General features: G+C 50.0%; 6 protein-coding genes across 17 annotated transcripts; 2 read left to right on the top strand and 4 right to left on the bottom strand.

The window, feature by feature from the left end:
* Positions 1-3,026: 3,026 nt before the first annotated feature.
* Positions 3,027-19,852, bottom strand: C5AR1 (complement C5a receptor 1). Its single transcript, XM_012446776.2, has 2 exons — positions 19,770-19,852; positions 3,027-5,295 (listed from the first exon to the last, which is right to left on the bottom strand). The coding sequence occupies exons 1-2, from the start codon at positions 19,770-19,772 to the stop codon at positions 4,255-4,257; spliced, it is 1,044 nt and encodes a 347-aa protein (XP_012302199.1). The 5' UTR covers positions 19,773-19,852; the 3' UTR covers positions 3,027-4,254.
* A 23,602-nt stretch (positions 19,853-43,454) lies between these two features.
* INAFM1 (InaF motif containing 1) lies at positions 43,455-44,263 on the bottom strand. The gene has a single exon (XM_021668483.2). It carries the CDS (start codon positions 44,226-44,228, stop codon positions 43,797-43,799), a length of 432 nt encoding a protein of 143 aa, XP_021524158.2. The 5' UTR covers positions 44,229-44,263; the 3' UTR covers positions 43,455-43,796.
* A 785-nt stretch (positions 44,264-45,048) lies between these two features.
* On the bottom strand, positions 45,049-62,190 carry CCDC9 (coiled-coil domain containing 9). Of its 4 annotated transcripts, none has more exons than XM_021668540.2 (15): positions 62,119-62,190; positions 60,180-60,253; positions 59,911-60,015; positions 58,140-58,241; positions 57,735-57,977; positions 54,579-54,662; positions 54,325-54,498; positions 52,780-52,961; positions 48,750-48,796; positions 48,512-48,647; positions 48,030-48,123; positions 47,556-47,943; positions 47,102-47,194; positions 45,712-45,761; positions 45,049-45,138 (listed from the first exon to the last, which is right to left on the bottom strand). In XM_021668540.2, the coding sequence occupies exons 2-15, from the start codon at positions 60,180-60,182 to the stop codon at positions 45,121-45,123; spliced, it is 1,719 nt and encodes a 572-aa protein (XP_021524215.2). In that variant the 5' UTR covers positions 60,183-60,253; positions 62,119-62,190; the 3' UTR covers positions 45,049-45,120. The 4 variants fall into 4 exon arrangements, with proteins under 4 accessions (XP_021524215.2, XP_012302176.2, XP_012302178.2 ...); XM_012446753.3 differs by lacking the exon at positions 62,119-62,190 and adding an exon at positions 61,060-61,250; XM_012446755.3 differs by lacking the exon at positions 62,119-62,190 and adding an exon at positions 60,949-61,028.
* A 17,577-nt stretch (positions 62,191-79,767) lies between these two features.
* On the top strand, positions 79,768-91,188 carry BBC3 (BCL2 binding component 3). 2 transcript variants are annotated; one of them, XM_021668548.2, is made up of 4 exons: positions 79,768-80,116; positions 84,121-84,409; positions 85,808-85,998; positions 90,092-91,188. In XM_021668548.2, the coding sequence occupies exons 1-4, from the start codon at positions 80,000-80,002 to the stop codon at positions 90,206-90,208; spliced, it is 714 nt and encodes a 237-aa protein (XP_021524223.2). In that variant the 5' UTR covers positions 79,768-79,999; the 3' UTR covers positions 90,209-91,188. The 2 variants fall into 2 exon arrangements, with proteins under 2 accessions (XP_021524223.2, XP_064237194.1); XM_064381124.1 differs by lacking the exon at positions 79,768-80,116 and adding an exon at positions 81,355-81,625.
* Positions 91,189-97,986: 6,798 nt separating this feature from the next.
* SAE1 (SUMO1 activating enzyme subunit 1) lies at positions 97,987-195,433 on the bottom strand. 4 transcript variants are annotated; one of them, XM_021668550.2, is made up of 9 exons: positions 195,366-195,433; positions 167,645-167,756; positions 160,442-160,615; positions 157,078-157,220; positions 154,709-154,808; positions 142,531-142,636; positions 115,337-115,481; positions 104,955-105,024; positions 97,987-99,010 (listed from the first exon to the last, which is right to left on the bottom strand). In XM_021668550.2, the coding sequence occupies exons 1-9, from the start codon at positions 195,416-195,418 to the stop codon at positions 98,918-98,920; spliced, it is 996 nt and encodes a 331-aa protein (XP_021524225.1). In that variant the 5' UTR covers positions 195,419-195,433; the 3' UTR covers positions 97,987-98,917. The 4 variants fall into 4 exon arrangements, with proteins under 4 accessions (XP_021524225.1, XP_064237199.1, XP_064237200.1 ...); XM_064381129.1 differs by lacking the exon at positions 195,366-195,433 and adding an exon at positions 178,221-178,409; XM_064381130.1 differs by lacking the exon at positions 195,366-195,433 and adding an exon at positions 178,221-178,391 and having other exon boundaries at positions 142,531-142,633.
* Positions 194,635-240,826, top strand: ZC3H4 (zinc finger CCCH-type containing 4). Of its 5 annotated transcripts, XM_064381126.1 has the most exons (15): positions 195,060-195,067; positions 196,253-196,314; positions 211,430-211,649; positions 211,957-212,067; positions 214,986-215,208; positions 217,957-218,108; positions 219,361-219,457; positions 219,605-219,744; positions 220,354-220,464; positions 223,464-223,575; positions 224,118-224,227; positions 232,432-232,793; positions 232,977-233,320; positions 235,729-235,980; positions 237,180-240,826. In XM_064381126.1, the coding sequence occupies exons 2-15, from the start codon at positions 196,277-196,279 to the stop codon at positions 238,691-238,693; spliced, it is 3,786 nt and encodes a 1,261-aa protein (XP_064237196.1). In that variant the 5' UTR covers positions 195,060-195,067; positions 196,253-196,276; the 3' UTR covers positions 238,694-240,826. The 5 variants fall into 5 exon arrangements, with proteins under 5 accessions (XP_064237195.1, XP_064237198.1, XP_064237196.1 ...); XM_064381125.1 differs by lacking the exons at positions 195,060-195,067; positions 196,253-196,314 and adding an exon at positions 194,635-194,800; XM_064381128.1 differs by lacking the exon at positions 196,253-196,314 and having other exon boundaries at positions 194,932-195,067.
* Positions 240,827-242,463: the final 1,637 nt, after the last annotated feature.

Genomic DNA, 242,463 nt, shown 5'->3' on the forward strand with positions numbered 1-242,463 from the left:
GGCACCCAGCCCTGCTCCCTGCAGTCCCGAGATCGTCTTCACTCATCCGCTCTTCAGACCAGGGTGCTCCCAAGTCCTGGGGCCAAAGCGTCCTCCTCTTGATCTGTATCATGTGACCTTCCTGAGCCTCCCACCTCTCAGGGCCAGGGGGGCACCTCTCTGGACCAGCACAGTCCAACAGAAATCGACTGTGAGTGGCCAGGCGCGGTGGCTCATGCCTGTAATCCCAGCACTGTGGGAGGCTGAGGCGGGTGGATCACGAGGTCAGGAGTTCAAGACCAGCCTGACCAATATGGTGAAACCCTATCTCTACTAAAAAATACAAAAATTATCTGGGTGCTGTAGTCCCAGCACTTTGGGAGGCTGAGGCAGGAAGATCACCTGAGGTCAGGAGTTTGAGACCAGCCTGACCAACATGGAGAAACCCCATTTCTACTAAAATTACAAAAAGCTAGTTGGGCATGGTGGCAGATGCCTGTAATCCCAGCTTCTTGGGAGGCTGAGGCAGGAGAATCGGTTGAACCCAGGAGGCAAAGGTTGCAGTGAGCTGAGATCACATCATTGCACTCCAGTCTGGGCAACAAGAGTGAAACTCCATTTCAAAATATATATATATATATATATATATAGAGAGAGAGAGAGAGAGAGAGAGAGAGAGAGAGAGAGAGAGAGAGGCAGGCACAGTGCCTACGTTTTCAAAATCTGGTGTGTATTTTACACTCGCAGCACTTCTTATCTCAAAGCCGAGGACATTTCAAGTGCTCTGTAGTCTCTTGTGGCTGGTGGCTGCAGTGTTACACTGCTCAGAGCCAGACTTCCCTGACTAATGTATACAGCGTCTACAGAATTCGAACATCTAAGTATTGGAGCTGTGCTTCTAACCCTCCGGGGTTCTGGTGTGACATTCTAGAATCCTGTGATTCAAAGAGCCTGTAACTCACATTGTAGGATCTATTGGTTTCAATAGTCTGTGATTCCAGCATTCTAAGAGTCTACCTGCTTCTAATACTCTAGCCTCCAGAGTATTTACTTATTTAGAAGCAGAGTCTGACTCTCACCCAGGCTGGAGTGCAGTGGGAAGATCTTGACTCACTGCTATCTCCGCCTCCCGGGTTCAAGCGATTCTCCTGCCTCGGCCACCCGAGTAGCTGGGATTACAGGTACCTGCCACCATGCCCGGCTAATATTTTTTTTTTTTTGGACAGGGGGGATGGAGTGTCACTCTTGTAACCCAGCTGGAGTAAATTGGCATGATCTCGGCTCACTGCAAACTCCACCTCCCAGGTTCAAGTGATTCTCCTGCCTCAGACTCCTGAGTAGCTGGGATTATAGGTGACAGCCCCACGCCCAGCTAATTTTGTGTTTTTAGTAGAAACGGGGTTTCACCATGTTGGTCAGGCTGGTCTCCAACTCTTCACCTCAGGTGATCCACCTGCCTCGGCCTCCCAAAGTGCTGGGTTTACAGGGGTGAGCCACTGTACCTGGCCTAATTTTTGTATTTTTAGTAGAGATGTGATTTCACCATGTTGGCCAGGCTGATCTCAAACTCCTAACTTCAGGTAATCCACCCCGTCAGCCTCCCAAAATGTTGGGATTACAGGTGTGAGCCTCTGCACTCAGCCTTGATTTTTTTTTTAATGTTAGTTTTTTTGTTTTTTTTTTTTTTTTTTTTGAGATAGGGTCTCATTGTATCACCCAGGTTGGAGTGCAGTGGTGCAATCTTGGCTCACTGCAACCTCTGCCTCCCAGGCTCAAGCAATTCTCATGCTTCAGCCTCCAAGTAGCTGGGACTACAGGTGTCCACCATCACACCCAGCTAATTTTTTGTGTTTTTAGTAGAGATGGGATTTTGCCATGTTGCCCAGGCTGGTCTTGAACTCCTGAGCTCAGGCAATTCACCTGCCTTGGTCTCTCAAAGTGCTGGGATTGCAGGCATGAGCCACCGTCCCGGCCAGAGTCTTTGATTTAGATCAGGGGTCAGCAAACTCTGGCTTGCTACTTGTTTTTGTAAATAAAGTTTTATTGGAACATGGTCACACCCATTCAATCATTGGCTGCTTTTATGGGACTGGAACAGGGTTGAGTAACTGTGATGGACCTTGAGTGAACTGCTGACAGGCAAAAAAGAAAATATTTACCGTCTGGCTCTTCACAGATAAATTTACCAACTCTTGATCTATATATTCAAAGATTCTGAGAATAATAGCGGTTTCACAGATGTTTATTTTGTGATTGTGTGTGTGTGTGTGTGTGTGTGTGTGTTTGTTTTTTGTTTGTTTGTTTGTTTTTTAAAGACGGGGTTTCACCATGTTGGTCAGGCTGGTCTTGAACTCCCGATCTCAGGTGATCCGCCCGCCTTGGCCTCCAAAGTGCTTGGATTACAGGCGTGAGCCCCACGCTCAGCCACGTGTGTGTTTTTGAGATGGAGTCCTGCTCTGTCAGCAGGCTGGAGTGCAGCGGCATGATCTCAGCTCACTGCAGCCTCCGCCTCCCGGGATCTGACGGGTTTCACAGTGCTTTCCGCTTTTGCTTCTTCCTCATTTTCTCTTGCCACTGCCATATAAGAAGTGCCTTCCGCCTCCCGCCATGATTGTGAGACCTCCCCAGCCATGTGGAACTGTAAGTCCAATTAAATCTCTTTTTCTTCCCAGTCTCAGGTATGTCTTTATCCACAGCACGAAAACAGACTAATACATATTGCAAAGTCAATTATTCATTAGAAATAATGAGCCAGGCACAGTGGCTCACGCCTGTATCACAGCACTTTAGGAGGCCGAGCAGGCGGATCACAAGGTCAGGAGATCAAGATCATCCTGGCTAACATGGTGAAACCCCATCTCTACTAAAAATACAAAAAATTAGCCAGGCGTGGTGGTTACTTGCGAGGCTGAGGCAGGAGAATTGCTTGAACCAGCCAGGAGGCAGAGGTTGCAGTGAGCCGAGGTCGCGCCATTGCACTCCAGCCTGGGAGACAGAGCAAGACTCCGTCTCAAAAAGAAAAAGAAAAGAAAAGAAATAACACAGCATTTCAATATTCATTATTTTTATTTTCATCATTAAAGTCACGCATACTGTTTTTTTTTTTAAAGCTCAAAAAGGGTTACATACTATATGATTCCACTGAATGACATTCTTTTTTTTTTTTTTGAGACGGAGTATCGCTCTTGTTGATACCCAGGCTGGAGTGCAATGGCGCGATCTCGGCTCACCGCAACCTCCGCCTCCTGGGTTCAGGCAATTCTCCTGCCTCAGCCTCCCAAGTAGCTGGGATTACAGGTACCCACCACCACGCCCGGTTAATTTTTTGTATGTTTAGTACAGACGTGGTTTCACCATGTTGGCCAGGCTGGTCTGGAACTCCTGACCTCAGCTGATCTGCCCACCTCGGCCTCCCGAAGTGCTGGGATTACAGGTGTGAGCCACCGAACCCAGCCTAATTTTCTTTTTTTTTTCTTTTCTTTTTTTTTTTTTTTAAAAAAGACAGGGTTTCACCATGTTGGTCAGGCTGGTTTTGAACTCCCGACCTCAGCTGATCTGCCCACCTCGGCCTCCCGAAGTGCTGGGATTACAGGTGTGAGCCACCGAACCCAGACTAATTTTCTTTTTTTTTTCTTTTAAAAAAAGACAGGGTTTCACCATGTTGGTCAGGCTGCTTTTGAACTCTCAACCTCAGCTGATCCACCCACCTTGGCCTCCCAAAGTGCTTGGAGTACAGGTGTGAGCCACCACGCCCAGCCTAATTTTCTTTTTTAAATCAACTCACTTACATGAGCTTAGATAACCGATGGACTTCTGTTTTGTCCCAAAGAACTTTGGAGATGCCGGTTACATTTTCTCCAACTCTTCATAAAATAATTACATTGTTTTATTTTATTTTATTTTTTTCCTGCGGAGTATTACATTGTTTAAAAGTGAGAATCTATTTGTCTGTATTCTGAGTTCCCTGTTCACACCTATTGCCATATGGAAGTACCCCAGATACACAGGTTTCTGTTTGTTTTTCAAAAGCCTGGGATGGAAAGACGGCGGGGGAGGGGGATGCTCCCTAGAAGGAAGCGTTCACCTCGCAAGTGAGGAAGGATGAGAAGAATTTGGCTGGCAGAGGAGGGACAAGCCTGGAAAAGGCAGGATGCGTGGAGGAGAGTTAGAGAGCTAAGAGAACGCCATCCCACGAAGAGTGGAGTGAAAACAAGCGGAAGGACAGCGGCCGGGAAGGAAGGGGACATCAGCCACAGCGGCCCATAGGGCTATCGCCTACACCGCCTGGCTCTTCTCGGCCGTAGTGTCCGCTGTGGAGCGCGTGAATGACTTGCTCTCCCTGACCATGGATTCTTCAGTCAACACGTTCCGGAGGAGGCTGGGGAGGGATCTCCGCAGCCGGGCCTGGAAGCCCTGGCCGGCCACCACGTAGATGACGGGGTTGATGCAGCAGTTGATGTAGGCAAAGGAGATACACAGGGAGTCCAGCTTCTTCAGCTGCATGAAGGTGGATGAATGCGGCTCCGCAAAAGACATTATCATCCCCGTCACCTGGTAGGGCAACCAGAAGATAAAGAAAGTGACCACCACCGCCACCACCACCTTGAGCGTCTTGGTGGACCGCGTGGCCCTGCGGCTCCACGTCCGGAGCAGGAGGAAGGTGTAACAGATCGTGAGTGTGAGCAGCGGCCACAGGAAGCCCAGGACCAGCCGGACGATGGCCACGGCTCGCTCCCGCTGTTTGCCGGCCTCGCCATAGTCCACGCCACACTCCATCTTCGGTGGAAAGTACTCCTCCTGGACCACACGGTAGAGGAAGGAGGGTATGGTCAGCAGCAGGGCTAAGGCCCACGCCACGGCGCAGGCCGCCCAGGCCAGGTGGGCCCCTCGGAAGTTCTGGCACCAGATGGGGTTAAACACCAGCAGGAAGCGGTCGGCGCTGATGGTGGCCAGGAGCAGGATGCTGGCGTACATGTTGAGCAGGATGAGGGAGGGCAGGATGCGGCAGGCGGTCCTGCCGAAGGGCCAGTGGTTCTCCTGCACGATGGACGTGAACAAGATGGGCAGCGCCAGGCAGGAGAGTAAGTCGGCCACCGCCAGGTTGAGGAACCAGATGGCGTTGATGTTCCGCTTGGCCTCAGATGCTGTCACCCAGACCACGAGGGCGTTCCCCAGCACTCCCACCAGGAAGACGACTACGTAGATGACCAAGGCCAGGATGTCTGGAACCTGCAGCTTGTAAGATGTCTTATCCACCGGGACGTCGGGATCCAGAGTCGAGTAATCATAATCAGGGGTGGAATGAATGAAGGGGTCCTACATGGGATAGGAGAGACCAGAGAGGATGAGTCTGCTGACACATACGGGGGGAGGGGTGTCCCTGCTCGGGCATGTGGCATTTCCCCCCTGTGGCTTTTTCTCACTAGGAAATGGGGATGCTGAGGGCTGAGAGTCAGCTGGGGTGTCACACCAAGTATTAAAATATTGAGGCAGATGCAGAGGCTCACACCTATAATCCCAGCACTTTGGGAGGCCAAGGTGGGCAGATCACCTGAGGTCAGGAGTTCGAGACCAGCCTGGCCAACATGGCGAAATCCTGCCTTTACTAAAAATACAAAAATTGGCCAGACGTGGTGGTGGGTACCTGTAATCCCAGCTTCTTGGGAGGCAGAGGCAGGAGAATCACTTGAACCCAGGAAATAGAGGTTGCAGTGAGCCAAGATAGCATCATTGCACTCCAGCCTAGGCGACAAGAGTGAAACTTCATTTCAAAAAATATATATATAGAGAGAGAGAGAGAGGTGGACACTGTGGCTCACGCCTGTAATCCCAGCACTTTGGGAGGCTGAGGTGGGCGGATTGCTTGAGCCCAGGAGTTCGAGAATAGCCTGGGCAACATGGCAAAATCCTGCCTCTACTAAAAATACAAAAATTAGCTGGGCGTGGTTGTGCGTGCTTGTAATCCCAGCTACTCAGGAGGCTGAGGTGGGAGAATTACCTGAGCTGAGGAGGCAGAGGTTGCAGTGAGCCGAGATCACACCACTGCACTCCAGCCTGGGTGACATTGAAAGGGTTCCATGCTGGTTTGGCGCCTTGTCAGCCTGCCACCTCTCCCCTCAGTCCCATTCTGCGAAGCCCCTGGGCTTCCCCACCATCCAGCAACCTAATAGTTAAAGCCCAGCCCTACTGCAAGGCTGTAGCCACTACCCATTCAGGACACACTGCTTGTTAAATTATTATTATTATTATCATTTTTTAAGGCTGAGTCTCACTCTATTGCCCAGGCTGGAGTGCAGTGGCACAATCCTGGCTCACTGCAACTTCCACCTCCTGAGTTCAAGCAATTCTCCAGCCTCAGCCTCCCGAGTAGCTGGAATTACAGGTGGGCACCACCACACCTAGTTAATATTTGTATTTTTGGTAGAGACAGGGTTTCACCACGTTGGCCAGGCTGCTCTTGAACTCCTGACCTCGTGACCCACCCGCTTCGGCCTCCCAAAGTGCTGGGATTACAGGTGTGAGCCACCGAACCCGGCCATTCCCATAGTTTGAACCAAGAAGGAATAGTTAATGAAGCTTAGAAAAAGAACCTATGCCCACAAAACACCCATGACTATACATAAAGCCCCGTGTTGCCCAATCTGATTGCATGCTCTTGTCACACTCTGAACCTGCGTAAACCCAGCCGGCAGGGAATGCAAGCCATCTGTCGATTGGAAACCATGGTTCCCGTTGTGCAATAATGCAGTGAGCTAAGACAAACGAAAACAGACCGTCTTTACTCAAAACTTGGATTTTTTTTTTTCACATGGATTTTTTGCATTAATTTTGATTCTTTAAAAGATTGTATAAAATCCATCTGTAGGTGACTAGAAAAAAATAAGAAAAAAAAAAAAGATTGTATAAAAATATTATTTAGGCCGGGTGCAGTGGCTCACGCCTGTAATCCCAGCACTTTGGGAGGCCGAGGCGGGTGGATCGTGAGGTCAAGAGATCGAGACCATCCCGGCCAACATGGTGAAACCCCATCTCTACTAAAAAAATACAAAAAAATTAGCTGGGCGTGGTGGCGCGTGCCTGTAGTCACAGCTACTCGGGAGGCTGAGGCAGGAGAATTGCTTGAACCCAGGAGACGGAGGTTGCAGTGAGCCGAGATCGCGCCACTGCACTCCAGCCTGGTGCCTGGCAACGGAGTGAGATTCTGTCTTGAAAAAAAAAAAAATTTATTAAAAAAAAATTTCTAGAACCCGGGCGTGGTGGCTCATGCCTGTAATTCCAGCACTTCGGGAGGCCAAGGCAGATGGATCACGAGGTCAGGAGTTCAAGACCAGCCTGGCCAACATGGTGAAACCCCGTCTCTACTTTAAAAAATACAAAAATTAGTTGGGCGTGGTGGCGCACGTCTGTAATCCCAGCTACTCCAGAGGCTGAGGCAGGAGAATCACTTAAACCCAGGAGGCAGAGGTTGCAGTGAGCCGAGGTTGCGCCACTATACTCCAGGCTGGGTGCCAGAGCAAGACTCCATCTCAAAAATAAAATTTTTTTTTTAGAGACAGGATCTCTGTCACCCAGACTGGAGTGCAGCGGCAAGATCATGGCTCACTGCAGCCTCGACCTCCAAGGCTCAAGTGATCTTCCCGCCTCAGCCTCCCAAGTAGCTATGACCACAGGCACACGCCACCATGCCTGGACTCTTTTTTTTTTGAGACAGAGTCTCGCTCTGTCACCCAGGCTGGAGTGCAGCAGCACAATCTAAGCTCACTGCAACCTCCACCTCCCGGGTTCAAGCGATTCCCCTGCCTCAACCTCCTGAGTAGCTGGGACTACAGGCGCATGCCACCACGCCCAGCTAATTTTTTGTATTTCAGTAGAGATGGGGTTTCACCATGTTGGCCAGGACGATTTCAATCTCCTGACCTCGTGATCCGAGGTTGGTTAATTTTTAGTAGAGATGGGGTCTTGCTATGTTGCCAGGGTTGGCCTCAAACTCCTGGCCTCAAATAATCCACCTGCCTCAGCCTCCCAAAGTGCTGGATTACACACATGAGCCTAGGGGAATGCTTTTGTCCCAGGCTCCAGAAGTCCAGTAGCGGCAGGCTCAGGATGGCACTCGGGTTAGGAGCACTGGAGTCCGTCCCCTGGGGTTCAGATCCTGACTGCCCTATGTGAAGCCTGCGTGGCCTCTGCAAGCCCCTCTACGGCTCCACGCCTCCCTTTTTCTCCATGTTAACTCCCACAGAGAGCCAGGCAGCCCATCTGTTCTGATAGCATTTGTTTTTGTTTTTGTTTTTGTTTTTTGAGACAGAGTTTCGCTCTTGTTGCCCAGGCTGGAGTGCAATGGCGCCATCTCGGTTCACCGCAACCTCTGCCTCCCAGGTTCAAGTGATTCTCCTGCTTCAGCCTCCCAAGTAGCTGGGATTACAGGAATGCACCACCACACCTGGCTAATTTTGTATTTTTAGTAGAGACAGGGTTTCTCCATGTTGGTCAGGCTGGTCTCCAACTCCTGACCTCAGGTGATCCGCCTGCCTCGGCCTCCTAAAGTGCTGGATTACAGGTGTGAGCCCTCGTGCCCGGCCTGACTGATATCATTTCAAAACCCTAAGCCATTAGGAGTGATCAATTTCAAGTAGGTTTTGCCGATTTTTTAGGTGTAGTCTTCCTCTCTCCCCTGGCTTTCCTGTGAAGTGGTAGTTTGAGATGTAGAACTTTGACTAATTTAGGTTCAATTTTTTTTTTTTGCAAGAATTACTTCATAGATGGTTCTGTGTCTTTCCTGCTGCCTCACATCAAAGGCACCGAACGTCCAATTGTCTCTCTTCTTGAGACACTAAGATTGATTGTGGGATCACAGTGCCAACCCTGAACAAAGTGTCCGAGGGCAGCCGGAGGAAGACACGAGGAGGAATGAGAAACAGATTTTTCTGGCCAAGCATTGTGGCTCACACCTGTGATCCCAGCACTTGGGAGGCCAAGGTGGGAGGATTGCTTGAGCCCAGGAGTTAGAGACCATCCTGGGCAACATGCTGAAACCCCGTCTCTTCTAAAAAATACAAAAATTGGCTGGGCGTGGTGGCGTGCGCCTGCAGTCCCAGCTACTCAGGAGGCTGAGGCAGGAGAAATGCTTGAACCCAGGAGGCAGAGATCGCAGTGAGCCGAGATTGTGCCACTGTACTCCAGCCTAGCGCCTGGTGACAGAGCAAGACTCTGTCTCAAAAAAAAAAAAAAAAAAGGAAAGCAGGTTTATGAGAGAAAGTAGGAAAATACGTTGCAAGAGGGCAACGGGCATGTCAGCAAGAGGAGCTAACTGCTGAGAGACGAAGCCTCGCTGGTGATCTTACAGGATGGTGCTTGTGCCGTGTGTGAAAAGGGCTTTGTGCCATATCAGTAACACCAAGGTTGCAGCAAGCTCACTTGCATTTTTCTATTAGCTGAGTGTCTGGCGATAGCTGGGCACAGGAGAATTGGGAGTTATTTGCGCAGGAGAGCTGTGTGTCCCGGACCATGATGAAAGGCAGATGTGCAGTTTATTGGCTTCCTCTTTTTGCTTTCCCTCGGTCCCGCCAGCCTGACTCCTTTTCCCTAATTAGGACTCCACGAAAAACACTCCAGCAAAAGGAGTAACTAGAGAGAGAGAGAGAGAGGAGAAGAGGGAAGGAGGGAGGAAGGAAGGGAAGAGGGAGAGAGGGAGGAGGGAGGAAGGGTGAAAGGGAGAAAGGTGGAAGAAAGAAAAAACAAAGGAGGGAGGAGGGAATTAGGGAGGAAGAAAGGAGAGAGGAACAGAGGGAGGGAGGTGGGCAGGGCTGTAGATGACTAGGAATGGCAGTCATAGATACGTAGGGGTTTCTAATATTCTCTTCATTTTTATGCGTTTGAAACTTTCCATAATAAAATAAAATAAAGAACAGGCCAGGTACAGTGGCTCATGCCTGCAATCCCAACAATTTGGGAGGCCGAGGCAGCTGGATCACTTGGGTCAGGGTTCGAGACCAGCCTGGGCAACATGGTGAAACCCTGCCTCTACTGAAAATACAAAAAAAATGGCGTGCACCTGTAGTCCCAGCTACCTGGGAGGCTGAACCAGGAGAATCCCTGGAACCCAGGAGGTAGAGGTTGCAGTGAGCTGAGATTGCACCACTGTACTCTAGCCTGGGCAACAGTGCCAGATCCCATCTCAAAAAAATAAATAAATAAAGTAAGTTGGATATATGTGGTGGCTCACGCCTGTAATCCCAACAATTTGGGAGGCCGAGGAGGGTGGATCACCTGAGGTCAACAGTTCAAGACCAGCCTGGCCAACATGGTAAAACCCTGTCTCTACTAAAAATGCAAAAATTAGCCAGGTGTGGTGGTGGGCGCCTGTAATCCCAGCTACTCAGGAGGCTGAAGCAGGAGAATTGCTTGAATGTGGGTGGCAGAGGTTGCAGTGAGCCAAGATAGCCCCATTGCACTCCAGCCTGGGCAGCAGAGTAAGATTCTGTCTCAAAAAAAAAAAAAAAGAACAGAAAGATCCTAACCACTTCTTCCCAGACAGAGCTGCCGGAAACTGTCACACACCCAAGAAAGAAAGCAAGCCTGCAGTCCATGGCAGATGGACTACAGAAAGCCTTATGGGCGAAATCTGTGCCCAGAGTCACCAAACACTGCAGCAAAGCACCCGTCAGGGCACCTAGTGATCGTCTGAAAGCAGCCAGTACTTACTGAGCACCTACTATGTGTGCAGCATGGAATTTGCTCTTTCGATCCTGATCACAACCTACAAGGAGGTTCTATTAATAAGCCCATTTCAGGCTGGGTGTGGTGGCTCACACCTGTAACCTCAGTACTTTGGGAGGCTAAGGTGGGCAGATCACCTGAGGTCAGGAGTTCGAGACCAGCCTGGCCAACACAGTGAAATCCCATTTCTACTAAAAATACAAAAATTAGCCGGGCATGGTGGTGGGCATCTGTTGTGGCAGCTACTCAGGAGGCTGAGGCAGGAGAATCAATTGAACCCGGAAGGCGGAGGTTGCAGTGAGCCGAGATCACGACGCTGCAGTCTAGCCTGGGTGACAGAGTGAGACTCCATCTCAAAAAAAGAGAAAAAAAAAAAGCCAGGGGTGATGACTCACACCTGTAATCCCAGCACTTTGGGAGGCTGAGGCAGGAGGATCACGAGGTCAGGAGTTTGAGACCAGCCTGACAGACATGGTGAAACCTGTCTCTACTAAAAATACAAAAATTAGCTGGGTGTGGTGGCGGGTGCCTGTAATCCCAGCTACTCAGGAGGCTGAGGCAGGAGAATTGCTTGGACCCAGGAGGCAGAGGTTGCAGTGATCCGAGATTACACCACTGCACTCCAGCCTGGGCGACAGAGCGAGACTCTGTCTCAAAAAAAAAGGAAAAGAAAAAGAAGCAGGAGGCACCAGAGCCAGTTCCAGGTCATGCAGACAGGATGTGGACCCATACAAGCCAGGACGCAAACCAGACAGGCTGCCCCCGACCATTTCTAAGGGGGGAGTTCTGCGACCCACGGAGCTAGCGCAATCCTGAAGGCCACTTTGACACCAACCAGAGAAAAGGGGACAGCAAGGAATAGAAATCATGATGGAAATACTGAACGCTGGATTTGCAGCTCTAAATATTTGAATTTGCAGACAGGGTTTTATACCTTGAAAACACTCACCTCAGGCCCACCTCAGTGGCTTACACCTGAGATCCCAGCGCTTTGGGAGGCTTAGGCGGGTGGCTCACGAGGTCAGGAGTTCAAGACCAGCCTGGCCAAGATAGTGAAACACCGTCTCTACTAAAACTACAAAAATATCAGCCAGGCGCAGTGGCAGGCACCTGTAATCCCAGCTACTCGGGAGGCTGCGGCAGAAGAATCGCTTGAACCCGGGAGGCGGATCTCAGCTGCAGTGAGCTGAGATCACACCACTGCACTCCAGCCTGGGCAACACAGTAAGACTCTGTCTCAAAAAAAAAAAAACACTCACCCCGAATAAGATGAAAAATGCCGAAGCACCTAGCACAGTGCCTGACACAGAGAAGGGGACAAGGGGTGGCAGCCACTGCTATTAGTATTTGTCAATACTTTGATTATTGAAGAGCTCAGATCCACATCTCTGAACTTTTTTTTTTTGAGGCAGGGTCTCACTCTGTCACCCAGGCTGAAGCTCAGGGGTGCGATCTCAGCTTACAGCAGCCTCAACTTCTCAGGCTCACACGGTCCTCCTGCCTCAGCCTCCCAAGCATCCAGGACTATAGGTATATACTACTATGCCCAGCTAATTTTCAATTTTTTGTAAAGAGGAGGTCTCACTGTGTTCTCCAGGCTGGTCTCGAACTTCTGGGCTCAAGCAATCCTTCCGCCTTGGTCTCCTGCAGTGCTGGGATTACAGGTATGAATCACCACGCCCAGCCACACTCTTTATATTTCTTTTTTTTCTGGAGACAGAGTCTCGCTCTGTCACCCAGGCTGGAGTGTAGTTACATGATCTCAGCTCACCGCAACTTCCGCCTCCTGGGTTCAAGCGATTCTCCTGCCTCAGCCTCCCGAGTAGCTGGGCTATAGGCACCCGCTGCCACGCACAGCCAATTTTTTGTATTTTAGTAGAAATGGGGTTTCACCATGTTGACCAGGCTGGTCTCGAACTCCTAAGCTCAGGGAATCCACCCACCTCCGCCTCCCAAAGTGCTGAGATTACAGGGGTGAGCCACTGCACCTGGCCTCTTTTTTTTTTTTTTTTTTTTGGAGTCAGGGTCTTGATCTGTTGCCAGACACCATGTTGCAGTGTGCGATCATGGATCACTGTCACCTCGACCCCTCCAGCTCAAGCAATCCTCCTGCCTCAGCCTCTTGAGTAGCTAGGACTACAGTTGTGCACCACCACACCCAGCTAATTTTTGTTTTTTGTTTTTGTTTTTCTGAGACATAGTCTTGCTCTGTTCCCCAGGCTGGAGCGTAGTGGCGCAATCTCAGCTCACTGCAACCTCCACCTCTGGGTTCAAGCGAGTCTCCTGCCTCAGCCTCCTGAGTAGCTGGGACTACAGGTGACCGCCACCATGCCCATCAGATTTTTTTATTTTTAGTAGGGACGGGGCTTCACCATGTTGGCCAGGATGGTCTCAGTCTCTCGACCCTGTGATCTACCTGTCTCAGCCTCCCAAAGCGCTGGGATTACAGGCGTGAGCCACCTCACCTGGCCTCTTTTTTTCTGTTTTTCAATGTTGCCCAGGCAGGCCTCAAATTCGTAGCCTCGCCTCCTCAAGCGCCAGGACAACTGGCCTGAGACACTGCTTTAATTTCTAGTTCCCTTTCATTGCCCGTCCCAAGGCTAGCCAGGCTATGGTCAGTGGGCATTTACTGGTAGAATCATACCCATGAGTAAATTGCTGAAAGATGTCAGTATCCGCTAATGAGTGGATGACAAAGGTGCGGTCCAGCCACGTAGGGGAATATTACTCAGCCATGAAAAGGGAGTGCCGACACGTGCTACAGTGTGATGAGTCTTGAAAGCATGAGGCTAAGTGAAGGAAGCCAGTCACCAAAGGCCACATGGTGTACGATTCCATTTCTATGAAACGTCCAGAATAGGCAAATCCATAGAGGTAGAAAGTAGATTGGCAGTTGCCAGGGGCTGGGGAGTGGGGAGTGGGGAGCGAGCATTAACAAGTGTGGGGTTTCTATCTGGGGTATAAAAAGGTTTTGTGGCCGGGCGCGGTGGCTCACGCCTGCAATCCCAGCACTTTGGGAGGACAAGGTGGATGGATCACCTGAAGTCAGGAGTTCAAGACCAGCCTGGCCAACGTGGTGAAACCCCATCTCTACTGAAAATACAAAAATTAGCCAGCATGTCAGCTCACACCTGTAATCCAAGCTACTTGGGAGGCTGAGGCAGGAGAATCACTTGAACCCAGGAGGTGGAGGTTACAGTGAGCTGAGATTGGGCCATGGCACTCCAGCCTGGGCTGAGCAAGACTCTGTCTCAAAAATAAAAAAAGATAGAAAGATGGATAGATATAAATGGATGGATGGGTGGATGGATGGATAATGAATAGGTAAATGAGTGGATGCATGGATGATGGATAGACAGATGATTGACAGACAATGGATATATATGTGATTGGGAGATAGATGGTGGATAGACAGACAGACAGACAGATAGACAGATAGACAGATAGATAGATAGACGGATAGATAGACAGATAGATAGATAGATAATGTGCTAGCACTTTGGGAGGCCAAGTAGGGCAGATCACTTGAGGTCAGGAGATTGAGATCAGCCTGGCCAACATAGCAAAACCCCGTCTCCACTAAAAGTACAAAGATATTAGCTGGGCATGGTGGTGCCTGCCTGTAATCCCAGCTACTTGGGAGGCTGAGGCAGGAGAATCCCTTCAACTCGGGAGGTGGAGGTTGCAGTGAGCCAAGATTGCACCACTGCACTCCAGCCTGGGTGACAGAGCAAGACTCTGTCTCAAAAAAAAAAAAAAAAAAGATAGCTACATAATGATGGATGGATAGAAGGATAGATGGATGGATGGATGGATGGATAATGGAGAGATAGATAAATTTGGAGAGTCTGGGTAAAATTTACATGTATATGAGTCTGTTTCATTCTTGTCATTTTTCTATAAGTCTGAAAATATTTCCAAATAGAAGGTTAACTTTTTTAAAATATTTTCATTGGTAAACAGCCCCAGCCCTCAGCCAACCGCTTCTGCTATTCCCCCTTCCAGCACCCTAACTTCCTGTTTTCTATCTGGGACACCCGCACTCCAGGTCCCCATACTCATATCACTAAAGAGTTAATGCTGGGTGCAGCAGGAAGCCCTAGACCCTGCCCAGGGGGCCTCTGCACTTCGGCACATTGTTAAATATTTTGAATGTCACCCTTGGCTGTGACACATGAAGGTCACTTTTGCCTCTGCTGATTTCACAAGTGCCCACAATCCTTGGCTGCAGAATGACTCAGACTCTCCTAAGGGCCGCGTCCCCACCCTGTACCCTGACATTGCCTTGTCATTCCCTTGTCAGCTGACAAAGCTCCTTTCCTTGCATGAGCTCACTCCGTCCTTTCCTCTGGCTGACTTCAGAAAAGATGCTGATTCTAACATCCCGTGGTTTCCAGGACTGTCAGATGCAAATGGCTTGCAAAGTTTTGCCCCTGCAGGACCTCTCCAAAGACTGGAAATAATGGAGTGTCCAGAGAGAGGGGACTGGCTAAGTTGATGATGGTACATCCAGGCAACGGAATACTATACAGCCATCAAAAAGAATGAAAAAGTTGGCCAGGTGCAGTGGCTCATGCCTGTAATCCTAGCACTTTGGGAGGCTGATACAGGGGGATTGCTTGAGCCCAGGAGTTCAAGATCAGCCTGGGCATAGCAACACCCTATCTCTACAAAACAATTAAGAAAAAAAACCAAAAAGAATGAGGAAGTTGTTTATATAATGATGTGGAAAGACCCCCCAGATCTAGGGTGAGGCCAGGTGCAGAGGCTCACGCCTGTAATCCCAACTGCCTGAGAGGCTGAAGCAAGAGAATTGCTTGAACCTGGGAGGCGGAGGTTGCAGTGAGCTGAGATCATGCCACTGCACTCCAGCCTGGGTGGCAGGGCAAGACTCTGTCTCAAAAAAAAAAAAAAGAAAAAGAAAGAAAAGAGAGAAAGGAGGAAGAAAGGAAGGAGAGAAGGAAGGAAGAAGGGAAGGAAGGAAAAAAGGAAGGAAGGGAAGGGAGGGACGGAGGGGGGGAGGGGAAGGCAACAGAGGGAGGGGAAGGGGGAGGGGAAGGAGGGGAGGGCAGGAGAAGGAGGAGAGGGGAGGGGAGGGGAGGAGAAGGAAGGGGAAGAGAGGGAAGGAGGGAGGGAGGTTGCCCATCCCTGAGAATCAGATTTTGTAATTCTAGAAACCGAATCATTGGTCCAAAGATGTGAGCAGAAGTACAGTTAGGTTTTAAAGAGTGAATATTGGGCCGGGCGTAGTGGCTCATGCCTGTAATCCTAACATTCTGGGAGACTGAGGCAGGCGGATCACTTGAGCCCAGGAGTTTCAGACCAACCTGGGCAACATAGTGAGACGCCATCTCTACAAAAATATAAAAATTAGCCTGGTATGGTGGTGCATGCCTATAGTCCCAGCTACTTAGGATGCCGAAGTGGGAGGATCACCCAAGCCCATGGAGGTTGAGGCTGCAGTGAGCCATGATGCACTACAGCCAGCATGACAGAGAGACCCTATCTCAAAAAAAAAAAAAAAAAAAAAAAAAAAAAATGCCAGGCGTGATGACTCATGCCTGTAATCCCAGCACTTTGGGAAGCCGAGGCAGGAGCATCACAAGGTCAGGAGTTCGAAACCAACCTGGCCAACATGGTGAAACCCTGTCTCTACTAAAAAAAATTGAAAATTAGCTGTGTGTGGTGGCATGCACCTGTAATATCAGCTATTTGGGAGGCTGAGGCAGGAGAATCCCCAGAATCCAGGAGTCAGAGGTGCTCTGAGCCAAGATTATACCACTGCCCTCCAGCCTGAGCAACAGAGCAAGACTCCATCTCAAAAAGAAAAAAAAAAAAAAGACCAAATATTGGAAGAAACCTACATTTCCATTGACAGGGGATGAAACCTCCTATTGGCGTATTACTCAGCTGATGAAAGAAAGCAAGAAAGAAGCACCAGTCTCGTCAACACGGCAAGATCCCACCTCTACAAAAAGTTTTCAATCTAGCTGAGTGTGGCGGCATGCACCTGCAGCCATCTGCTCAGGAGGCGGAGGTGAGAAGCCTCAGTAGACCCTGTCTCCAAAAACCAAAAAAAAGGAGGAGGAGGAGGCAACTCCCTTGATATACACGGGAATGGAGTACCTTCCTCAAAGATGTTTCAGGGATGCCTTCATACATTGCCTCTGGTATGCTGTAAGCTATCAATAAATGCTAGTTAATAATACTGTATGTTAGTCATGAAAAAAGCCAGGTGTGGTACTGTACAAAACATACTGCTATTTGCAAGTCTGGGAAAGGACAGAAATGTCACCCACATTGAGCGCCAACTGTATGCCAGGTACTGTTACAAGAACTTTTCATGCCTTAGCTCATTCAATTCTCTCAACTAGCCTACGATGTGGGTTCTAGTATTATCCTCACCTTAAAGACAAGGAGAAGGAGCCCGGGCGCAGTGGCTCACGCCTGTAATCCCAGCACTTTGGGAGGCTGAGGTGGGAAGATTGCTTGAGGCTAGGACTTCAAGACCAGCCTGGCCAACATGGTGAAACCCCATCTCTACTAAAAACACAAAAATTAGCCAGGCATGGTGGCAGGCATCTATAGTCCCAGATACTCGGGAGGCTGAGGCAGGAGAATCGCTTGAACCCAGGAGGCAGAGGTTGCAGTGAGCTGAGTGAGATCTCATCACTACGCTCCAGCCTGGGCAACAAGAGCAAACCACTGTCTCAAAAAACAAAAAAGATGAAGCCATAACAAAGAGTGAGTTCATGTCCTTTGCCAGGACATGGATGAAGCCGAAAACCATCATTCTCAGCAAATTAACACAGGAACAGAAAACCAAACACTGCATGTTCTCACTCATAAGTGGGAGCTGAACAATGAGAACACATGGACACAGGGAGGGGAACATCACACACTGGGGCCTGTTGGAGGGTAGGGGGCTAGGGGAGGGAGAGCATTAGGAGAAATAGCTTACGTAGATGATGGGGTGATGGGTGCAGAAAACCACCATGCACGTGTATACCTGTGTAACAGACCTGCACGTTCTGCACATGTGTCCCAGAACTTAAAGGTATAATTAAAAAAAAAAAAAAAGATAAGGAGAGAGAAGCACAGACAGGACAGATCTCTGCAGCTAGTTCACAGTAGAGACAGAAGCTGAGCTCGCTTTTGGGGTTCCCCGAATCACACTAGTCCTTACTTTGTTCCCTAAACATCTGTGCTCTCAGGCATCTGCAGACTGTTTCTGGAAAGATCCACCACAAAGTGGCATCCCATCGTTGCTTCTGAGTAGTGGAGGGGGCAATGAAAAGGAGTCAGAGGGTCAGGAGTGGTGGCACGCACCTGTAATCCCAGCACTTTGGGAGACCAACGTGGGTGGATCACCTGAGGCCAGGATTTCAAGACCAGCCTGGCCAACATGTTGAAACCCTGTCTCTACTAAATATACAATAAATTAGCCGGGCGTGGTGGTGCGTGCCTGTAATCCCAGCTACTCGGGAGGCTGAGGCAGGAGAATTGCTTCAACCCGGGAGGTGGAGGTTGCAGTGAGCAGAGATCGCACCATTACACTCCAGCCTGGGTGACAAGAGCAAAACTCAGTCTCAAAAAAAAAGAGAAGGGAAGAGGAATCAGAGGCTCTGAGGTGAGCAGGGAGAATGAGGTTTTTACCAAGTAGCCTTAGGTACTTTGGAATACATTCTGGAAAGAAAAAAAAAGCAGCAGCAGCATCCTGTTTGCCCAAGTCGGATCTCAAGGGTGGGATGCAGGAATGAAGCAACATCACACCCCTCCCCGGTCCATCCAAATCGTCTTCCGTTTCCTCTTTCTCGCAGATGAAGGCAAGCGAGCGCCTGTGTTAGAGCAGGTGCTGAATCGCAGCTCTGCTGGCTCGGTGCCCAGACCTCCGGACGCAGGGATGACAGGGGACCCTCATTTAGCCTGGGGTGCATTCCCTCTGACACTCCCAGGACCCATGGCATAACCTGGTTCTGCCACCAACCACGGAGGGTCCCCAGACATCTCTGCACCTGCTTGGGCCTCAGTTTCCCCATCCCTATCATACAAAACATCTGAAACCAGGCACAATGGCCTCATGCCAGTAATCCCAGAGTTTTGAGGGGCCAAAGTGGGAGGATGGCTTGAGGCCAGGAGTTCGAGACCAGCCCTGGCAACATAGCAAGAACCCATCACTATAGCAATAAAAATTTAAAAACTAGCCGGACATAGTGGTGTGTGCCGGGCGTCCCAGCTACTCAGGAGGCTGAAGTGGGAAGATCGCTTGAGCCTGGGAGTTCAAGGCTGCAGTGAGCTATGATGGTGTCACTGCACTCCAGCCTGGGCAACAGAGCAAGACCCCAAGTCAAAAAAGAAAGGAATATCTGGCCGGGTGCGGTGGCTCACACCTGTAATCCCAGCTCTTTGGGAGGCCGAAGCAGGCAGATCATGAGGTCCGGAGATTGAGACCATCCTGGCCAACACGGTGAAACCCCATCTCTATTAAAATACAAAAAATTAGCCAGGTGTGGTGGCGAGTGACTGCAGTCCCAGCTACTCGGGAGACTGAGCCAGAAAAATTGCTTGAACCCCGGAGGCGGAGGTTGCAGTGAGTGGAGATTTCTTCACTTGTGGAATTCTCTTTTTAAAAAATAGAGATGGGGTCTCACTATGTTGGCCAGGCTGGTCTCGAACTCCTGGCCTCAAGGGATACTCCCACCTTGGTTTCCCAACGTGCTGGGATTACAGGCGTGAGCCATCGTGCCTGGCTGCAAGTGCTTAGTCACCTTACAAGACCCAACTCAAAGGTCCCTCCCCCGGGGAATCTTCTCAGGACCCCAGCCCTGTGAGGTCGCTATGGCTCCCCCAGTCTCAACAATCTTACTCCCATGGCCACATCCCGGCCCTGGCGCGTGACAGGCTGGGATGTGGGAGACAGGGAAAGAGGCAGGTGGAAGATGGAGAGAGAGAGGAAGGAAAGGGAGAGGCAGACAGCGTTGATGGTGAGAGTTGGGGAAGAGAAGGGCTCCGGAGAGCAGAGATGGGAGGGACCCAGGGCAAAGCTTCCTGCTCCCATGCCCTTCGAGACTCACCATGTTCTGGTCTTCTCAGCTCCCTGAGGATGGAAGGTCCCTCCCACCCCAGGGCTGTGGTTTTTAAAGCCCTGAGGGAAGATGCAGGGAGGAAATGACCGTCTTTCTCTCTGGGGCTCTCATTGGTCTGCACCCTGGGCACTGAGGCTGGAGCTCCCTCTGTGGGGCACACACCCAGGGGACTCTAACCACCTCCTCCCAGGCAGAGAAGGGAGGGCTGCGCTTGGAAAACCGAGGGAGTTCCTGTGCTAGCTCAGCCCCCTCTCCGGGCCTCAGTTTCTCTATCTGGGGCCATCTCTGTCTCTCTCGTTTGTTTGTTTGTTTGTTTTTTGAGACAGAGTCTTGCCCTGTTGCCCAGGCTGGAGTGCAGTGGTGCAACCTCGGCTCACTGCAACCTCTGCCTCCTGGGTTCAAGCGATTCTCCTGCCTCAGACTCCCGAGTAGCTGGGATTACAGGTATGTATCATCCTGGCTAATTTTTTGTATTTTTACTAAAGATGGGGTTTCACTACGTTGGCCAGGCTGGACATGAACTCTTGAGCTCAGGCAATCACCCGCCTTGATCTTCCAAAGTGCTGGAATTACAGGTGTGAGCCACTGCGCCCAAGCAGGAGCCATCTCTCTCTTTCCTCCTGAGGCCCCGGGCTTCTGGGGAAAAGCTGAGGAATACAGTTGGCTTAAAACCCTCCCTTGGGATTCAAGAAAGCAGAGATCGTGACCCCTTAGCCTCCCAACAGGACTGATTTGAGGCCCAGAGAGGCCAAGCAAGTCTGCAAAGGTAGCCCAGTGTTTGGGTGTACTTTACTGTTAAATCTTCCTTCTGCCTGGTGCGATGGCTCACACCTGTAATCCCAGCACTTTGGGAAGCCAAGCAGGGTGGATCATGAGGTCAGGAGTTCGAGACCAGACTGAAGAACGTGGTGAAACCCCCAGCTCTACTAAAAATACAAAAAATAAAAATAAAAAATTAGCCAGGCGTGGTGGCACGTGGCTGCAGTCCCAGCTACTCAGGAGGCTGAGGTAGGAATATCACTTGAACCCGGGAGACAGAGGTTGCAGTGAGCTGAGATCATGCCACTGCACTCCAGCCTGAGTGAGTGAGACTCCACCTGGAAAAAAAAAAAAAAAAAAAAAAAAGCCTCCTTCTAGGGCCAAGTGCAATGGCTCATGCCTATAATCCCAACCCTTTGGGAGGCTGAGAGAGGATCACCTGAGGTCAGGAGTTCAAGACCAGTCTGGCCAACATGGTGAAACCCCATCTCTACTAAAAATACAAAAATTAGCCAGGCATGGTGATGGATGCCTATAATCCCAGCTACTCAGGAGGCTGAGATAGGAGAATTACTTGAGCCCGGGAGGCAAAGGTTGCAGTGAGCCGAGATCGTGCCATTGCACTCTAGCCCAGGCTGACGATAGCGAGACTCCATCTCAAGAAAAAAAAAATCTTCCTTCTAGGGTTATGAAGTTGGCAATAGAAGATGGCACTAACCCCCACTCCATAAGCCACAACTATCTCCGTCTTGAAAATGGGTCCACACTTGACCCTCTCCAGTTTCATTCTGGGTTCTCTAAGACCATGGTCCCCAACTTTTTGGCACCAAGGACTGGTTTTGTGGAAGTCAATTTTTCTACAAGCCAGAGGTGGTGGGAGATGATTTCGGAATGATTCAAGCGTATTACATTTATGATGTACTTTCTATCATTGTTACATTGTAATAGATAATGAAATAATTATGGCTGGGTGCAGTGGCTCACACCTATAATCCCAGCACTTTGGGAGGCCGAGGAGGGAAGATCATCTGAGGTTGGGAGTTCAAGACCAGCCTGACCAACGTGGAGAAACCCCATCTCTACTAAAAATACAAAATTAGCCAGGTGTGGTGGCATGCCCCTATAATCCTAGCTACTCGGGAGGCAGAGGCTGAGGCAGGAGAATTGCTTGAACCTGGGAGGCAGAGGTTGCAGTGAGCTGAAATTGCACCATTGCACTCCTGGGGAACAAGAGTGAAACTACATCAAAAAAAAGAAAGAAGGCCAGGCGCGGTGGCTCACGCCTGTAATCCCAGCACTTTGGGAGGCCGAGGAGGGTGGATCACGAGGTCAAGAGATCGAGACCATCCTGGTCAACATGGTGAAACCCCGTCTCTACTAAAAATACAAAAAAAAATTTAGCTGGGCATCGTGGTGCGTGCCTGTAATCCCAGCTACTCAGGAGGCTGAGGCAGGAGAATTGCCTGAACCCAGGAGGCGGAGGTTGCGGTGAGCCGAGATCGCGCCATTGCACTCCAGCCTGGGTAACAAGAGTGAAACTCTGTCTCAAAAAAAAAAAAAAAAAAAAAGAGAAAGGAAAAAAAGAAGGAAAGAGAGAAAGGAAAAAAAGGAAAGAGAGAAAGAAAAGAAAGGGAGAGGAGAGGAGGGGAGGGGAGGGGAGGGGAGGGGAGGGGAGGGAAATTATACAAATCACCATAATGTAGAATCCGTGGAACCTCTGACCTTGTTTTCCTGTAACTAGAGGCTCCCAGTGATAGATCATCATCACTAGATTCTCATAAGGAGTGTGCAGTCTACATCCCCCGAATGCGCAGTCACAATAGGGTTCATGCTCTTATTGAGGGACTACAGGGGGCGTGGTTTCAAAGGCAAGAGCTTCCCGGCACCACACCTCTCTCCGCCCCCGCATCCGGGAGCCTAGAGTTCTTGGTCTAACTTTCCCACAGCAGAAGGTAGACAGCCCAGGTGAGCTTCCTTTGTTTAAAAAGCCCGCCAAAAGCCTTGGAAGGAGGGGCGCTATTGCGAGCCAGGCAACCAATCCAGCATCAGAGTCCCAAGATCAATCACTCCAGAGGAAGTCTGGAAAAGCTCCTCTCACTGGACGAGAACTTGAATGGGGCGGGAGTAACTTCGAGGTTAAAATCCCGCCACTCCCTTACCTATATGGACTCCATCTCCGGATCCCCTGCCACGACAGCGTGGGAGCTCGCTGGCTCGCGCTCTCTCTCTCTCTCTCTCTCTCTTCCCCCCGCCTTCTGTCTCTCTCTCTGCCTAATAAATCACTTTTCTGCAAAGCTCTTTGGGTCTGATATTTACTTGAACAATATTACCACACCGCCTGGGTCTCCTCCCCATTCTTGGGTGAGTGAAAGCCCAAGGACCTGGAAAAAAACACAGCCCATCGGGGAAGAGTGAGACTCTTTGGAATGCCCCTGCAGCCTGCCCCTGTCCCCGGTTACGCTGTGAGAACCTAATACCACTGCTGATCTAACAGGAGGCGGAGCTCCACAGTAATATGAGCAAAGGGGCATGGCTGTAAATACAGATGAAACTTTGCTCTCTCTCGTGCTGGTCACCTCCTGCTATGCCACATAGTTCCTAACTGGCCATGGACCCGTGCAGGTGAGCAGCCCAGGGGCTTGGGGATGGGGACCCCTGCTCTAACACACCTGCTAGAGCCTGGGGTGAGGAAGGAGCCTAGATTACCTTCCTGTGGCTGCTGTAACCAACTAGCATAAAATGTGGGCTTAAAACACCAGGGCTGGGCACGGGTGGCTCATGCCTGTAGTCGCAGCACTTTGGGAGGCCTAGGCAGGCGGATCACCTGAGGTCAGGAGTTCGAGATCAGCCTAGCCAACATGGCAAAACCCTATTTCTACTAAAAATACATTAATTAGCTGGGTGTGGTGGTACATGCCTGTAGTCCCAGCTACTTAGGAGGCTGAGGCACAAGAACTGCTTGAACCAGGAAGGTGGAGGTTGCAGTGAGCCGAGTTTTTTCCACTGCACTCCAGCCTGGGCTACAGAGCAAGACTCCATCTCAAAGGGAAAAAAGAAAAGAAAAGAAAAGAAAAAAGCAGACAATTATTCCGGCATGGTCCTGCAAGCCAGAAGTCCAAAAATCAAGATGTCAGCACTCCCCCTAGAGGCTCTGGGGGACAATCTGTTCCTTGCCTCTCCCAGCTTCGGGTGGCTCCTGGCATTCCTTGGCTTGTGGCCGCCTTTCTCTGCCTCTGTGGTCCCATCACCTCCCCCTCTACCGTATGTCTCATATTTCTCTACCTTCCACATATAAGGACTCCTGTGATTCCACTGAGCCCACCCAGACAATCCAGGATAATCACTCCCCCATCTAAAGCTCTTTAACTTAATCCCATTTGCAAAGTCCCTCTTGCAATGGAAGGTCACCTGTTCACAGGTTCAGGGGGTTAGGATGTGGACATCATCGGGGCCATGATTCTGTCTGCTACAGGGTCTGAGAAGCTAGAGAGTAAGTGTGTCCAGGGGTGGAGAGAAGCCTTGAATGCCGAGCTAAGGAGCCTGGACATGGCCTTCCCTTCAAAACAGATCATGACCTGTCAACCTCTCACCACCTCGGCTCTGTTACCCAGATCCAAATGACTATCACCTCCTACTTGGACCATGGCAGTAGCCTCCTCTCGAGGCTCTTCACTGCCGCCCCCACAGTCTCATCTCCACCAGCAACCAGAGGGAGCCTATTAAAATCTAAGTCAGATCAAAGCACTCCTCTGCTCAGAACACGGTTGCCTGATTTAGTGCGTGTGCACGCACACACACACACACACACACACACACAACAGAATACCCAGTTAACTTTAAATTTCAGGGTTGGGCCTGGTGATTCATACCTGTAATCCCAGGGCGTTGGGATGCCGAGGAAAGAAGATCACTTGAGGCCAGGAGTTTCAGACCAGCCTGGACAACATAGTGAGATCCCATCTCTGTAAAATAAATTAAAAATTAGCCAGGCAGGCTGGGTGCCATAGGTCATGCCTGTAATCCTAGCACTTTGGGAGGCAGAGTCAGGCGGATCACCTGAGGTTGGGAGTTCAAGACCAGTCTAACACAGAAAAACCCCGTCTTTTTTTAAAAAAAAAAAAAAAGATTAAAAGAAAAATGAGCCAGGCATGGTGGCACATGCCTGTGGTCCCAGCCACCTGGGAGGCTGAGGCAGGAGGATTGCTTCAGCCCAGGAGATCAAGACTGCAGTGTGAGTTAAGATTACACCACATCACTCCAGCCTGGGCAACAGAGCAAGACCCTGCCTCTTATGTCATTTTTTTTTTTTTTTCACATTTTACCTGGGAATCTTGTATTTTATCTAATAACCACAGCTCAGAGCCCTCCCATAGAGCCTCCCATACAATGAGTGTGATTCTTATAATAATTATAGAGATGCACTTATTTTTTTTCCCATGCCCTTCTGCGACTCTACAAAACACCACCCATAACTTTTTCCCACGGTGTTTTTCTACAGCAAACTTCAACTTTAAAAAATCTGGTTTTCAGCTGGCCATGGTGGCTCACACCTGTAATCCCAACACTTTGGGAGGCCAAGATGGGAGAATCACCTAAGGTTGGAAGTTCGAGACCAACCTGACCAACGTGGAGAAACCCCATCTCTACTAAAAATACAAAAATTAGCTGGGCGTGGTGGCGGGCGCCTGTAATCCCAGCTATTCAGGAGGCTGAGGCAGGAGAATTGCTTGAACCCGGGAGGCAGAGGTTGCAGTGAGCTGAGATCACGCCACTATACTCCAGCCTGGGCAACAGAAAAAAATCTGGTATTCTTTTCATTGCAAAGGTAAGGCATTCTCACTGTAAATATTTAAACAATCCAGAAACACACTTCTCCCTACTCCAAAACAAAAGAAAAATAGAAAAAAAAAAAAAAACATTGAAAAGTCCCATACCTGTCACCCTTCTGGTTTCAGTTAGGAATTCACCTAGACTTTTACAAACGTGGTGTTTGTGTTTGGGGATGGACATGCTGGTGCACGATGTTCAGCAAGAGTTACTTCTCTTAACTGAAGCCCTGTGCACGTCGAGCATTATTCAATCAGCCATGGTTTCAAAGGGCGATTTGCGGCGATTTGGAGCATTATAGGAATGCCGTGTTGTTCCGGTCCTGACTGCCAGGGGGCGCGCGAGCGAAGATGCTCAGGAAGCCAGGCCACAGGAACTTGACTTTCAGGATTTTTGATCCAAGTGGCCTTCTCAGCCTCATGGGTTCTTGACATTTTTAGGCCCGAGACCCTTGATAAAGCTGTCCTTGATAAAAACAACTCCTCAGAAAAAAAACATTTTTTTTTTTTTTGATACGGAGTTTTGCTCTTGTCGCCCAGGCTGGAGTGCAATGGCACAATCTCAACTCACTGTAACCTCTGCCTCCCGGGTTCAAGCGATTCTCCTGCCTCAGCCTCCTGAGTAGCTGGGATTACATGCGTGCGCCACCATGCCTGGCTAATTTTGTATTTTTAGTAGAGACGGGGTTTCTCCATGTTGGTCAGGCTAGTCTTGAAAAAAAAAAGAAAAAGAAAAGAAAAGAGGCCAGGGCACAGTGGATCCTGCCTATGATTCCAGCACTTTGAGAGGCCAAGGCGAGAGGATCATCTGAAGTCAGGACTTTGAGATCAGTCTGGCCAACATGATGAAACCCCATCTCTACTAAAAATACCAATTAGCTGGGCATGGTGGTGGGCACCTGTAATCCCAGCTACTCAGGAGGCTGAGGCAGGAGGGTCACTAGAACCCAGGCGGCAGATGCTGCAGTGAGCCGAGATGCCGTGCCAGTGCACTCCAGCCTGGGTGACAGAGCAGGATTCTGAGAAAGAAATCGAGAAAGAGAGAAGGAAGGAAAGAAGGGAGGGAGGGAGGGAGGGAGGGAGGAAGGAAGGAAGGAAGGACAGATGGAAGGATGGAAGGAAGGATGGAAGGGAGGGAGGGAGGAAGGAAGGAAGGGAGGGAGGACGGACAGAAGGATGGAAGGAAGGATGGGAGAGAGGGAGGGAGGAAAGAAGGAAAGAAAATACAAGACAGGAACAGAAAAGCATCCTGACCAAGTGGCCCACGGAGCGCATGTTGTTTTGCATTCACAGATCCCTGGCACCGTGCAATGCCGATCCCCATTAGGAGGTATGGGCTGAGCAGGCGGCTGCAGCCACCACAGCCCAAGGAGAAGCAGCTGTGCCCAGCCATCAGCCTGCCAGCAAACTAGGCTGGCTGACTACCACTCACCACAGCCCCCTCCCCTGGCACAAGGGTTCCTCAGCTGTGGCCACGGTGGCTTTCAAGGCAGGATGTGGTGTACCCGTCGGCAGTGATGCCTGTGCCCACACAGTCATCCGACCCCTGGCTGGACAGACTTACCAGAAACTCTAGCACCAGGGGGGTCTGAGTAAGTCCCAGAGGCCTAGAGAAGCACGGGGGAGGGATTCCGGCAGTAGGAAGCTGGAGGACGCACCAAGCCAAGGGCATCTCAAAGGCAGGTGGGAAACATCAGCACCAGCAATGATAATAAAAATAGGGCCAGGCACAGTGGCTCACGCCTGTAATCCCAGCACTTTGGGAGGCCAAGGCAGGTGGATCACCTGAGGTCAGGAGTTCAAGACCAGCCTGGCCAACATGATGAAACTTCATCTATACTAAAAATTTGCACATTAGCCAGGCATGGTGGTGCATGCCTGTAATCCCAGCTATTTGGGAGGCTGAGGCAGGAGAATCACTTGAACCCTGGAAGTGGACGTTGCAGTGAGCAGAGATTGCACCACTGCATTGCAGCCTGGGCAACAGAGCGAGACCCTGTCTCAAAAGAAATAAAAATAGGCCAGGCGCAGTGGCTCATACCTGTAATCCCAACACTTTGGGAGGCCGAGGCAGGAGGATGACGAGGTCAGGGGATCAAGACCATCCTGGCGAACATGGTGAAACCTCATCTCTACTGAAAATACAAAAATTAGCTGAGCGTGGTGGTGGGTGCCTGTAATCCCAACTTTTTGGGAGGCTGATGCAAGAGAATTGCTTGAAGCCAGGAGGCGGAGGTTGCAGTGAGCCGAGATCGTGCCGCTGCACTCCAGCCTGGTGACAGAGCAAAAGTCCATCTCATAAAAATAAAAAACAAAGCCAGGCATGGTGGCATGGGCCTGTGGTCCCAGCTACTCAGGAGGCTGAGGCAGGAGAATCGTTTGAACCCAGGAGGCAGAGGTTGCAGTGAGCCAAGATCGCACTACTGCACTCCAGCCTGGGTGACAGAGTGAGACTCTGTCTCCAAAAAAAAGAAAGAAAGAAAGAAAAAGAAATGTAAAATCCAAGGCTCTACCCTGGCCCTGCTGAATTAGAACCTGTATTTAACAAGACGCCCAGGTGATTCCTGGTCACCTTTAAGGTTAAGAAGTGCTGAATGCGCCGAGCACAGTGGCTCATGCCTGTAATCCCAACACTTTGGGAGGCCAAGGCCGGCGGATCACAAGGTAAAGAAATCGAGACCAGCCTGGCCAACATGGTGAAACCCCATCTCAACCAAAAATACAAAAAGTAGCCGGCATGGTGGCACGCACCTGTGATCCCAGCTACTCGGGAGGCTGAAGCAGGAGAATTGCTTGAATCTGGGAGGTGAAGGTTGCAGTGAGGTGAGATCACACCACTGCACTCCAGCCTGGGTGACAGAGAGAGACTCCCGTCTCAAAAAAAGAAAAAGAAAGAAAAGAAAGAAAGGGAGAAAGAGAAAGAAAAAGAAATGCAAGGTCTGAGGCCCTGCGCAGCCCTGCTGAATTAGAACCTGCATCTTAACAAGATGCCCAGGTGATTCCTGGTCACCTTTAAGGTTAAGAAGCACTGAATGAGAACATCACCTGGAGAAACTGGCGGGTTCCCTTCCTGCTATGACCATGTAGATGGCGCCCCCTTGTGGAGATGTCACTGAGAGAAAGTTTGGCTCTACCACCCTGGCTGGAGTGCAGAGGCATCATGCGATCTCAGCTCACTGCAGCCTTGAACTCCTGGAACAGTCCTCCCACTTCAGCCTGCCGAGTAGCTGGGACTACAGTTAAGCACCACCATGCCCAGCAATTTTTTTTTTTTTTATTGGAGAGATGGGGGGTCTCACTATATTGCCCAAGCTGGTCTTGAACTGCTGGCCTCAGTGATCCTCCTGCCTCAGCCTCCCAAAGCACTGGGATCGCAGGCACGAGCCACTGTGCCCAGCCAGCCCTCCTCTTTTATAGCAGGGGTCTACCTCTCCTGTTGGACTTGATCATGGGTGCATAAATTTGTAATCAGCTGAAAATCTGAAACCACAGCAGAAAAATTTTCTTGGAAATAAGCAATTTACATTATTCCCTCCATTTTATTCATTTATTTTTTTTTGTAGACAAAGTGTTACTCTGTCACCCTGTCTGGAGTGCAGTGGGGCGATCTCGGCTCACTGCAGTCTCCACCTCTCGGGTTCAAGCTATTCTCCTGCCTCAGCCTCCCAAGTAGCTGGGTTTACAGGCATGCGCCACCATGCCCCACTAATTTTTGTATTTTTAGTAGAGACAGGGTTTTGCCATGTTGCTCTGGGTGGTCTCGAACTCCTGACCTCAAATGATCCACCCGCCTCGGCCTCCCAAAGTGCTAAGATTACAGTCATGAGCCATTGCACCTGTCAATTTTCTCAATTTTAATATACCCTCCAAGAAGGCAACAAGATCTTGTGGGGGGAAAATACATACGAAAATAGAACAGGCTGGGCGTGGTGGCTCACGCCTGTAATCCCAGCACTTCGGGAGGCTGATGCAGGCGGATCACCTGAGGTCAGGAGTTCGAGACTAGCCTGACCAACATGGTGAAACCCTGCCTCTACTGAAAATACAAAAATTAGCTGAGCATGGTGGTGCGTGCCTGTATTCCCAGCTACTACGGAGGCTGAGGCAGAAGAATCGCTTGAACCTGGGAGGTGGAGGTTGCAGTGAGCCGGGATTGCGCCACTGCACCCCAGCCTGAGTGACAGAGCTAGACCCTGCCTCAAAAAAAAAAAAGAAAAGAAATTGGTTTCTCTACTTCACCTCTAAATCAATGCTCCAAAAAAATCCTCAAAATTATCAGTTTTATTTTTTGGATTTCTTCTGTTTGTTTTTTGTTGTTGTCTGTAGAGACGAGATTTCACCATGTTGTCCAGGCTGATCTTAAACTCCTGGGCTCAAGCCGTGTGCCCACCTTGGCCTTCCTAAGTGCTGGGATTACGGGCATGAGCCACCTCACCCGGCCATAAATTATCATAGTTTTAAAGAGCAGTGAATTGTTACCTTTTCTGAAGCATATAATTGCCAGCATACCCAGGAGGCTCAAACAGCTCAGCTGGGCTTGGAAGAAACTATCCCCAATGAAGTAGAGCTAATAAGGCACGTAAACTTCGCATAACAGATATCCTCAGAGAAATCACGGAGGATAATGGCAGGTTGAAGCCATTATCAAGAGAAGAGGAAGCTTTGAAGCAGAACCTAACTGGAGATGAGGGATGTGAAAAATGCAATTATTGAAATAATTATGCGTTGGTTGGTGTGTCAGATGGCAGAAGAGACAGAGCTTTCAAAATGAATAAATGAGCCGGGCGCAGTGGCTCACGCCTGTAATCCCAGCACTTTGAGGGGCTGGGTGGATCACAAGGTTAAGAAGTCGAGACCATCCTGGTCAACATGGTGAATCCCCATCTCTACCAAAAAAAAATACAAAAGAAATTAGCCGGGCATGGTGGCAACCACCTGTAATCCCAGCTGAGGCTGAGGCAGGAGAATTGCTTGAACCCAGGAAGTGGAGGTGGCAGTGAGCTGAGATCGCGCCACTGCACTTCAGCCTGGCAAGACTCACTCTCGAAATCAATAAATAAATAAAAGAATAAATGAAGCCAGTTTCCATGGCTCATGCCTGTAATCCCAGCACTTTAGGGGGCTGAGACAGGAGGATTGCTTGAGCCCAGGAGCTCCAAATCAACCTGGGCAACACGACAAGAGCCCATCTCTACAAAAGAATTTAAAAATTAGCTGGGTAGGCCAAGCGCGGTGGCTCACGCCTGTAATCCCAGCACTTTGAGGGGCTGGGTGGATCACAAGGTCAGGAGGTCAAGGCCAGCCTGGCCAACATGGTGAAACCCTGCCTCTACTAAAAATACTAAAAAAAAAAAAAAATTAGCTAGGCATGGTGGTGGGCACCTGTAATCTCAGCTACTCGGGAGGCTGAAGCAGAGAACTGCTTGAACCCAGGAGGTGGAGGTTGCAGTGAGCCGAGATTGCACCACTGCACTCTAGCCTGTGAGACAGAGTGAGACTCTGTCTCAAAAAAAAAAAAAAATTAGCTGGGTGTGGTGGGGCACACCTGTAGTACCAGCTACTGGGGAGGTTAAGGTGGGAGGATTGCTTGAGCCCAGGACATCATGGCTACAGTGAGCTATGTTCACACCACTACACTCCAGCCTGGGTGACAGAGTGACATCTTGTCTCAAAAAAGAAAAAAAATGAGATGAGATAAAAATACTATTCCAGAAGCATCTGGAAGGGACAGAAGGAGGGAAACTGTAAAGGAAAAAGTTAAGCTACATAGGCCAAGCATGGTGACTCACACCTGTTATCCAAGCACTTTGGGAGGCTGAGGTGGTTGGATTACCTGAGGTCAGGAGTTTGAGACCAGCCTGGCCAACACAGTGAGACCCCCATCTCTACTAAAAATACAAAAAATTAGCTGGGCATTGTGGTGTGCGCCTGTAATCCCAGCTACTTGGGAGGCTGAGGCAGGAGAATCGCTTGAACCCAGGAGGCAGAGGTTGCAGTGAGCCGAGATCATGCCACTGCACTCCAGCCTGGGCAACAAGAGTGAAACTCCGTCTCAAAAAACAAAGATATGTGGATGATATACATAAAAGTCCCACCCTCCCTTAAAAAGAATCTCCTTGGGTCAGGTACAGAGGCTCACACCTGTAATCCCAGCACTTTGGGAGGCCAAGGTGGGCAGATCACGAGGTCAGGAGTTCGAGCCCAGCCTGTCCAATATGGTGAAACCCCACTTCTACTAAAATATACAAAAATTAACTGGGCATGGTGGCATACGCCTGTAATCCCAGCTACTCAGGAGGCTGAGGTAGGAGAATCACTTGAACCCAGGAGGCGGAGATTGCAGTGAGCCAAGATCACGTGACTGCACTCCAGCCTGGGTGAGGAAAACAAGGCTGCATCTCAAAAAATAAAAATAAAAATAATTCTCTGGATTACTAGGCAAAGACTCTTGTTCTCTTCGCTTACTTTTTCCCAAACCGATTTTCTCTCTGTGCTGAGCTGCCCGGAGTTAGGGGAGGGGTGACCCAAGCTCCCCTGTGGCCACAGCCCCTGGACAGCACTGGGTCCGACCTGAAGTCAGCACGGACTGGGTCTCACCCCAGGCCGGATGTAACCGCGGCCTGACAGCCGCCTACGTTCACTGCACGCCCGAGGGTTCCACAGGCAGCAGGTGGTGAAGCCAGCGGGCATGAGTCCATTTCTTCAGGATGGCGAGGTGCCCCCACCCCTGGTGAGACCCCATCCAGGAGCCAGAGCCTGGAGTTGGAGACGATGGGAATCTACCAGGTGCCGGATTCTGCTGCAGCGGAGCCGAGACCCGAGCCACAGGACAAAGCCCTTCCCACCCTTCTGTCCCTTTTCCACCGGCCAAGAAGCCTCTCCCTGCCGCCCCACCCAGGCCCACGGCAAGTCCTGCCTGGCTCCCACGGACGTTCACCCCAGGCCCCAGGCTCTTCGGTCAGCTTGCAGTGACTCCCGCCAGGCCTAGAACTCTCTCTTCAGGGCAGTGGACTCCCCTCTGGCCCAGGGCAGGTCCAGAAATGCCATCCAAGAGCCGCGGCCTGGAATCAGGGACCCCAAGTTGCACTCGGGGCTCCACCCCACGGCGGCCGAGCTGGTAGCTAGGCAGCAAGACGAAGTCGCGTTTACTCTTCTCTTCGCCTTCCAGGCTGGAGCGCAGCGGCGCGACCTCGGCTCACCGCAACCTCCGCCTCCCAGATTCAAGCGATGCTCCCGCCTCAGCCTCCCGAGTAGCTGGGATTACAGGCGCCCGCCATCACGCCCGGCTAATTTTTTGTATTTTTAGTAGAGACAGGGTTTCACCACGTTGGTCGGGCTGGTCCCAAAGTGCTGGGATTACAGGCGTGAGTCACCGCGCCCGGCAAGTGCTGGGATTACAGGCTAAGCCACCACACCCGGCCTCTCTGCTTTTCTCAAGGAGTCTCTCCCCTGCCGCCATCACAGCTGGAAATGTGCCAGTCCCACCTGCAGCCATCACGTTGGCGTCACCCAAGGCCCACAGCGTGTACCTCCCAGCCTGGGCACTGCTGCCGATGCTTTGGGGCCAAGGGCTCTGTAGTCAGCAGGTGAGGAAGCTGCCAGGACTGGCTACTTACCTTCACAGCAGCAGCTTCCCTTCACCCCCACGTTGTGTTTGAAACGTCCTCGCCGGGCGCGGTGGTTCAAGAATCGCTTGAACCCTAGAGGCCGATTCTCCTGCCTCAGCCTCCCGAGTAGCTGGGACTACAGGCGCGCGCCACCACGCGCAGCTAATTTGTGTATTTTTAGTAGAGACGGGGTTTCACTATGTTGGCCAGGATGGTCTTGATCTCTTGACCTCGAGATCTCCCCTCCTCGTTCTCCCAGAGTGCTGGGACTACAGGCATGAGCCACCACACCTGGCCTGTTTTATTATTATTTTTAAAACAGAGTCTCACTCCATTGCCCAGGCTGGAGTGCCGTGGCAAAATCTCAGCTCACAGTAAACTCTGCCTTCCAGGTTCAAGCAATTCTCCTGCCTCAGACTCCTGAATAGCTGAGATTACAGGCACCTGTCACCACGCCCAGGTCAAGCTATCCACCCGCCTCGGCCTCCCAAAGTACTGAAATTACGGGTGCGAGCCACTGCACCTGGCCTCCAGGTGATTTACTAGTCCTCTTTAGAATAGGGAAACACTTGTCACGTACTCACTCCCCCTCTTTTAGGGACCTCAGTCTCCTAAGGAAACATATTTAATAGCCTGTTGAACTCACTTCATGGGTACATTTGGTGCTTTCTGAAAATCCAGTTGTCATGTGTAAGTGTATTGGTTGGGTTGTCAGGAACGAAACCCTGAGACACAGTTAGGGAGACACAAAGGGACACAACCCTGAGACACAAAGGGAGCCAGGCACGGTGGCTCACGCCTGTAATCCCAGCACTTGCCGGGTGCGGTGACTCACGCCTGTAATCCCAGCACTTGCCGGGTGCGGTGACTCACGCCTGTAATCCCAGCATTTGCTGGGCGCGGTGACTCACGCCTGTAATCCCAGCACTTTGGGAGGCCAAGGCGGGTGGGTCACTGGAGGTCAGGAGCTTGAGACCAAAGGCAGGTAGATCACCTGAGGTCAGTAGTTCGAGACCAGCCTGGCCAACATGGTGAAACCCCCATCTCTACTAAAAATACAAAAATTAGCTGAGTGCGGTGATGCACACTTGTAATCTCAGCTACTCGGGAGGCTGAGGCAGGAGAATTGCTTAAACCTCGGAAGTGGAAGTGGCAGTGAGCCGAGATCGTGCCACTACACTCCAGCCTGGGTGACAGAGTGAGACTCTGTCTCAAAAAAAAAAATAAGAAAAATTGAGAGCAAGTCCAAAGTGAAAGGACATAAAGAAGTTTATTGCAAAGGCTGGGCAAGGAGGCTCACGCCTGTAGTACCAGATATGAGGTGACTGAGGTATGAGAATCACTTGAACCCAGGTGGCAGAGGCTGCAGTGACCTGAGATGAAGCCACTGCACTCCAGCCTGGGAGACAAAGTGAGACTCTGTCTCAAAAGAGAAAAAAAATGCCAGGCACGGTGGCTCACACCTGTAATCCCAGTACTTTGAGAGGCTGAGGTGGGCAGATCACAAGGTCAGGAGATCAAGACCAGCCTGGCCAACATGGTGAAACCCCATATCTATGAAAAATACAAAAAACAAAAAGTTAGCCAGGCACGGTGGTGGGCGCCTGTAATCCCAGCTTCTTGGGAGGCTTAAGCAGGAGAATCGCTTGAACCTGGGAGGCAGAGGTTGCAGTGAGCAAAGATCACACCACTGCACTCCAGCCTGTCTCAAAAATAAATAAATACATAAAAAATAATACCACAGCCTGGCCGGTGGTGGCTGTTTATAAATCTCTATAAATAAAAATTGGTTAGCTCATGGTTCTAGAGGCTGGGAAGTCCAATGTCAAGGTGCTGGCAGCTTGGGTGTTTCTGAAGCCACCATGGTTCCTTGAATGCTGCCTCCTCTGCAGAGCAGGAATGCTTTATCTTTACATGGCAAAGGGTGGAAGGGCAAAGAGGCAAAGGGGGACTGAACTTGCTCTTTTATAAGTTTTCATCTCACCCTGGTGTGGTGGCTCACACCTGCAATCCTAGCACTTTGAGAGGCCGAGACAAGTGGGTGGCTTCAGTCCAGGAGTTCAAGACCAGCCTGGGCAACATAGCAAGACCTCCATCTCTACTAAATATTTAACTAGTTAGCCAGACATAGTGGTGCAAGCCTGTGGTCCCAGCTACTTGGGAGGCTGAAATGGGAGGATCATTTGAGCCCAGGAGTTCAAGGCTGCAGTGAACCATGAGCAGGCCACACACTCCAGCCTGGGCAATAGGGCAAGACCCCGTCTTAAAAAGAAGGAATGAAAGAATCTTGGCCAGGCGCGGTGGCTCATGCCTGTAATCCCAGCACTTGGGGAGGCCAAGGCGGGCAGATCACCTGAGGTGAGGAGTTCCAGACCAGTCCGGCTAACATGGTAAAACCCCATCTCTACTAAAAATACAAAATTAGCCAGGTATGGTGGTGCACGCCTGTAGTCCCAGCTACCCAGAGGCTGAGGCAGGAGAATTGCTGAAACCCAGGAGGTGGAGGTTGCAGTGAGCCGAGATCATGCCATTGCACTCCAGCACGGGCAACAGAGCAAGACTTCGTTTCGGAAAAAAAACAAAAAGAAAAAAAAATCTTGAGACCAGTACAGCTGAGGTGAGTGAAGGCAATGGCTAAACTACACACATACACACACACACACACACACACACACACACACACACACACACACACACAAACACACGCCTCCACCTCTCCACGCCTCCCCGCACTCCTACCTTCTACATCTCTGGAAGTGTCTGCAAACTTCCAGCAATTGAAATGCAAAAATATGGATTACTTTCCTCTGCTCAAAGTAGACAGGCGACCTCTAGTGGACATAAACGGTATTGCTTGACAGCACAACATTGCTGATTTTGTGGAGTCCGCTGAAATTCCAACAGCGGAGGCGCAGATGTTGCCGGAAATAAGAACTTTTTTTCAGTATATAAATTTTAAACCCTGCACCATGCCTCTTCTCACGCACGCACACACGCAGACCCACAGTCACACTCAACATACAATCACACAGAGACTCAATCGGACATTCATGGATACACTTTTTTTTTTTTTGAGACGGAGTTTCGCTGTGTCACCCAGGCTGGAGTGCAGTGGCGCAATCTCTGCTCACTGCAACCTCCGCCTGCTGAGTTCAAGCAATTCCCTGCCTCCCAGTGGCTGGGATTACAGGCACTGCCCGCCACCACGCCGGCTAATTTTTGTATTTTTAGTAGAGACGAGGTTTCACCATCTTGGCCAGGCTGGTCTTGAACTCCTAACCTCGTGATCCACCCACCTCGGGCTCCCAAAGTGCTGGAATTACAGGCGTGAGCCACTGCGCCTGGCCTTTTGTTTGTTTGTTTGTTTGTTTGTTTGTTTAAGACAGGATCTCACTGTCGCTGCCCAGGCTGGAGTGCAGCCGTGTGATTACAGTTCACTGCAGCCTCGACCTCCTAGGCTCAAGAGATCCTCCTGCCTCAGCCTCCTGAGTAGCTGGGACTACAGGTGCACGCCACCACACCCCACTAATCTTTTAATGTTTTGTAGAAACAGGGTCTTGCTATGTTGCCCACACTGGTCTTGAACTCAGGCTCAAGCCTCTTACCTCGACCTCCCAAAGTGCTGTGATTAGAGGAGCCAACACACTTTTATACACCCAGTCACACAGATGCACACTCAAATACACACATTCACACTTACACAGATCCACATACACACAGACTGTCATACAAAAACACAGCCTCACACACAGACACACTCATCCAGGCCTTCACAAACACAAACACACATTCGCATGACCACACAACAATAATAGCTTGTCATTGACAAAGGAGACTTACTAAACGAATGTCATTCTCTACTTTTAAAAAGTTGTTAAGAAAAAAAAAAAGTTCGTTTTTTTCCCTGAACCATTAAATAAATGTTGAGAAAATAATTAAGATGAATCTGGGTTTGGCAGCAGGCCAAATTACAGGTCCACAAGCCCTTAGCGGAAGTCCTTGGGGACAGATGAGTTACAGAACTCAGAATTGTTCCAATTTTAGAAAGGCAATTTTGAGCGACTACCATACATTATGTAACACTCTCAGAGGCCTGAAGCCGGGGCCCCCTTCTCTCCCATCAGACGTGTTGATATTTTTGCAGCAAAAATGTGAATATTCTGGGCTTGGCTCAGTAGCTCACGCCTGTAATCCCAACACTTTGGGAGGCCGAGGTGGATGGATCACCTGAGATCAGAAGTTCGAGACTAGCCTGGCCAACATGGTGAAACCCGGTCCCTGCCAAAAATACATAAATTAGCTGGGCGTGGGGGTGCGCGTTTGTAATTCCAGCTGCTCCGGAGGCTGAGGCAGGAGAACTGCTTGAACCCGGGAGGCGAAGGTTGCAGTGAGCCGAGAGCGGGCCATTGCACTCCAGCTTGGGCGACAGAGTGAGACCCTGTCTAAAAAAAAAAGTGAATATTTACACTAAAGATCAATAACAAGTATAAATAGCTCATATTACTTCATTTGCCACCATGTAACGCTGGGGCAAAATAGCCCCCAAATATGTTAGGCTGAGCTTTATTTATTTATTTTTTGAGACAGGGTCTCACTCGTCACCCAGACTGGAGTGCAGTGGTGCCACTGCTACTCACTGCAGCCTCAAAATCCTAGGCTCAAGTGATCCTCCCAACTCAGCCTCCTGAGTAGCTGGGACTACAGGTGCATGTCACCACGCCCAGCTAATTTTTTGCATTTTTTGTAGAGACAGGGTTTCTCCATGTTGCCCAAGCTGGTCTCGAACTCCTGGGCTCAAAGCGATGTGCCCGCCTGAACCTCCCAAAGTGCCAGAATTACAGGCGTCAGCCACTGCACCAGGCCTGGCTGAGTTTTTGGAATTCCGAATTGCAAACACCAGATTTGATTAGCAGGCGCTATACCTGGCATCCACATATACTCCTGCTCTAGATGTGAAGTTTCCATTCCAGATTGGGTTGGGTGCTTAGGATCCAGAGAAACGGCGACCCTTGAGCTCCCCCTCTTGGCAGCCCCAGCCCTTGCAGTAGTGCTGCTGAGTTGGGAGGTCCACTGGCTGAGGCCGGATCCAGGGCTGGGTCCCGATTGGTCTAAACCTTCATAGTAATCCCGCCTCCGCTTGCCCATGACTGGTTCAGGAATCCAAGCCTTAACCAACCAGCACCTGAAGATCCTCTAGCCTTGGTTGGTTCTGAGATTGGTTCTGAGATCGTCATGTGACCCCATGCTGATCCAATCAGATTGAAGGAAAGTCCTTTGGTTCTCCAGTAGGGGCTTGGCCTCCTTAGCTCCCAGGGTTGGGAGTGAGCCACTCACAGGTGCCTGCATATCTGGGTATTGGGCCTTGAAACCTTGAGGGGAAGCAGCTTAGGGATGGGGCCAACTCTGCACACACACAATACAAACACACACACACACACACACACACAAACCTGGAAACAGTTTAGGTCCCTTTGACGGCCACGGAAAGGCACTGCTCAGTGTCTTGATTTTGTAGAGATGGGGTCTTGCTATGTTGTCCAGGCTGGTCTCAAACTCTTGGCCTCAAGTGCTCCTCCCACCTCGGCCTCCCAAAGTGCTGGATTTATACATGTACACCACCACACCTGGCCAGCTCTCCCGTTAAGTGATCCTGCTGCCCTAAGGCCAGCTGACAGCCCCACCACATGGACGCCAGGACCATCCATGCCTCCCTTTGGCCGCCCAACCCAGGACTCGGCTGATGGGCAACCTCTGCTCAGGGACCCACCCCCCTTATAAACACTTCCCCACCAGACTTTCTAAGAAGCATGCTGCAGCTTGATGCCTCTCCCATGCTCCTTCCCTCACTCCTTTCCTAGCTCTCAGACCCTCATGATGTCTGAAGGTCCTCCCTGCTGCACACGCACTCCTGCTCCTTCGCCCTTTATCCTTCACAGGCATTTCCCCAGCAAACTTCTTGCACATCTAATCCAGTCTTGACATCTGCTCTCTCGAGAACCCGAACTGACAATTCCCAATGACACTAGAGAGGTTAAAAGCAGAGGTTCAGGCCAAGCACAGTGGTTTACGCCTGTAATCCCAGCACTTTGGGAGGCCCAGGAGGGAGGATCACTTAAGGTCAGGAGTTTGAGATCAGCCTGGCCAACATGGCGAAACCCTGTCTCTACTAAAAATACAAAAATTAGCTGGGCGTGGTGGCACATGCCTGTAGTCCCAGCTACTTGGGAGGCTGAGGTAGAAGTATACATAGCTTGAACCCGGGAGATGGAGGTTGCAGTGAGCAGAGATCTCACCACTGCACTCCAGCCTGGGTGACAGAGCAAGACTCTGTCTCAGAAAAAAAAATTGCACACTGTGGCCCATGAGGCCCTGATCTATCTGCCTGTCCTCTCTCGCCTCACCTCCTCCTCTTGCTCTCCCTACTCTCTCCTCCTTCAGCCGCTCTGGGCTCTGCTGTTCCTTGAACAACCCAAGCACACCAGCTTCAAGGCTTTTGCATTTACTGTCCCCTCAGCCCCCTTCTGCCCAGTAACCAGCCCCTCCAGCATCCCCATCACCCTTACCCTGCTTTCCCCCTTTTATGTTTATTACCACTTGATAGAACACATATGGAAGTTATTAATCACATTTCATGTCTGTGTCCCCACTAATGTTTAGTTCTATTAAGAGCAGGAATTTTGTTTTTTTTTTGAAACAGAGTCTTAGCCTGGTACGGTGGCTCACACCTGTAATCCCAGCACTTTGGGAGGCTGAAGCGGGTGGGCCATGAGGTCAGATCAAGACCATCCTGGCCAACATGGTGAAATCCTGTCTCTACTAAAAAAAAAAAAAAAAAAGCTAGGTGTGGTGACTCGCACTTGTAGTATCAGCTACTTGGGAGGCTGAGGCAGGAGAAACGCTTGAACCTGTGAGGCAGAGGTTGCAGTGAGCGGAGATCTCACCATTGCACTCCAGCCTGGTGGACAAGAGTGAGACTCAGGCTGGAGTGCAGTGGCAGGATCTTGGCTCACTGCAACCTCCTCATCCCAGGTTCAAGCAATTCTCCTGCCTCAGCCTCCCCAGTAGCTGTGATCACAGGCATGTGCCATCACACCCGGCTGATTTTTGTATTTTTAGTAGAGGTGGGGTTTCACCATGTTGGCCAGGCTGGTCCACAGCTCCTGACTTCAGGTGATCCACCCTCCTCGGTCTCCCAAAGTGCTAGGATTGCAGGTGTGAGCCACCACACCTGGCCAATAATTTTATTTCTTGTCCGTGTCTCCATTAATATTCAGTTCCATTGAGAGTAGGAATTTTTATTTTGAGACAGGGTCTTGCTCTCTTGCCCAGACTGGAGTGCAGTGGTGCAGTCACAGCTCCCTGCAACCTTGACCTCCCAGACTCAAACCATCCTCTCACCTCACCCTCCCAAGCAGCTGGGACTACAGTCACGCCCCACCATGCCAGGCTAATTTTGTATTTTTTGTAGAGACAGGATCTCACTATGTTGCCCAAGCTGGTCTCAAACTGATGACCTCAAGTGATCCTCCTACTTTGGCCTCCCAAAGTGCTGGGGTTACAGGCATGAGCCATCGTGCCTGGCCAAGAGCCAGAATTTTTGCCTGTTGTATTCACCACTGTGTATTCAGTGTTTAAAATAAGCCTTGGCACACAGCAGATGCTCAAAAAATACTTGTGGGTTTTAGGGTTTTTTTTTTTTTTTTTTTTTTTTTAAGTTTTTAGAGACAGGGTCTTACTGTTTCCAGGCTGGAGTGCAGTAGTGCATTCATAGCTCACTGCAGCCTCGGCCTCCTGGGCTCGAGCAATCCTCTCATCTCAGCCTCCTGAGTAGTTGGCACTGCAAGCATGCACCACCACACCAGGCTAATTTTTAGTTTTTTGTCAAGACGAAGTCTTGCTGTGTTACACAGGCTGGTCTCTAACTTCTGGCCTCAAGTGATCCTCCAGCTTTGGCCTCCCAAAGTGCTGGGATTACAGGCAAAAGCCACTGTGCCTGAACTAAAAAAAATTTGTTAAAAGAAAGATTAAACAATTGAGACCAAAAGAGAAACAGGAGGAGAAAAAGGAGGAGAGAGAAAGGGGAGGAGATAGGGGATGCCGAGACTAGGAAACCGAAAAGCTGTGGGGTGCAGGGGCCGGGGAGGGGGAGCAAGGTGGGAGAAAGTGTTGGGGTGAGATATGTGTGGAGGAGAGAAGAAAGAAAATTTGCTGGGGCTGGGCGTGGTGGCTCACACCTGTAATCCCAGCACTTTTGGAGGCCAAGGCGGGCGGATCACCTGAGGTCAGGAGTTCGAGACCAGCCTGGCCAACATACTCTACTAAAAATACAAAAATTTGTCGGGTATGGTGGTAGGCACCTGTAGACCTAGCTACTCAGGAAGCTGAGGCAGGAGAATCTCTTGAACCCGGGAGGCAGAGGTTGCAGTGAGCCAAGATTGTGCCACTGCACTCCAGCCTGGGCAACACAGTGAGACTCTGTCTCAAAAAAAAAAAAGAAGAAGAAGAAGAAGAAAAGGAGAACGAGCTGGGAACAGAGAGCAATAGGGAAGAGACCAAATGAGTCAGAGAGATACAGAGCGGGAGAGAGAAACAATACCAAGTGACACCAGAGAGACACACGGGACGCACCAAGACTGAGATGCGGAGAGACAAACATGGAAAGAGAAAAGAGCCAGGAGACGCAGAAACAAGGAAACGAACGATGAGGAAAAAATGGGGCTGGGAGAAGAGATGAAAAGCAAAGAGCAGGGCAACTGGGAACCAAGATGGAAAGGCCCCTCCCTCAAACTCACCATTTGCTGGTGCCACGGCTTTGGGCTGACTTGCTATCCCCAGAGGATCCCAGCTGGGGCTTTTGAAGCCCTGAGGGACAGAGGTGGTGGAGACAGAGAACATGTGACATCGTTCTCAGGGCTTGAGATCACCAGCTTATTTATTCCTCAGAGCAAGTCTATGAAATAACTACAATTAGCATTTTCATTCTACAGAACCACAGAGGCAGGGCCAGCTGCAGTGGCTCACACCTATAATCCAGTGCTTTGGGAAGCCAAGGCAGGAAGATCACTTAAGTCCAGGAGTTCAAGATCAGCCTGGCTAACATAGTGAGACCTCATTTCTACTAAATGAAAAAAAAAAAAAAGTTTAAAAATTTTAAATAAATTTTAAGGCTGGGCACAGTGGCTCACACCTGTAATTCCAGCACTTTGAGAGGTCAAGGTGAGCAAATCATCTGAGGTCAGGAGTTAAGAGACCAGCCTGGCTAACATGGTAAAACCCCATCTCTACTAAAAATACAAAAATTAGTCGGGCATGGTGGTGGGAGCCTGTAATCCCAGCTATTCAGGAGGCTGAGGCAGTAGAATCACTTGAACTCGGGAGGCAGAGGTTGTAGTGAGCCGAGATCACGCCACTGCACTCCAGCCTGGTGACAGAGCAAAACTCCATCTCAAAAAATATATATAAACAAACTTTTTAAAAAAAGAAACAGAAACCAAGTGACCTGCCAAAGCCACACAAGTAATGAGAAGACCTGGAGTTTGAACCCGGGCAGTCTGGCCCCTGGCAGTGCCCGTAACTTCACCTATGCTGCCTGTCGGGAAGTGCTGGCTTCCTGGATTCCCCTTGTGTCCACAGCCACCCTCTGGGGAGAGGTGGTGGGTAAAGGGGGAGGTGACCAAGGCAGCTGACCTTCGTAACTACATCCACAGATGTCCCAGAGCCAGTGTGAGAGAAGAGGCTCAGTTTCCCTCTACTGAGAAGGCCTCCAGCTTAAGGGGGAGGCTGGACAGGAACCAGCTTCCTGCATGTCCGATCCCAAGTGCTGTCCAGAGCCAGGCCTCAGTCTTCCAGGAGGGAACATGGACTCGCTCCCCTCGGACTCCTTCCCCAGCAGCTAGACCTCAGTTTCCTGGCCTCGATTTCCTAGCAGCGCAGCAGGCCAGAGAGGCCACACCAGTCTTCCAAGGCAGCACAGCACTTTGGTCATTTGTTCTGAAATTTCCAGGCAGGCTGAGAAGCAGCCCCCCACCCCACCACCGCCGACATGCACTCTCATCTCTCTGACCCCAGGAAGAGGGCCACCATCGCTCCCTCTCGGCAGCCAACTGAGATCCCCACATGATTTAGCCTCTGACCCTGACGTGATAATTACACTAACAGCAATTCCCAGAACCCCAGCTATTATCCTAAATCATCCCACCCCTCCTGTCTCCTGTACTGTAACAGAGAACACTCTGCTTCTCTCCAGAGACATTTGTCCTCTGCTCCAAGCACACAAAAAACTGGGAAGCCCTTCCCACTGTCTGACCTTCAAAGGTCCTGCTGCTGCTAAGCTGCTTCTCCCTACTCCAACCAAGAACAGAAGGACACCTTAAGGAAGGGGCACAGCCCGGCCAGGACAAGACAGACAAAGGCCATACCCCAGGAAGGTGTTCCCCACACAAACTTGGGAGGGGAGGCATCTCCACAGACAACAGGACAGACACAGCACGAGGCAGCCGGGGCTGTGGTTTATTGCAGATGGACACGGATTCAGGGAGGTGAAGAGGCAGATGCGCTGTGGGTTCTGTGCTCAGCATCCCACAGTGGGACGGGCAGGTGACAGAGGTCAGGATGGGGTCTTCCTGATGGTGGAGGATCCGGCCCGACCACAGAGGAGCTGCAAGAAGCAAGGCCCCGAGCCAGCACCCCCTGGGCCCCCATTCCTCAGGATGACGACTCCGGAGACGCTGGGCGATGTCGTTAGGAAGGATCCCCGGCGCATCCGCGGTGTGGAGCACAGAGCTCTCGAGGACTGGCGATCCAGGTTAGGGGGGAAGGGATGGTTACCCGGGTCCTCGCCCCTCCGCGGCCTCCGGCGTCTCTCTGGGTGTCTGGCGGCTCGGGCGGCGGCCAGGGTTGCTGTAGCGGCGGCGGCGGCGGCTCAGCTGCAGCTGGAGTTGGGGTCGCGGGCCGCCGGGGACTCCCAGGAGGCAGGAGACGGAGGCAGCGGCGGGCGCCGGGGCAGGCGGCGCGCCCGGGCGGTTGGCACACGGAGGGGACGGCGCGCTGGGCTGTGGGCCGGCGGGCGCCGCGGGAGACCGCGTGGGCACCCAGATGAGACCGTAGTACACGGCGAGCAGGACGGCGGCCAGTGAGACGCAGAGGAAGTAGGCGCAGACCGGGGCCAGGCGCAGCCAGCGTCCCCGCGGGCCCTCGCTCAGCCCCGCGCCGCCGGGGCTCTCGCCACCGCCGCCCACGCAGCTGGTGCCCCGCATCCCCGCAGCCCAGTCGGCCCCGCGCCGCGGCCCGCACAGGCCCCACCCCCAGCCCGCAGGACCGCCCCGCGCTCTAAATCGCCCACCTCCGGCCCCACCCCCGCCAGGCATGGTCACGCCCCCGCGCGAGAGGCCGCCTCTGCATCCTTAGGCCCACCCCCTCCAGCCTCCTCCCAACCACCGCCCCGCGGCGACGCTAGCCCCGCCCCCTCCTCGCCCCACCACCTCTATCACCGCCTCCTCCCACTACAACCCTGTCCCCTTCCCGGACTCGGACTTCATCCAGCCCAGGCGTCTAGCCCGCCTCGGAGCCCGCCCCCTCATCCCGCCCAACCCCGCCTGGAGCCCTACCCCGCCCTCCGCCGCAGCCCGGCTCAGTTTTCTCTGCCTGTCGGACCGTCTACTCCAGCGCTCTAGCCCCGCCCGCTCCGACCTCTGGCTCCTACACTGTAGTCAGGAGTCCCCGCTTTCTTCCTCCGCGGGCTCCCACGCGGCACCCTGCCCGCGCCCCCGCCGCATGCCCGTGGTAGGAGCCCCAGATCTGCGCGCTGACCCCGCCCCTGCTCTAACTCCACCTGCCCGGATTTCGGTCCCGCCCAGGCAGCCTAGCCCCGCCCCCCGGGACCCGCCCACCTCCCACACACTCAGCCGCCCTTTCAGGTGTCCTCAGCATTTCACCTCAGGCTCCCAGGTTCCAGCTCCGCCCCTAACGTCAAACGCGCCCCTTCTCCCAGCTCCTCCCCCACCGTCAGCTTCTCCCGGTCCCTAGAGCCATGGGGTCCAGACTAGGCTCTGGGGAAGAGAGAACACAGCCTGGAAATCCAGATAAACCCTTCCTGACGACCCCTCCCCATCAAGGCGGGGAAGCTTCAGTCCCCTCCCAGCAGCGTCTTCAGGAATTCGGGGAGGCCTGCAGGAGGGGGGAGGGAAGACGGATCAGGGAGGTGGAGGAAGACCCCCTTCCTCCCGCCTCTTCCGCCACGGAAAAGCCCGCCAAGCACAGCGACCCAGCCTGCCCCCTCCAGAAACACAGTTCAAGGGTGAGCGGAAGCACTGCGTTTAATAGGACAGGGCTGGCGCCCGAGTAAGTCAAGCCCTTCGGAAGAGTCACCGGCTATCTGCCAGGCCCCAGATACAATCCTGGAGGCGGGAGATTCGGCCTGGGGACTGGCCCGAGCCGCCCAGGGCCTCCATGGGAGGCTAATGCGGAGGAGTCCCAGCCGTCCGGGTGCCGCGACATCCCCTGCTTGGGGGGCCGGCACCGATTACTGCCGATTACTGCCCTGGCCTCGCCCAGCTCGCAGACCCCGGCTCCTCCCCCCTTACATTTAACCCTCTCCTGGCTGGAGTGCGGTAGAAGCAGAGGATAGAGGAGCGAGGCAGTGGGAGGTTAGTGCAGAGCGCAGAGGCCGCGGTCCGGCGGGCGCGGTCAGCGAGCGGCCCCCGGCGGCGGAGGGGCCGCCACCACCTTGCAGAAACGCACCCTCTGGAAGTCGGTGATCTCCGCCGTCTCCTGGCCCTCGGGGCCCGCCTCTGGAGAGAGAAGGGGCTGAGTCAGCGGAGGGGAGCAGTCTCCCCACCTCCCCGCAGGCCCAGGACCCCTCCCTCGTCTAGCCACGCCCCTCACCCCGTTCTAGCCCGGCCACTGCGGGCCTGGCGCTAAGCGGCTTACGGGCCCCGGACTCTTAATCCTGTCAGTGGACCCACGCAGCAGCAAACATCCCCAACAGAACCCTGTTTACAATCGAGGAAACGCGGATGTGGCGAGATCTGCCTCCCAACACGTGGCCTAAACCAGACTGGGCCCCCGCGCCACCCGCCGCTGGAAACTGTCCTCTCCCACCCCCGCCCCATCTCATGACCTTCACCAACCTCCACCAAAACAGTCCTAGAGGAGCCGCCCTCCCCTCTCCTTCCCCATCGCCTGCTATTCTAAACCAGTCCTTCCTCGGCTCTGCCCCCAAATCCTAATCGCACTCTGCGGGGAGGGGAGGCCATCCGAGATTCGAAATCTTATTCCCACGGGGTGCAGGAGAGGGGCTTGGCCTCTTGCTCGCACTCCGTCGGTCCCAAAATTCTGATCGGGTCCGCATCTCTATTCTAATTTGCACCACTAGGTTGCACCTCAAAAACTGATCCCAGCCACAGTTAAATCCAGTTTTCTGCCCTTGCCCATCTGTTTGGCCTTTTCCAGCCAGTTCAATTTCGAAGTCCCGCCTCTAGCTCCTGCCCTAGGACACCAAGCCCCAACCTCCTTCCGTTTTTTTTTTTTTTTTTTTTTTTTTTTTTTGAGACGGAGCCTCGCTCTGTCGCCTAGGTGGGAGTGCAGTGGAGCAATCTCGGCTCACTCCAGCCTCCGCCTCCCAGGTTCAAACGATCCTCCTGCCTCCCAAGTAGCTGTGATTACAGGCGCGCACCACCACCCCCAGCTAAGTTTATTTTAGTAGAGATGGGGTTTCACCATGTTGGCCACACTGGTCTCACACTCCTGAACTCAAGTGATCTGCCCACTCTGGCCTCCCCAAGTGCTGGGATTACAGGCGTGAGCCACCGTGCTGCACTGCAGCCCATTACTCTTAAACCGGTGCTTTCCAAAACTCCTGAGCTAGACCCCAAAATTCTAATCCTTTCCTTGTCCCACCTCCTCGACCTCCACCCACGTACCCAATTCCGATTGGCTTGGCCCATAAAGTCGCCCCTTAGCTCCACCCCCGCATCCCGGCTCCAGCCCCCACATCTCTATCTCAGCTCACCCTTTTCACTTCGCCTCTATGGTCCAATTGCTGCCTACACACATTCCACTGCCCCCAAGCCCTCAGCCCCAGAGAAAGAGGAAGCAGCAGCCTCCACCCCTGCCCCATGCACTCCCCCACCTGGAGCTGCCTCAGACCCCTCCTCTTCAGCCTTCTGGGATCCTGGGAGGCTGGGCCCGCTCTCCAGGGAAGCCGGGGCTGACTGGTCGCCTCCTAGGGAAGGGGAGGCCCAGTCAAGCCCCCTTTCCAACTTGACATCTCCCCACCCCAACAGAGAAGGCCCAGGGGGAGTTGAGGGGAGTTCAAGGACACACCTGGGGGAATGTCATTTGAGGATGTGAATTCTTTATTGGGGAGGGGGCTCGAAAGGCTGGGGCAGGCTCTGGGAATGAGCATTCCAGAGACTGGCACGACAGTACAGAGGGGCATGGGCTGCCCTCCCCAGCCAACAGGGCTGTGGGGCACACTGGGTCCTGGGGCCCAGCCCGAGGGTCCCCACCAGCCACACCCCTCCAGCGCACTCATTCACACACAGGCAGCCAGCTTCATGCATTCCCAAAAGGCCAGGCCTCACCCGGAGAGAGGGCGCCAGCCGGGTGGGTGGTCCGGGGAGAATTCAGCTCCACCTCTTCACCCCAATCGGACACAGGCTGGTGGCCGCTGGGTGGCGAGAAAGGGCTGGAAGGTGTGGCAGGGGCCTGGGGCTCCGGCAGGGGCTCCTCCGGCCTGAAGGGGGCTCCATGGGCCTGCTCACTGCAGGGGCTCCGGGTAGGGCTGGCTGCCACAGGCGCTTCGTGGTCCTGGGCTGGTTCCTCCTCCTCGTCACCTCCTTCTTCCGCCTCAATCTCCTCCTCGTCCTCACTTATGTCCTCCCATTCTTCATCCTCTTCCCCCTCATTCTCCTCATTCTCTTCCCCCTCGTCTTCGGGAGGCTGGTGGGCAGGTGCTGGGGTCTCGGGTGGCTGTGGGGACACAGGCAGGTCAGGGCAAGGCATGGGCCCTGAGCCCCCATCCCAGGCCCAAACCCTGAACCACAGTCTGGCCTCACCTGCATGGGTGTCTCCACAAGGGGAGTGGGCTGTGGAGCCTCGGGGGCTGGAGATGCTGCCCTCTCTTTTGTCTCCCAGCGGTCATCATGGTCACTAGAGGGGACAGAGGGTGGGGAGATGCCTGGGTGGAGAATGGACAGGAGAAAGGGGCTTCCTGACTCCACCCTCCCTACGGAGGAGCTACCCGGAGCACATGGCATGCTGGAGCACTGAGGGAATGGCAGAGGTGTGTCCCCAAGTGTCAGGGACAGACAGAAGGTGGGGCAGGTGGCAGGAGGGAACATGGGTGAGGCAGAAAGGGGACAGATGAGGATAAAACCAAGAGCCAGATCCCAAGCCCCTGAAACCAAGTACCTGTGAGATAGGCAGGGCCAAGACAAAGACAGGGACAGACAGATGTGCCCACACCTTCACAGCAAGCCAAAGGAGAAAGCCCCGCGGACAGCCCTGGGGTGTGCAAGCTGCGGAAGGGGTGCCCCACCTGTAGGCCCAGGGCGCTGACTTGGCCTGGGGCCGGCTGCTCTTTCTCCTCCTGCGGCTGCTAGCCTCGGCTTTGTGCTGGGACAGGAACTCCCCAAAAGTAGGAGGCTTCGGGGGCCGGGCCCAGGCCTGGTCATCTGCAACAGAACACCCAGGCATTGTCAGGAAGGGAGGGTCGTGGCACACACCACCCCCAACTCCCAGACCCTGCCTGACCCCAGCCAAGGGCACCCACTCACCATAGCGGTGGAATGGTTCTCGAGCAGGGACCGGGCCGTCCTTGAACCTGGGGAAAGATAACGGGTGAGCAGGCAGGTGGGGGGACAGGGTAGCAGGAGGAGCAAGTTGACATAAGAGGTCAAGATCAGATATCAGATCAGAGACAGATGGTCAACCGGACAGGGCCAGGCATGGTGGTGCACACTGTAATCCCAGCTACTCGGAGGCTGAGGGAGGACTGCCTGAGCCTGGGAGTTCAAGGCTGCAGTGAGCTGCGATCAAGCCACTGCACTCAAGCCTGGGTGACAGAGCGAGACCCTATCTCCAAAAAAAAAAAAAGGATGGACCAGTTAATGGGCAAGAGGCAAACTTGACATAGTGACAAATAAAAAGATTCAGAATGTGGCCACCAAAACAAAAATTTGGATCATCACAGACCCTTGCCCATGACCTCCAACTCTCTGTCTGACCTTTCCCACCAGTCCTTCTCACCTCTCCAGCCAAGCAGGCTCTTCCCCACACCTAGCTCCTGCCTCAGGGCCTCACCGCCTGCTCCTGGAACGCTCTTCCCACATTTTTCAGTGGCTCACTCCTCACTGCCTTCAGGGCTCTGCTCAGAGGCCTTCCTGAACCCCCAGCCAGAACAGTAGGGCTGGGCACAGTGGCTCATGCCTGTAATCCCAACACTTTGGGAGGCCAAGGTGGGCGAATCACTTGAGGCCAGGAGTTGGAGACCAGCATTGTGGGTAACACCCCCATGGGACCCGAGCAAGAACTATCCAGACCCCAGGCACGACTAGTACCTGAAGAATATCTTACAGTGTCATTGCTCCGCTGTTTCCTTTATATAATCCTTCATATACAATCATGTTAGTTTACAGAATTCATGCTTGAAGTGTAACTTACTGCTTACATATATCTAGCATACTTAGTTCTATATAATCATATAGGTATTGTAGTCGGAGCTGTACCGACATATTTAGTGCTGATTTATATAATCCTTCCATACAACCATATAGTAGTTTATAGTAGGAGGAACGCCTAGAGCAGTCACAGAACAGAAGCAGTACATGGGAAAACAGCCAGACCAGGATGAGAACCAAAGATCCAGGTGGTGGCGTCCCTTCCTGAAAGGGCATACGCTGTATGGCAGGCTTGGAGCAAGTGCCTCTCCTCCTGATAAAGGAGTTGTGGTACTTTGCATCGTTCCTGCGGAAAGTAGGCCTCAGGCCTGAAATCCTGCAAATAACCAAGGGAGAAGAACCCCTCTGGTGTGATCAGTCACAGCAGCTGTACACACTGTCTGTCTTTTCTCGATTCTGTGCTAGCTGATAGAAACCTCCCATAATTATCTTAAAAGAGCACAAGTCTGTAAGCTCCCACAGCATTAAGCTTACAGTATCCTTCTATTAGAAATCCTTTGGGGCCGGGCATGGTGGCTCACGCCTATAATCCCAGCACTTTGGGAGGCCGAGGCGGGTGGATCACAAGGTCAAGAGATCGAGACCATCCTGGTCAACACGGTGAAACCCCGTCTCTACTAAAAATACAAAAAAATTAGCTGGGCATGGTGGTGCATACCCGTAATCCCAGCTACTCAGGAGGCTGAGGCAGGAGAATTGCCTGAACCCAGGAGTCGGAGGTTGCAGTGAGTCGAGATCACGCCATTGCACTCCAGCCTGGGAAACGAGCGAAACTCTGTCTTGAAAAAAGGAAAAAAAAAGAAAGAAAGAAAGAAAGAAAATCCTTTGAAGTCTCCAGCCCCCAGATAAGAAGTGTTGCGCACGACACCTGTTGCACACAGCCCACCTCCTTGCCTCAGTGACCTAATGGGGGTGGACCCCTTTTCTGTACACGACCCTCTACTACTGCGCACGGCATGGCTCCCTACTGCATACGGCCCACCTCTCTGCCCAGGTGACATAATGGGGTGGGCTCCTCGCTTGTGACTCACGTGATTATGTATGCCCTATCATTAAGCCTATAGATGATGACCTCACTTACGACCCTCCCCCCTGCTTGTACCTAATAAATACAGATGCTTCTGGGCATTTGGGGCCTCGCTCATCTCCTCTCATAGGTTACATCCCCCCCACCTCCACCGCCGAGTCCAGCTGCTCTTCACCAGTTCTTCAGTGTCCTGTCTCTTTACTTCTTGGATCCTGCACTTCAGCACAGCATAAGGGACACCCCACGACACTGTGGAGCCTCCACAGCCCTACACAGGATTAAACCCTGTCTCTACTAAAAATAGAAAAATTAGCCAGGCGTGGTGGCAGGCACCTGTAATCTCAGCTACTCGGGAGGCTGAGGCAGGAGAATCACTTGAACCCGAAAGGCAGAAGTTGCAGTGAGCTGAGATCGTGCCACTGCACTCTAGCCTGGATGACAGAGCAAGACTCCATCTCAAAAAATAAAAAAGGTATTATTACACAAAATATCTAAGTCTAAATTTCTACCCCCAGCCCTGGCTGCTTACTCTGCTTCACTATCTTTCCAGACCTGACGTTACACCTCTTCATTACCCACCTTGCCCACTACACTTAGTTCCGCAAAGGCAGAAATGTTTCATTTGCCACTGTTATCACCTAGAACTTTCCATAACATAGGGAGACTCAAATATGTGCTGACGAAAGCAAGGCACCATACATTTGTTTAATTTTTTATAGAGACGGGGTTTCTCCACGTTGGTCAGTCTGGTCTTGAACTCCCGACCTCAGATGATCCACCCAACTCGGCCTCCCAAAGTGCTGGGATTACAGGCGTGAGCCACCACGCCCAGCCGCAATTTTCTTTTTCTTAAAGACAGGGTCTTACTCTGTGGTCCAGGCAGGAGTGCAGCGGCATGATAACAGCTCACTGCAGACCCCCTGGGTTAGGCAATCCTCCAGCCTCGGCCTCCCAAAGTGCTGGGATTACAGGTGAGTCACTACACCCAGCCATGAATGAAAACCTTCCACACAGGAAAGAATGGGGGATGACGTAAAACCTAATGGTGCTGATCTTTCAAGACTGCCATTTATCGGCTCTTCCAGAACCTTCTCCTTCTCAGCTATGGAAGTTAGTCCTCATGTGGATGATGCGGTGAGGCCTTTAAGTCTGACTGAATTCGAGGACACAGTGAAACTTGAGGGTAACGATGCCACTGGGATAAGAAGGTGGTGGTGAGGCATGGAGAGACGTTCAGGAATGTGGGTTGGTGGGGACGGGTCAGAGGTGGGTGGGAGGATGCAAAGGTCTAATCGCTGTTCAGCAGCCTTCAGAGCGCCAGCGCCACCGCCACCACCAGCAGTCCTATCCACTGGAGTGAGCGGAGCTTATTTCCCCGCCCCAGGGAGGCGGGGCATGCTGGTGAACGGGACTGGGAAGTGTGCCCGCTTGTGCATCTGCCCTGTCAGGACAAGCGCTCCCCAGGCAGCTGCTACCCTCAGCCTGGACAGCAGAATGACCACCCTGGAGCAGAGTGAGTTCGCCCTGCCACAAGGAGCCAAGTCCCATGGGACTCACAGCTTAGCATCCGGCCTGGATCAGCTGAGCGCAGCTCACCTGTGAACACATAAGAAACGCTCTCATCCCAACTACTCGGGAGGCTGAGGCAGGAGAAACGCTTGAACCCAGGAGGTGGAGGTTGCATGAGCCGAGATCCTGCCACTGCATTCCAGCCTGAGTGACAGAGCAAGGCTCCCGTCTCCAAAAAAAAAAAAACCCAGAAATGCTCTTACGTGCCACTGAGATCTGAGGTGACCCACAGCATCTCAAAATACGGCAGCCACTCACTCATACACAGCAAGAGAAACCAGAGAGAAGCACAGGACTTAAAAGTCAGGGCCAAGGTCAGGGAGCTATGCGGGGAGGAGAGCAGGGAGCGAGGAGGAGAGTGGGGAGGGAAGGGGAGGGGAGCGGGGAGGGGAACGGGGAGGGAGCGGGGAGGGAGGGGGAGGGAGGGGGAGGGAGGGGGAAGGAGCGGGGAGGGAGCAGGGAGACGAACGAAGAAGGAGCGGGGAGGAGAGCGGGAAAGGGAACAGGGAGGGGAGCGGGGAGGGGACTCACATCCCATCGGTCTTCTCGGCGTCCCACTCGCGCCGCCACTGGCCAGTGGGCTTGCGGTGTCTCTGCAGCCGCTCCTGGTCAATCTTCTCCCTCTCCTGCTTCCAGCGCAGGTACTCTGACCGCTCCCGGCCCGTCATGGACAGTGTCATATCTCCAGTACTGCCCAGGCCAGCTCGGCGGCCCTGCTCCCCAGTGGACAGGTGGTCAGGGCACTGTCCCACATCCCACCCCATCCCTAAACCCCAAGGCACATCCACTTGCTCAGGGTCACACAGGGAAGCGGTGACAAGGCAGAGATCACAACTAAGTCGGCTCAGATGGCACCTCCTCACCTCCTCAGAGAGGCCCTCCCAGATCTCCTAAGTAGCATCCTTCTGTCCCCTTAGCTGCTGGATTTTTCTCCAGAACACTTGGCAGGACCTCTTACTATGTTTTCATTTACTCAGCTCAGGGGCTGTGCCTCAAAACTCTAATCCCCAGCTCCTAAACAGTGCCTATCCAAAAAAAAAAAAAGGCCAGGCGCGGTGGCTCACGCCTGTAATCCCAGCACTTTGGGAGGCTGAGGCAAGTGGATCACGAAGTCAGGAGATCGAGACCAGCCTGGCCAACATGGTGAAACCCCGTGTCTACTAAAAATACAAAAATTAGCTGGGTGTGGTGGCACCCGCCTATAATCCCAGCTACTGAGGAGGCTGAGACAGAAGAATTGCTTGAACTCGGGAAGTGGAGGTTGCAATGAGCTGAGATCGCACCACTGCACTGCAGCCCAGGTGACAGAGCAAGACTCTGTCTCCAAAAAAAAAAAAAAAAAAGTGCATGGCACATAGTAGGTGCCCAGTAAACAATACTACTGTTAGTAACAAGAAAACACTCAAACATACCACAAAGCTGTAACAACTACAACTAGAGCTGTGTGGTACTGGGAGGAGAACCAACAGACGGACAACTTAGAAGAACCAAGCGCAAGGACAGTGCCCCTCCCTCCTCTCGCAGGCCAGGTCCCCACTCCTCACACAGCACCTGCCACCTGGTAGGTGCCTCACAAATGCTAGTGTCATCAACAATGAGGAATGACTTGCCTCAGCAGGAAACAAAACATACAATAAATATTTAATAATTAAAATCCTGGCCAGGCTCAGTGCCTCACGCCTGTAATCCCAGCATTTTGAGAGGCCAAGGCAGGTGGATCACTTGATGTCAGGAGTTCGAGACCAGCCTGGCCAACGTGGTGAAACACTGTCTCTACTAAAAATACAAAAAAAATTAGCCAGATGTGGTGGTGCTCACCTGTAATCCCAGCTACTTGGGAGGCTGAGGCAGGAGAATTGCTTGAACCCAGAAGGTGAAGGTTGCAGTGAGCCAAGATGGTGCCACTGCATTCCAGCCTGGGTGACAGAGCAAGACCCCACCTCAAAAAAAAAAAAAAAAAAACATTGTGTGTGCTATGGCACAAATAAGGAGAGGCCCCACAGCCCTCATCTGTCTGGTTCCCAACACGCACAGTCCGCATCAGAGCCCTGGGGTGTCCCAGCCGCCATCACGCACCTGCCGCTCATGCTCGAGGCCACAGCGCACCCGCTCGAAGTCGGAGCCCCCCCAGTTGCGCCCATGCCGGCGGCTGTCCTCCCGGCGGTCTCGCTCAGACTCCTCCAGGGGCCCGCTGCGTCGCCGGGGGTCATCCAGGAAGTTCCGCACAGGGTTGGGCTCGAGCACCCCTTCCTGCAGGCACAGGAGCAAGGGGTTGGCACGGGCTCCGCGGCCCGGGCTCAGCCCGCCACGGGAACACTCACACCACTGACCCGCTGGTTACGCTCGTACTCCGCGATCTTCTCCATCTCCTCGTTCATCTTCTCAATGTTCTGCCTGCGCCGCTCCTCCCACTCCTGGGGGGATAAGGACAGAGACACCCCGCTTCAGGGAGAACTATTAAGCCAAAGGTGCAGGAAGGGGCCACCCCACAGGCCTGAGGCGGCTCTCCTTGGACTGGCCTACTGGCCAGGCAGGTCCTTGGTGGGCATTTGCTCTCAGCGTCTCTGGGTCAGAAGTGAACTGATGTGGCTGGCTCACCCGGCCTAGACCATGTGAACAACTATACACTGCACTCACTTTTCTACTGGGGGGGTCTGGAATTTCAGTCACACTAGACAGAGGGGGCCTGCATTCAAAACCAGCTTGCAGGCTGACGTGGTGGCTCACACCTCTAATCTGAGCACTTTGAGAGGCTAAGGCAGGAGGACTGCTTAAGCCCAGGAGTTGGAGGACTGCTTAAGCCCAGGAGTTCGAGGCCAGACTAGGCAACATAGCAAGACCCTGTCTCTACAAAAAATTCTAAAGTTAGCCAGGTGTGGTGGCACACATCTGCAGTCCCACCTACTCAGGAGACTGAGGCTGGAGGATGCCCTGAGACCAGGTGGTCAAGGCTGCAGTGAGCTATGACTGTGCCACTGCACTCTTGCCTGGGCGACAGAGCAAGACCTTGTCTCTATAAAATAAATAGGCCAGGCTCGGTGGCTCACACCTGTAAATCCCAGCACTTTTGGAAGCTGAGGCGGGTGGATCACATGAAGTCGAGAGTTCGAGACCAGCCTGATCAACATGGAGAAACCCCGTTTCTACTAAAAATACAAAATCAGCTGGGTGTGGCGGCGCATGCCCACACATAATCCCAGCTACGTGGGAGGCTGAGGCAGGAGAATCACTTGAACCTGGGAGGCAGAAGATGTGATATGCCAAGATCGCAACATTGCACTCCCGCCTAAGCAAAAGATCGAAACTCCATCTCAAAAAAAAAAAATACAAAAATTAGCTGGGTGTGGTGGGACACACTTGTAGTCCCAGCTACTCGGGAGGCTGAGGCAGGTGGATCACTTGAAACCAGGGGGCAGAGGTTGCAGTGAGCCAACATTGTGCCACTGCACTCCAGCCTGGCAACAAAATGAGACTCTGTCTCAAAAAAGGAAAAAAAAAAAAAAAAAAGCAAGAATCTGTCCCTGAGTGACATCACGGAGCAGGGCCTCACCCAATGAATGAACCGCCTCCCTGCAGGGCTCAGCATATAAGAGAGAAATAGCCAGGCGCAGTAGCTCATGCCTGTAATCCCAGCACTTTGGGAGGCTGAGGCAGGTGGATCGTGAGGTCAGGAGTTCAAGACCAGCCTGGCCAAGATGGTGAAACCCCATCTCTACTAAAAATATAAAAATTAAGGCCGGGCGCGGTGGCTCAAGCCTGTAATCCCAGCACTTTGGGAGGCCGAGGCGGGTGGATCACGAGGTCAAGAGATCGAGACCGTCCTGGTCAACATTGTGAAACCCCGTCTCTACTAATACAAAAAAAATTAGCTGGGCACGGTGGCGCGTGCCTGTAATCCCAGCTACTCAGGAGGCTGAGGCAGGAGAATTGCCTGAACCCAGGAGGGGGAGGTTGCGGTGAGCCGAGATCGCGCCATTGCACTCCAGCCTGGGTAACAAGAGCAAGACTCCGTCTCAAAAAAAAAAAAAAAAAAAAAAATATAAAAATTAGCCAGGCATGGTGGTGGGAGCCTGTAATCCCAGCTGCTCAGGAGGCTGAGGCAGAGAATTGCTTGAACCTGGGGGGTGGAGATTGCAGTGAGCCGAAATTGCGCCACTGCACTCCAGCCTGGTTGACAGAGTGAGACTCTGTCTCAAAAAAAAAAAAAAAGAGAGAGAGAGAAACTCCTACTCTACTTAGGCTGTGGGATTTTGAAGTCTTTTTGTGATAGCAGCTTGGCATGCCCAATTTAAGTCTAATTCTTTTTTTTTTTTTTTTTTGAGAAGGAGTCTCACTCTGTCCCCCAGGCTGGAGTGCAGTGGCACAATCTCAGCTGTGACCTCCACCTCCCAGGTTCAAGTGATCCTCCTGCCTCAGCCTCCTAAGTAGCTGGGATTACACGTGCCCACCACCACACCCAGCTAATTTTTGTATTTTCTTATTCCCCTGTAAGTGCTAGAACCAGAAGCTCACAGGGGAGAGCAGCTGCCCAAGGACAGGTGGCTCACAGGACCAGGTTCCACCCATGTCCATGGTGGGCGGTAAGCCACTCAGCTGACAGCCTGCCACCCTGCTGAGCTGAACGTCAGGGGTAAGTGAGGGAGTTACAGTAATATATCATTGCTCCCACTGGGCGAGGTAGCTCACACCTGCAATTCCAGCACTTTAGGAGGCTGAGGCAGGCGGATCACTTGAGGTCAGGAGTTCAAGACCAGCCTAGCTAACATGGGGAAACCCCGTCTCTACTAAAAATGCAAAACTTAGTCAAGCATGGTGGTGGGTGCCTGTAATTCCAGCTACTCAGGAGGCTGAGGAAGGAGAATCACTTGAACCCGGGAGGCAGAGATGCAGTGAGCCAAGATCACACCACTAAGTACTTCAGCCTGAGTAACAGAGCCAAGACTCAGTCTCAAAAAAATTAAAGAAAAAAAAAAGATCACTGCTCCCACAAAGCCAGGAACTAAGACAAACATACAGAAACAAAATGCCACATAAAGCCTGTGTCACAAGCATAGCAGACAGAGAGGGCCCACCAGACAGACAGACAGTGCCAGAAAGGGAGGAGAGACAGGGACAGGATAAGCAGGCAAGCGTGCAGCAAAGAGCGAGAAAAAGGGAGACAGAGAGAGGGGCGGGGGGACATGCAGCACTAGAAGAGATGGGAGAGAAGGAAGGCGAGGAGGAATGAGAAGAGGGGGAGCAGGAGGAGGAGAGAAAGCGACAAGGAGAGGACACGCGAGCTCTGGGCGGGAGGAGAGAGGGAAGCAACAGGAGGAACTAGGAGACCAGGAGCAAAGGAGGAGGTAGAGGAAGAGCGCAACAGAGCCAGATGCAGAGGCTCAGAGAGAGATGCCACAAGCCGGACCCGCAGGACAGCTGTGCACCTGGGAGTAGGAACAGACAACCGAGAACCTCGGCCAGGGCTCCAGGCGCTGCCCAGACCCTACCTTGGATTTACGGTCAGAAGCGGAGGTGTCTCCAGAGAGGTGAGGGGAACCGCGGCCCCGTCCCCTCCGGCCACGGCCCCTGGCTCCTCCTCGAGGCTGCTCCCCAGGACTGCCCTCCCAGCTGCGGGATGCCTGGCCCATGCTGGTGCGGCCTCCCTGCTGTGGAGGAGTCCGGCCTCCCTTGCTGGCCCCTGGGGGCCGAGGGGTCCCAGGAGACCTCCGGGAAGGACCCAGGTTCTTCTCCTGGAAGAGGGAAGATGAGGAAAGTACAGTCACTGGGCAGGAGGCATGTGGCCAGGATGGGGGCCACCCACTGGTGCAGGACAGCTGGGGACTCCTGGGTCCCAGCCCTCAACCCTCTGCCCCTCCCCATCCTCAGGGTCCCTCACCCCTCGATGAGCTCACCGCCTCCAATGCCATGTTCTCTTTCTCCACTGAGCGGCCCTTCCGGGGAGCTGTGACCGCGACTCCCTCAAGTTCAGCTTTTTTACGGTCTTCCTCAATCTCCTAGGAGCAGACACCAGGGGTAGGGAAGCGTCAGCTGCCTTGTCCGCCAGACGGACTCCCACAGACCCCTGAACGCCTCCTAAGTCTGGCCCCAGCCCAGGCCTCTCTCCTGGGCTCTGGACGAGAAAATGCTGACGTCCCTCGAGCCCCATCACGCTGCCGCCCGGCTCAGATCGCTCCTGTGGCGCCCATCTCTGACTAACAGCCTTCTCCAAAGCCTGTGGGACCCGTGGGGTCTGGCCTTGGTACCTTCCCTACCTCGTCTCTCCCCCACTTCCCCTCAATCACTCCGGCTTCCCTGCTGTTCCTAGAACATACCAGACTCAGACCTGCCTCGGAGGCTTTGCACCAGCGGATCCCTCGGCCAGGAACACTCTTTTCCCAGAGATCCTCCCACCCCTCACCTCCTGCAGGTCTCCACTCCAATGCTGCCTTCTCTGAGGCCTTCCCTAGAGCCCCACGGAAACCAGCTCCCCTGCCACCCTCTCTGTTCTCATCCCATTCACACCCAGCACGGTGTACATCTTGCTCACTGTCTGCTTCTTCCATTACGGCAGAATCTGCCTGGGGTCAGGGATGTCTGTCTGCTTTCAGTGATGTATGTCACTGACATGTATCCCAAGCCTAGAACACTGCCTGGCCCACAAGGGAAACTCAACATGCCTTTTTTAAAAATGAATGTATACATGAAGAGTGAATAAATGAAACCCATGCCTCTTCCCAGATCCCATCTCAGGGACAGCCACGCCACCTACTCAGGGCCTTGTCCTAAATGCGCCCTCGTCCTCTAGCTGCCCGCAACAGCCCATCAGTAACTAAGTCCCTCTCAACAGCCCTGCCCTGAGCCAGGCACCTCCTCTCCCACTAGGGTTCCAGCCCCAGCTTCCTCCTTGATCTCTGGGCTCCAGTATCACCTCCTCCCACCTACCACCATACAGCACCCAGAGGCGTCTTCCTAAAGAGCTATTCTGACGGGTCCCACCCCTGCTCAAGGCCCTCCCTGGCTCCCCAGTGACCTCAGGATAAAGTCCAAACTCAGCCTGGTGGCATTCAGGGTCCCGCACACCTGGCCCCTGCTGTCCTGCCCAGGTCAATTCTCTCCTTAAACAACCCTCCAACTTGAAGCTCCAAGCTCTCTCCTGCTTCCAACACTTGCATAAACTGTTCTTTCTGCCTGAAACATGTTCCCCTCTCCTTTTCAACTGGCTATTATCTACTCACCACTCAAGCCTCAGCGTCCACTCCTCCAGGAAGCCCTCCCTGATATCCCCAAGGCTGGGTCAGGAGCCTCCTCTGGACTCTAACAGACCCCTGAATTTCCTGATTCCAGACTTCTCCGCTGTGGGACATCCCTGACTGAGTATAGGACTGTCTCCCTGACTAGATGGTGGGCCCTTGAGGGGCAGGCCTGGGTCTGCCTCAGTCATGGCTATATCCCCAGCACCCCTCATCACAGCGGCGGGTACAGTAAAGATCTTGGGGAATATCTGTGAACAAATGCATGAATGAATGAATAATGGAATGAAGGAAGGGATGTTAGGCTAAGGCCTTTGGCTTTTATCCTGACAGTGATGGGGAGCCATGAAAAGGTTTTAAGGAAGGGAGAGGTGAGAAAAACTCACTGCAGGGAAGAGAGGGGATGGGGTCTCCCAGGGCGGGGCTAGGGCACCTGGTAGCGCCGGATGAGGGCCTCATTCTTCCGCCGAAGAGCCTCGATCCTCTTGTCCAACTCAGCATCCTTCTCCTCCTTTGATTTCAAATCGAGTGCGGCTGCCTGAGATGGGGAGACAGTTGAGGGAGGAAAGGAAAAACCTCCATCCACACCAGGGACATTCCTTCAGGGTCTGAGAGTCTGCCCCCTGGAGCCCATCCTCCCAAGCCCCCTTCCCCAAAGTGCAGCACCCAGAGGCGTGCTACAGACCCCACTTTCAGTCTCACCATTTGGCTGGCTGGGTAGGCCCAAGGTCACAGCAAACCTCTCCTGCAGAATCTGGATGCAGCACTGAGGGTTCCTGGGTGCAGAGGGAAAAGAAGGGCTAAGGCCAATCGCCCCCCAATCTACTTCATCCTCACAGGCACACACAAAATCCTCTGTACTCCAAGAGAATTCTAGTCTTAACTCTCCCTCCCTTCTTCAACTGCTAGCTCCCCTCCTCTCTAAAGAAATTTAGACTCAGCTCTTTCATGATCTTTGTGGACTCACCCAGTTCCCATGTAAACGATCTAGTCAAACCCACCTTGGGGATGCTCTGGCCCCCACCCACTGCTTAAGTATCCAACACTGCTCTCCTCCAAACGCAGATTCTAGCCCAGCCTCCACACCCTGCAGTATGAGTGTTAGCCCGAATTCCTTAACTCAAGAAGAGTTCCAATTACAACTCCTTAAACCAGCCTGCACAAGAAAGTTCCAGACCCAAGTCGGGCGCGGTGGCTCACGCCTGTAATCCTAGCACTTTGGGAGGCTGAGGTGGGTGGATCACCTGAGGTCAGGAGTTCAAGACCAGCCTGGCCATCATGGTCAAACCCCATCTTTAGAAAAAAGAAAGAAAGTTCCAGATCCACCTCCCCGTGCTCATCCTGGTGCCTCTCATAACCAGGCAAACATTCTTGCTCCACCACATAAGGTTCAGAAACATTCCCAATCCCATGCTCCAAAGAAAGTCTGAACTCCACTCTTACTGGCCGCCCAAGCTCTCAGAGAACATACCAAGCCCGCGCCTTCCCAGGGGACGTCCTAGGCCCGTCTCCGGCACCCTAAGGAAGGGCGACAGCCTCCCGCCTCTCCCAAAAGTATTCTGCACTGAGGCCCAGAACTCACTGGCGAGGCTTCCTGGAACTGACATTTTGCCCCAGCGAATACTCCACCAGTAACAATGTCAAAACTTCCGCGGCCCGCCCCAGATTCTCTGCGCAAATCTCCAGCCTCAATCCTCCTGGGAATGCCAGGGCCACGCCCCCGACATCCTAGAAACCGCTTTGGCCCCGCCCCCGGCTTGGGGGATAAACTTTCTGGCCCCGCCTTTCCCGCCAGACATCCGGCCCGCCCCCACCCATGGACCATTAATCTGGCCCGGCTCCCGACTTTCCCAGCCACCCTCTTTCCCCACCTCCTGGCTCCCGGACAAGAGCCTAGACCCGACCCGCCCTCTCATTATTATTCCAGCCCCGCCCCCGGCCGGCCCAGTCCACCCTCTGGCCCCGCCTCCAATTGGCCTGGCCAACTTTCTGGACACACCCCCTGACTTCCTCCCACGCCTTGTTGCGTCAGTATCCGGCCCCGCCCCTGGCTTCCCCAGTGGCTCAGCTCCCCGCTTCCCCGCCAAAGCTCTGGCCGCGCCCCCGGCTCAGGCAAAACTTTCTGGCTCCACCCCCAGCATTCCCAGCAAGCATCCTGGCCCCGCCCCCTGGCTCTCCACTACCTTTTGGCCCCACCCCCCCTGGCGTCAGGCTCTGGATCCGCCCCCGACGTCCCGGCCAACAATCCGGACCCAGTCCCAGCTCAGGCAAAACTTTCTAGCCCAGCCCACAGCGCTTCCGCTCCGCGTCCCGGCCCCGCCCCACAGTTGTCCGAGCAACACTTTGGCCCCGCCCACAGCCCAGACACAACTTTTCGGCCCCGCCCCCATCGGCCAGCCCAGGCTCTGGCCCCGCCCCGCCCCTGGCCCGCCCCGGCCCTGCCCACCCCCGCAACCGCCCGCCCCGCCAGCGCCCCTCCAGCTTCCGAAGTGGGCGTCTTGTCCCCGCCCCCCGCAGAGTACTCCGACCCCGCCCCCGCCGGCGGCTCCTCACCCCGCCCGCTCCAGCTGGCGCTCCCCGCCACGTGGGGCTTCAGGCCCCGCCTTCCTGGGCGCGCTCCCGGCCCCCTCCCCCCGGTCACCTGTCCCGGAGACCCCGCGGCGTCCGCGACTCCGGCTCCGTCGGCCTCTGCGTCCGCAGCTCCCGGGCCGCGCGCGTCACTTCCTGTCCGCACCACGTGAGGAAGGGAAATAAAGAGGGTCACTTCCGGTCCTGTGGGACCGTTTCCGGGAGCCTTAAAGGGGCCGCGCCTCCGCGGTGGAGGCGGGAGCGGGGCCACCTGACTCCCAAGGGTATTCTGGAAGCTCATCTAACCTCCTGCCTGAATTACCAACACCCAGGAAAAGGAGACACCGTCCTCACTCCCTGGCCTCTACCTCTTTGTTCAAGCTGTTTCCGCCTCCAGCCCCTCATTTCTCTCAGTAGAAAGAAATATATATATTGAGATGGAGCCTTCCTCTGTCACCCAGGCTGGAGTGTAGAGGCGCAATCTCGGCTCACTGCAACCCCCGCATCCTGGGATCAAGCGATTCTCCTGCCTCAGCCTCCCAAGTTCCTGGGATTACAGGTGCCTGTCACCACATCGGACTAATTTTTGTATTTTTAGTAGAGACGGGATTTCACCATATTGGCCAGGCTGGTCTCAAACTCCTGACTGTGATCTGCCCGCCTCGGCCTCCCAAAGTGCTGGGATTACAGGCATGCACCACCGCGCCTGGCTAATTTTTGTATTTTTAGTAGAGATGGGGTTTCACTGTGTTAGCCAGGATGGTCTTGATCTTCTGACCTTGTGATCCACCCACCTCAGCTTCCCAAAGTGCTGGGATTAAAGTGTGAGCCACCACGCCTATATATATATATATATATATATAGAGAGAGAGAGAGAGAGAGAGAGAGAGAGAGAGAGAGACAGAGTCTCACTCTGTCACCCAGGCTGGAGTGCAGTGGCACGATCTCGGCTCACTGCAACCTTGGCCTCCCAGGTTCAAGCAATTCTCCTGCCTTAGCCTCCCAACCAGCTGGAAATACAGGCGTGTGCCACCATGCCCAGCTAATTTTTTGTATTTTTAGTAGAGACAGGGTTTCACCAATTTGGCCAGGCTGGTCTTGAACTCCTGACCTCATGATCCACCCGCCTAGGCCTCACAAAGTGCTGGGATTATAAGCATGAGCTACGGCATCTAGCCCATAATTTTTTTTTTTTTTTTTTTTTTGAGATGGAGTCTTGCTCTGTCGCCCACGCCAGAGTGCAGTGCCATGACCTGAGCTCAATGCAACCTTCGCCTCCCAAGTTCAAGCAATTCTCCTGCCTCAGCCTCCCGAGTAGCTGGGAACAAGCACTCGCTACCACGCCCAGCTAATTTTCGTATTTTTAGTAGAGATGGGGTTTCACCACGTTGGCCAGGATGGTCTCACACTCCTGACCTCAGGTGATCCTACCCCCTCAGCCTCCCAAAGTGCTGGGATTACAGGCGGAAGCCACCATGGCTGGCGTAGAGGGACCGAGGGAGGGAGGGAGGGAAGGAGGGAGGGAGATAGATAGTTGTTTTTTTTTTTTTTTTTGGAGACAGAGTCTCGCTCTGTTTCCCAGGCTGGAGTGCAATAGCGCTGATCTCGGCTCATTGCAACCTCCACCTCCTGGGTTCGAGCAATTCTCCTGCATTAGCCTCCCGAGTAGCTGGGATTACAGGCATGCACCATCATGCCCAGCTAATTTTTTGGAATTTTTAGTAGAGACAGGGTTTCACCATGTTGGCCAGGCTGGTCTTGACCTCCTGACATCAGGTGACTTGCCCGCCTCAGCCTCCCAAAGTGTTGGGATTACAGACATGAGCCACCACACCCAGACCATTTTAACCACCTTAAAATGCTAAGAAAAAACATAGCCAGACATATAGTCAAGATGAAAACCAAAAATGAAGTAAAAATCTTGAGAGCCACCAGGCATGGTGGCTCATGCCTGTAATCCCAGCACTTTGTGAGGCTGAGGCAGGAGGATCACCTGACGTCTGGAGGTTCGAGACTGGCTTCTGCTCTGGCGGCCCAGGCAGTACAGGGCGGTACAGGGCTGTACAGGGCGGGTGAAAGCGGGGAGTCTTCCCCTGGCCACAGCGCCGGAGCCCAGCAAACTCGCAAAGGGGAAGTCCTTTAAGCTCCTAGGAAGCCGGGTACGGTGGCTCACACCTGAGGTCAGGAGTTTGAGACCAGCCTGACCAATATGGTGAAACCCTGTCTTTAAAAAAAAAAAAAAAAAAAAAAAAGCTCCTAGGAATTTTAGGTGTTGAAAATATTCCCTGCACCTGGGACTCAATATTGTATGGTTCATTAAGATCTGTTGTGGCTGGGTTTGGACAGTTTTTGTTAATAGAATTAGAAGATCATGTGAAGTTGGAGTGGGAGGATTTATCTTGGTGACTTTGGGATGCTTGTTTCATTGTAGGTGTAATTATGCAAAGCAAAGAATCCAAGAAAGAAATGTCTGGAGAAGAAATTAAAAATAAGATAGGCCAGGTGCAGTGGCTCACACCTGTAATCCCAGCACTTTGGGAGGCCAAGGTGGGAGGATCACGAGGTCAAGAGTTCAAGACCAGCCTGGCCAACATGCTGAAACCCCGTCTCTACTAAAAATACAAAAAATTAGCTGGACGTAGTGGCGCGTGCCTGTAATCCCAGGTACTCAGGAGACTGAGGCAGGAGAATCGCTTGAAGCTGGGAGGCAGATGTTGCAGTGAGTCGAGATCGGGCCACTGCACTCCAGCCTGGGCAAAAAGAGCGAAACTCCGTCTCAAAAAAAAAAAAAAAAAAAATGGAAGCTTCAGGAGTTCAAGGCTGCATTGAGCTCTGATCGTGCCACTGCACTCCAGCCTGAGCAATGAGGGAGACTTTGTCCCTAAAAAGAAAAAAAAAAAAGAATTGGGGGCTTTAGAGAAGTGTGTAACTTATGCTTCAGCTTAAACAATAGTCCCAAGAAATCAAAAATTAAATTTTACAAGTTCATCATAAAAAGTATGTTGTGTGTATTTGTGGAGTGGAGTTAATTTCTGCTACTACGCAACGGGTAAGGGTGGACCTGATTTGATGATCACACCGGCGGACACGTTTCCCACTCTCCACCAGGGGGCGGGGCGGCGCACTCCCCGCCGCTTGAGACAAACGGACTTGCATATTCATTCAACAAATAGTCCTGAAACCAAGAGAACCTACTTTGTCCTGGGCCTCCTTCTAGTTTCCTGATCTGTGAAATGGGAAAGAAAATGTCCCTGCCTCCATGAAGCTCACCTTATCCAGAAAACAGACAACAAACAACTAAACAAAGAAATAGGCAAGGCAGGCCGGACACAGTGGCTCACATCTGTAATCCCAGCACTTTGGGAGGCCAACTCAGGAGGCTCACAAGGTCAGGAGATCGAGACCATCCTGGCTAACACGGTGAAACCCCGTCTCTACTAAAAATACAAAAATTAGCTACTTGGGAGGCCGAGGCATGAGAATCACTTGAACCCAGGAGGCAGAGGTTGCAGTGAGCTGAGATCGCGCCCCTGCACTCCAGCCTGGGTGACAAAAGTGAGACCTTGTCTCAAAAAAAAATTTTTTTTTAATAAATCTTTTTTTTTTTTTTTTTTTTTTTTTTTTGAGACGGAGTTTTGCTCTTGCTACCCAGGCTGGAGTGCAATGGCGCTATCTCGGCTCACCACAACCTCCGCCTCCTGGGTTCAGGCAATTCTCCTGCCTCAGCCTCCTGAGTAGCTGGGATTACAGGCACGCACCACCATGCCCAGCTAACTTTTTGTATTTTTAGTAGAGACGGGGTTTCACCATGTTGACCAGGATGGTCTCGATCTCTTAACCTCGTGATTCACCCGCCTCAGCCTCCCAAAGTGCTGGGATTACAGGCGTGAGCCACCGCGCCCGGCCCTAATAAATCTTGAATTCTACCACAGCTCTCATCTCTACCTCCTGGATCTGTGGGTAGTCATAAGGATATAAGTGGGTCATGCATGTAAAGCTCTGAATCGGCATGGAGCCTAGCACACTAGGTGCACTATGAGAGCTGCCATGATGATGGCGGTGGTGGTGGTGGTGGTGACTACTGGTCTCTCAGCACCTTCATCTTTCCGGCTGCCCCCTAAAGTCCTCTCTGTCCCCCACGACCATACCCAGTGCCTCAGCCAATACCATCGGCTCTCCTCCCTTCCTTCCTTCCATCCTTCCTTCTCTTTCCTTCCTGTCTTCCTTCCTTCTTTCCTTCCTTCCTTCCTTCCTTCCTTCCTTTCTTTCTTTTTCTTTTTGATGGAGTCTTGCTCTGACACCCGAGCTGGAGCGCAGTGGCTAAATCTTGGCTCACCACAACCTCCACCTCCCAGGTTCAAGTGATTCTCCTGCCTCAGCCTCTCTAGTAGCTGGGATTATAGGCACACACCATCACGCCAGGCTACTTTTTGTGTTTTTAGTAGAGATGGGGTTTCACTATGCTGCCCAGGCTGGTCTCAAGGGATCCTCCTGCATTGGCCTCCCAAAGTGCTGGAATTACAGGCGTGAACCACCACACCCAGCCTCAAATAGCATTTTTTCAGAGACACCATCCCTCAATACTCCTGACGACCATTCCCTGCTTCCTTTTTCCACTTGAAGTTTCACTTTGTATTGTTACTGTTTTATTTTATTTTTCGACACAGAATCTCGCTCCGTGGCACAGGCTGGAGTGCAGTGTCATGATCTCCGCTCACTGCAAACTCCGCCTCCCAGGTTCAAGCAATTCTCTGCCTTAGCCTCCCAAGTAGCTGGGATTACAGGCACCTGCCACCACGTCCGGCTAATTTTTGTATTTTTAGTAGATACAGGGTTTCATCGTGTTGACCAGGCTGGTCTTGAAGTCCTGACCTTGTGATCCGCCTGCCTCGGCCTCCCAAAGTGCTGGGATTACAGGCGTGAGCTGTATTGTTACTGTGTTCTTGATCGTCTGTCTGCCACAGACCAGAGTATCAGTCCCATGAAGGCAGGATTTGTATCCATTTTGCTCACAGCTGTATCCTCATCCCTACAACTGCACCAGTGCCTGGCACAGAAAGACCCTCGGTTGTAAATACAGAATGACTGGATATAAGAATAAATGGGCCGGGTGTGGTGGCTCACACCTGTAATCCCAGCACTTTGGGAGGCTGAGGTGGGGGGAATCACCTGAGGTCATGAGTTTGAGACCAGCCTGACCAACATCTTTACTAAAAATACAAAATTAGCTGGGCGTGGTGGCGCATGCCTGTAATCCCAGCTACTCGGGAGACCGAGGCAGGAGAATCGCTTGATTCTCAGGAGGCAGAGGTTGCAGTGAGCTGAGATCGCGCCACTGCACTCCAGCCTGGGCAACAAGAGCAAAACTCCCTCTCTAAATAAATAAATAAATAAAAACGATCCAGGCGCGGTGGCTCACAAGTGCAATCCCAGCACTTTGGGAGACTGAGGAGGGCAGATCACCTGAGGTCAGGACTTCGAGATCAGGTTGGCCCACATGGTGAAACCCCGTCTCTACTAAAGTTACAAAAATTAGCCAGGTATGGTGGCGCGGGCCTGTAGTTCCAGTCACTCGGGAGGCTGAGACAGGAGAATCGCTTGAACCCGGGAGGCGGAGGATGCAGTGAGCCAAGCCGTTGCACTCCAGCCTAGGCAACAAGAGCGAAACTCCGTCTGAAAAACAAAACAAAACAAACAAAACGTCCACCTCCAGTGGTGGTCGTGAGGATGAACTGGGTTTGTATTTGCAGGCTTCCTGAGCTGGCCACACTGTCAGGTGCAAAGTCGGGCTATTTGCGCGGCGCCTGCGCTTCCGCCTTCTGCCGCTCGGGGGCAGCAGGCGGCCGCCGGATTCGCCAGCGCGGCCGCGCCGGGAGAGGAGCGGGGGCAAGTCCGCCGGAGGAAGCTGATGAAATCCTGGCCAACTCGCAGTGAGCTCATCCCGCCCGGGCGCCTCCGGAAGCCACGGGGCCGCCCGGCCTCCGCCTGGCCCGAACGATAAAGCTCTGGTGCCGAACCAGGGCGGGAAGTCCTTCCTGAAGTCTGCCCTGCGTGGGGCCTGCTGCCAGAGCCTGGGCCGCAGGGGAGGGGTGAGGACAAAGTGGCGAATGGTCCCCTGGAGGTCTCAGAAGGATGAAAAGTGAATTCTGAGCATGGCTGTGGGAGTGAGAAAGAGAGGGGATAGGGGGAGAGGGGGCGGGAGAGACAGAGACAAGAGGTGGGAGAGACGACGGAAGAAGAGACAACTGTGAGAAGACTGAGGCAGAGGAGGGAGAGACAGACAGAATCAAGGAGGGACAGCTGAGAAAGATGAAGCAACAGAGACAGAGATGGCGGAGACAGAGACAGGGAGACACAGAGACAGGGAGAGACAGAGATGGCAGAGACAGTGACAGGGAAAGACAGAGACAGGGAGAGACAGAGATGGAGGAGACAGAGACAGGGAAAGACAGAGACACAGGGAGAAACAGAGATGGAGAAGACAGAAACAAGGAGAGACAGAGATGGAGGAGACAGAGACAGGGAGAGACAGAGACGATGGAAACAGATGGCAAAGAGGGAGACGGAAAGACAGAGATGGGGAGACAGAGATGGCAGTGACGGAGACAGGAAGAGACAGATAGCAGAGACAGTGATGGGGAGAGACAGAGGTGGTGGAGACAGAGATGGGACGTGGGAGACAGAGACAAAGGCAGAGAGAGCTCAACAGGGAGACAGAGACAGGAGAGAGAAACATGGGAAAGACAGAGACAGAGAGACCCAGCGAGGGGCAGAGATGGGGGAGTCAGGAGCGACGTAGAGGTGAGGGAGATGGAGTCAAATCAAGGGTCACAGGTGCCGAGCTGGAGGCGGGGTAGAGGGGGCGAGGGGGCCGGGGAGGGGCGCTCGGGGAGCTCGGGGCGGGCCTGCAAGATCGGGGCGGGGCGGAAAGGCGGGAGCCCCTCCCAGCCCCCAGCCCCCAGCCCCGAGCCCAGCGGCGGCAGCGCGGGCCGAGTCTCCAAGTTACCAAGTTACCGCAGGATTCGGGAGCTTCTCACTGGCGCGGCCGCGGCCAATCAGAGAGCAGCGCCGCTGTTCTCGGGCAGGAGGCCTGGAGACACGCGCACCTTCCCCCGACACCCAGCGAAGCGCGCTGACACACAATCACAGCGGCGCGCGCGCGCACACACACACCCCGTCCCAGGGACAAGCAGCGTCGTCCTCCGCACATACACAATCACAATGACACACACAGCGCAGACACAGCATCACACAGTCACACATTCTCAGTGACAGCCGGGCACGGTGGCTCACGCCTGTAATCCTAGCACTTTGGGAGGCTGAGGTGGGTGGATCACTTGAGGGCGGGAGTTCGAGACCAGCGTAACCAACGTGGTGATGCCCCGTCTCTACTAAAAATACAAAATTAGCCAGGCGTGGTGGCCTGCAACTGTAGTCCCAGCTACCTGGGAGGCTGAGGCAGGAGAATCGCTTGAACCCTGGAGGCGGAGGTTGCAGGGAGCCACTGCACTCCAGCCTGGGCAACAAGAGCATAACTCCCTCCATCTCAAAAAAAAAAAAAAAAAACCTCAGTGACACAGACAGTCCCAGGACACGCAGCACTGCCCAGACCCACAATCACAGTGCTGCCTAAGCACATGCAATCTGCATGAGGTGTGCACAGTCCCGTGAACACACATCAGCCTGACACACAATATCAGTGGCACAATCAACACAGTGACACTCAGAATCCCACAATTGGTCCGAACACACTCACTATCTCACAGTGATACAATCGCCAACAGTGACACAATCACAGTGAGACACAATATTACACAGACACACACAATCTATTAGACATATACACAGTTCCATGGACACACAACATCATCCTGACAACCACAATGACAGACAACCACAGTGACTGTCAGCACTGCACATGCACACACTCTCGATGACACACAGTCCCTCACACACGCATTTCAGACACAATCACAACGTGACACACACACAGAATCCCGCCATGCCCCGCATTGCCCAGGCACACACAGTAACGGTAGCATATATGCACATCTTCCCCTGACACCCAGCACAGCACATGGGAACACACTATCACAGTGACACACAGTCCCACCACCCACAACACAACACAACTGCCACTGACCCACTCAGTGGCACACACAGTCTCATGTACACACAGCATTGTATACATGTACACACCAGCATGGCATACACACACAATCCCGGTGAAACACAGCATTACAGAAACACTGACAGAACAGTGCAGTGACATAGGCACTTTCACAAATATTCCCCTAACACATCTGACACACATACAATCCCAGTGTCACACGCAGTCACACGGGCACACGCATCTTGATGCCAGACCAGCATGCTCACATAACCACACACGTTACACCATCATGATCGCACACAGCACACCAGGACATCACACAATTGTACACTGACACACAATCACATGGTCACAGCAACCCATGACATGTAGCATTGTGACAAATGTAGCATGCTGACACACACCATCACACTGACACAATCCATCAAGTGACACACAATAGCACACACTGGCACAATCACCACCGTAATGTGTCAGCCCCTGACACAACAGCATACTGACATAGACCTACAGAGGACTCCAGCACACACACACACACACACACACACACACACACAGTCACACAAACACCCAACCCCCCCACCCCTGCCCTTGCCCCAGGAAGCTGTGTTGGATATGGGACGCTGGGGTAGGGACGCTCTGTGTGTGTCTGTGTGTCTGTGTGTGTGTGTGTGTGTGTGTGTGTGCGCGCGCGCGCGCCAACGCAGACTGTGCCTCCCCCTCTCAGCCCTTCCCCGGGGGCGGGGCCGTGCGGCAGCCGCTGTTACCGGGTAAACTTCCCCGCCCCCCCCTAGCGCGGCCATTAGTCAACCCCCCCCCAGGATGATGTCATCGCCTCATTCTGGAGGCTGAGTAATCCTCGACTCCGCCCCGCCAGGTACCAGAGTAGGGGCGGGCCGCACCTGGGCTCACCAAGTCTGGAGCTGGGGTCTGGAGCTGCAGGCGGCGCTGCCTTGGGTCTCCCGGGGAGGAAGGGGACTAAGGAATTGGGCCTCTCTGAAGTGGCCCAGCCACGCACGTTAGGGTCTCTCGAGGCTGGGGGCTCCCAGTCCGGATCCATGGGGCCAAGTAAAGGTGCTGCAGGGCTGGATCTTCCAGACCTGGGGGTCTGGGAGGGGGGAGGACCCCCAACCTCTCCACTACCCCCTCCTCCCCGGCCACACCACTGTGAGGGGCTGGGCCTGTCTGGCCAAGTGTCTGGGGAATCGAGACATGGGGCTTGGACTCTGGGGTCCTTGGCACTTCTGGGGTCCTGACACCTTGTTGCAGGGTGTGAGGTCGATGCCAACAGGTGAGCAGAGTGGCTCTGAGGTCAGATGCCCACATCCTGGGAGGTCAGATGCCCACATCCTGGGGAAAAAGGCTCAGAGGAGTGAGAAGGGGGCAGGTCTTCCCCTTGGGGCTGGGCAGGTGGTCCCATCTAAGTGAATTGGACACCTGAGGGTCTGGTGACTGTTAGGGGCAGGAGTGTCTCCAAACATCAATGTAGCAAAGGTCAAGATGCCCAGGAGCTCTGTGACATCTCAGGGTGGGGAGCCCAAAGGCCTGAGTCCCTGTTTCTTGTGGGAGTGGGATGTTCAGTTTCCTGCGATCAGACGTGACTGAGTCCCTTTCTGGGGAGACCCTCAGTTCTTGTGTCACGGAGCTGAGACATCAGCATCTCCTGAGACGAGGGGGCTCATATCCTTGTTTCACGGGTCCAGGCATGCCTGGGTCCTTTGGGGGTGCAATGACAACCCTATTTTTATAGGACCAGGACGCCTGGGATCTCTTCTGGCAGGGAACTTCGACCACTATGTTCAAAAGCCACGATGCCTAATCCTGTTTTGCCGGAGGTGGGGGACAACCAGTCCCTGTCTTCAGGGAGTCAGGATGGTCAGGTCTCCTTGTGCGAGGGGGACCCTTGGTGTCTATTTGCACAAGGCCAACTCCAGGATGCCATTCTGGAGGTAGCGACAGAATGCGCAACCCCGTTTCCAGCCCATCCCAGTGCCCATTCTCACCCGAGTGCGCGGGGCAGGGGAGCAGGGAGGCGGACGGTGCACAGCCCGGGTATCACCCCAGCCGGTTGCAGGTTTGCAGGCCGCGCGCCTGGCAGCTCCCCGGGGCCCGGCTCCCCGCCCCCCGCGCCGAGGGCTCCCCCAGATCCAGGCGGACGCGGCGGCGGCCAATGAGCGTGCTCGCCGTCTCCGGGAGCCGGGCCGGCTCTGCCCGCCTGGCATTGGGCACGCGGTGGGCAGCGGCAGGCGGGGCCTGGGGGGTCCTCGCGCCTGGTTGGGCCAGGCTTGTTGCTGGGTAACGGGGCGGCGAGTTTCCCCTGGCAACGGCGGCGGGTACCGCTCACTGGCTGGCCGGGAAGGAGGGGGAGCGCGGGCGCAGGCAGGCCCCGCAGACCCCAGCAACAGCGCGCGGCCCCCGCCCCGCCGGGAAGCGGTAACCTTCACACGCGCGCCGGCCGCTCGGACCCTGCGGACGCCCGCGCCCCCGCCCAGCCCCCACCCGGCTCCGGTCCAGCCTCCGGGCCTGCAGGGCCCGCCGCACCGAGGGGACCCGGGAGACCCCCTCCCCACCGCGGAAAGCCAGGACTCAGGCCCCGCAGTGAAAAGTTAAGTCCTTCCCAACTCCCTCTCCCCAGGCTGCGAAATCTGCTTCCCCAGAATGGCAGACAAGAATCTGGCGACGGTTTTAGGTCTGCAGTCAACCAGCTCTATTTTGTCTCACCAGCACTTCACATCCGGCTCACTACCTCCGGACACTATTCTAAGTATGTTACAAATACGAACTCATTTCATCTTCACAGTATTTTTGATCCTGCCTGTGCCGATCCCTTTTGGACAGAGAGGGAAACTGAGGCACGAGGAGGAGAAGCCGTTTGCTCAAGGTCATCATTTGAATCCAGGTGGGCTGGCTTCAGCGTCTGGGCACGTTAGCATTCCTCTATGCTGTGAGACCGTAGGAGAGGAATTGACACTCACGATAAGAAACTGCATACAGTCCAGACAACACACTGGTGGCCGACCTGGACATGCTGACACACTAGGCATGCTGACCCCACGAAGAAAGGGACTCTTCTGAGAAGGATCATCAGTCCCTGTGTTCAAAATCCAAGTCGATTCAGGCATCATGGCTTTTGAAAATAGGGACTGATGATCCTTCTCAGAAGAGAACGCTGGCATCCTGGCCCCATAAAAATAGGGGTCCTGGGCCTGGCGAAGTGGCTCATGCCTGTAATCCCAGCAGTCTGGGAGGCTGAGGTGAGTGGATCACCTGAGGTCAGGAATTCAAGACCAGCCTGGCCAACATGGCAAAACCCCATTTCTACTAAAAATACAAAAATTAGCCAGGCGTGGTGGCACGCACCTGTAGTTTCGGCTACTCGGGAGGCTGAGGCAGGACAATCACTTGAACTCAGGAGGCAGAGGTTGCAGTGAGCCGAGATCGTCCCACTGCACTCCAGCCTGGGTGACAGAGTGAGACTCTGTCTCAAAAAAAAAAAAAAAAAAAAAAAAAGAAAGGCCTGGTGTGGTGGCTCACACCTGTAATCCCAGGACTTTGGGAGGCTGAGGCGGGCGGATCACAAGGTCAAGAGATCGAGATTATCCTGGCTGACATGGTGAAACCCTGTCTCTACTAAAAATACAAAAATTAGCTGGGCATGGTGGCACGCACCTGTGGTCCCAGCTACTCCGGAGGCTGAGGTGGAAGAATCGCTTGAACCCAGGAGGCAGAGGTTGCAGTGAGCCGAGATTGCACCACTGCACTCCAGCCTGGCGACAGAGCAACACTCCGTCTCAAAAAAATAATTGGGGTCCTGGCCAGGCCCAGTGGTTCATGCCTGTAATCCCAGTACTTTGGGAGGCTGAGGTAGGAGGGTCACTTGAGACCAAGAGTTCAAGACCAGCCTGGGAAAAATGGTGAGACCTGTTTCTACTAAAAATACAAAAATTACCTAGGCTTGGTGGCACCGGCCTGTAGTCCCAGCTACTCTGAAGGCTAAGGCAGGAGGATCACCTGAGCCTGCAAAGGTTGCAGTGAGCCAAGACTGCACCACTGCATTCAAGCCTGGGTGACAGAGTGACACCCTGTCTCATAAAAGAGGCGATGGGGGGGTGGTCCTTAGCTAGAGGCCTCCTTGTTTGGATTATCAGAGTCAATGGACTCCCACACTGGTAATAGTAATGATAGGTAGCATATATTAAACATTCACTATGCCCCAGTACTTACATTGTTTAATTTTTTTTTTTTAGACGGTGTTGCCCAGGCTGGAGTGCAATGGCATGTTATCAGCTCACCACAACCTTTGCCTCCTGAGTTCAAGCAAGTCTCCTGCCCAGGACTCCACCTCCTGGGCCCAAAGTGCTGGGATAATTTTTTTATTTTATTTACTTTTTTGAGACAGAATCTCACTCTGTCGTGCAGGCTGGAGTGCAGTGATGGGATGGATCATAGCTCGCTGTGACCTTGGCCTCCTGGGCTCAAGCGATCCTCCTTCCTCAGCCTCCCAAGTACCTGGGACCACAGGTGCACATCACCACACCTGATTAATTTTTTAAGGTTTTGTAGAGATGGGGTGTCACTATGTTGCCCAGGCTGGTCTCGAACTCCTGGTCTCAAGTGATCCTCCTGCCTTGGTCTCTCAAAGTGCTGGAGCCACTGTGTGCCTGGCCCAGTGTTTTATTTTTATTCACTTTCTGACTCTGCACATCCTATGAGGTAGGGACCTGTGCTGTCTCAATTCACAGATGAGGAAACTGAGGCACAGAGATGTGACCAGTTGCTCAACATCACCCACAGCCAGTAGGTGGCAGAGGGGATTCTAACTCAGACCATCGAGACTCACGGCCCACGGTCTTTCGTGAAGGCTGCACGCAGGATTGGGGGAGGCCAAAGCAGGCGGATGGGTTCAGGCCAGGAGTTTGAAATGTGTCTGGGCAGGCAACAGAGTCAGATCTCATCTCTACAAAAAATTACAAAATTAGGCCGGATGCGGTGGCTCACACCTGTAATCCCAGCACTTTGTGAGGCTGAGGTGGATGGATCACGAGGTCAGGAGTTCAAGAGCAGACTGGCCAACATGGTGAAACCCCATCTCTACTAAAAAATACAAAAATTAGCTGGGCATGGTGGCTCGTGCCTGTAATCCCAGCTACTGGGGAGGCTGAGGTGGGAGAATTGCTTGAATTGGGGACCTGGGAGGCTGAGGTTGCAGTGAACTGAGATCGCCCCACTGCACTCCAGCCTGGGCTACAGAGTGAGACTCCATCTCAAAAAAAAAAAATTAGCCAGGCATGGTGGTGTGCACCTGTAGCCCCAGCTACTCGGGAAACTGAGGTGGGAGAATTGCTTGTGCACAGGAGGCAGAGGTTGTAGTGAGCTGTGATCATGCCATTGTACTCCAGCCTGGGCAACAGAGCAAGACCCTGTCTCAAAAAAAAAAAAAAAAAAGAGGCAGCCCTTGACCCACCCACAAACTTCTTTTTCTCTGCCCACAAAGGTTTTGTGTTGTTTTGTGGGTGGAAGTTTGGTTTTTATTTTTGAGATGGAGTCTCACTGTAGACAGAGTCTCACTGTCACCAGGCTGAAGTGCAGTGGCGTGATCCCGGCTCACGGCAACCTCCACCTCCCTGCAACCTCCGCCTCCTGGGCTCAAGCGATTCTCCTGCCTCACCCTCCTGAGTAGCTGGGATTACGGGCATGCGCCACCACACCCAGCTAATTTTTTGTATTTTTAGTAGAGAGGGGTTTTACCATGTTGGCCAAGCTGGTGTTTTGTTTTTGAGACAGGGTCTCGCTCTGTTGCCCAAGCTGGATTGCAATGGTGCAATCACAGCCCACCGCAGCCTCTACCTCACAGGTTCAAGCGTTCCTCCCACCTCAGCCTCCCACTTAGGTTTCGGCATGTTGCCCTGCCTGGTCTGGAACTTTTGGGCTCAGGCGATCTGCCCACCTGGGCCTTCTGTAATACTGGAATTACAAGTGTGAGCCACCACGCCCAGCTGTGGGGAGGATCTTCACTAGCGACAATGCTTATAGCCAAAAAAAAGATTCTTGGCCTCTCCCGGTCTCTTCTACCTCCAGCCACCCAGCCAGATTCCCACTGTCCTTCACACTCATTTTCTTCTCAAAAGAACATTCCAGGCCAGGCCCAGTGGCTCATGCCTGTAATTCCAGCACTTTGGGAGGGCAAGGTAGGCAGATCACCTGAGGTTGGGAGTTCAAGACCAGCCTGGCCCACATGGTGAAACCCCATTTCTACTAAAAAATACAAAAAAATATGAGTCAGGCATGGTGGCACACGCCTGTAATCCCACCTACTCAGGAGGCTGAGGCACAAGAATCACTTGACCCCGGGAGGCTGTGGTGTCAGTGAGTGGAGATTGCCCTACTGCACTTCAGCGTAGGTGACAGAGTAAGCCTCTGTCTCAAAAAGAAAAAAAAAAGAGAGAGAGAGGGAGAAAAGAACATTTGCCGAGCACAGTGCTCAGTGGCTCACACCTGTAATCCCAGCACGTTGGGAGGCTGAGGCAGGTAGACCACCTGAGGTCGGGAGTTCGAGACCAGCCTGGCCAACATGGTGAAACCCCGTCTCTACTAAAAATACAAAAAGAATTAGCCAGGCATGGTGGCAGGCGCCTGTAATCCCAGCTACTCAGGAGACTGGGGCAGGAGAATCTGCTTGAATCCGAGAGGCGGAAGTTGCAGTGAGCCAAGATCGCGCCACCGCATTCCATCCTGGGCTACAGAGTGAGACTCTGTCTCCAAAAAAAGGAAGAAGAAGAAGAAGAAAGACAGAACATTCCAGTACATCTGACCTCCTGATATCTGCCCTGCAATGGGCAGTCTGGACACTGATAAGTGAATGAGAGGTGAGAGGGACAGGCGGGACCAGGAGCTCACAGAGGTCTGGAGACTGCCCCCTCCCACCTTCGTCACTGTCAGGCACAGAGGAAATACTGACAAGAATTAGTTATACGAGTGATAATAGCTAACACTTAATAGGCACTTACTGTATGTCCAATACTGCACTAAATGACTTCCAGCGTGATCTCATTTAATAAGTGTCTAAAAAGCAGCATTTCTCAAACGTCTTTGAACTTGATCTACAGTCAGAAACACACTTTCCTTGTAACCTAATATGTATTCACTATACATCAATAACATTTTCACAAAATACTTTCCCTTGACTTCATAATTTTTCAAAATTATATTTTGTTCTTTTTTTTTTTTTGAGACAGTCTTGCTCTGTCGCCCAGGCTGGAGGGCAGTGGCACAATCTCGGCTCACTGCAACCACTGTCTTCCAGGTTCAAGCGATTCTTTCGTCTCAGCCTCCTGAATAGCTGGGATTACAGGCACCTGTCATCATGTCTGGCTAATATTTGTATTTTAGTAGAGACGGGGTTTCACCATGTTGACCAGGCTGGTCTTGAACTCCTGACCTCAGGTGATCCGCCTGCCTCGGCCTCCCAAAGTGCTAGGATTACAGGCATGAGCCACCGCACCTGGCCTCAAAATTATATTTTTTAGTTGATTTTGTTTTTTGAGACAGAGTCTTGCTCTGTCACCTAGGTTGGAGTGCAGTGGCATGATCTCTGCTCATTGCAACCTCCGTCTCCTGAGTTCAAGCGATTCTCCTGCCTCAGCCTCCTGAGTAGCTGGGACTACAGGCATGTGCCACCAACTTTTGGCTAACTTTTATATTTTTAGTAGAGACCAGGCTTCACCATGTTAGCCAGGCTGGCATCGAACTCCTGACCTGAAGTGATCCACCCACGCCGGCCTCCCAAAGTGCTGGGATTTTACAACCGTAAGCCACCGCACCAGGCCTGTCATTTTCTTAAAACTCTGGTCAAAGCAGTCATGTATGCCTACAAACCCAGCTACTAGGGAGGCTGAGGTGGGAGGATCCATTGAGCCCAGGAGTTTGAAACCAGCCTGGGCAACACAGCCAGAGTCTGTCTTAATTAAAACAACAAAATGTCTTGTCTAGGGCCAGTAAAGTTTCAGGAAGTGGTTGCCATAGTATAAAATTGTGTACTTTTATCAACACTTACAAATATACTTAAAAAGAGTGATTGTTCTTGTGTGTAAATATATCTCAATAAAGAGCCAGTTGGTCGGATGTGAATGCATCTTATTGAGTAAAACACAGTAAGATCAGCCAGGCGTGGTGGCTCACACCTGTAATCCCAGCACTGAGAGAGGTCAAGGCAGGAGGTTTGCTTAACCTGGTAAGGTCAGGACTAGCCTGGGCAACATATCGAGACTGCCCATATCTACAAAAAAAAAAAAAAAAAAAAAAAAAAAAAAAAAATTATCGGCCAGGCACCGTGGCTCACGCCTGTAATCCCAGCACTTTGGAAAGCCAAGGTGGGCAGATCACCAGGTCAGATCAAGACCATCCTGGCCAACATGGTGAAATCCCGTCTCTACTAACAATACAAAAATTAGTCAGGCGTGGTGACGCAAGCCTATAGTCCCACCTACTTGAGAGCCTGAGGCAGGAGGCTCACTTGAACCCAGGAGGCAGAGGTTGAAGTGAGCTGAGATTGTACCATTGCACTCCAGCCTGGCCACAGAGCGAGACTCCCTCTCAAAAAAAAAAAAAAAAAGCCAGGTGTGGTGGCTTAGGCCCGTAATCCCAGCACTTTGGGAGGCCAAGGCAGGTGAATCACAAGGTCAGGAGTTTGAAACTAGCCTGACCAATTTTAGTCTCTACTAAAAATACAAAAATAATTAGCCGGGTGTGGTGGCATGCACCTGTAAGCCCAGCTACTCAGGAGGCTGAGGCAGGAGAATTGCTTGAACCCCGGAGGTGGAGGTTGCAGTGAGCTGAGATCGTGCCATTGCACTCCAGCCTGGCAGCCTGGGCGACACAGTGAGATTCCCTCCCAAAAAAAGGCCTGGCAAGGTGGCTCTCGCCTGTAATCCCAGCACTTTGGGAGGCTGAGGCGGGTGGATCATGAGGTCAGGGGTTCAAGACCAGCCTAACCAACATGGTGAAACCCCATCTCTACTTAAAAATACAGAAATTAGCCGGGCATGGTGGCACACACCTGTAATCCCAGCTACTTGGGAGGTTGAGCAGGAGAATGGCTTGAACCCGGGAGGCAGAGGTTGCGGTGAGCCAAGATCACGCCACTGCACTCCAGCCGGGACGACAGAGCCAGACTCTGTCTCAAAAAAAAAAAAAAAAAAAAAAAGGTCGGACGTGGTGGCTCATGCCTGTAATCCCAGCACTTTGGGAGGCTGAGGCGGGCGAATCACGAGGTCAAGAGATCGAGACCATCCTGGCCAACATGGTGAAACCCCGTCTCTACTAAAAATACAAAAAAATAGCCGGGCATGGTGGCACGTGCCTATGGTCCCAGCTACTCGGGAGGCTGAGATGGAAGAATCGCTTGAACCCAGGAGGTGGAGGTTGCAGTGAGCCGAGATTGCACCACTGCACTCCAGCCTGGCGACAGAGCAAGGCTCCGTCTCAAAAAAAAAAAAAAAAAAAAAAAAAAAACACACAAAAACACAAAAATTAGCCAGGCGTGGTGGGAGGCGTCTGTAGTCCCAGCTACTCGGCTGAGACAGGAGAACTGCTTGAACTTGGGAGGCGGAGGGTGCAGAGTGGGCTGAGATTGAGCCACTGCACTCCAGCCTAGGTGACAGAGCGAGACTAAGTCTCAAAAAGAAAAAAAAAGTAAGATCCAAAGTGATACCATAATCCATGGTTTACTCATGACCCACAGTTTGGAAAACACCAGGAAGAAGGAAGGGAGAATGAATAATCGGGGAAAGGGCAAGAGAGAGGAAGGCTGAAGAGTCCCCAATGTTTAAAACGGTGAGATTTCATGGGAGACGTGGATTACCTGCTTCTCTTGGGGGATGTAAGGCTGTGGGCTCTGAAGCAGTCAAGTGTGAGAAGTCTGAGGTCCTTTGTCAGCCAGCCCCACACTAGGCACTGGAAGGTGAGTCACTCTGGTGAGGTGACTGGGATTGGATGGGACCCAGTAGGGATGGAAAGTGCAAAGGAGGAGAAGGAGTCCAGGGCTTTGGAAGAAGAAAGGACCCCAGGGCAGGTCAGGGAAGTGACAATGAGAAACTGAAAAAGGGAAGGGAACAGAAAGCTGAAATGTGGCGTGGGGTCTGCCTGGGCATGTCCATGCCAAGTGCCTAGGGCTTCTTCCTCGACGTGGGTCCCCTGCCAGATGTGTGGTGAGTGAGGCCAGGTGTGGATGCTCCAGCATGTGTGCAGTCAGTGGGCCAGTTAGCAAGAAGCTGTCACAGGTATGGCTTCGTGACATGTGTCGGGGGGTCAGTTTCCTCTATGTTGGATTTGGTCTGTGTCTCCGAATGTCGGTTTCTGATCGTTTTCACGTGTTAGCTGTGAAACTGGGGGAGTGCGTCTGTGTGTGTCCCCGTTGGAGTGTGGTTTGGATTTGACCGTGTGTCCAGGTATCCCTGTAACGGGTGTCTCTGTGTGTGTGTGTGCCCTCTGTGCCTGTCAGCAGGTGTGTGTTACCTGATAAGCACTCCGCCTGTGTCTGTGTGGTTGCACCACTGTGTGTTCACTGTGGGTGCCTGTTCTGTAGGGATGTATGTGAACAGTTTGTGGGTCCGGGTGTCATTATCAGTGTGGGTGTTTGTGCCACTGTGTGTGGCTCTGTCACTGTGTCCATCGGCTTGTCCTGGGGACCCTGTAAGTCTGTACATTTGCGTCTGGGTGTGTGCAAGTGTGCGCCCCAGCAGTGTGTGTGTGTTCATGCCCCTGTCCATGGTGTGTGCATTGGTGACACTGTGGCCTTTTCCCTGTGAGTGCACCCCTAGGGCTCTACCTGCACGTGACTTTGTGTACCCTGGAGCGCCCGTCGGTCGGTTCGTGTGTGCATCCTTCGGGTTGCGGATGTGTGGGTCCCACTCTGTGGGTCCGACTGTCCCGGTGTCTGGGCGATAACTCGCACCCCGCCGCACCGCGCCTGGATCCTCCTCGCCCCGGGCCAGGCCCTGCCCCGTCCCCGGCTGCAGGGAAACCCCCCGCTCGGAGGTAGGGGGGGCGCAGCGCGCGCCTGCAAGTCCCGACTTGTCCGCGGCGGGCGGGCGGGGCTGTGGCGTCACGCGGGGGCGGGGCGTGGGACCCGCCGGGCGGGGGCGGGGCGGGGCGGGGCGGGGCGGCTTCGGAGCGGGCCCGGGATCCGCCGGGCGGCCTGAGACGCGGCGCGAGCCACATGCGAGCGGGTGCCTGGCGGCGGCGGCGGCACCAGTGATCCCAGCAGCGGCGGCCACGACGCGGACGCGCCTGCGGCCCGGGGAGCAGCAGCAGCCACAACCACAGCAGCCGCCACTGCAGTCAGAGCGGCAGCAGCAGCGACAGCCACAGCAGCAGCCGCCGCGGAGAGCGGCGCTCGGCGGGCGCGCCCTCCTGAAGGAAGCCGCCCGCCCCTCACCGCCGCCCCCTCCGGCGTGTTCATGCCCCCGGGGTGAGTGTGCGCGCCCCGAATCCTCGCCGGCGGCGATCGGCCAGGCCAGGTGGGCTCCCTGGAGGAGGTGACAGGAGTGCAGGCGGCGAGCAGTGCGGGCGCCCTGCCTCCCCACACCGCGCCTCCCACCAAACCCCACGAGGGACCCTGGGCTGGGGTCGCGGGGAGGGAGGCGGCTCGGCGTTGGGGCGCCGGGTCTGGGCGCACAGGTGCCTCGGCGGTCTGGCGGGTTTGTTTACAAACAATGGGGTGCGGGCTCGGCAGCGCCCCCTGGCGGCCAGTGCGACCCCGGGGAAGAGGGTCGACCCCGGGGTGCCCCAGCCCCCAAAGTCCGGGAGGGGCGGGGGGCGGCACGGAGGGGCGGCCACACCCAGGGCGCGCGCCCGCTGGGGGCGGCGACAGGGGGCGGCTCGCGGGCCGTGGAGTCTGCGGCTCCTACGGGCGGGGGCTGCGCCCCAGCAACAGCCGGTTATTGGCCCCGCGCTCGCCTGGCGGGCGGGGCGGGCGCACGTGGCGGCGGTGGGGGTGGCTGTGACAGCGGAGTGGGGCGTCTGGGACCGCCGTGGGAGCGCGCGTGTGCGGGGTTGTGGATCTGCAGGTGTCTCGCCTGGGTGTGTGCGCGTGTCTGGCTCCGAGTTTGTGCTGGGCTCTGCAGGGAGTGGAGGTGTCGATCCGGAGGAATGTTGGGGTTTCTGACCCGTCGGGGTGTCTGCGTGAGTCCCCGCCCCTGTTTGTGTGGGATTCTGTCTGTGGGTGCCCTGCCCGTGGAGTGGGTGGACCTGTGTGTGTTCTCGGTGAGAGTTGTATGTGCTCTTCAGGGGTGAGACTGGGGGTCCGTGTTGCCAGCGCGTGCTGGGGTGTGGAGGTTGGAGTGTGTGTGTGTGTGTGTTGCTGGAGTGCGCTGTTTGTGTGTTTATGTGTGTCTTGCCCGACACACCGTGCGGTGTGTGTGCTTGTGTCTTGGCTGTGGCTGGCTCTCTGTGTCTCCGGGGCATGTGTCTTTGCCCAGCGTTTGTGATGTTGCGCCTGCTAAATGCAGATGTTTGTTTTCTGTCCAGGTGTCTGTGTGAGTTGTCAGGTGTGTGTGTTTGTGTGTGTGGGGGTTGGGGGGGCTGTCTTGTCTCAGTCTGGGTTTGGCTTGTGTGTCTGGCATCAGCGTCTGGGATTTGAGGACCCAGGATCTGTGGGGTCTATGCAGTGTAGACGGTGGGTGTTGCTGGCAGCCTCTGGATGTGGTTGTGTCTGAGCCTCTGTGTGTGTGTTGGGTCTGAGGGGCTTGTCACTGCGATCGGCTGGCTCATATGTGTCATGTGGGCTGCGTGTGTGTAGTGTTTATGTCAGTCACGTGAGACCAGTGTTCTCTGTGGGTGCGCTAGGTGTGTGTGCTGCTGGGCTGTGTGGGATTGAGTTAGCTGTAGAGTGTGTGTGTGTGTGTGTGGTGCTGACAGTTGGTGATGGTGTTTGGGGGTTGCAGGAAGAGGGTGGGTTGGTGTCTGCTGGCTGTAGCCCACCTGGTGTCTGGTGATGTGTCGGGGGCTGATGGCATGTGTCTGTGTGTGCCTGATTTATGTGTGTCCTGAGTTGGTGACATGTGGGTGTGTTTTGGGGGTGTTGATGTGTGTCTGTGGGTGCGTGTTTTGTGTTGATATCTGAGTCCCGAGGTGTGCAGGTCTTATCTCTGGAGTGTGTGTGTGTCTGTGTGTGTGTGTGGAGAGGGGCATGTTTGGGAACTGAGGCAGTGCCTAGCTTGTGTGTGTGTGTGTGTGTGTGTGTTTGCAATGGCTACATTGTGTTTGCGTGTGCCCCTGGGCATATCAACAGTGGGTCAGTGTGTGAGACTTTGACAGTTTGGATGTGTGTGTGAGGATGGGTTTTGCCAGCCAGCGTGTGCTGTGTATAGAGTACTTGTGATTGTCTGCATGTGCCTGCTTTGGTCGGGGTGTGTGTGTGTGTGTGTGTATCTCGTGTGGACTGAGGAGTGATGTCCGATGCTGGGGCCATCTCAGTGTTTGCGTGCAGGTGGGAAGTAGGGTGGGCGGTCAGGCTGGCCAGTCCCGTGTGAGTCCTTGTGTGTGTGCTGTGGGGGCCTCACTGTGCCTCGCTGCCCTCCCAGCGTGCCCGTAGCTGTGTTGGGAAAGTTGTGCCCACTAGCCCCCGCTGTGAGTCCCAAGTGGAGTGAGTTTGTTCTGTGGGACTGTCACAGCTCTCATACACCTGCCAGACCCCTCCATCCGTCCCGTGTGAGCCCGGTCCTTGCTGAGAGAGCCGTCCTGGGCCCCTGTGTGCCCATCACGGTGTGCCCGGGAGGCTGCCCAGGCCAGCGGGGCCCCGGTGGTGTCGTCCCCTGGTTGGGCGTGTCTCTGTGGGGCCATCACCCCCTCCGCCGGCACACACACCTCCGCTCTTCTCCATCTGGGTCCTGACCCTGGGGAGGCTGGAGGTTCAGTGGGCCCGGCACTTCCCTGCTGACCTGCTCCTCCTCTCGTGTCCCGCAGGCCCCAGGGAGCGCCATGGCCCGCGCACGCCAGGAGGGCAGCTCCCCGGAGCCCGTAGAGGGCCTGGCCCGCGACGGCCCGCGCCCCTTCCCGCTTGGCCGCCTGGTGCCCTCGGCCGTGTCCTGCGGCCTCTGCGAGTCCGGCCTGCCCGCCGCCCCCGCCGCCCCCGCCTTGCTGCCTGCTGCCTACCTCTGCGCCCCCGCCGCCCCACCCGCCGTCACCGCCGCCCTGGGGGGCCCCCGCTGGCCTGGGGGTCCCCGCAGCCGCCCCCGAGGCCCGCGCCCGGACGGTGAGTGCCCGCCCCGCCCCCGGGGTGCTAGCAGCCGGGAAGAGAGGGCCCGGAGGCTCGGAGGAACTGGATAGTGGGAGCGGACGGGGGGAGGTGGCGAGCCCAGCCGGGCCACTGGGAGGGTGTGGCCAATGTGGTCTTTGTGTTGCAAGAAGCAGGAAGACGGAGGCTGGGGGTGGAGGGGGAGGTCAAGTGGGAAGTCCCTCCTGGAATCTGACTGCAGTCCCCGAATTGCAGCCCACTGTCTCTTCCGGGCCTCGGGCAACAGCTGCATCCCAGCCCCCCTCCCCCAGTCTGGGTCCCCTAGACCCCCCTGGATGATTCTTGTTGGAGGGAGTGTGGGCTGAGCGGGAGGATGGTCACCTCCGGGCTCTGGGGAGGGGTCGAGGGGCTTTTTGCCTTTATTTGCATCTCTTTGGCCAGGACTGGCCCTCTCCGCAGTCCCAGCGGAGGAAAGAGAGGGAGCCGGGGCCATTGTGTTGGGAAAGTCCCCTCGGGGAGGGGGGAGTCTTGGGGAGGGAAGGGTTAAAGGTCCCCTGCCTGATGGGCTGTTAACCCTGTGGTGCCCAGGGAGCCCCATTCCTGCAGGCTGGAGCTGTAGCCTGGGAAAGTGTGTCCTGGTTTCCCATCCCCCATCCTGTCCCTGCGGCCCGAGGGTAGTAAGGAAAGAGAAAACTTCCCTAGCTCAGTTCCTGGAAGCCCTGGAGAGGGACACCGATTTCAAGGCCAGGGTCACAGACTGGAAACTGAGGCCCTGGTTGTGGGCCTTAGGGAACCCTCAGGTCGGACCTGGTGGGACCGGAGGGCCGGAGCCTCCTAGAGCGCTTAGAAGGGGGTGGGGCAGGAAGGCTTCTCCCGAGTCCCAGCACCCCCAGGCCCGCGCTCTGAAGCTGCCAGTCTCTGGCCTTCTGGTCTCCAGGCCTCTGCCACATCCGGAGGTGTGGCTTCCCTGTGGTTGGACTGGAGAGGGCTGGAGACCTGAGGCTTGTGGTCTGGGTGGGGTCAGTCGCTGTATCCCTGTGTGACCTTGCGATACTCCCTAAGGGCGGGCCTCAGTTTCCCTGCCTGTCACATGGAACAGGCAAAACGTGGCCCCGTGGGGGAATAGAGGTCCTTAGGCCTGACCACCCCCTGGGGTCACCTCTCTGGCTTCCTACCTTCCACACTGACATGGGCCATGGGGACGTAGCTGGCCAAACAGGTGACCCCAGAGCGGCGTCCCCAGGTCCTTCCTGCTTTCTGGTGCTTGGGGAGGAGAAGCTGAGAAATTGACTCGGAGAAGAAGGAATCGCTAGAAATGAGGAGGGGAGCAGTGACTAGGAAACAGGGAAGCAGCCCGGGACACCTCTAGGCCTGGAGGGGTGGTGGGTGCTGACTGCGCCCTTCTGCCTCTCCAAGGTCCTCAGCCCTCGCTCTCGCTGGCGGAGCAGCACCTGGAGTCGCCCGTGCCCAGCGCCCCGGGGGCCCTGGCGGGCGGTCCCACCCAGGCGGCCCCGGGAGTCCGCGGGGAGGAGGAGCAGTGGGCCCGGGAGATCGGGGCCCAGCTGCGGCGGATGGCGGACGACCTCAACGCGCAGTACGAGCGGCGGGTGAGTGCTGGGGGCGGGGTAGACGGCAGGTGGGACTTCCCGCCGGAGGAGGGGGCGGCAGACGGCCCCCGCCAGATGTGCGGCAGCTGCTGCCCTGCGCGGCTGGGTCGCGCCGGGGACAGGCAGGTGGGGGTGAGTGGGTGGGGGGGATCGCGCGCCCGCAGAGCCGCCCCGGGGCCCAGCGACGAGGCTGGCACAGCCGGAGCCCGACCCAGGGCCGGGACCGAGAACCAGGCCGCCGCGGAGAGAAGCGGCGCGCCCGTGGCCCGCGGCCGCGGGGACTGAGGGCGGCGTTGGGCGGCGCGGCTCATATATCCCGGGCTATTTATAGCCGGTGAGTCAGCAGCCGCGCCGCGCCCGCCCCCTGCCGTCCCTCCCGCGCGGCCCGCAGCGCCACACAGCTTCCCGGGCGCCGGGGCGGCCGGGGGAGGGCAGGAGAGGGCCCGGAGCTCCGCCCTGCGGGAGGCCCCGCCCAGGGGCCCCGATTTTTTTTAAAACAAATATCCGAGGCCCACAGCAGAGAATGGGAAATAACTAACATCGTGCGCCCACCAGCCTGCTCTGTTGAGGCTGAACATTACACCCCCATTGCTTGCTTATTAAAAAGCCAAACAAAACCGCAGAAACGCATGTGGTGAAGCTCCTCACTCTCCCATCCCTTCCCCCTCCGTGCATCCAAGGGAAACCTCTTAAGTTACCCGCGCTCGTCCCCTGCAGGTGTTGCTGCTTTTACTCCGTATTTACCAGGCCAGAAACACTGCTTAGGATCATGGGGCATTCTTAGCTTAGCGTCCATGCCATAGTGTTTGTTCCTCCCCAGAATTCCTTTTTCTCACAATATTGGGCTTCAGATTCATCCTATGGGCAAAAGAGCTTCCATCCATCCATGTTTAGCCAGGCTCGGTGGCTCACGCCTGTAATCCCAGCAATTTGGGAAGCGGAGGTGGAAGGACGCTTGAGCCCAGGAGTTCCAGACCAGCCTGGGCAACATAATGAGACCCCCGTCGCTATTTAAAAAAACAAAAAATACAAAAATGTGGGGCGCGGTGGCTCACGCCTGTAATCAGCACTTTGGGAGGCCGAGGCGGGCGGATCATGAGGTCAGTTCAAGACCAACCTGACCAATATGGTAAAACCCCGTCTCTTAAAAAAAAAAAAATTAGCCGGGTGTGGTGGCGTGGGCCTGTAGTCCCAGCTACTTGGGAGGCTGAGGTGAAAGAGTCCCTTGAGCCAGGGAAGTCGAGGCTGCAGTGAGCTGTGATGGGGCCACTGAAGTCCAGCCTGGGTGACAGAGCAAGACCATCGAAAAAAAGAAACAATAAACCAGCCATTTTCGGCCGGGTGCAGTGGTCCACCCCTGTAATCCTAGTCCTTTGGGAGGCCGAGGCAGGTGGATCACTTGAGGTGGCCGGTTCGAGACCAGCCTGGCCAACATGGTGAAACACCATCTCTACTAAAAATAGGAAAATTAGCTGAGCATGGTGGCGCATGCCTGTAATCCCAGCTACTTGCAAGACTGAGGCAGGAGAATCACTTGAACCCAGGAGGTGGAGGTTGCAGTGAGCTGAGATCGGGCTACTGCACTCCAGCCTGTGTAACAGAATGAGACTCTGTCTCAAAACAAAAAACAAAAAAAGCTATTTTCATGGCTACATAGTATTCTGTTGGATAAACATAGTATCTTTCTTTATTTTCTCACTGATGGATATTTAGGATAGCTATTGTATTTTTTTATGTTTAGAGACAGGGTGTCACTTTGTCTCCCAGGTTGGAGTGCAGTGGTGCCATCACAGCTCCCTGCAATCTCCAGCTCCTGGGTTTAAGGGATCCTCCCACCTCAGCCTCCCAACTAGCTGGGATCACAGGCAGGCCCACCATACCTGGCTAATTTTTTAATTTTTTTGTAGAGATCTTATCTTGCTGTGTTACCCAGGCTGGTCTCAAACTCCTGGCCTGAAGTGATCCTCCTGCCTCGGCCTCCCAAAGTGCTGGGATTACGGGTCTGAGCTACCTCATCCAGCCTATTTTTAAATATATTTTGGATTTTATATATTGGCTTTTTTTTTTTTTTTTTTTTTTTTTTTTTTTTTGAGACATAGTTTTGCTCTTGTTGCCCAGGCTGGAGTGCAATGGCATGGTCTCAGCTCATTGCAACCTCCACCTTCCAGATTCAAGCGATTCTCCTGCCTCAGCCTCCCAAGTAGCTGGGATTACAGGTGCCTGCCACCCCACCTGGCTAAATTGTGTATTTTTAGTAGAGACAGCATTTCACCATGTTGACCAGGCTGATCCCAAACTCCCAACCACAGGTGATCCACCCACCTCGGCCTCCCAAAGTGCTGGGATTACAGGCGTGAGCCACTGCACACGACCATTGTTTATTGACTTTTTTCCTGTCCCGATCATGCATATTTCCAGGTGCGCTCCTGTGTCTCTACAGTAGGTACCTAGGTGGTCTGCTCACCGTCCACCTCACTATGTGAATGCTAGCTTGCTCACCATGTGGCACCCACGCACTGTGACAGTGGTGGGTTTTGTAACTTATGCCAATATGATGTGTACCCTTTGCCTCCATCTCCTGGCCCCAAGAGTTGCTAGGGAGTGTTGAGGAGGCTGGGCTGGTACCGGGTGACTCACTGCTTTAACCATGAGGATGATCAGGATCATGTAACCGTCTGTAAAGTGAGTTTCTCCTTACCCTGCACCTGAAGGGGAGGAGGTTAGGTGGTCCCTGCTTAGCACAGAGCCTGGATGTGGAGCTATAGGGAGTGGCAGAGGACTGCAGCTCTCTGGGCACTTTTTTTTTTTTTTGAGACGGAGTCTCTTGCCCAGGATGGAGTGTAATGGCTCAATCTTGGCTCACTGCAATCTCTGCCTCCTGGGTTCAAGCGCTCTGCTGCCTCGGCCTCTCGAGTAGCTGGGATTACAGGCGCCTGCCACCACACCCGGTTAATTTTTGTAGTTTTAGTAAAGACGGAGTTTCACCATGTTGGCCAAGCTGGTCTTGAACTCCTGACCTCAGTTGATTCTGCCTGTCTCAGCTCCTCAAAGTGTTGGGTTTACAGGGGTGAGCCACCGTACCTGGTCATTTTTGTATTTTTAATAGAGACGGGGTTCCACCACGTTGGCCATACTGGTCTCGAACTCCTGACCTTAGGTGATCCTCCCGCCTTGGCCTCTCAAAGCGCTGGGATTACAGGTGTAAGCCACAGCGCCTGGCCTCTGTACACTTTTTAGTATTGCCTTTAATTTTTACCAGTCAGGAGGCTTTCCTGGGACCTAGCTTCCTGCCTTCCCAGTTCCTAGCATTTTGGAGCTGAGAGGGTCCTAGAGACCACCTTGTCTTCATCCTGCCACTGGAGGGAGGGCAGGGGTTTCACTCAGCGTTGCCTAGAAGTGCTTCTGTTGAAGCCTCTGGCTGGCGCGGTGGCTTACACCTGTAATCTCAGCACTTTGGGAGGTCGAGGCAGGCGGATCATGAGGTCAGGAGTTTGAGACCAGCCTGGCCAACATGGTGCAACCCCATCTCTACTAAAAATACAAAAATTACCTGGGCAGGGTGGCGGACGCCTGTAATCGCAGCTACTTGGGAGGCTGAGGCAGGAGAATTGCTTGAACCTGGGAGGCAGAGGTTACAGTGAGTCGAGATTGTGCCACTGCACTCGTCTGTATAACAGAGCGAGACTCCGTCTCAAAAAAAAAAGAGCCTCTGCAGTGGAGGCTGAACTCTTCCCAGTTCTCATGGGCACGCTGCTCCTTTCTCTTCATCTCGCCGCCCTGCAGGGAGGGGCAGGATAGGTTGCAGTTCATCCTTCAGCCCCTTGTGGGATGCCTTTCCCAAATGTACAACAGGGACGGGGCGGTCACAGCTAACATGTGCTAGGCACTCGATTGCTGCCCGGCTCTCTGCCTCCTGGTCTCATGTCCTGGATGAGGATGTGACCTCCGAGGTGTGAACGTTAGCCCAGGTAGGCAGAGGAGCTAGAATAGGGTGGGCGAGACTGCTGCCTCACTTCCCCTGGAGCTGACCATCCCCACTCCTGTCACCACACTCAGGCCCCTGCTAACTGCCCCTTCTCTCTCTTTTCCCCAGAGACAAGAGGAGCAGCCGCAGCACCGCCCCTCACCCTGGAGGGTCCTGTACAATCTCATCATGGGACTCCTGCCCTTTCCCAGGGGCCACAGAGCCCCCGAGATGGAGCCCAATTAGGTGCCTGCACCCGCCCGGTGGACGTCAGGGACTCGGGGGGCAGGCCCCTCCCACCTCCTGACACCCTGGCCAGCGCGGGGGACTTTCTCTGCACCATGTAGCATACTGGACTCCCAGCCCTGCCTGTCCCAGGGGCGGGCTGGGGCAGCCACTCCAGCCCCAGCCCAGCCTGGGTGCACTGACGGAGATGCGGACTCCTGGGTCCCTGGCCCAGATGCCAGGGAAGGGAGGGCTGACGGACTCAGCATCGGAAGGCGGCGGTGACCGAGGGGGTGGGGACTGAGCCGCCCGCCTCTGCTGCCCACCACCATCTCAGGAAAGGCTGCTGTGCTGGTGCCCGTTCCAGCTGCAGGGGTGACACTGGGGGGCTCTCCTCTCAGTGCTCCTTCACTCTGGGCCTGACCTCAGGCCCCTGGTGCTTCCCCCCCTCCTCCTGGGAGGGGGCCCGTGAAGAGCAAATGAGCCAAACGTGACCACTAGCCTCCTGGAGCCAGAGAGTGGGGCGCGTCTGCCGGTTGCTCCAGCCCGGCGCCCAGCCATCTTCCCTGAGCCAGCCGGCAGGTGGTGGTGGGCATGCCTGCCTCACCTTCATCCGGGGGTGGGGGGTGGCCAGGAGGGGCCCAGACTGTGAATCCTGTGCTCTGCCCGCAACTGCCCCCCGCCCCATCAATCCCATTGCATAGGTTTAGAGAGAGCACGTGTGACCACTGGCATTCATTTGGGGGGTGGGAGATTTTGGCTGAAGCTGCCCCAGCCTTAGTCCCCAGGGCCAAGCGCTGGGGGGAAGACGGGGAGTCAGGGAGGGGGGGAAATCTCGGAAGAGGGATGAGTCTGGGAGCGGGGAGGGATGGCCAGCCTGTAAGATACTGTATATGCGCTGCTGTAGATACCGGAATGAATTTTCTGTACATGTTTGGTTAATTTTTTTTGTACATGATTTTTGTATGTTTCCTTTTCAATAAAATCAGATTGGAAGAGTGGATACTCTTTCTGCTTGCCTTCTCTACAGCATGGCCTTGGAGAAGCCTTCTAGTCAGAGGCTCTGTGAGTGGGTGGGAGAGGTGGCCTGAGTAGTTGTGGCGGCATCAGAAGATAGGCTGAGGGGCCTGGGCTCCCCCAGACTGGGATGCTCCCAGCCTTCATCAGGCTGAGGGGCCTGGGCTCCCCCAGACTGGGAAGCTCCCAGCCTTCATCATCCCCATTCTCGGTAAAAGTGAAGCTCAGCCGGGTGCCATCGCTCACACCTGTAATCTCAGCACTTTGAGAGGCTGAGGTGGGTGGATTGCTTGAGCCCATGAGTTGAACACCAGCCTAGGCAACACCGAGAAACCCCCGAGTCTACAAAAATACAAAAAAATTAGCCAGGGGTGGTGGTGTGCATCTGTAGTCCCAGCTACTCAGGAGGCTGAGGCTGCAGTGAGCCCTGACTGAGCCACTGCACTCCAGCCTAGGTGACAGAGTGACACCCTGTGTCAGAAAAAAAAGAAAAAAAATAGTGAAGTTTGGTCAGGCTTGGTGGCTCAGGCCTGTAATCCCAGCACTTTGGGAGGCCGAGGCAGGAGGATTGTTTGAGCCCAGGAATTGGAGGCTGCAGTGAGCTAAGATCAAGCCACTACACTGCAGCTTAGGTGACAGGATGAGACCCAGTCTCAAAAATAAAAAGTGGACCAGGTGCGGGGCTCACACTTGTATTCCCAGCACTTTGGGAGGCCAAGGAGGGCCGATCACGAGGTCAGGAGTTTGAGACCAGCCTGTCCAATATGGTGAAACCCCATCTCTACTAAAAAAAATAGCCAGGCATGGTGGTGCATGCCTGTAGTCGCATCTACTCAGGAGGCTGCGGCAGGAGAATCATTTGAACCTGGGAAGTGGAAGTTGCAGTGAGCTGAGATCGTGTCACTGCACTCCAACCTGGGCGACATAGTAAGACTCCGTCTAAAATGAACAAAAGGGAAGTCCCCACCAGCGCAGGCCTTCTTTGGTGCTTTATCCTCACTTTGTCCCCAGTGGATAAAGTATGCTGTAGGGGCGCTTGATATTTAATGGCTGAGTGAATGACCCATAACAGATCCAGAGGCACCACTGTGACAAGTGCTGGGGACACGGTCAAGAGACAGACCTCGTCTCTGCCCTCACAGAGACAGAAGGGAACATCTGGCCTTGCAATGTGATCAGCCATAGGCTGCCTCTCCAGCTGGAGGAGCGCCTGGAGCTAAGATCACAGCAAGTCCCCACACACTGCCTGGGGCCTAACTAGGCTGTGTTCAGTGGATGTAGAAAGGGTTGCTCCTACTGCCATCTTCCTGCAAACAGCGCCAGTGCCACACACGGCCCCGAGCCCTTTCCCTGTGCTGATACCTGATTGACAGAGACCTCAATGAGAAGCAGGGAGGTGGGCAGATCACTTGAGGTGAGGAGTTTGAGACCAGCCTGGCCAACATGGCGAAACTCCGTCTCTACTAAAAATACATAAATTAGCTGGGCGTGGTGGCGCGCGCCTGTAATCCCAGCTACTTGGGAGGCTGAGGCAGCAGAATCGCTTGAATCCGGGAGGCAGAGGTTACAGTAAGCCAAGATCGTGCCATTGCACTGCAGCCTAGGTGACAGAGCAAGACCCAGCCTCAAAAAAAGGAAGGAAGGAAGGGAGGGAGGGAGGGAGAGAGAGAAGAGAAAGAGAAAGAAAGAGAAAGAAAGGAAGAAAAAGCAGGGGCTGGGCATGGTGGCTCACGCCTATAATCCCAGCACTTTGGGAGGCCGAGGTGGGCGAATCACCTGAAATCAGGAGTTTGAGACCAGCCTGGCCAACATGGTGAAAACTGGTTTCTATTAAAACTATAAAAATTAGCCAGGCGTGGCGGTGCACGCTTGTAGTGCCAGCTACTCGAGAGGCTGAGACAGGAGAATTGCTAGAACCCGGGAGGCAGAGGTTGCACTGAGTCAAGATCACTCCAACCTGGGCAACAGAGTGAGACTCTGTCTCAGAAAAAAAAAAAAAAAAGGCCAGCAATGGTGACTCAGGCCTGTAATCCCAGCACTTTGGGAGGCTGAGGTGGGTGTATCACAAGGTCAGGAGATCAAGACCATCCTGGCCAACATGGTGAAATCGTGTCTCTAATAAAAATAAAAACTTAGCCAGGAGTGGTGGCACGCACCTGTAATCCCAGCTACTCAGTAGGTTGAGGCAGGAGAATCACTTCAACTCAGGAGGCGGAGGCTGCGGTCAGCCGAGATCACGCCACTGCACTCCAGCCTGGGCAACAGAGCTGGAGTCAAAAATAAATTTTTAAATTCACTGGGGCTGGTGGCACATGCCTACTCAGGAGGCTGAGGCACGAGGATCATAGCTTGAGCCCAGGAGTTGCAAGCTACAATGAGCTATGATCATGCCACTGCACTCCAGGGCAACAGAGCAGGACTTTGAAGCAGGGTATACAATTACATAATATGTACAGACACAGGTTCAGTGTCAGCTCCACCCCTTCCTAACTGTCCTTGCTCCTAAAGGGACGCTAGGGGAAATGGCCCCACTGGATAGCCAGGGTGTGGTAATCAGGAACAATCACTTTGGAGAAGCATCTGATAAAACTATGTGCTGTGATATGTGTCCCCTAAAGTTCCTGGGTTGGAAATGTAATCCGCAGTGCAATAGAATTTAGAATCGAGACCTTCAAGAGGTAATTAGGGCCAGGCGCGGTGACTCGCGCCTGTAATCTCAGCACTTTGGGAGGCCGAGGCGGGCGGATCATGAGGTCAAGAGATCAAGACCATCCTGACCAACATGGTGAAACCCCATCTCTACTAAAAAATACAAAAATTAGCCAGGCATGGTGGTGCGCTCATGTAGTCCCAGCTACTCGGGAGGCTGAGGCAAAAGAATCACTTGAACTGGGAGGCGGAGGCTGCAGTGAGCCAAGATTGTGCCACTGCACTCCAGCCTGGTGTGAGCGAGACTCCATCTCAACAACAACAACAACAACAACAAAAAAAGAGGTAATTAGGTCACCAGGGCTCTGCTCTCAGGAACACAGTAATGTCATTGTCACGCAAGTGAGTGAGTTTGCACAGGAATGAGTTCCTTATAAAGAATGAATTCACCCCTTTCTCTCTCAGATAACATGCCTTCCACCATGTTACAATGAAGCAGGGAGGCCCTCACCAGATACAGGCCACACCATCTGGGACTTCTCGGTCTTCAGGTTCGTGAGCCAATAGATTTTTCTTTTTTTTTTTTTTGAGAGGGAGTCTCGCTCTGTCTTCCAAACTGGAGTGCAGTGGTATGACCTCGGCTCACTGCAACCTCCGCATCCTGGGTTCAAGTGATTCTCCTGCCTCAGCCTCTCTAGTAGCTGGGATTACAAGCATGTGCCACCATGTCAGGTGAATTTTTTTGCAGAGATGGAGTTTCAACATGTTGGCCAGGCTGGTCTTGAGCTACTGACTTCAAGTGATCCACCCACCTTGGCCTCTCAAAGTGCTGGGATTACAGATGTGGGTCATTGTGCCCAGCCAGATTTCTGTTCATTATACATTCCCTAGTCTGTGCTACTCCGTTACGGCAGAACAAAACAGACTAAGACATGGTGTCAAGATGAGAATGCACGGACCTTGTGCCAGCAACAGCTTTTGTGGGCGTCCCCCTTACAAGAGCACAGGTGCATACAAGTATCCAAGTACTAGCTATGCACAGAAGCATCTAAGCATCCAACAGCAATTGAAGGGTAAATAGTCTCATGTAGTGGCCAGGCCAAGTGGTTCATGCTGTAATTCCAGCACTTTGGGAGGCTAAAGCAGGAAGATCACTTGAGCCCAGGAGTTGAAGACTAGTCTGGGCAACAAAGCAAGACCCTGAGTTTACCAAAAAAAATGTTAGCTGGGTGTGGTGGGGTCTACCTATAGTCCCAGCTACTCAGGAGGCTAAGATGGGAGGATCTCTTGAGCCAGGAGGTAGAAGATACAGTGAGCTATGATGGGGCCACTGCACTCCTGCCTGGGTAACAGAGCAAGACTGTTTCGAAAAAAAAAAAGTTCTTAGGCAAAGTGGCTCACACCTGTAATTCTAGCAATTTGGGAGGCCAAGGTGGGTAGATCACAAGGTCATGAGTTCAAGACTAGCCTGGCAAACATAGTGAAACCCCAACTCTTGTTGCCCAGGCAGAAGTGCAATGGCACAATCTCAGCTCACTGCAACCTCCACTGCCAGGGTTCAAGCAATTCTCCTGCCTCTGCCTCCCCAGTAGCTGGAATTATAGGCATGTGCCACCACACCTGGCTAATTTTTGTACTTTTAGTAGAGATGAGGTTTCACCATGTTGGTCAGGCTGGGCTTGAACTCCTGACCTCGTGATCTGCCCGCCCTGGCCTCCCAAAGTGCTGGGATTATAGGTGTGAGCCACTAAGATGGGCTAATTTTTTCTATTTTTAGTAGAGACGGATTTTTACTGTGTTGGCCAGGCTAGTCTGGAACTCCTGACCTTGTTATCCCTCCACGGCGGCCTCCCAAAGTGCTGGGATTGCAGGCATGAGCCACCGTGCCCGGACTGCCTTTTTAAAATTTTTTGAGACCGGGTTTCACTCTGTTGCCCAGGCTGGAGTGCAGGGGTGTGATCACAGCTCATTGCAAGCTCCTGCGCTTAGGTGATCCTCCCAACCTAGCCTTACCAGTAGCTGGGACTACAGGCACCTGCCACCACACCCAGCTAACTTTTTGTATCCTTTGTAAAGACAGGGTTTTGGCCGGGCACAGTAGCTCACGCCTGTAATCCCAGCACTTTGGGAGGCCAAGGTGTGCAGATCACTTGAAGTCAGGAGTTTGTGAGACCAGCCTGACCAACATGGTGAAACCCTGTCTCTACTAAAAATACAAAAAATGAGCTGTGCATGGTGGTGGGTGCCTGTAATCCCAGCTATTTAGGAGGCTGAGGCAGGAGAATCTCTTGAACCCTGGAGACAAAGGTTGCAGTGAACCAAGATCGTGCCACTGCACTCCAGCCTGGGCAAGATACTCCATCTCAAAAAAAAAAACAAAAAAACGGGTTTCACCATGTTGCCCAGGCTGGTCTGAACTCATTGGTTCAAGCGATCTGCCCACCTCAGCCTCCCAAAGTGCTGGGATTACAGGCAGGAGCCACCGCACCCAATCTGAAAACTAATTATTGTTGCAATTTCTTCCCTCCAAGTCTATTGCTTGAATAGTGCCTACTTCTTAAGAATGTTGAGGCGCCAGTGGCCTCAACATATAAGGCACTTAGTATGGCTACTACACACACCAGAGACTACCGTGTGGCACAGAGTGGGGAAGGTTAGCAGCCCCAAAGGCTGGTCATGTTTTCTTTTATTGGGTGATTCCAGCACCTAGAATATATGTGACCTTTGCATCTGATGATGTGCTCCTTCCCAAGTGGGCTACATATCTCCTGGAGCTATAGAAGCCACAGGATAGTCATTGTACACGTTCCTGGAGCCTTAGCGAAAAATTCATTTTTAGGCCGAGCGCGGTGGCTCACGCCTGTAATCCCAGCATTTTGGGAGGCTGAGGCGGGCAGATCACGAGGTCAAGAGATAGAGACCATCCTGGCCAATATGGTGAAACGCCGTCTCTTAAAAAAAAAAAAAAGAAAAATTCATTTTTATCTATTTTTTCAGGGTGGAGTGCAGTGGGGTGATCTCAGCTCACTGTAACCTCTGCATCCTGGGTTCAAGTGATTCTCTGGCCTCAGCCTCTCTAGTAGCTGGGATTACAGGCATGCACTACCATGTCCAGCTAATTTTTCTAATTTTAGTAGAGATGGGGTTTCATCATGTTAGCCAGGCTGGTCTCGAACTCCTGACCTCAAGTGATCTGCCAGCCTCAGCCTCCCAAAGTGCTGGGTACAAGCGTGGGCCACCACGCCCGGCTCATTTTTATTATTTAATACAAACATCATGTGGGAGTTTATGACATTTGTAGAAACTAGACATTTCTTGCCTGTAGCTGGCAGCTTCCCCTCAGTTCCCGAAGGGTCCTCTGAGTGACTCAACCTCTGCTATTAGAGGTACCGGGTGGAAAAGTTTGAAAAGCTTCCTTGAGGGTTCTACAATTTTGTTTTTAATCCATCCAGACCCACCTGCTCCCCCTTGTGACGAAGGCAGTGCACTGCAGTCAACAGTATAATTAGCTCAAAATTTAAAGACCATGTGAAATTCATGCAGCAATAAAGCTGCTGCCTCCATCACCACTGACTGCACTAAAGGTGGTCAGACACGGATCCCTTCTGAAATGCAGCCCTTCTCACCTCTGGTGGGCTCCTGTAGTAGAGACCAGTTTTCTCCCCCACTGACTGCTGCGGGATCAGAATAGCAAAGAGACTCATTTACTGAAGCATTGCACAAGTTACATAAAGCAGCAGCATGAGCAAGAGTGGAGTGAACTGAAAGTCGGTTTGGCTGCATTAAGACAAACCTGGTCTCTCAATAAAAGCTATGACCCATATTGCCTGTGGGACCTGGGGCATAGTAAGCACCACTTCTGGCTTCCTTTTATTATTATAATTCTTACCACTGAAAATAGCCACTATTTAGCTGAATTATCCATCAGACAACTGGAGCCAGAAGCTTCCACACTCTAGAATGTGAGCAATTTAACTCTTGCTGCATCACCCAGAAAAAAAGGTGGCAGGAATGGTGACAGAGAGGAGGAATCTCTCAGAGCCTCAAGGGAGACTTCTTCAGGTCTGAAAAGGGAACTGGTAGGATCATCCTATTCTGTCAGAAGCTTCTGAAGTGGAAGAAAAACAAGCAAATCCTAAAGCAAGTAACTTTATTATCATTCCTTTAAAAAGAACCAAGGACAATTCAGAACACATGTGAAACACAAACAGCTGTGTTTCGGGAGGTAAACAAAGGACCAGCACTACTCTGAAATGCAGCAGCCTCCGCTGCATGGGTGACTGGGGTTCTGTGAAAGGGGAGGCGCCTCCCTCCTAGCGCCGAAGCCCCAGGAACTCGCCTTGGAAGACAAGCTCTCCTACTAATACTCAACTTGTAGGGCCTCGCCCTAATATTCAAGGCTTGGTAATATCTCCTTTCTCCCAAAATCCAGCTGGAACTCAACTAATCCTAAACAAAAACTCCACAACAGCACACCAGATACCACCTGTTGTTTGTCAGCATCTCAAACTCCAGAGGAAATTTGCCTGTCATGGTTTTCCTCTCTAAAGGAACCTGTCTGAACTTGGAGTAGTGCTCTCACTGGTGGATGGCTGGACTTGGGTCTACTCCCCACCTGAAGTCATGCTCCTCTCTGTATGACATCAGGCGGGGAGTTAAGTCCAAGAAAGTGGCAAGAGGCTCCTGAGCAATAGGGCTTGCTTGTTCCTGGCAGGCATCTCCCACAATACCCCAGAGGGCTGATGAGGCTGTGACGGCACAAGGACAGAGAAGGGGCAGAGGGGTGCTTGGAAGCGCTCATCACTCAGGGGAGCTGGCAGGCCTGGAGTGGCAGGCAGCCCGAACAGTGCTGGAACAAAGACAGCCACCCTTTGCCCCTTGCTAAGCAGCTGCTGGTGATGGGAAGCAGCACGTCAGCACCACCTCCTTTGTCACAGGAAATGTTTTGTATTGGGCCAGTGACTTCAGTTTTCCTTGCCTGGAGATGCCTTCACGAAGGAAGGGAACAGGGAATACAGGCGGGCATGCTGCAGTCAGCATCTCTGGGGCTGCCAAGTCTTGGGTTCACTTGGGGCCAAGGCATTCCACAATCCCATTCCCCTTCATGCCATCGAAGAAGAAGAAGTTGTTGTGAGGAGGGTCTCGCTGAGACAGGGCCTGGGGAGAAAAATGAAAAGAGGTTTAGCTTAAGTGCTTTAAGAGGAATAGAAGAGGAAAAAAAAAATTCTAAAAGCAGTCTAGGGCAGTGGTTCTCAACTGAAGTCGATTTTGCTCCCAAAGGGCTATTTGGCAATGTCTGGAGACTATTTTGCATTATCCTATCTCTTTGCTCTGTCTCTTACCAGCTGTGTGTCCATGGGAAGATTATTTAGCCTCTCCAAACATTACCTTCTCTTCATAACATGAGAATAACAAATGTATTAGCCTAGGTTAAACTATTTCAAATAGGCCATGGCCAGGCACACTTATACCTGTAATCCCAGCACTTTGGGAGGCTGAGGTGGTTGGATCACGAGGTCAGGAGTTCAAGACCAGACTGGCCAACGTGGTGAAATCCCATCTCTACTAAAAGTACCAAAATTAGCTGGGCATGGTGGCTCGTGCCCGTAATCCCAGCTACTTGGAGGCTGAGGCAGGAGAATTGCTTGAACCAGGATCCAGGAGGAGGAGGTTGCAGTGAGCTGAGATCACACCACTGCACTCCTGGCTGGGCTACAGAGCGAGACTCCATCTCAAAAAAAAAAGGAAGAAAAGAAAAGAAAAATAAATTAGCCAGTTGTGGTTATGTGTGCCCAAGGTACTAGCTACTCAGGAAGGTGAGATGGGAAGATCCTTTGAGCCTGGGAGGTTGAGGCTGCAGTGAGCTGTAATAATGCCACTATATCCCAGCCTGGGCAACAGATTAAGACCGTGTCTCAAAAAAGAAAAAACAAAACAAAAAACAAAAACAAACTCTAAACCAAACCTTGAAACTAAAACAATGACTAACACTGTGTGGCACCACCACTGGGCAAACGGCAGAAATAATCATTCATAACTATTCAACTGAGAAAGGTAGAACTTCGTAGGCTGTGGCCTTTACCACCTAAGGGCACACACTGATGCAGAAGGGGACTCTTCCATGAGGACAGAAAGTCGCTAGGCTTCCACAGGGGGCCAGGGCTGGGACACAGAAGGACTGGATAATACTATTTAGCAATGGCAATGGTGATTATCTTGTTGGGTTACTAGAAAGGCCACTTTGAAAGACAAGAACAGCTGGGCGTGGTGGCTCACGCCTGTAATCCCAGCATTTTGGGAGGCCAAGGTGGGCAGATCACAAGGTCAGGAGTTCGAGACCAGACTGGACAACATGGTAAAACCCTGTCTCTACTAAAAATACAAAAATTAGCTGGGCATATTGGTGCATACCTGTAGTCCCAGCTAGTCAGGAGGCTGAGACAGAATTATTTGAACCTGGGAAATGGAGGGTGCAGTGAGCTGAGATCACACCACTATACTCCAGCCTGGGCGACAGAGTGAGACTCTCTCAGAAAAAAAAAAAAAAAAAAAAAAAAAAAGACAAGAACAGGGCTGGGCTCAATGGCTCATACCTGTAATCCCAGCACTTTCAGAGGCCGAGGCGGATAATCACTTGAGCCCAGGAGTTCGGGACACCAGCCTGGGCAACGTGGTGAAACCTCATCTCTACAAAACACAAAAAAATTAGCCGGGTGTGGTGGCATGTGCCTATAGTCTCAGTGTCTCAGGAAGTTGAGGTGGAAAGATTGCTGAAGCCTGGGAAACCAAGTCTGAAGTGAGCTGTGATGGTACCACTACATTCCAGCCTGGGAGGGAGGAAGGGAGGGAGAGGGGAGAGAGAGAGAGGCAGGGGTGAGGAGGAGAGTGAGTGCACAAGACCCTGTCTTTTGAGACAGGCTCAGTCCCCTGAAACAACATGCTGAGTCTTCTATGCACATACATATTTCTGAGGAAAGGGTTCACAAGTGTCCACAAATTTTCAAACAGGTGCTTAACTCAGAAAGGGTTGAAATTTCACCATGAGCTACCATTTAAAGAGGACATCACCTAGGCAAGCTGCCAGGGCAGTGTTTAATGGTTCCCAGGAGCACTGTCCCATCATTCATGATGAAGGTGGCGCTATACATCCTGAACTGCTCCTCCTCAAACTTAGCACCAAACCCATTTCATTTCCTAATTCATAAAATGGGGACAATCACATCTACCATATGATAATAGTATTACTCGGCCACTTTTCCAGGGACATTTTATTGATTGATTCATTGATTGATTGAGATGGAGTCTCACCCTGTCACCTAGGCTGGAGTGTAATGGTGCAATCTCGGCTTACTGCAACTTCTGCCTCCAGGGTTCAAACGATTCTCCTGCCTCAGCCCCCTAGTAGCTGAAATTAAAGGCGTGCGCCACAACACCCAGCTAATTTTTGTATTTTTAGTAGAGACGGTGTTTCACCATGTTGGCCAGGCTGGTCTCGAACTCCTGACCTCATGATACGCCCGCCTTGGGCTCCCAAAGTGCTGGGATTACAGGCATGAGCCACCATGCCTGGCTGGAGATTTTACTTCTTTGTAAATGTTTTTAATTTAATTTTTTGAGACAGGATCTTGCTCTGCTGCCCAGGTGGGAGGCATGATCTTGACTCACTGCAATGTCCATCTCCCTGGCTCAAGAGATCCTTCCACCTCAGCCTCCTGACTCCTGAGTAGCTGTGACTTTTGTAGAGATGGTGGTCTCCTCATGTTGCCCAAGCTGGTCTGGGTTCAAGCAATCCTCCCAAAGTGGTAGAATTACAGGCATAAGCTACTGCACCCAGCCAAGGGAAAATTTATTAAGCATCTACTCTATGCCAGGTATTGGGCTAGACATTAAGGATTCTGAGAAGGTGTCTGTCCACATGGAGCTTGGATCAGAAAAAAGGTTGCTTCTCTGGGCTTACATATAAAATAGACAAATAAAAAGCACCTGCCTGCTAGAGCCTTTGGTGAGAATGAAATGTGATCAGGCTTGTAAAGTGCCTAGCATATAGTAAATTCTCAGTAAGTGGGAGCTGCTATTACTAATAGGGGCCAGGAGTCCTTTGCCAATATTGGGGATGCCACCAACCCAGTCAGGTGGAAGGGCCCAACAGTCCCCATCTGGAACTCCTAGACCCTCAAACCCAAGATTCAGGAGATGATATGTGTTGTACCATGAGCTTGGGATGGCTGCTGCTTTCACTATCACTTTTCTTACTATAACAGGGAGACCTTCTGTGAATGGTGGGGCTCTACTAAGAAAGGAAAAACGCTTCAAAACTAAGGAAGTAGACACGGATATAAAATAAGGTATCTAAAAGGATGTAAGAAATGAAGGATGCCAAAGATGATTCCAAGGAAGCAGACTTGCACTTGCCCTCATCTCCTAGCGTAAGCTTTCCATGGGTGCTCAGACAGCACCTCAGGAGAGAAGGCGAGTCCGAGACCATTGGACTGCAGGCCCTACCTGCCAGCTGGCTGCAGGCTGAACCGTGGTTAAGTATGAAGGATACTGGGGATGAGAGCAGGGCATGGGGTGAACATGGGGCAAAAGGTAAAGTGCTTCCCAAGCAAGATGGGGTAGGAGGAGATTCCAAACACACCCAGCAACCAAGAATGCAGAGTACTCTGGCTATCTGGGATAAACAGAAACAAGATGCTGGGCACCAGCTGTCCCCAGCAGGCAGGAAGGAGGGGGCTGTGTGAGGATGGGGATGTGAGAAACTGCCACCAACAATGAGGTCAAGGCTACCTACCCCAACCTCCAATCTCCATCCCACGTGAAAAATGTAGGGGGAGCTCCTCAATGGGATGTGCAGAAGTGAGGCTGATGGTGCAAGGGCAGCGGCTCTGCCGTCCATGCAGCCTCTACATGACGGTGCCACTGAAGGCAACATCTGAGGCATGACTGCCATGTGGTGAAGAGAACAGTCTCAGAAACCAGACTGCCTGGGTGCAAATCCTGGTACCACACTCACTAGCCTGGGCAAGCAACTTCTTTCCTGTACCTTACTCCCTCTTTTATAAATCAGAGATCACAGGAGTTCCTCCCTCACAGGGCTGGTGGGAGATGAAAAGAGCATCCACATAAAAACATTGTCTTTGTGTGGCATACAGTGGGCTTTCAGTAAGTCATATCTATTATTATTCATGGTGTCGTCATTCTAGGCTACAAAAATATATACATTCCCATTATCCACTTAAGAGTGTTCCCATTGCTGCACTCTTTCCTGCAAGTTTGTCTACAGGGAGCTTCCAAATCCCGCTCAAACAGTCCTGTGGGTGGCCATTACACCCTTCTCAGATTGGGCATAGAAACTGCAATTTTCACATCACTCTGGGATACAAGAAAATGTGAGCCAGGAAAAGAGGTATGGCCACCGCACACTTTTCTTCCCCCTCCAAATATCTCCTCAGTGCCCATCACATAGAAGGAAGTTAGATTTGAGCAAAGGAAGAATTTAGACCAGAGAGAAGGATCAGGAGGAAAAAAATAGTAGCCTTAGGAAAATGGTGTGACAAACAAATTGAGCCAAATGTCCCCAGAACAAATTTACAGACCCCAAGACAAAGTGTTAAGGGCTGGGTCTCCAAATTGTCCTCCTTAGCTCAAATGTGACATGGACATAGACTCAGTCAATCATTTAACCAGGCACGACTCTGCTCTACAAGACAGAAGGACAAAGCCTCACCGGAGTCCACTCCAGTGGCCAGGAACCTGCAAAAGGCAAATTTAATATCTCTGGGCAAATAGCAAAGTCCCCAAAGAATGTACAATATATTCGGGGGTATGCTAGTGTTTTAGCAACCCAAATGTTCCAGAAGACACTCAAAAGACTGTGCTAGTTACTGGTTATGTGACCCTGTATGAGATGCTTCCCTTCTGAGAGAGACACTAATGCCTACCTAACAGGGTCATGGGTCATCCAGTACAGAGCCTTGAGAGGCTCCTGGTGTGGTGCTCATGGGTACACAGACATTGATTTCTCTACAAATACCTACAGTGTGTGGGTTAAAAAGAGCAGGGCTTGGCCAGGTGCTGTGGCTCATGCCTGTAATTCCAGCACTTTGGGAGGCCAAGGAGGGCAGATCACAAGGTCAGGAGTTCGAGACCAGCCTGGCCAATATGGTGAAACTCTGTCTCTACTAAAAATACAAAAATCAGCTGGGCATGGTGGCGGGAACCTGTACTCCCAGCTACTTGGGAGGCTGAGGCAAGAGAACTGCTTGAACCCGGGAGGCAGGGATTGAAGTCAGCCAAGATTGTGCCACTGTACTCCAGCCTGAGTATAGACTCCATCTGAAAAAAAACAGGCGGGGTGCTTTGATGCCATGGTGATGAATGGAGAGAAAATGTACAGACATTAAGAGCACAGGTTCCGCAGTCTCTTTCATGGGCCCCAGTGTCCTTTTTTTTTTTTTTTTTTTGAAATGGAGTTTCACTCTTGTTGCCCAGGCTGGAGTGCAATGGCACAATCTCGGCTCACTGCAACCTCCACCTCCTGGGTTCAAGCAATTCCCCTGCGTCAGCCTCCAGAGTAGCCGGGATTACAGGCATGCACTACCACAACCAGCTAATTTTGCATTTTTTGTAGAGACAGGGTTTCTCCCTGTTGGTCAGGCTGGTCTCATACTCCTGACCTCAGGTGATCCACCCGCCTGGGCCTCCCAAAATGCTGAGATTATAGGTGTGAGCCACCACGCCTGGCCTATCTTCCTCTTAAATGGAGATCATGATAATACTCACTTATAGAGCTATGAGAAGCAGAATCCCTGACCAATACAACAGGCACTAGAGGTAATTAATAGTTAGGGGAAAGCAGATCCACCTTCGAGGCATTATGGCCAGCTGTGAGCTGAGCACAGCGCAGGCACTCCAAGGTCATTTGCTGAATGGCCACCTGGATGGGCCAGAGAGAATGGGATGAGGTGGAAATGAGTAGGGGACAAAACAAAGATGAATGGGGTGAGAGAAAGCAGGCAGCTGTCTATCAGTCTCGGTTCTCTTTGTCAGCACACATACAAAGTCATGGTTCACTATTTTCTGCTCCACAGTGATGTTTTACCTTCACAATTTCCTGTGCCAAAATTCCTCCAACCACCGCACACACTGGGGCCATCTCAGAGAAGCAGTACCTAAAAGAGAAGGAAGACAAGCAAAATGGAGCACTGGGAAAAGAACTGTGACTGTGACATCTGGAGAAATTCAGTAGCAGACTCTCCTGAATGAAAACATCTTCTAGGAGGAGGGGCTGATTCAGACAGCAGTGTTAATGATGGCATCTAGGTGTGAAAATGAATCTGATCCAGGGGTTGTAAGTGGTTGGAAAAGACTTTTGAACTTTGGCAAGCAGAAGTTCTTTCACAATACTTTTATTTTTACCTTTTTAAGTTAAAGGAAAGACTGTATCTGTGCTTCCTAAAAATAAGGTCTTACAGATATCAGATGTTCCAGCGCCCTGGTCACATTCCCGCAATTCTCGTCTTACCCATAATGGGCAGTGGGTTCTATATGCTATTCCCAGACAAATGTCAGGGAGCAGGCCTGTGTTAACATGCAGAAGGCATGGGAAATCTGAGGCCTGAAATTAAAGTGTGACTGTAGAAAAAGTCTTCACAACCCACACAGATCCCAGCCCTTTTGGGCCAGGATGGGGCATCCAGAGGATGAATTTTAACTGATACAGTCATCTGCTCCTCCAAGTCACCCATCCTAGTGAGCAAATCACTTTATTCTACCACTTTCCCAGAGGAAGCGTGCTCTGCCAGCTCCTACTCCTGAACACAATGGCATGTACTCACTGAGCAAACTAGAACACAGATGAGATAAAGAGAAAGCCTCCCTACGAACACTTCCCTCAACCTTCCCAATTTGGTGCACAACCTTCTAGACATCTTTAAAAGGGCACAATTGGGCCGGGTGCGGTGGCTCACGCCTGTAATCCCAGCACTTTGGAAGGCCGAGGCAGGTGGATCACGAGGTCAAGAGATCGAGACCATTCTGGTCAACATGGTGAAACCCCGTCTCTACTAAAAATACAAAAAATTAGCTGGACATGGTGGCGCGTGCCTGTAATCCCAGCTACTCAGGAGGCTGAGGCAGGAGAATTGCCTGAACTCAGGAGGCGGAGGTTGCGGTGAGCCGAGATAGCGCCATTGCACTCCAGCCTGGGTAACAAGAGCGAAACTCCGTCTCAAAAAAAAAAAAAAAAAAACAAGTGCACAATTTAAACGGGTATAATTTTAAACCCAAATACCATCAACTATTACTCGTTCTGTTCTATAAGCTACTGAAGGATATTTAAGCTGTTCAACACTGTAATCATATGTCTTGACAAAGACACAGGTGTCTAAATAATTCCTTAAGACAAATTTCTAAATATAGCAATGCTAGGTTGCTAGATTTTGATATGTATTGCCAAAATGCCCTCCTGAAAGGCTCCCAACTCCCAAGAGCTGTGTCTGAGGGCACCCGGCTCCTCACACCCTGGCCACGACCAGCAGATTCTCATTTTGTTTATCCAGAAGTAACATCTTCCTGCTTATCAAGGTCCACTACAGAGCTTTAAAATATATGGAGAACAAGGGCCAGGCGCGGTGGCTCACACCTGTAATCCCAGCACAGAGGCGTGCAAATCATTTGAGATCAGGAGTTGGAGACCAGCCTGGCCAACATGGTGAAACCCCATCTCTACTAAAAAAACAAAAATCAGCCAGGGGTGGGGAAAAAAAAAAAAAAGATGCTTTCAGCTTTCGACTCAGAGGCAGCCAAGGTGCAACTTTCTTTGGTCATCCCGAATCCGTGTTCATCTGACACCAGCTGCCTCCACCATGCCGTCAAAGTTCGATCCCAACGAGATCAAAGTAGTATACCTGAGGAGCATGGGGGGTGAAGTCGGTGCCACTTCTGCACTGGCCCCCAAGATCGGCCCTCTGGGTCTATCTCCAAAAAAGGTTGATGACACTGCCAAGGTGATTGGCATTGCCAGGTGACTGGAAGGGCCTGAGGATTACAGTGAAGCTGACCATTCAGAACACATAGGCTCAGATTGAGGTGGTGCCTTCTGCCTCTGCCCTGATCATCAAAGCCCTTAAGGAATCACCAAGAGAAAGAAACAGAAAAACATTAAACACAGTGGGAATATCACTTTTGATGAGATTGTTAACACTGCTTGACAGATGGCGGCACCAATCTTTAGCCAGAGAACACTCTGGAACCATTAAAGAGATCCTGGGGACTGCCCAGTCTATGAGCTATATAATGTTGATGGCTGCCACCCTCACAACATCACTGATGACATCAACAGTGGTGCTGTAGAATGCCCAGCTAGTTAAGAAGCACAAAGGAAAATATTTCAATAAAGGATCATTTGACAACTGGGAAAAAGAAAAAAAATTAGCCAAGCATGGTGGCATGCGCCTGTAATCTCAGCTACTTGGGAGGCTAAGGCAGGATAACTGTTTGAAGCTGGGAGGTGGAGGTTGCAGTGAGCTGAGATCACGCCACTGCACTCCAGCCTGGGTGACAGAGCAAGACTCCGCCTCGAAAAGAAAAAAACAAAAAAATCAGATGGGGATTCAAACAACCCAAAATAGTGAAAACAATCTTCTTCAAAAAGAATAAATGGTTGGGAGAATTCATACTCCCTGATTTCAAAGCTTACTACACGAAGCTACAAAACTACAGTAATAAAGACAGCATGGTCCTGGCATAAGGTCAGAAATTCAGATCAGTGGAATAAATAAACTCCACAAATAAAGCCTTACATTTACAGTCAATTGCAACACCACTTGATGGGGAAGGAAAAGCATTTCAACGAATGGTGATGGGTTTTCCACATGCCAAAAAATTAAGCTGCACCCCTACCTTAATACCATGTACAAAAATTAATTCAAAGTGTATCAGAGGGCTAAATCTATGAGCTAAAATACTAAACTCTAAGAAAACAGAGGAATAAATTTTCACGGCCATGGTAAATTATGTAATGGTTTCTTAGATACGATATCAAAGAGACATGGGAAAAAAACAGAGAAATTACGTTTCACAAAATTCAAAAGTATTCCACCAAGAAAGTAAGAAGACAATCCACAAAATGGGAGAAGATATTTACAAATCAAGTATCTGATAAGGAACTTATATCCAGCATATATTGAGATCTCTTTTTTTTTCTTCTTTAACCTTGTGATGCAACAACCATTTTTTTTTTTTTAGACGAAAGTCTTGTCTTCCAGGCTGGAGTACAATGGCGCAATCTTGGTTCACCACAATCTCCGCCTCTTGGGTTCAAGCCATTCTCCTGCCTCAGCCTCCTGATTAGCTGGGATTACAGGCGTCCGCCACCACGCCCAGCTAATTTTTGTATTTTTAGTAAAGACAGGGCTTCATCATGTTGGTCAGGCTGGTCTCGAACTCCTCACCTTGTGATCTGCCCGCCTCGGCCTCCCAAAGTGCCGGGATTACAGGCATGAGCCACCATGCCCGACCAAACTTTTTTTTTTTTTTCCGAGACAGAGTTTCGCTCTTGTTGCCCAGTCTGGAGTGCAATGGTACAATCTTGGCTCACCACAACCCCTGCCTCCCAGGTTCAATTGATTCTTGTGCCTCAGCCTCCCAAATAGCTGGGATTACAGGCATGCACCACCACGTCCAGCTAATTTTGTATTTTTTTTTTTGAGAAGGAGTTTCGCTCTTGTTACCCAGGCTGGAGTGCAATGGCGCGATCTCGGCTCACCGCAACCTCCGCCTCCTGGGTTCAGGCAATTCTCCTGCCTCAGCCTCCTGAGTAGCTGGGATTACAGGCACATGCCATCATGCCCAGCTAATTTTTTGTATTAGTAGAGACGGGGTTTCACCATGTTGACCAGGATTGTCTCGATCTCTTGACCTCATGATCCACCCGCCTCGGCCTCCCAAAGTGCTGGGATTACAGGCTTGAGCCACCGCGCCCGGCCTAATTTTGTATTTTTAAGTAGAGATGGGTTTCTCCATGTTGGTCAGGCTGGTCTTGAACTGCAGACCTCAGGTGATCCACGCACCTCGGCCTCCCAGAGTGCTGGGATTATAGGTGGGAGCCACTGCGCCCAGGTTTTTTTTTTTTTTTTTTTTTTTTTTTCTGAGACCGGGTCTCACTCTGTCACCCAGGCTGGAGTACAGTGGCATGATCATGGCTCACTATAGCCTCGACCTCCTGGGCTGAAGCAATCCTTCCACTTCTTAGTCTCCCAGTAGCTGGGACACGTGTGCACCACCATGCCTAAACATTTTATTTTTATTTTTTGCTGAAAATTTCAAAAACCAGCTATTTTTTTATTATTTTTATTTATTTATTTTTAGAGATGGGGTTTCACCATGTTGGCCAGGATGGTCTCGAGCTCTTGACCTCGTGATCTGCCCGCCTCGGCCTCCCAAAGTGCTGGGATTACAGGCATGAGCCACCGTGCCCGGCCAAAACCAGCTATTTTTTAGTTTATTTATTTATTATTATTTTTTGAGACAGAGTCTTGCTCTCTTGCCAGGGTGGAGTGCAGTGGTGACATCTCCGTTCACCGTAACTTCCGCCTCCTGGGTCAAGCAATTCTTCCGTCTCAGCCTCCTGAGTAGCTGGGATTACAGGCACGTGCCACCACGCCCAGCTAATTTTTGTATTTTTAGTAGAGACGGGGTTTCACCATGTTGGCCAGGATGGTCTTGATCTCTCGACCTCATGATCCGCCCGCCTCGGCCTCCCAAAGTGCTGGGATTATAGGAATGAGCCACCACACCTGGCCATGCCTGAAAATTTTTGTAGCAGATACAGGGTTCTGTTATGTTGCCCAGGCTGGTCTCGGAATCTGCCCGCCCCAGCCTCACAACATACTGTGATTAACCAGTATGTTGGTTAACCAGTATGATGGTTAACCGCCTAAGCCACTGCTCCTGGCCAGGAATTCTTAGAATTTAACAACAAAAATGATAACTTAATTTAAAAAAATGGGAAGATGATCTGAATGGACATCTGTCTCTTCAAAGAAGATACACAAATAGCTGAGAAGCACATGAAAAGATATTCTACATGGTTAGTCATTAGGGAACTGCAAATCAAAACCACAATGAGATACAATTTAACACCCCCAAAAGCTAAAATAAGAGAAACAATAATGCTTGCTGGTCAGGATGTGGAGAAATTGGAACTCTCATACATTGCTGGTAAGATTGTAAAGAAGTGTGGCCACTATGGAAAATTTGGCAGTTCCTCAAAATGTTAAATATACTTACTATATGACTTACTCAACAACTACACACCCTAGAGACTATAAAAGCTTATGTTCATAAAAAAACACATAAATGTTTATGGTGGCTTTAGTTATAATTGCAAAAAAATAATCAAAATGTTCTCTACCTGGTGAAGAGACAAACTGTGGTACATCCATACAATGGAATATCACTCAGCAAAAAAAGGAATGAACTACTGATTGATATCACAACATGAATTAATCTCAAAGACGTTAAGCTCAGTGAAAGAGGCCACAGCCCAAAAACTACATACCATAGGATTCTGTTTATGTCACATTATGGAAAAGGCAGAACCATAATGCATAGAAAGTACATCAGTGGTGGCTGGGCACAGTGGCTCACGCCTGTAATCCCAGTACTTTGGGAGGCCAAGGCAAGATCACAAGCTCAAGACCAGTCTGGCCAACACAGTAAAATCCCGTCTCTTCTAAAAATATAAAGAATTAGCCAGATGTGGTGGCGGGCAACTGTAATCCCAGCTACTCGGGAGGCTGAGGCAGGAGAATCACTTGAACCCAGGAGATGGAGGTTGCAGTGAGTCGAGATCACACCACTGCACTCCAGCCTGGGCAACAAGAGCTAAACTCTAGTCTAAAAAAAAAAAAAAACCCAAAAAATCCCCTGCACAATTTATCAAACTGAAATCCCCTTCAAAAAAAAAAAAACCAAAAAACCCCAACTACTCAGAATTATAACAAAAAGGTATACATTTTACTGAATGTAAAAATTTTTTTTTTAAATATCATGAGGAAAAAAGAATTTTACCATATGCAAGTCTGAATAATAAAAACCGAGCAAGACAAACGTCACCACAAAAAAACAATCCAGAATAGGTATACTTTATAAAGACAACTGGCCTAGACTCTATTAAAAAAAAGAAAAAAAAGTGGCAGAATGTTCTAAATTGAGAGCTGGAAAACCTCTGTATAGAACCAGATAATAAATATTTTCAGCTTTATGAGACATATAGTCTTTGTTACAACTATTTAACTCTGCTGTGGCACAAAAGCTGTCACAGCTAATATGTAAATGAGTAAGTGTGCTAATAAAACTTTATTCACAAAAAGACGTGGCAAGCCAGTTTGCCAATGACTATTCTAAATTAAGAGAGATACAAGTGGCACATGCCTGTCAATCCCAAAAGTGTGGGAAACCAAGGCAGGAGGGTGGTTTCAATCCAAGAATTTGAGAACAGCCTGGGCAAAAGAGTGAGTTCCCCATCTTTACAACAAAAATAAATAAATATTAATGATAATTTAACTCAGGCAGATGTGTTTTGTGTACTCTCTTGTTTGTACTATGCAATTTAGAATTTTAAAAAATAGGAAACATACTGTGGTCAACATAGCAAGACCCTGCCTATACAAAAAAAAATTTTTAGCCAGGCTTGGTGGCACATGCCTATAGTCCCAGCTACGCAAGAGGCTGAGGTGGGAGGATTGCCCAAGTCCAGGAGGTTGAGGCTGCAGTGAGCTATGATGTGCCACTGCACATAGAGAGAGAGAGAAATCCTATCTAAAAAAAATATACATATCATCTAAAAATAGGCAGCAATCTACAAGGTGCTTTTGTAACATCGGCACCATTCGGTCAGGGACTGATGACACTGGGCAGGCTTGGATCTCATGGTAACTCACCCGGGTACTGATCTCTTGGTAGAGGAATGACCAGTTTGTGAGAATCAAGTGTTGCCTCTGCTGTGTTTCACAGGAGGAGAAAGGACTGGGTCACACAGGGCTTCAGTTCCAACAGCCCCAGCCAGTCAGCCAGTGGCAAGCAGCAGCCGCTGAGCATGCCTGGGGTTGGGTGCCGGGCCGTGAGTGTGCAGCCAAGTGACTAATTTGGGCATTCAAAGTGATGAACGGTCCGGCTCTGCATCACTAGCCAGCAGAGTTGAAGGCCCTGCTTCCCAAAAGAGGAAAGTCACAGCCTGATGAGCTGCTGGCTGTTTTTCTCTCCGAAGTGGTTCCTTCCCTGCCCACTCTCTTTGGGGAAACTGCTTTCCCATGTCTTAGTCTCATGTGCTCAGGTACTGCCGCTCTATTGCTTTTTAAGTAAGAGGCGTCTGGTGGCCTCTTGAAGTCTGTCTGTGGACAGGCTGTGAGATGGCCTGACATGGGTTAGGGATGCTGGCAAGGAAATAAGCCACTGTCTCCCAGCTGAGCTACCCCTCCAGACTGCCCACTGCCTTTGAGGAGTGGGATGTGGTCACTTGAGGAGGGAGAGCTGTGCACAAGTCTCTGTTGCCATCATCTGTCTGTGTTCTGCTTGCACTGTCCTTCAGGTTGTTCTCTTTTCAGAGGCCTTCGTTGTTTTTCTGATTGCAAAACTAACAGATGTCCATTGCCAGAAAGTGTAAAATGGAAGAATAGAATCTCCCGTAATCCCCACTGCTAACATTTTAGGGTTAAGCCTCACAAACTTTTCTCTGTGTATTTACATCTTTTTCCTGTTTAAAATACCAAAATGGGCCAGGCACGGTGACTCATGCCTGTAATCCCAGCACTTTGGGAGGCTGAGGCAGGTGAATCACCTGAAGTCAGGAGTTCAAAACCAGCCTGGCAAACATGGCAAAACCCTGTCTCTACTGAAAATACAAAAACTTAGCCGGGCATGGTGGTTGGTGCCTGTAATCCCAGCTACTCAGGAGGCTGAGGCAGGAGAATCGCTTGAACCTGGGAGGCGGAGGCTGCAGTGAGCTGAGATCGCACCATTGCACTCCAGCTTGAGTGACAGAGTGACACTCCGTTAAAAAAAAATCAGAATGAGAATATACTATCTGTACTGTTTGACAGCCTTTTTCCAGCATATTATGGACCTGTTTGTATCAATAAATATATAGATACATGTATACATATTACTTATATTTCACAATAAGTGGTTGTTTACTTAACCAATACCTTATTAGTGGGTATTTAAATTTTTTATAGTTTTTTACTTATATAAATACTTTATCTCATATATATATATTAGCTAGGCATGGTGACACACACCTGTAGTCTCAGGTACGCGAGAGGCGGCATGGTGGCACATGCCTGTAGTCCCAGCTACACTATATATATTGAGACAGGGTCTTTCTCCATCACCCAGGCTCGAGTGCAGTGGTGCAATCTTGGCTCATTGTAACCTCCGCTTTCCTGGGCTCAAGCTATGCTCTAGCCTCAGCCTCCAGAGTAGTTGAGACTACAGGTGCCAGCCACCAATGTCCAGTTAATTTTTCTATTTTTTGTAGAGACAGGGTTTTATCATGTTGCTCAGGCTGGTCTCAAACTCCTGAGCTCAAAACAATCTGCCTGCCCCAGTCTCCCAAAGTGCTGGGATCACAGGCATGAGCTACTTCGCCAGGCCAATGACAGCTTTTTGGGTCAGAGAACCACAGGTGCTTCACCACTGGTGATCCTAAATGGGGTGGGGTTTGCTGGTGCCTACATGAAGTTCCCAGTAGGAAGCGAAGAAAGAAGGGATTAGGGACTCTGGTAGACCTTACTGTTGATAAGAAACCAAGGTAGCTAATCAAAAAAAAAAAAAAAAAAAAAGCTAATGTTGGCTACTAATAATTAAAAAAAAAAAAAAAGAAAAAGAAACCAAGGTAGCATGCTGCTCCGATAGTAAGCACAGTAATCAGATCTGGAGTGGGATCTGGGTTGGCTACTTACTACCTGATGCCTGGTACATAATAGCTGCTCAGTAAACTGTAGCCATCATTATTACTGCTACAAGCTGGAGTCATAGCAAAGCAAAGTTTAGAAAGCCTCTCAAGACACAGAAAGGGAATTAGAGTGAGTGCATGATCCCAGAGCTGCTTGGAAGGAGACTGTGGGCCAAGTGTGCAGAGTGGCTCCCGCCTGTAATCCCAGTACTTTGGAAGGCAGAGGCAGGTGGATCACCTGAGGTCAGGCGTTTGAGACCAGCCTGGCCAACATGGTGAAACCCCAACTCTACTAAAAATACAAAAAAAATTAGCTGCGAGTGGTGGCGGGCACCTATAATCCCCACTACTTGGGAGGCTCAGGCAGGAGAATTGCTTGAACCTGGGAGGCAGAGGTTGCAGTGATCCGAGATTGTGCCATTGCACTCCAGCCTGGGAGACAAGAGTGAAACTCTGTCTCAAAAAAATAAAAAACAAACAACAGGAAGGAGATTGTGACCTAGTCACCATCTGATCTCCAACCAAATCCTAAACCTGTTTATCAGAGCAAAAAGGTGTTCACCTAAGCTGAAAGCATGCAGTGCCCAAGGGAGAGGATGCTGGGAACATGGGTGCCTTTGCTTCTGGGGGTATAAATTGATAGGATACCAATGGGGGCAAAGTGGCAACGCCGACCAAATGATAAATTGCATCCTTCTGACCCAGCAACTCCCTTCCTCCTAATTATCCTGCAGTTATACCTGCACACATACGACACAAGGTCACAGACTGCAGTGTTACCCAGTTAGAAAAGCCTGAACACAACTTGAGTGAGCAGGCAACTGGTTCAATACACTCCACTGCTCCACATGCAGGAATACTAAGGAGCTGTGGAAAAGAAGGAGCAAACAATGTACTGATCTGGAGATGTCCTCAGGAGATAACAAGATCATGTAAAGTGAAAAAAGAAAGGTAGAGAATAGTGTTTACAGATCCCATATTGCCTTGAATTTTGAACCATGTGAATGATAAGATACTTACTGCAAAAATAAGAATCTGCCCCCTCTTTTTTATATTTTCTTATACTAGTAGAGAGGCAGAAGTCTACGCAGCAGGCAGAATGTGGCAGGGGGCTCTCTGCAGGGTTTTGGGTCTAATAAAAGAGCTCCTCAGACGAGCGCAGTGGCTCACGCCTGTCATCCCAGCACTTTGGTAGGCTAAGGCAGGCGGATCACAAGGTCAGTAGATCAAGACCATCCTGGCCAATATAGAGAAACCCTGTCTCTACTGAAAATACAAAAATTAGCTGGGTGTGGTGGTGCACTCCTGTAGTCCCAGCTACTCAGGAGGCTGAGGCAGGGGAATCAATTGAGCCTGGGAGGCGGAGGTTGCGGTAAGCTGAGTTTATGCCACTGCACTCCAGCCCCGGCAACAAAGAATGATACTCTGTCTCAAAAAAGAAAAAAAAAAAGCTCCTCAAATTAAGGCAAATCCTTAAAACAAACTTTATCTGTTCAGGCTAAACCGTGATAAATACTGAGACCAACCTGACGAAGTCCTCAGGAAGCAGGTCAGGACTAACACCCAGTGAGTCAAGCACATCGTTTCGTATCTGGAGCAACAACTCGGAATCTTCCCCATATGTATCAGAACTCGGATCTCTTCCTTTATCTGTGCGGAACTTCAGGAGCACTAGGAAAGAGAAGGAGGAGGCAAGTCATAAAGCCACTCTTTATTTTTTTTGAGACGGAGTCTCACTCTGTTGCCCAGGCTGGAGTGCAATGGCATGATCTTGGCTCACTACAGCCTTTGCCTTCCAGGTTCAAGCAATTCTCCTGCCTCAGCCTCCCAAGTAGCTGGGAATATAGGTGCGTGCCACCATGGTCAACTAATTTTTATATTTTTAGTGGAGATGAGGTTTCACCATGTTCGTCGGGATGGTCTCGAACTCCTGACCTCGTGATCTGCTCACCTCAGCATCCCAAAGTGCTGGGATTACAGATGTGAGCCACCACATCCGGCCACATTTTTAATTTATTCAACAAATATAGTCAGAGAGGTAACCCAATAATTGTAAAAGAAATTTACCTTACTGTGGAAAGTGCTGTGATAGCATAGTAGGGGGTCTGACACCATCTGTAGGGTGGTACCAGGAAGGCTTCCCCGAGGAAGCAACCATTCAATGAAGTATGTATGCGTTTGAAGGGGGCAGAAAGCAGTGGAACCTTCCAGTAGAGAAAATAGGCTCTATTAAGACCCAGAAGAGGCCAGGCGCAGTGGCTCACGCCTATAATCCCAGCACTTTGGGAGGCCAAGGCGGGTGGATCACGAGTTCAAGAGATCGAGACCATCCTAGTCAACATGGTGAAACCCCATCTCTACTAAAAATACAAAAATTAGCTGGGCATGGTGGCATGCGCCTGTAGTCCCAGCTACTCGGGAGGCTGAGGCAGGAGAATTGCTTGAACCCAGGAGGCAGAGGTTGTGGTGAGCCGACATCGTGCCATTGCACTCCAGCCTGGGTAACAAGAGCGAAACTCCGTCTGAAAAAAAAAAAAAAAGACCTGGAAGAGGCCAAGTGCAGTGACACACATCTGCAATCCCAACACTTTGGGAGGACAAGGCCTCAGAATCACTTGAGCCCAGGACTTTGAGACTATCCTGGGCAACACAGAGACCTCACTGCTACAAAAAAAAAAAAAAAAAGTACTGGGGGCAGTGGCTCATGCCTGTAATCCCAGCACTTTGGGAGCCCGAGTCAGGTGGCATCACAAAGTCAGGAGATTGAAATCATCCTAGCCAACATGGTGAAGCCCTGTTTTTACTAAAATACAAAAAAATTAGCCGTGTGTGGTGGCACGTGCCTGTGGTCCCAGCTACTCGGGAGGCTGAGGCAGGGGAACTGCTTGAACCCAAGAGGCGGAGGTCGCAGTGAGCCAAGATCACGCCACCACACTCCAGCCTGGCAACCAACAGAGCAAGACTCCATCTCAAAAAAAAAAAAAAATTAGCCAGGCACAGTGGTGCCTGTAGCCCAAGGTACTCAGGAGGCCAAGGCAGATCACTTGAGCCCAGGAGATCAAGGCTGCATAAGCCGAGATCTCATCACTGCACTCTAGCCTTGGAGTGAAACCCTGTCTCCCTGTCTCAAAAAAAAAAAAAAAAAAAAGAAAGAAAGAAAAGGAAAGGAAAAGGAAATAGGAAAGAGGAAAAAGGGAGGGGAAGGAACCTAGAAGAGAGATGAGATGATAAGCAGTGGGTAGTATGCATTGTAGGTGGCACCAGTCAAAGACTGCTTTAGCCAGAAAGGCCAGCCAAATACTTAAGACTCGTCAGACAGGCAGGTCATTACAAACAAAACCTCTCTTACTAGGAAACTATCTCAACTGCCAGAAATGGATGTTTAATTTTGGTTGTGAACCAGAGGAAAGGTTCAGATGATGGCTGTGAGTCAGCTACTGTGTAAGAATACCCCAACAAGGCTAGAACTTTTTTTTTTTTTTTTTTTTTTTAGATGGAGTTTCACTCTTGTTACCCAGGCTGGAGTGCAATGGCGCGATCTCGGCTCACCGCAACCTCCGCCTCCTGGGTTCGAGCGATTCTCCTGCCTCAGCCTCCTGAGTAGCTGGGACTACAGGCACGCGCCACCATGCCCAGCTAATTTTTTTTTGTATTTTTAGTAGAGATGGGGTTTCTCCATGTTGACCAGGATGGTCTCGATCTCTTGACCTTGTGATCCACCTGCCTCGGCCTCCCAAAGTGCTGGGATTACAGGCTTGAGCCACCGCGCCTGGCTAGGCTAGAACTTTTAGCCCAAACAAAGACAAATAGGCGCTAAAGACTGATTAGGCCAGGCACTATGGCTGACACCTGTAATCCCAGCACTTTGGAAGCCTGAGGTGGGTGGATCATTTGAGTTCAAGAGTTCAAGATCAGCCTGGCCAACATGGTGAAACCTTGTCTCTACTAAAAATTCAAAAATTAGCCAGGCATGATGGTGGGTGCCTATCATTCCAGCTACTCAGGAGGCTAAGGCAGGACAATCAGTTGAACCTGGGAGGTAGAAGCTGCAGTAAGTTGAGATCACGCCATTTCACTCCAGCCTGACAGAGCAAGACTCTCTCTTAAAAAAAAAAAAAAAAAAGACTGATTAGCATACAAACACCTTCTAACTGCCCACTATACCTTGTCCACAGGTATCAGGTGTGGGTGGGCAGGCATTCTTGTTCCCTACATGCTGCCCAAGGAAAGGGAGCAGCTGGTCTCAAGCCTTGTCTCTAAGGGCAATACTCCTCCCACATCACACAGGCTATTTCAGAACAGACATAGAGACGTGGATCAGCTTCTAGGCCCAAGCCCTGGGTGTGCTGGCACTGCACTTTATGTCTGGAGAGGAGACCTTACAGTTTGCCAGTTCTTTCACTTATGTCTCTTCTTCAGTATATGCTGACTGAAAAAGTAGACTTTTTCAGCAAATTATACTCTGTACCAGGACAAGGGGTTCCTCCTTAAAAATTACAGTAAATTGAAAACTATCAGTTGTTGTGAGGCTCTTTAAAATGCAAGTATGGTACCCACCACAGACTGAAAAATCAGAGTCACACCTTTTAAAGACTCATAGTTTTGGTAATGAGCAGCCTGCATTCTCTAAGTAGAATTAATTCACTCCACCAGCCTGGCCTAGCACTTACTTTGTGCCAGACAGACCTGGTTGCTAAAGGTACAACGGCGAGTGAGTGAATCTTAGACTCTGCATCTGTGAGGGCAATGGGTGGGAAAACAACTGAGGAGGTCAGAGTTTAGAAGCCACAACAAGGCTCCACTGAAGCCTGGGAGAAGTTCAGAAATGAGTTATAAGGTGTTCCAAGAAGATCTCAAAGCACAGATGCCCAGGTAAAAAAAAAAGACACACCCTGCTTCCGGCCTATGCTTTACTCAGTGTCAATGTCAGACAAAGGCCCCTGGCCTGTATTTCTCTGGTAATTTTCATATGTCCAGTACAGAACAGGGTTCTGCATATCAGAGCAGAGGTAATTTGTTTTTCTTTCTTTTTTTTTTTTTTTTTGAGACAGAGTCTTGCTCTATTGCCAGGCTGGAGTGCAGTGGCGCAATCCCAGCTCACTGCAACTTCCATTTTCTGGTTTCAAGCAATTCTCCTGCCTCAGTTTCCTGAGTAGTTGGGACTACAGGCACGCACCACCATGCATGGCTAATTTTTTTGTATTTTTAGTAGAGACGGGGTTTCACCATGTCGGCCAGGATGGTCTTGATCTCTTGACCTCGTGATACACCCGCCTCGGCCTCCCAAAGTGCTGGGATTACAGGTGTGAACCACTGTGCCCGGAATTTTTTTTTTTTGAGACGGAGTCTCATTCTTGTCACTCAGGCTAGAGTGCAATGGCGTGATCTCGGCCCACTGCAACCTCCGCCTGCCAGGTTCAAGCCATTCTCCTGCCTCAGCCTCCCAAGTAGCTGGGACTACAGGCACGTACCACAACACCCAGCTAATTTTTTTGCATTTTTAGTAGAGATGGGGTTTCACTAAAAATATAAAAACTCCTGGTCTCAAAGTCTTGACCTCAGGTGATCCACCCACCTCAGCCTCCCAAAGTGCTGGGATTACACATGTGAGCCAGCGAGCCTGGCCAGTAATTTCTTTAAAAAAAGAAAAGAAAAGAAAAATCTCCAGAACACCCATTGATTCAGAACACTGTTTGCTATCTGAGAATGTGACTCTCTCCTCTTTTTCAAGAACACAGTTTCTGCAACCTTCAATGCTACCTCAACACTTAGCAGCCAACTCAAAGCTATGACAATTGGCTGGGTGCAGTGGCTCACGCCTGTAATCCCAGCATTTTGGGAGGCCAAGGTGGGTGGATCACCTGTCAGGAGTTCAAAACCAGCCTGGCCAATATGGCGAAACCCTGTCTCTACTAAAAATACAAAAAATTAATCTGGCATGGTGGCGAGTGCCTGTAATCCCAGCTACTCAGGAGGCTGAGGCAGGAGAATCGCTTGAACCCAGGAGGTAGAGGTTGCAGTGAGCTAAGATCATGCCATTGCACAGCAGCCTGGGCGACAAGAGTGAAGCTCTCTATCACACACACACACGCACACATGCACAAGCTATGACAATCTGGATGCCAGAGAACACTGATTTGCCATCACCCAAGACTTCTAATTTTGCAGATGTGCTGCTGGTATTCTGATTTTAGTAAATAAATGTAACTGAGTAACCATTTGGGGCAGGGTAGATAAATTACTGCAGAAGTGGCAAGTACTGCCTGTTTGGACCAAGTCTCTTTTCCAAAAATTTCCCATAAAAATAAAGGAGGCCAGGTGCAGTGGCTCATGCCCATAATCCCAGCACTTTGGGAGGCTGAGGCGGGCAGATCACTTGAAGTCAGGAGTTTGACAGCAGCATGGCCAACATGGCAAAACCCCGTCTCTACCAAAAATAGGAAAATTAGCTGAAAGTGTGGTGGGCGCCTGTAATTCCAACTACTCGGGAGGCTGAGGCAGGAGAATTGCTTGAACCTGGGTGGTGGAGGTTGAAGTGAGCTGAGATCATACTGCTACACTAGTCTAGGCTACAGAGCAAGACTATCTTACAAAATAAATTAAATAAAAAAATAAAGGAATCCAGCCACCTGTTAGTATAGCCAAAGCAGAGGATACTGCAACAAATGTCAAAAGCTATTCCTGTCAATCACACCTGAGAGAACAGGGCAACAAGACCCAGAATAGGTATTAGTACTACCTGAGCGGATGGAGGTAATGCTGGGCACGGGCTGCTCACAGGGCACAGTCCAAGGCCCTGCAGCAGCCACGCAGAAACCGAGGCTGCCTGCTTTTCAGTTGCAGGGTGGTGGACAGCAGCAGGAGCCCTGTACTAGCTGGCTCTTGTGCAATCTTATTTCTGTGTCACTGGGACGGAAGCACCAACTGTCGCAAAGGACCAACAAGGGGAGGCAATATTTTTACAGCCCTTACCACAGAGTTTTTCATCTTTTGGTTTGAAAATATAGCTGTGGGAGCACCAAAGCCCCAAGCGTTACAGTGCCTACTATGTGCCAGGCACCATACTAAACATTACACGCACTTGTGATCTTCACAATAATCAGGTGAGGGGGGTATTATCACCCTTCCTACTTTTTTTTTTTTTTTTTTTTTTTTTTTTTGAGACAGAGTCTCACTCTGTCGCCCAGGCTAGATTGCAGTGGCATGATCTCAGCTCACTACAACCTCCACCTCCTGGGTTCAAGTGATTCTCCTGCCTCAGCCTCCTGAGAAGCTGGGACTACAGGTATCTGGCATCCCATCCAGCTAATTTTTGTATTTTTAGTAGTGATGGGGTTTCACTACATTGCCCAGGCTGTTCTTGAACTCCTGATGTTAAGTGATCCTCCCAACTCAGCCTCCCAAAGTGCTGGGATTACAGGTGTGAGCTACCATGCTGGCCTAGCCTTCCCACTTTACAGATCAGGAAACTGAAGTTCAGAGACGTTAAGTGACTTGGTCATTGTAACTCCCAAGAACTGGAGTTATAGAAGCCAGATTTGAGTTCACAAACCCATAAACTCAAATCTGGCTTCAGAATCTGTGCTTCTTAACGCTAATGAAATCCAAAAGCAATAGCTGGTCCACACAGGGACACAGCACCTAGGATTCCAAGTGGTCTGGTTATTTGTCCCCACCGCAGGGGATCCCCTATTTAATCATATTTGTGTCAAATGCATTTTTCCAGATGGGTCTGGCCTCTGTTAATTTCAAGCTGTAAGTTCAGTGGGTGAGAAGCGAGGATGGTGGTCATACAAAACCTTGCCCATCAATCTTCAGAGAGTAAAACCAGCTTCATCTTAGGAAGAAATAGGATGGCATTACAAACAGGCGCAAAGGCAGCAGCAGCTGGCTCTGCTGTTTCTCTGGGCCCCTTGCCTGATCCTGGTGCAGTTCGGTTGGACAAGGGCCGGCAGGCTGGCACCATCCACATACCTCACTGACCACATCTGAAGTCCTTGCAGGGCCTCTGGGAAGGGGGCCAATCAGTCCAGCCACTTATTTGCAGCAAAACAAACAGAAGCTGTCTTTTTTCACTCTTTCTCGAAGGTCAGACTCCAGTTAGCAGTGGAGGAGGGAGGCAGGAAGAAACCCGTGTTCTTGACAGGCAGCAGCCTCAGAACTGACCCTAGCCCCTGACAAGTTCTTGCTTATTAAATTCTCCTCTTTGTTCTGCTTTCCGTCCTGCCTGAAGAGCCAAACACACACACATACCAGTGTTGACTCTGCATTTCTGAAGAGCACCTCCCACCAGTTTACACATTATAAAACTGTTCCGTTAAGATCAAACACTGTGAGAGATAGAGAGCTGCTCTGCCAAAAGATGACTCATCGAATCATATCAAAACATGCACAAAATTAGAGTTCCAAACTTGATTAACTTTATCTGAATCTTTTAATTAACTCAGGTTGCTGAAGTCCAGAGGGATGACATTCATCGCTGGAGAAGATGGGCTAGTATCTCAGCTTAGGTTCAGGATTTGCCCATGTAATGGTAAAGGCCAACTTTGGAAAAGAGAAACCAAGCACAAGGTTTCACATATTTAAAAGAAAAAACTGTGGATATGTGGATATGCTACCACCTTTGCAAAATAATGTAAGCACTCAAATTCAAATTTAATCTCAGTTCATAACATCAGATTAGTGCTATAACAGAAATCTGGAAAGCAGTATCATTAATCAGTGTTTGTTACTATAAACTTCTATCACATTTAACTATTATGGTTAATGTAATCCCCAGGGCCACCCAATAAACCAGTATTTTAATAGGAAGAAAATAAAGTCACTGCCTGTAATCTCAGCACTTTGGGAGGCCAAGGCAGGCAGATTATGAGGTCAGGAGATCGAGACCATCCAGGCCAACATGGTGAGACTCTGTCTCTACTAAAAATACCAAAAAATTAGCTGGGTGTGGTGACACACACCTGTACTCCCAGCTACTGAGGAGGCTGAGGCAGGAGGATCGCTTGAACCCGGGAGGCAGAGGTTGCAGTGAGCCAAGATTGTGCCACTGGACTCCAGCCTGGCAACAGAGTGAGACTCCATCTCAAAAAAAAAAAAAAGAAAAAAGAAAAGAAAGTCACTGTCACAAATTAGCTCCCAATTGCTGGCCCCCAAAACACTTCAATTGTAGGGGGCAGGGGAGCTGAATCTATATCAAATCTTCATTTACCTAAGCGAGGCCTAAAGCTTTTCTGTGCCAGACACCCTGGCACCAATTCTCTGGCTCCCTGCAGCTGAATGTGGACTCCTCCCCAGGGTTGGCTCACTTTATGGAGAGTCACTATCTCTGGAAACAGCATGGTAATCTGCTCCACTCCCAGGTGACATCAATTTCCAGAAAGATGCAAAGTACAGTAGCCCTCTTATCCAACACTCTATTTCCTAAGACAAAGCCCTGGGCCTGACATTTACTCAATTGTTCATTCAGTAAATATACACTGAGCAATGACTGTGCCAGGTGCTGGGCTGGGCAGATGAGGGCAGAATGGACGGTCTGCCCTCTCACAGCATTTCAGAGGGCCATCAACAAAAACTACACAGGAGATAACAAAATGTCCTAACTGGAAAAGGGTCTCTGAGAGAGCCTCAGTGGGTGCAATGAGGTGCCTTGTCAAGTGACCAGGCTCTCCACAGTCAGCAGAACCACCTCAGCAGTCCTCATGGTCCCTGAATATCTGCCTGTCCCATCCTCTGCAACTTCTCTCTGCAAAGCCCATCCCTGGCCTGGAGAGCTTTCCAACTAGAGGGCGGCAGTGAAGAGCATAGCTCTGGACTCCCTATTCTTCAACTTACTGTGACCTTGGGCAAGTGACAAGGATCCTAGCTTCCTCTGCAAAATGGGAATCCCAAGGGCACTTGTGAGGTTTAAAGATTAAATGAGCCAATATATGTAAAGCACCCCAGAATACCTGGGCAGTATCTTCCAGGTCTGTCACTGCTCTTAAGCAAGGTCCACAAGCCCAGCTCACACTTGCCCTAGAGAAGCCGACACACTTGCTGTGGTGACCTGTGTCACACAGTAGCTCATTCGACTGAATTACTATTAATTCAGCTGTGAGCTCTGGACACGGCACTGCTTCAGACTTCCCTGTCTCCTGACATGCACTCCCGGCACCCTGTTTATTTTCCTTCAATGCTCTTAGTTACAGTTTGTAATTTTTTTTTTCTTTTTGTTGAGACATGGTCTCAGTCTGTCACCCAGGCTGGAGTGAGCGGCACAATCTCAGCTCATTGCAGCCTGAACCTCCTAAACTCAAGTGATCCTCCGGCCTCAGCCTCCCAAATAGTTGGGACTATAGGTGTGCACCACCATGCCTAGCTCATTTTTTATTTTTTGTAGAGATGGGTTTCCCCATGTTGCCCCGGCTGGTCTCAAACTCCTGAGCTCAAGTTGTCCACCTGCCTCAGCCTCTGATAGTGCTGGGATTACAGGCATGAGCCACTGTCCCCAGCCCAGTTTTTGGTTTTATATTCATCTGTGGAAATGAATGAGTACAAGGATTGGCTTGTCTCCTCCATTAGATTTTTATGCTCTGTGGGGCAGAGGCCATGTCTGTTTTGTTCACTACTGTATACTTAACACCTGGCACGGGGGCTTGCCCTATAGCAGGTACTTGAAAAATGTCACACAGGCAGCCTCACTGAAGAATAAAGGAAACTAAAGAGAAGGGCTCATGACAACGTGAAACAGGCCAGGCAATCCAGAGGTCGGGCGTGGTGGCTTGTGCCTGTAATCCCAGCACTTTGAGAGGCCAATGCAAGCAGGTCACCTGAGGTCAGGAGTTTGTGAACAGCCTGGCCAACAAGGTGAAACCTCGTCTCTGCTAAAAATAGAAAAATGAGAGGAGACTGAGGCAGGAGAAACGCTTGAACCCGGGAGGCAGAGGTTGTGGTGAGCTGAGATTGCACCACTGTACTCCAGCCTGGATGGTGACAGAGCGAGACTCCACCTCAAAAAAAAAAAGAGCCGGGTATTGTGGCAGGGACCTGTAGTCCCAGCTACTCAGGAGGCTGAGGCACAAAATTTGCTTGAACCCAGGAGGCTGAGGCTGCAGTGAGCCGAGATCGCATTACTGCACTCCAGCTGGGTAAGAAAGCAAGACCCTGGCTCAGAAAAAAAGTTAAAGTGACACAAGGTTCAGAAAATCCAAAGCAGACCTGCTCTGTTACTGACTGAATTTTAAAGTGTTCAAGCTACCTGGGATGGTCCTGTATCTTATTAAGTATTACAAACATGCTACACGTGGAATACTCAGCAAGAAAAAAAAGAAAAAAAGCCCCAGCAGATCCACAGGTACCTCAACAGGGAAACATGATAGGAGTCCCACTTTCACTGCTGCATCTGAGGGCTAGGGTGCAGAACAAGTTGATAGGTGTGAAGTGCAGGAGGGACACAGCTGGGCTAGGGAAGAGGCAGGGACACTTCACGGAAGCCACCCTGATTCTGGCTCTCCTGGTCTCTTACCATTCACGGTATCTTGCCATCTACTCAGTTCACCTCCAAATTATTTTCCTTTGTTTACCTCATTCTGTTTTCCTCTTTAACTCATAAACTTAAAAGTATGTGTGTGCATGTATTCATTCATCCTTTCTTCAAAAATCACTTCCTAAGCACCTGCTCTCCACCCCTACCCTGTGCTAGCTGTGCTGGGGACCCAGAAGTGACCCAGACAGCCCCAGGCCCTGCCCTCACATGCAGAGCTCACAATCTCCAGACGGCAGGCTCATAAGCCTCTGTCTGTCACCACAGCCACACGGTACTTTCATCTCTTTCTCTAGAAAACTTCAGCTCCAGAGCGGCCGCCCCTGAAGACTGACTCTGAAATGCCCCTTTTTGTGTTCCAAGTCCTGCCCATGCTTTCGTCTTTGCAATGAAACCCAGTCTATGACCTCACCGGGCATCAGCTCAGAAGAGGGAAAGAAGCTGTGCCGCGCTATTTGCATCTCACTCTCTGCTGAAGAGATTCCGAGGCGCTGAATGAAAGTTGTTGATGGGGAAAAGGAGCATGTACTTTCTCAGAAGTGACCTTAAAAACAAGATGCCATTTTTTGCTTACCAAATTAAAGACCAAGATGACTCAACCCAAGCAAGAAGGCTGAGGAAACTGCACTCTCACCCACAGTGGAGGGAAGCACAAATGCTCAGTGAACCATGTAAAAATGTGGTACTAAGGCTCCTTATAAAAGGTCCTGACCCATACCCGCCGAATGAAATACCTATAAATGTTCACTGCTGTGTTATTTACACAGGATGAGTCCCCCTTATCCAAAATAATAGGAAGCAGAAATGTTTTGAATTTTGAGTATTTTCAGATTTTGAAATATTTGCATCATGCTTACTGGTAGGGCACCCCAAATCTAAGAATCCCAAATTCAAAATGCTTCAATAAGCTTCTTTTTTTTTTTTGAGACAGAGTCTCACTAAGTCGCCCAGGCTTGGAATGCAGCGGCGCGATCTTGGCTCACTGCAAACTCCACCTCCCGGGTTCAAGCGATTCTCCTGTCTCAGCCTCCCCAGCAGCTGAAACTACAAGTGCCCAGCACCATACCAGGCTAATTTTTGTATTTTTAGTAGAGATGGGGTTTCACCATGTTGGCCAGGCTGGTCTTGAACTCCTGACCTTAGGTGATCCACCTACTTCAACCTCCCAAAGTGCTGGGATTACAGGAGTGAGTCACTGCACCTGGCCCAATAAGCATTTTTTTTTTTTTTAGTGTCATGTTGGCACTCAAAACATTTCAGATTTTAGGGGTGGGGTGTGGTGGCTCATGCCTGTAATCCTAGCCCTTTGGGTGGCTGAGGTGGGTGGACTACTTAAGGTCAGGAGCTCGAGATGAGCCTGGCCAACAGGGTGAAATCCTGTCTCAACTAAAAATACAAAAATCAGCTGGGCATGTCGGCAGGCGCCTGTAATTCCAGCTACTTGGGAGGCTGAGGCAGGAGAATCGCTTGAGCATAGGAGGCAGAGGTTGCAGTAAGCCAAGATCACGAAACCACACTCCAGTCTGGGTGACAGTGCAAGACTCTGTCTCAAAAATAAGTAAACAAAAATAAAAATTTTAAGATTTTGGGTTCTTCGATTTGGGATGCTCAGCCTGTACCACAAAAAACCTGGAAATAATTTCACACTGAATAATAGAATGGTTACGTAAAAATGACATATTGACAGAATGGAGTATTACGTGCCTGTTAAAAAGTTATGTTTAAAAAAAGTTATGTTTAAACAGAGATTTTAGACAAATGTTTTTTGCAACACTTCAGGTTTTAAAAACAGCATATCATGGCAGGCATGGTGGCTCATGCCTCTAATCCTAGCACTTGGGAGGCCCAGGTGGGCGTATCACCTGAGGTCAGGAGTTCGAGAAGAGCCTGGCCAACTACAAAAATTAGCTGGGCATGATGGTGGGTGCCTGTAATCCCAGCTACTTGGGAGGTTGAGGCAGAAGAATCATTGGAACCTGGGAGGTGGAGGCTACAGTGAGCCAAGACCGTGCCACTGCACTCCAGCCTGGCAACAGAGGGGAAAAAAAAAAAAAAAAAAATCCTCCATTCAAAATGGGCTCTCCTATGTAAAAAAAATATGACAGAACAAGGTAAGTATAAACTCTTACCACCTCCATTTTAGGAAAACTGTGGATAAGGAAAGGCTATGGTCAAGATGGATTTAAAAGTCATTTTAAAGAGGTCACCACATTCTTAACCTCTATTCTATAGTGTCACCTTGGGAACAAAGACAAAATGGAAGACTAATTTGTACAAAAATCACTTTAAAATGGATTTGACTCCCCTAACCCAGAGTCCATCGATTTAAAACAATGCAAACCACCATTTCAGACTAGCCCCAGCCAAATATTTTATTCCTTTCCTTAAAAATGTCAGGCAATTCCAGAGCTTGACTCTCACCTTTAAAGTGAAACATTCTAACTAGCATAAAAAAACTAATTTACAAAAAGAAGGGGAAAAAAATCTAAAAGGCAGAGGGAAATAATGTAGAACACAAATATAAACTTCCATGGGCCCTTAATGCATTGCTTTGCCAACCATACCCTCTGGTCACAGAACTGTTCTGACAGAGCCTTCTACATTCAGAGCCACCCTGCCTGGTCACAAGCAGCAGGGAGAGAGGGTCTTGTCTCCAGCCCAGCACTTGAGCAGCACATGACCTTGACTCTAGGCATCTGCTGCTCTCTGCCAACAGCTCTTGCCGAGGGAAGATGGCACAGGACATTCCCGTGACTGTTGTCTGACAGTCAGAGAAAAGATGTGAGGCTTTAAACAAGAATTGCAGCTGGGCCTGGGGCCTGTGAGCAGCTCAAACACAGGCTACTGCTAAGGGGGTGGGGGAGATGTGGGTCTGCAAAGAAAAAAAGTAAGGCAGGTTGCTGACAATGTTGCCCATTATTGTAGTCTGATCTTGGTGGGCCTCAGTTTCCCATCTGCAAAAGTGGAACAAGAAAATGTCACGGGGTGCCTGTGAAGTTCAGATAAAATAATGGTCATAATGGTATTATTAGTAATGTTAATAATTAAAGTCTCACTGAGCACTTTGTTAGGCGATGCTTAAACACAAGGCCCTGGGGATGATAGCATGACAGCTCTGGCTCAAGTTTAGACTCTAACACTTACTGGGTGTGATGACCCTGGACAAATGACAGCCGTTCCAAGATTCAATTTCCTCATGTGAAAACTGGACAAGATCTGATCTCATAAGGATGTCGTGAAGATTTAATATGATCACATGCATATAAAGTATATGAACTAGCTGGGTACGGTGGCTCACGCCTGTAATCCCAGAACTTTCAAGGCAGGTGGGTCACCTGAGGTCAAGAGTTCAAGACCAGCCTGGCCAACATAGTGAAACCCCATCTCCACTAAAAATACAGAAATTAGCTTAGTGTGGTGGCAGGTGTCTGCAATCCCAGTTACTTGGAAGGCTGAGGCAGAAGAATAGCTTGAACCCTGAGGTGGAGGTTGCAGTGAGCCAAGATCACGCCACTGCACTCCAGCCAGGGTGACAGAACAAGACTCTGTTTAAAAAAAAAAAAAAAAAAAAAAGGGTCTTGCTATGTTGCCCACCTGGTCTTGAACTACTGGTCTCAAGCAATTCTCCCACTTTGGCCTTCCAAAGGGCTGGAATTATAGGCATGAGCCACCACACCCCGCCTGTAACCAGTAACTATTAATTCACATGTGTGCCAGGCCTTCATCTAATCCTTCTGGTACTGTGTGGCATAGACTTGGTGCTGAACCTCTCTTGCAGACTGAGGAGCAGAGTCAGTGACTAACCAGTTGTGTTCTCTCATGAGCTCTCTGCTGGAAGGCACTGAACTGCACTTGTGAGTAACCTCTGCCCTTTCCCTCACCTTTCCTCTGTTTATATGGTGGTAGCTTCTTCCTTTCTGAATGACTGTGGTCTGCATTCTCTACCACTGATAAGGCAGTGGTGTGTACACACACACACACGCACACACCAACTACGCTTTTTCTTTCTCCTTACAAATTATTTTTAAACATCTGTGGTCACAACAGCGGCAAATCAACAAGCACTCAGCTGCTGCCCCATTATCGGAACCCATTTCCCTGTGGCTCTCTCCATCTCAGCAGTATTTGTCAGTACTGGACACCAAAAACCAACTGGGGAATGTCATACCGAAAGCAGGCTATGGCCTGCTTTGCAAAGCTTACAGGTTCTAAAATAAGAATTTTATTCTAAAGAGAACTAATTACCAAATCAAGCTGGTGTCCAGAGACAAAGTCATTTCAAAATCACAAAACAGGAAAGTTGGGAGTGTGAATGAGAGGAAACTGAGATGTGAGGAAACAAAATTTTCTAAATTATCTAACAGGCTGGGCACAGTGGCTCATGCCTGTAATCCCAATGCTTTGGGAGGCAGAAGTAGGAGGATCACTTGAGCTCAGGAGTTCAAGAGCAGCCTAGGCCATATAGTGAGGCCTCGTCTCTATAAAAAAATTTAAAACTTAGCCAGGCATGGTGTTGCGTGCCTACAGTCCCATCTACTCAGAAGGGTGACGTGAGAGGAGGCTAGGAGTTAAAGATCAGCCTGGCCAACATGGCAAAACCCCTATTATCCCAGCTACTCAGGAGGGTGAGGCAGGCAAACTGCCTGAACCTGGTACTTGGAGGTTGCAGTTAGCCAAGATCGCTTCACTGCACTCCAGCCTGGGTGACAGAGCGAGACTCTGTCTGAAAAATAAAAAAAGGAGAAAACAGAACTATTTCTAAAGCTCTCCTATGTATAATCACTGAGAGTGAAAGGTTATCATCATCTCCCTTTTTTTTTTTTTTTTTTTTTTGAGATGATGTCTCGCTCTGTTGCCCAGACTGGAACAAGGTAGTGTGATCTTGATTCACTACAACCTCTGCCTCCCAGGTTCAAGCAATTCTTCTGCCTCAGCCTCCAGAGTAGCTGGATTACAGGCACATGACACCATGCCCAGCTAACTTTTACATTTTAGTAGAGACGGGGTTTCACCATGTTGGCCATACTAGTCTCAAATTCTGGCCTTAGATGATCTGCCTGCTTCAGCCTCTCAAAGTGCTGAAATTACAGGTGTCAGTCATGGCAACCAGCCATCTTCCATATTTAATATGAGAATGCAAAGGCCATAAAAAGTAAAGGGACTTGCTGAAGGCCTGGAAGCCAGGATGGATACAGCAAGGTTGGAACCTGAACTTCTTTCTCTCAAATCCAGATATGGAGGCCTCACGGTTTTGAGATTAGGTGACTGAGCAGTCGCTACTGGAGGGAGAAAGGAGTTATGAACTTCAAACTTGTTTGCTAGATTTATGAACCAAGGACAAGCAGCTGCCTTAGAAGACACTGATTCCCAATGGAGGACCCTAGGTCTGCCCTCACTGGCTCCTGATGAATATGAGTTGTTGGTTATTCCAAGCCCTTGCTCCCTGGACACAGGCAGCTAAGACAGTGGAAGTACTCTGCAATCCTGTGGATGGATTAGGCATAGTCCTCCAACCATGCCTGAGGCTTACAGGTATTTCCTGTCTTCTGTTACAGTGTGGAAAAGACCAAAGACCAACTACACAAATTACACCATCTAGGAGGCTTCACGCGGGCCTAAAATAAATTAACGAAGGCACAGATTAAGAATCGGCCAGATTTTCCATACTTTGGATAGGTGGCCACCCACATTTACAGTCCCTGCTCTGCGTCAGGCCCATGCTAGCCAGTCAAGAGGGAGGGAGCCATGGTCCCTGCCCTCCTGTCAGCTCTGCTGTCCAGAGAGTGGGATGGATTACAGAGGAAGGAAACCTAACTCAGACACAGAGTGTTAGGATCCTAGAAGTGACATGGGAACTTGGCAGTGAGGGTAAGAAGGGCTAGAGCACGGTATTTCAGGCAGAAGACACAGAAACATGTAGAGATGAGGGAGGGACAGCCTGGGGTGGCAAATGTCTAGCAAACAGCAGGTAGTTCAGTATGACACTAGTCTAGGGTTCAGGGAGAGCAAAAGGAAGCAGAAAGGAGAAAGAGTTCAGCCAACCCAGGTCTGGGACATCAATTCAGGAAGTCTGACATATGACCCGAAAGCAAAAGAGAATCATAGAAGGGTTTTGGTTTTTAGATTGATTACTCTGGTGACCAGGAAAGAAAATGTATTAGGAGGAGCACTGAAGGCAGGGACCAGGTAGGAGGCTGGTAGAGAAGATAAGCCACTGAAGTGAAGGAGCCTACTGGGAGGACTCATCCATCACATGAAGATAAGGGAGGGAGAAGAACAGGCAGCGTCTAGGATGCACTCAGGCTCCACTCCCAGAGAACCAGACAGAGTGCCTGACTCAGGGCTCTCTGTGAAAGGTGCTCTGTGAAAGGTGCTACCAATCAAGTTCTATTTTTGTTTGTTTTTTAAAGATGGACTCTCCCTGTCGCCCAGGATGGAGTGCAGTGGTGTGATCTCGGCTCACTGCAACCTCCACCTCCTGGGTTCAAGAGATTCTCCTGCCTCAGCCTCCTGAGTAGCTGAGATTACAGGCATGTGCCACTACACCTGGCTAATTTTTGTATTTTTAGTAGAGACAGGGTTTCATCATGTTGGTCAGGCTGGTCTCGAACTCCCAACCTTGTGATCTGCCGCCTCGGCCTCCCAAAGTGCTGGGATTACAGGTGTGAGCGACTGAGTCCCAGCCCTTTGCAGGTATTAATCATCCAATATTGGGGCTTCTCCAGGTGCTGGAAACTGGGTTTTAGGGGTTTATTTTTCCCACCTATTTAAAATTTTATTTTGAAATAATTTTATACTTAAGAAAAAAATTGCAAAACTACACACAGAAGTCTAGTATAACTTCACCTAGACATCCCAAATGTTAACATTCTACCATATTTGTCGTTATTCATCTCTCTATGCACTAAACTATTTTCTTTTTCTTCTGAGACAGGGTCTCACTCTGTCGTCCAGCCTGGAGTACAGCGGCACAAACCCAGCTCACTGCAGCCTCAACTCCAGGGCTCAAGTGATCCTCCCACCTCAGCTTTCCAAGTAGCTGGGACTTCAGGTTGGTGCCACCATGCCTGGCTAATTTTGTTTTCACTTTTTGTAGAGATGGGGTCACCCTCTGTTGCCCAGGCTGGTCTTGAATTTCTGGTCCCAAAGATCCTCCAACCTTGGCCTCCCAAAGTGTTGGCATTACAGGCATGGGCCACCACACCCAGCCAAATATTCTTTTTCTGAATGATTTTAACGTAACATGACCCTTAATACTTCCGCATGTTTCCTAAAAAGAACATTCTTGGGCCAGCCGCGGTGGCTCACACCTGTAATCCCAGCACTTTGCGAGGCAGGTGGATCACCCGAGGTCAAGAGTTTGAGACCAACCTGGCCAACACAGTGAAACCCTGTCTCTACTAAAACTACAAAAATTAGCCGGGCGTAGCAGCGGACACCTGTACAGTCCTAGCTACTCGGGAGACTGAGGCAGGAGAGTTCCTTGAGCCCGGGAGGCAGAGATTGCAGTGAGCCGAGATCACCCTATTGCGGCCAGCCTGGGTGACAGAGCGAAACATCATCTCAAAACAAAACCATTCTCTTATATGACCATGAGACAATTATCAAAACTGTAAAAATAATGGATACAGTACTGTCATCTAACCTACAGACCTTTTTGCCAATTGTCCCACTAATGTCCTTTAGAGCAAAAGAAAAAAAAAGCCTTCCTCTGCTCTCAGATCCAACCTGTTCCAAGAGGCATGAAGTCTAACCGTGTATTCCTAGATTAACTTTCATCACTCAGCTGAGGTACAACCTGCCAGCGTTCTCCAGTGTCTCTCTCTGTAATTCATTTAAAAGCAGCTTCGTTTTGTGGGGAGACAGAGTCTTGCTCTGTTACCCAGGCTGGAGTGTGGTGGTGCTCACTGCAGCTTTGACCTCTTGGGCTCAATCAATCCTCACATCTCATCGTCCCCAAGAGCTAGGAATACAGGCATGCACCAGTGTCTGGCTTTTGTATTATTTGTAGAGATGGGGTCTCACTTTATATCCTAGGCTGGTCTTGTAACTCATGGGAGCAAGTGATCAACCTGTCTCAGGCTCCCAAAATGTTGGGATTTATATGGGTAAGCTACCAGGCATGACATAAAAGCATCTGATAAGGAAATATCTAAACTGTTTCAATGCAAACTGTTCCCCATCAATTTTACCATCTTGATTCTTGATTGAAACAATTGTTACTACTATGGTGATAGTCAAATGTAGATTTTCTTATTTTTGTAACTCCTTCTACATTTACTGATTATTCTTGTTCTTTCGACATGCCCCTATCATTCTCAGAGCACTTCCTTACTTTCTGGCATAGCAGGATATTGCAAGCTCACCTGTAATTTTCCTACCCAAGCTCTAGAATCAGCCATTTCTCCAAGGAGCCTGGTTTCTGTTCAGTGGGGAAAGATACTAACCATCATAATCTTAGCATGCATATATTCAGTGCTTCTGGGATGTCTCTGGGCATAAACCCTCCTAACAAACAGTTTTAGGAAATAAACACGTGTAAATGTGGATATGCAGACACATATACATTTATTACTACAAATACGCATAAGAAACCATGAATTCATTCAGATAACTTCAATTCCAATCCAATACCACATGGTTCCTTCTAGCCTTTCCTACTATCCATATTCATAGGAACATCCTTCTCTGACAATAAGAAAACTTGGTTCTCATTATCAACACTGTATTTATCTATTTGCTCAATCTTAGAAAAGGTAGTTTCAGAATTGTTAACCCATACCGCTGTGAAAAACAAACCTAGTAGGCCAGGCGGAGTGGCTCACACCTGTAATCCCAACACCTGGGGCAGGAGGCTCACTTGAACCCAGGAGACTGAGACTAGCCTGGGCAACACAGCGAGATCCAGTCTCTACAAATAATACCAAAATCAGCTAGGTGTGGTATTGCATGCCTGTAATCCCTGCTACTTGCCTATAATCCCAGCTACTTAGGAGGCTGAGATGTAAGGATCGCTTGAGCCAAGAGGTTGAAGCTGCAGTGAGTCATGTATGATCATGCCACTGCACTCCGTCCAGCCTGGATGACAGAGCAAGACCTCATCTCAAAACAAAAACCCTATTAAGTAGAGTTCAATATATATTTAGAGTTTTTTTCTTTGGTTTGAGGGCACATCGTCAAAATACCACATTCAACAGCTACTTGGGGTTAGATCCTTTGTCCCCCCTGCTTCAGTGCAGAAATGTCATTTGAAATACAGTACTTAATAAATTTTAAAATAAAAACACAGGCCAGGCGTGATGGCTCATGTCTATAAACCCAGAACTTTGGGAGGCCAAGGTGCGTGGATCACTTGAGGCCAGGAATTCAATACCAGCCTGGCCAACACGGTGAAACCCCATCTCTACTAAGAATACAAAAATTAGCTGGCATGATGGCATGTGCCTGTAATCCCAGCTACTCGGAGGCTGAGGAGGGCGAATCACATGAATCCAAAAGGCAGAGGTTGCAATGAGCTGAGACTGCGCCACGGTACTCCAGCCTGGGCAACAAAGCTATACTCTGTCTCAAAAATAAAAAAAATAAAATAAAAAAAATAAAAATGCAAACGCGTATGCAGTGGCTTTTACCTGGGAAATGGGCTTCCCTTTCCTATAGCAGCACTTTCCCCTAAATTGGCTGGTTTCTGAGAAACCTGGGTGCTGTAAAAATTGCAGACATCTAGCTGGCTCATGGCTGTAATCCCAACACTTTGGCAGGCCAAGGCGGGCAGATCACGAGGTCAGGAGATCGAGACCATCATGGCTAACGTGATGGAACCCCGTCTCTACTAAAATACAAAGAATTAGCTGGGCATGGAGGCGCATGTCTGTAGTCCCAGCTACTCGGGAGGCTGAGGCAGGAGAATCGATCGAACCCAGGAGGCAGAAGTTGCAGTGAGCCAAGATTGCGCCACTGCACTCCAGATTGGCGAAAGAGGAAGATTCCATCTCAAAAAAAACACAAAATACAAAAAGATAAATTAGCCAGGTGTGGTGGTACACACCTATAGTCCAGCTACTTGGGAGGCTGAGGCAGGAGAATAGCTTGAACCTGGGAGGCAGAGGTTACAGTGAGCCAAGATCATGCCACTATACTCCAGCATAGGCAACAGAGCGAGACTCCGTCTCACAAAAAAAAAAAAAAAAAAAAAAAAAAAAAATTGCAGACATGCAAGTCACTCCTGGTTATTTGGATTCAGTAACCTGAACTAGAACCAGAGACTCTGCATTTTTCAAGTGTTCCCTAGTTGATTCTGATTTTTTTTTTAAATTGAGACAGAATCTTGCTCTGTCACCAGGCTGGAGTGCAGTGGCACAATCTCAGCTCACTGCAACCTCCACCTCCCAGGTTCAAGCAATTCTCCTGCCTCAGTCTCCCGAGTAGCTGGGACTACAGGCGTGCGCCACCAGGCCCAGCTAATTTTTGTATTTTTAGTAGAGATGGGGTTCACGATGTTGCCCAGGATGATCTTGATCTTTTGATCTCGTGATCCACCCATCTCAGCCTCCCAAAGTGCTGGGATTACAGGCATGAGCACACAACCAGATTCTGATATTCTATCAGTTGGGAAACCACTGGCCCACTCCCTCCAAGCTCTAGCAGCCTCTAAGGCTCAGCCTCTGTCCTGATGGCCCTGTGCATGTGTTGCTCTGCAATATTCTTACCTCTTTCCCACCTGACAAATACCTGTTCTACAAAATACAGCTCAGATCTCCCCTCCTCTGTCAAGACTTCACAACTCCCCAGAGATGGCCAGACGTTCAGTCTCCTAAGCTCCCATAATAAATTACTTTTTATTATTATGGAATAATTCAAATGTAAAAACAGAACAACAAGCCAGGCACGGTGGTGCTTGCCTATGGTCCCCTCTTTGGGAAACTGAGGTGAGAGGATTTCTTGAGGCCAGGAGTTCAAGACCAGCCTGGGCAACATAGCAAGACCCCCACCCACCCCCATCTGTACCAACAAATTTTTGAAAATAGCTAGGTGTGGTGGCACATGCCTATAGTCCCAGCTACTCTGCAGGTCAAGGTAAGAGGATCACTTGAGCCCAGGAGTTAAAGGCTACAGTGAGCTATGATTGTGCCACTGCACTTTAGCCTGGAAAACAGAGCAAGTCCTTGTCTTTCTATAGTCCTCTGTTATAGCTGTCCTCACAAAGAGCAGAATTATTTGTCTGTCTTTTACATCGGCAAGGAGACTTATTCTGTTCCTCTTCCTCTGATGAATTCCCAGCCATGAGATCTGGTACATAGCAGGTGCTCACAAAATGTTTGGTCTACGAATATTTTCAGCTTCAAGTCTGTGGCTCAAAGATGGTCTAAGTACTTTTCCATAACTCATCAGAAGAGAGACTGAGCAAGTTCAGATTGCCAAGAATTCTCTGATAAGTATTCTCATCTTGAGATGAAGTCCATTTCTTCCTGCTCTAGGCTAAACCTGTATGTTATTGTTCATGCTGGTAAGTGAATGCTGTTTCCATACCAGACTTGGTATTTTTAGCACTCCTGTTATGATAAACTCACAGTAACCTCAAAAAGAACAAATCAAAGTCAACTTTTTGCTACAGGAAACCAGCTCACACTTACTGTTTTGCAACATGCCATGGGAGAATAATAAAAAGATGAGACCTTTTGCTCACAGATGGTGAGGCCAACTCTCAAGACAGTGGAAAAATGCAGCAGGAAGCATTCGATCTCGTCACTAACTTATTAAGTAAACTGGAAAAATCCCCAATACTTAAACATAGCAAGCACATGCACGAGGACAGCAGGTAGCTGAATTGTGAATGGAGCAATAAAAAACATCTACCTGTGAGTGGTGGCCCAGGGCAACACTGGAATCAAAAGCCTGATGGGTGCCATAGGGGCAGGCATGCAGGCAAAAGGACCCTCTGGGGACCCCAGCAGGCACAATGCTCTTCCTCTGCAGTGGAGCAAATGACCAGACAAGCAAAAACCACTCATGCAAAAAATACTTATTTATTGAACACCTACTGTGTGCTCCATTAGGAAATGGTGAAACAGTCAGGTTTCTTTGTGAGGTATTCTTAGGTATGCATCCCAGCCAAGCACCTTGTCCCCACTAGGAATTCCTAAGGCACATTAGTCATGTTCCTAGAAAGAATCGTGGAAACAAATTCCAAGCACTGGGAACATGGAAAACATGCATGCCTTTCAAGATAAGACTGGTCACATATGATGGTACATCCAAAGAAATATTAAATTATGCTGCCAAGAAAACCAGAGACCACTCTATGCATGCTACACAATCTTTCCCTATCATTTTTGCTATCAAGTGTAAACAAGCAAGCTCCTAACCAGTGTTTCAGTTTGATTACACAAACCCAAACACACATGGGTACAACTGTTAACCATTTTTCAAGAAGATACTAAAAAACTTAACAGTAATTCCCCTAGAAATGTAGAAGACAAAAACATAAGGAGGGCTTAACAAATAAAACTTTTTATACCTTCAAAAAGTTTGAAGACTCAGAGTCTTGCTCTGTGGCCCAGGCTGGAGTACAGTGGCGCGATCTCAGCTCACTGCAACCTCTGCCTCCTGGGTTCAAGCGATTCTTCTGCCTCAGCCTCCTGAGTAGCTGGGATTATATGCGTGTGCCACCACGCCGGCTAATTTTTGTATTTTTAGTAGAGACGAGGTTTCACCATGTTGGTCAGGCTGGTTTCGAGCTCCTGACCTCATGGTCTGTCTGCCTCGGCCTCCCAAAGTGCTGGGATTACAGGTGTGAGCCACCGTGCCCAGCCATGAAGACTTTTTACTATGATGCTTATCTAATAGAAATACAATTCAAATGTTCCTTGGGGAAAAAGAAGACAATTATCTGGACCTGAATTCAGATAATCTTTGTGTCTCTAATACATATCCGCACCAGAGTTTTCTCTAGTATCATAGTGATTCTGTTTCCCTAACTCACAGAGTGCAGATGTGAAATTTAATGAGATGAATTAGTGTAGAGATTTATTTTATTTTACTTTGAGACAGAGTCTCGTTCTGTCGCCCAGGCTGGAGTGTGGTGGCACGATCTCGGCTCACTGCCACCTCTGCCTCCTGACCTCAAGTGATTTACCCGCCTTGGCCTCCCAAAGCGCTGGGATTACAGGCATGAGCCACCGAGCTCAGTGACCCAACATTTTGTACCATTCTAGTTTTCCTCTTTGGCTCTTGTCAGAACGTTAGCATCAGGAAGGATTTTTTAGATCAAGGTTAGCATATTGAAAATGGAAATAATTTAAAAGTGGCCTTGATTTTTTGCCTATTGTAAAGTCAAGCCTCAGTAACATTCTGACTTCAGGATGTAGGGTGGCTTTGGGTGATATCCAAGTTGAGTGGTAAACTTTGTAGGCACTACTCTTGTTTCCATGTTTCTGGCACCTAAGTTGATGAATTCTCTCACAGTCTTGTGACAATTTTTGAAGTATAGTTGTTATCCCATTTTCTTTTAAGGAGACCGAGGTTGAGCATGGTTGAGATTGCTGAAAGTCATATCCATGGTTTTATAGACAGAGTCAGAATTTAGACCATGAGGTTTGTTTTACCTGTGGATTTTGTTTTCACAACCTCTGTAAGATACATCTCTAGGCTGGGCACAGTGGCTCATGCCTCTAATCCCAGAACTTTGGGAGGCTGAGGTGGGAGGATCATTTGAGGTCAGGAGTTCAAGACCAGCCTGGCCAATATGGTGAAATCCCATCTCTACTAAAAATACAAAAATTAGCCAGGTGTGGTGACACACACCTGCAATCCCAGCTACTCAGAAGGCTGAAGTGGGAGAATCACTTGAACTTAGGAGGTGAAGATTGCAATGAGCCAAAATAGCACCACCATACTCCAGCCTGGGTGACAGAGGGAGACTCCATCTGAAAAAATGAAAAAAGACGAGCACAGTGGCTCATGCCTATAATCCCAGTACTTTGAAAGGCTGAGGTGGGTGGATCACCTGAGGTCAGGAGTTGGAGACCAGCCTGACCAACACGAAGAAACCCCGTCTCTACTAAAAATACAAAATTAGCCGGGCCTGGTGGCACATCCCTGTAATCCCAGCTACTCGGGAGGCTGAGGCAGGAGAACTGCTTGAATCTGGGAGGCGGAGGTTGCAGTGAGCCAAGACTATGCCAATGCACTCCAGTCTGGGCAACAAGAGGGAAATCCTATCTCAGAAAAAAAAAAAAAAAGAAAATAGAGGCCAGGCACAGTGGCTCACGCCTGTAATCCCAACACTTTGGGAGTCCAAGACGGGTAGATTACTAAATCAGGAGATCAAGACCAGCCTGGCCAACATGGCAAACTCCATCTCTACTAAAAATACAAAAATTGGGCTGAGGCGGTAGCTCACACCCATAATCTCAGCACTTTGGGAGGAGGCCAAGGAGGGTGGGATCACAATGAGGTCAGGAGTTTGAGACCAGTCTGACCAACACGGTGAAACCCAGCTCTACTAAAAATACAAAATTAGTTGGACTCAGTGGTGTGAGCCTAATACCCAAGCTACTCAGAAAGCTGAGGCAGAATCACTTGAACCTGGGAGGCAAAAGTTGCGCCAAAGCACTCCAGCCTGGGTGACAGAGCTGGACTGTCTCCAAAAATACAGGGGTAAACACAGTCAACCACAAATCATCTACTGCAGAGTTGAAAAGTTTACAAATCCAAAAAAAGAGGAAAAAAAAAGCACATCTCTTCATGGATGACACAGTTCTCTAGGACTTAACTCTGTGCCGGGCCTTTTGCACGTATTATCACCTAAACCTCACAAAGGTCCTCCGGCAAGTGCTATTAACACCACCAGCTGCAGAGAGGAGTCTGAAGCTCAGGGAATTTAAAGTTAGTGGCTCAGAATCACCCATCTAAAAAAAATGGCAGAGCGGCAGAACCCGCTGGAAGCCAGGTCTGTTTTAATTCCAAAGGTCTTGTTCTGAACAACCATGCACCACTGCCTGCCACACAAGTCATAAAGCTACTGTTTCTTCCTCAACCACCTGTCCACTCCTCCAGCCCCATACTTTCTGATGCTGATGGCCAGAAGCATCTGCATTAAATATTCACTTTGCTCCTAGATACCAGTTTTGTCTCCTTAGTTCAATGACCCCTGTGATGTTGAGATGAATGATTAAATACTCTGGAAACTGCAGAGGGTTAAATCAGGATGTCTTCACCTCAGCACACTACTGGCATTTTGTGCTGGATAACAGTTTGTCCTCGGGGGGGCTGTCCTGTGCACTGTGGGATATTCAGCAACATCCCTCTCTTCCACCCACTAGATAGATGCCAGTAATATCTCCCCACCTAGCTCTAACAACAAAAAATGTTTCCAGACACCACCAAATGTCCCCAGTTGAGAATCACTGGATTATGGTAAATTCAAAGAGCAGCTGACTCCTTTCATAAGCAGCAGTTAGAGATGCTCAAGTCAAACCCAAGCCTTGGCCAATTAGCAGCCATTGTTTCCTGAGGGCTTTCTATGTGGGAGGCAGTGGGCAACAAGCTTCTCCCAAAAGGCCTAGGCGCTGCTCCCACATGGAACCCCAGCCTGGAGAGGACTCTGCTCTGACTGCTGGCACCTCTTCCACACCTGCTCCCAATGTCAACAGGAGGCATTTTTTGAGTACAGTCCATTCATAAGCAAGACTCATTCCTGCTCAACCCATGTAATTCTTTCCATACAAACGGATATTTGGGACTTTGAAATAATTCATCCCTCCAGGCAGGGTGGCTCATGCCTGTAATCCCAGCACTTTGGGAGGCTGAGGCTGGCGGATCATCTTAAGTCAAAAGTTCGAGACCAGCCTGGCCAACATGGCGAAACCCTGTCTCTACTAAAAATACAAAATTAGCCGGGCATGGTGGTCTATGCCTGTAATCACAACTACTCAGGAGCCTGAGGCAGGAGAATGACTTGAACCCAGGAGGCATAGGGTGCAGTGAGCTGAGATGGTGCCACTGAACTCCAGCCTGGTGACAGAGTAAGACACCGTCTCAAAACAAAACAAAACAAAACAAAAAACAGTGCCAGGCACAGGAAGAACACTGAGAAGCCAACCAATACTTACTAACAGTCTCCTGACCACCAGCAAAGATGGACTGAAATGTAGTTCATTAATAGTAAGAGGGAAAACAACCCCACCTTTCATAAGAGTGAAGCTGGTTTTGAGGCAGGGAAATAATTCTGAAGAGCAGGCCAAGCGCAGTGGCTTATGTCTTTAACTCCAGCACTTTGGAAGGGACTAGGTCGGGGTATCACTGGAGCCCAGGAGTTCAAGACCAGTCTGGGCTACACAGAGAAACCTCGCTTCTACAACAAAATACAAAAACTAGTTGGGCATGGTGGTGTGTGCCTGTAGTACCAGCTACTCAGGAGGCTGAGGCATGGGGAGCACTCAAGCCCAGGAAGTCGAGGCTACAGTGAGTCATGATTGTGCTACTGCACTCCAGCCTAGGTGACAGCAGAGCAAGACTTTGTCTCAAAAAAAAAAAAAAAAAAAGAAAAGAAAGAAAGGAAAGAAGGAAAGAAAGAAAGAAAGAAAGAGAAAGAAAACAACAAAAGGTGAAGAGAAGTTGCTCGATCAGGCTTAGCATGATGGATCATGCCTGCAATCCCAGCACTTTGAGAGGCTGACGCAGGTGTATCACCTGAGGTCAGGAGTTAAGAGATCAGCCTGGTCAACATGGTAAAACCCTGTCTCTACTCAAAATACAAAAATTAGCCAGGCGCAGTGGCACATGCCTGTCAACCCAGTTACTGGGGACACCAAAATACCAGAATCGCTTCAACCTGGGAGGTGGAGGTTGCAGTGAGTCGAACTTGCACTCCACTGCACTTTAGCCTGGGTGACAGAACAAGACTCTGTCTCAAAAAAAAAAAGGAAGTTGTTCAATCTGTGACCTGTGACACTATCACCTTAGGCTCAACTTTAGAGGGAGGCCATTTCAACAAGTAAAAAAAGCAAAAGTCATTAGAACCCAGAGCTCAATGGTGGACCTCACCCTTCACGTGCCTTTCTCAAGTGATCACTGGGAACTAGCTAATGAAGAATGCCACCCAAGGCAAACATCACAAAACCATCTGGACCTTACAACCAGATTTGCAGAAATCAGAGCCAAAAGACCTCCCTGGGGAAAGTTGTGCTTTAGGCCTACCTTGAAGGAGAAAGTAGTCTGAGGTTGTGCGCTTCAGAGCAGCCTTTGCTTTCTCACTGCTCCAGTCCACCTCCAGGGCTTCTTTCACGGGGCAGAAGACCACCTTCTAAGGAAAAAGGCAGAACTGCTTAGGAATAAGATATGCTGGCTTTCGATCACAGGACAGTCGCTCTTCACCTCAGAAAAATCTCATTATTTAATATTTGCTGACCATTAAAAGCAGCAGAGACCATTTGATCCAAGGAATGCCTGTTGAGCACTCACTGTGTGCTTCCCTAAAGGCTAGGGATACACGACACGTACTCCTTGCACAGAGCCAAGCTCCCAAAGACCTGCTTGCATTCTGGATCTTTAACTTTGGCTAGGCCAAGGGTAGTGGCTCACGCCTGTAATCCCAGTACTTTGGGAGGCCAAGGCGGGTGGATCACCTGAGGTCAGGAGTTTGAGACCAGCCTGACCAACAAGGTGAAACCCTGGTTCTAATAAAAATACAAAAATTAGCTGGACGTGTTGGTAGGCACCTGTAGTCCCAGCTACTTGGGAGGCTGACAGGAGAATTGCTTGAACCCAGAAGGCGGAGGTTGCAGTGAGTTGAGACTGAGCCACTGCACTCCAGCCTGGGTGACGGACTGAGACTCCATCAAAAAAAAAAAAAAAGGCCGGGCGCAGTGGCTCACACCTATAATCCCAGCACTTTAGGAGGCTGAGGAGGGCGGAACACAAGGTCAAGAGATGGAGACCATCCTGGCCAAAAAGGTGAAACCCCGTCTCTACTGAAAATACAAAAATTAGCTGGGCATGGTGGTGCACACCTGTAGTCCCAGCTACTCAGGAAGCTGAGGCAGGAGAATCATTTGAACTCAGGAAGTGGAGGTTGCAGTGAGCCAGGATCATACTGCTGCATTCTAGCCTGGCAATAGAGCGAGACTCCATCTCAAAAAAAAAAAAAAAAATTAGCTGGGCATGGTGGCAGCCTCCTGCAGTCCCAGCTACTTGGGAAACTAAGATAGGAGAATCGCTTGAACTCAGGAGGTGGAGGTTGCAGTGAGCAAGATCACACCACTACACTCCAGCCTGGGCGACAAGAGCGAGACTCCATCTCAAAAAAAAAAAAAAGATAGTATACAAGATGTTTTCACTGTCCTCAAATCTTTTCGTCAATGGGTCTGTTTGACCTCAAAAGATGAGTCATGAAGACAGCCTAGTGACATTTGATGCCTGCTATGTAGACTGCCAGGCCCTTCTTAACAAGTTTTAAAATACAGATCAAGCCATTTGCAATATGGTTTGGGAATGCCATCAGAATGAGGAAACAAAGTCTCACCAGGCAGTTTCAAAAATTACCAAGAGCTCTATTTAGAGTCTTTGTTGTTTGCCTGACTATAAGCAATGAACCAACTGCTATGTTAGGCTACTATATGAAACGGAGTCGGGGTTGAGGGTTGTGTTTTAGAGTCTCAGTCCCAGGCAGGTCTTGCCTATTAGCAAACATTTTTAGGGCCTGGGGCAAGAGTATGAATGAAGATCTACATATGTGTACATATTTAGCTATAAATCACACTAATAAGCTATTAAATGAAGTATATTGTACTATCCTGTCTTGACAAATATACCTTATTCATAACCACCTGGAAGGCCTGAATCAAATTTGAGATTTTCACACTCCTTAGGAGTTCTGTGCCAGAATAAGGCACATCGGGAAAGCTGGCCCCAATCCATGCCCACTTATCTTCCCATGCCTGGCTCTGTCCCACAATGCTGGTGGCTCTGCCCTTGAGTGTGGCTAGCCAGCTCATCCTTTCTCACCAAACCCCCACACCTCTGGCCTAAGCATTCAGATACTGTGACAAGGCCTGCACTGCACAGGCAGAACAGGGAAGCAGCTTACAAAAAATCCTGAGAAGCTTGGGGTTGTCTGGGCAGATTTCAAGGGTCCCAGGTATCCAGAGTGTGGTCTACAACTGGAGGGAGAAAAGGTCTGGGCTCTGAGTGGGTATACTGCCTTCATTTCCTCGACCCAACAGAGTCCAGTGCACTGGGGGCCAAGAAAAGAGGCCCTTTGTGCCTGTGTGTACCGGCAAAACTACTTACTGCCAGCTCTTCATGTAACTTCTGACGTTCAGCAAATTAATTTACTTATCTTGGGCCTGTGGCTGACAACTGGGAAGGAAGCCCCCAGTGGCCCTGTCTGTAACAGGTACTAGCCGCCTAGCCACAGGTGACAGCCAGAAGTAGGCACATGGCCCCAGCCAAGCCAATCAAATTCTCTCTCCTAGGAATTGAAAATGTGAAAGCTGGAATGCAGAGATGCAGATACACATTAATGACAATGCTCTAAATGGAAAGTCCACAAATTCCTGATGCCCCTGGGACTCCCCAGTGGCCCTGGTGTTTATTACTCCTCTCAAATAACAATAGTTATTCAGTGCTTCTTGCACTCCACTTAATATCACTTTTGATTCAAACTAACTCATAACAATTAAAAACAAAACAGCGGTGGCTCCTGCCTATAATCCCAGCACTTTGGGAGGCTAAGAACAGCAGTTCAAGATCAGACTGGCCAACATGGTGAAACTCCATCTCTACTAAAAATAAAAAAAATAAAAAAAAAATTAGCTGGGCATGGTGGCTTGTGCCTGTAACCTCAGCTACTTGGGAGGCTAAGGTAGGAGAACTGCTTGAGGCCTGGGCTACAGAGAGAGACTCCATCTCAAAAAAACTAAACAAAACTTAACCAAGCTGCCTAATCTGTAGCAGCAGATGCAAATAGTGGTAGGTACCTGCCTTACCCACTCCACTGGCATTAGGTTTATAAAGAAAAAATACACCTGACAATGCCTTCGGGGAATCAGGGGTCTTTCAGGTGAGGTACCCCAAAGTGTCTGCCAGGGAGTAGCATCCACTATCAACTGGAATGAACACCCGAAAACAGGTAACTTACACGCCTCCACTCCTACACTTCCTCAGCTCAAGAATGCCTGAGCCACTCCCGTCCACCATCTGTTTCCTTCACATACAATTCTGGGCTTAAAGATTTCAATCTAGTTAAGACTAGTAACAAGGCAGGACTCACTGGCTCACAGCAGTAATCCCAGCACTTTGGGAGATGAAGGTGGGCAGATCACCTGAGGTCAGGAGTTTGAGACCAGCCTGGCCAACATGGCGAAACCCCATCTCCACTAAAAATATAAAAATTAGTGAGACGTGATGCTATGTGTGCCTGTAATCCCAGCTGCTCGTGAGGCTGAGGCAGGAGAATTGCTTGAACCCAGAAGGCGGAGGTTACAGTGAGCCAAGATTATTCCGCTGCACTCCAGCCTGGGCGACAGAGCAAGACTCCGTCTCAAAAAACAACAACAACAACAATAAAAGACTAATAACAAGCCCTCTTACAGCATTAACTGACCTCCTCTCCTCAAATGGGGATCAGTTTCCTGAGGCAGGAAAAGGCATAGCACTGAACAGACTAGACTTTCAGTTAAATACTCATGAGCCGATAGAATCCGACCTGCTTTTCATTTGCCAAAAAACCTATGAGTAAATTTAAAAGATGAATTCTTCCATAGCCCATCAACCATCAAATTATGAGGTTGTGAGGAGTCATTTAGAACAGTAGGAAACTGCAATAACCTCAATACACTAGTATTGAGTAAAATAGATTACGACTAGGCAAGAAGAGAAAAATGACAAGGACATTTAAAATCACACGCTCCAAAGTAGATGGAAAGATGAAAAAAGCAAAAGACAAAACCACGTACATGCATATACATATACAGGCCAGGTGCAGTGGCTCACGTCTGTAACCCCACAACTTTGGGAGGCTGATATAGGCAGATTACTTGAGGTCAGCAGTTGGAGACGAGCCTGGACAACATAGCAAAACCCCCTCTCTACCAAAAATATGAAATTTAGCCAGGTGTGGTGGCACCAGCCTGTAATTCCAGCTACTAGGGAGGCTGAGGCCAGAGGATCACTTGAACCTGGGAGGCGGAGGAGACTGTACCATTGTGCTTCCAGCCTTGGTGATAAGGCAACAATCTGTCTCAAAAAATAAATAAATAAATGTCGTAGTACTTGCCTACACTCTATGCACATTCTCCCATATACTTTATTTATTTTTGAGACGAAGTCTCACTCTGTTGCCAGGCTGGAGTGCAATGGCACAATCTTGGCTGACTGCAACCTCCACCTCCTAAGTTCAAGCGATTCCCCAGCCTCAGTCTCCCAAGTAGCTGGGATTACAGGTGCGCACCACCATGCCTGGCTAGTTTTGTGTTTTCAGTAGGGATGGGGTTTCACCATGTTGGCTAGGATGGTCTCCAACTCCTGACAAGTGATCAGCTCACCACAGCCTCTCAAAGTGCTGGGATTTCAAGCATGAGCCGAGTCCGGCCTCCCATATACTTTAAATCACCTCTGGATTACTTACAATAGCTAATGTAATTGCTACGTAAACAGTTGTTGTATTGTTTAGGGAATGAGGGAAAAAAAAGTCTGTACATGTTTAGTACTGACAGATGCAATTGTTACTTCCCAAATATTTTATTATTAGTATAATTTTAATTTTCTTCCTTTTTTTGGATGTACTCCAAGCACGCCAAATACTTTTGATCCACAGTTGGTTGAATCCATGAATGTGAAATCCATTAATAAAGAGAGGCAACCATATATATTGTATGTAATGGTATATAATATTTTCTGCCCCATTTTATTACATATGTTCTTGGAAAAACACTGAAAAGAATGTTAGTCATTATTTGATAAGAGGATTAACATTTCGTTAACTCGTTCTGTATTTTCCACATTTGGAATTATGAACTTATTTCACTTAAAAAAAAATCTGAAAAGCGGCGGGAGCAGTGCAGGAGAGGGGTTGGAGAAAATAAAAATTTTAAAAAATACATATACTTTTTGAGACAGTGTGTTGCTCTGTCACCCAGGATGTAGTACAGTGGCACAAGGTCAGCTCACTGCTGCCTCCACTTCCCAGGCTCAAGCAATCCTCCTGCCTCAGCTTCCCAAGTTGCTGGTACCATAGGCGCACCCCACCACGCCCAGCTAATTTTTTGTATTTTTGGTAGAGATGGGGTTTCACCACGTTGCCCAGGCTGGTGTCGAACTCCTGGGCTCAAGTGATCTGCCTACCTTTGCTTCCCAAAGTGCTAGGATTACAGGCATGAGCCATTGCACCCAGCCTTATCTTACTTCTTAAACCAGGCTGAACATTTGTAACAGGTAATGAAATTCTGCATATAAAGATGAATATAATCCCCAGGTCCTAACCCAATCAAAATTTCTGGGGTAGGGGAAGTGAGAGTGGGGGTAGAGGGACCAGGAATCTTTAAAAAGCTTTTAAAAAGTATTCTAACAAATGACAACCCAATCAAAACACATTTTTCACACTCAACAGAGTGGAAAAAAAAGCCTGAAGTTGCCAAATGTTACTGGTACATACTGTCGGTTCGGGAATATAAATTGATAAAACCACTTGAAAGTAACTTAACAGAGTCTGGTAAAGCTGAAAATGCCCTCATCTTAATTTTATTCCCAGGTACATCTTCAAGAGAAATTAGCACAATTGCCCAAGGAGATCATCTATACACACACACAAACAAAATGCTTATGCAGCACATCATTTGTAACAACAAAAACGTGCATACTCAAATGCTCATAAATAGAAAAATGGATACATAAATAGTAATGTATTTATGCAACAAATACTCTAGCAAAAAACTAAAACAAAACAAAAACCAAAATGAAATGCCCTGCAGGGCTATCCAAGAGAACTTGCAGTGACGATGGAAGCAATACAGATGCCAATAGCCACATGTGCTTACTGGCCACTTGAAATGTGACCAGTGAGACTGAGAAACTGAATTTTTTATTTTACTTTAATTAATTTAAATAGCCACCTGTGGCTAGTGGCTACCATAACGGACAGCAAAGCCCTAAAACAACATATAAGCAGATGGCCTCACAAATGTGTTGCTGCTCTTTAAAAGCAGGTGGCACCATGCACACAATATAAAACCAATTTTTAAGCTTAAAAGCATGTAAAGCAATTCTATAAACTGTGTGGAAATACATACATAAGTAGTAAGAAGAAATTCATGGGAATGAGAACACAACTGAGGAGGGTAGTGACTTCTATTGGAGGGAGAGCCAGAGGATCTCACCACACCAGTAACATTTGATGCTTCAAATTGAGTGGTAGGTCCATCTGATGGAGAGCTAAATCATTCTTGATTTATGCCTAAAATATTGTATAATAAGTTCTATGTCACTGTTTAGATTTATAAACACATGATAAAACAAGAAGCCAAGCAGGACTCTATCTGCCCCTTCCAGGTGTCTTTTTTAGTCCACACAAATGTACTAGCAGCTCTGGGGTTACTTACCTGGTGAGGGTACAAGGAGGAGAAACAGGCAGAAGACAGAAAAGCAGCACACAGATTGGTATGAAAGTACTACAAATGTTTGTGTTTTTAAGGTGTTTGTTTTGTTCTGTTATCTTCATTGATGCTGCATATCTTCTTTTGTGGATTAAATATCACAATACAAAAATAGATAATATAGGCTAGGTGTGGTGGCTTATAATCTCAGTACTTTGGAAGGCACCAAGGCAAGAGGATCGCTTGAGGCCAGGAGTTTGAGACCGGCCTCAGCAACACAGCTAGAGAACCCATCTCAAAAAAAAAAAAACGAAAAAATTAGCAGGGCATGGTGGCACACGCCTGTAGTCCCTGCTAACTTGGAGACAAGGATCCTTTTAGCCCAGAAGTTCAAGGCTGCACTGAGCTGTGTTCACACCACTGCACTCCAGCCTGGGCTACAAGAGTCACACCCTATCTCAAAAATAAATAATATATAAAATTAAATATATATATAGATAAGCTAACACTACCATCCCCCACCCTAACTAACTCTCCTACCCAGAAAACCTGCTATCAGCATTTCTGATATTAATAATTAGCAGGATTCTGAACCTCTCTGGCCTGAGGGTTCCAGCCTGGGCAACTGACTTGGTTCTAAATATTTCTGGGCAAGTCTGTCTCTCAGCTTACCTCTAATGACCTAAACCATGAGAACTAATATACTAGCAAGTTAATTCATTTCATTCATAACAAAGGAGGTTACTTCAATAATCCTTTTTTAAAATGAAAATAATCAGGCAGGGCGTGGTGGCTCATACCTATAATCCCAGCACTTTGGAAGGCCAAGGTGGGCAGATCACTTGAGGCCAGGAGTTGGGAGACCAGCCTGGCCAGTATGGTGAAACCCTGTCTCTACCAAAAATACAAAAATTAGCCAAGTAGGTGGTGCACAACTGTAGTCCCAGCTATTCTGGAGGCTGAGGCAGAAGAACTGCTTGAACCCAGGAGGTGGAGGCTGCAGTGAACTGAAACTGTGCCACTGCACTCCAGCCTAGGTGACAGAGCCAGACTTTGTCTCAGAATAATAATTTTTTACGATTAAAAATTAGCCAGTTGTAATGGATGCCATTAGTTTCAGCTACATGGGAGGCTGCAGTGAGCAGTGTTTGAGCCACTGCACTTCAGCCTGGGTGACAGAGTAGTGAGACTTGCTTCAAAGAAAAAAAAAAGGAAGAAAATAATCTCCTCCAGGGTTGCTGGATTATGCTGCAGTTAACAGCCACCAGAATATAGGGAACAAATATTCCCTAGATATGACTGTGCTAGACACTGGACTAGGAATCTAGCAGTGAACAAGACTGCTTTCCTCTATGGAGCTTAAAATCGAAGGGGAGGGACAGAGACAAGCAATCTCAAGGGCCATCAGCAGTGGAAACCAAGGTACCACATGAAAGAAAAAGAACCCGACTGTTTCTTTAATGATGGGTGTGAGAGAGGATGAGAAGGTTGTCAACAAATTGCTCAGAAAGAGGGAATCAAAAGAATGAATCACTCCTCAACTGTGGAATTTCTCAACTAATTCATGAAAAAAGTATTAATAGTATTCCAAATTAGTCACCTATTTCAGGAGTAGAGGTAAAATTAAATCTGTATTTCTAGCAGCAGAAACAAACCGTACTTTGTGTTTAATTTTTAAAGAGCTATTAGAGAGTAACCACCGTTAGGAATCTCATCATCTCTGGCAGTACCTAACACAAACAACTCACAGTAAAGAAACGTGAACATGGGAGCATGACAGCAACCTCTTACCCTAAAGGTTTTCCAGAATGATCCCAATGTTCACATATTTTATCCCACCATCCTCATAATATGTCACACGACCCTAGAAACTCCAGGGGGCCTCCTCATTGTAAATCATAGCGTGAGCCTGTGCCCTTACCCACTGTCTATACTCTCGCCACCTTCTGCAGCTGTGTGACCTTGGTCGGGTCACTTAATTTCTCGTAGCTTCTTCATCAGCTGTAGGTAGAGACAACAGGATGTGGACGTGATTCCCTGCACTCAACACAGTGCCTTGCATACAGCAGGCATTCTACAACTCACAGAAAGAGCTGCCTATGCCAGTGGGGGCAGCCAGAGCAACTCTGCCCCTATGTTTGTCTTTCAGTTTATCCTACTTCCTCGGACGGAGCACTGCTCTGGGCTCTGGTGCCTGGCAAGCTTGTCCCTCACATGCCAACACAAACAACTCTTCCTCTGGGAAACCTTTTTGGGCACTTCCTCGCCACCACCTCATTGCTCTCTCCTCTGTCTCTTGCACATCAGTGTCCATGTGAGCCTTGTCTCCAAGACCTGATTGTGATGAAATCCGTCTGACAGCTTCTCCTGGGCACCAAGGGAAGCAAACAAACTACTGAGCACCTATTTCTGGGCTAGGCATTTTCCTAAGGCCTTATTTATCAGAATGGCACAGGTGCTAGAAAGGCCCATTATCTTCCTAGAGGGTGTGAAAACCACAGGCTGTTTTTCCTCTTTGTTTTTTAACGCTACTAATTTAGGAGCACCAAGTGTACCGTGAAGCAAAAGTGGCTTTACAACCTTTGGTTAAACTAAACCTAAGGAAAGGGGGGAGGGAAAGGGAACCCTAACCAGAAAACCTTTCACAGGAAACAGGAAGTTGCTGCTTCCCCACCCCCACCCTGTACTTTCTGAGTACAACTCAACTAGTTATTCTGTACAATTAGGCAAAAGGGCAGCATCTGAATCAAGGAATCTTTGGTGTTGGAAGAGAACCTCGAAATCACAGGGCCATCTGTGCCAAAACGGAGGAGGCATGTTATCACAAGATGGCAAAGCCATGGCCAAAACCCAGTGCAGCCCAGTCTGTCTGCAGCGCCCTTGGTGAGGCCGCACAAAGGCAAGGTTTGGAATCCCGGGGATTGTCAGCAGGAATGCACTGAATGCCTCCTAACCTTAAGGGCTCGGGGTTGGAATCCAAGCCTGAATTGTTCAAGTGTAACAGCTGACTAACAATGTCAGCTGGGGAATATTTTGATACCTTCCAACTCAGCTCCACGCAGGAAGAGGCTGCACAAAAACCCCTGTGCCTGTAGGGCCCTACAGAATGGCAGGCAAAGGCCTGGGCTGCCTACATTCTCCTCATAGCAAGATAAAGTGACTCCCAAAAGAAGTTTCCAGATCCACCCCAGTGGGCACCATCAGAACTGACTCCAGGGAAACTTCCAGCTGTGAATGGCTAACAAAGCTGGGTACTCTCTCCATTTGAATGTGAAAGACCCGCCTCAATCAGAGAAGGCCCTTAAGCCATAAAACCCTTCACACCAAGGCCAAGTGTCACACTTGTAAGAGGGTGTGATTTATAAACTGACAGCACCCACAAAGCAGCTTTTGTATTCCTCCGTTAGTTAACAATTTATCTCCCCCCACCAAACTCACGGAGCTATTCAGATAAATCTTGACTGGGCCTCAAAAAGAAAGAAAGGCAGAAAGAAAAGGACCCAAGTTTTGGCCAAAACACCAAGGTTCACTTTGGATAATTATGGTTCTGTGAATAGACACTAAAATTAGCGCTTAATTCCTCTGTATCACACTTACAGCACCAAACTACTCCAACACAAACACAAAAAGCAAGAGAAAGAAAATCTCCAACGCCGCCTTGCTGGCGAGTCTGAGAGTTCCACTTCTGTGGTTTTCTGCAGTCTCTTTTGTGGTTTCTGCACTCTTTGGAATCCCCCCCGTTAGCGTAATTTAACTCAACATTCTGCCCAGCTGTTTTTCTTTCTCAACATTTAAATCTACAAAGCAAAGAGTAAATATGGGCTTGGTCATGTCTTTCCTCTCAGTTCAGTGAAACCAATTCTGGCCCCTTCATCTTGTTTTCCCTATCACATGGTTCCCATCTCAGATTCCAGCACTAGCTACAGGAACTATCATTTTCTGATCCCTTCTCCACTCCTTTCTATAAATGTAGTTATTACACCTGATCCAGATAGAGGCTGGGCCCTTAACATAAACTACATTAACAAATATGAACCTGGTAACACCTGTCAACATCGAAGGCTTTTCTTATTAAAGGCTGTTTGGCAAAAGAAAAAAAAAAAGGCAGAGAAAACTCTTTTTTCCTTTAAGACAGAGTCTTGCTGCGTCACCAGATGCCAGGGTGGAGTGCAGTGGCGCGATCTTGGCTCACTGCAACCTCCGCCTCCCGGGTTCAAGCAATTCTCCTGCCTCAGCCTCCCAAGTAGCTGGGACTACAGGCGCGCACCACCACGTCTAGCTAATTTTTGTATTTTTTTTTTTTTTTAGTAGAGATGGGGTTTCACTATGTTGGCCAGGATGGTCTCGATCTCTTGACTTTGTGATCCACCCGCCTCGGCCTCCCAAAGTGCTGGGATTACAGGCATGAGCCACCACACCTAGACAAAATTTTTTTTTTTTTTTTTTTTTTTTGAGACGGAGTTTTGCTCTGATTACCCAGGCTGGAGTGCAATGGCACGATCTTGGCTCACCACAACCTCCGCCTCCTGGGTTCAAGCAATTCTCCTGCCTCAGCCTCCTGAGTAGCTGGGACTACAGGCATGCGCCACCATGCCCAGCTAATTTTTGTATTTTTAGTAGAGATGGGGTTTCACCATGTTGATCAGGATGCTCTCGATCTCTTAAGCTCGTGATCCACCCGCCTCGGCCTCTCAAAGTGCTGGGATTATAGGCATGAGACACCACGCTCGGCCCAAAACTTTTTTTTTAAAAGCAGCAACACACCAGCCCTGGCAAAGACAAGAAGACCCCATGTCTACAAAAAAAAAATGTTTTTAATTTGCCTGGCGTGATGGTGAGCACCTGTAGGTCCAGCTACTCAGAGACCGAGCTGGGAGCTGAGAGGACTGCTTGAGCCAGAGAGGTGGAGGCTGCAGTGAGGCATGGTCACACCACTGCACCCCAGCCTGGGCGACAGAGGAAGAGCCTATCTCGAAAAAAAAAAGCAGCAGCAGCAAAACAAAAACATTTCAACTTTAAACTGGCTCCTGCCCACTTACAGACCTTACTAAATTGTCTGTCAATGTGGGGAAAAAAAAATTTGTAAACAAATAATGGCCTCTGCTCAAAAAATGGTCTTTGTGATACTACTCCACACACCAGATCCCCAGAAGTCCCTCAGGCCTGTTCTGTTTGGCCCTGATAGTGCCAACCAGAACACATTCAAATAGGTTTGAGCAAGTTGACAGTATTAAGAAGTTTGGAGTTGGACATGGTGGCTCATGCCTGTCATCCCAGCACTTTGGGAGGCTAAGACAGGTGGATCATCTGAGGTTAGGCGTTCAAGACCAGCCCGGCCAACGTGACAAAACGCCGCCTGTACTAAAAATACAAAAAAAATTAGCTGGGTGTGGTGGCGAGCGCCTATAATCCCAGCTACTCGGGAGGCTGAGGCAGGAGAATTGCTTGAACCCGGGAGGTAGAGGCTGTAGTAAGTTGAGATTGCACCATTGATCTCCAGTCTGGGCAGCAAGAGTGAAATTCTGTCTCAAAAAAAAAAAGTTTGGAAAAAAGCCTACAAAAGTTCCCCTTTCTAATTGTCTTGAAAAATCTCATCTGGAATCACTGGGCCACATTCCCTCACAGCAACAGCTGGCTGACACTAAGCTGTGGTAGCCTCCCTTTAGATGAGACAAACACTGGCCCCACCCCTTCAAGAAGTGCCTGCTTCTCTCCCTTTCAGTCGTCATTGCCTGTCCCCTCCAAGGCTCCAGGGTTTCTGACCTCTGCCCCGACATTTCACATACCTTTTTTACCATAGTTGTCTCAGAAGAATCAAGTTTTGCTCTCTTGGTATCAGGCCCATCTTCTACTCCTTGGCTAACTTTGGCAACTTTGGTTTTCTCCCTAGAGGGTGACAAGGGGAGGGAATGTTTTACCCTAGGAATCATGTCGCTGGAATCAAAGCCTCTCCAGGTCACAGAATAGGATGGTGGTTAAGGGTAAAAGCTTTGGAGTCAGATCTCGGTTCAAATCCTAGCTCTGCCATTGATAACCTGATGAATCACACTGTTGGGCACTCATGAAATGCCCATGGGAAAAACAGAGCAGCTTAAGTTGCTCAGCATACTCCCTGGCACACAGCCGCTATCAATAAACCAAAGTGATTACTTTGCAAACACTCTACTTAAATCATTAAATAAACAGCCAAACTTGGCCCAGTGTGGCGGCTCATGCCTGCAATCCCAGCACTTTGGGAGGCCAAGACGAGTAGATTGCCTGAGGTCAGGAGTTCAAGACCAGCCTGACCAACATGGTGAAACCCCATATCTACTAAAAATACAAAAAATCAGCCAGGCGTGGTGGCACACACCTGTAATCCCAGCTACTCAGGAGACTAAAGCAGGAGGTGGAGGCTGCAGTGAGCTGAGATTACACCACTACATTCCAGTCTGGGCAACTGCGTGAAACACTGTCTCGGGGGAAAAAAAGCCAAACTTCATTCTGCCCCTCTGCTGTGGGCAGCTTATGTTAAAATAATCTGGACTGCTTTCCACCACTATGACTTCTTTATAATATGCCCAAAGAAGCCCATCTCTACCAAAAATACAGAAATGAGCTGGGCATGATGGCGGGTGCCTGTAGTCCCAGCTACTCAGGAGGCTGAGGCAGGAGAATCACTTGAATCTGGGAGGAGGTAGAGATTGCAGTGAGCCAAGATCATGCCACTGCATTCCAGTCTGAGTAACAAAACTCCATCTCAAAAAAAGTACTATACCCAAAGAACTAGATTATCCTAAACCCATAAAACACTAGAGTTAGGAGATGTCTGGAACATGACTATCCTTTCACCATCTTGATTTTACAGGAAAGAAACTTGGGAGACCAGAGAAATTTCAGGGACTTGCCTGAGAGGCTGAACAAAAGAGTAGTTCTCAGTCTCCTGGTAGGAAGCTCTTACATCACAGAGCCTCTCTTTCCCTCTCAATTAGTAAGTTGGAGGTTTCTGGAGGGGGTGGTCAGAAACTGCAGCCAAAATATCTAACTCATATAGTTTTACAGTATCACATCATCTGCCATCTTTCACCGAGAGACTACAAGGTCAAAACACTGCAGGTCCTCTTATGTGAGAATTACCAAGTTCTGCAGCCTCAATGTTCAAAATGAGAGGATGAAGTCTCTCTGTTCTACCAGAAGAGTCACTGCACGCTGGAAACCTTTTCCAAGGTAGACTTTCGCTGAATGTGCCTCTAGAGTCACCCAACTATTTTGTACTCATTTTACTATATCTCAACTTGAAAGCACGTAAGCCCAAGCTGGGGAACAAATGTTTACAATCAGAGTAAGCCTTCCCTATGTAGAAAATGTGACTTCACCACCTGAAGTGCAGACTGATCAAACAGATACCCATGTGGTGTACTTTCATTGCTGTAAAACTCTGCTTGCTTTAGGCTTTAGATTTAGGCCATCATTTTGGAGAGCAGAGACATACCTCCTAAAATTCTGAACCCACAATCTATTGTATTCAATAAGTTGTTAATGACTTGGTTTCAGAATGGTCTAAATATTATAATCAAATTCTTTCCTTAGATGGGTTTTTTTTTTTTTTTTTGAGAGAGAGTCTCACTCTGTTGCCAGGCAGGAGTGCAGTGGCGTGATCTCAGCTCACTGCAACCTCTGCCTCCCAAGTTCAAGTGATTCTCCTGCCTCAGCCTCCTGAGCAGCTGGGACTACAGGCATGCACCACTACACCCAGCTAAATTTTTGTATTTTTAGTAGAAGACGGCATTTCACCACGTTGGCCAGGATGGTCTTGATCTCTTGATCTCATGATCTGCCCGACTCAGCCCCCACAAAGGGCTGGGACCGCAGGCATGAGCTACCACGCCCAGCCCAATGGTTGTTTTCTTTTCTTTTCTTTTTTTTTGAGATGGAGTCTCCTGCGATTCTTCCTGCTTCAGCCTCCCAAGTAGCTGGGATTACAGGCTCTCGCCACCACACCCAGATAATTTTTTGTATTTTTAGTAGAGACAGGGTTTCACCATGTTGGCCAGGCTGGTCTGGAACTGCTAACCTTGGGTGATCCACCCACCTCAGCCTCCCAAAGTGCATAATTTAAAAAAAAAGTATAAAAAAGAAAAAATGTTACGTTCTTCCCTCCTCTCCCAACACTTACTCCACAAACTCATGCTCTCCTAGATTGGCAAATGTGTATCCATGGTAGCCAAAAACATCTCCTGTAAAGAACTTGATGCTATTTTTGTGACAGATCTGGTCAACTTTAACTATGACATCCCTGGAACAGCAAGTCAGACACACCTGCAGAAAGAAAGAAATTGGCTGGGTGTGAGTTTTGCAGACTGTGAATCACCACCCTGATGTCTAAATAAATCTTAATGAACAGTCACTCTGGGCATGTTTCAAACTGGTACAACAGGTTATTTGGGTCCTATGGTTAGAAGACAAAAGAAAAGTTGCAGGTTTCAGTGTGTAGAAAATATAAGTTATGAGACCGTCATGTTCTGCAGCCAAAATAAAATGTGTTTAGCTAAAAAGTAAGAGACATTCAATGAATGTTTTCTGTAATCCATGAACATATGTACATCTCATAGTTTTCATGAAAAGAAAATAATAACTTAGCAAGTTGTTTCTAAACTGTTAAATCTATTAAAATCCAAATAAGCTACAGTGAGAAGCAAAACCAGTTTTCTAAATTGACTAAAAGGTCATGTTTAAATACAAGGGCTTTTTTTCCCTCCTTTTGATTGATATGTTAAGATAAAGAAGATAAACAAGTCCTGTTGAGATCATTTTTCCACAGATTGCAGTGTGAAACTTTATCTGAATTTAAGGACAAAAGAAAAGGTTATAGACCAAGTGACCTTCCATTCAGACTTAGACAATGAACTGGTGATTCACTCAGTGGAATTATCAGTGTTGCTCTGGAGTCTGTAGGTTTATTCCAGTAAGTTGAGGTATTGGAAATGGCTAAGTTCTCCTGCACAAAATACCATCTTTTCGGGAGAAGCTTTGTGATCATGGTCAAAAGACAACTTCCAAATCGCACATGCTTTCTTCTGAACAAAAGGACATTTTCACTTGACAGACCCTCTTTGCTGTTGTCTAGCAGCCTGAATACCGAAATAACACTCACAGAGACATGTGTTCCTTTGGTGTTTCAAAGGATGCAACCACCCAAGGAAAAATCCCATCTAAAAGGTAAGAAATCCACAGGTGAACATACAATCAATTGACCAAATGGAATCCTGCAGAGTCTAAAGTGACTGTAAAACCTGCAAGGACCAGCCAAACAGCACCCACAAGGCAGTCAACATGGCCCCAGACACGCGTATTACACAATCAACTGGCCTCATACTTCAGTTTTAACAAACCCTCTTTCTAATTCTACAAGTTCAAGGGACACCTGGAATAAAATAAATGTGGTTACTACAGATAAGAAAATGAAGACTTATGCTGATGGCATGGGTCAGAAAAAAAAAAGTAGTAAAAAAAATGAAGACTTGGCCGGGCGCGGTGGCTCAAGCCTGTAATCCCAGCACTTTGGGAGGCCGAGGCGGGTGGATCACGAGGTCAAGAGAGCGAGACCATCCTGGTCAACATGGTGAAACCCCGTCTCTACTAATACAAAAAAAAATTAGCTGGGCATGGTGGCGCGTGCCTGTAATCCCAGCTACTCAGGAGGCTGAGGCAGGAGAATTGCCTGAACCCAGGAGGCGGAGGTTGCAGTGAGCCGAGATCGCGCCATTGCACTCCAGCCTGGGTAACAAGAGCAAAACTCCGTCTCAAAAAAAAAAAAAAAAAAAAAAAAATGAAGACTTGACTGGGCACGGTGGGTCACATCTATAATCCCAGCACTCTGGGAGGCCGAGGCAGGCAGATCACTTGAGGACAGGAGCTTGAGACCAGCCTGGCCAATATGGTGAAACCCCATCTCTTTCTTTCTTTTTTTTCTTCTTGGGATGGAGTTTCGCTCGTTACTCAGGCTGGAGCGCAATGGCGCAATATTGGCTCACCGCAACCTCCGCCTCCTGGGTTCAAGCAATTCTTCTGCCTCAGCCTCCCGAGTAGCTGGAACTACAGGCATGCACCACCATGCCCAGCTAATTTTTTGTATTTTTAGTAGAGACGGGGTTTCACCACGTTGACCAGGATGGTCTTGATCTCTTGACCTCGTGATCCACCCGCCTCGGCCTCCCAAAGTGCTGGGATTATAGGCGTGAGCCACCGCGCCCAGCCCGAAACCCCATCTCTTAAAAAAAATGAAAAAGAAAAGAAAGAAAATGACTTATGTCCAAATGGAAAGTGTCCCAATATCTGAAGTTAAAAAATAGAAGGGACTACAAAAAAGAAAACAGGACAAATTCACAGATGATCCATCCTTCCAAGCCGACATTCGAACAGATGCACAGATGAAATAGAAAAGTGTAAAAAACAGGCTGGGTGTGGTGGCTCACGCTTCTAATCCCAAGACTTTGGGAGGCCAAGGCAGGTGGACTGCCTGAGGTCAGGAGTTCAAGACCAGCCTGACCAACATGGTGACACCCCTGTCTCTACTAAAAATACAAAAAATTAGCCAGGGATGGTGGCAGGTGCCTGTAATCCCAGCTACTCAGGAGGCTGAGGCAAGAGAATCGCTTGAACCCAGGAGGTGGAGGTTACAGTGAGCTGAGAGCGTGCCATTGCACTCCAGCCTGGGCAGTAAGAGCAAAACGCCTTCTCAAAAAAAATAAAGTGTAAAAAACAAACTACCCAATCCAAATTCTAACCTCTAACATAATGTAATGGGACCTTTCATTTAAAAAACTAGCAGCTCATCTGTGACTATTTCACAGTCATCAAGATTTGTTAAGCTTTTCCAGAATACAGGGAACTATGTCTGAAAGGTCACAGACACTAACAAAGAATTTATCCTTTCACCTCCGCATAGATTTGGCAGTGAAACCAAATGAGGTTGGATATGCCTCATTTAGCTTATGACTACAGTGATTTTTCTCTAGTTATCCATGGCAACATGGTCAACATGACTGTGAGAAACAGACAGACAGACAGACAGACATAGACTAAGATCAGGTGTGCTTTTTCTTAACACAAAACACAAGCTGTAATTTGATATTTCTAACCAAAAAAAAAGCCTCTGCCACAGAAATCAATCACCAACTTGTTAAGTTTTCAGAAAACATTTGCAATAACATGGATTAAAGTTATGTGCAAAGATTCTGGAAGGAAGATGAAACACCAAATATGAAACCTGGCCTAGGGGAACATATGCCCAGAGAAGAAGCCAACAGACAGCAAGTCACCAACAGTTACAGCAGATCCAACAGACTGGACCTCTCTAGCAACATATTCATACAAAATACTAAGCCGAAACAACAGAATAGCTTACAAATTTTCTTGGGAAAAAGCTCATAATTTGGTACTTGAATGCGCTCAGACTGCTTTAAGATTTGAAAGCATATATACAACTAGTACCTTAATTTGTTTAATTCCTACAGCAGATCTTATACTAAGAAACTTACAGCATCAAACTGAGTGAAAAATGACTCTGGTTTCTTCTCTATATCCTCAGTGTCCACCTTCACATCCACCATGGGGTTAAGATTCTGAGCTCGCTCCAAAGAGGCTTCAGCCCTATTTCGGCCAACAGACCCAGTACGAATCAAGAACTGAGCTCCGGGATCTTCTGGAGATACCTAGAAATAATAGATGTGTTTTTTTAATTCTTGAATTTTTAGGCAAAATAAATCTCAAAGACAATCTTTAAATTTTAATGGACAGCTAAAATACCTACCACCTAAATTGTATTATCGTTCCTGTAGCAATTTGCCTTAGGCAGGCTTCCTTCTAAGGCTTTAAAACGCCTTTAAACTTTTTTAACTGGTCATTGATGGTTAAAGAGCACCCCCTTGTGTTTATAAAGAAAATTCACTCTCAACAGAAAAATGCATGCTTTCTTCTATACAAATTTATAACTGCTAACAGATGACTGATTGCCAGTGTTAAGAATTGACTAAATTATGTAGCATGTGCCCAGCTATAAGCATTCAGGGAAATACACAAATAGTTTAAAGGATTAAGTCTGTCTTTCAGTGGTTTAAAAGTAGACCACACTGGCAGAGTAGCTCACATCTGTAATCTGTCTCCAGTGGTTTAAAAATCTGTCTTCCAGTGGTTTAAAAGTAGACCTTCCAGAAGGGAAAAAAACAAAAAAAAAAAAAAGAAAGGAACAAAAAAATAAAAAATAAATAAAATAAATTCTTTTAAAAAATAGACCTTCCTGGCACAGTAGCTTATATCTCTAATCCCAGCAATATGGGACGCCAAAACAGGAGGATCACTGCTTGAGGCCAGAAGCTCAAGACTAGCCTGGGCAATATACTGAGGCCCTCTCTCAAAAAACAACAGAAAATTGCAACCTCATGAGAAAACTTAAAAATACGTATATATCAAATTAGTGCAAAAATCAGACACAATTAAGAATGCTTGAAATAAACTTTTTTTTTTTTTTTGAGATGGAGTCTCCCTCTGTTGCCCAGGCTAAAAAGTGCAGTGGTACGATCTCGGCTCACTGCAACCTCTGCCTCCCAGATTCAAGCAATTCTCTGCCTCAGCCTCCCAAGTAGCTGGGATTACTGGTGCCCACCACCACGCCTGGCTCATTTTTGTATTTTTAGTAGAGACGGGGTTTCACCATCTTGGCCAGGCTGGTATTGAACTAGTGATCTCGTGATCCATTTGCCTTGGCCTCCCAAAGTGCTGGGATTACAAGTGTGTACTGACCTGAAATGAACTTTTTGTTAATACAGACAGACTATGGCCAGGCATGATAGCTCACACCTGTAGCACTTTGGGAGGCCAAGGCAGGCAGAAGACCAGTCTGACCAACATGGAGAAACCCTGTCTCTACTAAAAATACAAAATTAGCCAGGCTTGGTGGTGCATGCCTGTAATCCCAGCTACTCGGGAGGCTAAGGCAGAAGAATCACTTGAACCCAGGAGGCAAAGGGTGCGATGAACCGAGATTGCGCCATTGCACTCCAGCCTGGGCAACAAGAGCAAAACTCTGTCTCAAAAAAAAAAAAACAAAAAAAACTTATAAACAGACTATGTCACCCAGGCTAGAGTGCAGTGTTTATTCACAGGCACGATCACTGCACATTGCAATCTCAAACTCCTGGGCTCATCTTCCCAATTAGCTGGGCTACAGGTGTGAGCCACTACATCCAGTTTCTGAATGAACTCTTCAATTCGATTAAAACTCAGAGAGGAGGCCAGGCACACAGGCTCATGCCTGTAATCCCAGCACTTGGGGAGGCTGAGGCAGGTGGATCATGAGGTGAGGAGATTGAGACCATCCTGTCCAACATGGTGAGACCCCATTTCTATTAAAAGTACAAAAATTACATGGGTGTGGTGGCACATGCCTGTAATCCCAGCTACTCAGGAGGCTGAGGCAGGAGAATCACTTGACCCGGAAGGCAAAGGCTGCAGTGAGCCAAGATTGCACCACTGCACTCCAGCCTGGGTGACAGAGTAAGACTCCGTCTCAAAACAAAACAAAACGCAGAGAGGAGGAGAGATGAGTGGGGACTGGACAGAGAAATTATTTCACCCCTAAGACTGAACAGTAGCAGAGCAGAGCCTCAAAGATAGGATAATATAATCCCCTAACAGCCACCAGTAGTATTACAGATTCCATACTGCTCTCAAAGCATTTCTTCACACATCAAACATCTAATTTAACCATTCCAGCTTGGGCCAAGTGAGACTCCATTTCAAAATACAAAACAAACAACAATAAGAAAACATACAGGTGAGCCCAGAAAGTTCAAGACCAGCCTGAGCAACACCACAATACCCAGTCTCTACAAAAAAAATACAAAAAAAGGGCCAGGCGCAGTGGCTCACGCCTGTAATCCCAGCACTTTGGGAGGCCAAGGCGGGTGGATCACGAGGTCAAGAGATCGAGACCATCCTGGTCAACATGGTGAAACCCCGTCTCTACTAAAAATACAAAAAATTAGCTGGGCATGGTGGCACGTGCCTGTAATCCCATCTACTCAGGAGGCTGAGGCAGGAGAATTGCCTCAACCCAGGAGGCGGAGGTTGTGGTGAGCCGAGATTGCGCCATTGCACTCCAGCCTGAGTAACAAGAGCAAAACTCTGTCTCAAAAAAAAAAAAAAAAAAAAAAAAAAAAGGGCCGGGCACAGTGGCTCACGCCTATAATCCCAGCACTTTGGGAGGCCAAGGCGGGTGGATTATGAGGTCAAGAGATTGAGACCATCCTGGTCAACATGGTGAAACCCCGTCTCTACTAAAAGTACAAAAAACTAGCCGGGCGTGGTGGTGCGTGCCTGTAGTCCCAGCTACTCGGGCGGCTGAGGCAGGAGAATTGCTTGAACCCAAGAGGCGGCGGTTGCAGTGAGCCGAGATCGCACCATTGCACTCCAGCCTTGGTAACAACAGCGAAACTCCGTCTCAAAAAAAAAAATACAAAAAATTAGCCAGGTGCAGTGGCTAATTTTTGTTAATGCAGACAGACTATGTAGTCCCAGCTACCGGGAGGCCTAAGTGGGAGAATACCTTGAGCCCAGGAAGTTGAGGCTACACTGAGCCACAATCATGCCCACTGTATTCCAGCAAGGATGACAGTGGAACATCTCAAAAAGAAAGACAGAAAGACGAGAAATAAAAAGAAAGAAAGAAACAAACAAACAAACACATACAATTATCACTTCATCAATGTCAATTTTTTTATTTTGAGACAGAGTCTTGCTCTCGCTCTGTCACCAGCCTGGAGTGCAGTGGCGCAATCTCAGCTCACTGCAACTCGTACCTCCGGGGTTCAAGCAATTCTCCTGCCTTAGCCTCCTGAGTAACCGGGATTACAGGCACACACCACCACACCCAGCTAATTTTTGTATTTTTAGTAGCTACAGCGTTTCACCATGTCGGTCTCGATCTCCTGACCTCATGATCTGCCCGCCTCGGCCTCCCAAAGTGCTAGGATTATAGGCCACCGCAACCAGCCTCAATGTGAATTATTATTACTATCAGTCCACAGATCACGCCTTCTTTGCTATGCTCTCCTCCCTTGCTACACATTCTAGTCTCAATTTGGGCTGTCTTAGTTATAGCTGTCCCCAAGATTCCATCTCAGAATCACTTATCTTTTCACTCTGTATAGCTTCATAAACCTTCTCAGTGCCTGTTTCAGTATTTCTACCAAAATCTGCTCTTATTTCTCAAATCACCCTTTCTGGTGCAGGTTTCTTCCTGATCCACCTGAGTCTTCTCTACTGCACTGCCCACCTGCCATTTCCTCTCAGATATCCATAGGCCCTACGTGTCTGCCTTTTGTGTGTGCTATCTCTGGAGTCCACCAGTCACCCATCCAGTCACTCAAGGCAGAAGCCCGGTCTTCATATTCTTGCTCTTTCCATGAGAGTAGTCCATAGTGAGGTGGCTGAGAACATAGGAGTCAGATGCCTGGGTCCTGGCTGTAACATTAACTACTGGGGCCTTGGATGGGCCAGTACTTTTCTTCCTTTTACTCAGTTTTCCTATCTGTAAAGCAGGGATGATAATGGGTCCTCGATCTCAGATATGTTGTGAGGACTCAATGAGATAATACAATTGCAGCTTTGAGAACAGTGCCTAGCTCCTTCAGCGTCAGCTGTTCTGGTTATTCCTGGCTTTCCTTAAGCTCCCATACACAAACCTCCCAATTCTACCATCTAAATCACCTCTCACCTTAAATATTAAAAACTGCCTTCTACTAAGTGGTCTTCTGCCCTGTATTTTGTGCCAAACATAGTTTATATAGTAATTACTGATCTACACATAAAGCCCAAAGCCAACCATGTTGCCCTTCCTGTCATTTGAAAGAATGGGAATTCAGACAATCTGCACCACCCTGAGGATTAAGTAAAAGCTTACAGTGGGGCTTCTTAGGAGGCCCCCCTGACTTGGACCTCACCTGCAACCTGTCCCTACCCACCACTTTGGGTCTCACACTCTAAAAATACCAAACTGCTTGTTATCTTCCACTTCAACCACACTGCTGGGTCCCTTTGTGACACTGCTATGTTCCCTGCCTAAAACACAGGCCCTTAACTTGAAAAACCCTCCTTGTTCTTTAAGACTTAGCTCAGATCAGGACTCCAGGAAATCTTTCACATCTCGCTACCACAACCTGAGTCAGGTAGCCTACTCTGGTTTCTGGGGGAAAAAAAAAGGTAGCAAGGAGGGAAGGAAAAAATAAATTAAAAAAAAAAAAAAAAAAAACTTGAGAGCACCCAGTAGGTACTCTCAGATGCTTGCTTAATGTACACTAATATGCTCTAAGATGAGTGCAGTAGCTCACACCTGTGGTGTCAAATTCACACTGTTCTTTGATTGGCCTCCAGTGTTGGATTCTTACAACCAGATGAAGTAGTAATGTAATCCCAGCTACTAAGCAGACTGAGGCAGGATGATCGCTTGAACCCGGGAGGCAGAGGTTATAGAGAGCTGAGATCGTGTCACTGCACTCCAGCCTAGGTGATAAAGTAGGACTCTATCTCAAAATAAAATAAATGAAATAAATAAAATGTCACTGAGGCATGGAAATGTAGAGAGAGAAGCACTTATTTTCACCTTGAAGAGGAGCCTAGTCAGAGAAAGCTACATTGGAGTTGAGCACTACCATTATAATATTAATCAAACAGCATTATCATCGACCGGGCGCAGCGCCTCATACCAATAATCCCAGCACTTCAGGAGGCCAAGGCGGGCGGATCACTTCAGGTCAGGAGTTCAAGACCAGCCCGGCCAATATGATGAAACCCCATCTCTATTAAAAATACAAAAATTAGCCGGGTGTGATGGTACACGCCTGTAATCCCAGCTACTTGGGAGGTTGAGGCAGAAGAATAACTTTAACCCTGGAAGCAGAGGTTGCGGTAAGCTGAGATCGTGCCACTGCGCTCCAGTCTAGGTGTCACAGCAAGACTCTGCCTCAAAAAAAAAAAAACAAACAGCATTATGTCAGATCATTATTCCTTTTTTTTTTTTTTTTTTTTTTTTTTTTTTGAGACGGAGTTTCGCTCGTTACCCAGGCTGGAGTGCAATGGCACAATCTCGGCTCACCGCAACCTCCGCCTCCTGGGTTCAGGCAATTCTCCTGCCTCAGCCTCCTGAGTAGCTGGGATTACAGGCATGCGCCACCATGCCCAGCTAATTTTTTGTATTAGTAGAGACGGAGTTTCACCATGTTGACCAGGATGGTCTCGATCTCTTGACCTCGCCGTGATCCACCCGCCTCGGCCTCCCAAAGTGCTGGGATTACAGGCTTGAGCCACCGCGCCCGGCCTCATTATTCCTAATTACTGAATACTTGTTAGGTTCAAGTGAAGGAGTCTGCACACATTCTCTCTGATCCAGTGTTTTCCAAAGTGATGTCAGTAGAACATCTAAATCATAATCTCCTGAAACAGCTTTTTTTTTTTTTTTGAGGGGTGGAGTCTCACTCTGTTGCCCAGGCTGGAGTGCAGTGGTGCTATCTCAAATCACTGCAATCTCCGCTTCCCAGGTTTAAGCGATTCTTGTGCCTCAGCCTCCTGAGTAGCTGGGATTACAGGCACACACCAACATGCCTGCCTAATTGTCATATATTTTAATAGACACAGGGTTTCTGCATGTTGGCCAGGCTAGTCTCGAACTCCTGACCTCAGATGATCTGTCTGCCTTAGCCTCCCAAAAGTGCTAGGATTACAGGCGTGAGCCACTATGCTCGGCCCTAAAACATCTTTTAAATGTACATACACTTGAGCTCATCTCAGACCTAAATGAGAATCACCGGGGGTGAAAGCTATGGCATCACAAAGCCTCCAGGCCACTCTATTTTCACTCAAATTGGAAAAACACTTCTCGACTCCTCTGTGACAGGCCTCCATTTTGGACTCTTATAACCAGATGAAGGAGTAATGTAATCTCAGCTACTAGAGAGGCTGAGGCAGGAGGATCACTTTAACCTGGGAGGCAGAGGTTGCAGTAAGCTGAGATCGCATTACTGCACTCCAGCCTGGGCAACAGAGTTAAGACTCCGTCTCAAAATAGAAAAATAAGGCCGGGCGCGGTGGCTCAAGCCTGTAATCCCAGCACTTTGGGAGGCCGAGGCGGGTGGATCACGAGGTCAAGAGATCGAGACGATCCTGGTCAACATGGTGAAACCCCGTCTCTACTAAAAATACAAAAAATTAGCTGGGCATGGTGGTGCGTGCCTGTAATCCCAGCTACTCAGGAGGCTGAGGCAGGAGAATTGCCTGAACCCAGGAGGCGGAGGTTGCGGTGAGCCGAGATCGCGCCATTGCACTCCAGCCTGGGTAACGAGCGAAACTCCGTCTCAAAAAAAAAAAGAAAAAGAAAATAAATAAAATGGAAGAGGACACTATTTGAGACAGAGAAATCAAGCACCACCAAGGGAGATATTATTAACTTGGTTTTACAGACAGGCAAGCTCAAGGAGGTGATGTGAGTCTCCACTGCTCCTCTAGCTAGATGTGGTGGAGCTGGGATTTAAACCCAGCAATAGCACCTTCAATCACCAGAGGCAATGTTCTCTAACGTTAGCCCTCCTTTCGCAGCCCTTAAGGCACAAGTAGGAACTCACAAAATCTGCAAGTCTTCATACTGGAAAGGAGAGCCAGAGAAGGGCAGTAATGAGCTGACAACAGCGCACCTGTTCGTGATCCAGCATAGTCAGTCCTTTCACTCCTGCCAGGATGAGATTCTTGGCAATTTCGGCCCCGAGTCCTTTCATGCCGACAAGAAGCACCCGGGAGGCCCGCAGCCTGTAAGATAAACATTATTAACCTGATGATACACAACAGTGAGCTTGCCGAATTACAGAAGAACAAAACAATACAGAAATAATTTTGGTATGCACTAACTGCAGTGAGGCATCACACCTTGAATCTAGGAAAGAGATAGGTTCCTATCCATACTGCACAGAACAATTCATTCAACAAATATTAATTGAGCACCTACTATGCCGGGCATCCTTCTATGGTATGGAAATAAGGCAATGAATCAGACAAACACAGTCCCTGCACACATAAAGGAGTAGGAGACAGATAAAACAGATACATAAATGTGAAAAAGTGATGAAAATCAAGTGTGACAAGGATCAAGGATGATGGAGGACACTATTTGAGACAGTAAATTATACAAGCCTTTCTGAAGAGGTGCCATATACACAAAAATCAAAATGAAATAAAGGACAAACACATAGATATTTGGAAGCAGAACATTCCAGATAGTGAAAATAGCAAATATAAAAGCCCTGAAGCAGGAATGCATGGCACGTTGTAGGGACAGTAATGACAGAGAGGCTGAAAAGCTGGAACCAGGGGCCACATCATGAAGGCTCTTACATGCAATGGAAGGATTCTGGATTTTCTTTTAAGCATGATGGAAAGCCATGGAAGTGGAAACATGTCACAGTTAAGGTGAGGGAGGATGGTAGCTCATACTAGCATGACAGCTGAAGAGGTGCTGAGAAGAGGCACTAGTTAACACATAAGCAAAATACATGCTGGCACAAAAAAAAGGATGTACACAAGAATTTATTTTTTTTTTTTTTCTGAGACAGAGTCTTGCTCTGTTGCCCAGGCCGGAGTGCAGTGGCATGATCTCAGCTCACTTCAACTTCCACCTCCGAGGTTCAAGAACTTCTTCTGTCTCAGCCTCCTGAGTAGCTGGGATTACAGGTAACTGTCACCAAGCCTGGCTAATTTTTGTATTTTTGGTAGTGATGGGATTTTACCATGTTGGCCAGGCTGGTCTCTAACTCCTGACCTCAAGTGATCCACCCGCCTCAGCCTCCCAAAGTGCTGGGATTACAGGCATGAGACACCGCTACCAGCCTTGATTTTCTTTTTAAATCTGTAAAGTGACAGAGATGAGGCTGAAAAAAGGCAATCAGAGATCAGGCCATGCCAAGACTTGTCTGAGGCCAATAGGAAGAAGAATAGGTCCACTGTATCTTATCTGATATCTCTTGAACCAGAAGTATTTCAGAATCACAATTTTTCAGATTTCAAAAAGGAAATATAGACTTTTGTTGTACATTATGAAACAACCCTTCGAAATCGTGGGCAGCATCATGTAACCAAACTTATTAATAATTCATCAGCAAATATATTATACATACTGAAATGGATTTGGTAACAAGTAAGAATAGCCTCACATAAATTACATAAATTCAAGTTCTGCTAGCCAATAAGTTTGCTACTAATTATAAATTAAGTAAAATTTAATCACAACATTCCACCCTCGAAAAATGTACCGTTTCTTTCTCTCAATGCCTAGCTAAGCCTTTCCCCCTTCAAAACCCAACTCCCATGCCATTTCCTCAATAAAGCCTTTTTTATCATGGCTGAGCCGACATCAGCAAGCACTCCCCCTCCCCGAACTCCTCCAGCAACAGCTACATATAAAAAGTCCCGGACAATAAATCTCCTCTCCATGACCTACATTCCTACTTAGCTCTACAGACTCTGCTCTGCAGTTTTTTTAAATTCATTACTCAGCCAGGTCTAGTGACTTACACCTGTAATTCCAGCACTTTGGGAGGCTCAGACGGGTGGATCACCTGCGGTTAGGAGTTCGAGACCAGCCTGTCCAACATGGTGAAACCTGGTCTCTACCAAAAATACAAAAAAAATTATGGCCAGGTGCGGTGGCTTACGTCTGTAATCCCAGCACTTTCGGAGATCAAGGCGGGCAGATCACTTGAGTCCAGGAGTTCAAGACCAACCTGGCCAACATGGCAAAACCACCATCTCTACTAAATACAAAAATCAGCCAGTAATGGTGGCAGGCTCCTGTAATCCCAGTTACCCGTGAGGCTGTGGCAGAAGAATCACTTGAACCTGGGAGGTGGAGGTTGCAGTCAGCCGAGATCATGCCAGCCTGGAGAACAGAGTGAGATTCCAACTCAAAAAAAAAAAAAAACTAGCTGGTAGTGTTTGGTGGCGGGAACCTATAATCCCAGCTACCTGGGAGGCTGAGGCAGGAGAACTGCTTGAACCCAAGAGGCAGAGGTTTCAGTGAGCCAAGACTGTGCCACTGTACTCCATCCTGGGCAACAGATTCCATTTCAAAAATAAAATAAAATTCATTACTCAACTGCCATCAACACTGAATATCATGTTTACGCTTTGTTTTGTTTTACTGAAACAGGGTCTCATTCTGTGAACACAGACTGAAGTGCAGTGGCAAGATGAGACTGAAGTACAGCGCTCACTGCAGTCTCAGCCTCCCAGGTTCAAGTGATCCTCCCACCTCAGACTACTGAGTCCTGGGACTACAGGTGCACACCACTGCACCTGGCTAATTTATGGGGTTTTTTTTGTAGACACAGGGTCTCACTATGTTACTCAGGCTGATCTCCAACTCCTGGGCTCAAGCAATCCTCCTGCCTCTGCCTCTCCCAAAGTGCTGGGACTACAAATCCCCCAGCAGACAGATCAACTGAGGTCAGAAGCTCAAGACCAGTCTGGCCAACATGGTGAAACCCCATCTCTACTAAAACTACAAAAATTAGCTGGGCATGGTAGCAGGAACCTGTAATCTCAGCTACTCTGGAGGCTGAGGCAGGAAAATCGCTTGAACCCGGGAAGCAGAGGTTCGAGTGAGCTGAGACCGCATCAAACTCTGTCTCAAAATAAATATATATACACCCAAGAGGGCACAAAAATAATACACATTCACAGTACCATCATCCATCTACTTCCCTTGACCTACACATCCACCACCTTAGTCTGAGCGACCATCATTTCTCTCCTACAAAACGACAGCAGGCTGGACACAGTGGGTCCTGTAATCCCAGCAATTTGGGAGGGCAAGGCCTGAGTATCACTTGAGCCCACAAATCCGAAACCAGCCTGGGTAACAAAGTAAGACTCCGTGTGTGCAAAAAAAAAAAAAAAAATTAAAAATTAGCTGGGTGTGGTGGCGCACACCTGTAGTCCCAGCTACTCTGGGAGGGGTGGGGGAGTTTGGTGGGAAGATCAACTGAGCCCAGGAGGTCGAAGCTGCAGTGAGCTGTGATCAAGCCACTGCACTTCAGACCATCTCAAAAAAAAAAAAAACCAAAAAAACCTATAGCAGCCTTAAACCTGCTCCTTCTGTTTCCATTCTCACCCCCTACAATCCACCATCTCCCTTCTCAGGAAGGTCTGTTAAAATGTAAACCAGATTGGGCTGGGCGAGGTGGCTCACACCTGTAATCCCAGTACTTTGTGAGGCTAAGGAGGGCAGATCACGAGGTCAGGAGTTCAAGACCAGCCTGACCAAGATGGTGAAACCCCGTCTTTAGTAAAAATACAAAAATCAGCAGGGCATTCTGGTGCACGCCTGTAATCCTAGCTACTCAGGAGGCTGAGACAGAGAATTGCTTGAACCCGGGAGGCGGAGATTGTAGTGAGCCGAGATCACACCACTGCACTCTAGCTTGGGCAACAGAGAGAGACTCCATTTCAAAAAAAAAAAATGTAACAAATATTAATTGAGTTTATATCACTCTACTGTGCAAAGTCTTTCAATGATTCCCTATGCAAGCTCCTTACCAGGGACTCTTTTTTTTTTTTTTAAGACAGAGTTTCACTCTTGTTACCCAGGCTGGAAAGCAACAGCGAGATTTCGGCTCACCGCAACCTCCGCCTCCCGGGTTCAAGCGATTCTCCTGCCTCAGCTTCCCAAGTAGCTGGGATTACAGGCATGCGCCACCACGCCTGGCTAATTTTGTATTTTTAGTAGAGACAAGGTTTCTCCATGTTGGTCAGACTGGTCTTGAACTTCCAACCTCAGGTGATCCGCCTGTCTTGGCCTCCCAAAGTGCTGGGATTACAGGCATGAGCCACTGCGGCCAGCCACCAGGGACACTAAATACTCTCGTCTCAGTCTCATTCTACTCTCTCCCTTGGTCACTTGCTTACAGCCCTGCCAGCCTTCCTTGTTCCTAGAGAACATCGTGCTTGCTACCCACTTAGGACCCTGACATTAGTGGTTCCCACTGTTTCTTTCCTCAACTTTTTTTTTTTTTTTAATAAAAAAAAGATGGGGTTTCACCATGATGACCAGGCTGGTTTTGAACTCCTGACCTCTCAGGTGATCCACCCACCTCGGCCTCCCAAAGTGCTAGGATTACAGGTGTGAGCCACCACACCCGACCAAAAGTCCTCAACTTCTTGAAGGATACATTCTTTAGGTCTCAGCTCAACTGTCACCTCCTCAGATAAGTCCACACTGGCCACTTAATTTAAATTAGGTCCACATCCTCTTCCATCTCAAATTATGCTATTTGTTTTTGTTTTGATTGAGATGGAGCCTCACTATATTTCCCAAGCCAATCTCAATCTCCTGGCTCAGGTGATCCTCCAGCCCCAGCCTCCCGAGTAGCTGGGGTCACAGGCACACACCACTGCACTAAGCTACACTACTTGATTATATGTTGACTGCCCCCTCACTCCAGAAACCACTGTATCCCTAGAACCAATAGGTGTCCTTAGCATTTAGGACATACTGTTACTCAAATGGCTGTGAATTAATAGACACACCAAAACCTGTATCGATCAGCAGAATTATAAAGATCAGGTACACAATAAAATAATAATAGCCAACACTTATTGAACACTTACTGTGTGCCAAGCACTGTTTTAAGCTCTTTGTATGTATTATGTCATTTAATTCCCATGACAATCTAATGGGCGGGTACTTTGTTATCTTTTTTTACAGATCAGACAACAGGCACAAAGAAGTTAACTTCTGGCCAGGTGTGGTGGCTCACGCCTGTAATCCCAGGACTTTGGGAGGCCGAGGCTGGTAGATCACCTGAAGTCAGGAATTCAAGACCAGCCTGGTCAACATGGGGAAACCCTGTCTCTACCGAAAATACAAAAATTAGCTGGGTGTTGTGGCAGGCACCTGTAATCCCAGCTATTTGGGAGGCTGAGGCAGGAGAACTGCTTGAACCTGGAAGGTGGAGGTTGCAGTGAGCCGAGATCACCCCACTGCACTCCAGTCTGGGCAACAAGAGCAAAACTCTGTCTCAAAAAAATAAAAAATAAAAAATAAAAAAAATTTAGTTGTAATTGTCAAACATCAATAAAAGCTCCAGAAATTTGGTCTCAATTGAAGCAACACAACGAAATCTGCTCTAGGAAACTACTTCTTTACTCTTATTTTATTTATTTATTTAGAGACGGAGTCTTGCTCTGTTGCCCAGGCTGGAGTACAATGGCACGATCTCACCTCACTACAACCTCCACCTCCCGAGTTCAAGCAATTCTCCTGCTTTAGCCTCCTGAGTAGCTGAGATTACAGGCAGGTGCCACCAGGCCCAGCTAATTTTTTTATTTTTAGTACAGACGGGTTTTCATCGTGTTAGCCAGCATAGTCTTGATCTCCTAACCTCGTGATCCACCCAGTTCAGCCTCCCAAAGTGCTGGGATTACAGGCGTGAGCCACCGCGCCCAGCCTACTCTCTTTTAATCCGTAACAGTCCCTTCACTTTTTTTTCCCATGAAACCGACTTTTGGAAGAGAACTAGGATAACTGTCATAAAATGTCCCACATTTTGTACAGTCTACCCATTTTTGGAGCCTCCATTTCATAAAGGAACTCCAGTCTCCAGAGTTCTACTATCCCACCTAGAGCCCTCTTAGAGGCAAGTCAATTTGTTCTGTAGAGCCTGCTTCCTCATCTAAACAGAGAAGAACACTGCCCTTCCTACTCCAGAGAGCTGCCATAAAACTCAGGTGAAGGCCAGGCATGGTGGCTCACCCCTGAAATCTCAGCATTTTGATAGGCCAAGGCAGGCAGATTACCTGAGGGCAGAGGCTGAAGACCAGCCCAACCAACATGGAGAAACCCTGTCTCTACTAAAAATACAAAATTCACCAGATGTGGTGACTCATGCCTGTAACCTCAGCTACTCAGGAGGCTCAGGTAGGAGAATCGCTTGAACCTGGGAGGCAGAGGTTGCCATTAGCTGAGATCACACCATTGCACTCCAGCCTGGGCGACAAGAGGGAAATTCCATCTCAAAAAAAAAAAAAAAAAAAAGACTGAGGTGAAAATGCAATCCCACTGCTATGTATATACCCACCCCCCACAAAAAAATCAGGCCGGGTGTGGAGGCTCACGCCTGTAATCACAACACTTTGAGAGCCAAGGAGGGCCAATTACCTGAGGTCAGGAGTTCGAGACCAGCCTGGCCAACAGAGCAAACCCCAGCTCTACTAAAAATACAAAAATTAGCCAGGTATGGTGGCAGGTGCCTGTAATCCCAGCTACTCAGGAGGCTGAGGCAAGAGAATTGCTTGAATCTGAGAGGCAGAGGTTGTACTGAGCTGAGATTGTGCCACTGCCCTTCAGCCTGGGTGATAGAAGGAGACTCTGTCTACACGAAAAGAAAAAAAAAAAAACAAAAAACAAAACAAGAGGTACCTGCACTCCCATGTTTACTGCAGCACTCTTCATAACACCCAAGACTTGGAAGCAAACCATGTGTTTAACAACACATAGATAAAGACATTGCGGAAAAAGGCTGCGCATGGCGGTTCACGCCTATACTCCCAGCACTTTGCAGGGAGGCAGGAGGATTACTTGAGCCCAGGAGTTGGAGACGAGCCTGGGCAGCATGGTGAAACCCTATCTCTACTAAAAAATGAGTTGGGTTTGTGGCATGTGCTGTAGTCACCCCTACTGGGAGGCTGAGGTGGGAGGATCACCTGAGCCCAAGACATCAAGGCTGAAGTGAGCTGGCTGTGATTGCACCACTGCATTCCAGTCTGGGCAACAGAATGAGACCCTGTCTACAAAAAAAAAAAAGAAAGAAAAAAAAAGAGAAATTAGATTATGTCATTTGCAACAACATGGAGGGACCTGGCAGAGGTTATTATGTTAAGCAAAATAAGGCAGTGAAAGACAAACTTTGCAGGTACTCACTTATTTGTGGGAGCTAAAAAAGACTACAACATTGAACTCATGCAGATAGTAGACTGATGGTTACCAGAGGCTAGGAGGAGTAGTAGGGGGTGGAGGGGAAGGAAGGGTGGTTAATGGGTTCAAAAATATAATGAAATACAATGAATAAGATCTGGTATTTGATAGTACAACACTGTGACTACAGTCAACAATTTGTTGCACATTCCAAAATAAATAAAAGAAGCCGGATGATGGGGGTAGGGTGCAAAAAAAAAAAAAAAACACAAAAAGAAGCCGGATGTGGTGACTCACACCTGTAATCCCAGCACTTTGGGAGGCCGAGGCAGGTGGATCACGAGGTCAAGAGATCAAGACTATCCTAAACATGGTGAAACCCCATCTCTACTAAAAACAAAAAAATTAGCTGGGTGTGGAGGCATACGCCTGTAGTCCCAGCTACTGGGGAGGCTGAGGCAGGAGAATTGCTTGAACCCAGGTGGCGGAGGTTATAGTGAACTGAGATCACTTTAATCCAGGAAGCGGAGATTGCAGTAAACTGAGATCCCTTGAACCCAGGAGGTGAAGGTTGCAGTGAAGTGAGATTGCACCACAGCCTGGTGACAGAGTCAGATTCCGTCTTAAAAAACAAAAACTAAGAATATAATTGCATTGTTTGTAACACAAAGAATAAGTGCTCGAGGTGATGGATACCCAATTTACCCTGATGTGATTATTTTACCCATTGTATGCCTGTATCCTCAAAATATATCCACCTACTATGTATCCACACAAAAAAATGTTTTTAATTTCTAAAAGACTCAGCTGAAAATGGACACGAAAACACTTTAATAAACTCTCTAAGACTCTCTGAGATTGTCTAAAAATACAAAGTACAAATTACAGATAATCTCTTCCCTCCCTCCCACAACCCTCAGCCAACGCTTTTCATGTTCTCCACCAAATTCAGTACAGTTCCACTCCCTCAGAATAACTCCCACCTCCCACAAATTTCATGCCCTGACCTTGACTTGTCCCTTAGGTCATCTCTCACTCAGAGGCCTCCATCCATTCTTTACTGCTGCTCAGATAAACCATCCCTATCCCTCTGAAGGTTCCCTAACTACATTCCAGTTTTAACATCACCAACTTTGCCCCACTTCAAACACTACCTGACAATCATGCCTGGGCCTCTGGGAATTTGCACTTGCTGTTCTCTTTGCTGGGAAAGTTCTCCCAGATGACCACAGGGCTCTTTCCCTTCATCCAAGTCTTAGGCTCAATGTTACCTCTTCAGAGCCCTTCCCCGGCCAACCTATCAAAAGAGTCCTCCCACTTCACCATCCTTTAGTGACTGATCAATATATATATACATATAAACACGTTTGTGGATTTTTTTTTTTTTTTTTCTTGAAACAGGGCCTCACTGTGTCGCCCAGGCAGGGGTATAGTGGCGCTATCACAGCTCACGGCAACCTCCGCCTCCCCAGGGCTCAGGTGATACTCCCACCTCAGCTTCTCAACTAGCTAGGACCACAAACTGATGCCACCATGTCCGGCTAATTGTTGTATTTTTTTTGTAGACACTGGGTTTTTCGAAACGTTACTCAGGCTGGTCTCAAACTCCTGGGCTCAAGAGATTCCCTTCCCCTCCCTTCGACTCAGCTTCCCAGTGCTAGGATTACAGGCATGAGCTACTGAGTGCCCGCTAAGTAAAAATATTGATCAGTGCATGGTGGCTCATGCTTGTAATCCCAGCACTTTGGGAGGCCGATTGTGGGGTTGGGGAAGGGCTCTCTTGAGGCCGAGGACAGCTTGAGCCTGGGAGTTCAAGACCAGTCTGCAACATGGCAAAACCCCGTCCCTACAAAATATATATATAAATTAGTTGGATGATGTAGTGGGGCCTGCCTGTAGTCCCACCTACTGGTGAGGCTGAAGGGAGAAGATCACTTGAGCCCTGGAGGTGGAGGCCACAGTGAGCTGTGATCGTGGCACCATCACAGCTCACTGTGGCCTCCAGCCTAGGCAACAGAGAGAGAGGAAAAAAAAAGCCGGGAGCAGTGGCTCACGTCTGTAATCCCAGCACTTTGGGAGGCCGAGGCAGGCAAATATTTGAGGTCAGGACAAGACCAGCCTGGCCAACATGACGAAAACCCGACTCTACGAAAAATACAAAAATTACCGGGCATGGTGGCGAGAGCCTGTAATCCCAGCTACTCAGGAGACTGAGGTGAAAGGGTGTTTTGAGGCCAGAGGCTGCAGCGAGCCAAGATCACCCGACTGCTACCCAGCCTGGACGACAGGGCAAGGCTGTCTCAAAAACAAAACAGTTGTCCAGGCGCAGTGGCTCACTCCTGTAATCGGAGCACTTCGGGAGAACGAGGCGGGTGGATCACCTGACGTCAGGAGTTCGAGACCAGCCTGGTTAACATGGCGAAACCCCGTGTCTACTAAAAAAATACAAAAATTAATAGGGCGTAGTGGTGGGTCCCATAATCCCAGCTACTCAGGAGGCTGAGGCAGAAGAATCGCTTGAACCTGGGAGGCGGAGGTTGCAGTGAGCCGAAATCACCGCACAGAACTCCAGTCTGGGAGACAGAGCGAGACTTCCTCTTAAAAAAAAACAAAAACGAACACAAAACATCCATACCCAAGCTACTCCACAATGTCCAAACTAAGTCTTCTGTCCTATGAAGGCACAGCCCCATAACAGACACAGCAACCTTTTCGGGTGCCGCCGTCCTCCTCCAGACTCTTCGAACCTCTCAAGATGCCCATTTTGAGATAACTTGCTCCAAAACTCCTCAAAATCCGCATTCTTTCACACTGGCCCGCGCCTGAGCACCTTCAAGAATGTAAGCTCCCTTCTGTCGGGTTAGCCAGTCCAGCCCCCGCCCCGAGTCCAGCATAGAACAGTCCCACGTCCTCGAATGAACTACGTCCCCCACCTCACCCTTTCCACGTTAACCCCAGCCCCTCTAGTCCCCTACCCGCGACCCAAACCCCACAATCACCGCTTTTGGGCCTCGGATTTCCTGAGTTTGAATCCTCCCGCTCCCTCAGGACTCCCCAACGCCCCCTTCAGAGGCCTCCCATCCTTCGGAACGGACCTCCCGACATCCTGAGACGTCCCCACTTTCTAGACCTTCCAGAAACATCCCCAATCAACTCCACCAGTCCTCTCAGGAGCGAGATGATCCCGGTGCACATAATTCCCGCCTCCTCCCTTCAAATCACACTTTCCCGCTCCCTCCGGGCCGCAAACGCCTCAGACTAGACGCCCTCTCCAGACCCTTGGCGCCTCAAGCCGAGCCGGCCCTGACCGTTTCTGGGCCTCAAGGCCCCACAGGCGAATCTGCCGGTCATACTGCGCCGCCTCCTCCTCGCTAATTCCGCCGCCAACCTCCTCCTTCTCCACCATGGCGCCAGCTCTTCCCGTCTCAGCTCGGGACCCGCTCACACCAACCGCCCACCAGCCCTGCGCGCCCAACCGCCGGCAACACGCCCGGAGTGTCTCAGCGCATGCGCAGACCCCCCCACGCCTGCGCAGTACTTCGACCGTGGAGGGTGGAGCCAAAAGTACCTCACGAGACTCACTAGCGGTCCGGCTACTGTAAGTCACGTGACACAGGCTCCAACCAATCCTGGCCCCAAAAATGGCGCGGCTTAAGGCCCCCTAGGGCTATACCCACGTGGTCACTTATGAGGCTCTTAAATTCTGCAAATATTTAAGGAGTGCACAGTGAAATACCTGCAATAGGGTTATTGTAAAATAGAGTATTGAGAGGCAGGGCGCGGTGGCTCACGCCTGTAATCCCAGCACTTTGGGAGGCCGAGGCGGGCGGATCACCAGGTCAAGAGATCGAGACCATCCTGGCCAACATGGTGAAACCCTGTCTCTACTAAAAATACAAAAATTAGCTGGGTGTGGTGGTGTGCACCTGTAGTCCCAGCTACTCAGGAGGCTGAGGCAGGAGAATTGCTTGAACCTGGGAGGCAGAGGTTGCAGTGAGCCGAGATCGGGCCACTGCACTCCAGCCTGGGCGACAGAGTGAGACTCTGTCTCAAAAAAAAAAAACTCATGCCTATAATCCCAGCACTTTGGGAGGCTGAGGCGGGCAGATCACCTAAGGTCAGGAGTTCGAGACCAGCCTGGCCAACATGGTGAAACCCCATCTCTACTAAAAATACAAAAATTAGTCATGGTGCATGCCTGTAATCCTAGCTACTCAGGAGCCTAAGGCGGGAGAATGGCTTGAACCCGAGAGGCAGAGGTTGTATTAAGCCGAGATCGGGCCACTGTACTCCAGCCTGGGTGACAGAGTGAGACTCTGTCTCAGAAAAAAAAATGAAAAAAAAAGAAAAGAAAAAAGATGTTTTTCAGATCCTGAATTCCAGCAAAACAACTGATGCCAACCAGAGTCAAGACTCCCACAGAGGAACCAAATCAACAGGAGTATAGAGTTTCTTCATCTCCCTGTTCCATGACTGCAGGGTTTAGCCCTACAGGCTTCTGTGAGCCCCTGTTTACAGGTGTGGAGAAGAGAAACTGTGGAAATAAAAGACACAAGACACTGACAAAGAGAAAACAGAGCTTGGGCCCAGGGGTCCACTGTTACCCAAAGCACAGAGTCTGGCAGTGGCCCCGAGTGCCCGGACGCTCTGACTTCTAATAAGTACAAAGCAGGGGGCAGGGGAAGTAGGGTGGTTAGTGATGGGGTTAAGTAAATTATATGTTTTAGAGTTGGAGGTCCAGGACTTTTCAGTAGCCGAGGTGAGGAGAAAACCTGTTAGCACTTTTTCCATACTTGTTAAGAAATAACAAAGACTTTAAGATTTATGTTACTATTACTAATTTTTTTTTTTTTTTGAGATGGAGTCTTGCTCTGTCACCTAGGCTGGAGTGCAGTGGCATGATCTCGGCTCACGGCATCCTCTGGCACCTGAGTTCAAGTGATTCCCCTACCTCAGCCTCCTGAGCAGCTGGGACTTCATGCACGTGCCACCACACCTGGCTAATTATTTTGTATTTTAGTAAAGACAGGGTTTCACCATGTTGGTCAGGATGGTCTCCATCTCCTGACCTTGTGATATACGCCCGCCTCGGCCTCCCAAAGTGCTTGGATTACAGGTGTGAGCCACTGCGCCCGGCCACTAATTTTTATTTTTTAAGCAAAAGAGGAACCAGGTGCAGAATCAGGACGTGAAAGTAGACATGGAACGTGACCACTGAAGCACAGCATCGCAGAGACAGTTAAGCCCCCGGATGTCTGTGGGCCTCCCTGACAGCTGTCAGGCCTTGCCACAAGGCTTGGAGAAGCGGAGTTTTCTCCTAACTCCCCCGAGGAAGAAGACGTTTTGGCCATCTTGGACATCTCCTTCTCTAGCTGGCTAACAGCGGGTGCTTTCCCAGCGCTGGTGCTGGCGTGACAGAGGACTTAGAGCATCTTGCCTTAGGATTGCTTTGTTGTTCACAATGTTACCTTAGTTTTATGCTTTATTACCCAAGAATTATGAGTAAAATTAAAAGGTTATATTAAGTATATATATCTTTATGATTATATGTAAATAACTATGTAACTATATATGATCATATATATAAATAACTATGTGCTTATTTTTCTAATTCTTTTCTAATTCAATATTTATATAGGAACAGGCTAAGGCTTTAAATCCTTGGCATTTGTGGGGTTTCCCCACACACACATGACTTCACCCTTCACTCTTCAATCAACCAATGACCTTCACACTTCAACTTACTCCAAAACCCTTAAAAACCCTAACCCCAAACTCCCTGGGGAGGTGGATTCGTGGTTTCCTTCCATCTCCTCCCTTGGTTTTCAGTGGCCCTGTGATTAAACCTCTTTCTCTGCTGCAACCTGGCCTCTCCTACGATTGACTTTCTGTAAGCTTGGGGCAAAGGACCTATGACGGTTTCAAAAACTTTTCAACAGGCCAGGCACAGTGGCTCATGTCTGTATTCCCAACACTTTGAGAGGATCACTTGAGGCCAGGAGTTTGAGACTGTCAAACACAAGCCAGACCCTGCTACAAAAATTATAAAAATTAGGCCAGGCATGGTGACTCATGCCTATAATCTCAGCACTTTGGGAGGCTGGGGCAGGAGGATCACTTGAAGTCAGGAGTTAGAGACCAGCCTGGTTAACATGATGAAACCCTATCTCTACTTAAAATACAAAAATTCAGGCCGGGCGCGGTGGCTCACGCCTATAATCCCAGCACTTTGGGAGGCCGAGGCAGGTGGATCATGAGGTCAAGAGATCGAGACCATCCTGATCAACATGGTGAAACCCCGTCTGTACTAAAAATACAAAAATTAGCTGAGCATGGTGGTGCGTGCCTGTAGTCCCAGCTACTCGGGAGGCTAAGGCAGGAGAATTACTTGAACCCAGGAGGCGGAGGTTGCAGTGAGCCGAGATCGCACCATTGCACTCCAGCCTGGGTAACAAGAGGGAAACTCTGTCTCAAAAAAAAGAAAAAAAAATACAAAAATTCGCCGGCCATGGTGGCACATACCTGTAATCCCAGCTACCCAGGAGGCTGAGGCAGGATAATCACTGGAACCTGGGAGGCGGAAGTTGCAGTGAGCCAAGATCGCACCACTGCACTCCAGCCTGGGTGACGGAGTGAGACTCAGTCTAAATAATAAAAAATAAAGTTCTGACTCCAAAGCCCTTGCACTTTGGTGTGCCACTTCCTAATGTCAGAGGTAAATACCAGTTACAAGATCAAATAACCTCTTTGTGCAGCGAAAGACATTTATAATTCACAGAATGACCCAGCCACAGAGGGCTGTGTCAAGTACCTTTTAGATAAGCCTCTGAAAATAAATGGTGCTGTTTAGTTCCCTTACATTATTAAAGGGAAATGTACATGGATTATAGAAAGAAAAATAAAGGCTGGGAGCAGTGGCTCACACCTGTAATCCCAGCACGTTGGGAGGCCAAGACAGGCGGATCACCTGAGGTCAGGAGTTCCAGACCAGACTGACCAACGTGGAGAAACCCCATCTCTACTAAAAATACAAAATTAGCCGGGCGTGGTGGCACATGCCTGTAATCCCAGCTACCTGGGACCGGGGCAGGAGAATCGCTTGAACTCAGAAGGCAGAGGTTGCAGTGAGCCGAGATTGCGCCATTGCACTCCAGTCTGGGCAACAGGAGTGAAACTCCGTCTCAAAAAAAAAAAAAAAAAAAAGGAAAGAAAAAAGAAAAGACAGTAATCCTGAAGGTCTATAATAATTTGTAATTGGTTAGGGAGTGACCCGGATTCTTACTTGTGCCTATGCAGTAATGCCTGTAAAATGATCACTTTGTGAAAAAGAGCTCTGAAAATAGAGCTAATTGCTGCATAAATTATTTTCTCCTGTATTTGTAGACTCATTAAAGGTCTAAAAGTGTCTCCCTTTCCTCTCCTCCTTTCTACTTTTTTATAGTTTATGGAAAAAAAATAACTGTAGTGGTATAGCCTCATATCTGGAAATACACAACTTTTTTATTTATTTTATTTTATTATTATTTTTTCCTAGAGATGGAGTTTCTCCGTGTTGGTCAGGCTGAGCTCAAACTCCCGACTTCAGGTGATCTGCCCGCCTTGGCCTCCCAAAGTGCTGGGATTACAGGCGTGAGCCACCACGCCAGGCCTATACATCTTTTTTTTACAAAAATTTTCATTGAGGTGAAATTCACATAATATAAAATTAGGCAGCATTTTGAAGTGCACAATTCAGTGGCTTTTAGTACTTTTACCATATTATGCAACCACCACCTCTCTCTAGTTCCAAAACATTTTCATTATCCCAAGAGCGGCAGCATAAATCTTCTAAATTGTCAGGAGTCAACCATGACTTTACTATGTAAACAATTCCAAAGGGACTGGAATAGTTCAGTGTTACAGCTTAGTATAATTTAGTATAAACAGTCCTTTCGCCACTTTTTAAGAGCTATCATTAACTGTATACATTAGGTGATTATTCATTAGGAATGCTATATGCCAGAACATCTTGGCATGCCTAGTCCCTGTCCTCTAGTCTCAGTAACAAACCTCTTATCATTGTGACGATGAAAAAAGGTAAGTTTCCAAAACACTCCCAAGGAAGCCGTACTGTACCCTTGAGAACCAGGTGACAACCAAAACCCAGTCGCTAATTTTCCTTAATAATTTCCAAAATGTCCTCTAGGGGGCAACATTATCCCTCGAGAACCAAGTAGACCAATCATTCCTCTTCAGCCTGGATCTCGGTACCTCTCACCTCTTCAATTAATCTACGGTTGGATTAGCAAGGAAGAAACGGAAAAAAGCTATGGGTTGGTGGTCAGCAGGCTCCAACACAGTGGAATGCCTCTCTTTGGCCAAGGGTCTCCTCCTTTGTTCTCCAGGTGTCTCCAGGGGTCATTGCCAAATGGTGGTGCTTCTTCCACCTCTATAGGAACTTCTCTGTGAATCCTCCTCATCCCCAGTGTGAAGAAACCACCCTAGAGCCATCCCAGGAACTACAGAAAAGACAGGTCTTTCATTAGCATAATAATGTACTGACCAGGCGCAGTGGCTCACACCTGTAATCCCACCACTTTGGGAGGCTGAGGCAGGAGAATCACTTAAGGCCAGGTGTTCGAGAGCAGCCTGGGCAACAGAGTGAGACCCTCCTCTACAAAAAAGAAGAAAATTAGCCAAGTGTGGTGGTGTGCACCTGTGGTCTCAGCTACTCAGGAGGCTAAGGCTGGAGGATCACTTGAGCCCAGGAGGTGGAGGCTGCAGTGATCTGTGATGGTACTCCTGTACTCCAGCCTGGGTGACAGAGGGACACCCTGCCTCATCATCATCATAATATCGTACCAAGAGCAGAACGAAACAGGTGCCATGGAAGTATTAGCTGACTTATGTGCATTTAAGGAGGTTCAATTAAAAAAAAAAAAGGAGGACCTGCCAGCCCAGAGAGAAGAGTTATGTTAGAATTTTGTGTTTCACGAAATACAGGGCAAGCTGCTGAAACTTTCTTTCTTCTTTTTTTTTTTTTGTTGTGTGTGTGAGACAGAGTCTCGCTCTCTCATCATTTTATGGGAAAAACTGGCGACAGAGCGAGACTCTGGAGTGCAGCGGCACAATCTCGACTCACTGCAACCTCCACCCCCCAGGTTCAAGCGATTCCCCTGCCTCAGCCTCCCGAGTAGCTGGGACTACAGGCATGTGCCACCATGGCCAGCTAATTTTTTTTTTTTTTAGTAGAGACAGGGTTTCACCATGTTGGTCAGGATGGTCTTGATCTCCTGACCTTGTAATCTGCCCATCTCGGCCTTCCAAAAGTGCTGAGATTACAGGCGTGAGCCACCATGCCCGGCCGTTGCTGAAACTTTCATTCCCTACCCACCCACCCTTCAATGGAAAAGGTAGTAAGAAAGGGCCTTTGGAATTTTGGGGGCAGCTTGTATCATGGCCAGGAGACCTGCACTCACTCGTCAGTGAAGAGAACTGTAAGGCTGGTGGAGCATAGTGCAAGAAGAGATCCTTTAGCTGGTCCAGGCAAACGACTCTGCCATTTAGATCTTATAACCCAGCAGATGCAGCTCAAAATACATGTGTACAGTAGAATACACTCTCTGTTCTTTCTTTCTTTCTTTTTTTTTTTTGAAACAGAAACTCCCTCTGACACCCAGGCTGCAGTGCAGTGGCACGATCTCAGCTCATTGCAACTTCCATTTCCCAGGTTCAAGCGATTCTCATGCTTCAGCCTTCTGAGTAACTGGGATTACAGGTGTGCGCCATGACATCCAGCTTTTTTTTTTTTTTTTTCCTGAGATAGAGCCTTGCTCTGTTGCCCAGGCTGGAGTATAGTGGCACAGTCTTGGCTCACTGCAACCTCTGCCTCCCAGGTTCAAGCAAATCTCCGGCCTCAGCCTCCTGAGTAGCAGGGACTACAGGCATGAGCCACCACACCCGGCTAATTTTGTTTGTTCGTTCGATTTTTTGAGACCGAGTCTCGTTCTGTTGCCCTGGCTGGAGTGCCATGGCGCAATCTCAGCTCACTGCAACCTCCGTAATCATGGGTTCAAGCAATTCTCTTACCTCAGCCTCCCGAGTAGCTGGAACTACAGGTGCCTGCCACCATGTGATGCTAATTTTTTGTACTTAAGTAGGAATAGGGTTTCACTGTGTTGCCCAGACTGGTCACAAACTCCTGAGCTCAGGCAATCCACCTGCCTCAGCCTCCCAAAGTGCTGGGATTACAGGTGTGAGCCACCGTGCCCGGCCCAAGTTTTTTGTATTTGTAGTAGAAATCTGTTTCACCACATTGTCCAGGCTGGTCTCAAACGCCTGACGCCAAGTGATCCACCCACCTTGGAATCCCAAAGTGCTAAGATTACAGGCATGATCCACTGTGCCTGGCCCCTTTTCTTCTATTATGGACATTTAAGCAGTTCCCAGTTAGGGGCTATTTCTTCTCCTTCTCCCTCTTCTCCTTCTTCTCCTTCTCCTTCTTCTCCTTCTCCTTTTCTCCTTCTCCTTCTCCTTCTCCTCCTCCTCTTCTTCTTCTTGTCTTGTTCTGTCACCCACCCAGGCTGGAGTGCAGTGGTGTGATCTCACCTCACTGCAACCTCCACCTCCTGGGTTCAAGGGATTCTTCTGCCCCAGCCTCCTGGGTAGCTGGGATTACAGGCACCTGCCACCATGCCTGACTAATTTTCGTATTTTAGAAGAGATGGGGTTTCACTATGTAGGTCAAGCTAGTCTCGAACTCCTGATCTCAAATGATCTACCTGCTATGGCCTTCCAAAGTGCTGGGATTACAGGCGTCAGCCACGGCGCCCAGCCAGTTAGGAGTTATTTCTTTTCTTTTTTTTTTTTTAGACAGTGTCTCTCTCACATAGGCTGGAGTACAGTGGTGCCAACAGGGCTTACTTCAGCCTCCACTTCCCAGGCTGAAGTGATCCTTCTGCCTCAGCCTCCTGAGTAGCTGGGACCACAGGTGTGGGCCACTACAGACCACACCCAGCTAATTAGAAAAAAAATTTTTTGGCCAGGCATGGTGGCTCACGTCTGTAATCCCAGCACTTTGGGAGCCCAAGGTGGGCGGATCACTTGAGGTCAGGAGTTGGAGACCAGCCTGACCAACATGATGAAATGTCGTCTCTACTAAAAATAAAAGTAAAAAAAAATTTTGTTCTCACTTCAGACCAAAAACAACAAAAAAAATTGAGTTGGGGGCCGGGTGCGGTGGCTCACGCCTGTAATCCCAGCACTTTGGGAGGCCGAGGCAGGTGGATCACGAGGTCAAGAGATCGAGACTATCCTGGTCAACATGGTGAAACCCTATCTCTACTAAAAATACAAAAATTAGCTGGGCATGGTGGCGTGTGCTTGTAATCCCAGCTACTCAGGAGGCTGAGGCCGGAGAATTGCCTGAACCCAGGAGGCGGAGGTTGCGGTGAGCCGAGATCGCGCCATTGCACTCCAGCCTGGGTAACAAGAGCGAAACTCCGTTTCAAAAAAAAAAAAAAAAAATTGAGTTGGGCAAGGTGGCTTATGCCTGCAATCCCAGCACTTTGGGAGGCCGAGGCGGGCAGAGCACAAGGTCAGGAGTTCAAGACGAGCCTGGCCAGCATGGTGAAACACTGTCTCTACTAAAAATTAAAAAAAATTAGCCAGGCATCATGGCTCACACCTGTAATCTCAGTTACTCCAGAGGCTGAGACAGGAGAATTGGTTGAACTGGGAGGCAGAGGTAGGAGTGAGCGGAAACGGTGCCTCTGCACTCCAGCCTGAGCAACAGGGCGAGGCTCTGTCTCAAAAAAAAAAAAAAAAATTGAGTTAAAGTACAAACCACAATGCTTCCAAAAAAATTTTTTTTGTTTTCATAGACATGGTCTCACTATGTTGCCCAGGATGGTCTCAAACTTCTGGGCTCAAGGTATCCTCCTGCCTTGGCCTTCCAAAATGTTGGGATTACAGGCAGGAGCCACTAGACTGCTTTCTTTTTTCCTTTCTTTCTTTTCTTTTTTTATTTATTTTTCCTTCCTTCTTCCTTCCTCTCCCTCCCTCCCTTCCTTTTCTTTTTATTTCTTTCTCTTCCTTCCTTCCTTCTTTCTTACTTTCTCTTTCTTTTTTTTTCCCCTCCCAAGATGGAGACTTGCTCTGTCACCCAGGCTGGAGTGCAGTGGCACGATCTTGGCTCACTGCAACCTCTGCCTCCTGGGTTTAATCAATTCTCCTGCCTCAGCCTCCCAAGTAGCTGACATTACAGGCGCCCACCACCACACCTGGCTAATTTTTGTATTTTTAGTGGAGACGGGGTGTCACCATGTTGGCCAGGCTGGTCTTGAACCCTTGACCTCGTGATCCACCTGCCTTGGCCTCCCAAAGTGGTGGGATTACAAGCATGAACCATCGCACCTGGCCCCCTCCTTCCCTTTCTCTCTCTCTCCTTCTTTCTTTTTTCTTCCTTCTCCCTTCTTTCTTTTTCTTTCCTTCCTTTCTCCTTCTCCTTCCTTCCTTCCTCCCTCCCTCCCTCCTTTCTTTTCTTTTCTTCTTTCCAGGGTCTCACTCTGCCTCCCAGCCCAGAGCACTGAAGGGTGATCACGGCTCACCGCAGCCTCCATGACCTCTCCAGCTCAGGTGAACCTCCTGAATCTCCCTCCATGTAGCTGGGACTACAGGTGGGCACCACCACATCCAGCAAATTTTTTTGGTATTTTTTTATAGAGACAGGGTTTTGTTGTGTTGCCCAGACTGGTCTGGAACTGAGATCAAATGATCCACCAAACAGACCTCCTGAAGTGCTGGGATTACAGGTGTGAAGGGGCTATTTTATTTATTTGAGATAGATCTCTCTCTGTTGCCCAGGCTGGAATGTAGTGGCACCATCTTCGTTCACTGCAGCCTCCGCCTCCTGGGTTCAAGCGATCCTCCTGACAGCCTCACAAGTAGCTGGGACTGCAGGTGTGAGCCACCATTCTTTGTTAGTTTTGGTGAATTTTTTTAAGAGACAGGGACTCACTATGTTGCCCTACTAGTCTCAAACTTCTAGGCTCAAGCAATCATTCTGCCTCCGCCTCCCAAAGTGCTGGGATTACAAGCATGAGCCACTGTACCCAGCCCAAAGTGATCATTTATAGTCACAGTAGTGTAAGAGCGTTCCAATCATTCCACACTATCATTTCGTACCTAGTTTAGTCACACTGTGGAATACTCTAAAGAAATGAGAATGAATGAGCTATAACTACGTGCCACAACTATAATATGGAATGAAAGAAGCCTGGTACCAAAGAGTACACATTATAGGTTCAATTTATTTATTTATTTATTTATTTATTTATTTATTTAATTTGAGGCGGAGTTTCGCTCGTTACCCAGTCCGGAGTGCAATGGTGAAATCTCGGCTCACCGCAACCTCCACCTCCCGGGTTCAGGCAATTCTCCTGCCTCAGCCTCCTGAGTAGCTGGGACTACAGGCACGCGCCACCGTGCCCAGCTAATTTTTTTTTTTTTTTGTATTAGTAGAGACGGGGTTTCACCATGTTGACCAGGACGGTCTCCATCTCTTGACCTCGTGATCCACCCGCCTCGGCCTCCCAAAGTGCTGGGATTACAGGCGTGAGCCACCGCGCCCGGCCCAATTTATTTATTTTATTATTATTATTATTTTATTTTATTTATTTATTTTTTATATAGAGATGGGGGTTTCTCTATGTTGGCCAGGGTGGTCTCGAACTCCTGACCTCAGGTGATGCGCCCACCTCGGCCTCCCAAAGTGCTGGGATTACAGGCGTGAGCCACCGTGCCCAGCCTATTTTATTATTATTATTATTATTATTATTATTATTATTTTTTTTTTTGGAGACGGAGTTTCGCTCTTGTTACCCAGGCTGGAGTGCAATGGCGCGATCTCGGCTCACCGCAACCTCCGCCTCCCGGGTTCAGGCAATTCTCCGGCCTCAGCCTCCTGAGTAGCTGGGATTACAGGCACGCGCCACCATGCCCAGCTAATTTTTTGTATTTTTAGTAGAGACGGGGTTTCACCATGTTGACCAGGATGGTCTCGATTTCTTGACCTCGTGATCCACCCGCCTCGGCCTCCCAAAGTGCTGGGATTGCAGGCGTGAGCCACCGCGCCCGGCCTTTATTATTATTTTTTAAGACAGAGTTTCACTGTTTGCCCAGGCTGGAGTGCAGTGGCGTGATCTTGGCTCACTGTAACCTCTGCCTTCCGGTTTCAAGTGATTCTCCTGCCTCAGCCTCCCTAGTAGCTGGATTACAGGTGCCCACCACCAGCCTGGCTGATTTTTTTGTATTTTTAGTAGAGACGGGGTTTTACCATATTGGCCAGGCTGGTCCCAAACTCCTGAGCTAGTGATCTGCCTGCCTTGGCCTCCCAGAGGGCTGGGATTACAGGCGTGAGCCACGGTGCCCAGCTATAGATTCAATTTTTATGAGAAAATTAAGACAAATTAAGAGAATATTTATGGACATGCTTAGAAGTTAGAATGGTGATTGCCTTAGAGGCGGCAGTGACTACAAGGGGACAGGATGGGGACTCTGCTCAGCTTATAATTTTCTGTTTCTTGATTTAGGTGCTGGTTATATAGAATATTCACTTTGTGTAAATATGTCAAGCTGCATACCTGTGATTATATGCTTTTCTGTATGTGTGTTATTCTTCAATAAAAAATAGGCTGAGGCTGAGGCTGGCAGATGATCTGAGGTAAGGAGTTTGAGACCAGCGTGGCCAACATGCCAAAACCCTATCTCTACTAGAAATACAAAAATTAGCCGGGTGTGGCAGCAGGCACCTGTAGTTCCAGCTACTGGGAGGCTGAGGTAGGAGAATTGCTTAAACCCAGAAGGCAGAGGTTGCAGTGAGATCACGCCATTGCACTCCGGCCTGGGTGACAAGAGCGAAACTCTGCCTCAAAATAAGTAAATAAATAACAGTGAAACTCAGTCTCAAAATAAATAAAATAAATAAATAAATACAACTATAAAACAAAAAAGTCAGCCAGGCGCGGTGGCTCACACCTGTATTCCCAGCACTTTGGAAAGCTAAGGTGGGTGGATCATCTGAGGTCAGGAGTTCGAGACCTGCCTGACCAACATGGAGAAACTCCATCTCTACTAAAAATACCAAATTAGCTGGGCATGGTTGCACATGCCTGTAATCCCAGCTACTCGGGAAGCTGAGGCAGGAGAACTGCTTGAACCTGGAAGGTGGAGTTTGTAGTGAGCCAAGATAGCACCACTGCACTGGCAACAAGAGTGAAACTGTCTCAAAAAAAAAAAAAAAAAAAACAGCTGAGTGCGGTGGCTCACACCTGTAATTCTAGCAGTTTGGGAAGCCGAAGTGGGCAGATCACAAGGTCAGAATTTCAGTTTGCAAACAGCCTGGCTAACATGGTGAAACCCCGTCTCTACTAAAAATACAAAAATTAGCTCGGCATGGTGGAGTGTGCCTGTAATCCCAGCTACTTGGGAGGCCGAGGCTGGAGAAATGCTTGAACCTGGGAGGCAGAGGTTGCAGTGAGCCAGGATCGCACCACTGCACTCCAGCCTGGGCGACAGAGCAAGACTCCACCTCAAAATAAATAAATAAATAGGCTGGGCGAGGTGGCTTATGCCTGTAATCCCAGCAACTTGGGAGGCCTAGGTGGGTGGATCACTTGAGGTCAGGAATTCAAGACCAGCCTGGCCAACATGGTGAAACCCCGTCTCTACTAAAATCACAAAAAATTAGCCAGGCGTGGTGGTGAGCTCCTGTAATCCCAGCTGCTTAGGAGGCTGAGACACGAGAATCATTTGAACCTGGGAGATGGAGGTTGCAGTGAGCTGAGATCACGTCACTGCACTCCAGCCTGGACAACAGATTGAGACTCTGTCTAAATAAATAAATAAATAAATAAATAAAATGAACATAAAAATAAAAAAGTCAGCTGAAGCACCAGAAGGGCTTGGTAGACCACGTGCCATCATGTTCCATTATGACGTTGAAGTACAGGGAATTCCTGCTCAGTGGGGTTTTCGTTTTCCCCATTACCTGAAAGCAGATGTCCATCTAGAATTATGGAATGGCCCCGCTGAAGCTTCAGGGATGGGGCCCCCTCAGGACCGTACCTTGAAAGGACAATGGCTGTCCGCTGAGATGTGGCCTATGCTCTCAGTCAGTGGCTCTGTCCATAGCCCAGCATACATGGGGTTGAAAAATCAAGGTGTAAAGGAAGGAACAGCACCATCCACAATCACACATAGTGAGCCAGTTTCATGTCTTTCCTTTCCATTCCCACAAAGCTGCAATATTAGCTCTTGGTGTGTGAAAGAAATTTTTTTTGGACAACATAGTTATGAGCATGTATGAACATTTTATTACAATCTTCCATGAAAGGAAATAAGGTCCCTTGTAGGCCTATTAAGATTCACTGTTAATGGGGACCTTTTTTTTTTTTTTTAGATGGAATCTTGCTCTGTCACCAGGCTGGAGTGCAGTGGCGCAATCTTGGCTCACTGCAACCTCCTACTTCCAGGTTCAAGCGATTCTCCTGCCTCAGCCTCCCAAGTAACTGGAATTACAGGCACCCACCACTGCACCCAGCTAATTTTTGTATTTTCAGTAGAGATGGGGTTTCACCATCTCAACCAGGATGGTCTCAATCTCTTGACCTCATGATCCTTGAGACTTGGCCTCCCAAAGTGCTGGGATTACAGGCGTAAGCCACTCTGCTCGGCAATGGGACATTTTATAGGAGAAGTGAATCATTAACCATTAGATAGGAGATTGGATCCAGAAAGACGATAGTCTGGGTAAGGGTAACACAATTCTTAACTGGTAGTCAGTCAGCTGACTGTCAACTGGTATACCAGGTGGGATGGTGGGGGGTAGCACTAGCTTCTCAAAACAAGTTTCACCCACTGAAAATTTACTGTAAGCAATTTATCAGAATTTTTTATTATTATTATTTTTTGAGTTGGAGACTCACTGTATTGCCCAGGCTGACGACCTGGGCTCACTGCAACCTCCGCCTCCCGGGTTCAAGAGATTCTCCCGCCTCAGTCTCTTGAGTAGCTGGGACTACAGGCACCTGCCACCACGCCCAGCTAATTTTTGTATTTTTAGTAGAGACGGGGTTTCACCATGTTGGCCAGGATGGTTTCAATCTCTTGATCTCGTGATCGGCCCGCCTCGGCCTCCCAAAATTTTGGGATTACAGGCGTGAGCCACCACGCTTGGCCAAGATTCTCTTTTTCTTTTTTAGATAGAGTCTCACTCTGTCACCCAGGCTGGAGTGCAGTGGTACGATCTCAGCTCATTGCAACTTCCACCTCCCGGGTTCAAGCAATTCTCTGCCTCAGGCTCCCGAGTAGCTGGAATTACAGGTGCCTCGCACGGTGTCTGGCACCACGCCTGGCTAATTTTGTATTTTTGGTAGAGACGGGGTTTCAGGGTTTCGCCATCTTGGCCAGGCTGGTCTTGAACTCCTGACATCGTGATCCACCCGCCTCGGCCTCCCAATGTGCAGGGATTACAGGCGTGAGCCATTGCGCCCGGCCGACTCTGTCTCTCTTTTTTGTTTTTTAAATTTTTTTCTTTTCTTTTTTTTTATTTTTTGAGACGGAGTTTCGCTATTGTTACCCAGGCTGGAGTGCAATGGCGCGATCTCGGCTCACCGCAACCTCCGCCTCCTGGGTTCAGGCAATTCTCCTGCCTCAGCCTCCCGAGTAGCTGGGATTATAGGCATGCGCCACTATGCCCAGCTAATTTTTTGTATTTTTAGTAGAAACGGGGTTTCACCATGTTGACCAGGATGGTCTCGATCTCTTGACCTCGTGATCCATCCGCCTCGGCCTCCCAAAGTGCTGGGATTACAGGCGTGAGCCACCACGCCCGGCCTTAATTTTTTTATTTTCACACATCACAATCTGACGACTCCGTCTCTTTTTTTTTTTTTTTTTTTGAGACGGAGTTTTGCTCTTGTTACCCAGGCTGGAGTGCAATGGCGTGATCTCGGCTCACCGCAACCTCTGCCTCCTGGGTTCAGGCAATTCTCCTGCCTCAGCCTCCTTAGTAGCTGGGATTACAGGCATGCGCCACCATGCCCAGCTAATTTTTTGTATTTTAAATAGAGACAGGGTTTCACCATGTTGACCAGGATGGTCTCGATCTCTTGACCTCGTGATCCACCCACCTCGGCCTCCCAAAGTGCTGGGATTACAGGCGTGAGCCACCACGCCCGGCCCTGACTCCGTCTCTTAAAAAAAAATATCTTGCTGCGCCTCTTTAGAACTAATCCTATGACCTTGAACCAATTAGTTAAACACCGAACTTCAGTCTGCAAATGGGAATAACAGCAGGTTATCTTACGACGGTTGTGAGGGTCAAAAGATTTGTTTCTACACAGTCCATGACACCGGTAGTGTTTCCACCTTCGCTATTTGAGAGCCTTCCAAGGGTCCCACACCCCAGGTCCTTAGACTTCCCTGAGGGCCTACCAAGCCCCGCCCCTCTCGCCTCCGAGGATGACGTCATCGACTGAGTTGTTGAGTGACATCACCTCCGGGCCGGCTGGGCTTCAACGCCTCTTCGGAAACCTCCGACTCTTGGCACCTGGCCTCCAGCTTTCGGTTATTTTTATTTTCTCTCCACAGCCTGAATTCCTTCCCTCCCATTCTCTCACCTAAAACTACCGGCTCTTCCCACCTTCCTTCAACTAGCAATTTTCGGTTCTTCCCTCTTGCTCTCGGGCGACTTTCCGAAAGTGGTTTATTCTCTTAATAGCCCCTCCAGCCCCGCCAGTTGAGCTAATTCGCTTAATCGCATTATCCTGACTGCTTCCACCTCCTGCCACCCACCACGACACCGCCTTCGGCTCTTTCCGGACCATCACAGTTTCTCCTCCTTCCCCAGTCCCGATCGGCTTAGGCTATTTCTGGCTGCCCTAGGTTTCTCTTGCTCTCTCTAGCCCCATCCCTATCAGCACCTTCGGCTCTTTCCGGCTCTCCCCCGCCGCCTCCTGTCGCTCGCTCAGCTCCTTTCGGCTATTTCCGCCTCCCCTCGGCCTCGCCCTTTGCCTTCGACTCTTTCCGCCAGCCTTCGGGCAAGCAGTCGCTACCCATCTCCTGCACGTGACGCGGCCTCCGCCTCCGCCTCCCAGTTCCCCCTCCCACCTCACCCTTCCTCCCGCCTCAGCCTCTTGGCTGGTCCGGGCCGAGTCGCCATTTTGTGTCAATTCCTGATTGCGGCAGGGGCCGGGCAGCCGGGACAGCCGGGGCACCCGGGGCAGCAGACACGGAGACAGTCGGCCCGTCTCCTCTCTCCCTCAAATCCTTTTTTTTTTTTTAACCTCCCCCCACCCTCCTCGCTCGCTCGCTCTCCTCTTCTCCCCCTACCCTTCGCTTGCTCCATCGCGCGCGGCCCGCGCTAATTACACCCAACCACCCACCAGTGTCCGTGTCTCCCGCCCCCGGGCCCGCGGGGGTGCGTGGGGGGGCTCTCGCCCCGATGAGGGCCCCGCGCCAGTGAGCGAGTGACCGCAAGGGTGGGCTGCGGAGAAAGCAGGCGGCGAGCGGTCCGCCGAGGCCTAGGCCGAGCGGCCTACGCGGAGGTCGGCGCAGAGGTGATTCCGAAACCGAAAAAATATATACCCCATTCCCATCAGGAGCCCTCCGAGCAGAAGTGTGCCCCTCCCGCCACGCCCAAGCAGTCCTTTTTCGTGCATTAACATCCCCTCCCCCCCAAAGGAACTATGGAGGCCGCGCCCGGGACCCCCCCGCCGCCGCCATCAGAGTCGCCGCCGCCGCCATCGCCGCCGCCGCCATCAACGCCTTCGCCTCCTCCGTGTTCCCCCGACGCCCGCCCGGCCACCCCGCACCTCCTCCACCACCGCCTCCCGCTCCCTGACGACAGGTCAGGCCCCCGGCCGGGCCGGGGCTGCGTCCCCGGGGGGAGGAAGAGGAGGAGGAGGAAGGGGGGCGACCGCCATGTTGGGCCGGGCCGCGGAGGAGGAGGAGGAGGAGGAAGGGCGGGGTCGGTGGGTGTCTCTCGATCGCTCGCTCGCTCGCTCTTTCTCGCTTGCTTTCTCTCCCGGCCTCATGCGTTTCCCCCCCCTCGCGGCGCTCGCCCGCTCTCCCTCGCTCTCGCTCTGTCTTTTTTGGGCGCCATGCTGAGGGGAAGGTGAGGAGGCGCCCCTCGGACCCCCCGTGCCCGCCCTGGGGAGGGGGCGCCAGGGGGAGTGCTGCGGAGGCCCACGGGGGTCCTGGCTGCCCCAGCGCCTGGAGCTGGCAGCCACGGGCCCGCCTGCCCGTCGCCTGGCTTCGGGGAAGGGGATGGGGGGAGGGGCTCCGGACCCTTTTTAGGGGGATCTCCAGCAACAGCCCCGCTCTTAGAGGTTTGGGGTTGCGGGTCTCCCAGCCCCCGGCAGTATCCTTTCTCCTGGGGGAGGCACACCCTGCCCTACTTGGATGATAGGTACCTTAGCTTTTTTAGGAGGCAGAAAGTGGGGGTTCGTTCAGGTCCTTTCTCCATCCTTCTAATGGGGGGTCCTTTTGGTGGGTATGGCACTTTTAATTTTTGGCGGGAGGTGTTTTCTAGCTATTCCCTAGAAGGCAGAATTGGGGAGGGGGAGAGATGCATCTCCAGCCCTTTTGATGAAAACCCCTGCCTATTTTTTGAGAGAAGACTCTTTCCCATGTTTTTCCTAAAGGGCAGGGGTCCTCTCGCTTTTCGTAGGTAGGTGACATGAGGGAGGGTTCTCAGCCTTGTTTTTTTTGTGTGTTGGGGGGAAGGTTTGGTTTCCCTGCCTTGTAGGGGAGAGGAAGTTGGTCCCGCGCTTTCCCCTGTGGTTCCCCCCTCTTTCGGGGTAAAATGGGGCACCATCTCTTCCGGAAGAGAAAAGGTGATTTCCTTGTGCTTTGGCAGGGGGTGAAAGGAAGCGCCCCCTTCCCTAAGGGCGAAACGCGGCCCCCCTCCTGCCCTTCTCTGGCTGGAGGGTGATAATGGGGACAGCTCGGCGCGTTTCAGGGCGAGGTTGGGGCCCCGTTTCCTTCCCCAGCTCGAGCAGAAGGAGTTGGGGTGCAGGGTTCGCCCACTGTTTCCTGGTGGGGCAGGAGAAGAGGCGGCTGGAGAGTAGGTTTGGACACGGACGGTGGGTTTCAGTCAGCAGGAAAGCGAGTCTTGGAAGGAGTGGGGGAGGAGAGGGGAAGAAAACGTGCTGGACAGATGGCTACCCCGTCGCAGCCCTGGCTGGGGAGCCCCTCAGGAACCTCCCTTAGCTGGGGGTTTCAGCCAGGGCTTCCCCTGCCAGACTCCACGGCCCCTTCTCCCCACTCCCACCTCCCCTTTCCCCTTTCTCCTTCACAGACCATACTTTGCCTTTTAAAAGAAATGCCACCCACATTCAGAGACACAAGTGCAGCAGTTTGGTGAGCTTTTACAACATTTTTTTTTCTGTTTTGTTCTAATTAAATGTATCGTCCTGGGAATCGCAGCCCATCGCAGCCCGACTCCAGTTCAAGGAAATAAACAGATTAGCAAAGGTCTGTTCGCTAAGCCCACGTTGGGCTTCCGGCCCCCTCTCCGGGGGCAGGTGCATTACTCAAAGGTGCTTACACGCTTTATTCGACCTCTAAGGAGTTCTCTTATGTCAGAAGTGTATGTCTTACAATGGGTTGGGATGGTAAGTAGCCTCTTTTATTGAGTAATTCAATGATCTCCCTCTTTTTCTCCCTTTCCTGCCTGCCTTCCTCCTCGCCTTTAGACCAAAGTGATGCTTGAGAGTGAATTGATATGTTCGAATCAGGATTCTAACCCTGTTGAGCCCTTTTAGACTTGCACATCCTTTCAGTGTTTAATTTTTTAAATTTGACGTACACAGTTTTCTAAAAAAAAAAAAAAAAGTATGTTACTGTAACATGACAAAAACCGATGTAAAAGGCCCGTATGTTTTCAGACTCTGGCGTCCCTCTTTCCATTTCAATCCATTGCTTTGTCTCCAGCCTTCATCTTTGAAGAAAGTGGATACTTCTAGTCCATTTGTAGGAGACAAGCTTACTGAATTTATGATACATGTATTCAACTTAATGGTTTCCCCCCTCCCCCCCCAAAAAAAAAGATTGGTTCAAGTAGCTCCAATTTTCTCGTTTTACTCCAATGTCTCTTGTGGTGATGGACCTTAAAATTGAGCAAGTCATTTATAAAGTACTGTTGAAGCACAAAATCTGTAAACTCTGTCAAGCCCCCATCTCTGCCTGTCTCCACTGCTCCTTTGTTCGAAAGCACATGTCTGAAAAGTTGATGCAAACGTGTTACACGCCCAGTCATGTTGGAGGGAACACCTCCTCCAGCCCCCAGTCCCCCCCATCCTACACGTTAACAAGGAAAAAAACAGCAACAGAAATGACTTGCAGAACCAAACACCGTACTTCTGATGTGTTTTACAAGCATAAGTTCCGTTAAAAGACAAAACACGTTGAAGTTGCATTTTCCCTCTCTCCCACTTTTGATCCCTGGCATACTTTGAGAGAGAACCCTGGCCATCTCCAAAAGACCCGTTTCCTTTTTTCCCTTCTTACAAGGAAAAAAGGTCCCACACATGTAGATGAGGAAACTGCAATTCAGTAGGCCACTTGTTTTCTTCCTCTTAATATGTTCACAACTGCTGTGGAGTGGTTATCCTAGTGATGATGTAAAATCAGTTATGGGAGGAAGAAATCTCCAAACTCTACGGCATCCTGCAAAAAATGTCTGAAGCACGAACCGAACAAACACCTGATCCGGGGCACTGGGTCAGCCCAAAATGAATTGCACTTACTTGAAGTTTCCCATCCTTTGTAAAATTCCTTCTCCAGGACTGGAGAACAGAAACTGGATGACTGAGGACCCAGTTCCAAAGGCTACTAAGTTGCTTATTTAAATTGATTTTTTAAATAACGTTAAGGAAATGAGGTTTCTTTTGTTAAGTGAAATTTTTAGCCGTGATTCAATGAATTTGAAACTGTTTCCCCAAACATTTAAAAAGCTCACTGGCATATCAACACAAGGGTTTATTGTTTTCTGTTCTCAAAGGAATCTCTTCCATTAAGACCGAGAGGTCCCAGTAATTAAGTCAAAAACTGTATTTTGGAATCTTTGTTTTTGAAATGTCACAGTACTGCCTTTTTTCCCCCCTAAACTGATGTACCAGTATTAAAAATCAAATTAATGGATGTTGCAAAAAAGAAAGAAAAGGGTGTCACTCAGAATCCCTGATTTAAGAAATTTTACTATACACATAACCTTTTTCATTTTTATTTTCTCTGGGTGAGAGATTTAACTTGAAAGCAATTCAGAGTCTCCTAGTAGAAACAGTCCATTGTGACCATGAAAATATGGATGTTCTGGCCATAAAACCCCTTTTTTTTTTAATTCCCCCCAAATTTGCTCTTCAAAAGAAAAAATGTGATTCCCCAAAAGGAGTAATTCACAGCCTGTCCTCTTCCCCCAGGTACAATTTTGCTCTGCTCTGAAGGTTTAAAGTTTTGAATTCTTTATAAGCCAGAGTTTTCTCTAAGTAGAGCTAGCTATTTTAGTAAGCCACTGCTGTGGTTTTCCAAAGCCGGGAAGGCCGATCCCAAGGGAATATTGTTTTGTACCTGTGGACCTGGCTGTGCACTGCCTGGCAAGTTAAAGATGAATGGTTTTGACTCTTGTGTTTCCATACAGTTGAATGTAGAGCAATTTCATATTGAGCCTGGTTAGTAATTTATTTAGCAATGCCTCCACCTCTGCTTCTTACTCTTAGATCTTTTATCGTCTTCCCTGATGGGAAAGAAATGGCTGTTTGAGAGTCGTTTACTTCCTTTGGTTATGTTTTTATGGCTATCAGGCCTCTAGAAACATCTCTCTCCGTAAGAGGTCAGATCTAGTTACAGTAAATACCTCTATGGTGAAAATTGCTAATGAAACTATTTCCAAGTCTCCATGGATAGCTATCAAGTCAAACCAGATTCTAAAGAACCTAATTTTGGTGCCCCTCCCCCCAAAAAAATAGTACTTCTAGGCCAGAGCAACTGTTTGTCCGATCCGCGAGAGGTTGAGTGACAGAGCATTCGAATAGCAAGCAAAGTAGCTGAATTGAGCAGGGCGCTTAACCTGTACCTTGGCAGCACAGCTAAGAAAAAAAGGATGACTCCTGAGATTTCTGGCAATTGGTATTTATTCAGCAGATCAGGGACTGTAGGTGCAGCCTCATTGGTGGAGGGGATCCTGTCCAAATACATGGTTTGAAGCCAGTTTCATAATTAAAACCTAATAGGATGGAAAAGCTGCCAGTTTGTCTGGGTGGCATGTCAAGTTCATGGGGATAAGTTAAGGTAAAAATGAGATTGTTCAGGGGGAGCCAAACTTGATGGGTTTGACTTTCCCAATGTCTTGGCCTAGTCTTTGCTGGGAAGGCGTTTGCTTTTAGTGGTTAATACAGATGCAGTCTTGAAGACATTGTGTGCCATTTTGCTGGTGATGTAGTGAGGTGAGATGGGCAGTTTTTAAATCGATTTCAGGCACATCACCCCTTGGGGTGACTCTTAGTAGTTGTTGGCAGAAATGAAGATAACGGCCTCTTGGTTGGTGCTAGGTTTAGTTCTGTCCTGTTACTTTTTTTCTTAATGGAATTTAGGATTATTTGCTCGGAGCATAGTTTGCTGTGTCCGGCCAAACTGGTCTACATGAAGGATCTTTCACTTGTATTTTTTTTCTTGCCATTTTGCATCTGTGTGAATAGGTGACTCAGGGCCCTGTTTGTCAGGCAAGTGGTGACATCCTTTTGAATGTCGGAGGTGGCAACAGGATGTGGAGGAAGACTGTGGACTTTGGAGCCAGATAAAACTGTTCAGGCCTGGCTCCTCCCGGCCATGTGCAATAGGCATCAAGTATAAAATGCCCACTTCTCAGCGTCCTTGTGGTCAGATGGGTGCATTTGGGGACACCCACACAATGCCAGCATTCAGTGAGTCTTCCTGCTTTCCCTACTGGAGAAAAATTCAAAACAGAACTTTTACAGTTGGTGTGTAAAGAGAAGTAAGAATAACCTATTTTTGAAGGAAGTGCATTTATCTTTTACCTCGTAGGGTTCTGGTCAGCTTATTTAATCTCAGGGAGCCCTGGGGTTGATAGCAAGTGGAAGCCATCTTAAGACATTTCCTACTTGCTCAGTGTCTTTTTATAGATGCTCAAATGGTCATACTGTCTGGAGCTTATGCTGACTGTACCTCCTGCGTTGGTCTTTTGCAATTAGAACCTGAGTCAGTGCTGCAGTCTTGGTAGGGCTTCTGAGAACTGGGAAGCTGGGGATCTGGAGTCTCACACCACTGCGAACTAGGCAGTTTCCCTGGGCAAGTCCTTTACTCTCTCCAGAGAGGAATGAGCAAGGTTTCATCCAGCTCTAGGATTCTTCATTCCTTTGGGATCTGGCCAAGTCAGTTAAGGTTTTGTTCATTCAGTAAGCTCCTCCTGGGCTTTTCTTAGAGCAGAAAAGTTTTCTGAGTGTTTAAAGAACGCTTCTCTCCTGAAGACTTTATTTAGAATTGGGCAAGGGTTGTTACTGCCTTTACCAGGCCTTGTATTCCCTTCCTGGGTGTCTGACCTACCTTCTGCAGTTTCTGGCCATGATAAAGGGTTGCTGCTGCTACTGCAGCTCACTAATACCCACTTAAAAAGCAGATGCCTTAAAAATTAATTTGAGGGTTAGGCTCAGTGACTAGATCACAGGCAGGCCCTTCAAGTTCCCGGTCATGCCTATCAGTGGTCCCAGAAAGGACAGAGTGAACTCCAGAGCCAAAAGCTTTTTTGCTTTTTCTCTTTTATTGAGACAGGGTTTTGCTCTGTCACCCAGGCTGGAATGCAGTGGCACAATCATAGTATTAATAGCTCAGTGCAGCCTTGAACTGTTGGCTTCAATGATCCTTCCACCTCAGCCTCTCATAGCGCTGGGATTTCAGGTATAAGCCACCATGTCTGGCCTGGGTACTGCTGTGTTTTCTCCACACGGGAGTGGCCCTCTGCTGTTAGATGGTGGAGAGTGATGGGTGGTGGACAGCTATGGTTGGGGGAGTCAGACAAACTGGATGTGAGTCTTGAGTTCATCTCCTAAGTCAGTGTCTTTGTCTTCCAAACGGGTGATAGTGCCATTGGTGCACAGTTGACCTGAAGGTCAGTGATTACCTGCCAGGGCCCTTCTGAGTGCTTCTCATGCATTAGCTCATTTAACCTTTACCTCTGCCCTTCGAGGAGAACCTGAAACAGAGAGGCAAAGTCAGTTGTCCCAGGTCACAAAGCAAGTGTATGCTGCAGGCAGAGTTAGAACCCCCCCGGGCGGCTTGTACCCGGACCTCATCTCTGTACATACCATTATGCTGTGCTGGATCTGGTGTGGTATTTTTCAGACTGCAGGGCATAGTCACTAGTGGGATATGAAGTCCCATTATTGATTTTTTTTCTCCTGCATTGGAAAACCAAGGTAATAGAAGAGGAGAGAAAAAGCAGAATGCATTTAAATGTGGCTTCTGGAAGTTTTGTTTGGGAGAAATGCAAAGAAGCAGATGTGGGTCAATGTCAAAAAGTATGAAAGCTTTTGCATCCAGGCTAGGGGTTGGCAAACTGTGATTCTCGGGTCAAAGCCAGCCCACCCATCCTGTTTTTGTAGGTAAAGTTTTTGTTTGTTTTGTTTTAAGACTAGAGTCTTGCTCTGTCACCCAGGCTGGATTGCAGTGGTGGGATCTCAGCTCATTGCAACCTCCGCCTCCTGGTTCAAGCAATTCTTCTGCCTCAAGCTCCCAAGTAGCCAGGATTACAGGCTTGCGACACCATGCCCAGCTAATTTTTGTATTTTTAGTAGAGATGAGGTTTTACCATGTTGGCCAGGCAGGTCTTAAAGTCCTGACCTCAATTGATCCGCCCTCCTCGGCCTCCCAGAGTGCTGGGATTATAGGCGTGAGCCTCTGGGCCTGGCCAGTAGGTAAAGTTTATTGGCACACAGCCATATTCATTCATTTAGATCATCAGTGGCTGCTTCTGCACTACAGCAGCAGGGTTGAGTAGAAAGTTGCCACCATGTGCTATGCTATGCACTGTCTACCTGCACAGCAACCATTGTCATTATTTTTGTGATAGGAGGGAATGAGGAGGGAATATAGGTATTCCATTTAAAGTTGGCCCTCGAGACCCCCTCCTCAGTCCACTGTGGCTCCATCCTCCCTGCGTTCCACTCCTTCCAGTAAACGTAGAGGCCCAAGCCTAGGCTTTGAACCCTTAAATGCAAGGGATTTTCATTCATTAGAAGTAACTGGAGACTTCTTGAGGCCCGTGTGGAAGTGGATCACGGCCATCACATCCCTGCTATGGCCTCACCGAGGGAGCTGGGCCCAGACACTAGTGTCACTTGGCTAAAAGTCCATTGCAGGTGGCTTGGATTATTGCCCTCCTCATTTTCCTAACAGACACCAGGGCTTAGGTTTCCTTGGGATTCCAGGCAGGCCCTGCCACTCCACAGGGAATGAGAGCAGTCACGGTAACTGAAACCCTTGGGCCACACAGGCAGGCTGCATCCGAGGCAGGACCTGTCTCTTCTGCTCATTCTGTGCATCCATCACTTTCAGGCTTCCTTGGAATCCCTTGATAAACACTTGAATGAGTTTGTGTCAAAGTTTTAAGTGATACAGGTTGCTGAAAAAGGTGTCTTGGAAATTTGCTATTGTTTCTGTTGATGAAATTGAGCGAAAGGGTAAGAGAGCTGAGATTGATACTTTATGTAGAGTATGCACTGAGCATGCACCCATTCTGTACCTGGTCCTGTTCTGGGCCCTTGGAAACTTGGACTGTAAACCTAATCCTTGTCTGCCCTTAAGGAACTCACAAGTGACTAGAAATTAACAAACAGGTTGTATACAGATAATTGCAGTTCTTCATAAAAAATTATTACTGTTGTTTTTTTGAGACAGTCTTACTCTGTTGCCAGGCCGGAGTGCAATGGCACAATCTCTGCTCACTGCAACCTCTACCTCCTGGGTTCCAGTGATTCTCCTGCCTCAGCCTCCTGAGTAGCTGGGACCACAGGTGCATGCCATCACACTGGGCTAGTTTTTGTATTTTTAGTGGAGATGGGGTTTTACCATGTTGGCCAGGCTGGTCTTGAGTTCCTGATCTCAAGTGATCTGCTTGCCTTGTCCTCCCAAAGTGCTGAGATTACAGGCATGAGCCACCGCGCCCAGCCTGAAACCCCATCTCTACAAAAAAATAACAGAAATTAGCTGGGCATGGTGGCACATGCTTGTAGTCCTATCTACTTGGGAGGCTAAGTTGGGAGGATTGTTTGAGCCCAGGACGTCAAGGCTACAGTGAGCCATGATCGCACCACTGCACTCCAGCCTGCGTGACAGAGCAAGACCTTGTATCAAGGAAGTAAAAATAAAAAATTATAAATAAGGAGAAGTCTTAGTTCATAAGTTAAATGATTAGGTTTTCTCCTCTGGGGTAATAGAAATCGGTCCTCCTTAGATGAAAACCATGATATTTGCAGCTTTAAGCCATCTGAAGCTTAGTTGGCATCAGAAGGTGGTTAGAAAACTCTTCATTGCTGAGAAGCAAATTCCAGAGGTTCATCTGCCAGGAGTAACTTGGATCTGAGGGATAGATACCTTTGCTCAAGAATGCAAGTATTCAGAGCTCATAGGAGTGGAAGAATAGCTACTCAGGCAAAGAAAATGGCATCTTTGTCTCCACAAGCTTCCTCTAGCCAGCTGAGTTTTTTCATGGTCAGCCTGTTTGAAGCTCTACAGAAATGTTCTGCCTAAGAGGTTTGCGTGGTTGGACAAACCCCAGAGTGGACGCAACACACTTGCGGGCGAAGGCATTCCTTTCATGTTAGGGGACTTTGGAATTTCACTTCCTGGGATTTGTATTTCTTTCTCTTTGTGTTGGGATGAGTCCTTTTTTTTTTTTTTTTTTTTTTGGCCAGAATTCCTTCAGTCTTTCCGTGAGCCTCTGATGCTCTATCCGGATGTCTTTGGTCAGATTTTTGAAATGCTACCATTCCCTTCATTTGATATTGGAAGGACTATATTGGCCTTATGTCTCTTCCTTTGGGTAGGTTTTACTCCTAAGCGTTTATTCTGGGTGAGATTCCTGCTAAGTGCTTGCGTTACATGGCCTCATGGGATTCTCCCATGACACCATCCCGGGGGACTCCGTGATTGCCTCTGCTGCACAGTTAAGGAAACCAGGGCGCAGAGTGTTTAAGGAATTTGCCCAGAGTCTTGGTACCTCATTCTGGCGTTTCTTGGAATACTGATTCGTGAAGTCTGTTTTATGTATGTATATCTTATTTTTCGCCACTCGATTATAAATTTCAGGGTGGGTGTTGTTTTGTCAGTTGACTTGTTTAGCAAATCCATCTTTTCGACTGACATAATTTGTAGTTGTCATAAGGGTAGAGGTTAAGAGCTGGTCTTTGCGTTGGAAAGTAGTGGACTTAGTTTCTAGTTCTGCTTCTTCGTGCTGTGACCCCATGCGCAAATTCCTTCCTGTTTCTGAGCCTCAGTGTAGGCCTTGGTGAGGAGTTTGTGAAGGCCTCCAAGCCCGGATTCCAGCTCTCTGCTGGGAAATTATTAAATAACTGCTTGGGGACCTTGCAGCCTCTCCTCAGGTTGCTGAGTTGTCCCACTTGGAATTTCTTTCTTTCTATTATGGAAAAAAATGTTTTTAAAAAATTATTTGTAGAGGGGCTGGGTACAATGACTCATGCCTCTAATCCCAGAACTTTGGGAGGCCAAGGCAGGAGGATCGCTTTAGTCCAGGAGTTCAAGACCAGCCTGGGCAACATAGACCCTGTCTCTAAATTATTTGTAGAGATGGGGTCTCACTGTGTTGCCCAGGCTGGTCTCTAACTCCTGGGCTCAAGCAATCTGACAGGGTCTCACTGTGTTGCCGAGGCTGGAGTGCAGTGGTGCAGTCATAGCTCACTGCAGCCTCCACCTCCTGGCACAGTCGGTCCTCTCACCTTAGCTGCCAGAGTAGCTGGGACTACAGGCGCATGCCGCCAAGCTAATTGTTGTATTTTTTGTAGAGAAGGGGCTTCCCTAGCTGGGCATGGTGGCGGGTGCCTGTAATCCCAGCTACTTGGGAGGCTGAGGCAGAGAATTGCTTGAACATGGAGGTGGAGGTTGTAGATGGTGCCACTGTACTCCAACCTGATGACAGAGCAAGACTCTGTCTCAAGAAATAAAAAAATAAAAAAAAATTAAAAAACAGAGAAGGGGCTTCCCCATGTTGCCCAGGCTGGTCTCAAACTCCTGGGCTTTAGTGATCCGTCTGCCTTGGCCTCCCAAAGTGCTGGGATTATAGGAATGAGCCACTGTGCCTGCCCTACACCTGTAGATTCTTCATTATGAATCTCTAACTTGAGGGTTTTTTAAAACCTCATTTTAGGCCGAGCGCGATGGCTCATGCCTGCAGTCCCAGCACTTTGAGAGGCCAAGGCAGGTGGAGCACCTGAGCTCAGGAGTTAGAGACCAAGACCAGCCTGACCAACATGGTGAAATCCTGTTTCTACAAAGAATACAAAAATTAGCTGGGTGTGGTGGCAGGTGCCTGTAATCCCAGCTACTCGGGAGGCTGATGAATGAGAATCACTTGAACCCAGGAGGTGGAGGTTTCAGTGAACCGAAATCACATCACTGCACTCCAGCCTTGGTGACAGAGTAAAGACTCCGTCTCTAAACAAAACAAAAAACCTTACTATGAAACTCATTCCTAACAAAATTAACAATTAACATCTCAAATACCCAGTCTGGGTTCAGATGGCTCCAATTTCTCCTACAGTCACATCCACCAGTAGGTGTGTTCGTATCTGGATGCCAGCAGTGGGTAGACTGTCTTACATTGAAGTGAGAGGTGTGGGAACAGGGTACAGGTGCTGATGGCTGGACTTCTCTTCGCCAGTTTTGTGCCTCCCACTTGGGTGGTTGCCTTGGTGTGAGCGCGTTACCATGTGGCATGACGTCACAGAGCACGCTATGATGACATCTGAGAATGTTGAGGAAAAGGAGACACAGAGCGCAGTTGTTCTTGATTTCTGGTTGATGAACCTAGATAGTAACAACACTGAAAAGCATGTGCAAGACCCAGAGGTTTATTTCAAGAATTTCCTGGCTCTGAAAATCCCTCAATGAGGTTTCCCCTGTGGCTGCTTCACTCCATCCTAACCAAGGGAAGGTCTCGGGGTCCTTTCTTAGGCATGAGCACTGAGCCGAATTTCTAAAGCAAAGGCCCTGCGCCTTCACTTCTAGTAAACGACTGTACCGCAGAATCGGACTTGGGGATCCTGGACTTCTGCAGTTAGGCCGGTTGTTAAACATTTGAAGAGGCGGCACCTCCTTGTAATTTTCGTAATTTTGTCCCTAGTTAATGGGTCATTCAGAGCCTACCCAGGCAATTTGTTGAAGTCTGGGCAGTTAATGATCATAACCCTGACCTTCACATTAACCTAGCCGCCTCTTATCGAGGGCTCTCATGATCTTAAGGTAACCGCCACTGTTCCCATGAGTTTCCATCTTTTTTGTTGTACTTTGCTTTTTTTTTTAACCCCTTGTAAACCAGGTCAATCCACAAATCCCAGGCCCCTTTCAGCTTTCTTCCAACCCTCTTGCCTAGAGAGCTGCCATGTTGCCAAACTTCATTTCTGTAAGAGGCCTTTGTTTTTTCCCCCGGGTTTAGCTCTCCCTAAGCCTTTTTCTCTTGATAGCCACTTGGTGGCTTCTGGTACTGCCTAGATTAGAGCTGAGGAAGGGGAGACGTCGCTTTTGTCAGTTTTGTCAACAGGACAAAACTGGGTTGGGAAAACATACTGCATGCGTGGTTGGCACCAAGTAAAACAAGAACTTGTTGGCCCAGTCAGCAGTGTCCGTCAGGGAGAGCTGGCTGTCGCTTTCTTAAAGAGAACACACTTCCCAGCTAGCATTCCATCTAGTTAGGGTTTTCCATGGAGAGGTGCCCTCATGCTAACTGGTTCTTACAACCAACAGCTGCTCCTTCCTTTGTGCCAGTCCCTCATGTGTCAAGGGCTTTATTCCTATTAACTCTTAGTCTTCACAGCCCTTGAGATAGGTGCTGTTGTTATCCCATTCAGTAGATTAGAAAAGCAAGACTTGGGTTACAGACCAAGCATGCTCGAGAGAAGAGGTGGAGCTAGTTGTGTTACTTGGTCTGCTGAAAGAAGCATGATGCCCAGATCTGTAGGCTGCTGGGTGAGACAATATGAAATATCTACTTTGAAATGTTATGTCTACTTTGGACATGAATTTTTTTTTTTTTTTTTTTTGAGACCGAGTCACTCCGTTGCCCAGGCTAGAGAGCAGTGGTGTGATCTCGGCTCACTGCAACCTCCGCCTCCCAGGTTCAAGAGATTCTCCTGCCTCACGCTCTTGAGTAGATGGGATTACAGTTGCCTTCCACCTCACTGGGCTAGTTTTTACATTTTTAATAGAGACGGAGTTTCGCCATGTTGGCGAGGCTTGTCTCGAACTCCTGACCTCAGGTGATTCGCCTGCCTTAGCCTCCCAAAGTGCTGGGATTATATTTTCTTTGTTTGTTTGTTTTGTTTTTTTAAGACACAGTTTCACTCTGTCTCCCAGGCTGGAGTGCAATAGCATGATCTCAGGTCACTGGAATCTCCGCCTCCCACTTTCAAGTTCTTGTACTTCAGCCTCCTGAAGCTGGAATTACAGGTGCCCACAATCGAGCCCAGCTAATTTTTGTATTACTGGTAGAGACAATGTTTCACCATATTGGCCAGGTTGGTCTCGAACTCCTGACCTCAAGTGATCTGCCTGCTTTGGCCTCCTGAAGTGCTGGGATTACAGGCATGAGCCCCCACAACAGCTTAGACATGAAGTATCTTTACTAAGTGCTGTTTTTGCCAAGCCCATGGTGTGTGCTGAACCCAGCATGCTTGTGGACCCTATAGAGTCGGCCTGTTCCTTAAAGTGGGCATCCAGATCTGTTCTTTGACCCAGTGGGAGGAGCAGCCAGCTCTGAACATGGAAACTGAAATGCCTTAGAGCTTTGTCCCGGAGGCAAGGTGTGGCCTCTTCCCATTTCCTCTTGGGGGCTAGTTCCAAGTCATCTCTCAGGGTGGTTGCTTTCCTGTCCCTGAGGGCCCTGGCAGCAGATCGAGTGCAGCCAAGCCAGGCATTGCCAATCCAGGCTCTGGGAATAGAGCATCCCTGCACGGGCTGCTCCGGCAGGCTTTTCTCCTGCTTGATTGTCTCAAGAGAGTTTGGCAGGTCTAGATTGAAAAGATTAGCGCAGTGGGGCTTCCCCAACGTTTCTTGGGGGATTATGTCGCGGTCTATTAAGCGTGTTCCCTCGGTATTTAATCCCACTCTGACACGGATTTTGCTGGCGTTTGTTAAGTGGCAGCGCTGAAACCTGGTTGCTGTTTTGTGGAGACCGCCTTTGTGCCGTCGCGCCGGTGGCCCACAGGATTCCCAGTTGGCTTGATTTCCTTCCTTTCTTTTTGATTTCTGTTGAACAGAGTCCGAAGAATATAGTTAAGACCTCGTATTCACGCAGGATGTTTAGCTGGGAGGGCACCTCAAGTGTCATGAGGGGCCACCCCCTGAGGTGACCATTGGCAGAGGTTAGCCTAGGACTCGGAGGGGCTTGAGGGCATGACATGGCCAGATGGCACTGAAAGTGCAGCGATCTGTTCATTGTTACCATCTCAGTGCCCCTTCATCAACCAGTAGCAATTTAACAACAAAAAATCCTCTATTTCTCTGCCTCTCAACTCTAGAGAAACAAAATTTCAAGTAGTCACAGCCTGTTTTGTGAAAAGTTGTATGGTTGATTCTCTTTCAGCCCAGACATGTCTGGAGCTGTTAATATCGATAATTTGCAGAATCCCTCTTTGGCTCAGGTCTTTGTGGGGTGGATTTGAATGCTATACTTCTCTACCTGGGTGAGTCCTTTATTTTTTATTTTCTTTTTAGCTCCCATTTACAAAGTGAGTCCTTTCTAGAATCATTCTGGATGATGGTTAAGGCGCTTGGAGTTCCTTGGATGGTCTTTTGTCCTCTGCCCCCAGGTGTTTAGATGTAGGGTAGCCTGTACCTTCATCTAAGCCAGCAGGTGGCATTGGGACAAGGAAGGAGTCTTTAGCTGATCCTGGGCAAGACTGTCGCCTGCCGTACCATTGCATTGGACATAGGGGAGAGGGCGTGCCGAGGCCGCCATCTGCTCTGGCTTAGCTGACACAGCCCTTATGATCATGCACCTGCCTTATGGACCAAGTTTCTTGTCACTTGTATCTTTTTCCTACAAGGACAGTGCAGAAAAGGAGGTAGTCAAACAACCTGGTACAAATTTGGCATTTAAAATATTAGTGGCCTGGGTGGTGATCGTGTCCCTCTCAGCTTTATCCCTTCTAGGCTTAAGTGTTGAGAGTGATGTCGCTCTTAGCTTTTCTTTGTGGAACTGCGGCCTGTACACCTCCAGTCTGTCCTGGGACTTCTCCCGCTCAGTCTGTCTATTTGTCTCTCCCTGTGTTTCTCTTGAGGTATGGCCCTGGCCTGCCCCCAGTGTTCCCATCAGGGCGCCACCTCCCAGTGTCTGCGCAGCTCCCTGGCTGTGGGAAGTTTGCCCTGTCACTGAGTAACAGCTTCTCCCTTGGGACAAAACCAGTTTCCCCAGTCTGGTGGCCCTTTTGGTGTGGGTGAGGCATCCAGTGAGGGCTGTGCCCCACACTTGGTTTCTGTGGGCCGCACCCCAGCTGGAAGGCGCCTCCCTTCTCAGGACTGCGGCCTGCGTCTCCACCCCGTGCCAAGTTTGCTAGTTGGCGAAGCAACACGAGGCACACATGGGTCAGGTCACCTCTCTGTGTTGTTGCCTTTGAAGCAGCAGAAAGTTTTGTGCCCTACGTTCTGTTTCGAGAGCTGCCCTTGACCTCTGCCGAGGGGTATCCGTGGGGTATCCGTGGGGCTGGGCCACTTGGGTTTGAAGTAGAACCTATCCCTTTTGAATTGGGAATGAGAGTTCACAGAAAAAGCCCCTCTTGAGAAGTTCCTTGATGTTTGGGTAGCAGCCTGGAGGCAGACAAAGGGAGAGACAGGAGTGAAAGGACAGTGGAGGCTCCTGGGAGGAGTCTGCCTGCCGTGTGCACCGGAACCTGCAGGCAAGCGCCCTAGTGCACTGGCTTCCGCCTGACAGCTTCAGGCCTTTCCGCCCAGATCAGCTCCGTTTGTGGTTAGCCTTTTGGGGCCTGGCCTCATGATGTTTTCTCCTCACATCACCTCTCTTTGTGTCCTAGTTAATTAATTGAGATGGAAGGAGTTGGATGCTCTCACGCAAGCCTTTTTATGGTCATTCATGGGGAACTTGGAAAACTTTTTAAAATTTTTCAAAAAAATTGTTTTTCCTTTACCAACTCCTGTACTTGTGAGCACTGTGTCTGTGGGTTTGGCTCAAAAACTGGATTCTTTTTCCAGCTGCCCCCTCCTGAACCCATTCCCTCCCCCTACCCCAGCCCATAGATATTGACATATGCAGGATGTCCACTGGGCAGGGTCTGTCACGTTTAAAGTCCTTGGGGTTGGGGTGACCTGGGGGAGTGGAAAGAATATAGGATGGGGAGCCAGAAGGGGTTCCCGGTACCTGGAGGTGAGTCAGAGGAGGGAGAGAAACTCGGACCAGTGTGGTCATGAGGCCCGCCTGGGACCCATCCCCATCCTCCAGCTGCTCAGTGTCTGCCTGCCTCCAGCCCAGAGGTGTGGGACTGACAAGAGTGGGTCAGACTTGGTGACCTGGGACTCAGAGCCTGTTTCTAGCGGTTCTCATGGGGCTTTTGTAATAAAGTAATTTACGGGTTCTCAGGCCACAGACGAGGCCTGCCTGCAGGTGGGCCCAGTTAGCCCCTGTTTCAGAACCACAGCCCTCTGTACAGTGCACAGCCACCACCCTCAGCCTCAAGTGGCGCTGACGCCCAGCTCACAGGTCCAGGGCCCAGCAGGGGATCCTGGGCCTGGTAAGGAGGGGATGCGAGTCTGTGCTCCCTGGGAGAGGCACTTCTGTGGTCAAGCCAGGTGCAGAATTGCTTCAGGTGCTTACAGTAGAACTGTGTGGGTTTCTGGACTGTGGGGCTTCCTGGAAGTTCTGCAGCATGAAGCGTTGTGAATCCCCAAGAGGGGCTTTTCCTACTTCCGTGACCTCAGCACCTTGTTGGTTTCTTCTAAGAACACTAGTCCTGTTTGGAAATCTGGCGTAGATGTGTCCTGGTGTTGGTGGTAATGCCCTTAAACTCCTACCCCTCCTCCAGCCAGGTTAGACTGGAGCAAGCATAGTTTTTCTGGGGCAGGATAAGGGATGGAACAAGAGGCCATGGCCCCCACATCCTCCCAGGGTCTCCTCGCTCACAGCAGCCAAGCCCTCGGTTCCTGTCAGCCTTGACCAGCCTAGAGCCCTAGGAGGTCTCTCAAACCCTGTGTTGATGGTGGCTTTGGGGTTGGTTTGTAGGGAAGATGGAGAGTTGGAGGAAGGCGAGTTGGAAGATGATGGGGCAGAGGAGACCCAGGATACCTCCGGAGGGCCTGAGAGAAGCCGGAAAGAAAAGGGGGAGAAGCATCACAGTGATTCGGATGAGGAGAAGTCTCACAGGAGACTAAAGCGGAAACGGAAGAAGGAGCGGGAGAAAGAGAAAAGAAGGTCGAAGAAGAGGAGGAAGTCCAAGCACAAAGTAGGTCCGGGATTCACCGGGGCCACCACTGCCTGGCATGGGGCCTGACAGAGCCCCAGGAGCTGAGCTTTTGCTGTCTGCCCCAGAGGGCACTCTTAATGCCTTAGCTTATCTCAAATTGGATAAAGACCTTTTTTAAAAGAGTTGGTAGCTTATGCTCTATTGCCACTAAGTGCCCCAGGTGAGATGTTTCTGGTGAAGCGCAGAGCCCTGCGGCATATGCCAGCATAGCTTGTCCCGAGGCTGACTATGTCCGAGTGGCCCGCCTGCAGCAGGGTCGCTGAGTCTACTTCCCCTATCGTTACAGCGCCACGCTTCTTCTAGCGATGACTTCTCTGACTTCTCAGATGACTCGGATTTCAGCCCCAGTGAGAAAGGGCACCGCAAGTATAGAGAGTACAGCCCCCCGTATGCGCCGGTGAGTGACGGGTGTGCTCTGCTGAGCTCTGAGGCCGGGAGGAGTCGAACTGCTTGTTTCTTGAGCGCTTGGCAGTGTTCTGGGCATTTTATGTGGATTTCAGTCCTGGGCCATTAGGTATTAGTTTAATCCCTGTTTTATGAGTGAGAAAACCGAGACTTCGTTTCAACAAGGCAGCCTGGGCAACGAAGCGAGACCCCTGTTTCCACAAAAAATTTCAAACAATCAGCCAGCTGTGCCTGTAGTCCCAGCTATTCAAGAGACAGAGGTGAGAAGATCCCTTGAGCCCAGAAGTTCAAGGTTGTAGTGAGTTGTGACTGGCTACTACACTCTAGCCTGAATGACAGAGTGAGACCCTGTCTCAAAAGGAAAAGGAAATTTCAACAAGCTTGCACTGCTCTGAAGTAGAGAAGCTGAGATTTGAACCCAGGCCCTAGCTGACCTCCATCATGCTCTTGAGTCTCCTCTGTGTGGCCTTGGCAAGGCTCTCTATGTCTCAGAGAAAGATGCTGACTGGTTCACGTCATGCCTGGTGGGCTTCCACTGTTCAGAAATGACCATTTATGGGAAATTGTCGAGATAATGAAATGTTCTCCAGTGGTCAGTAGGCATAGGTTAATATTCACCCATTGTCGCTCTCATTTCAAGCAGCAATTTAAACTATTTGTTCAGTTTGTATACCATTTATTCCCCCAGAACATCCCATAAAAGAAAAGAAAATCATCTTATTACTTTGCGCAGTATTTCTTGGCACATGGGTCTCCAGGTTTGGATGAGAAATGATTTATTTATTTATTTATTTATTGAGATGGAGTCCTGCTCTGTTACCCAGGCTGCAGTACAGTGGTACAATCTCAGCTCACTGCAACCTCCATATCCTGGGTTCAAGCGATTCTTCCGTCTCAGCCTCCCGAGTAGCTGGGACCACAGGCATGTGCCACCATGCCCGGCTATTTTTTTGTATTTTTGGTAGAGACGGGGTGTCACCATGTTGGCCAGGATGGTCTCAATCTCCTGACCTTGTGATCTGCCCGCCTTGACCTCCCAAAGTGCTGGGATTACAGGTGTGAGCCATGCACCTAGCTAAAGTTAGTAGGTCTTTAAAGCTGTCTCAGGTATCCCATGAGTCAGCAGCATTCATCACAACAGATGATTCATTGTCCAATACTGTAGTTGAGATTGATCTACTGGTGTAGGTTTGGACTTGAAACCTGAGGGACACAGGAAATGGAGGGAACATCACATGGTCTTTTTTTTTTTTTTTTGAGACGGAGTTTCGCTCTTGTTACCCAGGCTGGAGTGCAATGGCATGATCTCGGCTCACCGCAACCTCCGCCTCCTGGGTTCAGGCAATTCTCCTGCCTCAGCCTCCTGAGTAGCTGGGATTACAGGCACGTGCCACCGTGCCCAGCTAATTTTTGTATTTTTAGTAGAGACGGGGTTTCACTGTGTTGACCAGGATGGTCTTGATCTCTTGACCTCGTGATCCACCCGCCTTGGCCTCCCAAAGTGCTGGGATTACAGGCTTGAGCCACCGCGCCCGGCCCACATGGTTTTTTTGAACTAGAGCTGGAGGCATTTTAAAGATCTGTTAAAGTACTTGTATGTGTGTCTATATCTAGCTGTATTTTGCATTGTCCTGTTTTTCTATAATATGGATTTTTAAAATTAATAGACTTTATTGTTTATTTATTTATTTATTTATTGAGATGGGATCTCACTCTGTTTTTCAGGCTGGAGTATGATCTCAGCTCACTGTAGCCTTGAGCTCCCTGGGCTCAGGTGATCCTTCTGCCTCAGCCTCCTAAGTAGCTAGAACTGTGCGTGCATACCACCACACCAAGGCTGATTTTTGTATTTTTGGTAGAGGTAGGGTTTCGCCATGTTGGCCAGGCTGGTCTCAAACTCTTAGGCTCAAGTGATCTGCCTACCTCGGCCTCCCAAAGTGCTGGGATTACAGGCGTGAGCCATCGCGCCCGGCGATACATTGTTATTCCTTAGAGTTGTGTAGTTTTTTTTTTTTTTTGAGACGGAGTTTTGCTCTTGTTACCCAGACTGGAGTGCAATGGCATGATCTCGGCTCACCACAACCTCCGCCTCCTGGGTTCAGGCAATTCTTCTGCCTCAGCCTCCTGAGTAGCTGGGATTACGGGCCCGAGCCACCGTGCCCAGCTAATTTTTTTGTATTTTTAGTAGAGACTGGGTTTCACCTTGTTGACCAAGATGGTCTCGATCTCTTGACCTCGTGATCCACCCGCCTCGGCCTCCCAAAGTGCTGGGATTACAGGCGTGAGCCACCGCGCCCGGCTGAGTTGTGTAGTTCTTTGGGTTTTCCCCAATGCACACTTTATTGTTATATATTCACCTTTACTCCATTGTCTGGATATACCAGTTTGTTATCCATTCACCTGTTGAAGGATGTCTTAGTTGGTTCCATTTTTATGAATGTCTTTAACTTCTTCTAGTACGACTTGGCATCACCACACTTTGGAAAGCATCATTTGAGACGGCTGTCTAGCCTGGCTGCCAAGCAGGCCATTAACTGAATTCCAGGGACCTAGGAACATTGTCACTAAGCAGCCCCCACCTGCTTCCCAGGCCCCTCCCCGTGTGCTAGCTCTGCATCCCTAGGAAATGCTCCCTTCTCCTCCCTCTCCCTCAGGGATTGGGAGTCTGTGGTTCTGTTTTGTTTCAAGCCCTGGCCCTTTATGAAGAACAGAAACACCTGGGCCCACTGCTTCCCCTACTCCCTGGGATGAAAAACCAGTCCCCAGAGGGGCTGGGGACCAGCAGTGCAACCCAGGGACAGTAGCCCCACCCAGACAGACATGTCAGTTTAGGGAATGGTGGGGATCTTGGTAGTCTGCACCTGTAGCCATGGAATCTGGCTCACCTCCTCTCCTGTCTCTGGGACACAGTCCCATCAGCAGTATCCCCCGTCGCATGCCACGCCCCTGCCCAAGAAGGCGTACTCCAAGATGGACAGCAAGGGCTATGGCATGTATGAAGACTACGAGAACGAGCAGTACGGGGAATACGAGGGTGACGAGGAGGAGGACATGGGCAAGGAGGACTACGACGACTTCACTAAAGAGCTGAACCAATACCGGCGTGCCAAGGAGGGCAGCAGCCGCGGCCGAGGTGAGCCTTACCCTGGCAGTTTCTCCTCTGGGGAATCGGAGCCACCAGGGCTGACCCGGGCAACCTGGCCTCACAGAGCCTCAAGTCTGGTCACTTAGAGTTGGGATAAGTATATGAAGAAGGGCCAGGACCTACATGGGCATGGCACAGAGGACCGGAGAGATCACCCGCTGAGCTGTGGTTGGGGAGATACCAGGCTGGTTTGAGGCAGGGAGAAGGCTAATGTGCCTGAAGGATCACTTCCTGGTCAGCTGCGGGGGAAGAGGGGACAGTTTCTCTCTCACTGGGGCCAGGGTCACCGACAGCTGGCTGCCCCATCCTCAGCAGTGCTCCCACATTCTCCCAGCCCCATCATCTGACAAGGTGTGACTGCAGTCCTTGCCACTACCACACCTCTGAACCTTGAACCTTCGTCCTTTGGGAAGTAAAGGAGGGTTGAGCACCAGAGACATAGTAACCCTGACTGGCCTCTTAGAACTGTCTCAGCCAGTGCAGTGGCTCATGCCTGTAATCCTTGCACTTTGGGAGGCTGAGGCAGGCAGTTCACCTAAAGTCAGGTGTTCGAGACCAGCCTGGCCAACAGTAACAAGAACCGTTGAACCATCTCCTGCCAGAAAGACCATCCAGCCTGAGGGTGGCTTCTGGAATCTTCCAGCGCAGGGGTTCTCAGGTTTGTGAACCCTGCCTGAGGTCCAGATTCTTGTTTGAATAGCTGCTCATTCATTCGTTCTTCTAGCAGTCTTTCTTGGACAACTTCCTGGGACAGCCCTTGTGCTTTGGGAAGATCCTAGACCAGCGCTGTCTGGTAGAAATAGAATGCAAGCCACCATGTCGTTTACATTTTCTGGTGGCCACATTTAAAAAATGAAAAGGAGGCCGGGCGCGGTGGCTCACACCTGTAATCCCAGCACTTTGGGAGGCCGAGGCGGGTGGATCACGAGGTCAAGAGATCGAGACCACCCTGGTCAACATGGTGAAACCCCGTCTCTACTAAAAATACAAAAAATTAGCTGGGCATGGTGGCGCGTGCCTGTAATCCCAGCTACTCAGGAGGCTGAGGCAGGAGAATTGCCTGAACCCAGGAGGCGGAGGTTGCGGTGAGCCGGGATCGCGCCATTGCACTCCAGCCTGGGTAACAAGAGCAAAACTCCGTCTCAAAAATAAAAAAAAAATAATAAAAAAAAAAAGTGAAAAGGACACTGGATAGTCCTAGCTACTTGGGAGGTAGAGATGGGAGAATCACTTGAGCCCGGGAGTTGGAGGCCAGCCAATGAGACCCCATCACTCTTTGTTTATTGGGAGACAGGGTCTTATTCTTTCACCCATTTTGCAGTGCAGTGACATGATTTAGGCTCACTGCAACCTCCACCCACTGCCTCACAGGTTTAAGCGGTTCTTATGCCTCACTCCTGCAAGTAGCTGGGATTACAGGCATGTACCACCACGTCCCGCTTATTTATTATTATTATTATTTTTTTGAGATATAGTCTCACTATGTCACTCAGGATGGAGTGCTGTGGCACCATGTTGGCCCTCTGCAACCTCTACCCCACAGGTTCAAGCGATTCTCATGCCTTAGCCTCCCCAGTAGCTTGGATTACAGGCCTTTGCCACCACGCCTGGCTTTTTTATTTTTAGTAGAGTTGGGCTTTCACTATGTTGCCTAGTCTGGTCTTAAACTCCTGAGTTAAGGCAGTTTGCCTGCCTCAGCTTCCCAAAGTGCTGGGATTACAGGTGTGAGCCACTGCGCCTGGCCTAATTTTTTGTATTTCTAGTCGAGATGGGGTTTTGCTATGTTGGCCAGGCTGGTCTTGAACTCCTGTCCTCAAGTGATCTGCCCAACTGTGCCTCCCAAGGTGCTGAGATTATAGGATTGAGCCACTGCACTTGGCCACTTTTTTTTTAAAGTGAGGGAAAAAGTGAAACCAACTAAACTAATATTGATAATCTATTTTCAGCCTAATATATTTTTTTAAATCTTATTTCAACATGAGATATTTTATATTCTTTCTCACTTGCTTTTTTTTTTTTTTTTTTGTGAGACAGGATCTCCCTCTATTGCCCAAGCTAGAGTGGTGCAATCTCAACTCTGCAACCTCTGCCTCTGCGTTCAAGCAGTTATCCCACCTGAGCTTCCTGAGTAGCTGGGATTACAGGCGCATGCCATGATGCCCTGCTAATTTTTGTATTTTTAGTAGAAATGGGGTTTCACCATGTTGGCCAGGCTGGTCTTGAACTCCTGACCTCAGATGATCCGCCCACTTCAGCCTTTCAAAGTGCTGGGATTACAGGCGTGAGCCACTACACCTGGCCCCCTTTTTTTTTTTTTAAATAAGTCTTTGGAGTCCAGTGTATATTTTGGACTCTTGTCTAAATTACAAGTCCAAACTACAGGGCCAGTCTTGTTAAACTTCAAGGCTAGCATTTTGTAGTTTGGACCTGCCATGTTAGGTGCTCATTAGCCTGTGGGCTGATGTTTGTCATATTGGTCAGTGCAGCTCTAAGTAGACAAGTCCCTGTGAGGAAGTGGAGTGAGGACTGGAGCAGTTATGTGTCCAGCGTGCTGAAGGGCCCCCATTGAGAGAACCAGGGGTCCAGTAGCCTGCCTGGGGCATCTGGGAAGGCTTCTTGGAAGAGGAAGAGGAGGAGGCTGAAGTGATTGACTTCAGGAGCAAAAAGTGGGTTGTCTTCTTTCTTGCTGGTGGCATCTGCTCCCACTGGAGGCTCACTGTCTGAATCTCCATGCAGGCAGCCGAGGCCGGGGCCGGGGCTACAGGGGCCGAGGAAACCGTGGAGGATCACGAGGCCGTGGCATGGGCAGAGGCAGCCGAGGCAGGGGCAGAGGCGTGGGAGGAGACCACCCAGAGGACGAAGAGGATTTCTACGAGGAAGAGATGGACGTAAGGTTTCCTCTGGTCCTGGGGATGTCAGGGTGAGGCTGGTGGGTTCTCTGGGCCATAAGTAGTGCTGGTAGAGGCTATGAGGCTAAGGTAGGAAGACACATGGCCCTTCTGAATGAAAGAAAGCCTCGGAAGGCAGATATATGTGTTTAAAATGTTTATCATTTTGGAATAGATAAAACCTTCATGTGGTTTAAAGCAAAAATCATATTGGCCAGGTGTGGTAGCTCATTCCTGTAATCCTAGCACTTTGGGAGGCTGAGGTGGGCGGATCACGAGGTCAGGAGATCGAGACCATCCTGGCTAACATAGTAAAACCCCTTCTCTACTAAAAACACAAAAAAATTAGCCAGGCATGGTGGCACACGCCTGTAATCCCAGCTACTTGGGAGGCCGAGGTAGGAGAATCACTTCAACCTGGGAGGCGGAGGTTGCAGTGAGCCGAAATTGCACCTCTGCACTCCAGCCTAGGCAACAGAGCAAGACTCAGTCTCAAAAAAAAAAAAAAAAAAAGGGCGGGCGCAGTGGCTCATGCCTGTAATCCCAGCACTTTGGGAGGCTGAGGCGGGTGGATCACCTGAGGTTGGGAGTTCGAGACCAGCGCCTGGCCAACATGGAGAAACCCTATCTCTAAAAAAAGAAGGAAAAAAAGGCCAGGTGCGGTGGCTCACACCTGTAATCCCAACACTTTGGGAGGCTGAGACAGGTGGATCACAAGGTTGGGAGTTCAAGACCAGCCTGGCCAATATTGTGAAACCCTGTCTCAAAAAAAAAAAAAAAAAAAGAAAAAGAAAAGGTATCACAGGATGTACTGTGAGAAACATCCCGTCACTAGAGCCAAGTTTCCTGAAAGTCCTCTAGAGACATTTTTTTGCCTGGCCAGCCAGGCACGTGGCCCTTTATCCCTGCCCCTTTCCAGGAGGAGGAGTAGCGGGTGCACTGCACCTGCCAACCTGATCCTACCAACAGGCCTTCCACACCAGTCCATGGCCCACTGCCCACTCCCTCTTGGAGCCACACAGCGATGTGTTATGTAGGGAGAAGCTGTGCTGGGTTTACCTGTTGGGTTGGGTTTTCAGAGTGAAGACTGCGGGGAAGGATTGGGACCACCTGCCGTCAGGCCGTGTGGTGACAGGTTCCTGTGTGAGGGCCCTGGGTGGTCACCATCCTTCAGAAAGGGGCAGTGTGTAGGTGGGGACAGCGCTCATGGTTCCCTACCTAACACTGTCCTGCCCTCCTCTGCGGATTCCAGTATGGAGAGAGTGAGGAGCCAATGGGAGATGATGACTATGACGAGTACTCTAAGGAGCTGAACCAGTACCGCCGCTCTAAGGATGGCCGTGGCCGAGGTAGGCAGGATCCTGGAGGGGACACATTGGGTGGGGCAGGGATTCCAGCAGCTGTTGGAATTGAGTCGGGGCGGGGGCAGGGGGTCAGGTTCAGCAGGATTTAACATTGTCAGGTTCAGCAGGTTGTACATCATCTTCCGTCCACAGGGCTAAGTCGAGGCCGTGGCAGGGGCTCCCGAGGTCGAGGGAAAGGGATGGGCCGGGGCCGAGGCCGAGGTGGCAGCCGAGGAGGGATGAACAAGGGTGGAATGAACGATGACGAAGACTTCTATGACGATGACATGGGCGTGAGTTGACTCCACTCTGATCTGATGTTTGGGCCAAGGTCCCTTCTTAGCCTTTTTTCCCTTTAATGAGTCCTGTGAAGCTGATCCTGTCCCCTTGCTGCCGTCAGCCACCCTCCAAAGGGCTGGCCAGCATTAACCAGAATAACCAGCGATAACTAGTGTTATCCTGGACAGATGCGTGCTGCTGAGACCCTCTGTGTTTCAAACCATGTCATTAGCAGCACCTGCACCCTGCAGCCATACCTAACACATCTCTGAGGTTCAGAAGGTTCTAGATGAACGATCCTGTTAGGCCTGGAGGGTTTTGCAGGGAGGCCCATGCTGCCACCTCTAGGTGTGTTGGACATGTTCCTCCACAGGTGTGTGGAACTTGAGGCTTCAGTGGCTAACAGCTCCAGGCGCTAGAGCTTTTCCTAGCTAGGCACCAACACCCCAAACCATGGGGCTCAAATGCGCACACAGCCTCAGTGTTAGATGCAACCTGCCCATCGATGCTCTTATGAGTTCTTAAGAGATTCCTCATTCCCTTCTCCCATGCTTCTCATTAACCTCGATCCCATCTCCACCCTTCCCTTTCATCCCCCTTCACATCCACACTGTCTGCTGCAGGACGGTGGTGGTGGAAGCTACCGGAGTCGTGACCATGACAAGCCCCACCAGCAGTCGGACAAGAAAGGCAAAGTCATCTGCAAGTACTTCGTGGAAGGGCGCTGCACCTGGGTAAGGAGCGCTGAAAGCTCCTGGGTGCCTCTAGGAGGCCAGCAGCTCCCAGAGGACACGGGGCTTCCAGAATATTCTGCAGCTGTGGTAGGGTGGGTGGGAGTGACTGTGTGGTCCTTGTCCTTGTGGACACTTGTTGGTGCTGAGAGCTGCCTGGGGGCCTGAAAGACTCTGGTTACTTTTCAGAATGAGGAGGACCCACAACCAGATGAGTGTTTTTGGTTTTAGGGGAATTTTTTGGCCAAAATTTTCAACCATATAGCCTGAAATGTAATGATGAAGGTTGATGTGAATGCAGAGATGTCGCTTATCCTGGTTAAGTTACTGAGCTTCAGGATTTCAGAGGGAATGATTAAAGCATCCAGATAGAAGAGGAGGGGAAGATGAGGTTAACCTTGGATTTCATAGCAGAGTTCAATGTCAGAAGATGGACCAGAGTTCTGAAGGAAACAAGTGTAATAACCCGGAGTTAGTTCAGCTGCCAGCTTCTTATCCCAGTGTTAAGGCAGCAACAGGCACTAGCGGATGTACGCTCAGGGCACACTGCACCCCTGCAGCTGTCTTGGGAAGAAACAGATGCCTCAAACAAATAATGTTGTGTATTAAGTAGTTTTTTTTTTTCCTTTGAGATCGAGTCTCACTCTGTTGCCCAGGCTGGAGTGCAGTGGCGTGAACTCAGCTCACTGCAACCTGTGCCTCTTGGGATCAAACAGTTCTCATGCCTAAACCTCCCGAGTAGCTGGGACTATAGACTCACGCCTCCAGACCTGGCTGATTTTTGTATTTTTAGTGGAGACAGGGTTTCGCCATGTTGGCCAGGCTGGTCTCAAACTCCTGACTCCAGGTGATCCACCTGCGTTGGCCTCCTGAAGTACTGGGATTACAGGTTTGAGCCACTGTGCCTGGCCAGTATTTCTTATTTAGTTACAATAAGTATTTTTTGAATGAATGAATGAATGCCTCATTTAAGTCAACTCATAGACTGGCCTACTCCAGATCTATTTATATTTATAGCCAAGAAGGCAAGCTTATGCATTATGGAATTTGCCCAATTACACATAACAAATCTGAAAATCAGCCTAGGTCAGCAGGAGTCTGTGAGCAAGGCTGAGAACATGAATATTTATCTACAGCCATTCACCTTTGGACATTCTTTATCTTCTTTAGGCCCTGGAGAGGAAACAAACCGGGTGACGAGAGCAAAACTGTCTCAAAAAAAAAGAGAGAGAGAGAATAGGCACACCCAGCTAATTTTTGTATTTTTAGTAGAGATGAGGTTTCTTTTAAGAAACATAAAATACATATAGGCAAAAACAAGTGACTACACTCTGGGCAACATAATGAGACCCCCATCTCTAAAAAAAAATTTAAAAATCCCAGTGTGGTGGCGTCCGCTTATAGTCCCAGCTGCTAAGGAGGCTGAGGCAGGAGGATCTCTTGAGCCTGGGAGATCAAGGCAGCAATGATCTGTGATTGCGCCACTGCACTTCAGCCTGGGTGGCAGAGTGAGAACCTGTGTGGTGAGAAAAAAGAAAGCCTGGGTGCAGCGGCTCACGCCTGTAATCCCTGCACTTTGGGAGGCCAAGACGGGTGGATCACCTGAAGTAAGGAGCTCGAGACCATCCTGGCCAACATGGTGAAACCTCATCTCTACTAAAAATACAAAAATTAGCTGGGTGTGCTGGCAGGCACCTGTAATCTCAGCTACTTGGGAAGCTGAGGCAGGAGAATCACTTGAACCTGGGAGGCAGAGGTTGCAGTGAGCCAAAATGATGCCATTGTACTCCAGCCTGGGTGACGAGAGCAAAACTGTCTCAAAAAAAAAAGAGAGAGAGAGAATAGGCATTTCTAAGAGTTAGGGGGATGGATCAGCTGCAGTCTTCAGTTCACAGTGATGGTGAGTGATTCCTGAGGACTAAATGATGAGGGATGGAAAACACAATTCTGGATTTCACCCAGGTGTTGTGTTGTTGATTGTGTTCAGCTGGAAATAAAGGAAACCTTAACTCTATTGGCTTCAACACATAGACATTTGTTTCTCAGGACTCTAGAGCTGGGTGGGCTGTACCTGGAAGTGCAGTGGTCAGGGGCACCCTGGGGACCTAGGCTCCTTCCTGCTTACTATTCTGCCATCTTTAAACCTGTGGCTTTTGGTTGGGCATGGTGGCTCAGACCTGTAATCCCAGCACTTTGGGAGGCTGAGGCTTGCGGATCACTTGAGGTCAGGAGTTCTAGACCAGCCTGAATAACATGGAGAAACCCTGTCACTACTAAAAATACAGAATTAGTTGGGTGTGGTGGCGCATGCCTGTAGTCTCACTTACTTGGGAGACTGAGGCAGGAGAATTGCTTGAACCCAGGAGGCAGAGGTTGCAGTGAGCCAAGATCACACCATTCCATTCCAGCCTGGGCGACAAGAGTAAAACTTCATCTCAAAAAAAAAAAAAGTGACTTTTGTCCTCATGGTTACATGATGGCTGCTGTGCCTCCTGGCATCACATCCAGGTGCTAGGAGGAAGAGAAACGGGCAAAAGGATTTTCTTTAAATTCAGGAAGTGACCAGTCTTGGTGGTTCATGCCTATAATCCCAGCACTTTGGGAGGCCAAGGTGGGAAGATCACTTGAACCCAGGAGTTTCAGACCACCTTGGGCAATGTAGTGAGATGCTGTCTCAACAAAAAATTTCAAAAACATATTATCTGGCTTGGTGATGTGGGCCTGTAGTCCTAGTTGTGGAAGGATCACCTGAGCCCATGTGGCGAGGCTGCAGTGAGCCGTGATTGTGCTGCTGTGCTCCAGCCCGGGCAACAGAGTGAGACCCTATGGGCAACAGCCTTTGGGACCTGTGCTTCCTAGACCTGTCGTCCTTTCCCGGGGGGATTTGTTTCTGTCCCTGGCCCCTCCATGCACCAGCAGTGACAGTATTTCTTCCCTGTGCAGTTAGAATAAGCGAGAGCTCCCCACATCACCGCCTTACGTTTTCATTGCTTCTCTTCTAGGGAGACCACTGTAATTTTAGCCATGACATTGAACTCCCAAAGAAGCGAGAACTGTGCAAGTTTTACATCACTGGATTTTGCGCCAGAGCCGAGAACTGCCCCTATATGCACGATATCCTTTGGTGCCAGCATCTGGTCTGAACGAGGTGCAGAACTTCTCTGTTCCTTGACGGTAGTAACAGCTGACGTTCCTCTGCTGTGCTCTCTCTCTCTGTGCCAACAGCTTTCTGTGAGTCTCCATCTCATCTAACCCTCACATCCGCCTCAGAGGGCTCTGCCTTTCCTGTCCTTCCAGGGAGTAAATGGAGATGCACATGGTGCCTGTTCTGTCTTCTGTAGGCTCCCAAGACTGGCTCATACCATCGCCTGAGATTCTTCCAGGGGCTTTTATATCTTGGGCAAGTCGTTTAACTTCCTCAGTCTGGTTGACGATCTGAGGATGAAGCCCCCAGCCAGTGTGGTGGGGCAGGAAGTGGTCTGCAGTCTGGAGTGCCAGGGTCTCTCCATGGGTCTGCTGCCAACCCACTGAGCAGCCCTGAGCACCTACCCTCACCTCTCTGGGTTCAGTTTTCTCATCTCCAAAACAAAGGGAGTTGGATTCTGCCTTCGGGAGGGTTCTGTGAGATGAAGCATTTACCTTAATTTACCATGAACGCGATTTCCCGTGTAAGCTGTACCACACCACTGGGAACTGCATCAATGGTGACGACTGCATGTTTTCCCACGACCCTCTGACCGAAGAGACCAGGGAGCTCTTGGATAAGGTAATGTCCGGGGGTCCTGGGGCTCACAGGAACCGGGACATGTGTATCCCAGGCCTCAGTGCTGTGGCCTGCCTGTCTAGCCTCTGTAGTGCCCAGCTGAATTTATCTGGAGTTGGGCCATTCTAAGGAGGACATAGGGACTGTGTTCTCTTCTGCGGGTAGTTGAGGTGGACACGTGTCTTGTGTTAGGCCAGGACGGGCTGCTGCTATTTCCCCAGGGAAAAGGCCAAATGAAAGGAATACTGCCTGATGTGCCTCCAAGCATGGATTGTGATCTCTTAGCCGTCATTTAGAGAGAGCCCACAATACACAAAGATACACAAATCACCTGTAACCCCAGCACTTTGGGAGGCTGAGGTGGGAGGATCGCTTGAGCTCAGGAGTTCGAGACCAGCCTAGGCATGTAGTGAGACCTGAGACCTTGTTTCTGCTAAAAATTAAAAAAATTGGATGGGTTGGGCACAGTGGCTCACACCTGTAATCCCGGCATTTTGGGAGGCTGAGACGGGCAGATAACCTGAGGCCAAGTTTTCAAGACCAACCTGTCCAACATGGCAAAACCCCATTGCTACCAGAAGTATAAAAATTACCCAGGCGTGGTGGCACATGCTTGCAGTCACAACTACTCAGGAGGCAGAGGTTGCAGTGAGCTGAGATTGCACTACTGCACTCCATCCAGCCTGTGCAACAGAGTGAGACTCTGTCTCAAAAAAAATAAATAAATAAAAAATGCAGGCCCGGTGCCGAGGCAGACAGATCATGTGGTTAAGAGATCGAGATGAGCCGGGCACGGTGGCTCACGCCTGTAATCTCAGCACTTTGGGAGGCCGAGGCGGGTGGATCACGAGGTCAAGAGATCGAGACCATCCTGGTCAACATGGTGAAACCCCGTCTCTACTAAAATGCAAAAAATTAGCTGGGCATGGTGGCGCGTGCCTGTAATCCCAGCTACTCAGGAGGCTGAGGCAGAAAAATTGGCTGAACCCAGGAGGCGGAGGTTGCGGTGAGCCGAGATCGTGCCATTGCACTCCAGCCTGGGTAACAAGAGCAAAACTCCGTTTCAAAAAAAAAAGAGAGAGATCGAGACGATCCTGGCCAACATGGTGAAACACCATCTCTACTAAAATACAAAAATTAGCAAGGCATGGTGGCATGTGCCTGTAGTCCCAGCTACTCGGGAGGCTGAGGCAGGAGAATCGGTTGAACCCAGGTGGTGGAAATTGCCATTGAGCCGAGATTGTGCCACTGCACTGCAGTCTGGGCGACACGGCGAGATACTCTGTCTCAAAAAAAAAAAAAAAAAAAATTGGCTGCTGGGCTCGGTAACTCACGCCTGTAATCCCAGCACTTTGGGATGCCGAGGCGGGCAGATCACAAGGTCAAGTGATTGAGATCATCCTGGCCAACATGGTGAAAACCCATCTCTACTAAAATATACAAATCAGCTGGGCGTGGTGACGTGCGCCTGTAGTCCCAGTTACTCAGGAAGCTGAGGCAGGAGAATTGTTTGAACCCAGGAGATGGAGGTTGCAGTGAGCCGAGATTGTGCCACTGCACTCCAGCCTGGTGCCTGGCAACAGAGCAAGATTCTGTCTCAAAAAAAAAAAAAAATGGCCAAGTGTGGTGGCGCATGCCTGCAGTCCCAGCTACTTGGGAGCCTGAGGTGGGAAGATCTCTTGAGTCCAGGAGATCCAGGCTACAGTGAGCCATGATCATGCCACTGCACTCCAGCCTGGGTAACAGAGCAAAACCCTATCTCAAAAAAGACACACAAAAAAACAAAGATATGCGATGAAGAGGCAAAGGTTGTATTTTGGTGGAAAAGTCAAATGTTTTTGTGCAACTCTCAGGGCCCCCCATTATGCATTAGAGAAAGTAGAGAGAAGCTGGGGATCTCTAAAGAGGGGGCTCCCTCGGGAGAGGTGTCAGGGCTTCCCCACTAGCTGGGTGACATTTGAAACTCATCCTGGCATTCCTTTTCCTCCCTGAGGAGTCTGGCTGAGGACTTTGGGTTAGGGTTAAATACCCAAATACCAGTCCTGGGTTTCCCAATTCATCTGGGGATGAGCGGGTGTGGGAACCGGTGTCTTTTATAATGAAGCTTTCCTGCCTGCCTTCTAGTTCACAGAAGGTTCTAGGAGATTGGCTGTGTTTTGAGAATGGAAAGGACCAAGGCATCAGCACATCTGCCAGCTTCCAGAGTCCATCCGTCAGTGACTGTCTTGTTAACGGTTGTTAGGGGAACCCCCGTGAGGGGTACAGGGAAAGCCCTGTGCAAGCAGACGTAGGAGAACTCCACTCCCTATTGGCAGGGCATCTGTAGGTAAAGGCCAGTCCCTCTGGGGAGTCTGCTGCCCTGGGTTTTTTTTGTTTGTTTGTTTTGTTTTGTTTTTTGAGATGGAGTCTCACTCTCTCACCCAGGCTGGAGTGCAATGGTGCAATTTCGGCTCACTGCAACCTCTGCCTCCCGGGTTCAAGTGATTATCCTTCCTCACCCTTCCGAGTAGCTGGGACTACAGGCATCCGCCACTAAGCCCAGCTAATTTTTGTATTTTAGTAGAGAGGAGGTTTCACCATGTTGGCCAGGATCATCTCGATTTCTTAACCTCATGATCTGTCTGCCTCAGCCTCCCAAAGTGCTGGGATTACAGGCGTGAGCCACCGTACCGGGCCTGCCCTAGGGTTTTGTGATCAGTATGTACCTGGAGTCTGAGCTGTTTGATCCGGGAAGCAATGGCCAGTCAGAGTGACCTGACTTCTTGAGAGTACTCAACAATCTCTGACTGAGGACTGCCCCCTGCTGGAGGCTCCAAGTTTGTGCTCCAAGACAGTGCTGCCCATAGGAGCACCACAGAGTCACCTCATTCATTTAAAAATTTCCAGTAGCCACGTTAAAAAAATACATAAAAAGAAACAGGTGAAATTAAAATTTTTTTTTGAGATGGAGCCTCGCTCTGTTCCCCAGGCTACAGTACAATGGCACCATCTCTGTTCACTGCAGCCTCTGCCTCCCAGATTCTTGTGCCTTAGCCTCCCAAGTAGCTGGGATTATAGGCACCTGCCTCCATGCCCAGCTTTTTTGAGAGGGAGTTTTGCTCTTGTGACCCAGGCTGGAGTGCAATGGTGTGATCTCTCAGTTCACTGCAACCTCCACCTCCCAGGTTCAAGTGATTCTCCTGTCTCAGCCTCCTGAGTAGTTGGGATTACGGGCGACTGCCACTATGCCCAGCTGATTTTTGTATTTTTAGTAGAGATGGGTTTTCACCATGTGTGTAGTTTCAATGGCTAGAAAAAAAAAATTTTTTTAAGTGGCTTTGAAATTACATTTGATCTCTATCGGCTTCATAGAAAAGTACCCATGAAGCCAACAGAGATCAAATATAATGGTACTTTTGAGCTCATTAAAAGTAAATTCTGTATCAAGAAATGTTTTCTAAAAGCAAAACTTGATGTTTGCCAAAGTTAGAGGGTTGTAGGTTTCTGCTTGGGAATAAGCACAGAGACCCCTTCCCTGAAAATTCATACCTTCTAAATTTATCTGAGTGCTTTAAGCAGCTCTTGGCATTATATCTATATGTTTTTGTGTGTTCTGTTTGGTACCAATTTTTATTTCTTTTTTTTTTCTGAGTCTGAGTTTCACTCTTGTTGCCCAGGCTGGAGTGCAATGGTGCAATCTCATCTTTTTTTTTCTGAGTCCGAGTTTCACTCTTGTTGCCCAGGCTGGAGTGCAATGGTGCAATCTCACGAGCTCACTGCAACGTCCGCCTCCCGGGTTCATGCGATTCTCCTTTCTCGGCCTCCCGAGTAGCTGGGATTACAGGTGCCTGCCACCATGCCCAACTAATTTTTGTATTTTTAGTAGAGATGGGATTTCACCATGTTGGCTAGGCTGGTCTTGAACTCCTGACCTCAGGTAGTCCATCTGCTTCAGCCTCACAAAGTGCTGGGATTATAGGTGTGAGCCACCACGCCTGGCCTCCATAGACATTTTCAAAGCATCAATATCATGCATGCCCTGTTACAGGTTAGAAATGCTGTCAAACCAGGACAGAGCATCCCAGAGTCCAGCTGTGATGGGAAGAAAGCAAAAGTCACAGTAACCATATTGGAAGGGCCTAGATTAACCCTGGTGAAAAGCGTGGGGTGTCCACCGTTGCCTTCTTGCTAGGACAGCTATGGCCGTGGTCCATCAGAGCTGGGGACCCCTTTAGGACTAGGCCCTCACAACCCTTTCATGAAGCATTTGTGCTCTTTTAATCCTCTTCACCCTCTTTGTCTTCAGTTTTATTTTCCCGCTTCTTGGTGATGTTTCTGTCTGTCTAGAAATGTCCGTTTTCAGCCATCACTTCCAGGTTTGGAAACTTGCCTGCATTTGGGGTTGGTCGTGACGCTTATGTGGGAGCAAGTGGTTAAGCATAACAGAGAATTCCCTACACCAAGTTTCATCTATTTGTAACATTTTGCCCCATTTGCCTTATTTTTGTGCTCTTACATTTTAGTCTGTATGTGTGTGCATCTTTTTTTCTTGATCCGCTTTAGAGTCAAGTGCATATATCATACCTTTATCTTCAGTACCTCAGTTACACGTAGATTTCATCTAGTCAGGTTTATTAAGCACAGTTTATTTCCAGTAAAATTCTCCCTATTTAGTATATAGTTCTATGGGTATTTTTTTTTTAATTGTAGTTGTTTTTGAGGCAGTCTCACTCTGTCGCCCAGGCTGGAGTGCAGTGGCGCAATCTGGGCTCATCACAACCTCGGCTCACCGCAACCTTCACCTTCCGGGTTCAAGTGATTCCCCTGCCTCAGCCTCCCAAGTAGCTGGGATTACAGACACGCACCACCACACCTGGCTAATTTTGTATTTTTAGTAGAGACGGGGTTTTTCCATGTTGGTCAGCTCAAACTCCTGACCTTGGGTGATCCACCCGCCTTAGCCTCCCAAAGTGCTGGGATTACAGGCATGAACCACCATGCCTAGCCTAATTTTTGTATTTTTAGTAGAGACTAGGTTTCACCATGTTGGCTGGGCTGGTCTCGAACTCCTGACCTCAAGTGATTTCCCAGCCTCAGCCTCACAAAGTGCTGGGATTATAGGCATTAGCCACTGCACCCGGCCATATAGTTCTATGAGTTTTGACAGAGATGTTGAGTCATGTCACCACCTCACAGGATGGATGTAGGAAACCCATTCTGTCACCCTAGAAACTCCGCTGTGTCCTTTATAGTAAATGCCTCCCCACATTTCCAGTGCCTGGCACCTGTGGATCAGAGTCTGTCTTGTGGTTTTGCTTTTTCAAGGAAGTCATATAAATAGAATTGTGAGGTAAACAGCCTTTAAGAGTTTGTGTATGTGTGCGCGCACGCTGCGTCTGTCTTCTTGCACTTGGTATGAAGCCTTTGAGATCTCCCCGTGTTGTTGCAAGTACCAGTTCATTACCGTTTGTGGCTGTGTAGTGCCCCAGAGTGGATGATTAAGTTTGTTTGTTCAGGCATCTGTCGACGGACATTTGAGTTGTTCCCAGTTCGGGGCAAAAGCTTAACGTGGTAACCAGCGGCCTGGAGGTTACTCACATGGCCTGATGGGGCTCAGCCCACCTGCCTCTGCACCTCTACTAGTGTCACTTTTTGCTTGCAGAAGGTGGCTGACTTTTGGAAACTCCTCTGATCACTGAGAGTGTATCTTGGCTAGAGAGGTTTTGGCATCCAGCAGGGTGCTAGTGGTCTCAGCTGGTGGTGCTCATCTTTGCTGGTGAAGGGGGCGGGACAGAGGTGCCCTCCCCGGGATCTGTGCTCGCAGGACTGATGGGCAGTTTGGGTTGACTCCGCAGTTGACTCCATGGTGGAGTCAACCAGTCAGGGCCTGAGCTTTCTCCCCTGCACTGGATCCAGCCTCTGGAGTCCCAGGAATGCAGGGCAGGGTGCATTGGTTTGTGTTCCATGCTTAGCGGTTCACTCGATCAATCTCTGTGCCTTGTTTGTGACAGGCACTGAGGGTGGTGAGTAGGTCCTTGGGCAGATGCTGATGACACATGGGGGTCAGTCCATGCACAGCAAATGCGGGAGTCCAGGTCTCTAGCAGGGCTCTAATCTCGAGGCAGGTGTTCAGGAGGCTCTGTGAGGAGGTGAGCCTGGCGGCCCCAGGATATACAACAGTCGGATCTGAAGAGGAGGAGGAGGTGCAGGGTAGCAGAGGCAGCGCAAGCCACGGCGGCACACACAGTTGAGGAAGGGCCCTCGGGACAGGAGGAAGTGAGCTGACGGCAGTGCTGAAAGCAGCAGTGCTGGGAGCCGTCGCAACGCTCTGGGCTCCCTCAGCAAGACTCATCTCAGGTGGTGTTGCCCACACTTCGAGGGCAGAATGCGGATTCCGCCTCTGCGGTTACCCCTGCGCTGCTGGTTCACACGCTGACCACACCAGGAGTAGCAGGGCTCAGAAGGACAGAGGGGTTCCACCGTGCCATTTCCACCCCTCCTCCATGAAGCCACATTCTTGCTGGAGCCTGGGGTTCCAGGGTCCACGTACCACTGCTAATGGCTAGGAGAAATGAAAGCTTCGAGAGCATAATCCCCACCAAGGGGTCCTGTTTCTGTCACCCTTGCTGCTCCCAGGCAGAGAGGCAGGACTAGTTTATCCTGACCCTGTTAGGATAAGTGTTAGGGCCCACTAAGGGATCTGTGCTGGGGTCCCCAAGATGACCCAGAGCAACTTGCTGGGGGACTCACGGCCAAGATTTTACTGCAGTGAACGGACGCAGGCAAACTCAGCCACGGGAACGGGTGTGTGAGGGCGCCTGGAGGAAACAGGCGCGTGCTCTCAGAGTCCTCTCCCTGTGTGAGTCTGTTTGCAGGAGCCGTCCAGCAGGGGCAGGTCCACAGAGACCAGAAGCAGAGTGGCTCTCAGGGGCTGGGGGCAGGGGGCAGGTAGTGATTGCTTAGTGGGTACATAGTCTCTTTTGGGGGTGATGAAAATGCCCTAGAACTAGGTAAAGGTGGTGGCTGCATTAATCATGCACTTAATTTTTTAAATTTTTATTTGTTTGGTTTATTTATTTATTTTTTGAGATGAAGTCTTGCTCTGTTGCCCAGGCTGGAGTACAGTGGCATGATATCCGCTCACTGCAGCCTCCGCCTCTTGGGTTTAAGCGATTCTCCTGCTTCACCCTCCTTAACTGAAGATTACAGGTGCACGCCACCATGGTCGGCTAATTTTTGTGTTTTTAGTAGAGACGAGGGTTTCACCCTGTTGGCCAGACTGGTCTCCAACTCCTGACCTTGTGATCCACCCATCTTGGCCTCCCAAAGTGCTGGAATTACAGGCATGAGCCACTGCGCTTGGCCTATTTTTTTTTTATCTTTGAGACTGAGTCTGGCTCTGTCACCCAGGCTGGAGTGCAGTGGCACAATCTTGGCTCACTGCAACCTCTGCCTCCTAGGTTCAAGCGATTCTCCTGTCTCAGCCCCCTGAGTAGCTGGGATTAAAGGTGCACACCACCACACCCAGCTAATATTTTTGTATTTTTAGTAGAGATGGGGTTTCACCATGTTGGTCAAGCTGGCCTGGAACACCCGACCTCAGATGAACTGCCTGCTTCAGCCTCCCAAAGTGCTGGGGTTATAGGTGTCAGCCACCACACCTGGCCTTTTTTGTTTTTGAGACAAAGTCTCCTCTGTCGCCCATGCTGGAGTGCAGTGGTGCGATCTTGGCTCACTGCAGCCTCCGCCTCCCAGGTTCAAGTGATTCTCCTGCCTCAGCCTCCTGAGTAGCTGAGACTACAGGCATGTGCTACCCAGCTAATTTTTGTATTTTTAGTAGCGATGGGGTTTTGCCATGTTGGCTAGACTGGTCTTGAACTCCTGGCCTCAAGTGATTTGCCCACTTCATCTTCTCAACGTGCTGGGATTACAGACGTGAGCCCCCGAGCCCAGCCATTCACTTTAAATGGTGAAACAGTACACTTTGTTATATGTATTTTGCCACAGAACAGTAATAGCGCCTCCTGCTAGCTGGTCCCCGAGAGTGGAACAGAGGTGACTAATGGTGATGTTTGTTACAGAGCCATTGTGGTCATTCGCTTTATGCCTTAAGATCTCAAGGTCCTTGTATTGCGGACTTTTCCTCATAAACTTCAGCTCTCAGTGCTGGAGAGGTGTTTCCAGCCCAACCCCTGTCCACACCTTCTTTTGTTCTGTCTCACCTGCAGATGTTGGCCGATGATGCAGAAGCAGGTGCCGAGGATGAGAAGGAGGTGGAGGAACTGAAGAAGCAGGGCATCAACCCCCTGCCCAAACCACCCCCTGGTGTGGGCCTCCTACCCACCCCGCCTCGGCCCCCTGGCCCGCAGGCTCCAACCTCTCCCAATGGCAGGCCCATGCAGGGTGGCCCCCCGCCCCCACCCCCACCCCCTCCCCCGCCGCCAGGGCCCCCTCAGATGCCCATGCCGGTGCACGAGCCCCTGTCCCCCCAGCAGCTGCAGCAGCAGGACATGTACAACAAGAAGATCCCCTCCTTGTTTGAGATTGTGGTACGGCCCACGGGACAGCTGGCTGAGAAGCTGGGTGTAAGGTGAGTGCCCTGGGCTCCTGTGGCAGGCTAGGGCATGCTGTCCTGGGCCCAGCTAGGCTTCTCTTGTCAGGGCAAGCCTGGCTGGGGCAGGGTCTTGCCTCTCTCCCTAGCTGTGGGAGTCCTAGTCTCTGGCCACTGCCCTCCTCTGCAGCTTCTCTCACAGGTGCCTTTTTCCTCTTCTAGGTTCCCTGGACCTGGTGGACCTCCAGGGCCAATGGGCCCTGGGCCCAGCATGGGACCCCCTGGGCCAATGGGTGGTCCAATGCACCCTGACATGCACCCTGACATGCATCCCGACATGCATCCCGACATGCACCCCGACATGCACCCCGACATGCCAATGGGCCCTGGCATGAATCCTGGTCCACCCATGGGCCCTGGTGGCCCCCCAATGATGCCCTACGGTCCTGGAGACTCCCCACATTCTGGAATGATGCCCCCCATCCCGCCAGCCCAGAACTTCTATGAAAACTTCTACCAGCAGCAGGAGGGCATGGAGATGGAGCCAGGACTCCTGGGGGATGCAGGTATGCAGGGCTCCAGTCATGGCTGCCTGGGGCTGTGGGCTTTGCACAGTGCAGTAGAGTTGGGGAGATGTGATTTCTCTTTCTTCGTCCAAGGCTGTTTGAAAGCATGACTCCAGACTCCATCTGTGTCCCATTTAGCAGTGGACTGTTTTCAGTGACACAGTGTTCATTATTCTGTTGAGGAAGAAAGGAGTATGCTGTTTATTGTCAGTATAGGTTTCTTTAATTTTGCCAGCTCTTTCTGGAATTGGAAGTGTGGGAAATTAGAGGGAAGAGAGTGCAAGGGCGTGAGGCTGAGAGGACTCAGTTAGTAGCGGCCTGGCAAAAGCCACCTCCTTCCAGACAGTTCTTGGCTTGGAGCCGCCAGTGTCCACCCCAGGACTCCGGGTTCTGTCCTCGTTACCAGCCGTTTTCCTTCCTTCTTGCCTTTCTTTTGCATTTTTAACGAACATCCAGTGAGCAGAGGGAGTTAGATGACGCTGCTGCAGCCAGAGGAGATGCAGTATGCAGCCCTCCGAAGGAGGAGGCCCAGGCACGGGAGGCCACCACTGTCCTCGCTCAGTTGCGTCTTGGTAGAACAAGGCAGGTGGCAAGCGTGTAGACAGAGGAGTTGGCTCCTTTCAGTACTGGCCATTGTTAGAAGAAAAGGTGGGGTACCATGGGGGTGGGCCACAAGGCTCAGTGCCTCCATGGGGATGGTCACAAAGTCTCTCTGAGAAGTAAAGGAGCACTCACGATGTGAGGAATGATGGGACCTCCGAGGGCAGCGGGTGGGGGCGCTGTGTGGACCTGGGGCAGCTGCTGGCGGCTGTCCTGGGTGGAGGCAGCAGAGCAGTCACTGGAATATAGGGTAGGGCTTCAAGGTTTGGGAGTGCTGCCGTGGGCCAGTGTGAGCCCTGTGTGTGTTTGGTAAGGTGGGCAGGAACGGCATTGAGGATAGGGTGCTGGACATGGGGCATAGTCACTGCAGGGTGCCTGCCCATCTGATGGCCATGTGGTAATTTTGAGGGGGTGGTTTCAGGACCATCAGGGAGAGGCTTATGCTAGAGATCAAAATGTGAATGTCTTTGGCTTTAGGTAGTGCGTGGATCCAGGAGAGCAGATACTTGGGTGAGAATGGGTGCTTTAGAAAGACGAGAAAAACAGGCTGCCACGGGCAGTTACTGGGGTTCCCTCAGCTCATCCCCCTTTAATACATGTGTCTGAAAGGTACATGGGAAAAGCTCTGCTGGTGGGGAACCAGAAGTTGGTCACGCTATTAGGAGTAGGTGTCTCTAGAGTAATTGTGTTCCATAAAATCCTCCCGCTGACATGTGCGGTCAGTGGTTTCTGGTGTGTGCACAGACTGTGCCTGAAGGGGGACCCTCGGCTGTCTGGTTCATCGAGTGGGTCCCAGCTCTGCGCCAGATGTGTCATAGAGCAGGCTGGCCCATCAGGTTCACATGACGAAGCTGAAATTAATGAAGGCTAAGTTACAGGTGCACTTTGTAGACACCACGTTTCAAATGCTCAGCTGCCGCAGGAGGATGGAGGTGGCCTCATGTTGCCCTGCAGATCTAGACCATTTCCATCACTGCAGAGCGTTCTGTGGGGCAGCACTGACTCCAGACCGCCCCTGCCTTGGTGACTTGCCGTCTCCCATGCTCACATCTGTCTCACACACACACAACATGAAGGAAGGTGTCGCCAAGCCTGCTGTCCCCTCCACACCTGCTGCATCCCCACGTCAGCCTGTGCCGCTGCCCACAGCTCTTGGCTCGGGCACTGGGGGAGTGCATAGGTGAGGTGGCCGGTGCCAGTGCTTACCCTGCAGGAGTGGAGGCAGAGCACTGGCCCCGCGCTTCCTGAGACGCCTCCTAATGCTGCGCAACGGGAGGGGAGGCACTCTGGAGCCTCTGTTGACCTGTGGCCAGAGCAACACTTTGGCCCATTTCATTCTCTTTTCCTGGCTTTTGGTGTTGAATGTGGTTGAGTTCACTATGAGATGCACGGTGTTTCCTTACCGATTGTTAGAAACTCCTGTCCATCCAAAATCATTAAGTACAGGAAAGAGTACAGGTTCCACTCCTGGCCTCTCCAGAGTCTGCCTCCCAGAGGGACTGTTTCTGTCTGTCTTTTCAAAGCTTTCTCCTCATGTTTTATAAACATACATCTGATGTTCCATCCTGTTTCCACCTCATAAGCATTCACCCCCATCACTCAACCCTCTCTGTGAACCTCATTCTTCACATAGGCAGGGCTACCCATTAGCGGCTCCTTTCCCCTGAGACCTGGAGTGGGCAGGCAGGGGCAGGCTGTGCATCTTCTCCATCGCCACTCGGGTGGGTTTGCAGTGAGGGTCAAGGGGGGCTGGAGTTGGCGCCTGGAGGCCCTTCCCGATACGAACCCTCGGTTCTTCCCTGCCACAGAGGACTACGGGCACTACGAAGAACTGCCAGGGGAGCCTGGGGAGCACCTCTTCCCTGAGCACCCTCTGGAGCCCGACAGCTTCTCTGAGGGAGGGCCCCCAGGCCGGCCGAAGCCAGGCGCCGGTGTCCCTGACTTCCTGCCCTCAGCCCAGAGGGCCCTGTACCTGAGGATCCAGCAGAAGCAGCAGGAGGAGGAGGAGAGAGCGAGGAGGCTGGCTGAGAGCAGCAAGCAGGACCGGGAGAATGAGGAAGGCATGTGTCCGCCCCGGGGCAGGGGCACAGGCCCCGGGAGCGGCGGTGGTGGGGTATTCCAGGTCGGGTTTCCTGTCGGGAAGGAGCCCATGGCCAGGGAAGACTCCTATCCAGGGCCATGAAGCCAGGCTGGGGCTGCTGCATGTCCCTGAGAAAACTGGCAGGCAGGGATGCCTTTCTGTATGGGTCCGGGAGAGACCCTGATCCCATGGAGTAGGGTGGAGGGCTGATCCCCCGAGGAGACGGTGGCCAGCAGGATTGACCCCCTGCGCCCTGCCAGAGGAGGCTTTAGGGAGACCCTCAAAGCCCCCGTTTTCCTAGACCATGTTCGCAAGGAGCCAACAGACAAGAGATAGTCATTGAAATTAACCAGTAATAATCATAGTCACGAGCCACTGAGTCTCAGGTGCTTTGTGGTTGACTTAGTGGTGTCCACATGGGGTAAAATGACAAGTGGTATCTAGATCCTGAAGTCAGAGGCCACAGGTGGCCCTGACAGGAGCCAGTGGGACAGCAGGAAGAGGGCTGCTCCCCTGGTGGCTCAGGCTGTGCTGGCCTAGGTTTTGCTTGAGTCCATGTCTGAGTCTGCCCAGCTGGCCCTGCCTCTTACCAGCCGGTGGCTGTGGTTGGTCCACACCGGCCCTTCCCTGGGACATGGGGACATCTCGAGCTGGCTTGAGGGCAAGTGTCTGTGAGTCCCAGGCCTACCTAGCCAGAGCTGAGTCAATGGTGGCTGCTACCAGGACCTCCAGAAAGAGGTGCCCACACCCGGACTTGCCACAGTGAGGGCTGAACTATCCTTGAGGTAGGCGGGGTGAGGCAGCAGAACTCTGGGCTAGGAGTCCCAGTCAGTCCTGGCCCTGATCCTGATTTAACGGAACCGTGCCTCTGTTTTCACATCTGCCAAATGGGCATGATAGTATCACCACCTCTTGGGTGGTTGTGAGTTATTTAAATAAAGTAACGCTTAGTGCAGTGTCGCCGCTGAGGAGGCTGGGGAGCGCAGCATAAATGGTAGCACCTTAGCTCCCTGTGTCTCCTCTGCTGCCCACTCAGGGGAGGGGGCCTTAGAGAGGAGGTTCTGAGGTTCTGCGAGGCACAAGCAGAGGAGCCACTCGCCAGCGGGCTGCTGTGGGATCTCAGGGGGCAGGCAGTAGATGCGACCACTCACCCCTCCCTGCTCCTCTGTTCTTTCCCAGGTGACACCGGAAACTGGTACTCAAGTGATGAGGACGAGGGTGGAAGCAGTGTCACCTCCATCCTGAAGACCCTGAGGCAGCAGACGTCCAGCCGACCCCCTGCTTCAGTTGGAGAGCTGAGCAGCAGTGGGCTGGGGGACCCCCGCCTCCAGAAGGGGCACCCCCCAGGAAGCCGGCTGGCTGACCCTCGCCTCAGCCGGGACCCCAGACTCACCCGCCACGCAGAGGCTTCTGGCGGGTCTGGCCCAGGGGATTCGGGACCCTCAGATCCTCGGCTGGCTCGTGCCCTGCCCACCTCCAAGCTCGAAGGCAGCCTTCATTCCAGCCCTGTGGGCCCCAGCAGTTCCAAGGGATCTGGGCCACCTCCGGCGGAGGAGGAAGAAGGGGAGCGGGCCCTGCGGGAGAAGGCTGTGAACATTCCCCTGGACCCACTTCCTGGGCATCCACTGCGGGACCCACGGTCACAGCTGCAGCAGTTCAGCCACATCAAGAAGGACGTGACCCTGAGCAAGCCCAGCTTCGCTCGCACCGTGCTCTGGAATCCCGAGGACCTGATCCCCCTGCCCGTCCCCAAGCAGGATGCAGTGCCCCCTGTGCCTGCCGCCCTGCAGTCCATGCCCACCCTGGACCCCCGGCTGCACCGCGCTGCCACGGCAGGGCCCCCCAACGCTCGGCAGCGCCCGGGTATTTCCACGGACTCCAGCACACAGGGCGCCAACCTCCCCGACTTTGAACTTCTCTCTCGCATCCTCAAGACGGTCAGTGCCACCGGCTCCTCTGCCACCCCTGGATCCAGCGACAAACCCAGTGACCCCCGGGTGCGGAAGGCCCCCACCGACCCTCGGTTGCAGAAACCCACAGACTCCACAGCTTCCTCCAGGGCTGCCAAGTCTGGCCCCACTGAGGCGCCCTCTCCCACCGCCAGCCCAAGTGGGGAGGCCTCTCCTCCAGCCACTGCTCCTTATGACCCCCGTGTGCTGGCAGCCGGTGGGCTGGGCCAGGGTGGAGGGGGCGGGCAGAGCAGTGTGCTGAGCGGCATCAGCCTCTATGACCCGAGGACTCCCAACACGGGGGGCAAAGCTGCAGAGCCGGCCGCTGACACGGGTGCCCAGCCCAAGGGCGCCGAGGGCAATGGCAAGAGCTCGGCCTCCAAGGCCAAGGAGCCCCCGTTCATTCGCAAGTCCGCCTTGGAACAGCCAGACACGGGGAAGGCCGGTGCCGATGGGGGCGCCCCCACAGACAGATACAACAGCTACAACCGGCCCCGGCCCAAAGCCGCCACGGCCCCCGCTGCCACCACCGCCACCCCGCCCCCGGAGGGTACCCCACCCCAGCCTGGGGTGCACAACCTGCCCGTGCCCACCCTCTTTGGGACAGTGAAGCAGGCGCCCAAGACAGGCTCGGGAAGCCCGTTTGCTGGGAACAGCCCAGCCCGCGAGGGCGAGCAGGATGCGGCGTCCCTGAAGGATGTTTTTAAAGGCTTCGACCCCACGGCCTCCCCTTTTTGCCAGTAGTGTCCAGCCAGACCCGCAGCTCCAGCCGCCCTTTCCAGGGTGGCATTGAGGGCATCACCCAGGGTGGGGATCTTGGGGGGCAGGGGAGGCAGGCTGGGTGTTCCCTTTTTCTCTTCTCCTTTTCCTTTTCTTTTTCTTTGCTTCTCTCTCTTTTTTGTTTAGTAGTACTTTCTGCGAGACTTATAAATTGTATATAACCAACTTAAGTTCTGGTCAGTGCAGCAGGCTCTCGGGCTCCTGCTGAGCAAACCGACACATGCCCTGTCTCAGCCCCGTGGGCTCTGCCTGACCAGGCCTCGCTGGAGGTCCAGTGGGTTTTCTGGGCAAAGCATGGCCCCTTGTCTCCAGGACAAAGGGAGCAGTTGGTGTCTGGGAAGGCACTGAATGCTCCTCACCCTGTGCCCGAAGAGACCCAGAACCCAGACCGCGGCAGGGCCTGTGTGGAAGCAGGTACAGGTGTTTCTGGAACCCTAGGGTGCACCATCACTGTCTCTTCAGTGTAGGATGTGACAACCCACTCGAGACGGTGACAGTAAAAAGGTATTAAAGAAAAAGCCTTCAGCGGCACTCTGGGGGCTCCTGGCACATGCCTGCTCCTGTCCCTGGATTGGCATGCAGGCCCTCTCCGCCACCCTCTCCATCCCGAGCAAGCGGATGCTCCCCTGCCCTCAGCCTGCAGCAGAAGCCTCCAGAGTGAGAACTGGACCCAAACACAGGCAATGGGGGCCAGTGTGGGGCGGGGCCCTGAAGAGCTGCCTCAGGGAGAGAGCCCCGGGGGCACGCATCAGTTTTCTGTCAGTATTACCCGACCTTTCCCATCAGGGCCACACCCTCCTCACCTCACACCAGGGTCTGTCCTGGTCCTCAAGCCACACACCTGCTGTGCCCGCTGCAGCCAGGCCCCGGATAGCTCCAGGATCCGTGCAGTGGCTGCTCCACCAGGCCCCAACACCAGGGGCCCTGGGGTGGCTCCTGGCCAAGTGTTTCTTCTCTCAGCTTTCCTTGCACTTCCTCATACTGTGTGACCTGCAGGGCCCGAGGGATTGTGTGTTTGGGTTTCCTCTCCCAAGCCAGCAGATGCAGGGGTTCCAAGGTGTGTCGCTGTAGGATTTGTGGACACTTCCAGAAAGGGGCCTAGGGAGAGGAAACCTGCAGCCAGGGCAGGGGAGGGAGAGCCTGTACTGCCCCCACGCTCCCACCCTGGCTGACGGCCAGCCTCGCCCACAGAGCCCGGGAGGAGGCCCACTCGTGGACACAGCCCGGGAGATGGATGCAAGGGGTGCTGGGGGAGACCTGCTGGCCTCTTGCCTCTGGGCCTTGAGCAGCCTCAGGAAGTGTGCGCTTGTGGCTCCATCTGCCCGGCTCCCTGACCCGCTGCATGGCTGCAGGCCCTCTTCACGACTGACGATAAGGAGACCTGGTCACCTGCCAAGGGATTCCCCCTCCCTCCTCAGGGCAGCTGAACAAGGCTCCTATCTCACCCCAAAAAGAGAAGAATGAAAAGCTGATAGTTTGGGGCCAGGAGGCAGGGTGTCCTGCAGGGCTGCACAGCCCTGAGGGGTCAGCGCTGGGAGCAGGTTGGTTGCTTGGTTTGTCTGTCTTTTTTTTTAAGCAGTCATTAATGAGATTTGTCTTCAGCCACCAGTGTTGGCCTTGAAGCGGAGGGCGCAGCCCTTGGTGTATGTAGAATAAGTATGAATACACAGTGTGGCAGTGTTTTGTGTTTTTTTCCTCAAAAATTTTCTTTTGTAAAAGAAAATTAAATATTTTTTAAACCGAAATCTGTGGATAAAATAGAAGCTGGAGCCCTCCTCTTGGAATATTCAGCCTAAGAACCTCATGGGACTATGAATTCACCCGAAATTCTCATTTGCCATCAGGCCGAGCTTTTAAAGAAAAATTGTTCTCTAACCAGGATTGTAACAAAAGTGTAAATACTATTTCAGAGTTGAGAGTTGGTGGTGCAAATATGTATATAATGAACTGTATTTTTACAATGATCGTCGCATGACTATTTCACACCCTTTTTATACTCCATATCTGTCTTCCAGAAATGTCACCTGCCTTTTCTCCTGTGGTCTCTTAATCCAATAATTGTATTACTGCCATTAAAGGATGCAGTTATTTTAAAAAGCTTGTGTGTCTGGTCTCCAAGCTGCCCCAGACCATCACTTGTTCTGGGAATTAACGAGGAGGGTGGAAGGTGGCTGGGGGTGAATCGTGGACCTGTTCCCTAAGCAGTCGGCCTCAGGGTAACATTCATGGGGACACTGAGGGACAATTTGGGCCTCCAAACAGCATCGGCTGTTCACAGCAGATGGCAGCGGGTCATCTACTGGCAACATCCCAAGGTCCCTGAGATGCTGAGCTGGCCACTGTCAGCACTGGGATCCAGGGGTGACCTGTACAGGCCTGGACCTGCCCCCTCGGTGTTCACAGACAAAGACCATTCACACAAATGGGACAGCTGGGCTGGCTTCTAGGGACGAGGAGAGCTTTAGCCGGCACACTACCCATGTGATAGCCAGGGCCATCCTCTGTAAAAAGATCTGTTCTGATGTCGAAACTTATTTTGAAATGCCTCAACAAATATGAAGGATGGATGGATAGATGGCTGAATGCATGATAAAGCAATACAGTTTGGGCACGGTGGCTCACACTGCTAATCCCAGCACTTTGGGAGGCTGAGGAAGGAGGATCCCTTGAACCCGGTAGTTCGACGCTGCAGTGAGGTAGATCACCCTACTGCACTCCAGGCTGGGCAACAGTGAGACCCTGTCTCTCTTTTTTTTTTTTTTTTTGCTTTTTCTTTTTTTGTTTGTTTTATTTTTATTTATTTTTTCTATTTTTTTTTTGTTTTCTTATTTATTTCTTTATTTTTATCTGATCCTGTCTCTTAAAAAAGAAAGAAAAAGGCCGAGACCCAGATAAAAGGTTTTTTTTGGGATTTACATGGGGGAAAAGAGGCAGCAGGAGGATTCGCAGAACTGCAACGGCTTTAAAAAGGCATGCAGGGGCCGGGCGCGGTGGCTCACGCCTGTAATCCCAGCACTTTGGGAGGCCGAGGCGGGTGGATCACGAGGTCAAGAGATCGAGACCATCCTGGTCAACATGGTGAAACCCCGTCTCTACTAAACATACAAAAAATTAGCTGGGCATGGTGGCGCGTGCCTGTAATCCCAGCTACTCAGGAGGCTGAGGCAGGAGAATTGCCTGAACCCAGGAGGCGGAGGTTGCGGTGAGCCGAGATCTCGCCATTGCACTCCAGCCTGGGTAACAAGAGCGAAACTCGGTCTCAAAAAAAAAAAAAAGGCATGCAGTTGGCTGGGCGGGGTAGTTCACGCCTGTAATCCCAGCACTTTGGGAGGCCAAGGCAGGTGAATCACGAGGTCAGGAGTTCGAGACCAGCCTGACCAACATGGTGAAACCCCGTCTCCACTAAAACTACAAAAATCAGCCGGGCGTGATAGCGCGCACCTGTAATCCCAGCTACTCGGGAGGCTGAGGCAGGAGAATCCCTTGAACCCGGAAAGTGGAGGTTGCAGTGAGCCGAGATCACGCCATTGCACTCCAGCCTGGCAACAGAATGAGACTCTGTCTCAAAAAAAACAATAGACCTGTAAGAGTGGATGATGTGGCTCAGGAAGTGCATGGAGTCTGAGGACCATCTCCATTGGAGGAAGGTATGGAGGCTGAGGGAGGGCAGAGATGGGCACCAGCACCAGGACGTGGGTGAGCCTTCCACAGCCCAAGGTTACCTGGACACTGGG

Source organism: Aotus nancymaae, unplaced genomic scaffold (assembly GCF_030222135.1).
Source record: "Aotus nancymaae isolate 86718 unplaced genomic scaffold, 86718_ANA_hifiasm-v0.15.2.pri h1tg000028l, whole genome shotgun sequence".
Classification (NCBI taxonomy): Eukaryota; Metazoa; Chordata; class Mammalia; order Primates; family Aotidae; genus Aotus; species Aotus nancymaae.

What these genes read in the sequence shown, in the direction of transcription:
- SAE1 (XM_064381129.1), bottom strand. Translation starts at nt 178,318, where the DNA reads ATGGTGGAGAAGGAGGAGGTTGGCGGCGGAATTAGCGAGGAGGAGGCG. An exon ending in CTTCCTGAGGACTTCGTCAG is followed by an intron (nt 105,025 to 115,336) that starts GTTGGTCTCAGT and finishes CTTCTCTTTTAG; the next exon opens with GTACTGCTTCTCTGAGATGG. An exon ending in TGGCACAGGAAATTGTGAAG is followed by an intron (nt 99,011 to 104,954) that starts GTAAAACATCAC and finishes TTTTCTCCCCAG; the next exon opens with GCCCTGTCTCAGCGAGACCC.
- CCDC9 (XM_021668540.2), bottom strand. An exon ending in TCAGCGCCCTGGGCCTACAG is followed by an intron (nt 48,124 to 48,511) that starts GTGGGGCACCCC and finishes TGTCCCCTCTAG; the next exon opens with TGACCATGATGACCGCTGGG. An exon ending in TTGTGGAGACACCCATGCAG is followed by an intron (nt 47,944 to 48,029) that starts GTGAGGCCAGAC and finishes GTGTCCCCACAG; the next exon opens with CCACCCGAGACCCCAGCACC.
- ZC3H4 (XM_021668549.2), top strand. Translation starts at nt 196,112, where the DNA reads ATGGCTACCCCGTCGCAGCCCTGGCTGGGGAGCCCCTCAGGAACCTCC. An exon ending in GACACAAGTGCAGCAGTTTG is followed by an intron (nt 196,315 to 211,429) that starts GTGAGCTTTTAC and finishes GTTGGTTTGTAG; the next exon opens with GGAAGATGGAGAGTTGGAGG. An exon ending in GGGCAGCAGCCGCGGCCGAG is followed by an intron (nt 215,209 to 217,956) that starts GTGAGCCTTACC and finishes ATCTCCATGCAG; the next exon opens with GCAGCCGAGGCCGGGGCCGG.
- BBC3 (XM_021668548.2), top strand. Translation starts at nt 80,000, where the DNA reads ATGGGAGACGTGGATTACCTGCTTCTCTTGGGGGATGTAAGGCTGTGG. An exon ending in CCGAGGCCCGCGCCCGGACG is followed by an intron (nt 84,410 to 85,807) that starts GTGAGTGCCCGC and finishes TGCCTCTCCAAG; the next exon opens with GTCCTCAGCCCTCGCTCTCG. An exon ending in ACGCGCAGTACGAGCGGCGG is followed by an intron (nt 85,999 to 90,091) that starts GTGAGTGCTGGG and finishes TCTTTTCCCCAG; the next exon opens with AGACAAGAGGAGCAGCCGCA.
- INAFM1 (XM_021668483.2), bottom strand. Translation starts at nt 44,228, where the DNA reads ATGCGGGGCACCAGCTGCGTGGGCGGCGGTGGCGAGAGCCCCGGCGGC.